Raw genomic sequence first — 288,358 nt, forward strand, 5'->3', positions numbered from 1 at the left:
GTGCCACTGCACTCCAGCCTGGGTGACAGAGAGAGGGTCTGAAAAAAAAAAAAAAAAAAAAAAAAAAGGAAAAGGAAATAACAAAAGAAAAGAATGCTAATGAAAATTATTCAAGCTGAAAGAAAAGAATGCTAATGAGTAACATAAAAACATATAATAGTAGAAAACTCACCGCTAAATAAACTAGGTACAGAGTCAAATTGAGAATACTGTAATACTTAATGGTGGTGTGTAAATCATTTATATTTTTAGCATGGGGATTAAAAGGAAAACTATTGAAACAATAATGGAGACAATAATTGTTAAAAGATATGCAACATAAAAACACATGTACTGTGACATCAAAATTTCAAAATATGAAGTCAGAGTGAAGTAAAAGTTTAGAGTTATTTTATGTCACCCAAGTTCAGTCATTATCAGCATAAACTAGCGTATTATAACTATGATGTGCTTTTGGAAGTCTTGTGATAACTAGAATGCAACAATAAAAAGAAATCAATGCATACCATTTGAGAGAATCACTTATTACAAAGAAAAATAGCAAAAGAGAATGAAAGAAATAATCTACAAAAGAACTAAACAACATTAACAAAATGGCAGTAGTACATCGTCACCTATTACCAATTGCCTTGAATATAAATGGATTAAATTATCCAATCAAAAGACAGAGTGAGTGAATGAATTAGAAATCAAGACCCACTATATCTTGCCCACAAGATACTTCACCTGTAAGCACACTCATACACTGAAAGTAAAGGCATGGGAAAACCTATTCCATGCAAATAGAAATCAAAATCAAGATAAAATGGATTTCAAGACAAAACTGTAAAAAGATATCAAGAAGATCATTATATAATGATAAAAGTGTCAATTCAAAAATTGTAAAAATGTATGCACCCAACATTGGAGTGCCTAATATATCAAGAAAATATTAACCGATCTGAAGAAATAGCTAGATTGTTATATTGTTGTACATGACAAAAGTAGACGATGTCAATACTACATTTTCAACAATGAAAAGATCATCAGGACTGAAAATCAGTAGGCGAATATTGAACTTAAACTACACCTTAGGTAAAATAGATGTAACAGTTGTATACATAACATTCCATCCAACAGTAAAAGAAGACACATTCTTCTGAAGCACACATGGAACATTCTTCAGATAGATTGTATATTAGGTCACAAAACATATCTTAACAAATTTAAGAGACTGAAATCATATCAACTTATCTTTCCCAGAAACAAAAGTATAAAACTAGAAATCAATGCAAGGCAAACTTTGGAAAATTAAAAAATATACAGAAATTAAAAAACATGCTCCTGAATGACCAATAGGTCAATGGGGAAATTTTTAAATAATGTTTTAAAACATTATTGTAATAGTTGTAGAAACAAGATTTTATAAAACTTAATATTCTTTCATGATAAAAATTCTCAAAAAATTAGGTAAAGAAGGAATGTGTTTTAATATAATAAAGGTCATATACAACAAACCCACAACTAACATCATAGTCACTGAGGAAGAAGTGAAAGCATTTTCCCTAAATATAAAACAAGGGAAGGATGCACACCTTCACCACTCCTATTCAACATAGTACTTAAAAGGCTAGCCAGACAAATTAGGCAAAAGAAAGAAATAAAAGGCATCAAAATTGGAAAGGAAGAAGCAAATTTGTATCTGTTTGTAGATTACATGATATTATATGTAGAAAACCCTTAAAAGTCCACCAAACATCAGGAAGTCATGTGCACCCACTCTCGAACCCTAGAGCTGACAGAAGAAAGCCATTCCTCATTCTAACTCATAGGGGAGTGCATGGAAATCTGCCAGCCAATACAGGTGGAAGTCACAGGTTGAGAGAGGTTTTGAACTGAAATTTGTGATTTAATCATGTGCAAGAGTCAAGCCCTGGCAGTCAGAAATGAGAGTGATCATGATGTGGGCTTCTACTACAGACATGGGAGTTGGAAGCTCCCCTTCGCATGATCTAACAGGGAGGGTTGTGGTCTATGGGCCATGGTTTCTGTTTCATGTAGGAAGTCTCGCAGCCTTGAGTAATTTTATAATCTAAGCAGTCACTATTTGGGACTCTGCTAGGTGCTCTGCTTGCTGCCAGCAGCAGATCAGAGGTGGGAGACCTACTGGGTCAAGGACATGGGAGCTAGGTGTATTCCACTATTTCATGTTAGGTTGTGAAGCCGAGGCTGCTCCTCTCCCCATGGGGCCAGCATTTGTGTCCAGCAGTTGTCTCCAGGACTGGGTAGCCTGAACATAAGCTTGCCTGACCCAGCCTTGCCAGACATTCTCCCTCACCCCTACTGGCCTCAGTGGCAGAACACAAAACAAGAAGTTCCACAGCCCCACCCATCACCTAGGTGACCTGAGTACTTCTAGTTAACCAAGGTCAGGCACAAATCCCACTGCCACCACCATGGCTGGCTCTCTCATGCAAGTGCTATATACTGGCCAGGAAATCAAATTGCACAGCCCATTACAATATTTGCTGACACAATTGCATGGCACTCCAGAAGGAGACAGGCTTTGCATGACCTCAGCTACCACCAACACCACACGCACCCAACTACTCAGGAGACCTTGAGCCTATTCACCCACCCAGTATGTTACTACTGCAACTGGCATTTGAGAAAGCCACCACACTACGAACATTTGTAACCAAGGGAATCTTACAGAGTTTATGCCACTCCCACACCAACCCCATCAGGGCTGGTGTTCACAGCCACCAAAAAAGGATCCAAATACAAGCCTGATGCTCTAGTTATGGCTAGCTTCACTCCCCTCTCAGGCTGAGAGCACGGCCCAAGCCACTGTGCATCCCAGAGACCAGTCTATGGCCTGAGACATCAGATAATTTCTCCAAGTAAAGATAAATAAATCATACACCCTAGTTCGACTACTGCAGCTGGATCTTATCTGTAAGCACCACTTGTAAGCACCACTTACTGGCCTAGAGGTCAAGCTCCACAACAGAATACAAAGTATGCTGACACAAGTTACAGGGCTTGGGAATGAGACAAGTCCATTGAGACCTCTACCACTCCACCTCCACAGAAGACCAAAAGCCTACTCACATGCCGGTACACTACTACTAAAACCAGTATTTGAAAAAAAAACTACCACACTAAGACTATCTATAATTGAGGAATCCATACAGAACCTTGGCCCCTGAAAGCACCCAGAAGCAAAGCCAAATAACCCTACTCAACATAAATTACAGGCACAAACTCAAGAAGAGAAAAATGGTCCCACCCAAAGTAAAAGTATATTCAAAAATAAAAAGTAACTGTTTATCCAGATGAGAAGCAAACAGCATAGAAATTCTGGCTTTGTAAAAAATCAGGGTGTTAGAACAATACCAAAAGATCATACTAATTATCTAGCCATATATCCTAAGCAAAATAAAATTAATTAAATGCTAGATAAAAATTCAAACTGTTGGTTGTAAAGAAACTCAATGACATCTAAGAGAAATGTGGAAATCAGTACAAATAAATCAGGAAATCAATTTAAGATGTGAATGAGAATTTACCAAAGATACAGATATATTTAAGAAAAAGTAATTTCTGGAGATGAAAAATTTATTGAAAGAATTATAAAATATAGTTCAAAGGAGCAACACTAGACTTGACAAATCAGAGTCAACAATCTCAGAATTTGAAGGTAAGTTTTTAAAATTAATCTGGTCAGGCAAAAATAAAGAATTTTCAAGAATAAAAAAAGCATTTGAGAACTATGGCACTACATAAAGAGTCTGAAATTATGAATCATAGGTATCCCTGAGGGAGAAGAACAAAAGAAAATGTATTTAAGGAAATAATTCAGAAAACCTTTCCTAATCTTTCAAGAGACTTAGACACCTTGAAAAACTTCAGGAAAATACACTACAAGAAGCACTTCACCAAGATATACAGTCTATCTGGCTATTTAAAGTCAATATGAAGGAAAAAATACCCTAAAATCAGCAAGAGAAAAGTAGCTACTCACCTACAGATGAAATCCCATCAGACTAAAAGCTAAATTCTGAGCAGAAACACTGCAATCCAGAAAAAAAATGTGGTACTATTTTCAGATGTATTAAAGAATAAAATGGCCAAGCAGGAATTTTGTGTCCCGCTAAATAAGCTTCTTAAGAGAAGGAAAAATAAAGTATTTTCCAGACAAGCAAATGCTGAGAAAATTCTTACCACTAGACTAGCCCTACAAAACATAATAAAAAGTTTTGAACATGCAACTGAAAGGTCAATACTCACCATCATATACATGCATAGAAATATAAAACTCACAAGTCTTATAAAACAGTTACACAAAAGAGACTACAAAGCAACTAGATAACAACTAACATTATGACAGTAACAAAACCTTAGGTCAGTATTAACCTTGAATGTAAATAGATTGAAAATGCCACTTAAAAGACATAGATTGACAGATGGATGAAAACCATAATCTAACCATATCCTTCTTATAAGAAATTCACCTACATGATAAAGAAACAGACTGGAGGTAAAAGGGGGGAAAATTATTCTACACAAATGGAAATAGAAGAGAGAAGTAGCTAGGTGTATATCAGACAAAATACACTTTAAATTAACAACACTTAAAAAAAAAATCCTAAGAAGTCCATTATATAATGAGAAAGGGATCAATCAATGGTTTGACAGTGTGCGCAGCCCATGGAGGGTGAGCGGAAGCAGGGCAGGACGTCGCCTTACCTGGGAAGTGCAAGGGGTCGGGGGATTTCCCTTTTCTAGCCAAGGGAAGCTATGAGAGACTGTACCGGCATGAACAGTATACTCTTGTCCAGATACTGAACTTTTCCCATGGTCTTTGCAACTGATGGCAGGTCCCACGCAAACAGAACCCAGCAAGCTAAGATCCATTGGCTTAAAATTCTTGCTGCTAGTGCGGCAGTCTGAGATCAACCTGGGACGCTGGAGCTTGGTTGGGGGAGGGGCGTCCGCCATTGCTGAGGCTTGAATAGGCAGTTTTATGCTCACGGTGTAAACAAAGCTGCCGGGAAGTTTGAACTGGGTGGAGTCTAATGCAGTTCATCAAGATCCACTGCCTCTAGATTCCACCTCTGTGGGCAGGGCATCTCTGAACTAAAGGCAGCAGCCCCAGTCAGGGACTTAGAGATAAATCCACCATCTCCCTGGGACAGAGCACCTAGAAGAAGGGGAAGCTGAGGACACAGCTTCAGTAGACTTAAATGTCCCTGCCTGAGAGCTCTGAAGAGAGGAGCAGATGTCCAGCACAGTGTTCAACTCTCATAACAGACAGACTGCCTCCTCAAGTGGGTCCCTGACCCCCATGTAGCCTGACTGGGAGACACCTCCCAGTAGGGGCTGACAGACACCTCATAGAGGAGAGCTCTGGCTGCCATCTGGCGGGTGCCCCTCTGGGACAAAGCTTCCAGAGAAAGCATCAGGCAGCAATATTTGCTATTCTGCAGTCTTCACTGGTGATACCCAGACAAACAGGGTCTCGAGTGGACCTCCAGCAAACTCCAACAGATCTGCAGCTGAGGGAACTGACTGTCAGAAGGAAAACTAACAAACAGAAAGGAATAGCATCAACATCAACAAAAAGGACGTCTACACCAAAACCCCATCTGTAGATCACCAACATCAAAGATCAAAGTTAGATAAAACCAGAAAGATGGGGAAAAACCAGCACTGAAAGGCTGAAAGTTCCAAAAACCAGAACACCTTTTCTCCTCCAAAGTATCACAACTCCTCACCAGCAAGGGAACAAAACTGGACAGACAACGAGTTTGATGAATTAACAGAAGTAGGCTGTTAATTCTACAGAGGGTGAGTAATAACAAACTCCTCTGAGCTAAAGGAGCATGTTCTAACTCAACACAAGAAAATAAGAACCTTGAATAAAGGTTACGTGAATTGCTAACTAGAATAACCAGTGTAGAGAAGAACACAAATGACCTGATGGAGCTAAAAAATGCAGCACAAGAACTTCATGAAGCATACACAAGCGTCAATAGCTGAATTGATCAAGCAGAATAAAGGATATCAGTGATTGAAGATCAAATTAATGAAATAGTGAGGAGACGAGAGTAGAGGAAAAAAGAGTGAAAAGAAATGAAGAAAGCCTACAAGAAATATGAGACTACGTGAGAAGACAAACCTAGAGTTGATTGGTGTACCTGAAAGTGATGGGAAAAATGGAACCAAATTGGAAAACACTCTTCAGCATATTATCCAGGAGAACTCACCCAACCTAGTCAGGAAGGCCAACATTCAACTTCAGGAAAAATAGAGAACACCACAAAGATATCATTCAAGAAGAGCTACCTCAAGGTACATAATAGTCAGATTCAGCAAGGTTGAAATTAAGGAAAAAATGTAAAGAGCAGCCAGAGAGAAAGGTCAGGTTACCCACAAAGGGAAGCCCATCAGACTAACAGTGGATATCTCAGCAGAAACACTACAAGCCAGAAGAGCGTGGGGGATAATATTCAACATTCTTAAAGAAAAAAATTTTCAACCCAAAATTTTATGTCCAGTCAAACTAAGCTTCATAAGCAAAGGAGAAATAAAATCCTTTCCAGACAAAAAAATGCTGAGAGATTTTTGTCACCACCAGGGCTCCTTACAAGAGCTCCCGAAGGAAGCCCTAGACATGGAAAAGAAGCACCTGTACCAGCCATGGCAAAAACATACCAAATTTTAAAGACCATCTATGCTATAAAGAAACTGCATCAACTAACAGGCAAAATAATCAGCTAGCATAATAATGACAAGATCAAATTCACACGTAACAATATTAACCTTAAGTGTAAACGGGCTAAATGCCCCAATTAAAAGACACAGACTGGCAAATTGGATAAAGAGTCAAGACCCATCAGTGTGCTGTATTCAGGAGACCCATTTCGTATGCAAAGGCACACATAGGCTCAAAATGAAGAGATCGAGGAAGATTTACCAAGCAAATGGAAAGCAAAAACAAAAAGTAGGGTTTGAAATACTAGCATCTGATAAAACAGACTTTAAAGATAAATACAGACAAAGAAGGGCATTACATAATGGTAAAGAGATCAATGCAACAAGAATAGCTAACTATCCTAAATATATATGCACCCAATACAGGAGCACCCAGATTCATAAAGCAAGTTCTTAGAAACCTACAAAGAAACTTAGACTCCAACACAATAATAGTGGGAGACTTTAACACTCTACTGTCAATATCACACAGATCAATGAGACAGAAAATTAACAAGGATATCCAGGACTTGAACTTAGCTCTGGACCAAGCAGACATAATAGACATCTATAGAACTCTCCACCCCAAATCAACAGAATATACTTCCTTCTCAGCACTACATTGCACTTATTCTAAAATTGACTACATAATTGGAAGTAAAACAGTCCTCAACAAATGCAAAATAACAGAATTCATAACAAACTGTCTCTCAGACCACAGTGCAATCAAATTAGAACTCAGGATTCAGAAACTCAGTCAAAACCACTCAACTACATGGAAACTGAACAACCTGCTCCTGAATGACTACTGGGTAAATAACAAAATTAAGACAGAAATAAAGATGTTCTTTGAAACCAAAGAGAACAAAGACACAACATGCCAGAACTGCTGGGACACATTTAAAGCTGTGTTTAAAGAGAAATTTATAGCACTAAATGCCCATAAGAGAAAGCAGGAAAGATCACAATTAAAAGAACTAGAGAAGCAAGAGCAAACAAATTCAAAAACTAGCAGAAGATAAGACATAACTAAGATCAGAGCAGAACTGAAGGAGATACAATCAACAAAAACCCTTAAAAAAATCAATGAATCCAGGAGCTTGTTTTTTCCCAAGACTAAATCAGGAAGAAGTTGAATCCCTGAATAGACCAATAACAAGTTCAGAACTTGGAGCAGTAATTAATAGTCTACCAATGAAAAGAAGTCCAGGACTGGAGGGATTCACAGCCGAGTTCTATCAGAGGTACCAAGAGGAGCTGGTACCATTCCTTCTGAAACTATTCCAAACAATAGAAAAAGAGGGAATCCTCCCTAACTCATTTTATGAGGCCAGCATCATCCTGATACCAAAATCTGGCAGAGACACAACGAAAAAAGAAAATTTTAGGTCAATATTCCTGATGAACATCGATGCAAAAATCGTCAATAATATACTGCCAAACCGAATCAAGCAGCACATTAAAAAGCTTATCCACCACGATCGACCGGGCACGGTGGCTCAAGCCTGTAATCCTGGCACTTTGGGAAGCCAAGGCAGACAGATCATGAGGTCAGGAGTTTGAGACAATCCTGGCTAACATGGTGAAACCCCATCTCCACTAAAAATAGAAAATAAAAATTAACCCGGCTTGGTGGCAGGTGCCTGTAGTCCCAGCTACTTGAGAGGCTGAGGCAGGAGAATGGTGTGAACCCAGGAGGTGGAGCTTGCAGTGAGCCGAGATCATGCCACTGTGCTCCAGCCTGGGTGACAGAGTGAGACTCCATTTAAAAAAAAAAAGTGCTACCAACATGGCACAAGCATATATATGTAACAAACCTGCACGTTATGCAAATGTACCCTGGAACTTAAAGTATAATAATAATAATAAAAAATTTAGACTTCACATTTAAAGAGGTTTTTAAATATATGTGGATTAATATCTAAAAAAGAAAAAAGAAAAATTCATTGAGAGTTTAACTGGTGAGTGTAAACCATTTACATTAATTTTAAATAATACTTGTTTCTGGCAAAAAAAAAAAAAAAAAAAAGTGCTTATCCACCACAGTCAACTTGGCTTCATCCCTGGGATGCAAGGATGCTTCAACATACACAAATCAATAAATGTAATCCATCACATAGACAGAACCAATGACAAAAAGCACACGATTATCTCAATAGATGCTAAAAAGGCCTTCAACAAAATTCAACAGCACTTCATGCTAAAAACTATCAATAAACAAAGTATTGATGGAACGTATCTCAAAATAATAAGGGCTATTTATGACAAACCCACAGTCAATATCATACTAAATGGGCAAAAACTGGAAGCATTCCCTTTGAAAACCATCACAACACAAGAATGCCCTCTCTCACCACTTTTATTCAACATAGTATCGGAAGTTTTGGCCAGGGCAATCAGGCAAGAGAAAGAAATAAATGGTATTCAATCAGGAAAAGAGGAAGTCAAATTGTCTCTGTTTGCAGATGACATGATTGTTTATTTAGAAAAACCATCGTTTCAGCCCCAAATCTCCTTAAGCTGATAAGCAACTTCAGCAAAGTCTCAGGATACAAAATCAATGTGCAGAGATTACAAGCATTCCTATACACCAATAACAGACAAACAGAGAGCCAAATCATGAGTGAACTCCCATTCGCAATTGCTACAAAGAGAATAAAATACCTAGGAATAAAACTTACAAAGAATGTGAAGGACCTCTTCAAGGAGAACTATAAACCACAGCTCAAGGAAATAAGAGAGGACACAAACAAATGAAAAAACATTTCAGGCTCTTGGATAGAAAGAATTAATATCATGTAAATGGCCATACTGCTCAAAATAATTCATAGATTCAATGTTATCCCCATCAATTACCATTGACTTTTTTCACAGATTTGGAAAAAAACTACTTTAAATTTCATATAGAATCAAAAAAGAGCCTGTGTAGCCAAGATAATCCTAAGCAAAAAACAAAGCTGGAGGCATCATGCTAACTGACTTCAAACCATACTACAAGGCCACAGTAACCAAAACAGCATGATACTTGTACAAAACAGATTTATAGACCAATGGAACAGAACAGAGACCTTAGAATTAACACCACACATCTACAACCTTCTGATCTTTGATGATCCTGAGAAAAACAAGCAATTGGGAGGGATTCCTATTTAATAAATGATGTTAGGAAAACTAACTAGCCATATATAGAAAGCTGAAACTGGATTCCTTCCTTAAAACTTACAAAAAATTAACTTAAGATGGATTAAAGACTTAAGCATAAGACCTAAAACCATAAAAACCCTAGAAGACAACCTAGGCAATACCCTTCAGGACACAGGCATGGGCAAAGTCTTCGTGAAGTAAAACACCAAAAGCAATGGCAACAAAAGCCATAATTGACAGATGGGATCTAATTAAACTAAAGAACTTCTGTACAGCAAAAGAAACTATGATAGGAGTGGACAGGCATCCTACAGAATGGGAAAAAAAATTCGCTATCTATACATCTGACAAAGAGCTAATATCCAGAATCTAGAAAGAACTTAAACAGATTTACAAGAAAAAAACAAACCCTTCAAAAAGTGGGTGAAGGATATGAACAGACACTTCTGGAAAGAAGACATCTATGCAGCCAACAAACATATGAAACAATGCTCATCATCCCTGGTCATTAGAGAAATGCAAATCAAAACCACAATGAGATACCATCTCACACCAGCTAAAATGGTTATCATTAAAAAGTCAGGAAACAACAGATGCTGGAGAGTATGTGGAGAAATAGGAATGCTTTTACACTGTTGGTGGGAGTGTAAATTAGTTCAACCATTGTGGCAGACAGTGTGGTGATTTCTCAAGGATCTACAACCAGAAATACCATGTGACCCAGCAAGCCCATTATTGGGTATATACCCAAAGGATTTTAAATCATTCTACTATAAAGACACATGCACACGTAAGTTTATTATGGCACTGTTTACAATAGCAAAGACTTGGAACCAACCCAAATTCCCATCAGTGATAGACTGGATAAAGAAAATGTGCACATACATACCATGGAATAATATGCAGCCATAAAAAAGGATGGGTTCACATGTTTTTCAGGGACATGGATGAAACTGGAAACCATCATTCTCAGCAAACTAACACAAGAACAGAAAACCAAACACAGCATGTTCTCACTCATAATTGGGAGTTGAACAATGAGAACATGTGGATGCGGGGAGGGGAACATCACACACTGGGGCCTGTCGGGGGGTGGGGGGGTTGGGGTGGGTTGGGGGAGGGATAGCATTAGGATAAATATCTAATGTAGATGATGGGTTGATGGGTGCAGCAAACCACCATGTCACATGTACCTATGTAACAAACCTGCACCTTCTGCACATGTACCCCAGAACGTAAAGAGTGTGTGTGTGTGTGTGTGTGTATATGTGTGTGTGTGTGTATATATATAATATATATATATATCAGTGGTAGTTTGCCTCACTCTGGTCCCAAGTGGGTGGGGCTTCTTAGGTAAACACTCTCTCCAGATCAGCCAGCTCCTATCTATTTTTAAGCTATAGGTTTGACCAGACACTGTATTTTTTGTTTTATGGTCTTTAACTTTAGGCCAAGCTCCCAGAATATCTGGGCCCTCCATCTGCAGTTGTTATAGGCTTTATTTGTAATGACTTTCCATTCCTAGATTTCCAAAGTCCTTTTAACAAAATGCTTATTTTATTGACCTATTTATTTTTATTTTGGAAGAGCAAAGGAATGATTAGGAAGAAGAAGAAGAAGAAAAAAAAAAACCGGCCATGTTGGAATCTAGGCCCAAACCTACTCCCTCTTATTTCTCTAGTTAAAAAGGACAAATGTCCCCAAAATGTAGGCAATTTCTAGAAATAGTTCTATCCATACACATGGGAAAGGATGGTGTTTCCTTATCCATTTCATATCATATTTTAATATTATATCACATTTAGAAAGAAGAATTTTGCATGGCATGATAAACAAATGAGGCTGCTAGCAGTCTGGCTTCTAGAAGACAAAATCTAAGTGGCAAAATCTGTTCATACTAGTGACTAAATTACAGAAAACTGGGAACATTTATTTTTCTTTCACCCTCTTCCTAGAAATTATTGTATTGGTAGATGGGTAGTCTGAGGTCCCGAGAGTGGCAGTGATCTGCCAGAAGTCACACAGTGCCTCCTGCTGGCTGTAGTCCCAGCTGACTACTTTCCATTCCTCAGGCCGTACCTTAGCCTAGAATGCCCTGAACTTTTTTAAAAAAAACTTGATTCAAAAGTCATCTCACCCATGACAATAGCCTTCACCCCTCTACAGCCTCTGTCAGGCCTCTGAGCCCAACCTAAGCCATCGTATACCCTGTGATTTGCACCTATAAGCCCAGATGGCCGGAAGCAAGTGAAGAATCACAAAAGAAATGAAAATGGCCTATTCCTGCCTTAACTGATGACATTCCATCACAAAAGAAGTGAAAATGTCCAGTCCCTGCCTTAACTGATGACACTACCTTGTGAAATTCCTTCTCCTAGCTCATCCTGGCTCAAAACTCCCCAACTGAGCACCTTGTGACTCCCACCCCTGCCTGCCAGAGAACAACCCCTCTTTGACTGTAATTTTCCTCTACCTACTCAAATCTTATAAAACGGCCCCACCCCATCTCCCTTCACTGAATCTCTTTTTCGACTCAGCCCACCTGCACCCAGGTGAAATAAACAGCTTTGTTGCTCACACAAAGCCGGTTTGGTGGTCTCTTCACATGGACGCGAGTGGAATTTGGTGCCATGACTCAGATTGGGGGAATTTCCTTGGGAGATCAATCCCCTATCCTCCTGCTCTTTGCTCCATGAGAAAGATCCACCTACGACCTCAGGTCCTCAGACCGACCAGCCCTAGGAACATCTCACCAATTTTAAATCCAGTTAGCGGCCTCTCTTTACTCTCTTCTCCAACCTCTCTCACTGTCTCTCAACCTCTTTCTCCTTTCAATCTTGGTGCCACACTTCAGTCTCTCCCTTCTCTTCATTTTAGTTCCCTTCCTTTTCTGGTAGAGACAAAGGAGATGCATTTTTATCTGTGAACCCAAAACTCCAGCGCCGGTCACAGACTCGGGAAGACAGTCTTCCCTTGGTGTTTAATCGTGCCTGCCTTATTATTCACCCACATTTCAGAGGTGTCTGGCCACACGGGGACGCCTGCCTTGGTCCTTCACCTTTAGTGGCAAGCACTGCTTTTCTGGGGGGAAGCACCCCCAACCCCTTCTCTCCGTGTCTCTACCCCTTCTCCACTTTCCTGGGGGCAAGTATCCTCCACCCCTTTTCTCTGTCTCTACTCTCTTTTCTCTTGGCTTGCCTCCTTCAGTATGGGCAACCTTCCACCCTCCATTCCTCCCTCTTCTCCCTTAGCCTGTGTTCTCAAAAACTTAAAACTTCTTCAACTCACACCGGACCTAACACCTAAATGCCTTATTTTCTTCTGCAACACCGCTTGGCCCTAATACAAACTTGACAATGGCTCTAAATGGCCAGAAAATGGCACTTTCGATTTCTCTATCCTACAAGACCTAAATAATTTTTGTCAAAAAATGGGCAAATGGTCTGAGGTGCCTTACATCCAGGCATTTTTTCACACTTCGTTCCCTCCCTAGTCTCTGTTCCCAATGCGATTCCTCCCAAATCCTCCTTCTCTGTCTCCTGCCTGTCCCCTCAGTCCCAGTCCCAAGCGTTGCCAAGTCTTTCCAAACTTTTCCACAGACCCGTCTGACCTCTCTCCTCCTCCCCAGGTTGCTCGTCGCCAGGCCGAGTCAGGTCTCAATTCTTCCTCAGCCTCCACTCCTCCACTCTATAATCTTTCTATCACCTCCCCTCTTCACACCCGGTACGGATTACAGTTTAGTTCCATGACTAGCTCTCTCCCACCTGCCCAACAATTTCCTCTTAGAGAGGTGGCTGGAGCTGAAGGCATAGTCAGGGTACATGTGCCTTTTTCTCTATCAGACCTCCGTCAGATGAGTAACCGTTTAGGCTCTTTCTCATCAGACCCCACTAGATATATACAGGAATTCAGATATCTAACTCTGTCCTACAATTTAACCTGGAGTGACTTAAATGTCTGAAAGGAATGAGGCACATCCCCCATATATCTCCCAACTTCCTGAGCCCAGCACAAACACATTCCTCCATATTTCTTTCAAACTTCAGAAAAACATCACCTGGGAGATCTCCGATAAGGAATGCTAAATGTATAATATTAACCAATTGTAATGCTGTAACCGAGAGAATTACCTTGTTCCCTGTAACTTTACATATCCTGTTTACATCGGACTATAAAAAGCAAGCACTCGCATTGTTCGAGGCCCTCTTGTATGCTGTGGAATGGAGGGACCAGGTTCGAACTTGTAGTAAAGATCCTTGCCGCTTGGCTTTGACTCTGGACTCTGGTGGTCTTCTTTGGGGAACAAACGGTCTGGGCATAACAGTCATCCTGACTTCTACCCTCTTCCCAGATGAATGGGAAAGAGTTTTTTCTCTAGCCCAATCTCACACTGACAACCACCGGCTCCATGAGCCAGACCTCCAGGAAGGCATTAGAGCAGTTCTCCGAGAGGATCCCCAGTGGAACTATCAGGCAGATTCCCCAGGTCTAGCTAGGCGAGATTACATGATTTCCTGCCTAGTTGAAGGGCTTTAAAAGGCAGCTTACAAAGCTGTTAATTATGACAAACTTAAAGAAACTACCCAAGGTAAAGACAAAAACCCAGCCCAGTTCATGGCCCGCTTAGCAGCAACCCTTAGATGTTTTACCGCCCTAGACCCAGAGAGGCCAGAAGCCAGCTTTATTCTTAATATGCATTTTATCATCTAATCTGCTCCTGACATCAGGAAAAAACTTCAAAGATTAGAATCCAGACCTCAAACCCCACAACGGGAATTAATCAACCTCGCCTTCAAGGTGTACAATAATAGAGAGGAGGCAGCCAGACAGCAATGCATTTCTGAGTTACAATTACTTGCCTCTGCTGTGAGACAAAACCCAGCTGCACCTCCAGCACACAAGAACTTCAAAATGCCTAAGCCACACACCACACACGCCTAAGCCGCAGCAGTCAAGCATTCCTATAAGACTTCCTCCATCAGGATCTTGCTTCGAGTGCCAAAAATCTGGCCACTGGGCCAAGGAATGCCTGCAGCCCGGGATTCCTCCCAAGCCATGTCCCATCTGTGCAGGGACCCACTGGAAATCAGACTGCCCAGCTTGCCCAGCAGCCACCCCTAGAGCCCCTAAAGCTCTAGCCCAAGGCTCTCTGACTGACTCCTTCCCAGATTTGCTCGTCTTAGTGGCTGAAAACTGACACTGCCTGATCACCTCAGAAGCCCCCTGGACCATCACGGACGCCGAGCTTTGGGTAACTCTCACAGTGGAGGGTAAGCCCATCCCCTGTTTAATCTATATGGGGGCTACCCACTCCACATTACCTTCTTTTCAAGGGCCTATTTCCCTTGCCCCCATAACTGTTGTGAGTATTGATGGCCAAGCTTCAAAACCCCTTAAAACTCCCCCACTCTGGTGCCAACTTGGACAACATTCTTTTGCACTCCCCACCTGCCCAGTTCCCTTATTAGGATGAGACATTTTAACTAAATTGTCTGCTTCCCTGATTATTCCTGGGCTACAGTCACACCTCATTGCCACCTTTTCCCCAGTTCAAAGCCTTATTCACATCCTCTCCTTGTATCTCCCCACTTTAATAAATCACTTCTCAGTGTTCCATCTGCTATTCTACTACTCCTCAGGGATTGTTCGGGGCCCCCTTCCCTTCCCTACACATCAAGCTCACGGATTTGCCCCCGCCCAGGACTGGGAAATTGACTTTACTCACATTCCTCCAGTTAGGAAACTAAAACACCTCTTGGTCTGGGTAGACACTTTCACTCGATGGGTAGAGGCCTTTCCCACGGGGTCTGAGAAGGCCACCACAGTCATTTTCTTCCCTTCTGTCAGACATAATTCCTCGGCTTGGCCTTGCCACCTCTATAGAGTGTGATAACGGACTGGCCTTTATTAGTCAAATCACCCAAACAGTTTTTCAGGCTCTTGGTATTCAGTGAAACCTTTATAACCCTTACCGTCCTCAATCTTCAGGGAAGATAGAACAGACTAACGGTGTTTTAAAAACACACCTCACCAAGCTCAGCCACCAACTTAAAAAGGACTGGACAATACTTTTACCACTTGCCCTTCTCAGAATTCAGGCCAGTCCTCGGAATGCTACAGGGTACAGCCCATTTGAGCTCCTGTATGGACGCACTTTTTATTAGGTCCCAGTCTCATTCCAAACACCAGCCCAACTTGGACTGTGCCCCAAAAACTTGTCATCCCTACTATCTTCTGTATAGTCATATTCCTATTCACTGTTCTTGACTACTCATAAATACCCTACTCTTGTTTATACTGTCAGTTTACACTGTTTCTCTAAACCATCACAGCTGATATCTCCTGGTGCTATCCCCAAACTGCCACTCTTAACTCTTAAAGTAAATAAATAATCTTTGCTGGCAGGGCTATGCTAAACCTCCTTAGTCACTCTCTAATTGGATGTCCTGGGTCCTCCCAATTCTTAGTCCTTTAATACGCATTTTTCTCCTTCTCTTATTCGGACCTTGTGTCTTCTGTTTAGTCTCTCAATTCATCCCAAACTGTATCCAAGCCATTCTATACGACAAATGCTCCTTCTCACCCCTTACCACAAAATCCTCCAACTTGACCTCTCCCACTCTAGGTTCCCACACCGCCCCTAATCCCGCTCGAAGCAGCCCTGAGAAACATCGCCCATTATCTCTCCATGCCACCCCCCAAATAATTTTGCTGCCCCAGCACTTCAATACTCTTTTTGTTATTTTTCTTATTAATATAAGAAGGCAGGAAATCTGAGGGTCCAGAGTTCAAGTCCCTGTTCAGGGATCAAATTTCACTCGTGTCCATGTGAGGAGACTACCAAACAGGCTTTGTGTGAGCAACAAGGCTGTTTATTTCACTTGGGTGCAGGTGGGCTGAGTCCGAAAAGAGTCAGCGAAGGGAGATAGGGGTGGGACTGTTTTATAAGATTTGGGTAGGTAAAGGAAAATTACAGTCAAAGGGGGGTTGTTCTCTGGTGGGCAGGGGTGGGGGTCACAAGATGCGCAGTGGGGAAGCTTTTGAGCCAGGATGAACCAGGGGAAGGAATTTCACAAAGTAGTGTCATCAGTTAAGGCAGAGACCAGCCATTTTCACTTCTTTTGCGGTGGAATGTCATCAGTTAAGGCATGAACAGGCCATTTTTGTTTCTTTTGTGATTCTTCACTTGCTTCAGGCCATCTGGGCATATACATGCACAGGTCACAGGGGATACAATGGCTTAGCTTGGGCTCAGAGGCCTGATAGCAAGTATGCTCTAAACGGTTCCCAGATTGACTTTTACCTTTAGCTTAGTGATTTGGGGGCCTCAGGGTTTATTTTTCTTTCACATTTTCCTGATTTTCTTTTAAAAATCTTTTGGAGAAAGCATTTTAGAAGAAAATGATTCTCCACTCTCGGGTTTCATCTGATCTCTTATGGCTGGGATAGTTATTTCCTAGATGGGTAGGCCCCAAGTTATTAGGAAAGCTCATCTTTAGCAGGATATGAAGTCTCATCTTCTATGAAGATAAAATAAGGGGAGGAAAGCAGAAAAACAACAACAAACAGAAGGACAATCCTGGAAAACTGATATAGGCCACATTACTCTGAAGTTCATATATCAGTAGGCAGGTATGAAAGTGGCTAATGTATTTAAAAGGTTGCTGTTATTTTCTTCTGAAGTTTAAGTTGTCTAGTTTCAGCTCAGAGGGCTTTAAGCAGGAAAAAACTTGCCTTTCTTGTGTTAGAAGCAAGTAAAACTCCACAAAAAAAGAGGTGTACAGAAAAATAAACTTTAGATCTTGACCAAATTTGGGGAGATCAGGGATTATCTGTACGGGGTGCTGCCAGTCCTCAGCAAATTGTCCTATTGGTTTGAACCACAAAGATAGCTCAAGTGGTACCAAGCTCCAATAGGAGATTTGTGAAAGGTTAGGGGAACATCCACTCAGAATCCCTTTGTGGATGCCAAAATATAAAAGCTAAATATCTGAGACAGGTCTCAGTTAATTTAGAAAGTTCATTTTGCCAAGGTTGAGGATGCATGCCTGTGAAGTCTTGAGAGGTCCTGATAACATGTGCTCAAGGTGGTTGGGGCACAGCCTGATTCTGTACATTTCAAGGAGACATGAGACATCAATCAATATACATAAAGTGTACCTTGGTTCTGTCCAGAATGGAAGGACTACTTAAAGCAGGGAAGGATCCTCCAGGTCACGGGTAGGTGAGAGACAAAGGGTCGCATTCTTCTGAGTTTCTGATTAGCCTTTTCAAAGGAGGCAATCAGATATGCATTTATCTCAATGAACTGAGAGATGACTTTGAATAGAATGGGAGGCAGGTTTGCCCTAAGCTGTTCCCAGCTTGATTTTTCTCTTTAGCTTAGTCATTTTGGGGCCCTAAGATTTCTTTTCCTTTGGCATACCTGCCACTGAAACTTACCAGTGTAAACATCTTATGCTCATTTTGCCTGTGCCTATCTATCTATCTATCTATCTATCTATCTATCTATCTATCTATCCTTATTGTTTGTTTTTACTGATGTATTCTAGAGTTAGCTGCACACACAATGAATATTTATTCCTACATATTTTGTCCTCAATCTCCTAAGAATAAGGGCATTCTCTTATATAACTGCAAGACAATTATCAAACATAGAAAAATTAATATTGAATCAACACTATTACTTAATATAATACTTATATTCAAAGTTAGCCAATTGTCCCAATAAGGTCCTAAATAACAATTTTTCTCCCAGTTCATGATCTAATCCAATCGAAAAGGTTGTTTTGAGTCTCTATGTCTCTTTAGTATCTTTTAATCTGAAACAATTCCTCAGCCTTTACTTTCATGATACTGGTAGTTTTAGAAGTATAGGCCAGATGCTTTGTAGAACTCATCCTTTTTTTTGGTTGCATAGTATTCCATGGTGTATTGTTGGGGTCCGTGCCGGGGGTGGTGGAGAATGAAAGAACACACAAAAGACAAAGACACACAGAGAACATGGCAGCCGCGCTCAGAGCCTCTGCCTCACTTTATTTATACTCCATAAACCCCACGTCAGCAGAAAGAATGCAATGCAAAACAAACTTTCTTTTCCCAGATGTAACCTTCTACTCGGTTCTTTGTTTCTATGCTCTTCTTTATCTGCCCGCCTTCTTGGCGCCTACGGGAGTTCATTAAAAGTTCAATTGGAGATACTGTCCTTGAGCCCTATCTATTCTCAGCATACTGTTTTCAAAGGCCCCTGCAGTGTATATGTACCATATCTTCTGAATCCAGTCTATCATTGATGGACATTTGGGTTGGTTCCAAGTCTTTGCTATTGTGAATAGTGCCACAATAAACATATGTGTGCATGTGTCTTTATAGTAGCATGATTGATAACCCTTTGGGTATCTACCCAGTAATGGGATTGCTGGGTCAAATGGTATTTCTAGTTCTAGATCCTTGATCCAGTGTAGATTTGTTTTATGTTTTCTTATCATTATATTCAGGTTATGCAATTTTGACAGGAATACCATAGAAATGATGTCTCTTGCTCAGTGTATTACATTAGGAAACACAGGATGCCAGTTTGTTCCATTATTGGTGATGTTAAATTTGATCACTTTATTACCATGAGACCTACCAGACTTCTTTAATGAAAAGGTGGCTTTATATTCTAATCCCAACTAGATTTTTCAACAAAAAATGTAGAATTCCAGACTTATTTATTTTGTTATTCCTCTATAGTGGCTAGCACAAAAGGAGAGAAAGGGCATTCATATGTACTGAGATCTTACCCAACAATAGACCAGTTACTATATTTATACTCTCTCCTTTTCTAACCAAACCCAAGATGTCAGTATTATTGCCCCAATTTCAAAATATGGGACAGAAATTCAAATATTAGGTAACTTGCTTGAAGTCACAACTAGTGTGAAACCAAAGTATCTGAGACAGGTCTCACTGAATTTAGAAAGTTTATTTTGTCAAGGTCAAGGAAGCCCAATGACAGCCTCATGAAGTCCCAATGAAATGTGCCCAAGGTTGTCGGGGCACTAGTTTCTTACAAGTTGTAACAAATATCAGGATTTCCATTTTTTCTTGGAGAAGCTGTAATCTTTTATCATATGTAGATCAAAAGGATTTTTTGGCAGCCAAGAACCTGGAAACACATTCTGGAAGTGATAATTTTCACAGGAAAGAGCACATCTATTTCAGTTGTGTAGGCCTGAGTTAAAGTATATATAGTAAAATCTTATTAACTGATTACTTAGAGAGAAGGCTAATCTGAACTAGAAAAATGTGTAAGTCTATTTTTTGTATTTATTTTATTTATTTATTTATTTATTTTTAAATTATATTTTAAGTTCTAGGGTGCATGTGTACAATGTGCAGGGTTGATACATAGGTATACATGTGCCGTGTTGCTTTGCTGCACCGATCAACTCATCATTTACATTAGGTATTTCTCCTATTGCGATCCCTCCCCCAGTACCCGACCCCCCAACAGGCCCTGGTGTGTGATTTTCCCCGCCCTGTGTCCAAGTGTTCTCGTTCAATTCTCACCTATGAGTGAGAACATGCAGTGTTTGGTTTTCTCTGCTTGTGATACTTTGCTGAGAATGATGGTTTCCAGCTTCATCCATGTCCCTGCAAAGGATATGAACTCATCCTTTTTTATGGTTGCATAGTATTCCATGGTGTATATGTACCATATCTTCTTAATCCAGTCTATTATTGATGGACATTTGGGTTGGTTCCAAGTCTTTGCTATTGTGAATAGTGCCACGATAAACATATGTGTGCATGTGTCTTTATAGTAGCATGATTGATAAACCTTTGGGTATCTACCCAGTAAGGGGATTGTTGGGTCAAATGGTATTTCTAGTTCTAGATCCTTGAGGAATTGTCACACTGTCTTTCACAATGGTTGAACCAATCTGCACTCCCACCAATGGTGTAAAAGCATTCCTATTTCTCCACATCTTCTCCAACATCTGTTGTTTCTTAACTTTTTAATGATTGCCATTCTAAATGGCATGAGATGTATTTCATTGTGGTTTTGATTTGCATTTTTCTGATGACTAGTGATGAAGTGCATTTTTTCATGTGTCTGTTGGCTGCATAAATGTCTTCTTTTGAGAAGTGTCTTTTCATATCCTTTGCCCACTTTTTGATGGAGTTGTTTGTTTTTTTCTTGTAAGTTTAAGTTCTTTGTACATTCTGGATGTTAGCCCTTTGTCAGATGAGTAGATTGCAAATTTTTCTCCCATTCTGTAGGATGCCTGTTCACTCTGATGGAAGTTTCTCTTGCCATGTAGAAGCTCTTTAATTTAATTAGATCCCATTTGTCTATTTTGGTTTTTATTGCCAATGCTTTTGGTGTTTTAGTCATGAAGTTCTTACCCATGCCTATGTCCTGAATGGTATTGCCTAGGTATTCTTCTAGGGGTTTTATGGTTTTACGCCTAACATGTAAGTCTTTAATCCATCTAGAATTAATTTTTGTATGAGGTGTAAGGAAGGGATCCAGTTTCAGCTTTCTACATAGCCAGTTTTCTCGGCACCATTTATTAAATAGGGAATCATTTCACCATTGCTTGTTTCTGTCAGATTTGTCAAAGATTAGATGGTTGTAGATGTGTGGCATTATCTCTGAGGCCTCTGTTTTGTTCCATTTGTCTATATATCTGTTTTGGTACCAGTACCATGCTGTTTTGGTTACTGTAGCCTTGTAGTATAGTTTGACGTCAGGCAGTGTGATGCCTCAACCTTTGCTTTTTGCGTAGGATTGTCTTGGCAGTGTGAGCTCCTTTTTTGGTTCTATATGAACTTTAAAGTAGTTTTTTCCAATTCTGTGAAGAAAGGCAATGGTTGTTTGATGGGGATGGCATTGAATCTATAAATTACTTTCGGCAGTATGGTCATTTTCGTGATATTGACTCTTCCTATCCATGAGCATGGAATATTTTTCCATTTGTTTGTGTCTTCTTTTATTTTGTTGAGGAGTGCTTTACATTCAACTATGTGGTCAATTTTGGAATAAATGTGATGTGGTGCTGAGAAGAATGTATATTCTGTTGATTTAGGGTGAAGAGTTCTGTAGATGTCTACTAGATCTGCTTGGTGCAGAGCTGAGTTCAAGTCCTGGATATCCTTGTTAACCTTCTGTCTCATTGAACTGTCTAATACTGACATTGGGGTGTTTAAGTCTCCCATTATTATTGTGTGGGAGTCTAAGTCTCTTCGTAGCTTACTAAGGACTTGTTTTATGAATTTGGATGCTCCTATATTGTGTGCAGAGACTAGGATTGCAACTTTTGCTTTTATTTTTTTCTTCTTATTATTTATTTATTTTTTTTGCTTTCCATTTGCTTGGAAGTTCTTCCTCCATCCCTTTTTTTTTTTTCTTTTTTTTTTGAGCCTATGTGGGTCTGTGCACATGAGATGGGTCCCCTGAATACAGCACACTGATGAGTCTTGACTCTTTATCCAATTTGCCAGTCTGTATCTTTTAATTGGGGCATTTAGCTCATTTACATTCAAGGTTAATGTTGTTATGTATGAAATTGATTCTGTCATTGTGATGTTCGCTGGTTATTTTGCCCATTAATTGATGCAGTTTCTTCCTAGCATCGATGATCTTTACAATTGGCATGTTTTTACAGTGGCTGGTACCAGTTGTTTCTTTCCATGCTTAGTGTTTCCTTCAGGAGCTCTTGGAAGTCATGCCTGGTGGTGACAAAATCTCTCAGCATTTGCTTGTCTGTAAAGAATTTTATTTCTCCTTCACTTATGAAGTTTAGTTTGGCTATATATGAAATTCTGGGTTGAAAATTCTTTTCTTTAAGAATGTTGAATATTGACCCCCACTCTCTTCTGGCTTGTAGCATTTCTATCGAGAGATCTGCTGTTACTCTGATGGCCTTCCCTTTCTGGGTTACCAGACCTTTCTCTCTGGCTGCCCTTTACATTTTTTCCTTCATATCAACCTTGGGGAATCTGACAAGTATGTGTTTTGGGGTTGCACTTCTCAAGGAATATCTTCGTGGTGTTCTCTGTGTTTCCTAAATTTGAATGTTGGTCTGCCTCACTATGTTGGGGAAGTTCTCCCCTGATAGTATCCTGAAGAGTGTTTTCCAACTTGATACCATTCTCCCCATTACTTTCAGGTACACCAATCAAACATAGATTTGATCTTTTCATATAGTCCTTATTTCTTAGAGGCTTTGTTCCTTTCTTTTTACTCTTTCATCTCTAACCTTGCCTGCTCAGTTTGTTTCATTAATTTGATCTTCAATCACTGATACACTTTCTTCCACTCGATTCAATTGGCTATTGAAGTTTGTGCATGCCTCACGATGTACTCGTGCCATGGTTTTCAGCTCCATCAGGTTATTTAAGGTCTTCTTTACACTGCTTATTCTAGTTAGACATTCTTCTAATCTTTTTTCAAGGTTTTTAGCTTCCTTGCAATGGGTTAGAACATCCTCCTTCAGGTTGGAGAATTTTGTTATTACCGACTTTCTGAAGCCTACTTCTGTCAACTCGTCAAAGTCATTCTCCAACCAGCTTCGTTCTGTTGCTAGTAAGGAGCTGCGATCCTTTGGAGGAGAAGAGGCACTCTGATTTTTAGAATTTTCAGCTTTTCTGCTCTGGTTTCTCCCTATCTTTGTGGTTTTATCTACCTTTGGTCTTTGATGTTGGTGATCTACAGATGGGGTTTTTGTATAGATGACCTTTTTGTTGATGTTGATGCTATTCCTTTCTGTTCATTAGTTTTCCTTCTAACAGTCAGTTCCCTCAGCTGCAGGTCTGTTGGAGTTTGCTGGAGTTCCACTTCAGCCCCTATTTTCCTGTGTATCACCAGTGGAGGTTACATAACAGCAAATATTGCAGAACAGCAAATATTGCTGCCGGATCCTTTCTCTGGAAGCTTCGTCCCAGAGGGGCAGCTGCCTATGTGAGGTGTCCATCAGCCCCTACTGGGATGTGTCTCCAAGTTAGGCTACAGGGGGGTCAGGAACCCACTCGAGGAGGCAGTCTGTCCGTTCTCAGAGTTCAAACACCATGCTGGGAGAACACTGCTCTCTTCAGAGCTGTCAGACAGGGATGTTTAAGTCTGCTGAAGTTGTCTGCTGCCTTGTGTTCAGCTATGCCCTGCCCACAGAGGTGGAGTCTAGAGGCAGTAGGCCTTGTTGAGCTGTGGTGGGCTCTGCCCAGTTCAAGGTCCCTGGTCACTTTTCTTACCTACCTACTCAAGCCTCAGCAATGGCAGATGCCCCTCCCCCAGCCAGGCTGCCACCTCGCAGATCAATCTCAGGCTGCTGTGCTAGCAGTGAGTAAGGCTCCATGGGTGTGAGACCCACCAAGCCACGCACAGGAGAGAATCATCTTGTCTGCCAGTTGCTAAGACCTTGGGAAAAGCATAGTATTTGGGTGGGGATTGTCCCATTTTTCCAGGTAGTCTGTCACAGTTTCCCTTGGCTAGGAAAGGGAAATCCCTCAGCCCAGCCCCTTGCACTTCCCAACTTAGGCGATTCCCCCACCAGCTTCAGCTCACCTACCATGGGCTGCACCCACTGTCAAACCAGTCCCAATGAGATGAACCAGGTACCTCTGTTGGAAATGCAGAAATCACCCATCTTCTGCATTGATCACACTGGGAGCTCCAGACCAGAGCTGTTACTATTTGGCCATCTTGGAACCTATTTGAGGATTTCCATTTTTAAGGCAGAATAGTATTCCATTGTGTATATATACACACTGTGTATATATTTTCTTTATCAATTTATAAGTTGAAGAACTCTCATTCAATCCAGCGATTTCATTACTAGATATATCTCCAAAGAAATATAAATTGTTTCACCAAAAAGATACAGGCACCCGTATATTTATCATAGAACTATTCACAATAGCAAAACCATGGAATCAACCTAGATATCCATCAATGGTAGACTGGATAAAGAAATATGGTACACACACATCATGGAATATTACACTGCTATAAAAGTGAAATCATGTTCTTTGTGACAACATGTATGCATCTGGAGAACATTATCCTAAGCAAATCAACACAGAAACAGAAAACCAAATGTTCTTACTTATAAATGGGAGCTAAACATCGAGTACACATAGACACAAAGAAGGGAAAGATAGACACTGAGGTCTACTTAAGTGGGGAGGGTAGAAGGAGGGTGAAGGTAAAAAAAAAATCTACCTATCACATACTATCCTCACTATCTGGGTAACAAAATTATCTGTATAGCAAACCCCAGTGACACGCAATTTACCCATGTAACAAACCTGAACACGTATACTCTGAAGCTAAAATAAAAGTCAAATAAATATATACATTATTTTAAAAATATCTGTTGATAGACATTTAGGTTGACTCCATATCTTGGCTCTTGTGAATAATTTTGCAGTGAACATGAAGGTGTAGATATCTCTTTGAAATACAGATTTCCTTTCCTTTAGACATATACCCAGTAGTGAGGTTGCTGGATCACATGGTAGTTCTATATTTAGTTTTTCGAGAAACCTCCATACTATTTCCAATGATTTTACCAATTCATATTCCCACCAACAGTGTGCATGGGTTCATTTTTTTCTACATCCTTTCCAACACTTATCTTTCATCTGTTTGATAATAGCCATTCTAACAGGTATAAAGTGATATTGCCTTGTGGTTTTAATTCGCATTTCCCTGATAATTAGTAATCTGGGGATTTCTTAATATATCTTTTGGCCATTAGGATGTCTTTCTTTTTGAAAAATGTCTATTCAGATAATTTGCCTAAATTTTAATTGGGTTTTTAATTTTTCTTATTGAATTGCTTGAGTCTCATATATTTTGGATATTAACCCTTTATCAAATATGTGGCTTGCAAATATTTTCTGCCATTCTGTAAGTTGACTCACCACTCTATTGATTGTTTCTTTGGCTGTGCAGAATCTTTTTAGTTTGAAGCAGTCCCATTTGCCAATTTTTGCCTTAGTTGCTGGTGTCTTTGAGATCATATCTAAAACATTATTGTGCAAAACAATGCCATGGAGCTTCTCTCTTACGTTTTCCTCAGTAGTTGTACAGGTTCAGGTCTTACATTTAAGCTTTTAATCCATTTTCAGTGGGGCTTGTATATGGTATTAGATAATAGTCTAATTTGATTCTTCTGCATATGGATATCCAGTTTTTCCAGCACCACTTATTGAAGGGTCTGTTCTTTTCCTGTTGCTTATTCTTGGCACTTTTGACCAAAATCAACTGATTGTAAATGTGTGGATATATTTGTTGGTTCTCTGTTGTGTTCCATTGGTCTATGTGGCTGTTCATATGCCAGTACCATGCTATTTTGATTACAATAAAATGTAATAGCTTTGCAGTATATTTTGAAGTCAGATAGTGTGATTCCTACAGCTTTGTTTCTTTCACTGAGTATTGCTTTAGCTATTCAGGGTCTTAGATTTTCTTTTTCTGTGAAAGATATAATTACAATTTTGATAGTGATTTCATTAAATCTTTAGATTGCTTTAGATAGTATAGGCCTTTTAACAATATTGATTCTTCTAATCCAAGAACATGGAATGTCTTTCCATTTATTTGTATCACCTTTAATTTCTTTCGTCAATGTTTTATAGTTTTCAGCTTATAGGTCTTTCACCTCCTTATGTTTATTCCTAAGTATTTTTGTAGCTAATGTAAATACAATTGCTTTCTTTATTTCTTTTTCAGATATTTTGTTGTTAGTATATAGAAATACTACTAATTTTAGTAGTTTGATTGTATATCCTACAACTTTAATGAATTCATTTATTAGTTATAACAGATTTTTGATGAGGTCTTTAGGGTTTTCCATAAATAAGATTATGTCATTCACAAATGGGAACAATTTAACTTCCTCTTCTCTAATTTGAATACCTTTCATGTCTTTCTCTTCCCTAATTGCTCATTCTAAGACTTCCAGTACTAGGTTGCATATATAAGCGGTGAGAGAGAATCTTTGACTTATTCCTGTTCTTTCAACATTTAAACATTGACTATGATGTCAGCTGTGTGTTTGTCATATAGGGCCTTTATCATGTTGAGGTACATTCCTTCTATACCTAATTGCTGTGAGTTTTTATTATGAAAAGATGATGGATAATACTAAATTCTTTTTCTGCATCTTTTGATATGATTGTATAACTTTTGTCATGCATTATATTAATGTGGTTCATCACATTTAGAGATTTGCATATGTTGAACCAACCTTCTATACTAGAAAGAAATTCCAACTGATTATGGGAAATTATGTGCTGGTGAACTCAGTTTGTTAGTATTTTGTTGATAATTTTTGCATCTATGTTCATGAGGGATATTGGTTTGTAATTTTATTTCCTTATAGTGTCATTGTCTGGCTTTGCTATCAGGATAATGATGGCATTGCAAAATGAGTTGGAAAGTAGTCCTTATTCTTTAATTTTTTGAAAATGTTTGAGAAGAATTGGTACCAGTTCTTCTTTAATTATATGTTAGAATTCAGCAGTGAAACCATCAGATCCTAGGCTTTCTTCGTGGGAGACTTTTATTACTGATTTAATCACTTTACCCATTATGAGTTTGTTCAAATTATCTATTTCATCATGATTGAGTTTTGGTAGTTTGTATGTGCCTAGGACTTATTCATATCTTCTAGACAACCCAATTTTTTGATGTATAATTGTTCACAGTAATCTCTTCCAATCCTTTGAATTTCTGTGGTATCAGTTGTAATATTTCCACTTCTACCTCTGATTTTACATATTGAAGTCTTCTTTTTTTCTTAGTCTCCCCAAAGATTTGTCAATTTTATCTTCTAAGAAAACCAATTCTTAGCTTATCTTTTCTTTTGTTTTTTTAGTGTTTATTTCATTTATATCCACTCTGATATTTATTATTTTCTTCTTTCTGCTAACTTCAGGCTTAGTTTGTTCTTATTATTCCAGTTTCATTAGATGTAACATTAGGTTACACCTCCCAATGGGGGCCAACAGAAACATCATACAGGTGGGTGCCCCTGTGAGGTGAATATTCAAGAGGAAGGATCAGGCAGCAATATTTGCTGTTCTGCAATATTTGCTGTTCTGAAGCCTCTGCAGGTGATACCCAGGCAAACAGGGTCTGTATTGGAAATCCAGCAAACTCCAACAGAACTGCAGCTGAGGGACATGACTGTTAGAAGGAAAGCTAACAAACAGAAGGGAATAGCATCAACACCAACAAAAAAAAGCCCATCCACAACAAAACCCCATCAGTAGGTCACCAACATCAAAGACCAAATGTAGATACAACCACAAAGATGGGACAAAACCAGAGCAGAAAAGCTGAAAATTCTAAAAACCAGAATGTCACTTGTCCTCCAAATGATTGCAGCTCCTCACCAGCAATGGAACAAAGCTGGAGGGAGAATGACTTTAACAAGTTGACAAAAGTAGGCTTCAGAAAATCAGTAATTACAAAATTCTCCAAGCTAACGGAGGATGCTCTAACCCATTGCAAGGAAGCTAAAAACCTTGAAAAAAAGGTTAGACATATGGCTAACTAGAATAAACAGTGTAGAGAAGACCTTAAATGACCTGATGGAGCTGCAAACCATTGCACAAGAACTTAGTGATGCATGCACAAGTTTCAATAACTGATTCATTCAAGTGGAAGAAAGGGTATCAGTAACTGAAAATCAAATTAATGATATAAAGTGAGAAGACAAGTTTAGAGAAAAAAGAGTAAAAAGAAACGAACAAAGCCTCCAAGAAATATGGGACTATGTGAAAAGACCAAATCTACGTTTGATTGGTGTACCTGAAAGTGATGGGGAGAATGGAACCAAGTTGGAAAACACTCTTCAGGGTATTATCCAGGAGAACTTCCCCAACCTAGTAAGGCAGGCCAAAATTCAAATTTAAGAAATACAGGAAAAACCACAAAGATATTCCTCTAGAATAGGAACCCCCAAACACGTAATTATCAGATTCACCAAGGTTGAAATGAAGGAAAACATGTAGAGGGCAGCCAGAGAGAAATGTCGTGTAATCCACAAAGGCAAGGCCATCAGACTAACAGCAGACCTCTTGATAGAAACCCTATAAGACAGAAGAGAGTGAGGGCCAACATTCAACATTCTTAAAGAATTTTCAACCCAGAATTATATATCCAGCCAAACTGAGCTTCATAAGTGAAGGAGAAATAAAATCCTTCACAGACAAGCAAATGCTTAGAGATTTTGTCACCGTCAGGCCTGTCTTACAAGAGTTCCTGAAAGAATCACTAAATATACTAAGGAACAACTGGTACCAGCCACTGCAAAAACATGCTCAATTGTAAAGACCATAAATGCTATGAAGAAACTGCATCAATTCATGGGAAAAATAACCAGCAAATGTCATAATGACAGAATCAAATTCACACATAACAATACTAAACTTAAATATAAAGAAGCTAAATGCTCTAATTAAAAGACACAGACTGGCAACTTGGATAAAGAGTCAACACCCATCAGTCTGCTGTATTCAGGAGACCCATCTCACATGCAGAGACACACATAGGCTCAAAATAAAGGGATGGAGGAAGATCTACCAAGTAAATGGAAAGCAAAAAAAAAAAAAAAAAAAAAAAAAGAAAGAAAAAAAAAAAAGAGAGAAAAGCAGGCGTTGCAATCCTAGTCTCTGATAAAACAAACTTTAAACCAACAAAGATCAAAAAAGGCCATTACATAATAGTAAAGAGATCAATTCAACAAGAAGAGCTAACTACCCTAAATATACATGCACCTGATACAGGAGCACCCAGATTCATAAAGCAAGTCCTTAGAGACCTATGAACAGACTTAGCCTCCCACACAATAATAATAGGAGACTTTAACACCCCACTGTCAATATTAGAGAGATCAATGAGACAGAAAGTTAACAAGGATATCCAGAACTTGAACTCAGCTCTGCACCAAGCAGACCTAATAGACATCTACAAAGTCTGCACCTGAAATCAACAGAATATACATTCTTCTCAGCATCACATTGCACTTATTCCAAAATTGACCTCATAGCTGGAAGTAAAGCACTCCTCAGCAAATGTAAAAGAACAGAAATCACAACAAACTGTCTCTCAGACAACAGTTCAATCAAATTAGAACTCAGGATTAAGAAAGTCACTCAAAACTGCACAATTACATGGAAACTGAACAACCTGATCCTGAGTGAGTACTGGGTAAATAACAAAATGAAGGCAGAAATAAAGATGTTATTTGAAACCAATGAGAACAAAGATACAATGTACCAGAATCTCTGGGACACATTTAAAGCAGTGTGTAGAGGGAAATTTATAGCACTAAATGCCCACAAGAGAAAGCAGGAAAGATCTAAAATTGACACACTAAAATTGCAATTAAAAGAACTAGAAAAGCAAGAGCAAACACATTCAAAAGCTAGCAGAAGGCAAGAAATAACTAAGATTACAGCAGAACTGAAAGAGATCGAGATATGAAAAACCCTTGAAAAAATCAGTGAATCCAGGAGCTGGGTTTCTGAAAAGATCAACAAAATTGATAGACAGGAAACAAGACTAATAAAAAAGAAAAGAGAGAAGAATCAAACAGACTTCATAAAAAATAATAAAGAAGATATCACGACCGATACCACAGAGATACAAACTACCATCAGAGAACACTATAAACACCTCTATGCAAATAAACTAGAAAATCTAGAAGAAATGGATAAACTCCTAGACATGTACACCCTGCCAACACTCTCAAGATTCAACTTCAAGAAGTTGAATCTCTGAATAGACCAATAACCGGGTCTGAAATTGGGGCAATAATTAATAGCCTACCAAACAAAAAAAGTTCAGGACTAGTTGGATTCACAGCTGAATTCTACCAGAGTTACAAACAGGGGCTGGTACCATTCCTTCTGAAACTATTCCAATCAATTGAAAAAGAAGGAATCCTCCCTAACTCATTTTATGAGACCAGAATCATCCTGATACCAAAGCCTGGCAGAGACACAACAAAGGATGAGAATTTTAGACCAATATCCCAAATGAACATCGACGCAAAAATCCTCAATAAAATACTGGCAAACCGAATCCAGCAGCACATCAAAAAACTTATCCACCATGATCAAGTGGACTTCATCCCTGGGATGCAAGGCTGGTTCAACGTACACAAATCAATAAATGTAAATCGTCACATAAACACAACCAATTATAAAATCCACATGATTATCTCAATAGTTGCAGAAAAGCCTTGGACAAAATTCACCAATCCTTCATGCTAAAAATTCTCAATAAACTACATATTGATGGAACGTACCTCAAAATAATAAGAGCTATTTATGACAAACCCACAGCCAATATCATACTGAATGGGCAAAACTGGAAGCATTGCCTTTGAAAACCAACTTAAGACAAGGATACCTCTCTCACCACTCCTGTTCAACATAGTGTTGGGAGTTCTGGCCAGGGAAATCAGGAAAGAAAAAGAAATAAAGAGTATTCAATTAGGTAAAGAGGAAGTCAAATGTCCCTCTTTGCAGATGATATGATTGTGTATTTAGAAAATCCCATCATCACAGCCCAAACTCTTCTTAAGCTGATAAGCAACTTCAGCAAAATCTCAGGATACAAAATCAATGTGCAAAAATCACAAGTATTCTCATACATCAATAACAGACAGAGAGCCAAATCATGTGTGAACTCCCATTCATAATTTTTGTGCAAAGAGAATAAAATACCTAGGAATCCAACTTACAAGGATCGTGAAGGACCTCTTCAAGGAAAACTACAAACCACTGCTCAACGAAATAAAAGAGGACACAAACAAATGGAAGAATATCTCATGCTCATGGATAAGAAGAATCAATATGTTGAAAATGGCCATACTGCCCAAAGTAATTTATAGATTCAATGTCATCTCCATCAAGCCACCAAAGACTTTCTTCACAGAATTGGAAAAAACTACTTTAAAGTTCATATGGAACCAAAAAAGAGCCCATATAGCCAAAACAATCCTAAGCAAAAACAGCAAAGCTGGAGGCATCACACTACCTGACTTCAAATTATACTACAAGGCTACAGTAACCAAAATAGCATGGTACTGGTACCAAAGCAGATATATTGTCCAATGTAACAGAACAGAGGGCTCAGAAATAACACCACACATCTACAACAATGTGATCTTTGACAAACATGAAAAAAACAAGCAATGGGGTTAGGATTTCCTATTTAATAAATGGCACTGGGAAAACTGACTAGCCATATATAAAAAGCAGAAATGGGATCCCTTCTTTATACTTAACACAAAAATTAATTCAAGATGGATTAAAGACTTAAATGTTAGACCTAAAACCATAAAGACCCTAGAAGAAAACCTAGGCAATACCTTTCAGGACATAGGCATAGGCAAGGACTTCATGGCTAAAACACCAAAAGCAATGGCAACAAAAGTCAAAATAGACTAATGGGATCTAATTAAACTAAAGAGCTTCTGCATGGCAAGAGAAACTTCCATCAGAGTGAACAGGCATCATACAGAATGAGAGAAAAAGTTTTGCAGTCTACTCATCTGACAAAGGGTAATATCCAGAATGTACAAAGAACTTAAACAAATTTACAAGAAAAAAACAAACAACCCCATCGAAAAGTGGACAAAGGATATGAACAGACACTTCTCAGAAGAAGACATTTATGCAGTCAACAGACATATGAAAAAAGGCTCATCATCACTGGTCATCAGAGAAATGCAAATCAAAACCACAATGAGATAGCATCTCATGCCATTTAGAATGGCAATCATTAAAAAGTCAGGAAAAAACAGATGCTGAAGAGGATGTGGAGAAATAGGAATGCTTTTACACTGTTGGTGGGAGTGTAAATTAGTTCAGCCATTGTGGAAGACTGTGCTGACTCCTCAAGGATCTAGAACTAGATATACCATTTGACCCAGTGATCCCATTAATGGGTAGATACCCAAAGGATTATAAATCATGTTACTATAAAGACACATGCACACCTATGTTTATTGTGGCACTATTCATAATAGCAAAGACTTGGAACTAACCCAAATGTCCATCAATGATGGACTAAATTATGAAAATGTGGCACATATGCACCATGGAATACTATGCAGTCATAAAAAATGATGTGTTCATTTCCTTTGCAGGTACATGGATGACGTTGGAAACCATCATTCTCAGCAAAGTATCACAAGGACAGAAAACCAAACACTGCATGTTCTCATTCATAGGTGGGAATTTAACAATGAGAACACTTGGACACAGGGTGAGGAACATCACACACTAAGGCCTGTCAGGGGATGGGGATCTGGGGGAGAAATAACATTAGGAGAAATACCTAATATAAATGATGAGTCGATGGGTGCAGGAAAGCAACATGGCACATGTATACCTATGTAACAAACCTGCACGTTGTGCACATGTACCCTAGAATTTAAAGTATAATAAAAAATAAAATAAAATAAAAAAATAAAGTTCCAAGGTTGGTTGAGATCACCCAGAAAGCCCCGGGACATGAAGTGCAATGCACTCGATAAATCAAGGCAATAATAATGATAGAAAAAAAAAGAAAATATACTTGATATAATTTATGTATTTTTTTTTTTTTTAGACAGAGTCTCACTCAGTCACTCAGGCTGGAGTGCAGTGGCACGATCTTGACTCACTGCAAGCTCTGCCTCTCAGGTTCACACCATTCTCCTGCCTCAGCCTCCTGAGTAGCTGGGACTACAGGAGCCTGCCACCACGCCCTGCTAATTTTTTGTATTTTTAGTAGAGATGGGGTTTCACCATGTTAGCCAGGATGGTCTTGATCTCCTGACCTCGTGACCCACCTGCCTTGGCCTCCCAAAGTGCTTGGATTACAGGTGTGAGCCACTGTGCCCAGCCAATTTATGTATTCTTAAATTTGTTAGCAATTATTTTATATCCAAACGTACAATCTACCTTGGAGAATGTTCTGCACGCACTTGAGAAGAATGTGTATTCTGCTACTATTATATGAAATATTCTGTATATGTCTGTTAGGTCTATCTGGTCTAAAGTGTAGTTTAAGTCCAGTGCTTTCTTATTGATATTCTTTCTGGATAATCTGTTCATTGCTGAAAGTGAGCTATTGAAGTCCCCTACTATTACTGTATTACCGTGTATCTCTCTGTTCAAATCTATTTGCTTTTATATTTAGAAATAATAAGAACCATATTAATAGGCATGAGGTAATACCTCACTGTGGCTTTAATTTTCATTCTGTTTCTTCCAAAAAAAAAAAAAATTCTGGAAGATTTTATTTCAAACCAAGATGTAAAATATGTGAACATAGAAACTCTTTTGCCATAAGCAAATAGAATCAACAAATAAGAGCTTTTCAAAATGCAGTGCAGAACTTTTAAGAGAAAGGAGAGATTCTCTAGGTTTCACAATTAAGATGGAATGGAAAAACAGAAAAGTAGGTTGTAAGCTGATGCCATAGACAGTATACATAGTTGAGTCATACTCAGCCACAGCCAAGCATTTGTATTTTAATGCTAATTTAGAGGCAGAAGACTGATTCTTTGTTCTTGATAAAACCAGATTTTAGGACTTAAAATCTTACATAAGCTCTGGAGTATGGGAGCTGTCATAGATCCTTGGGTATCTAGTCCTGGGTGATTAGGGCAGAGCAATATTGGCATTGAGTGTGAGATCCTGATAGAGGAAGTGGTGGGGTATGTGGACTCTGAATTAGTTTGCATGTGAAAGGCACTGCTTAGAAAGTCATTTAATATCTTTAAGAATTGCCAGCTCTGGGAAGGGCAGAGTCTCCAGTGTCAGCAAGGCACCAACATGTCAAAGGATCAAAATTGCAGCATACAAAAAGCATAATGAATACAGGTATAAGTGTTTCTTTCTGGTATGATGAAAATGTTCTAAGTTTGACTGTAGTTATTGTGACAACCTGAACATACTAAAAAACTACTAAACTGTAGGCCGGGCACAGGGGCTCACACCTGTAATCCCAGCACTTTGGGAGGCCAGAGTGGGCAGATCATGAGGTCAGGAGATTGAGACCATCCTGGCCAACATGGTGAAACCCATCTCTACTAAAATACAAAAATTAGCTGGGTGCAGCAGAGTGCACCTGTAATCCCAGCTACTTGGGAGGCTGAGGCAGGAGAATCGCTTGAACCCAGGAGGTGAAGGTTGCAGTGAGCCGAGACTGCACCACTGTAACTCCAGCCTGGTGACAGAATGAGACTCCATCTAAAAAAAAAAAAAAATTTAAAGAAATAAAACCTACCAGATTTTATGATTTAAATGAGTGAATTGTATGGTATGTAAATAGTATCTCAATGAAACTGTTACCAAATGAAAAGAAAATCCATACAAGTCTCTAAATAGAAATTGTAATTTAACCTAAGATAAATTACATACAAACTAAAATTAGATAATTTAGTCTCATTCAAAGTCAAATGTCTCAAATAGATGAGTTCAACATTACTTTAAATTTTAAAATAAATTTTCCGTGGTTGTGTCATTATCAACATGTTTATCAGTACACAAATTTTGTTCCAGGGATGCCATGGTAAATTAGCCACCATCATGTATCCCTTTGCAACAGAGTATGCTGATTATCACATGGCCCTATTACCTACAATGGCAGCCATTTTATTTCTACCACTGTAGATTTTTGGTATTCCTATGTATTCAGGGAGCTCACTTTTCAGTGCATAATCTATAACTAACATCCCCAGAAAGAGCTAACAGTAAATAAAAAGCATTTTTTAAAAAGGTTGTACTCCCTTCAGTGATATATTTCTTAGGGATTTGGTGAAGGGTATCTCTTCTGTGCTCTCAATGGGATTAATGTAAGTTGTCCTAGCAGGTCATATGTTATAATGCTAAAATTTTTGGTTCCCTCTCCCTAAGTCTGGAATTTTTTCCTTATATTATGCCATGGAATTTCTGGCGTTTCTACCACCTTGAGCATAGGCCATCATGACGGCGAAGTTTCTGTATACCAACTAAGGACAAATAACTAAGCCTATCTGCTCAAGAAAGATAAATGAATTCAGAATCTCAGGGATGTATCCCCAAATCAATAAATTCAATCTTATTCAAAATTATGTTCTTCACTCATTGTTTTATCATTTAAAAAATTTATCTATACAGGTGTTCTTAATATTTTGTTGTTTTTATAAATTTTCCAAATGTTGCCACTCTTTTTGTACATACTCTTTCTCCTTTGGGGTTTGACTCTGTAAATCGTTCTGTTGCAACAAGGCCAGTTCAGTTTGGTCATTCATAATTATTATGACTTTCTTAATAGATGCTGGTGGCCTCCAATGTTTAGAGGTTAGAAGTTACTATAGACCTCCTCCCCTACAACCTCCATACCAGGCCTGATAGGTAGAATAATGAAACTCTAAAGATGCCCATGCCCTAATCCCCAAAACCTGTGAATATGTTACCTTTTATGGGAAAGTGACATTTCAGATGTTATTAAGTTAAGGATCTTGAGATGGAAAGAGTATCCTGGATTACCCCAGTGGACCCAATGTAATCACAATGTTCCTTATAAAGGAATCATTGTCAAAAAAGCAGATGTGACAACTTAAGGAGAGATCAGAGAAATGCAGTCACAAGCCAAGAAATGCAGCCAGACTCTAGAAGTGGGAATTGGCAAGGACTGGATTCTCTCTCACAGTCATCAGATGAATGTAACCCATTGATTAGCTAAAGCCCACTGAAACTCATGTTGTACTTGTGACTTATACAACAGCAAGATAATAAATTTGTCTTGTTTCAAGCATTCATGTTTGTAGTAATTTGTAGGAATCGGAAGCTTAAATGCCAGATTACACAAAATAAGTTATCAGATTGACACATAAGACACAAAATATTTCTATTACTTGCTAGGTAAACTTGAAGCTTCAATAATTTGTCTTTTTAGGTGTTCTGATCATATTTTGGGTAAAACTGTTCATTTAAAGTGGAACCTACAGTATTCTAGAGGAAGGAACCAGCTAATCTTATCACTTGCATAAAGCATACACAATACTCCAACTAAGTGGAGGGATACAGGACTGTTTCAGATTCAAGTTTTAATCACCAATCCAAAGAATATGGATTATAAGGTTTGCTTTTTTTTTTTTTTTAAACATTATTTCATGTTTGATCAGGATTCTCTATATCATATTTCTAGAAAGTCTACATATCTTGTAAACCAATATTTTAATCAGTGAAAATCTACTTCTAGCATAAATTATACTAATTAATAAAACCGCTGGTGTTGATCAAATATAATTATAGCTGAAGAGCTTTTAACAACTGCCCTTGGAGTACAAAATTTCAATTAAATACTAGCTAATTACCCCTGGAGTGTGTTTACAGGGTTAAGGCAATTGGTTGCTCACAGAATATATATTAAAGCTAATGAATATGCATACATATCACTGACTGAAAGAAGAAATAAAATAACAGAATAGAGATACAACTTTCAATTAAATTGAATAAATAGTTAAAATTTACCCCCCCACACACATCAAAATAAACAAGCAAGCAAACATAAAAAAACAATTAGCCCAGGATTCCTGGGCAAGATGGCCAAATAGGAAAAACTCTGGTCTGCAGCTCCCAACAGGATCAATGCAGAAGGTGGGTGATTTCTGCATTTCCAACTGTGGTACCTGGCTCATCTCATTGGGACTGGTTAAACAGTGGGTACAGCACATGGAGGGCAAGCAGAAGCAGGGTAGGTCATAGTCTCATCTGGGAAGCACAAGGGGTCAGGGAACTCCCTCTCCTAGCCAAGGGAAGCCATGAGGGACTGTGCCATGAGGAATAGTGTACTCTGGCCCAGATACTACACTTTTCCCATGGTCTTCACAACCTGCAGACCAGAAAATTTTCTCGGGTGCCTACACAACCAGGGCCCTGCGTTTCAAGCATAAAACTGGACGGCTGTTTGGGCAGACACCGAGATAGCTGCAGGAGTTTTTTTTCATACCCCAGTGGCGTCTGGACACCAGTGAGACAGAAGCATTCACTCCCCTAAAAAGGGAGCTAAAGCCAAGGAGCCAAGTAGTCTAGCTCAGCGGATCCCACACCCACAAAGCCCTTCAAGTTAAGATCCACTGGCTTGAAATTCTTGCTGCCAGCACAGCTGTCTGTAGCCAACCTGGGATGCTTGAGCTTGGTGTGGGGAGGGGCATCCGCCTTTACTGAGGCTTGAGTAGGCGGTTTTCCCCTCACAGTGTAAACAAAGCCACAGGGAAGTTCAAACAGGGTGGAGCCCACCACAGCTCAGCAAAGCCACCGTAGCCAGACTGCTTCTCTAGATTCCTCCTCTCTGGGCAGGGCATCCCTGAAAAAAAGGGAGTAGCTCCAGTCAGGGGCTTATAGATCAAACTCCCATCTCCCTGGGACAGAGCACCTGGGGAGGGGGTGGCTGTGGGGGCAGCATCATCAGACTTAAAGGTTCCTGCCTGCCAGCTCTGAAGAGAGAAGCAGATCTCCCAGCACAGCACTCGAACTCTGCTAAGGGACAGACTGCCTACTCAAGTGGGTCCCTGACCCCTGTGTATCCTGACTGGGAGACATCTCCCAGCAGGGTTCAAAAGACACCTCATACAGGACAGCTCTGGCTGGCATCTGGTGAGTACCCCCTCTGGGGCAAACCTTCCAGAGGAAGGAGCAGGCAGCAGTCTTTGCTGTTCTGCAGCCTCAACTGGTGATACCCAGGCAAACAGGGCCTGAAATGGACCTCCAGCAAACTCCAGCAGACCTGCAGAAGAAGGGCCTGTTAGCAGGAAAACTAACAAACAGAATGGAATAGTAACAATGTAAACAGAAAGGACATCCACACAAAAATCCCATCTGAAGCTCACCAACATCAAAGATCAAAGGTACATAAATCCATGAAGATGTGGAAAAACCAGTGCAAAAAGGCTGCAAATTTTTAAAAAAGCAGAATGCCTCTTCTCCTCCAAAGGATCACAACTCCTTGCCAGCAAGGGCACAAAACTGGATGGAGAATGAGTTTGATGAATTGACAGAAGTAGGTTTCAGAAGGTGGGTAATAATAAACTCCTTGGAGCTAAAATAACATGTTCTAACCCAATATAAGGAAGCTAAGAACCTTGAAAAAAGGTTAGAGGAATTGTTAACTAGAATAACCAGTTAGAGAAAAACATAAATGACCTGATGGAGCTGAAAAACACAGCACAAGAACTTCGTGAAGCATACACAAACATATATTAGTTAGCTTTTCTGCATAACAACCACAAAATATCAGTGGCATAAACAATGAGCATGAATTTAGCTCATGGGTCCATAGGACATCTGGAGGTTGGCTGATCTAGATTGGACTCAACTTGGCAGCTCTTCTTCAAGCTGCCAGTCTTATAGGACTTGTTCTTCCTTGTTTTGAAGGCAGCTGAGATGTGCTTTACTTATCTCTTATTTTCTTGCACGAGCAGGCTAGCTGTGATATGTTTTTCTCACTGTTGATGGCAGAGGAGTGAGAGAGCAAGGCCAAATATGTGATTAATTTTCAAGCTTCTGCTTGCATCTCATCTGTTATCATTGAATTGACCAAAGCATTCACATGGTCAGGTCTAAAATCAAGGAACAAGGAAGTGAACTCTGTTAATAAAGGTAGAAAGGGGAAAGGTAGAACAGAGGAATCTAACCTACCACAGTAGAAAAATATCTTCTTGACTTTAAGTTAGGCAAATATTTCCTTGACAGGACACAAAAAGCATTGTGTTAACTATTCAGAAATTAGAGTACTCTGAAATTAAAACTGCTTTATTAAAAACATATTATTTATTTAGAGATGGTCAGAATTTAACATTAATGTCTTAGCAGGAATATCACAAAAGATGATATCCAAATGGCTAATATTAGTCATTACAAAAATGTGTATTAAAACTATCATAAATCCACCAGAATTGTTAAAAAAAAAAAAAAGATAACTAATACTAAGTGTTAGCAAGGGTGTGGAACAAACTACTGCAACACATGACAGTATAGATGACTTTCATAAACATAATGCTAAGCAAATCCAAATACGACAGAAATACACTGCATGATTATGTTCATATAAAGTTCAAAAAAACAGGCAAAATGAATCTAAGTGGTAGAAGTCAGGATAGTGTTTCCTCTTGGGAGGTAGTGCCTGAAAGTCTTCATGGAATGAAGGGCAATAGAGAGTTTCTGGAAATTTTTTTTTCAAATTATTATTATTTGAGAGTTGTTTAAATTTGATATTTTTAACTTGTGGAAAACTATTCATCTGAGTCCTTATAATTTGTGCACTTTTCTATGTATGTTCTATATTCCAATTAAAGAATGAGCATAAAAAAATACCATATTTCATGATTAAGTTGGTTTATCTCAGAAACAGGTTTTGTTGTTGTTGCTGCTGTTTTGTTTGTTTTTCTGAGATGGAGTCTTTCTCTGTCGTCCAGGCTGGAGTGTAGTGGCATGATCTCATGTCACTGCAGCCTTGACCTCCCCAGCTGAAGTGATACACCCACCTCTCCTGAGTAGCTGGGACTATAAGTACGTGCCACCACACCTGGCTAATTTTTGTATTTTTTGGAGAGACAGGGTTTTTCTGTGTTTCCCAGGCTGGTCTTGAACTCCTGAGTGAGTTTTTTTTTTTTTTAAAGATCCAGAAAATATTAATATAATTTATCATATCAATAAATTACAAAAGAAAAACATAATATTGTCTCAATAGATACATAAGATGCATTTGGTGAAATTCGATACCCATTCTAGATTTTTAAAAAATACTTAGAAACTTAGAAATAGAGTGGAAACTTCTTTAATATTTTTTAGAAATGTTAATATATTCACATGATTCCAAAATTTTAAAATGTAAAAAGGTGATCACCTAAAAGTCTCAGACCTACTTCCATATTCTCAGTCTTTTTATCACAAGAAATTACTTTGTCAGTCTCTTGTGTATCCTTCCAGTTGCTCTGTGTAAATATAAATGTATGTCTTGTTACCCCCACTCACTTCTATACCAGGGCTAAAATATTATAATAAGCCATTCTATACCTTTTTCCTCCAAAATCATTTATTGAATATTCTATCTTTTCACCACAGATTTATAAAGCTTATTGTGTTATGTGTCTGGTGACCATGTATTTCAGTTTGTTTAGACTAAAGCTAGTCTACATTTGTTGTCACAGCATAATTATTAGTAGTTCCTCACTTCACTTTTAAATACGTGCTACCCTTTATATAGTAAACTATATGATCACATGAGTTTTAGGCCAATTCTGCTTAAGTTTGTTGCTAAGCTTTCTATATTTCAATGTACTTTTTGTCTTTGTCTGCACTTCTTCCATACTGCTTGTTTAAATAGGTTTAACTTTTAAAATTGTTTTAGATTTACAGAAACTCTGAGATGATAGTTGAGAGAATTTTCTTATATTCCCCAGTGAATTTCTTCTATTAGCATCCTACTTTACTATGATACCTTTGCCCCAGTTAATGAATCAACATTGATACATAATGATTAACTAAACTACATACTTCATTTTATTAGTTTTCACCTAATGTCCTTTTTCTGTTTTAGGATCCCACCCAGGATAATCCATTACATTTAGTTATCACTTTCCTTAGACTCCTTTTGACTGTGATAGTTCCTTAAACTTTCCTTTGTTTTTGATGACATTAACAGTTTAAAGGAGTACTAGTCAGGTATGTTGTAGAATACCCCTCTATTGGAATTTTTACGGTATTTTTCTCAGCACTAGACTGGTATTATGAGTTTGGGGAAGGAAGATCACAGAAGTAAAATGCCATTCTCATAATATCTACTATAGTTTAGATGTTTGTCCCCCAAAAAGTTATGTTAAAATTTGATACTCAGTGTTGGAGATGGGACCTACTAGGAGGTGTTTGGGTAATGGAGGCAGATGTATCATTAATAGATTGGTGCTTTCCTTATGATAATGAGCGAGTTATTGCCCACTAGAGCTGTTTGTTAGAAAGAGCCTGCCCACCCATCTCTTCCTTTCTCTGAACCCACGTGATCTCTGCACACACCACCTCCCCTTTGCCTTCCACCATGAGCGGAAGTAGCCTGAAGCTTTCACCAAATGCCTAATCTTCCAGCCATCAGAATCATGAGTCAAATAAACCTTTTTTCTTTATAAATTACAGTCTCAGACATTTCTTTATAACTATACAAATAGACTAGGAGAACATCATAGCAAGAATACATATAAAAGTGATTTGTCACTTTTGATGTTGACCCTGATTACTCAGCTAAGGTAGTGTTTGTCAAATTATCTGCTATAAAGTTTATCTCCTTCCCTCCACTTTCCATGCTGTACTCTTTGAAAGAAAATCTCTGTGTGTATCCCACAACTATGGGGAGTTATGCTGCACTTCCTTGAGGGCAGAGTTTCTACATGTATTATTTGAAAACATATTGTTTAAGTAGATATAATTTTATAATCCATGTTAATATCTTATTACTGACTTTCAAAAAGTCTTGAAAAATCACTTGACTTTTTCATATAATGACTAGATTAGGTCAGGTAACATTAACTGTCTTGATCAAAACTGCATTTAATACGTAGATGTTTGGAATAGATCTACCACTATTAAGTCTTTGCAAACTTTGGACTTGTTACTTGGGTGTTTGGTTTTATGTTTTCTATATTTTACAATTTTCTCTGTGAAAATCTTACGTGTTGTTAAATTTATTGCTAGTTTTCAAATATTTTTGATAATTTTGTAAATTTTATCTTTTTATTACACTTACTGACTGTTGCTGATGTATAGGAGTGTTATTGATTATATGGATTAAATGTCCAGCAACTTTGCAGAACTAATTCTCTTAGCAAGTAAGTTTGTAAGTCATAGAGCTACTCTTTATGGTAATGATGAATATGAATTTATCATGCCAACCATATGGTGGTGTATTAGTCAGTGTTCTCTTGAGGGAGAAAACTAATATTATATATATATAAACACACACAAAACTAATATTGTATACATAGGAGTTTATTAAGTATTCACTTACACGATCACAAAGTCCCACAATAGGCTGCCTGCAAGCTGAGGAGAGCCAGTCCGAGTCCCAAAACTGAAGAACTTGGAGTTCGATATTCCAGGGCAGGAAGCACCCAGCACGGGAGAAAGATGTAGGCTGGGAGACCCGGCCAGTTTCTCTTTTCACATTTTTCTGCCTGCTTATATTCTAGTCATGCTGGTAGCTGATTAGATTGTGCCCACCCAGATTAAGTGTGGGTCTGCCTTTCCCAGTCCACTGACTCAAATGTTAATCTCTTTTGAGAACACTCTCACAGACACACCCAGGACCGATACTTTGTATCCTTCAGTCCAATCAAGTTGACACTCAGTATTAACCATCACAAGTCCATCCCTTGTCAACATGAACCCATACATGTCTCCTGAGATCATACATAATCTTCAAATAAAGACAATAATAAGGTCATAGTTACACCTAACATAATACAGCTATCCTTCATACAACTGGAAATGCACCCAATTCCTACCCAAATACTATTACATAAGGTTAACAATACTTAAATGCTGATGTGAAATCAATAAATCTTATATCACATGATAAAAAGAAAGGAAATAAAATTAAGATACTTTCTTAGTAGAAGTGTATCTATGCACAAACCTTTTTTAACAAAAGAAGGAGAAAATACTCATGACAATTACAGTCCTCCTTTCTGCAGCTGGTCACATGGTGATAACTAGTATCGATAACTACCTTCTTCTGTTGCCCATCCTGTATTCCCTATGACTTCAGCAAGCACCTCAACAGGTTGCGTATTTGTTCATGGTGGAGTGACCCAAACCTTCATTCCTGAGGGGTTTGGGACATTTGTAGTCCTGCCTGGATTGGACTATTGTAGTTTCCCATTGACCTTAATCACAGGGCATGGTAATACTAAGAGACATCCTAATGGATTTGCTGTATTCCATGCATACTCTTCCTTACCTCCATTGTGGAGTAGTAGACTGATTTCATCTTGATAGTCCGGGTTGATCACCCCAGCCAACACTGTAACTCCCTTCTAAGCCTGTTGACTTAAAGGTAGGAAGAGCCCAAAGTGTCCAGGTGATGATTTTAACTTCCAGTTTAATGAAATTGTTGTGTCTCCTGGTGGCAGTGTTTCTCCCTCTGGAACTAAAACCTCTAGGTCAGCAGAATGTAATGTCGCGGGAACAGGAAACAAAAATTTTGCTGGTGGATCACAAGGGGTGATGGTGAGTGTTGCCACTTTCATTTCCACCCCTTGATTCCTGGACCCGTGAATCCTGGCTATGGGAGAAACAGTACCATGTATTGGCCGCTGATTCAGAGCATACACAGCCTGGTGGAGAACTTTGCCTAGTCCTGCAAAGTATTGTCACCTAGTTGGTATTGTAATTGTGACTTCAAAAAGCCATTCCACAGTTCGATCAAGCCAGCTGCTTCAGGATGATGGAGAACATGGTAAGACCAGTGAATTCCATGAGCATGAGACCACTGCCACACTTTTTTAGCCATAAAGTGAGTGCCTTGGTCAAAGGCAATTCTGTGTGGAATACCATGACTGTGGATAAGGCATTCCATGCGTCCACGGATGGTAGTCTTGGAAGAAGTATGGCATGAAGGATAGGCAAACCTATATCTGGAGTAAGTGTCTATTCCAGTGAGGACAAACCTCTGCCCTTTCCATGATGGAAGAGGTCCAATATAATCAACCTGCCACCAGGTAGCTGGCTGATCACCTCGAGGAATGGTGCCATATTGAGGGCTTGGTGTTGGTCTCTGCTGCTGGAAAATTGGGCACTTAGCAGTGACTATAGCCAGGTCAGCCTTGGTGAGTGGAAGTCCATATTGCTGAGCCCATGCGTGACCTCTATCCCTGCCCAATGGCCACTTTGTTCATAGGTCCATTGGGGGATGACAGGGGTGACTGGGGAAAGAGACTGAGTGATATCCACAGAACAGGTCATCCTATCCACTTGATTATTAAAATCCTCCTCTGCTGAGGTCACCCGTTGGTGAACACTCACATGGGATATAGATAGCTTCACAGTTTTGACCACTTAAAGAGGTCCATCAACATACCTCTTCCCCAAATTTGTTCGTCACCAATTTTCCAATCATGCTTTTTCCAAGTCCCTGACTATCCAGCCAAACCATTGGCTACAGCCCATGAATCAGTATATAATTGCACATCTGTCCATTTCCCCTTCCATGAAAAGTGCACAACCAGGTGCAGTGATCAAAGTTCTGCCCATTGGGAACATTTCCCTTCACTTGTCCCTCAGGCAGATCCTAGAAAGGGGCTGTAATGCTGCAACTATCCACTTTCAAGTGGTGCCTTCACATTGTGTAGATCCATCTGTGAACCAGGCCCTAGTCTTCTCTTCCTTTGTCAAGTGATCATAGGGAAATTGCCATCAGGCCATCAGTGCAGGCTGGAGTAGAGAAGGCAGGGTGGCAGGAGTGGAGACCATGGTAATTTGCTCTAATTCCTCATGTGACTTATTTGTGCCTTCAGGACCTGCTCAAGCCTGTCATGTATATACCACTTCCATTTGGCGATGGAATGCTGCTGTGCAGGACCCACCTAATAGCTGGATAGGTCAGAAAGCACCCAGTTCATGATAGACAGTTCAGGTCACATGGTGACTTGATGACCCATAGTCAAACGTTCGGTTTCAACCAAAGCCCAGTAACAGGCTAAGAGTTGTCTTTAAAAAGGAGAGTAGTTATCTGCCAAAGATGGCAGGACCTTGCTCCAAAATCCTAGAGGTCTCCACTGTGATTCACCTATGGGGGCCTGCCAGAGGCTCCAAACAGCATCCTTATCTGCCACTGACACCTCAAGCACCATTGGATCTGCTGGGTCATATGGCCCAAGTGGCAGAGCAACTAGCACAGCAGCCTGGACCTGATGCAGAGCCTTCTCCTGTTCTGGACCCCACTCAAAACTGGCAGCCTTTCGGGTCACTCGATAAATGGGCTGGAGTAACTTACGCAAATGAGGAATGCATTGTCTCCAAAATCCAAATAGGCCCACTAGGCGCTGTGTCTCTTTCTTGGATGTAAGAGGCGTCAAATGTAGCAACTTACCCTTCACCTTTGAAGGAATATCTTGACAGGCCCCACAGCACTGGAACCCTAAAAATTTTACTGAGGTAGAAGGTCCCTGAATTTTAGTTGGATTTATTTCTCATCTTCTGGCACACCAATGTCTTACCAATAAGTCCAGTGTGTTTGCTACTTCTTGCTCACTTGATCGAATCAGCATAATATGATCAATGTAATGGACTAGTGTGTTATCTTGCAGAAGCCAAAAGTGATCAAGGTCTCTCTGAATAAGATTATGACACAAAGCCGGAGAGTTGATATACCCCTGAGATAAGACAGTAAAGGTATATTGCTGGCCTTTCCAGACGAAGGCAAATTGCTTCTGGTAGCACCTTATGCACAGTAATGGAGAAAAAGGCATCTGCCAAGTCAATGGCTGCATACCAGGTACCAGGAGATGTGTTCATTTGCTCAGTGAAACCACATCTGGTAAAGCAGCTGCAATTGGAGTCACTACTTGGTTAACCTTACAATAATCCACTGTCATTCTCCAAGATCCATCTGTGTTCTGCACAGGGCAAATGGGAGAGTTGAACGGGGATGTAGTGGAAGTAAGCACCCCTGTGTACTTCAAGTCCTTGATAGTGGCACTAATCTTCACAATTCCTCCAGGGATGTATTTTTTCATTTAGTATTTTTCTAGGTAGAGGCAGCTCTAATGGCTTCTGTTTGGCCTTTCTCACCATAATAGCCCTAACTGTACCAGTCAGGGAGCCAATGTGGGGTTTCTGCCAGCTGCTAGGTATGTCTATGCCAATTTTGCATTTGGGCACTGGAGAAATGAACAAAGGATGAGTCCAGGGACCCACTAGACCCACTGTAAGTCAGACCTGAACTAAAACTCCATTAATTACCTGACCTCCATAAGCCCCTACTTTTAACTAGAGAACCACAATGACGTTTCAGGTCCCCTGGAATCAATGTCAGCTCAGAACCAGTGTCCAGTAGTCCCTGAAATGTCTGATAATTTCCCTTTCCCCAATGTACAGGTACCCTGGCAAAAGGTCAGAGGTCTCCTTGGGGAAGGATGACAGGAAGATTCACTGCGCAAGTTATCAGTAATGTAGTGGGGTCCTTCCTCAATGGGACCTGGCCTTACCTTCATTCAAAGGGTTTTGGGTCTGTAAACTGGGTGAAGTATGGAAAATGATTGAGGTCGTCATGATTCTCTGTTTTTATAATTCAAATTTGTCTTTCACCCATTCTACCTAGAAGTTTTCTCCTTAAATAAATTAAGGAAGAATGCGGTAGGCTTCCTACCAATTTCACTGCTAGGAACACCGTGATTAATTAGCCAATGCCAGGGCTCTACATGAGTCAGACTATTCTGATTGCTGCTTTGTCTCTGCTGTCCATTTGGTAGCTATGCCCACCTTGCCATTGATGATTGAGTGCCAACACTTGGCACCTGCCACCTCGGGATCCAATTATTCCCATTGTATTTAAATTTTGTAGTTGAGTGACCATGGTTCCGACTGTTAAATCTGACATATAGAAAACAGCAATTACAGGGCTCTTCAAAGATGCAAGTGCTGTCCTCACAAATCTATTTTGCAAGGCACTGGTCAAGGGTACATCTTCTGGACCCTCCCAGCTGGAATGAGTATGTCTAAAGTGATTAATCCAGTCCATCATCCCAATCTCCCTAAGCCTTTGGATCCCTTCCTCTATATTAAACCAAGGGAGATCAGGCATTTCCAGTTTGCTCACAGTTGGCCACCTTTTAATCCATCTTTCAGCTAACCATGCAAATAAACTATTAGAACCTTTTTATTTAACTCCCCAAGCTGCAACATTAAAAGCAGAGTCCCTACTTAATGGGCCAAAATCAGTAAATTCGGCCTGATCCAACTCTATGTTCCTTCCACCATTATCCCATACCCTTAATATCCATTCCCATACCTGTTATCCAGATTTGCTTATATAAATTAGATAACTCAAGCAGTTCTTTTGGAGTGAAGCCCACCTCCTCATGGGTCATACTCTCAACCTCACCTCTAGGGGCCCGCAAGGACTTTAGTTATAGGTCTAGAAGCAAACAGATGTTGTGGGTTGCTCCCGAGGAAAATCAACATTATTTGTCCTGTCAACTGCCTCAGGGGAGGCCATCACTGTTGCTTTAGGCAGTGTAGGGTTTATTTCCTCAGACAACGGTGGAAAGGCTGATGGCAGCATGGGTCAAGGAGGGGATGTTGCCATTACTGGACATGGGGAAGCTGTTCCTTCCAGCAAAAAGGTTCATCAGAGTTTTCAAACTCAGTGTCCTCAGGTTCATCAGGGTCTTCCCAAATGTCCCCATTCCAAGTTCCAGGGTCCCATTCTTTTCTAATCAATGTCCTCACTTTAACAGTAGACACCTGGCGAGGCTGTACATGTACCTTGCATTGCAGGTCAGCCACTTGCATGATAAGAGCTTGTGTCTGTTTTCCCCTATTTCAACTCTTTCTCTGCATTAGATAAGACTCTCACTCAGGGCAATCTTAGCAGATTGGAGACTCAGTATTTGCTTCTGAAGCCAGGAGACAGAATCCATTGAGTTCATCATTTTCTTTCATCACTTTGTCCACTCCTTGCCTCTCATGAACAGTAAATCAGGAGTATCAGATGCATTCATTTTACATTACTCTCTAAACAGTTCACATCAAAGATTATCAGTGTTATCCATATTATTAGAAGTACAGTCCTTAGCAATTTGGGGTCTAATCACATTAAGTAGTCAACTCCAGAAACTCCAAAACCAATGAAAGAACTCTATCCTTAGTATTGTGTTCCTCTAGAACCACTCTTGTTACCAAAATTTGTATTAGTCATGGTTCTCTAGAGGGACAGAACTCGTAGGATATGTGTGTGTGTATATATATATATACACACACATACACGCACACACACATATATATGTAAATGGGAGTTTATTAAAGATTAACTTACACGATCACAAGGTCCCACAATAGGCTGTTTGCAAGCTGAGGAGTAAGGAGAGCCAGTCCGAGTTCCAAAACTGAAGAACTTAGAGTCTGATGTTTGAGGGCAGGAAGCATACAGCATGAGAGAAAGATGTAGGCTGGGAGACTAGGCCAGCCTCTCTTTTCACATTTTTCTGCCTGCTTATATTCTAGCCATGCTGGCAGCTGAGAAGATTGTGCCCACCCAGATTAAGGATGGGTCTGTCTTTCCCAGTCCACTGACTCAAATCTTAATTTCTTTTGGCAACACCCACACAGACACACCCAGGATCAATACTTTGTAGCATTCGATCTAATCAAGTTGACACTCAGTATTAACTGTCACAGGGGGTGTTCAGAAATGATTCTTATGGTGATGAAGTGTTTCATTTTAGGTACCTTAAGAGAGAACCAAGTTTATCTTAGAGTATAAGACCCCCACCATTTGTCTCCCCACTTCTAGTGCCCTTGGAAAGTAGTCAGGGAAGACTGAGACCAGATGCTGCCCTCTTGTTCTCTGCAGGAGGTAACTGAGATTTATTTCTGGAAATTGGGGAAGTTAGGAATTGGCAAGATGCAGAAGTGACTGCTGAGAACTAAGTCTTGGTGATTTTGGTGGGGAGAGATGGCAGACTCTAGGGAAAAGGGAAATAATGGTGATAGCAGAGGAAGGGGTTAAATAAGGAGAGCCAAGAAATGGAGAAAGGGGAAAAGTTGGTGGAGAGGAGGGTTTAATTATCACTTTCTTCAAATCAAATCCTGGGGGTGGTGGTGGGAGGATCTTGAAGGCCAAGGAGGACAGGGCTCACACTCTAATCCAGAGGCCCAACATCTGCTCCCCCTTCTAACTCTATGAATTGGAATAATTATCTGGACCCTTTTAGTAAATAAGCATTTTATTGGGGTGTTTAGTTGCTCCGAAGAAAGGCAGGTAAGGCAATGTCAGAAAGGAACCTCTACTGGGTTTCCCACAGGGAGTATCAGATACCACATAGAGGCCTATTGACAGCAAGGAACATCTACATGCAGGTGACACCATGATGGAAGAAATAGTAAGGTTACTCTACCCACTCTGAGGAATAGATAAGGAAGATATCTACCTCTGAAGAGACAGGACCAAAGGCTTTAGGAAGGAACTGAGAGTTGCAAATTCCTAAGTGATATGGTCTCTAGATGGGTTCAGAAGGCAGTCTTTAAGCTTCCATGAGGGCCCAGGGCCAGTATTGGGAATTGCTGGTATAAAGAAAAAGAGCAAGGTCAGAAATGGACCTTTAAGTCTTATCAAAGGGCTGGGTGACATGAAGGACAGTCCCATCCATAAAGACATTTGACTGCCCCTGGCTACAGGATCAAACATAATCCTTGTGGTCCACTCTTCCAGAAAACACATGGAAGGCCACAGGTGGCCCATAGGATGCCTGGGAATAGAACAGCAGGGCTGGCAGGTCAAGGCTGGATTGGGGTAAGCTGCCTCATACTAGGCAAATTCCCTTTATTTCACAATTGGCAACACACACACACACACAAACACACACACACACACAGGAATGAGAGCTATGCCAGGAGGTGTCTTTTTACTTCTTTTATTGAACTCCATAAATATTTTCATAAGGCTTTGTGTCATTACAACATTTTTTTTGTTAAACATTTTTTTAACACACAACTTTGACACTTGTTTGACAGAGTCAAACAGTCAGATAAAAGAAACAGAAGAACAAACTGGCAAATGCAGAGCAGCAAGGGTAATCAAAGTCACTGTTGCCCATCCATCCACCCCAGCCCACCCATCCCCAAAGCACTAAAAGATCACTATTTGGCTTCACACTAGAATTGTTAGAACTCTCTTGTTGCTGTTCTTATAGATCCATTAGAAATATACACATAGAGAGAGGGGGAGAAAAAAATAATAATTAGATGTCTGTCTTAGGACTCCCAGTAGTAGGTCCCATAGAACACATTAGCAAAGCCTTTTGGAGAGCAAATCCTGGCCTCATTGAGTTGAGGAAAAGGGAGCTCGGGGCCATGTGGAAATGAGAGGATTACAGAATTCTTGGGGTTACCATTGCTGTCAGGACACAACAGGTCAGGATACTGAACCCAGGTATTTAATTGGGCTCCCCTTGGGGCTGTTGGCCACTGGTCTGCTTTGATGCTACAGGCTGTGGGAATACTCCAACCAACAGGGAGATGATTTCTTGTTGTTCACAAATTACTGGCATCTGGTGATGCCAGTGGGTTCAGTAGAGAAGTGAGGGTTGAGAGGTAATATCCCTGATCATGGAGCCCTGGGCACAAGGCCCAAGGAGGGAGGAAATGAGAGGGCCTAGTTAAGAAATGTAGGCCCAGAAACTTGTCCAAGCATCCCCTCCCGGTGTGCTGCCAACCCTCGAAGAAGCATGTCAAGGCCAAGCCTAGTGAGGAGGAGTGAGAAGTAGGAAAAAGAGGTACACTGAAGGGAGGCCTGCACAGCTACCAAAACACTCTGTTTGCCAGACAGGATATTCTAGCCTGGGTGCTGGGCACCAGGTGCCTTGCCAAGGAGGCTTACGTAGTTAGGTCATGTGCTGACCAGCGGTGGCCAGTCCCGAGCCCCGGCCCTCTCCCCAGATTAGGCTCATCCTTGACTTATAATACAAATCTGACTTGGTTGTGATGGAATAGAAGCTTAAATAGCTTGTAATTTGATTCCCACAAAGAAAAGATTCCCAGGCTGTTTAATGCCTGGTCTGGATCAGGAAGCATAGAGCAGTAAACATGTTAGCTATGCTGAAGCCTCCACACAGCTATGGCTGCTGCTTGGTAAGCTGAAGTCCTTTCATGATGAAGTCTTCTCCCATGGGGTTTAGGACAGACTCACAATCTCCACATTCCTCACTACAGTGGCTTGCTCTCCACAGCAGAGTTCATCCTTATTCCTTTATACCCTTTTTGTTGTTCAAGGTCTATCCATGAAAAGGGCTCTCTGTGGAGGAAAAACAGGTACTCCGACACCCATAGGAAGCCTGCCTCTTTGTGAAAGAAGTTCAATTTTCCCAAGCAAAAAGCTGGCCAAAAGCTAGCCTAAGGGTAGCAACCCTGCCTCAGACCCCTTATTCAGAGGGAAAATTGCCCCTGGGTCCCGCACTCACTTGTCCCAAATGTCCTGGGAAGAGAGGATGTTGGAAACAGGGCCTTCTTTGAGTGCCAGAACAGCTTTAACTATATCAATACCAAAAATCCTCCTGTGCTAGGATGGCAGGAGAAAGAAGAAAGAGAGAGGGAAAGAAAGAAGCCAGGGAAGATTGTCCATGCAATCTGTTAACAATGGGAGAAGTCTCACACAATTTTGGGGTGGTAGAAAATGCAGGTACAATACTGTGGATCAAGGCTATCGCTTTCCGTTCCCATCCCTGTTCTTTCTTGTAAAAGGTTACTATCAGCCTTGGACCCTGTCCAGGTCAGTAATTTGAAGGCAGCTGATGATCTTGGTCAGGTGGGCTCTGTCTTGAACCCCTCCATACTCCTATCAACACTGCCCAAACATCTGTAAATGGGAGCAGGGACAACCAGGACACTGAACTGATTGCTGTAGGGATCCCTGCCCTAAACCTATCTGGTACTAGGGGGCAGGTAAATCCCTCCTCTGGGAGGCAGAATCTCAACCTCTTTGCTTCCAGTTCAGATCTTTTGGGCTAAGGGAGAGACAGGCCTAGGAGGAGGCCTATAACAAAAGTGACTTGAAAAAAGAGAACACCTGGATCAAATTAACCCCTAGATGTAAAATTGCAATAACCCAGCAGTGCTGCAACATGGGAAACCCCAGTGATAGAAGAAACAGCCCAAATGCAAAATGTTCCCTGAACAGAAGTCCACTCAGCATCATTATAGTCTGATACTCCCCTGCTTCTGTTTGGTTTTTTGATCTCTCCACAGTACCTAAAACACAGTAAAAGCAATAGGAATACTGAGCAGTTATGTCACAGGGCACAACAGAGCATGTCCAGACTGGCATGACTGAGGACAGAGGATGCTGAAAAAAGGTTATTTGGGGCAACTGCAGGGCTGAAGGAACATTTGAAAATGATTGGCTGAAGGAGAGGATAAAAGGAGATCATTCCCTTCCTCAATGGAAAGTAAAAGAGGCAAAAAAACCCCAAACCTCCCAACTCTACCACATCAAATAAAATTAAAAATTCATCAACATCAGTATCATCAGAAAAGAAAAAAAAAATACAAACATCTATGGTAGTAATGACAAGGCAGTGAATCACTCACAGGGGAGCAAAGAGATTATCTTAACAAGAAAAGGAATAAATAGAAATGTCAACTTCTGAAAGCAAAGGGAAGGGGGACAGGGTAAAAATGGAAAACTTTTAAGACGGGATCACATGTTTGGAAGTCATTGGTACCTCTTCCTACCAACCACAGATTTCACTTCCCCCAAAAAACAGAAAACACTTTTGTTCCTTATCTCTCTCTCTCTCTCTCTCTGTGTATGTGTGTGTTTGTGTGTGTGTGTGTGTGTGTGTGTGTACTCAAGGGTCTCTGTGTGTGTGTGTGTGTGTATAAATTTCAACAGTGCTTCTCCGAAAAAAGGTCCATCTATAAATATAATTTTATTTACTTTATTTTAAAATTATCTGCCTCCCTGTAGGTATCATTTTTTGAAGGGGGTTAACCTGCTGAAGTTTTGCCAGAATGGTGACTGACTGCGCTTGGGTTCGGTGAACTCAAAGACCTGCGACTGAGCGATGCCGTCGGGGACCAGGTACTGGCCGTGGTTTAACGGGTCCTGCGGTGGTGGGTAGGACGGAGGAACTGAGCGGGCAGAGTTGACACCTAGAGTAGATGAGAGATCAAAGGGAAAGGGTATAAGTTATGTAACAAAGGGCTTCTCAAATTACCCAGTGACCACTCTGGGCAGACAACTCAAGGCAGACTGGTTTAGAGAGTGTAAACTAGTATTACAAATCATCCAAGGGGAGAATTCCTCTTTCAAACAGATTTTGCAATACCATGGTTACTACCGCAACCCTACACACTTCCACATCTAGTCAGGTGTCAAAGAAATTTTGGGTATTGCTATAATCTATTTTACAGGTGAGAACACTGATGTCTGAAAAGAAATGTCATACCCAAGGTCACATGGTAAGTTAGTGACAAAGCAAGGGTTAGAACCTACATTCTTTGACTTCTCAGTTCAGAGCTCTTTCCAAGACACCAGAATCCCTTATGCAGGGCTTGGTCCTGTGAAGAACCCAACACACTCTATTTCTCCTTTTCCAGGTCCCCCCTGGAAGTTTTAAAAGAGCCTGGTTAAGAACTATTGACTTCAGGATAAGTTTCTGGGAGAAATTTTCTAAAAGCATAAGGTACAAGTGATTTAGTGTTCTGTCCTGGGTTGAGAGTGATGAACCTGCATTTAATAGGGAATTGACATTAGTGGGTGAAGGAGAAAGTAAACTTACTATCAGAACGTATAATTCATGGGGAGCAAGGAAGACAGAATATATGTGTGTCTTTTCCAACTGAATAGCTTAAATGACACTAACATTAAAAGACTTCTCAACATTTGTAGATAGGTTTGCAACCATCAAAGCAAAATCCACATTAATGGAGGATACCAGGAACCTGGAGGCCTAAAGTGAAAGTTTAATCCTGATCTACATTCACAGCAGAATAGGACGAGACATACAGCATACAATTCAGACATGCCAGGAAGGCTTCTCTGCTGCTCCCAAATACCTTCCTCATCTTCTACTCAGGGTCTGAAATTCCAACATTACAGTTACTTTGTCTTTGCTTGATGACTAAGTTCCTTTACTCTGGAAGTAGTATCATTTAAGCCATCATCAGCCATTGGCACTTCAGTGAGAAAGATCAGATTCTTTTCTAAGAGCTAGTTTTGCAAGGTGGTATCAGAAGTATTAGGGTATTGAATGCCAAGAGACAATACAGAGATATTAGAGAGGGAGTTTTGTGAGTACTGATTTTTTTTTTTTTTTAAAAAAGCACTTATTTGAAATCATTACAGATTCACATGCAGTTTTAAGAAATAATAGAGATCCTGTGTACTCTTTACCAAGTTCCCAGTTTTCCCAATGGTAACATTTTGCAAAACTTATAGTACAATATCACAGCCAGGATATTGACATTATAACAGGATACAGTCAAGACATAGAACATTTCCATCATTACAAGGATCACTGTTGTTACACTTTTCTAACCACAATCTCTTCTGGGTATATATCTAAAATAAAGGAAATCAGTATGTTGAAGAGATATTTGAATTCCTAGGTTTATCACAGCACTATTCACAATAACCAAGATATGGAATCAACCAAAGTATCTGTCAATGGATGAGTGGATGAAGAGAATGTAGTATATATACACAGTGGAATATTATTCAGCCACAAAAAGAATGAAATCCTGTCATTTTCAGCAACATGGATGGAACTGGAGCTCATTATGTTAAGTGAAATAAGCCAGGCACAGAAAGACAAATATCAAATGATCTCACTCAAATGTAGGAGCTAAAAAAGTGGATTCCATGGAGGTAGAGAGTACAGTGATGGTTACTAGAGGCTTGGAAGGATGGTGTTAGGGAAATGTAGAGAGGTTGGTTAACAGATTCAAAAATACAGTTTGATAGATGGAATAAGTTCTAGTGTTCAGTAGCACAGTAGGGTAACAGTAGTTAACAATAATTTATTGCATATTTCAAAATAAATAAAACAGAAGATTTGAAATGTTCCCAACACAAATAAATGATACACGTTTAAGGTGATAGATATCCTAATTACCCTAATTTGATCATTACACATTGTATGCATGTATCAAAGTATCACATGTACTCAGTAAAGATGTACAGTTATTACACATCAATACAAAATAAATTTTAAAATTAATTGGGCATATTTGTGTACATTTATTTCTGGGTTCTGTGGCATTGATCTAATATATCCACCCTTCTGCCAAAATTACATTGTCTTGGTTAATATAACTATATAGTGAGTGTTGAAACTGGGTGGATTGATTATTCACATTTTATTCTTCTTTTTCAAGACCATTTTAGCTATTCTAGGGGACTCATTTGATTTTGTGCTGGCCCCAAAGTCTCTGGAGATGGAGTCTGTGCTCATAGCCATGGGGAGCTGTATATTGATCATATTAATTAGGTTTATGTACCAGGAATTAGCATATAACTTTCAAGAAGTTATACATTAATTCTTAAAATGAAAGCAGCATGAAAGACAAAGGTCAAGTGAAAAGGCCTTTCTTGGGGCTAGAACTGATATTCTCTACTGTTATTTCAGCCAGGCTCCCCGTGTCCCAGAGCAGTAGATTGAGTTGATAATGTCCCAGTGTTACAGATGGGATTGGAAGGGGACACTAGAGTAGTACCTATCCAGTGACATCTGCATTGGAGACCTCTTAACAATGCCCCACACTTCCTGCGATGGGTCATTGAAAAGGTCAAGGAACCCAGCTTTCATGGTTATCTTAAAGAACCCCTTCTTGCTCTTCCCATGTACATATTGTAACTACTGAATTCCTACATTTGAGAACCACTTCCACATGTATGGCACTCTTGAGTCTCAAAATATATCAGTTATTACAGCCCTGGACTAGGAGAGTCTTGAAGACCAAAAATAGAAACAAGGGAGGAGATTTGCAGTAATCTTGGGAGGTTTGAAACTAAATGAAGCCGGGTGCAGTGGCTCACATCTGTAATCCCAGAACTTTGGGAGGACGAGGCGGGGGGATCACCTGAGGTTAGGAGTTCAAGACCAGCCTGGCCAACATGGTGAAACACCATCTCTACCAAAAATACAAAAATTAGTCAGGTGTGGTGGCAGGTGCCTGTAATCCCAGCTACTCGGGAGGGTGAGGCAGGAGAATCGCTTGAAACCAGGTGGCAGAGGTTGCAGTGAGCCGAGATCACACCATTGTACTCCAGCCTGCACGATGAGAGTGAAACTCCATCTCAGAAAAAGGAAGGAAGGAAGGAAGGAAAGAAGGAAGGACGGATGGAAGGAAGGAAGGAAACTAAATGAATTTCTTTGAAGACTTTAGAATTGCTGTTAAGGAAAGAACTGTTCAAGTGAACCCAGTATTTAGACACTGGGAGACAAGAAAGGCCCTGAAAGGAATGGCCTGGAGATACATAGGGTGGGGAAGGACCTTGACCAAAATGCTTGGCATGAGTTAGCAGGGCTATCTTCTGGTTAACTAACTCCTGGTTGCTTTATAGATATTCCCTTGTTTGAAGTGTTCTCAGTGAAAAGACAATTCAGTCTCAGATATGCTTGAGGAAACTGGGCTTGGATAAAAGAGTACCATAAAGGTTAGCATGGTGGATGTGATGGTTAATAGTGTCAACTTGACTGGATTGACGGATGCAAAGTATTGTTGCTGGGTGTGTCTGTGAGGGTGTTGCCAGAGATTAACATTTGAGTCAGTGGACTGGGAGAGGCAGACCCAAGCTCAATCTGGATGGGCACCATTTAAACAGCTGCCAGCATGGCCAGAATAAAAAGCAGGCAAAAGAACACAGAAACACTAGACTGGCTTAGCCTCCCAATCTACACCTTTCTCCCATACTGGATGCTTCCTGCCCTCAAACATCAGACTCCAAATTCTTCAGCTTTAAGACTCGGACTGGCTTCCTTGCTCCTCAGCTTGCAGATGACCTATGGCCTATTGCGGGACCTTGCAATTGTGTCAGTTAATACTCCTTAATAAACTCGTATATATATCCTATTAGTTCTGTCCCTCTAGAGAATGCTGAAGAATACAGTGGTGGAAGTTGCGGAAATCAGAGTGAGAAAGTTCAGAAGTTGAGAGCATCCAGGAGACAATGGCAAGCTGTTAAGACGGTATCCCTTTTGCAGCCTGAAAACTTCAGTTGGCTGGGGCTCTTTTCTGCTCACATTTTTGTCTGAGGAATTGGAGCAAAATCTTAGAGTTATGTTAATATAGGCCATATCCTTACTGACATTAACTCCAGATTGCTTTCTAACACCATCTCTCACATGTTATTATAGCAATCAAAGGTTGGGAGTTAATTCCCCACCGTAAATTAACTCCCAACTTTTTGGTGGCTAATTAAGGCTGGCCTTATTCCCTATATAAGGGGAATCACAGTCCCATGACGAGGAAAAGAGACAATAAGGGCCTCCCAAGAGCAAGAAGTAATAAGCAATTGAAGGGGAGGCATGTCTAGTCAGCAGAGCTAGGTTCACTGCTTAACTGGAAATCAGATGTTCACAGGCATTCAGCCTCAATCAAAAGGAGCTTCAATGGAAAAAATTAGTGCTTTACATGGCTGCTGGAAATTTCAGGAGACTTGAATCTGATCATTTTGGATGGTGATTCATTCAGAACCACAAAGCAGACTGAGAAAGCAGAAGGAAAGGCCTGGGGAAAGTAAGGTCTCATTAAGATTGCCCACACCTGGGGACAGTGAAAATGGTTATCAGTAATAGAAGCAGCTGTCAGTAATTGATGCAAGACAGAAAACCAAACTCTTCTTCCAAGCATGGGGCTTCATCAGGACCCTGAGATGGAGAGGAGAAAACAGTGGACTCTGGGTCAAGCCAATTTAAGGTTCAGAGTTACTTCACTCGAAGACCCTCAGCTACCTCATCTGAGAAATAGTTAATACTGCCCAGCTTCTCAGGATTATCATAAAGATCAAATGAAATAACTTATATAAAGTGACTGACACTGAATAGGTATTCTAATAAGCAGAAGGTAGTTCCTTCCCTTTGACTGAGCATGGTAGTTTTCTTCTGGTTCATGATAAAAGAGAAACTAAAGCTTTACTTCAGATTTGAATTGATTTGCAAGGTATTTTTTCTTAAATACTTTGGCTTGCAGTTGAGAGAAAGAAAGAGAATATCTGAATCTTTTGTCTTGGCTCAGTTTGAGGTTCTTTATTGTGATTCGGGGCTCCTGATTTGGCACGTGCCCCCAGACCAGTGACAGAAAGCTGAACAATATCTTTATATATTTTTTTTTTTTTGAGATGGAGTCTCACTCTGTCGCCAGACTGGAGTGCAGTGGCACAATCTCGGCTCACTGCAACCTCCGCCTCCCGGATTCAAGTGATTCTCCGGCCTCAGCCTCCCCAATAGCTGGGACTAAAGGCATGTGCCACCATGCTTAGCTGATTTTTGTATTTTTAGTAGAGACAGGGGTTTTACCATGTTGGCCACGCTGGTCTCGATCTCCCTGGTCTGCCTGCCTCGGCCTCCCAAAGTGCTGGGATTACAGGCGTTAGCCATCACGCCCAAACTATACTTACTAATAAAGCATATATATACTACTGTCCATTGATCTCTAAATTATTAGTAAAGTTTCTCTTATTTTTAAGTAAGAAGAAAAAGAGGAACAGAGGTTCTCTTTTTGCTAAACTCAATGAGCTATCTTTGGACACCAACACCCTATACCATTCACTCCTTAGCCTTAAGCATTTAAAACCATTTGCTCCGTCATCAAGGACACCTAGGGACCTGGATATTCCTTCACCACCCTCAAGTAAACCTCAGCACAGAAATGGGCCTAGGAATATGTAAGCATATAGCTTTTGATTCCACAGTCTTTCACAGAGACTGAGTGGGGCTGAGGAGGTAAAGGCAGCTTTACCTTTTTGCTTAGGGACTTTTCTCACAGTCATTGCAGCCTGCCTCTTCTGGTTTTCAGAAATTTCAAAGCCTAAAAAAGAAAAATATATGATTTTTAAAACGAGAAACACATACCCTTCTTGAGTGTATAAATGAGTAAACTTTTCTGTAAGAAAGATTTGGTAAGACATAAGACATAACAAAAATCTTGAAATATAAAAAAAAAAAAAAAAAAAAAAAAAATCATTCCCTTTAACCCAGTAATTTCTTTCTAGGAATTTCATTAAGGAAATTTGTCACAAACTTGAACAAAAAGTTAGCTACAAAAATGCACATCACAGAATAGAGAGCCAAAAAAAGAATCATGGACATGGGCTAAGAGTCTGTTAATGGAGAATGGTTAAATAAAGCATGACACAGGGAAAAAAAATATTTTGTAACCAAAAGCAAAACTATAAAAAAGGACATAGTGAGGCAAAAGATATAATTCAAAAAGAAAATATATATACAGACAATAAAAGTTTCAGAAGGAGGAAAAAATCAAATGGAAAATAGTAATAAAGAAGTAACAGAAACTTGGCTAAGGGGAAAAAATATATATATACTTACTGTAGAAAGAGTAAAAGGTTTTACTAAGTCCCAGGCAGGATGAACATACATAGATGCACATCTACATATTGACTAGTATAATTCCCAAACTTCAGGATAAAAAAAAAAAAAAAACTCTGACAAGCTTCACAACAGAAAGGACAGCTTACTTAACAAAAAACAGACATTATATTACTAGAATCCTCATCTGAAATATTGGAAGGAATAGCCTTCTTCTTTTTTTTTTTTTTTTTTTTGGAGGCAAGGTTTTGCTTTGTCACCCAGGCTGCAGTGTAGTGGCATGATCATGATCATGGCTCACTGCAGCCTTGACTTCTCAGGCTTAAGCAATCCTCCGACCTTAGCCTCCTGAGTATCTGGGGCCACAGATTCATGCCACCATACCTGGCTAATTGTTTTTAAGTTTTATTTTTTGTAGATATGGAGTCTCCCTGTGTTTACCAGGCTGGTCTTGAACTCCTGGGCTCAAGCAATCGTCCCACCTCAGCCTCCCAAAGTGCTAGGATTACAGGCATGAGCCACCGCACCCAGTGTAATAGCCTTATGAATAAACCCTGGATCAAAAGGAAACCATACCTGAAGTTATAAAATATCTAAAAATAAATAAAAAGGACATTTTATATTAAAACCGCCCTGGGAGTGTCTGCTTTATGCAGGTGTAGATAGGGATGAAACACGTCCTAGTCTCCTGCGGCACCCCTAGGCTTGCTAGGATTAGGAAATTCCAGCCTGGCAAATTCTAGTCAGACCGGTTCTCTGCTCTTGAACCCTGTTAAGATGTTTATCAATGACAATGCGCACACAGTGGGACATGGAAGTTCATTAGTGATTCTAGTTTCATCCTGACCTTGTGGTCTCGCCCTGACCTTCTGCGTTCTGATCTTTTGTTGCCCTTAAAGCATGTGATCTCTGTGACCCACACCCTATTCATACATTCCCTCCCCTTTGAAAATTGCTAATAAAAACTTGCTGGTTTTACAGCTCAGCGGGCATCACGGACCTGCCAACATGTGATGTCTCTCCCGGACACCCAGATTCAAAATTTCTCTCTTTTGTACTCTTTCCCTTTATTTCCCAGACCAGCTGACACTTAGGGAAAATAGAAAAGGACCCACGTTGAAATATCGGGGGCTGAATTTCCTCTGATATCTGGCGCCCACATGGTTTTTTTCCCAAGTGCACGTGGGAACCTGATTCCCTTTGGTAGGTGTGGAGAAACATCATCGGTTTTGTCCACAGAAATGCTTGTTTGACTCCCTGATAACTGGTGAGTAGTCTGTGTATGGTCCAGGTTAACTATGGGTCATGCAGAGTCTAAAGGTCATGCTTATCTCTGCTACATTAAGCTCCTGTTAGAACAGGGCGGTGTCCGAATAACCATGGAAAATATGGTCACTCTATTCAAGGTGGTGGAAAAACACTGTCCTTAGTTTCCTGAAAAAGGAACCCTAGATGTAGAACTATGGGATCATGTTGGTGCAACATTCTGGGAACTGGTCTCCACAGGGAATTATGTTCCCGCCACTGTTTGGGGTGATTGGGCCTTGGTAGTGCCATCCTAATGCCACACCAATCCCGTGATCCCCTACAGTTACCATAATTCTCTGAATCTGATGACCCTCCACCTCTTCCTCAACCATCCTCTCCTGCATTTACTTTGTTATCTGATCAGCCTCTCTCCCTTCAGCTACTCCTCCCCCATCTGACAATGTTGAGGATTCAATGTCTAACTCTGGTGACTTTGGATTACGGTCACCCCCTGATGATCTTATTTCTTTTCCCGAAGAGCTGGTACCAGTAGCTCCTGCGGCCCCGACTCAGACAGCCTGGGACCATATATATGTAAATTCTTCTCTCTTCAAACCTCCAGAATCACCTAATGGCTCCGGGACCAAACTACAATGTACCTATAATTATTCAGGCCCTCCCCCATCCACTTCAGCGCCTCACCCTCTTGTCGTTTCAGTTCCTCAACCGGTCAGTTTGCCATCCACTCAGCCTGCTCTGTACCCTTCTTCACACATGGATGCCAGTAATCACCAGTATACTTCTGCTCCTTCTGCTCCCTCAATACCCCTTTCTCACATTCTCATTCCAGTCCGACCCCCTCGCCCTCAGTTTCCCTTATCTACACATGCTTTTCCTGTCACTTCTATGCCAACTCCATCTCAGATGCCTACTCTTGAAACTTCAATGCAATGCTTATTATGCCAAAACAAAGAAACAAGTGGATTAGATTCATGGACTTATCCAGTTAGGCTAGACCCTCCTAACTTCTAAGGTGTACAAATGCATTGTTATGTACCTCTTAATCTTACATTTTTAAAATAATTTAAGGATGCTTGTACTCAGTATGATCCTACTTCTCGTTATGTTAAAATGGTATTTGAAACTTTTTGTACTGAGGTCATTTTGCTTCCTTTAGACTGGAACCTTTTGGCAAAAGCTGTTCTAACCCCATCTCAGTATTTACAATTTCGTACCTGGTGGTCAGAAGAGGCCCGTTTGCAGGCTCAGCTAAGTCAGACTAATGGCATTCTAATTACTCAGGCTCAGCTCACAGGCTCCAGTAGTTTCTCTGATGCTTATGCCCAATTAAACTTTGACGCTCTTAACACGGAACAAGTAACAAAGGTGTGTATGAGAGCTTGGGATAAATTACGCGCTCCTGGCCAAGCTCCTGTTTCTTTCACCATGGTTAAACAAGGTCACTCTGAATTATACCCTGATTTTTTAGCTAAATTACAAGATGCTGTTCAAAAATCTGTCTCTGATGAGCACACTCAATGTATTGTCCTTTGTATGTTAGCTTTTGAAAATATGAATCATGAGTGTAAAATGGTCATGTGTTCTATCCAATAACAAAATTTACCTGATCATGAGGTGTTTGTTGCCTGCATATATTAAGTCTTATGAAGGCATTGGATCAGACACCCACAAAGCTATTTTATGGGCATGGGCCATGAAGGACACCAACCAAACTGGTCCCACTAATTCTTTTCTTGGAGCCTGCTATAATTGCAGTCAACTTGGTCATACTCGAAAAAATTGCACTGTTAAAAGTGGCCAAGCCTACTCAACAAACACGGCCAAATGCTGATGCTACTGTTTGCCCACATTGTTGCAAAGGTAAACATCGGGCAAGTAATTGTAAGTAAGTATGGAAAATCCCTGCCACAACACCAGGAAAACGGGGAGTGGGGCCGGTCCCAGGCCCTGATATCAAATGGGATGCTTCAGACTCAGACCAACGTTGCGTTTCCGCTTCAGGTGGTCCCAATGCAGCCACCAGCACAAACAAATTTACCTACAGCCAACCCAAATGGGTCCCAGCCTCTCCTTCTGTCTCAGTACAATGCTTGTCTACCTCCGTGGAAGGGGGCGGGGTGGTCAATCTCTGTATACTATTCCTCTACATTTACTACCTAACTCTTTGCCTTTAATTGTCCCCACGGGGGTCACTGGCCCTTTACCTCAACGTTTGGTGGGCCTGGTGTTAGTTAGGGCATCCACCTCTGCTAAAGCAATCACCATTCATACTGGTATCATTAATTCTGATTCTGTTGAAGAGATTAAATTAATCGTGTCTGTCAAGGTTCCTGTTTCCATTCCAGCTGGTGAGTCAATTGCTCAATTGCTTTTACTACCTAATATCATTTTAAACAAAGGAGATAAGACACGTGGCCCTGGGATGGGCTCCGGCGGCAAAAAGGCCGCTTATTGGATTTTTGTAATTTCTAAACAACGGCCCACCTGCACCATACACATTCAAGGAAGAAAGTTTGAGGGCCTAGTAGATACTGGTGCTGATGTTTCTATTATTTACTCTAATTTATGGCCTTCCTCCTGGCTTAAGCATCCCGCTAACATGGGACTAGTAGGTGTTGGAAAATCCGAGGAAGTTTATGAGAGCACATTTATCTTGCCTCGCACCAGCTCTGATTGTCAAAAGGGTACAATTCAGTCTTATATCATGCCAATCCCCATTAATCTTTGGGGTAGAGATTTGCTGGCACAATGGTGGGCTGAAATTAATATTCCACATAACTCTTATAGTGCTCCCAGTCTGTGTATGATGGAAAACATGGGGTTTGTTCCTGGACTCGGTCTCGGTTCAAAACATGAAAGGATTACTAAACCCCTCCCAATTACTGTAAAAGAAGACAGAGCTGGTTTACATTATCCTTTTTAGTGGCAGCCGCTACAACACCTCCTGATCCTGTCCCTTTACAATGGAAATCTGACACACCTGTTTGGATAGAGTAGTGGCCGCTTTCTAAAGAAAAACTAGAGGCTTTAACTCAATTAGTTTCTGAACAGTTACAACTTGGAAATGCGGAACCTTCTCTTTCCCCCTGGAATTCTCCTGTGTTTCTAGTAAAAAAGAAATCAGGCAAGTGGCAGATGGTAACTGATTTAAGGGCCATTAACACTATAATTAAACCTATGGGGGCCGTCCAACCAGCCATGCCTGCCCCTGCTTTAATACCTAAAAATTGGCCTCTCATAGTTATTGATCTTAAAGATTGTTTTTTTCATATTGCTTTACCTAAATCGGGTTGTGAAAAAATTACTTTTACTGTACCATCTATCCATAATCAAAAGCCTGCAGCTCGTTATCAATGGAAAGTACTTCCTCTGGGAATGCTAAATAGTCCTACAATCTGCCAGCTTAGGCAAGTGCTTTCACCAGTTCGAGCCCAATTTCCTCAGGCCTATATTCTTCATTATATTGATGATATTTTAATTGCTGCCCCCACTGATAAAGAATTAACTGACCATTATCAAAGTTTGCGCCGCCGTGTTACAGAGGCTGGATTACACGTTGCTTAGGATAAAATTCAAGAGACCACTCCTGTTCAATATTTAGGAATGGTGGTCAATAAACAACGTATTCAACCTCAAAAAGTTCAAATTAGGAGAGATTCTTTGAAAACTTCAAATGACTTCCAAAAACTTTTCGGTAACATTAATTATTTAAGACCTACTTTAGGTATTCTAATCTATGTACTGTCTAACTTATTTTCTATGCTGTGGGGAGATTCCAATCTCCGAAGTCCCAGGACTTTGACCCCTGAGGCTTCACTAGAACTGGAATTCGTAGAGGAAAGAATCCAGACCGCCTATTTACCTAGAGTACAGCCGTTTCAGCCTTTTCAGCTTCTGGTTTTTGCTTCATTACACTCCCCTATTGGACTAGTTCAACATAATGATTTAGTGGAGTGGTGTTTTCTTCCTCATTCTGTGTCAAAAACTGTGTATTTATCTAGATCAAATGGCCACTCTAATTAGACAGGCATGGTGTAGAATACTTAAAATTTCCAGATTTGATCTGAATTTAATTGCAGTTCCTTTAAATAGGCTGGAAGTTCAAGCCGCCTTTCAACGTTCTGTACTGTGGCAAATTCACTTGGCTAATTTTATTGGCGTTATTGACAATCATTATCCAAAGAACAAATTGTTTGATTTTATAAAAATGACGTCTTGGGTGGTCCCTCGATTAACCAAAGATCAGCCCATTCCTGAGGCCGTTACAGTATTCACTGATGGCTCCAGTAATGGCAATGCTGGTTATGTAGGTCCTACAGACAAGCTTATTTCTACCCCTTATACCTCTGCTCAAAAGACAGAGTTAATAGCTGTCATTACTGCCTTACAGGAGTTCCCCAAACCTTTAAATATTGTCTCTGATTCTGCCTATGTTGTACATGCCACTAAAAACATAGAAACCACTACTATCAAACATATTGATAATTCTGAATTGGCTTCTTTATTTTCAAGGTTACAACAGGCAGTTCGCCAATGTAGACACCCTTTCTATATTATGTATATTAGATCTCATACCACTTTACCAGGACCTGTGTCTGCCAGTAATCATAAAGTCAACTGTTTGGTCTCTTTTGCAACCCAAGAAGCTCAGGAGTTCCATAATCTCACTCACGTCAATGCTGCTGGATTAAAAGATAAATTTGCCCTTACCTGGAAACAGGCTAGGCTTATTGTTCACAGCTGTCCTCAGTGCCAGGTTTTTGTACTTCCAAATCAGGAACCTGGCATTAATCCCAGAGGCCTAACTCCTAAGGCTTCATGGCAAATGGATGTGACTCATGTTAGCTCCTTTGGCAGACTGTCATACGTGCATGTCTCTGTAGATACCTTCCCAGGTTTTATTTGGGCTACTTGCCAAACAGGGGAAGGCACGGCCCACGTTAAAAAACATCTGTATTCTTGCTTTGCAGTTATGAGGCTTCCATATCAAATAAAGTCAGACAACACCCCTGGATATATTAGTAAGGCTTTTGATTTATTTATGAAACAATGAGGAATTTCCCATATTAATGGAATCCCTTACAATCCTCAGGGACAGGCTGTGGTGGATTGGGCCAACTGCACTTTTAAAATCCGATTGTCCAAACAGTCAGAACAACAAAAACATAATTTAACTACCCACCACTCCCAATTACATTTAACATTGTTTACTTTAAATTTTTAAAATGTTCCTAAAGATAATAATCTAACTGTAGCTGAATGCCATTATACAGGCAAAAAATTCTCCCTAAACAAAGGCAAGCTAGTGTTATGGAAAAACTCCCAAACCAATACCTGGGAACCTGGCACAATTATAACGTGCGGGAGAGGATATGCTTGTGTTTCGCCAGGAGATCATTAATCCCCTGTCTGGATACCCACTAGGAGACTCAAGCTTCGTGTGAATACTGACGACGAAAACCACACGGAAAAGAGGTCTGTGTCAGAGACTGCCCTCAGACGTGGTGAGATCTGTGCTAACTCCTTAAAAGCTGGCACACCAAATCACAATAGGTCTGATTCAATCCTCCCTGATGGCAATGGAGACCCATCTAACTAATTCCACTTCTCCTGATTACCTTTCTTTTTCTCCTTACAAACCTAAAAATCTCAACATTTCTATTAGCCTAAAAATAACATCTCTCTGTTCTTCTCTTCCTCCTTCAGCACTGAATCTCACTTACAACAGGTTTTATTTAATGATTATCCTCCTTATAATTTCTGTCTCACCAGTTTCCTCTCACACTGATTTACCTGCTACACAAAATTATTCTTATTTGGCTTAAGTGCCTTTTCCTTCACTTATTCGACCTCTCACCTGGAGAGATGCTCCTGTAGAAATCTACACTAACAATAGTGTGTGGATGCCTGGAGCTACAGGTGACTGTTGCCCTGCTCAACCAGGAGAAGAAGGCACTGCATTTAATATTACCATGGGTTATAAATACCCCACTCTGTGCCTCAGACATGCACCTGGTTGTACCACCTAGAAATTCAAGTCTGGGCTGCTTATCTTCCGGAAAGATCAGCTACAGAGGAACTGGGCCATTTGGTCCATAGCCTCTCCCTTTCTCCTTTAAAACAAATGAAAGGGGGAGTAATGGGAGATACCCCATACTTCCAATATAAACCTGCAGTAAAACCATGCCCTAAAAATTTTGAGGGCCCATCTAAAACCTTAATTTGGGAAGACTGTGCTAACTCACATGCGGTAATATTGAAAAATGACTCATATGGTTTAGTAATAGACAGGGCACCAAAGGGCTATTTAAAAAACAATTGCTCCTCTGGAGGAAGGAAACGCCTGGAGGCTACTTATTACTGAAATTTTATTTCTTATTGGGAGAACGAGAATCATCATTCTACTTTGCACAGGAGGTTCAGCTCATTCTTTCCCTTAAAATGGGAAGATAAAGGCATTTACCCCCTCCCACCTCGAGGTCTCATATGATACTCCCTATTCTGAGCCCAAAACACCCAGAACTTTGGAAATTGGCTATTGCTATGTCTGGGCTGCGAGTATGGGAAGGGAAACTATTCTGTCTGTGTCCCCGCTACCATCCCCCTCTCTCAGTATCAACGTAGATCCAGACATTCTGTTTCACTTACCTCTAAACTGACTGTTCCCATACAGAGTTGTGTTAAGCCTCCTTACATGCTGTTAGTGGGAAGTATCAAAATTTGGACAAATAATCAAACTGTCCAATGTATTAATTGTCATTTATACACTTGTATTAACTCCCATTTTGACTCCAGGAAAAGTGTAATGTTGGTTCGAGCTTGAGAAGGAATCTGGATTCTGGTAACCTTGCCCAGACCTTGGGAATCCTCCCCCTCAATACATTTAATTAATGAAGTGTTACAGCGAATTCTAAAAAGATCTAAGAGATTTGTTTTCACTTTAATTGCTGTGATCATGGCCTAATTATAGGCACTGCAATGGCCACCACTACTGAAATGGCGTTACATCAATCTATTCAAACAGCTCATTTTGTTAATGATTGGCAAGCCAATTCCACCCAAAGGTGGAATTCTCAACAAAGCATTGATCAAAAATTGGCTAATCAAATTAATGATTTAAGACAGTCTGTTATTTGGGTTGGAGATCAAGTAGTGAGTCTCCAATATTGCATGCAAATGCAGTGTGATTGGAATACTTCGGATTTCCGTATCATCCTGTATTCCTACAACGAGACTGATCATTCATAGGAAATGGTCAAAGGACACCTTCTGGGTAGGGAAGATAATTTATCATTGGACAGAACTAAATTAAAAAAAAAAAACAAAAACAAATTTTTGAAGCCTCCCAAGATCATTTATCCATTGTGCCTGGAGTTGAGGCGTTAGATCAGGTGGCAGAAAACCTTTCTGGACTAAACCCCACCACTTGGATTAAGTCTACTGGGGGCTCCACTGTAGTAAATTTTGAAATTATGTTTCTCTGTTTAATCAGCTCATCTTTAGTGTGCCAGACCAGTCAAAGAATCCTGCGTCAAAATCAAGAGAACGAACAAGCCTTCATCACCATGGCACATTTATATAAAAAGAAACGGAGAGATGTTGCAGGAAGTCAGGGACCCTGAATGGAGGAACTGGCTGAAGCCATGGCAGAAGAACATAAATTGTGAAGATTTCATGGACATTTATTAGTTCCCCAAATTAATACTTTTATAATTTCTTACACCTGTCTTTACTGCAATCTCTGAACATAAATTGTGAAGATTTCATGGACATTTATCACTTCCCTAATCAATACTCTTGTGATTTCCTATGCCTGTCTTTAATCTCTCAATCCTGTCATCTTTGCAAGCTGAGGATGTATGTCGCCTCAGGACCCTGTAATGATTGCGTTAACTGCCCAAATTGTTTGTAGAGCATGTGTGTTTGAACAATATGAAATCTAGGAACCTTAAGAACAGGATAACAGCAATTTTCAGGGAACAAGGGAGATAACCTTAAAGTCTGGCTGCCTGTGGGCCGGGCAGGACAGAGTCATATTTCTCTTATTACTGAAAACAGGCAAGAGAAATATCACTGAATTCTTTCCCCAGTAAGGAATATTAATAATTAACAGCCCTGGGAAAAGAATGCATTCCCAGGGCATGGCCTCTAAAATGGCCGCCCTGGGAGTGTCTGCTTTATGCAGGTGTAGATAGGAATGAAACACGCCCTAGTCTCCTGCAGCGCCCCCAGGCTTGCTAGGATTAGGAAATTCCAGCCTGGTGAATTCTAGTCAGACCAGTTCTCTGGTCTTGAACCCTGTTAAGATGTTTATCAATGACAGTGCATGCACAGTGGGACACGGAAGTTCATTAGTGATTCTAGTTTCGCCCTGACCTTGTGATCTCGCCCTAACATTCTGCCTTGTGATCTTTTGTTGCCCTTAAAGCATGTGATCTCTGTGACCCACACCCTATTTGTACACTCCCTCCCCTTTGAAAATTGCTAATAAAAAATTGCTTGTTTTATGGCTCAGGGGGCATCACAGAACCTGCTGACATGTGATATCTCCGCCGGACACCCAGCTTTAAAATTTCTCTCTTTTGTGCTCTTTCCCTTTATTTCTCAGACCAGCCGACACTTAGGAAAAATAGAAAAGGACCCATGTTGAAACATCAGGGGCTGAATTTCCCCTAACAGATTTCATAAAGATAGAGAGTGGAATGGTGATTATCAGTGGATAAGAAGGAAAGGCTCAGGTCAATGGAGAGGGGCTGGTTAATAGATACAAAAACACAGTTAGAAGAAATAAGATTTAGTTTTTGATAGGACAGTAGGGAAATTAGAGTTAACAATAATTTATTGTATATCTCAAAACAGCAAAAAAAATTTTGGAATGTTCCCAACACAAAGAAAAGATGAGCATTTGAGGTGATGGATATCGCAATTACCCTGATTTGATCATTACACATCATATACAGGTATCAAAATATCACATGTACCTTAAAAATATGTATAATGATCATAAATACATAAAAAGATCAATTCTCCCTGATAAGCCTGATTAAAAAGATTAAAGTGAGAAAATAAAAATATATGAAATATTATGAACGAGAAAGAAGAGAGATAACCACAATTATGGAAGATATAATAATTAGAAAATATTATGTGTAGATATATAGCATTAAATTAAAAATCCAGAGGAAATGAACAATTTCCCAGAAAAATAGAAATTATCAAAAGTAACATACAAAGAGGCAGAAATGTACAGAGTCTAAAGAAAACTCTACCGTTTTCCTGAAGCATACAGAACAAGACTTTGATGAAAGAAGAGCAGAGCCTTGTTCTTAAATGTGAAAACTTAATAACAATGCCAAGCCTTTACATATTAACAAATTTAATATAATGCCAATCAGAATCCAAATGGGCTTTTTATGCCAGTTTTTATGGCAGCGTTTTTAAACCTAGAATAAATAAATTTGATATTCATATCAATGAATAAACATCTAAGAACTGCTAAGAAACAATGATAAAAGAAGAGTGAATAAGAATTGATTGTACCAGGCATTAAAACTTTCTCATTAAGCATATGGAAAAAAAAAAAAAGGTTCCAACACTTTTTTTCAATTTACTAGTTGAAAAATGGCAAACTGAAACAAACAGATGCTATCCAGTGCTGGTGAGGGTATGGGGAAGTAGGTACTCATAAAATTATGCTAGGAGTATAGATTCTACAAATCTTTCAGAATTTAATATGTAAGTATGTATTAAAACCGTTCACATCCTAACATTCAATCATTCCACTTTAGGGTATCTATCCTACAGGAATAAAAGCACCAATAAGTAACAATGAGATATGTACACGGATATATATTACAGCCATATCTGTAGTGGGAAATAAAGCTAAATATAAAATGAATGTCTAGCAAAAAAAAGAACAATCAGCCCTCTGTAACCATGGGTTCCACATCTGGATTCAATCAACTATGGATCAAAAATAATCAGAAAAAAGCGGCTGGTCCTTCTGTACTAAACACATATGGATTTTTGCCTTGTCTTTATTCCCTAAACAATACAGTATAACAATTATTTACATAGCATTACATACATAATACCTAACATTGTGTTAGGTATTATAAATAATCTAGAAATGATTGAAAGTATATGGAGGATGTACATAGGTTACATGTAAATATTATATAATTTTATATAAGGGATTTGAGCATCCATGGATTTTGATATCCACGGGAGTCCTGGAACCAATATCCCGTGCATACCAAGAGATGACTGTGGTTACTACATAATATTATGGAATGTTATACAGCTGTTTATAAGAAAAGTGTGATGAATTTATTGATATGCCCATTTCACTATAGTCCTCACTAATATAGGTGTTGCTATGAAGGTATTTTACAGATGTAATCAAAGCCCCTGATATGGTTTGGCTCTGTGTTCCCACCCAAATCTCATGTGGAATGGTAATCCCCATGTGTTGGGGGAGGGGCCTGGTGGGAGGTGATTGGCTCATGGGGGCAATTTCTCCCACGCTGTTCTCATTATAGTGGGTGAGTTCTCACGAGATCTGATGGTTTAAAACTATGTGGCACTTCCCCCTTGCTCTCTTCTCTCTCTCTCCTTCCACTATATGAAGAAGATGCTTGCTTCCCCTTTGCCTTCTGCTATGATTCTAAGCTTCCTGAGGCCTCCCAGTGATGCTTCTTGTGAAGCCTGCAGAACTGTGAATCAATTAAACCTCTTTTCTTCATAAATTACCCAGTCTCAGGTAGTTATTTATAGCACTGTGAAAAGGGACTAATACAGGCCCTAATCAGTTAACTTTATATAAGGGAGAATATCCTACATAATCTGGATGGACCTGACTGAATCTGTTGCAAGACCTTAAAAGTAGAGCTTAGGTCTCCCACAGAAAGGGCAGAAATTCTACCTGTGCACCACAGCTTTAGCCCATGTCTGTGCCATTTCATCCTTCTCATGATCTTCTCTTCCTGACTGCCTGTAGATGACAGCTTTGGCCTATGTCCATGGGTTTGAGCCTGCCTGTGATCCTCCATTTCTGACTGCCTGCTCTATGGAATTCTGAGCCACTTAGCCAACATTCACAATCGCATAAGTCAATTCCTTGTAATAAAATTTTCAGCAGTGGTATGACAGATCTCCTATGGGTTATGCCTCTTTGGTTGAACCCTAACTGATACAAGGGGTTATAGTTAGATTCTATATTATTTATCTGGGGAGTTACCTATGATAAATTAAGCTAAAAAAGCAACTTACAAGGTAATATATATAATTTTTATATAAAAGTATTATATTTGTATATGTTTATATGGGCATGAGAAAAGTATGGAAAGGGGAATACTGAACTGTTAACACTGGTTATTTCATTCAGTATGGAAGTGACAGAAGGGAAAAGAATGCTAAATTTTCTTTATGTATGTCCATATTTGTTTAAATGGTTATAATGGTCATGCATTAATTTTATAATTAAAAAGTAAAAATTAAAAAAAGCTATGATAAAACTATATGACCCTCATAAAGTAATGATTAAAAATATGAAATGATATGATAGAAATGCTAATAATGATGAGTAAAAATGAGGATACAAAATTATATCTATCCACCATAGAGAGGCACGTATGGGGAGAGAAAGAAAAAAAGATTCAGTCACCTTGGTTTTTCTAATTAGACACATTAAAAAGGCTGGAAATATATATCAAAATGTTTATGAAAGTTATTACTGAGTATATTGATGTGTGATTTTTACTTTTTTCTTATATTTTTCTGTTGTTTTTTCTCCAAATTTCCTACAATGGAAGTGATTTACTATTATCAAACCAAAAAAAACCCTCAATATTTTTAAAGATGAACATATGCCTGTTCAGAAAGTAATTTCTGGAAGCTTTTCTATTAGAAGCAGATAGTTAAAGTCACAGGGTTATTAGGGCATTGTGTGGGAGACATTGTGTTAGAGCCAATGGGAATGGCAGGGACCTTCTAATTGATTCAGGGTCTGAATACTAAGACCATTCCTTTAATAACTCTAACAGCCTAGGCAGGGTCAGTGGCTGCTGCTGCTTGCCATTGAGAGAAGTAGCCAGCAACATTTATATACCACTCCACATCATGTCCCAATGCATGTCCACATACTAAAAGCAATCTGATTCCAATGAGACTCAAAGTGAGTTATTAATGTGCACTGTACGCAAGTTCTGAGGAGAAGACTGGAGTTAGATTTGTCTTTCTGGCCATCCTTTCTTACCTCTGGACAATTTCAATCACCAACATGGAAGGATAAGAGAACCCTTTTGTACCAGGATTCAACGAGTAGGCCCATTTTTCTAGAGACGATTTCCACAAACTTGAGCATACAGGCATTTTAAAGTACAATTTCATTCCCATAAGCAATGGGGCAAAGACAGAAACTGTATGTCTTCTCAGGGAATTAACAAGTCTGGTTGCTTGGTATTTTTAATGACAGAAAGGCAGGACCATGAGCAAGAGACCAGACAGTACTTTATAAGCCACAAAGCTATAACCAATGGCATCTAAATCCCACAGTTGGGAAGCAGCATGAAAAATATCTCTACTATCTATATCCCCTCTGGAAAAGAGAAACAAAAAGGCAAAAAAAGTATGTTTCAGTGTATTCGAAATCATGACAATGGTCATGGTTTTAGGTCCTGTTATATTTTCTATAGTTTACTTTAAATACTTCCACACAGAAAGTGTGATGTGTATGTGCATATTATTTTAATCTATAGTCTAGGGGGATTTAGTTAACATCTGAAGTATCCTAATCAGGAGTACAAACTATGCACCTAATGACAGAGAGCTGAGGCTTTATGAAGATTACAGAACAGGTAGTGTAACTGATTTTTGTTTATTTGCTAATAAATGTATGTTTGGGACAATCAAGCCTGAGGCCTGAGGCCAGCTTTCAGTGTGATATTCTTAGCTAGTAGGGGAGGACAACCTATAGTTCAACCTACCACTGACTAATGGAAGCTATTGGTACTTACCAAAAACAACCTAATAAGGAACCACCAAAGTAGCTTAAGTCAGTTTGCAACAGAAATCTTCCCTCTGACTCCAGGAAAATGGAAACCAATTCAAACCTCCTATGTTCTTCATAGCCATATTCTTCTTTCTACTCTCGGGTCACTTACCGATTTTTTCATCTTCCTGTACCATTTTCCTCTCTTCTCTGAAAGCCCTGAGCCAGCGTATTTTTTCCTCCAGCTTCTTGGCAAAGAACAGATGTATCTCCTCAGTCTCCTTGTTGTGAAGCTTGAAGGCATTCTTCATGCTGACATTAAAGTCATCATCTCTGCCATCCTCAATGTCAACTACCTCATATTTATCCATGTCAATGCGGCCTTTGTAGTACAGGATGTCTCTCCGGATTAGGTCCTAGATGGGAAGGAGAGGTTTCTTGAAGGTATGTGCAGGGTGAGTACTAGAAGAGTTGGCACATGGGCACAGCAGAATGCTAACACTGTCACCATTTTGAAGTAGCAATGGGGGTTGGTTTGTTCTAAATTTGGCCAGGTTATATTAGCAGTCTGACATTGACAGGTTGGTTAACTAGATGCCCGAAGAAAAAGCCTCTGTCTCACCTCGAAAGATCATTTCAGACACCAGAATCAATCCCTGGACGTGTGTGCAAGTCTGCTGATAGGAAGTAGGAAACAGTAAGTCACACAAACACAGCTAGCAAGGGCGTCTTCTTTTCTAAAACATCAGCAAGCCCACTAGAGGTATGAAATGAGCTGGCTGGTTGCCTAGAGTGTGTTCAAATATCTGTGCAGGCCAGTGAGACCTGAACACCAGAGGAGGACTGAGTGGTATGAGTAGCTAGGAAGCCACAGACTGTTGGCAAAGGATTACCTAGGGAGGGTCTAACACTTAGCACTCTGCGGATTTTTAGAAAAGGCCCAGTCTGACAAGAGAAATGGAGGTAAAAGTAAATAAAGAAGTTCACATATCAACACAGATGAATGTCACAAATCTTATGGAGAAAAACAGAAGTTGTGGATGGACACAAACAGTATGTTGCCTATTTGTTATTGCTGTTTTGCTCTCATTTATACAAAATTGTATTAATCCTAACTCTAGTCCATGAAACACTCATAATTGGTTCATGCATGGCATTTTTATTTCTCTATTCATTTACTTACTTATTTTAATAATATAAAGCACTGGTGAATCTGCCACTAATCCAAGGCATCCTCCATCCTAAATCCTATGTTCATCATTTCCATGGTTTCCTTTCTATATAGTTTTACCTCATCTATATCTGTTCCCTTGAAAAACATACAATGCAATGCCACATAATGTTTAAAGACACATAGTATGTAGAAAATTATAAAGAAATATGTGACAATGATATATGCCAAATTCCAGACAGTACAGAGCAGAAAATGGGGAGGGGCAAGAGAGGAAGGAGAAGAAAAAGAAGCAGAAGAGAGGGTGGGAAGGAAAACTATTTGTAATTAATTATTTCTTAAGGTGGATAGTAAGCATGTGGATACTCATTATATTATTTTTATATCTTTTTGAATGTGAAATATTTAATAAGTTAAAAAAGAAAACAGAGGGACGGATAAAATGACATATAGACGTATGGAATGTCAGATCTTATAAATATCTTGAAGTGGTCTTTCAGCCCCTCCTCTTCTTGGCGCTGCCCTCAGCCTCCTCTGATTAACACATCCCCTGTTGGGAGATGTGGTATGGCTGAGTCAGGCTGAGGAAGGCCCCTATAAGCCCTGTACTGACAGATGTCTTCAGGCCAGCTCTCCCTCCTCTCTGCTTTATCTGCTCTTTCAGTCAGCTGGACAGTCAGAAATGCTCATTAATTTTTATTAGCATTTTACAGTTCAATTAAACCATTCCCATTCTACTGAATTGCCTTACTTGACTCACTTCTCAGCTGTGTGCTCCCTATGAAGGATCTTCTTTTGGCCACTCACATTCCCAATCCTAACTCTTCACACTGTGCAGTACACTGAGATTTTCAGTTGGGCTGGGAAAGGCTACCTTGCAGGATTCCCAGCATAGCTCTGTCAACCTCAAAGGCCCAGGCTGGAAAATACAGATGTCATTGAATTGCTTTTGAAAAAATAACAACCATGTTGCTTTTTTTCCTCCCATAATGACTTCATATAAATAAGAAAAGAATATAGATGGATTCTGATCTATTGGTTGTCCCCAGGATCAAGTTCACAGGAGAGGAAGAGTTCAGCTATACAGAGAGGGCCAATGTTGTCCCAAGCCTATTTCAGAACCTGGGTTCCTTTTACCATGTTCAGTGTGCACAAGCTCAATCCTGGCCAAAAGGATAGAGTGGTTCCCATACACTGACTTCCACAATTCTCAGGAACACTTTTTGAGACACATGTATAAAAAGTGGGCCCTATCAGGCTAATCTAAGTACAAAACCAGGGCAAGCTAGGGAGAATGTATGAATTTAATTTATCTTGATCTCAGAAAGGTTTGAATTGTGCCTTACCATACATAATACAATACATACAAACCTGGAAAGCCAGATCTGAACCACACATTCTCACTGGACCACACTGCCTAAAACAGGCAGCCTCAACTTCCTTGTTGCTAACTTCAGTCCGCAGCCTCCTTCCACTCCGCCCCCATTCCGAGTTGGTGTGTCATAGTCATTGAGAGCTTTCAACACCTTTGCTATTTCCCAAAAATAGAAAGAATATGCATGATCTTGGAGCTACATTAAAAGCATCAATTGAACCTCCTATTGTTTCTTTAGATATTTAAGGATGACAAGAAGCTAAAGAGAATTTCTGCTTCTGTGGTGGGGAAACATGGCTAAAGAGATGTGTTACTAAAATTATTCCTTTGCCTGTTCTCCCTGGTCCCCTAGAGGGTTAAATGTGAGTTTTCAGGCACTAGATTAGTCATAAGCCAAATGTAGAGATGTGATAGGAATAATTAAGAATGACCTACCAGTTCAGGAATTCCAATCATAAAGAGTAGCTAAGACTATAAGCAGTAAGCAGCATGGAACAAAAGAAAGAGCATTATGTAGAGTCTGAAACCCTGAGTTTGATGCCTTGCTGCTTAACCTATCAGCTCTATGGTTACAGACAAGCCAGTTAACCTCTCTGAGCCCCAATTTCCACAACTAAGAAATGAAGACAGTTTTCCTTACTCTGTAAAATAGCTACAAAGCTCTAATATAAACATGTCATTTCCAGGACATGAGGCCAGACTTGTCCACCAAATACAGCCTTGAGCTTTCTTGCTCTTGGGCCAGTGTTTCATAGTCCTTAAAACCCTCTTTTGATAAACTTAAAAGAAAAAACATCTCACTACCTCCTTTAGCTCATTCAGACTTTCCAAATAATTTAAATATTGTGAGTAAAAATAAGTCAAAGCAAGGGTAACTCTGAATATTTTTTCAATTTACATAACTGCCCCACTGTCCCTGGAAATTCTATACATCCTTTCAGGACAGGGTGGTATTTGCCAAATGGTATTTGTCACCAAACAACAGATATATATTTGGGGTCACACTAATATCTGCTCTCTGGCCCAACCAGGCTTCCTATTCTAATCTTAGCCTTTGAGGTCAAACTTACACATTCTTCTTCCTCAAAGAAACTCCCTGACTGCTCAAGCTGATGTGGCTCCCCTTCTCCAAATTCTAACACCAATTATGAAGCCCCTGACATACTACACACTTGACACTTAGCCACCATGCTGCTCACAGCTTTTAGTTTGCCTGCCCATTAAGGCTGTGCCCAGCACTCTATCTTCTTTGGTCTTGTTTCACTCAGGGTTTGTCCAGAGAAGAGCAGCTGACAAAGCCCCGGAGTTTCCTCTGGTTGTCCTCTGCACATGGCAAGGGGACAAAGTCCTCCTGAATCCTGGTTGCCTGTGGTCCTATTGGAACCAGGCTGCCTACATGCCACTTGTTAATGGTAGTCTGAGTGCCTTCCCAGGGACATGGTGAGCAGGTGCTCAAAACAGATGCTATTTGGATCATCACAACTTTCCTGCCTAATGAAGTTTATCATTTCCAATAAAATGCCAGCCTTCCTCCTTTTTCCTTGTGCTCGTCTGAATTGGGAGACATTAAGGGAGCTAGTTCCTCCCCAGGAGGATCCTGGCAATCTGCAGACAGACACTCAGGCTGTGGTCCTAGTCTGTGGCTCCAGCAAGAAGTCTACTCTGTCCCTGATGCTACATAACTGAACAGCTGGAAGCTATTTCTTTTTTTTTTTTTTTTTTTGAGACGGTGGCGGGCGCCTGTAGTCCCAGCTACTCTGGAGTGCTGTGGCCGGATCTCAGCTCACTGCAAGCTCCGCCTCCCGGGTTCCCGCCATTCTCCTGCCTCAGCCTCCGGAGTAGCTGGGACTACAGGCGCCCGCCACCTCGCCCGGCTAGTTTTTTTTTTGTATTTTTTAGTAGAGACGGGGTTTCACCGTGTTAGCCAGGATGGTCTCCATCTCCTGACCTCGTGATCCGCCCGTCTCGGCCTCCCAAAGTGCTGGGATTACAAGCTTGAGCCACCGCGCCCGCCCTTCAATTTGGCCTCACTGGGTATGCCTGGGGTTTAGTAAGACGTTGCAGGATATTCTCTACAAATGACAGATGCTGCAATCTGGGGAATGTAACTGTTCAGGATTGTAGCCTGCTTCATTTGTTTGTAAATAAGGTCCTCCCTGCCCCTTTAGAGAGGGGACACTAGTTACTCTTCTCTAGCCTTTTCTCTCCAGATCCTGGGGAAGGTACATGGGGCTTGGACTGGATTTATTTCTCTCACTACTATATTCCAGCATCCTAGAATGCATGCTTAATTACAACAAAATAACAACAACAATAACAGCAACAGTGACCCCTTAAATAGCACATATTATGTACCAGGTACTGTCCTAAATGCTCTGCATTTATTAACTTAAATAATCCTCCAATATAGGTACTGTTATAAACCCATCTGATGAGGAACTATAGACATAGAGAAGCTAAGAAGCTTTCTCAGGAATAGAATGCTTATACACTGCTGATGGGAATGTAAGTTAGTTCAGCCATGATAGAAAGCAGTTTGGATATTTCTCAAATAACCTAAAAAAGAACTACCTTTTGACCTAGCAATCCCATTACTGGGTATGTACCCAAAGGAATATAAATCATTCTACCACAAAGACACATGCATGCGTATGTTCATTGCAGCACGTTTCACAGTAACAAATACATGGAGTCAGCCTAGATGATGATCAATGATAGATTGGATAAAGAAAATGTGGTACATGTACACCATGAAATACCACAAAGCCATCAAAATAAATGAAATCATGCCTTTTGCAACAACATGGATGGAACTGGAGGCCATTATCCTAAGCAAATTAACACACGAACAGAAAACCAAATACCACATGTTCTCACTTACAAGAGGGAGCTAAATATTGAGTATACAGGGACACAAAGAAGGAAACAACAGACACTGGGGCTTACTTGATGGTGGAAGGTGGGAGGAGGGTGGGAATAAAAAACCGCCTATCGGTACTATGTTCATTACCTGCATGATGAAATCATTTGTGAACCAAAACCCAGCAAGATGCAATTTACCCACGTAACAAATTTGAATATGCACCCCCTAAAGCTAAAATAAAAATTGGAAGAAAAAACTGAAAATTTTCCAGGAATAAAAGATACTACATGGCAGAGCTTGGCTTTGGGTTCAGGCTGTCCAGCTCTAAAATCTCTGCTTTTGTTTACAATGTGCTATATTGCCTCTAAATAAAAAAGTACTGAACGAATCATTAGTAACACTGCATATATAGTAATAGTATTAATAGCTAACATTCACTAAGTACTTACTATGTGCCAGGCACTACACCTGCATTGTCTCATTTAACCCTCACAACCTCCCTTCCTTGTAGATAAACTATCATTCCCATTTTGCAAACAAGGGCATAATTATAAGCACAGAAAGTTTGTCCAAGGTCATATAGCTCACGGGAGAAAGGAGATTGCCCTCTAGTCCGGCCCTAGCATCCATGCTCTTAACCCTATACTCCACTGCTCCCCACTACCTCAGGTGGTTCTCTCCCAAAGCCTCTTGAGATGACTTCTATCATCAGCCTGATTTGACATTGAGGACGATAAGGACAAAGTTAAAGAACTGGCCCATGGTTAGAAAAGTTAGTAAGAGACAGAGTAAAGATAAGTACCCAGGAGTTCTGGTTTCAAATCCCCTTCTTCTTTCTGCTCCAGCCCCATCTTTATTGCTATTATTGAATTTATAAGCTGTCCCAAATAGCTCATCCTTCAAGTCTGACCCTTCAGTGCAAGACGAAATTATCCAAATGCAGAAACTTCCCTGAACAGAAGTCTTCTGCCCAACATCATTACATGCTGCTTAGTTCTGATTCCCTTGAATATGGTGAAAGCAATGAAATAAAGAGCAGTTATGACACATGGGACAACAGCACATGTCCAGACTGGCACGATAGGACAGAGGGTGCAGGAAAAGGGGATCTGCTCCTTTCAACAGTAAATACTCAAAGAGGAGAAAATCTCCCCAAAGCATCAAAATAATTTCCCAAATAATTATATCAGGAAGAAAATAATAAAACACATCAAAAACTAAAATAAAAATGTAATGAAACAGAGGAGCAGAGACAGACAGTATAGATAATACGAAAAAAGAGAACAGAGTCTTATTTGGATTTTTTGAAAGAAAAGTTAAAAGAGTGGTGACAGCAAAAATTAAAGAAGGGGTCACATAATTAGAAGTCACTGGTGACTTTCCCACATACTATAATTGCCATTTTAAAGGTACCTTCACATACGCCCACGTGCTCTCTTGCTCTCTTTCTCTCCCTCTTTCTCTCTCTCTCTCTGAAACAAGCTACAAGCTGCATAAGTTGTTTAAGCTGCTCTGAGTGGATTAGTCAATCCCAATTCCCAATGTACAAAACAGGCATAAGTGACTGGGAATTAAGGGAATCTTAAGAGTTGGATGAAAACTTGGTGGTGAGGCCACATGATCATGGAAAGAGATCAGTGTTTCAATGTTTACTATACTATCTTTGGCACATAATAATGTAGCCCATATTTGGGTACATCTCGTGATGAGGACCTCACTACTTTATAAGGCTATTTCTTTGTTGGAGGTTGGGTAAGATGAGATTAATGAGTACTAGGTACTCTATCAGGCATTTTATATGTATTGATTCCATTTAATCTTCATGACAATCCTGTAGAATAGTTATCATCACCGTTTACAATTGATATAATGGAAGTACAAGAAGCAAAAAGTCACTTGCTTGAAATCACATAGTTATCGAGTATTGAAACCAGGATTTGAGCCCAGAATTGTCTGACTACAAACTTTATGCTTTTTCTATCACTTTATATGACTTCTGTTTGCAAGGAAACCATGGGAAAATCTGAAATGCAGGAGGATACTCTCTGTCCTGTGCAATCCTCCTATCAACTAATTAAGTTACTGGCAAAACAGAAACTGAGTTTTATGGGATATGACTCGTTCTTAGAAAGCCAATGATGACCCCTGTGGCCACTGTATCTCTTTCTAAATGTTCACAGGCTGTTTAATAATCAAGTACAGAATTTTGACAAGCTCAATGGTAATAATGACATAAATATTACCAATGTGGAATCTGGAGCCAGCTTATCTGGATTTAATTCCTGGCTCTATCACTCATTAGCTATTTCACCTTGGGAAAATCATATAACTTATCTAGGTCTCACTTTACATATCCTTAACATGGAAATAATAATAGTACCTACCTCATGGGTTTGTTGTGAGGATTAAATTGAGTTAATAAGTGTAAAGTTCTTAGAACAGAATCATAGAAGCACTCAATAAATGCTAGTTCACTAATATTTTATGGTTGATCTCTACTTTCTAGAACATACAATTTTTGCTTTGAAAACTGGTACATTCTCCTATCTATAGTCTTCTCACAGATCTCCTAGAACCCATAATTCTGTCAAGATGACCTACAGCAATTCCACTTGGGACATCTTCAAATTATTTCAGTGCCCTGGGATGTATATTTTTTAAATAACATATTTAACTTCTGTTAGACTAGAATCCCTATGAAAGTAGAGCTGGTTGGCACAGAAGAGGGGCTCAATATCTACAGAATGAAAGAATTCAGAGCAGTAAAGTACTCTCTTACAACCTCAGATCCTTTGGGCTTCAATTCCCTTTGAATCAAGTTTATGCCTTCTTTTCCTTGATAGAGAAGGAATTTATATTCCTCTGTTATCAGTAAACCATCTGCCTCAAATAGGAGGTTGTCAGACTATCACTTCTTTTTTCTTCTTCATTTGAACATAGCTTTAAAAATAATTAAAATTAAGCATTTTTAAAAACTAATTTTGACTCATTCTAGGATTCATGAAACTATTTTGTCACCCTTGTTAAATATTATATCATATATAAAATATTATATATTATTTAGCCACTTGCTAGGGGTCTTTGTTTCCTCCTTTTTAAATATGAGATCATCAGAAAGCTTAATGTGGCCATATTTCATTATTTAGCATCCTCACCTCCTTTCTTCCCAGTAAAAAGGATTACTGAACTTTCAGATATCCATTTAAATTGTGTGCTTGAGGTGAGTGAAGTGACAGTCTCACTCACCTTGGCCCAATCCAGACATTCCCTTCTTTTCCTCCATGGATTCTCTTTGTCAAAGGAATTTTCACCTCCAGAAAGCCTAGTTCATTCCTCCCAGCTCTATCTCAAGAAAAGAGTCTTTTGTAGTAATGACAAAGGTCCCTAAACAACCCAGCAGACAAAATACCTTGTCTCTTTGCATACTTTCTTTTGGCCCCATGATCATTTTTTCAAAAGTTTATCCCTACTTGCTGAATGGAAAGGTTTATTGTAGATAACAAATGGAAATCTTCAAAACAAACATCAGGTAGTTTTAACGGCCTTTGAACAATTAGGCTATAATTGATCATGTTCTGGTGTCAAGAACGCCCAGGTATATGGACTTAGTAGCCTTTATACCCCAGACTCTAGGCTGGCTGTGTCTTGGGAAGAAAGCCTATGGTTCTTGTAAAAACAAGAAAGCTGCCTTCTGTGGGAAGCTATGATTGCTTTGAGGTTTCTCTTGTTTTCACCATCCCTGTTATATGCTTCCCCCACCCTGTCAGCTTGGCTGGTTTGAATCCCCAGCCCTGTCTTGACTTCTAGTTTCTTCCTAATCATTGGCTCTCACAATATGTGGCTTAGACTTGGCTCATTACTCCATCTTGGTCTTCCATTGCCCCTTGGGTTCTAAGTTAAGCCCATTGTTTATCTTGTTTCTTCCCCTTTGTTTTTGACTTCTGACTCATTGTTTTATGTTCTAGATCCTGGTCTATCTCTTATAGCCACTGCTTTCTAGAGCCTAGTTTCACACTTTAGTTAAAGTAATCCCAGCCTTGGCTAACAGATGCCAAAATTAATAGGGCCTGGGGGGTACAGAACTATAAAATAAGCCAGGTTCCTATTTGTTTACTGTCTCTATGGCTACTTGTTCTAAGTGTAAACACTTTAGTGGGAAGAATAGGCACATTACTGTTAGTGACATGGCTGATATGCTGAGAATTTCCATGGCCACCTAAATTAACCCTCAAAAATCCTACCTCCTGATTTTATGAAAGTCCTGAGAAGAGTTGGGAAAGCTAAAAAGAAGCATTAGTGTTTGGCCGAGTTTCAGATTTATAAAAGTTCTCTGTTTGAGGGTCAGCTCCATACTAAGGTAAGTTATTATCCCCATTAACTGACTGGCTATTGGTTCCAGAGTGGACATTCAGAGCTTATCACCAAACACTGAGGCAGTCTGAACCTAAGCTCAGTTTTTTTCCCCTCAATCCACTGTCAAAGCAAATGGATAAAGATTCAATACAAGATATGCCACACACATACACACACAGAGGACAGGGGGCTTAAAACAACTGTGTGGTTCATGTTCCAGCCCAGAAAAATATAACACTATTTACCCTGGTATTCTGTGACTCAGCACTCCTCTTCAGAGGCATTCACTACTGGGTGAAGGAGAGGACAAAGGGACTGGATGATGGCAAAAGAGCCAAGGGTAGGATGGTGAATCTGTAACGTCACTCTAAGCATTCTGGTTTCTTCCTCCATTTTTACTTTCCCTGGTCCCCAATTCTTCCCAATCAGTCCCTGGAGCCAAAACTGGTCTGAACTCTGCTATGAGTGAGGAAGCAGGGGGAAAAGTATCCCATAAGGAGGAGTGATGCTTAGAATATACACCACCCTTCCCAGCCTCACCAAGGAGAAGAGTCCAAGAAACCAACATTCACAGTTATCCAGGAGTCAGTGACAAGAGTAAGACCTCTCCTCAAATGGATTACAAAGAAGGAAGAGTAGAGAAGAGCACAGTTGGGGGTTGTGGGGAACCAGTGCACTTTGTATAGGAAATAGGTAGAGGCATGGAAAAAATTCCTATATTACAAAGGTACCTACCTGTCAGGGCAACAGTAGGAGGCTCCTTGTTGTTTCCCAGGGCAGGGAGGGGCCACATGGCCAGAGCCATTAGAGTGGAAATGAGGGAAAGTGCTCAGGGAAACTACTATTTACCAACTAAGATAGACATATTTCAATATTTTTAACAAATGGTGCAGACCAGCAGCTCTGGGTAGAAGAAAGTGAGAAGGAGCACCCCAGGGTCATTAGGGCAAAGGGTAAGAAAAATACCAAGACGAAATGTACCAACTTCAGAGTTTTTCACTGCCCACAAGGCAACCCTGCCTGTGACATTCATGCCACATTAGTGCTCCTGATACAGAACTGCTGCAAATCTCCTGTCTGTTTTCCCCCCATCAGTATTTGCCCACTTTGTTGGGAGCCTGGGGATGATGAAGAGGAGGGTCCGGTACCCCATTAGGTACCCATCTCCCTCAGGGAAGAAGGGGGCAGGGTTACCTTCTTGCAGAGGACCATCTGGTGGTCAAACAGGAAGAAGACCCGCTGCTGGTTGCGGCCGTAGGGCTGGTAGATCCAGGCCATCTCCCCAGTGTAGATCAGCTCCGAGCTCCTGTCTAGGATGTCCTCGCCCTGGGAAGGACATGCGATGATGAGAGGCAGCCAGGCAGAAGGATGGCACCATCACCTGCCTGGAGGCACCCAAGGCTGGGCATAGACTGGGACAGTAAGAGGCCAGAAAGGCCCTGGTAGAGACAGAGGGAGAGAGGGACTCCTGGGACTCCTCAAAAAGCTTTACAGCTCTGTGAGCTAGGAAGACCCATTTTCTTATTCACCCCAAGGCCAAATGTGCCCCGCCACCTGGGACTGCTACAGCTTTTCTACGCCAGTTACCCTCTGGTCCTATAAGTTCTCTGTCATATATATGTGTGTGTTTGTGTGCGTGTATGGAGAAAGAGAGAGAGAGAGAGGATATATATATGTATATATATGATATGTATATATAGTATCATATATATATTACATATATATATATATATATAAAATCTCCATCTCTCTTCTCTATAAATCTCTTTTTCTGTTCCAGTCTCTCAATCCCTGCTGTGGTCTCTGTCTCTTTCTAATACTTAAAGAATAGGCCTTAATCTCACTGCTTCCCACATGAGTAGAAGGAAATTGGAGGACAAGAAGGAAGATGGTAACAGAGGGAGAGAAAAAGAACCCACTCCCCTCTTATAATTGTTTTTCCTTCTCCTCTCAGTTCACCAAAATCTACTGATTGAATAAGAAACTTAACTGCCACATGCTTCCCTGGTCTGTTATCCAGAGAGCCTAGAACTACTTCTCCTCCTTGCTACAAAGAGTCAGACACAAATAGACACCAAGACACCTGAGTCCTAGCTAATTCAATTCTATAGAGTTTCCAAGTCCTACCCCTTCTTTATGGCAACTCTGATAGGTCAGAAGTATGTTGCGGGTGTGTGTCAGATGTCAAGGTAGACCTGGCCCCTGTCCTCAAGGAGCTTATGTCTTCATGGAGGAGATGAATGTAGGTATGCTCAAAACTCATGAAACACAAGGCAAACCAGCACCGAAGTTGTGGGCACAGGGGTGAGTGTTCCAGGGCCTATGTGAAGATAAGGACAAAGAGCAGTGTCCCAAGACACAGAAGAATTAATATTTCCTGAGCACCTATATGGATCAGACAGTGTGCCAGATATTTTCAATCTATCTTATCTGAGCCTCACGATAGCCCTGGGAAGTAAATATTCTTGCTCCCATTTTACAGTTTGAGGTACAAAAAGATCAAGTGATAAGCCAAAGGTGCCCAACTAGTTAGCTACAGGTCCATGACCCAACTCCAATCTCTGGGGTTCCACAGAGTATGCTCACTCCTTGTACTACATTATACTGTCTTTAGGCCAAAAAGGCATTGGAGAACCCACTCCTTCCTCTCTCTAGGTGTCACTTTTTCCAGACGTAGTATGAGGATGATCTTCATGGTCTTAGTGCTGATACCTTGATGCTAAGATCTCAGCTTTACACCCAAAAGCTTCAAGGCAAGGTTAGAGATAGAGACCTATATACCTCCCAGAGATAATCAGAGGCAAACACAGATCAGGCAGGGTAGTAGGCCAGAGAGTGGGGCATCTAGAAATGGTGTATTCGAGCATACCATTTTTTTCCCCAGTCTAAAGGATGGGAAGGAAAGGGGGAACTCAGCAGAATTATTTTCTAATAATAGAAACCCGCCCCTACCCCGAAAAAAAAAAAAAGGCTTAGAAATACTGCTTCAACTCTAGGCTCAAGACTTAGCCTCAATATTACCTAGGAACTAGGTAAACACTCCTTCTAGAGGGGCTGACATACTAGCACAGAACCTCTGGAGGCCTGATACTGGGAAAGAAAGCCACCAGGGTTGTGGTCCAACCTGCTCCCCAGCGATTTCCTGCTGGAGGGATGGGAAGCTGAGAGAGGTTCTCGCCCTGATGCAGGCTAGGAAGATGTGCTACAGTCCACTTTGAATATGTATGAAGTCCAATAAAGCCATAAAAGAGAGCCAATGCCATAAGAAGACGGTCAGAATGAGTTTTAAATATACCATTTACTAAATGTGGATGATACGACCAGGAGGGCTACCCAGTATTATCTGGTCCATCCACTCCACCAGTCAGGGGCATCTCAACTCTGAATTTGTTTGTTTGTTTTTTGGAGACAGAGTCTCCCTCTGTCACCCAGGCTGGAGTGTAGTGGCATGATCTCGGCTCACTACAAACTCTGCCTCCTGACTTCAAGTGATTCTTGTGTCTCAGCCTCCCAAGTAGCTGGCATTACAGGCGTGCGTGTGCCACCATGCCCAGCTAATTTTTGTATTTTTAGTAGAGATGATGTTTTGCTATGTTGGCCAGGCTGGTCTCAAATTCCTGACCTCAAGCGACCCACCCACCTCAGCCTCCCAAAGTGCTGGGATTACAGATATGAGCCACGGTGCCCAGCCTCAATTATATTTTAATTACTTGCAACATGTAACTCCAACAAGTAGAAAAAAAAAATTAAAATAATACTCCTCTGTGCTCACCAACCAGACTAACCTTGAGCAACACACGTAGTCTCTCTATAACTCAGTTGCTTCATCATTGAAATGGGCATAATAACAGTACCAACTTCATTTGGGTGCTGTGAGGATTATTTAAATTAAAACATATAAAGTGCCTAGAAAGTACACATCACACTATAAGCTCAACATAAGTGATACTTATTATCTTGACTATTACTGTGTGCCCCAGTTTCCATACCTATCCTGTCTCCTAGTAATACAGCAATCCAGTAAGTGATGTTTTCTTATTACCCCAAAACCAAGGTCAAAGAAATTGGAAGTAATTTGCCCAAAAGGGCACAAGCTAGGTCAGAAGCCCTCCAAAACCTATGCTCTTATCCACCAAACCACATTAGAATGATGGCCCCCACCCAATCTCCTCCCACCATTGCCAACCCAGGGGAACAACCAGCTGCCATGGAAGATTTCTAAGGTGAGAATCTCAAAAGACCTGGGCTCTGAGTCCAATGCTGCTACCAACTCACTCTCGAGTTGGAAACTAGCTTAAACTCTCACAATCTGTTTCCTCATTTGTAGAGTGGGAATATTAAAACAGTTCCTATTTGACCCACTTCACATGGCTGTTTGAGAGCATCAAATGAGTTCATGGAAAGGAGACAGTCCTCTCATTGTTTAGAGATCTCACCCTTGCTTCCTCTGCTCCACTTATATAACACATCTCTTTGTCTTGCCCCAAAAAGTACAACTCCTTCCAAAACTCCCCAACTGTGGGCCTTCGGATCTGTTCCCTTCCTCCAGGATTTTGCCCACACTGTTTCCTCTGCTGGGATATGTTTGTCCCCACTAGATGTTCAAGGCCACATCTCATTGATCTCAATATCCTCATTGTCCAACATAGGGTCTGGCATATGAGGGGAAATGCTCAAAACATAAATCTCATAATTTCACATATTTTCTCAAAAACCCTCCAGTGGCCCCCATCTCACTCAAACTAACAAGTCAGTCTTATGAAGACAGGATCCGACCTCCAGTCACCTCCCTAACTTCATTTGCTCCCACTCTCTCGCTCACTTACTCTACTCTGGGCACACTGGCTTCCGCGTTGTTCCTTTAGCACACACTGCCATATTTCAGGGTCTTTGTGTTTGTTTTCACCTCTGTCTGGAATTCTATGCCCCCAGAAAGCCACATGGTTTGCTCCTTCCTCTCCTTCAGGTCTGTTCTTAACTGTTGCTTCCTCAGCTAGTACCCCCATTACTCCCTAACCTGCTATCCTACTTTATTTTTCTTCAGAGGCCCATCTACCTGATGATATGTTTGTTGCCTCTTTTCCCTATTGGAATATAAATCAATGAGAGTGGAAACTTTGTCGTGTTCACTGATGTATGTGCAGAACATAGAATAAGGTCCGACACAGAGTACTTGATATTTAAGTACTCAATAAATACTGTTTGACAACTAAACCAATAGGTGTGTAATGAACAGTGGCCACAAAAAACTACCCAAAGCTTTCTTGCCAGCTTATCTACCTTTCTTCCTTGGGGTCAGAGCCTGAGAGAAGAGGCCTCTAATTCTAATTCACCCCATTCTGCCTGATTTCACCCCATTCTAATTATAGGCCAGTTTATGTGGGGGTGTAATCTGAGCAGATCCAGGGAAAGGATAAGGGGAATACCATACTTTTTAACTAGTTTATTTTCAATGCTGCCTACTGACAGGAAGGAAGAGGAATAACAAATCCATCCAGCCCTACATTTGATCTTCTGGTCCCAGGAGTATGCCTCATCAAGCCACTTTAGCTTTTAAGTAGATGCTTTTGCTGCCTTCATCATGTTGGGTTTTCTTGTTTCCTCCAACTCTTTGGATTCAATCATCAAATAGTAAACTGGAACAGGTCTTTGGGTATTATACAACCAGGCTGGGAGGAGAGGGATGCCACAAAGAGGAAATCACAACCACACATAATCAAGCTCCCAAACATGAGCTACAATCTTAAGTTCCTGCTACAAATCTCCAGAAAAAAAAAAAAAAAAAGATTAAAAAGAAGCTATCCAGGATATGTTACCTTTCCCTTGTTTTCAAGTGGATTAAATGAGTGTGCAAGGTGGCAAAGTGACAGCTTAACCAAACCTCAGTGTCACAGAAATTAGAAATAGGAATTTCCCAGAAACTGTAGTCCCTGGGAACAGATTATTCTCCCTGCTGTTCCCACATACTGCTCTAATGTATTGATTAGTAGAGAGATGACTGACACTTTTATTCATCCATTTGATTTTCAGGAGTCTTCGGGGGTGGGGTAAAAGGAGAGGGACTTCAGGAACTCTAGTCCCTACAGAATGGTAGAGGGCAGGGATAATAACCAGAGTTGGGCAAAGAGACCAAGAATGTTCATGGAATAAGCTAAGAGAAGGGTCAGGCCTTGATATAATGCAAGGCTTCCTGCTCTGTAGCCAGACACTCTGATTTATTGAGCAGACACTAATTGCCTGCATGCTACCCTCCAAATTCCTCTTCAAGGGAGATTAAGCTCTGAAGGTTTCCCCTATGACTCCTCTTTTTCATTTGACAAATGAAGCTGAAATCATCATGTGGATGCTTTAGACAGCCACTCTGTTTGTTCAAACATCTGGGAGGCAAGGGGGTGGCAGAGACAGCAAAATATGGCGTCTTGTTCTTGATTTGCATGGTCCGTTCACAGCAGTCCTCAGCAATCTGGCAGAATATCTCTCCCTGCCTAGACAACTTCTTGGGCAGGTGGAATGCACAAATAACCTATACCAGGGAATCTGAAATTGAGCCACCAATCCTAATAATCATCAAGCCATGGAGTATCCATGTCTCACTGCTTTCTTGGGGAGACTCCCCAGCCCTCACCCACCACCTAACTGGGATTTGGATGACCTCCCCAAGGTTGTCTCACTGTCTTATTTAAATATAGACTCTTTACTACATACAAAAAACAAGTCATTGCAGTATCACAAAGAACAGCAATTGGGCTGTGAGAGGCAGAAGGTTGAAGGAATAAGTGGTACATTACTGAAAACAACGCACAAGGAATCAGGAGACTAGATTCAAGTTCCAGCTTTGTCACTGACTTGCTGTGTGGCCTTGGTAGGAAATAAGCCTCTCTCTGCCTGTCTGTCTTCCACCATCACTGCAAGGTGTTTGAGAGTAAGTGTGTGAGAGTATGTGTGTATGTGCATATGTGCGTGTGTATACACACAAGAATCATCAGGGTTGTAGGAGGAGTCCTCAAGAGCCTTTGTGATTCTGACATTCTAGACGTCTTTAACACAGGTATGGTGAATATGACAGAAACTTTAGGCTTGGCCTCTGAAATGTTCCACAGTGGCCTCAGTCTGACAAGAAGACCATGAAGAATTTTTCTTCCTACAAATTGCTATAGGCTGAATGTTTGTATTCCCATAAAATTCACATGTTGAAACATAATCTCTACCGTGATGGCATTTGGAAGTGAGGCCTTGGGGGATGATGCTCATGAGAATGAGGCTGTCATGAATTAAATGGGAACAGCATTCATAAAAGAGACCCCAAAGAGTTCTCTCATCCCTTCTGCCATGTGAGGTTACAATGAGAAGACAACAGTCTATGAAGAGGGCTCTCACCAGGCACTGAATCTACTGGTTTCTTGATCTTAGACTTCCCAGCTTCCACAACTATGAGAAATAAATGTCTGTTGTTCATAAGCCACCCAGTCTATGGTATTTTGTTATAGCAGCCTGAATGAAGTAAGATGTCAATTTAGATAAAGAAAGGCTTCACCAAGCAGGAGCGTACAAGGGATGTGTGGGCTTACATGAGATTAGAGTACCAATCAATCAGGCTAACAAAGGAGGCAGAAACTGTTAGAACCATGTTTTTGTAGCCCCATCCAGACAAACATGCAGGAAATTCCTTCGGAGGTGCTGAGTCTTTAAATCATACCCCAGTGTTATTGAGCTTGGTGCTACTGAAGCTCCCTGTGTAGGCCAGGGAATTTCATGCTATTTTTGGTTCCCCATGGCTCCTGCTCCAAGGACTGATGCCCCAGAGCATACAGGGGAATTAGAAGGTCTTCTAGGCATTGGGAAGTTGGGGAGATGCTCCAGGGAATAGGAAGACAACCGCTGCTGGGCACCTTCTCTTATAAAAAACCCTGCCAACGAGAGAGAATAAGGCCAGCTAATCCACCTTAATTTTAGTGTTTTAGAGTTGATGGGCTTGCTAGAAGTCATTTGGTCCAGCTCTCTGCCTCTAATCAGGCAAATGGCCAAAGCAAGGCCAACACAAGGAAAAAAGGACCCACAATTTTCTAGTAAGTCTGGCCCAGTGCTGGCTTCTGCTTAAGAGAACGAGGATCTCTTCATCTAGACAAATTCCTTTCTCTGAAAATCAAAGTGCTGTTCTACTTATATGGGAACATTATCCTTCAAATGTAACCCTAAAGGATGTCAACTGATCAGAACTGTGGTCTTTTTCAGCAGTCTACATTAAGGTAGGACAGAGGTAGCAGAATAAAAGGAAGATGACTTTTTTCTGGGCCTTGGTTAAGTAGCTGTTTGTGAGGATGATGCTTGGTTCCCTTGGAATGGGCTAAAATACTTTAAGTATTAAGAGAGATACTACCTCTTAATCACTGAAAATGACACTTGAGTTGAGATCAGGGGAATTGGGAGCAGACCCTACCTCTATATTGTGACCACAAGGCTTAAGATTGCTAATCCCTCCCTAGTAGCACGTCCAGCCTCTCCCATCTTGGTTATTTTAGCCAGCAGACTATCAGATTGCACAACCTGGGTCTGCAAGACATATGCGAAATGTCATTACTCCTGGTTCTTTTGGTGGGCATCTAGGAAGGAAAGGTCTTTCAGAATTCAGAGAAGTCATGGCTGTCTGCAATGAACTGGAAGGCTCTCAGGTATTATTTTAAAAACAGATGATAAAACTGTGGATTTGGCAGGGATGATGGTTGTGGCCTAGAGTGTACAGGCCTAATAGAGAGACCTAATAGATGTGTCAGGGTGAGGTGATATAACTGATAAAAAAAAAAAAAAAAGTATGTTGGCTATCCTGCATGGTTGGGAACAGGAGAACCAACCTTGTATTCTATGTCTGAAAGTAAATTAGTATATACTACTTCTTATCTAAGTGTGAATCTGTTGGTCATAAATCCAGAAAGAGCTTTGAAAGGCTACTGAGTCAACCCAATTGTTCCCTGGCAATACCTAAAGAAATGAACCTTTCATTTCTCAATGAGGTATCATCACAAAAATTTCTCCAATCTTCTTAGAAAGTTATTCAAGTATCCAACACTTCTCGCTAGCAGGAAATTTTACCTTGAGTCTAATCTAAATCCTTCCTGGTGCTCTTCAAATCTAATTTCTCTTCACCTATCCTTAGGTAAGATGGGAAGCTTTTGCCAAGCTATTCAGATTCCCCAATACCCTGGTTGGTAAGTTTCCTACCTCCCAGTCTAGGACAGAAGCCTGCCACTGAGCAATCTTGTCAATATTCTCTAAACGTCGCTTGCGTTCGTTGATCTGCTGAGTCACATTTCTCATGACAGCCAAAGCAGCTGCCACATACCTGTAGTCACTGTGAAAACAAAAGAGTGCAAGTTGAACGAACCAATGTGCCAGAGAACCAATGTGCTAGCTGCCAATCTTAACATCCACTCTCCTCTACCTCCTTAGTAACAGAGTCCTGATTTTCAATGGGAACCCACACCACCTAAAGACTACATTTCCTATCTTTTGCTTCAGCAAAAATGACTATGCATCTAAGTTTTGCACACTGATATGTAAATAGAAGTGTTGGGTAGTATAAGAATTAAAGAAAGAGGAGAGAAACATGAAGGATGGCTTTTCAGTCAACAGGGAGAGGTTAATTTAAATAAACCTGAGAGGAGCGGCTGGCCGAGTTAGGTCAGAGCCACACTTTCTTACAGACTAAGAGTTTTTAAGGATTCAGGGTGGGAGAGTTTATCAGAGGCATAGACTGTTTCTGTGCCTCTTTGTTGCGCTTATCTGGGAGAGAGAGTTGTGTGTCTGTTCCCATACATCTTTTTGCAGCTGCAGGCATATCCCCTGAGTCTGCTTTTATCTTCTCTATCTTAGTGCACCTGAAGGAAAAAGAATGTGCTTATTAATGGCCACTGTTTTACTGGGGCCCATTGTATGAGGGTGAAGTTTGGCAGTTACCCAAGAGACTTTCCCCTGACCTCCTTCTGTGCCTGAGCTCTCTTACTGTCTGCTCTTTCTGGCTGCTTGTAGTTAGAAAAGAAGTGATTTCTTGAAATGCATGAGCCTAGAAAGGGAGCTGGAACTTAAAGTGGTGGTGCTTGTCCAAGATGATGGTGCTCCTGCTCTACCAGGTAGGCCTTCTGAGAAATCACCTTTAAGGAAGTGAGCAAACCCTTCTTTAGCCTTTACTCAATCCTGATGCTTGGAATGTTGATGTGATGGCCGAACCTCCGGTAGCCATCTTGGACCATAAGGACAAGGTCAATACCCTAGGCATAGGATAGCAGACAGCTGTAGGGTGCTCATGTTTCTGATAGCTGTAGGGTGCTCATGACCATGGGGCCGCCATACCAGTCATAAACTTCAGAATACATACTTCTTTTACATGAGAGACAAATGGGCCGCTATTTTTTTGCATCACTTTTTTTGTGTCCTATCTGATACAGCCAGCCAAGGACCAAAAAGGGAGCCTCACACATGACGCAGTATAGACCACCTTACCATCTCTTCCATCATCTATTTCTATGGAGCTTCTGCCCCAAATCACTGTGAAATATCATCCTCACGTTTGCTTTTGCACAATATAGAAACAGAATGTAGTACAGTGGGTAAGAACACAAAGTCTGAAGCCAGACTTTGTGGGATCAAATGTCAGTTTTTCTCACTGACTAGCAGTGTGGCCTTTGGCAAGTCTCACTCCCTCTCTCATTGACTCAATTTCCTCATCTGTAAAATGGGGAAAAGTATAGTTTACTGAAGGTTTCATAAATTAAATACAATCATCCATGTAAACTATTTTACTCTTGGCATATAACAAATGTTAATAGTATTACTATTACAAATCAAACATTTCTGTAGTAGAGACATCACATGGGATGCCTCTTAAAAGCCCCAGTCTCAGAAGTATAATCCTTGGCCTCACATCCTGGGACCCTGGATAGCAGACATGTTGAGAGTTACATATCCTGTCCAGGTTTTTTTCTGCTGTTCTTTTCTGATTTCCAATTGAATGGCTCTTGAGAAAGGCAGGTTGATAGGGAGATCTCAGCCATTCAGTGGGGGCTAAAATAAACTGAGAAGACAAGAGGATGCATTACAGTTCAGTGTTAACACCTTTCCTTAGAGAAACTGAAAATGCCTTGTGGTCACTAGTCTGCTCAATCTCTCAGTACCATTTTTTTTTTTTAAAGGAAATAGAAAAAAAAAAAGATGTGCAACAACTGCACATCTTTGCACAACTGCACAACTGCACACCCACAACATTGAATAGTGGGTTGATGGACCAAAGAAAGGCAGAGGAAAAGGACTTCTAATTGCCAGGAAGATCCTATGTAGTACCTCCTCTTAACTTGCATCCTTCACTCCAATCTGTGCTCTGCACACCTGTCAGAGCCGTAGCTCTCAAACAATGTTACAGTATCACCTCCAGTGAAAGGCTTTTCACTATACTTCCTAACCAGTCTATTCTGTCTCAAGACAAATATGTTAGAGAAGTCTTTATTCTGAGCCTCAATGAATGTTAGCTATTATCAGTTTTTCTTCTGGATCCCACTGCTGACCCATATTGAGCTTATGGCCAACTAACACTTCCTAAGTCTCTTCAAAACAAACTCTCTCAGCCTGTCCTTGAGCTATTTATTTCTTATCTTAGACGCAATGGTAACACTCTACATTTTTTTCTGTTACATTTCATTCTTTTACAGTTAGTTGCTCCAACATATGAGGATCTTTTGGGCTATGTGACATCACCAAAGTTTCTCCTTGGCAAGATGTCTGAGCCTGACACTTAGAAGGAGGTAGAGTGGTGACAGAAGGGAAGACTGCAGCACAGAAGCTGCTAACATAATTAAGTGCTCCTATTCTTTGGACCCATTTTCTGCCCCTGTACCTTTCCTTTCTCTGATTTGAGGAGATCAGTGCTCTAAGCCACTTTCTGGGAAGTAAAGCACAGAGCTGTACTGTCCAATATGGTAGCTACTAGCCATATTTAATTAAAATTAAGTAAAATTTAAAATTTAGTTTTCAGTTGCAGTAGCTATGTTTCTTAGTACTCAATAGTCACATGTGATCGGTAACTACTATACTGAATAACACAAATATAGACTATTTGCATTGTTGCAGAAAGTTCTACTGGGCAGTCCTGGCATGAGAACGTTCATTTCCTCTACGCCAAGACTAACCGGCCATGGATTCCTCACTGTCAGTGTCCCATACTGCCTATTTTTGCCATTTTTAGCTGGCTGCCTTTCTCAAAATGGCTAGAGGGGGAATGTGCCCATCTCTAACCTGTCCTACTAGTTTTAGCAGTCGGCGGGAGAAGAAAGGAATGGCTGTGGTTCAGCCAAACCCTGGTCAAAGCCCTCAGATGAGGTCTGGGCCCAGCCTCTTATTGGGGAGAGTAACAGAACAAAGATTTTCTACTTCCAGACATGTCAGCTAGCCTCCCTCTTACATGCAGTCTTCATTCTCATCAACTTAAGGAAGGTAGGGTAGGGAATATATGTCAATCATCTGTAAGCAAAGTCAGTATTCTTCTCTATTTATCATTTGTCATCTAATCTTCTCCCTCAGAGGCCTTCAGTCCAACCTATCTGAACACCTATCTTACTAAGCTTCCAAGTTGGCATCAGCCTTTAATTGCCTTCAAATCCAAGCTACTCTTGACATGCATGGCAGGAGCCATCATCTTAATATAGATTCCTGAGACCTGCCAAAAGGGGTTGTCCATGTCGTGGGAGTTGTGCTGGGCCCAACAGGTCACTCTGAGAAAGGGCAGGAATTGATGTAGCCTGACACTGCCTGAGCGACTCTACTGTCACTCTGGAGTGCAAGACGGGGGAGGAGAGGGAATCAGGAACCTAGATGTCAAGAGGACTTTGAAGCAGGAGTTCCAGTCACAAGGTGAAAGTGCACAGAAATGGCAAATCCAAATTGAATGTCCTATCTTTTTGGTGCACACCAAACCCCCCAAAAGCTCTGATGTTGTTTTGACCTAAGAAACTAACATAGCTTTGAGTTATGCTTAAAAACTTTTTTCTGGAACTTTTAAGATGAATTATGCCATATATAATTTACCCAGTGAATATTATCAGTCCACAAGTATGATTTAGCTCCATTGCTTGGTCTCTTTGGGGCTAGCTTTCAGACCCAGATTCATTAGGCCTTGGGTGTGGGCCAGTTGGTTTGGTTTACATATTTGGGTTCATTTTTGAGTTGATGTTGCTTCTCTAACAAATCATATCTTATATGCTTTAGTGGTGCTGGAGCCCTAGGCAGATTTCAGATTTTAACCCAAATATAGTGGCCCTGGACCCTCCTTTTGTGTGAGTAACAAAGCCAGTGATAGCTCTGCCTTCTGTACCCTGTTGGCTATGAGGCAATCAAGAATGTATCATCCTATTTTGTAGATAAGTTAATAGAAACTCAGAAAGGGCAAAAGGATATGTATTCTCAATGAGAACCAACAGATAGAGGAAGTTCCCTCATTCACTCCTGACTCCCTCAATCCCTTACCTGTGGTCTTGGGCAGTATACTTTAGGAGCTCAGCCAACTGTAAGGGATACTTGCAGATCTTCTGCACTGGAGTCAAAAGGAAACCATCGATAGCAATGTCAATCATCTGCTGCAAGAGGCGACAGGCCTCAAAGAAGTGCTGGTAGCGGCTGTCTTTCATCAGTTTGGAGAGCTCCATGCAAGCATCCAGGTGGTTGTTACAATACTCAGAGTATATCCAGAATCCATCTTGCTGTGGGAAAAGAAAAAACAGAAAAGAAAAGGCTACAGAGGACCCCAAAAGAAGTCTTAAAGTAATGGAAAGAGAGATCATATTCTTAGGCAGAAATATTAAAATGATAATGAAGTAAATTATTCTTAAATTGATTCATAATTTAATAATACAATAGCAAAACAAATTATTTAGTAACAAGACAAACTGACTGTAAAATTCTTATAAAAAAATGAGTAAATAGCAACAGTAGGGACATTCTGTAAAAGAAGGGTAACGAGGGAACACCGGTCCTAACAAGAGTAAAACACAGCATGGCAATAAAACTCTGGGACTGGATCACAAAAAGTAAGAGATCAGTGACTCTACTTCTGGCAATGACAGACTAAGCTGTTGCAGACAAACCCTGCCACTGAGAATAGCTGGAAAAGCTAAAAATAAATAAATATCTGTATGAAGGAATCACATAATCCAGACCCTGATATTATCTCCATAAAATGTCCCTAAAGAAACACAATGTGATGAAGTGTTTAGAGGTAAGGAATCTAAGATGTATGCAAGTTAAACACTAATGGCTGAGAAAAAAATGTATGAGTGTGTGTATATGTATATATGGACATATAAATATGTATATAAAGAAAGGGGAAGAGGAGAGAGTCAGGAGAGAGAGGGAAAACACACTCAAATGGTAAGACAAAATGGTGAAACGTTAACAACAGGGGAATCTGGGTATGTTTTGTATGGTTATTATTTTTCAACCTTTCCATAAGTTTGAAATTAATTCCAAGTAAAGTTTTAAAAAAACTCTATAATTTTTATTATACATTGACAAGTACTTAATAAAAGATAACCCGATGTATTAGAATAGAAAATGTTTATAAAACCCAAGAGAAACAACAGGCAATAGAAACTGATCAACAAAAAAATCAAGATGGAGTTATTATATTAGGGTTGAAAAACAAGCAAAATAGCACATAAAAAGAATAATATACCATGATCAGGAGAGACTTATCCCAATCCAATTCACCACATTAACAGATTAAAGGAGAAAAAATTACATGATTGTTTCAATAAAGCAGAATAAGCATTTGAGAAAATAAATTTATGACAAAGACATCAGCAAACTAGAAATAGAAAGAAACTACCACAATGTAATAAAGGGCACCTATGAAAAATGTTAAGCTAATTACTTGGTAAAATATTGAATGCTTGCCCCTAAGATCAGAATAAGACAAAAATGCCTGGTCTTACCATTTCTAGTTAACACTGTACTGTATGTCCTGACCAGTGAAATAAGAAATAAAAAAAGGAAATAGAATATAGACTGAAAAAAGAAGAAATAAAATGGTCTTTTTTTCAGAGATGACATAATTGTATATGCATAAAGTCCTAAGAAAGCTACAAAAAAGTACTGGAACCAATTAGTGAATTTGGTAATGTGTCAGGACACAAAGTCAGTGTACAAGAATCAACCATATTCCTGTGTAATAGCAATAGACTATAGGAAACTGACGTTTTAAAATACCTTTACACCAGCAGCTGAAAAAATGTTAAATACTTAGAAATCAACTTTTAGAAGAGGATGTCAGTAAGATGAAAGAATAGGAAATATCAGCCTTCCTTTCTTCAGCAAACAACAATTTGGTAGCTATCCATGAACAAAAAATAATTCTGGAAGAGCTTAGCGGTCCACTTAAGAAGCCACAGCAATATAGTGAAAGAAAAAGTCAGAAAACAAATACACAAAAGTAGTAGGAAAAATAGTTTCATTTTGCCTGCATCACCCCATCCCCATAGCTGGCACTGCTCATTATGGAATGGAAACTCCTTGGATCTTGCGTCCTACATACAGGGAGAAGGAGACAGGAGTATACAACAAGGTTCCCCAGCTTTATGGGACACTGCCCAAATTAACAGCTTCAGTTTCATCCCACCCAGATCTCTGAGAAGACAGATATAGCCTAGATATCTGGAGACAGCAGAGAGCAAAGAATAGGGATTAGTTATATCAGTATCAGCAAAGTAGCAGGAGTCGCAGTGATCTGCCGTGGCCTGCTCGACACAGAGCCCCAGTAGGCCTCTCTGTCAAGGACCTCAACAGCCCTCATAGCCACTGTGTACCTCATATGGAACCAAAAAAGAGCCCGCATCTCCAAGACAATCCTAAGTCAAAAGAACAAAGCTGGAGGCATCACGCTACCTGACTTCAAACTATACTACAAGGCTACAGTAACCAAAACAGCATGGTACTGGTACCAAAACAGAGATATAGACCAATGGAACAGAACAGAGTCCTCAGAAATAATACCACACATCTACAGCCATCTGATCTTTGACAAACCTGAGAAAAACAAGAAATGGGGAAAGGATTCCCTATTTAATAAATGGTGCTGGGAAAATTGGCTAGCCATAAGTAGAAAGCTGAAACTGGATCCTTTCCTTACTCCTTATACGAAAATTAATTCAAGATGGATTAGAGACTTAAATGTTAGACCTAATACCATAAAAATCCTAGAGGAAAACCTAGGTAGTACCATTCAGGACATAGGCATGGGCAAAGACTTCATGTCTAAAACACCAAAAGCAACGGCAGCAAAAGCTAAAATTGACAAATGGGATCTAATTAAACTAAAGAGCTTCTGCACAGCAAAAGAAACTACCATCAGAGTGAACAGGCAACCTACAGAATGGGAGAAAATTTTTGCAATCTACTCATCTGACAAAGGGCTAATATCCAGAACCTACAAAGAACTCCAACAAATTTACAAGAAAAAAACAAACCTCCTGTAGATTTTACCTCTCAAGATCCTTCAGTGTTCAGTCACAGACTCCAGAGGCTTTTTCAGCTTTTACTGCTAAGAAAACCAACTGCTAGTATAGTAACAGCAGACCCTCTGCAGCTTATACTGCTAAGGGTCCATGGGTTGTTTTTTTTTTTCCTTCTCAGTTTTAGGAGAAAACAAACAAACAGCAACAACAACAAAAAAAACCCGTGCCTGAGCCATGTCCCTTCTTCTTACTTCCTGGAGCCACCCAGAGCTGCCCAACTGCTGCTGTGGTTACTATAGCCCAGTGGGAAGGGGTGATGCAGGCCAACAGCTTTCACATTCTCCAGATCCCTGATCCACCAGAGCTTTCCCTCTCCCATGTCCAGAGCTGCCTGAGCTACTCCTACCACAGCTGCCTTGGCCAAAGGACCGAGCACAGGAGCCTTTGCATTCTCTAGGTACTTAAGCCATTACTAGGCCAGAGCATCCAAGGAGACAGTAGTAAGTACTGCCTCCTTGGATGCTCTGGCCCAGTGACCCAGCACAGCTACCATGCACGCACCTGCAAACAGTCCTAGGGTCCCAAACTAGGGGTTCCAGTCTCACTACCACGTGTTACCAAAGCTGACCTACACAGATAGGCTATCACACAAATTCTTCTAAAGCACACATGGAATACTGTCCAGAATAGATCACATGTTATACCACAAAATAAGTCTTACCGAATTTAAGAAGATAGACATCATATCAAGTATCTTTTCTGGCCGTGATGATATAAAACTACAAGTCAGTAACAGGAAGAAAACTAGAACATTCTTAATCAGTAGAAAATAAACAACATATCCCTGAATAACAAATGGGTCAAAGAAAAAATCAAAAGGGAAATTTAAAAATATCTTGAGACAAATGAAATTGAAAGCACAACATACTAAAACCTTTGGGATGCAGCAAAAAAAGTTCTAAGAGGGACCTTGATAGCATTAAAAAAATCTGATATAAACTATCTGATATTATACCTCAAGAAGAAGAACAAAGTAGACTCAAAGATAGCAGAAGGAAAAAAAATAAAAGATCAAAGCAGATATAAATCAGAGAACAGAAGAACTTAGGGAAAAATATCAACAAAACTAACTTGGCTTTTAGAGAAAATGAGCATATAGGTAAATAAAATTAGAAATGAACATGAAGATATTACAAAAGATGTCTCAGAGATGAAAAGGATTACAAGGGACTATTATGAACAATTATATGACAACAACTTGGAAATACCAGAGGAAATGAATATATTCCTAGAAATATAAAACCTACTAAGATTGAATCAAGAAGAAATAGAGAGCCTGAACATTAACAAATAAAGAGATTGAAGTAGAAATTTAAAATCTCCCAACAACAAAAAATCCCAGGACCAGATGGCTTCACAACTGAATTCTACCAAATACTCAGATAAGAATAGTAGCAATCCCTCTTGAACTCTTCAAATACATACATATATACATACATACATACATACATATGTACATACATAAAAGAACTAAATGTTCTCAAATGATTCTAAAGTCAGACAAAAACACAAAAAAAGGGCCGGGTGCGGTGGCTCATGCCTATAATCCCAGCACTTTGGGAAGCCGAGGCAGGCGGATCACGAGGTCAGGAGATCAAGACCATCCTGGCTAACATGGTGAAACCCCGTCTCTACTAAAAATACAAAAAAATTAGCCAGGCGTGGTGGTGGGCGCCTGCAGTCCCAGGTACTCGGGAGGCTGAGGCAGGAGAATGGTGTGAACCCAGGAGGCAGAGCTTGCAGTGAGCCGAGATCACGTCACTGCACTCCAGCCTGGGCAACAGAGCACAACTCTGTCAAAAAAAAAAAAAAAAAAAGAAAGAAAAAAACTACAAGCCAGTATCACTAATGATCATAGGTACAAAGATTCTCAATAAAATAGTAGCTAGCTAAATTCAGTAACATATCAAAAAAATCATACATCATGACCAAATGGGATTTATCCCTGGGATGCAAGTATGGCTTAACAAATCCAAATCAATTATTGTGATACATTACACATCAGCAAAAGGAATAATTTAAAAACCACATGGTTATTTCAATAGATGCGGAAAAAGCTTTCACAAAGTTCAACATCCTTTCAGGATAAAATATCTTCACAAATTACGTATTAATATAAAAAATTTCCTCAACATAAGAAAGGCCATTTATGAGAGGCCCACAGGTAACATCATAATCAATAGTGAAAAATGGAAAGCTTTTCCTTTAAGATCTGGTATAAGGCAAGGATGCCCACCCTTGCCAATTTTATTCAAAACAGTACTAGAAATACTCACCATGGCAATCAGATAAGAAAAATAAATAAAAGGCATCCAAATTGGATCAGAAGTAAACTAGCCCTATTTGGAGATAAGATGATTACATATGTAGAAAGCCCAAAAGACTCCCCCCAAAAATAAAAAAAATAAAAACTCTTAGAACTAATAAATGAATTCAGTAAAGATGCAGGATACCAAAAAAATCAGTGTACAAAAATCAGTTGCACTCTTTACACCTATACTGATGTATCAAAAAAAGAAATTTTAAAAAGTCATATTTATGATACCATCAAAAAGAATGAAATACTTAAGGAATAAATTTATTCAAGCAGGTGAAAGATCTGTGCACAGAAAACCAAAACACCGTGATGAAAGAAACTGAAGAAGACACAAAGAAATGGAAAGATTTCCCACGTACAAGAATTGGAAGAACCAATATTGTTAAAATGTCCCTACTACTCAAAGCGACATCTCAACACAATCCCTATCTAAATTCCAATGGCATTTTTCATGGAGATAGACAAAAACATATATAAAATGTCTATGGAACCAAAATAGACCCTTAATAGCCAAAGCAACTCTGAGAAATAAAAATAAAGTTGGAGGCATCACACTCTTTGATTTCAAACAATATTATAAAGCTACGGAAATCAAAACAGTATGCTACTAGCATAAAAACAGACAGATATACCAATGTAACAGAATAGAGAGTCCAGAAATAAACCCAAGCAAATATAGTGAACTGATTTTTGACAAGGGCACCAACAGGACACAATGGAGAAAGTATAGTCTCTTCAATAAATGTGGTTGGAAAAACTGGATATCTATATGCAAAAGAATAAAATTGGGCCCATATTTTACACCATACACAAAATTTAACTCAAAATGCGTAAGAGACTGAAACACAAGAGCTGAAATCATAAAACTACTAAAAGCACTACTGCTGTGCTTTTTCTTATGACACCAAAAGCACAGGCAACAAAAGCAAAAAGAAACAAGTGGGACTGCATCTAATTAAAAAGCTTCTATGTAGAAAAAAAAAAAAAAAATCAATGGCATGCAAAGGTAGCCTATGGACTGAGTGAAAATATTTGCAAACGGTATGTCAGATAAATGGTTAATATTCAAAATATATAAGGAACTCGCATCATTTCATAGCAAAAAAACAAATAAACAAATAAACTAAGAAATGAGCAAAGAATTTGAACAGACATTCCTCCAGAAAAGACATAAAAATAGTCAACAGGTATATGATGATGCTCAACATCATTAATCATCAGGAAAACGCACATCTAAACCACAATGAGAAATAACCTAGCATCTATTAGGATGGATATTATCAAAAAGATAAGACATAACAAGTGTTGACAAGGGTTTAGAGAAAAGGAGACCCTTGTACACTATTAGTAGGAATACATATTGGTACAGCAGCCACTGTGGAAAATAATACCTTTAAGATGTTCCCAAAGAAATTAAAAATAGAATTATCATATTATCCAGTAATCCCTCTTTTGAGTATATGCCAAAAGGAAATGCACTCGCCACCCGTAAAGATATCTGCACTCCCTTGTTCACTGCAGTATTAATAACAATAGCCAAGATGGGGAAGCAAACAAAGTGTCCATTAATGGATAAATGGGTAAAGAAACTGTGGGGTGTATATGTATATGCAATATGTTGCCTCTATTTTAATAAATTACCTCTATTTTTAATTTTTATATATATATATATATATCATATACATACAGAGATGCAGAATAGAATATTATTCAGACTTTAACAGGAAGGAGGGAAGGAGATCATGTCATTTATCACAACATGGAGGAACCTAGAAGACATTATGCTACATGAAATAATCCAGTCACAGAAAGAAAACTACTACATGATTTCACTTATATGTGGAATCAAAAAGAAAAAAATGAATACACAGAAACAGATTAGGATGGTGGTGACCAGAGGTGAGGGGGTGGGAGAAAATGGGAAGATATAAGTCAAAGGGCACAAAGTTGTAGTTATGTAGGAAAAGTCTAGAGATCTAATGCACAGCATGGGGACTAGAGTCAACAATATTGTATTATACACTGGAAATTTGCTAAGAGAGTAGATTTTAGATACTATTACCACAGAAAAGTAACTATGTGAGATGATATGTTAATCTGTTTGACTGTAGTCATCACTTCATCATTTATATCGAAATATCACATTGTACATCTTAAATTTATACCTTAAATATTTTTTAAAACAATCAAATTTTAAAAGGTCAAAATCATAGAATGAAAACTAGAAAACAATCCTGAGCGAAATCACAAAAACATAGAAATAAACAGTTAAATGTTCATGGATCTGAAGACTCATCATATCAATGTTCCCAAAACTGATCCACAGATTTAATGCAGTAACAATCAAAACACTGGTATGGTTTTTGTTTGTTTTTGGTAAAATTTGGCAAGATTATCCATAAATTTATATAGAAATACAAATAACCTAAAATAGCTAAAATTGTTTTGAAAAATAACTATGTTGGAGGAGTTATGCTACCTGACTTAAAGACTTGCTATGAACCTATATTAATCAAGAAAGCGGGGTACTATTACAAGAATAGTCATATAGATCACTAGAACAGAAGAGTGTACCTAAAAATAGATCTCCACATATACGCTTAATTGATTTTTGACAAAGGTGCCCAGGCAATTCATTAGGGGAATTAGTATTTTTTAACAAATATCCATACAGAAACCAATTAACCTTGATCTGCACTTTGTGCCATATATAAAAATTACCACAAAAGGGATCATAGGCCTAAATGTAAAAAACAGAACTACATAACTTCTATTTTTAAAAAAGTAGAAAATCGTTATGCTTTTGAGATAGGCAAAGAAAGTAAGAAACAAAAAGCATGACCCATAAAATAAAATAAAGCGATAAACTGAATTTCAATAAAATTAAAAGTTTATGCTTTTCAAAAGATACTCTTAAAACTAAAAATAGAATTACCATTCAATCCAGCCATCCCATTACTAGGTATCGACTTACATAAAATAAATCATTATATCAAAGGAATACTTGCACTTGCATGTTTACCACAGCACCATTCATAATAGCAAAGATAAGGAATCAATCTAAGTGTCCATCAACAAATGAATGGATAAAGAAAATATAGTACTTCTACACAATGGAATGGTACTCAGCCATAAAAAGAATGAAATTATGTCATTTGCATCAACATAGATGAAACTAGAGGTCATTGTCTTAAGTGATATAAGCCAGGCACAAAAAGACAAATATCACATGTTCTCATTTATTTGGGGGTGCTAAAAAATTTGAACACATGGAAGTAGAGGGTGGAAAAACAACAGAGGCAGGGAAGTGTGAGTGGGTGAGAAGGGAGAACATGAATATAAGTGGGTTAAAGGGTACAAACATAAAATAGAAGGAATGCATTCAATGTTCAATAGCAGAGTAGGATGACTATACTTAAAAAAAATTGCATTGTACTCAAAAACCTGACTTGATCACTATGCATTATACATATGTTAAAAATTTCTCACAGACTCTATAAATACGGACAATTTTAAAAAGACACAGTTAAGGAAATGAAAGGCTAAGCCACAGACTGGGATATAATGTCTGCAAATAACTTATCTGACAAAGGACTTGTTAACAAAATATATAATTCTCATAACAGAATGTCACCAAAATAGCACAGTATAAGTTATGTAGCTTTACTCTCCTCCACAGAAAACCAAAAAGAACTAGCCACTGCCAAGATTATCAAAAGAAATATTCCAGAACTCAATGACTGAAGCTGTGACAATCCCAGAGGCCACAGAGAACAGAAAAACTGCAAGCAAAATGTAAAATAGCTCCTTCTCCAAGCTGCCAGGCACTGTGTAGAAAGGTACCCTCAAAATCAAGGTTCCTATACTGGAAAAAGTAAAAGTGGACAGCTAGCTTCCCCACCATCTTAGATCCCTTTTCAGAAAAATTCTTCCTGCCTCAACCTGTAAGAAGCCTCTTGAATACCTGCAGAGTAAAAAATCCCAAAGGCAGCTAGAGTTAGAGGGTGGGGATGGGGTTAGCAACACCCAGTGCATGAAACTCCACAGCTTCCCTTCACCTGAACTCAAAAAAGACACCAAATCAGAAAGGCTGTTCAACAGCATCACGTTGCAGGAGGCACACTTCATCAGTCCTCTGGGAACAAACCTCCATCCAGCTTCCCACAGAGCTGGGATATCTTTGGGATTCCTTCCCATCCAGGATGGGTAGCACTTTGAACTTGAGAAAGACTATGTCAAATCTGGGTTCCGGGTGCCATCTAGTGTTGAAAAGGAGGCAGTGATCTCAGGCTAAGGGAGCTAAACAGTCACTCTGCACAAAACCTCTAGACAAACATACTTCTGAAAGACCAAACCAAGCCAGACAGTGAAGACTGGAATAAAGAACTAATCCTTCAATGCAAATGCACAGACATATATTCATAGAAAGAGCAAATAGGAAACCATGACATTCCCAAATAGACAAAATAAGGAGCTAGTGACTGACCCTAATGCGATGATGTTGTGTGAGCTCTCAGATCAAGAATGCAGAATAGCAATTTTCAGGAATTCAGAAAATGCCAATATAACACAGAAAAGCAATTCAGAAACATATTACAGAAGTTTAACAATGAAATTGAAATTTTAAAAAAATTAAACAGAAATCCTAAAGCTAAGAAATACAATAGTCAAACTGAAAAATGCATGGGATGGTCTCAACAATAGAACTGATCAAGCAGAAGAAAGAATCGGTGAGCTCTAAGACTATTTGAAAACTCACAATAAGAAGAGAAAAAATAATGAGAAAAATGAAGAACACCAACAAGATCTAGGGGATAGCCTCAAAAGAGCAAGCCAAAGGGTCATTGGCTTTAAAGAGGATGTTGAGAAAGAACAAAAGGTAGAAAGCTTATTCAAAGTAATAATAACAGAGACTTTTCCAAACCTAGAGAAAGATATAAATATCCAGATATAGGGTTAAAGACTACCAAACACGTTCAATCTAAATAAGATTACCCTAAGGCATATAATAATCAAACTCTCAAAGGTAACGGACAAAGAGGGGAATCTTAAAAGCAGCAAGAGAAAAGAAGCAAATAACATATAAAGGAGTTTCAATTCCTCTGGTAACAGATTTTTCAGTGTAAGTCCTATAGGGCGGGAGGGACGGGGCAACATACTCAAAGTACTGAATGAAAACAAAACAAAACAAAACAAAACAAAACAAAACAAAACAACCTCCCATAAATACTGTGCCCAGCAGAGTCATCCTTCAAACATGAAGGAGAGATACAGACTTTCCCAGACAGAAGTTGAGGGAATTCATCAGCAGAAGATTTGTCTTACATGAACTGCTAAAGCCAGTTGTTCAATCTTAAAAGAACACTACTATGTAAAAAGAAAACATCTGAAGTTATAAAATAAACTGGTAAATGTATGTAGACAAATTCAGAATAAATTATGCAGACAAACACTGCGTTGTGGTGTGTAAACCGTTCATAGCTTTAGTATGAAGACTGAAAAAAATCTATCAAAAATAATGACAATTTATTAAGGTCAGCCCGGCCAACATGATGAAACTCCATCTGTACTAAAAAATACAAAAACTAGCTGGGTGTGGTGGCATGTGCCTATAATCTCAGGTTACTCAGGAGGCTGAGGTAGGAGAATCACTTGAACTCGGGAGGCAGAGGTTGCAGTGAGCCAAGATCGTGCCACTGCACTCCAGCCTGGGACACAGAGCAAGACTCCATCTCAGAAAAAAAAAAAGGCAATTTATTAAGGGATAGGCAATATAAAAAGATGTAAATTGAGACAACAAAAAGTTAAAATGTGGAAGTAATGGACTTAAATTGTAGAGATTTTAGTTTTTAATTTTTCTTTTAATCTAAGTTAAGTTGTCATCAGTTTATAATAAGATGTTCTAAGCCCCATAGTAACTACAAAGCAAAAACCTGTAAAAGATACACTAAAAAAAGCAAAGAATTAATACATACCACCAGAGAAAAATCACTGAACAACAAAGGAAGACGGTAGTAAAATAATGGAAGAGAGGAGTTATAAAACAATCAGAAAATAATAACAAAATGGCAGTAGTGAGTCCTTACCTTTCAAAAATAACACTGAATGTAAATGGGACTAAATTCTCCAATTAAAAGAGAGTGGCTGAATGGATTAAAAAAAAACAGCATCCAACTATATGCTGCCTACAAGAATTTCACTTCTTTAAGTGAATTTCTAGTGAATAAGACACATATAGACTAAAAGTGAAGGGATGAAAAAAGATATTGCATATAAATAGAAACCACAAAAGAGCAGCAGTGGCTACACATATATCATATGAAATAGACTTCAGGTCAAAAACCGTAAGAAGAAACAAAGAATGTCATTATATAATAATAAATGAGTCAATTCAGCTAGAGGATATAACAATTATAAATTCATATGCACCCAGCACTGGAGCACCCAAATATATACAACAAATACTAGTAGATTTAAAGGGAGAGATAGACTACAACACCATAATAATAGGGAACTTCAACACCCACTTTTAGCAACGAACAGATCATCCAGACAAGATATCAACAAAGAAATACTGGATTTCAGTTGCACTATAGACCAAATGTACATAACTGAAAATAACTGAACATGTCATCCAACTGCTGCAGACTACACATTTTTCTCATCAGCATATAGAACATTCTTGAAAATAGGCCATATGTTAGGCCATAAAGCAAATCTCAACAAATTTTAAAAAGTCAAATTCATATCAAGTGTCTTTTCTCACCACAATGAAATAAAACTAGAAATCAGTAACAAGAGCAACTTAAGAAACTGTACAAATACACTGGAATTAAATATATTGCTCCTGAATGACCAGTGGGTAAATAACAAAATTCTTTTAAAAAATAGAAATTTCTCAAAACAAATGAAAATGGAAACACAAGATACCAAAGCCTATGAAATACAGCAAAAGCAGTACAAAGAGGAAAATTTATGGCAATAAAAGCTTTCATCAAAAAAAAAAAAAGAAAGTCTTCAAATAAATAATCTAGCAAGTCACTTCAAAGAATTAGGAAGGCAAGAACAAACCAAACCCAAAGCTACTAGAAGGAAATAAATAAAAAAGGTCAGAGCAGAAATAAATGAAACTAAGGCTGAAAAATACAAAAGATCAATGAAATGAAAAGTTTTCTTTGAAAAGATAAACAAAATCAACAAACCTTTAGCTAGACTAAGAAAAAAGAATACCCAAATAAATCAAATTAGAGGGGAAAAGGGAGAATATAACTGATACCACAAAAATACAAAGGATCATTACAGAGAATATGAACAACTACAGGCAAACAAATTGGAAAACCTAGAAGAAATGGATAAATTCCTGGATACATATGACGTACCTAGGTTGAACCATGAATAAATAGAAAATCAGAACAAACCAATAACAAGTAACAATATCAAAACAGTAATAAAAAGTGTCTCATCAAAGAAAAGCCAAGGACCTTATGGTTTCACTGCTGAATTCCACCAAACATTTAAAAAAGAACTGATACCAATTCTATGCAAATTATTTCAAAAAAGTGAAGAGGAGGAATACTTCAAACTCATTCTATGAGGCCAGCATTACCCTGGTACCCAAACCAGACAAAAACACATCAATAAAAGAAAACTACAGGCCAATAGTGCTGGCAAACACAGATGCAAAAATTCTCAACAAAATACTAGCAAACTGAATTAAACAACACATTAAAAAGATCACTCACAGTGATCAAGTGGGTCACATCCCAGGGACAAACGTTTGGTTCAACATATGCAAATAAATAAATGTGATACATTACAGTAACAGAATCAAGGACAAAACCCATATGATCACTTCAACAGATGCTGAAAAAGCATTTCATAAAATTCAAGATCCCTCCATGATAAAAAGACAACAAACTGGCTACAGAAGGAACATGCAACAAAATAATAAAAGCCATATATCACAAACCTAAAGCTGTCATCACACTGAACAGGAAAAAAATCAAAAGCCTTTCCCCCAAGATCTAGACTAAGACAAGAATGCCCACTTTTTCCGCTTATGTTCAGCATAGTACTTCATGTCCTAGTCAAAGCAATTCAGGCAAGAGAATGAAATAAAGGGTATCCATATTGAAAAGGAAGAAATCAAATTATCCTTGTTAGCAGATAATATAATCTTATATTTAGAAAAACCTAAAGACTACATACACACACGAAATGCTGGAAATTATCAACAAGTTCAGTAAAGTTGCAGGATACAAAATCAACATACAAAAAGCAGGTGCATTTCTGTTTGCCAATAATTAACAATCTGAAAAAGAAACCAAAAAAGCAATCCCATTTAAAATAGCTACAAAAAATAGGAATAAATTTAACCACGGAAGTGAAAGATCTCTAGAATAAAAACTAAAAAGCAGTGCTGAAAAAAATTGATAACTACACACAAAAAGGGAAAGATATCCCATATTGATGGATGGGAAGAATTAATATTGTTAAAATGTACTGCCTAAAGCAATCTATAGATTAAATGTAATTAATTAATATTAAAGTAATATTATTGAATTAATATTGTTAAGATATACTACTGAAAGCAATCTACAGATTAAATGCAATCTCTATCCAATCTCTATCAAAATACCAATGACGTTCACCACAGAAATGGGAAAAAAAAATCCTAAGGTTCATATGGACCCACAAAGACCCAGAATAACCAAAGCAATCCTGAGCAAAAACAACAAAGCTGGAGGCATCACACTACCTAACTTCAAAATATACTATAAAGTTATAGTAACCAAAAAAGCATGGTACTGAAATAAAAACAGACACATAGACCAAATGAACAGAATACAGCATCCCAAAATATACCCATGCATTTACAGCCAATTCATTTTCAATAAAGACACCAAGAACACATATTGGAGAAAGGACAGCCTCTTCGATTTATGGTCTTGGACAGATTGGATGTCCATATGCAAAAGAATAAAACTAGACCCCTATCTCTCACCATATGAAAAAATAAAATCAAAACGGATGAATGACTTAAACGTTAAGACTTGAAACTATAAAACTACTAGAATAAAACATTGGAAAAATGCCTCAGGTCATTGATATGCACAAAGACTCTATTGAGTAATACCTCTAAAGCACAGATAACAAAAGCAGAAATAGCCAAATGGGATTATATCAAGCTAAAAGCTTCTGCACAGCAAAGGAAACAATCAACAGAGTGAAGCAACAACATACAGAATGAGAGAAAATATCTGCAAACTATCCCTCTGACAAAACATTAACAACCAAAATATATAAGTGACTCAAACAACTCAATAGCAAAAAAAACCCCACAAATAATCTGATTTCAAAGTGGGCAAATGCTCTGAACAGACATTTCTTAAAAGAAGACATACAAATGGCCAATAGGTATATGAAAAATGCCCAACATCATTAATCATCAGGGAAATGCAAATCAAAATCACAAGGACATATTATCTCGCCCCAGTTAGAATGGTTATTATCAAAAAGACAAAAAATAACAAATGCTGAAGAGGATGCACAGAACAGAGAACTCTCATACACTGCTGATCAGAATGTAAATTAGACGGCCATTATGGAAAACGGTATGGAAAACTAAACATAGAAGTACCATATGATCCAGCAATCCCACTGCTGGGTATATAATATATATATCCAAAAGAAGAAAAATCAATATGTCAGAACAGATATTTGCACTCCCTTGTTTATCACAGCACTATTCAAAATAGCCAAGTTATGGAATCAACCTAAATGCCCACTGACGGATCAATGGATAAAGAACATGTGCTATACATACACAATGGAATATCATTGAGCTATAAAAAGAAAATCCTGTCATATGCAGCAACATGGATGGAACTGGAAGACATTATGTCAATCGAAATAAGCAAGGCACAGAAAGACAAATATCATGTTTTCTTTTTTTTTTTTTTTTTTGAGACGGAGTCTCACTGTGTCTCCCAGGCTGGAGTGCAGTGGCGCGATCTCGGCTCACTGCAAGCTCCGCCCCCCGGGTTCACGCCATTCTCCCGCCTCAGCCTCCCAAGTAGCTGGGACTACAGGCGCCCGCTACCGCGCCCGGCTAGTTTTTTTTTTGTATTTTTAGTAGAGACGGGGTTTCACCATGTTAGCCAGGATAGTCTCGATCTCCTGACCTTGAAATATCATGTTTTCACTCATAAGTAGGGGCTATAAAAGTTGATATCATGGAGGTGGAGAGTATAGTAGTAGTTACCAGAAGTTAGGAAGGTTGTGGGGAGAGAAAGATGAAGAGAGGTTGGTTAATGGGTATAAAACTATAGTTATATAGAAGAAATAAGTTCTAGTGGTTGATATCAGAGCAGTTAACAATAATTAGTTATATATTTCAAAATAGTTATAATTATAAAAACAATTATAGTTAACAATAATTAATTGCTTATTTCAAAATAGCTAGAAGATTTGGAATGTCCCCAACACAAATAAATGTTAAATGTTTGAGATGCTGGCTATCCCAATTACCCCGATATAATCATTATACATTGTATTTATGTATCAAAATGCCACATGTAGTCCCAGCACTTTGGGAGGCCAAGGCGGATGGATCACGAGGTCAGGAGTTTAAGACCAGCCTAGCTAACATGGTGAAACCCCATCTCTACTAAAAAAAAAATGCAAAAATTAGCTGGCATGGTGGCACACGCCTATAATCCCAGCTACTTGGGAAGCTGAGGCAGGAGAATTGCTGGAACCCGGGAGGTGGAAGTTGCAGTGAGCCAAGATAGCGCCACTGCACTCCAGCCTGGGTCACAGAGTGAGACTCCATCTCAAGAAAAAAAAAAAAAAACAAAACACTACATGTACCCCATAAATATGTGAAAGTATTATGTATTAATTTTTAAGAAAAAAGAACTCTCAAAACAATAAGAAAACAAACAATACACTTAAAATGGGAAAAATACATGAACAGACACTTCACCAGTTTTTATACAGATGGCAAATAAACACATGAAAAAAATGCTCAACATCACTATCCATTGGAAATGCAAATTAAAAGTACAATGAGATACCACTACACACCTACATGTTAGAATGGCTAAAATAAAAAAAAAAAAAAAAATAGTGACTGACTGGGCATGATGGCTCACGCTTGTAATCACAGTCAGCATTTTGGGAGGCCAAGGCAGGAAGATCACTTGAGGTAAGGAATTTGAGACCAGCCTGGCCAACATGGTGACACCCCGTCTCCACTAAAAAGACAAAAATTAGCTGGGTATAACGGCACATGCCTGTAATCCCAGCTACTTGGGACAGTGAGGCAGGAGAATTGCTTGAACCTGGGAGGCAGAAGTTGCCACAAGCCAAGATTGCACCACCGCACTCCAGCCTGGGTGCCTGGGTAACAAAGCGAGACTCTGTCTCCAAAAAAAAAAAAAAAAAAAAAAACTGATAATATCAAGTGTTGATGACCATGTGGAGTAACCAGAACTCTTATGTATTATGTATTAGTAGTGAAAATGAAAAATGGTATAGAGACTTTGGAAAATAGTTTGGCATTATCTAATAAGTTAAAAAATCTACCATGCCACCTAGCAACCCTAACCCTGGAAGCCCTTATCCAAGAAAAACGAAAACATATATTCTCAAAAAAATATTGTACCTAGAATGTTCATAGCAGCTTTATGCATTAGAGTTCAAAACTGGAAACAACCCAGATATCCATTAATTGGTGAATAGGTGGTGGATCCTTGCAATGGAGTGCTACTAAGCAATAAAAAAGGATAAACTAATGATATATGCAACAACATGGATGGATATCAAAGGCATTATGTTAAATGAAAGAAGCTAAACACAAAAGATTATATACTGTATGATTTCACATATATGACATTCTAGAAAAAGCAAAATTTCAGATAAAAAGGAGATCAATATTTTCCAGTAGCCAGGAGTAGGGGCACAGATTGTTTGCAATGTCAAGATAAGAGGACTTTATGGAGTTATAGAAATGTCCTATATTTTGATTATTATGGTGGTTATACAACTATATACATTTGTTAAAACTCCTTAAAGTATACACTTAAAATCACTTAAAATGAATGAATCTTATTGTATGTAAATTATATCTAAGTAAAGCTGATAAAAATGAAACTCTAGAACTAATAAAAGGGTAAACAATTAATTCTTTAAAAGGAAAAATAATACATTAAAAGAGATAACACACTGTGAATATTTTGAGTTCCTCAAAAAATACTGAGTCTCACGGAAACTTAACAGAAACAGAAAAGGGAAGATGAAGAAAAATTCTACTGGTAACTGCCAAGAAGGAAAGGGAGAGGGGAGGGGAATGGTAAAGAAGGAGAATCCTAGGTTGCTTCTAATGGTACTCCACCACATACGACACTGCCACGCAATCAACAACAGCCTTGTATGTGCTCCCTTGTGGACTTCTGTGAGAGTTTCTCTGGAATATACATTCGGGAATGGAACCAGCAGGTCATACACATGCTTAACATTTATAGGGCAAATCACAGCACTTTTCTAAGTCCTTGTTTCCTGGCTGGAGACCAGGGGTCAAAATAAGGGCCCGAGAGGAACCCATTTCCCACTGCAGGGACAAAGCAGCTGAACAGAACCAGACAGTTCAAACGCTCCTTCCATTGTTTCCTAACACCTCTCAAAACCCTTCCCAAATAGATAAGATACTTACGTGCTCTAGGAAGCAGGGTCCTATCTCGCTGAGGTGGGGGTCATCATTGTTATACTGTTTCTCCAGGTCTCTCACAAAGCCCATCTGAAATCTGTAGATATCTTCAATGTTCCCAAAGATTACCTTCAGTTGCTCGTCACTGAACATGTCCCTTCTCTTCCGGCACTGCTTCAGATAGCCCTGCAGATACAGAAAAACCCTAGGTTGAGGAAGTCCCTGACTTACAGAAGGCTTTACACTTCCTAAGCACTTAAGAGGCTCATTTTGGTCCCAAGAAGTAGGCATGGAATAATTATTTTCATTTTTCATATGAGGAAACTGAGGTTTACAGAAGGAAGTCACTCCCCCAGTGAGTAATTAGGAAAGCTGGATTGCCAGCAAAGGTCTTAAGAATGCAAAGACTCCAAAGTACAGGGCTTTTCCCTTCATTCTCTATGAAGAAGACCCCAAAAGTCAAATATCCCTTTCCAAGAAGCTGGCTGACCACATTTTCACAGGTCTTATTAGCTACTGGTTTAGCTGGATCCATTCACATCTCTAAAGTTCTATTCCTTATAAGACCAACCCAAAGGTCTTAATAACATTGACAAAAATTTGGGAACAGAGGCCAGAATAGGAAAACTTCCCATAAGAGAACATAAATTGACAAGACAAAACCATTTCTTTAAAAAGAAAAAATTCCCTTATGAACTTTAATGTCAGGAAATAACCAGGAATAATAGTTGTTTATCATTTTAGACTTTCCCTGTTGTGTACATCAAAGTACACATACGATCTTTTCTTAGACATTCATGTCTTCACATACTTTAAGAAAATGCATTCATACTATTCACGTCATGCAAATATCTGCCAAACCATTTCTCAAAGCAAATGTCTCAACTATCTAAGGTAGCTGGCCAGGAGTGATCATTTAGATGAGCTCAGCCAACAAGCCTATGCGTGCCTGGACATGGTGTTTCTAACACAGCAGGTGTTTAGGACACATTTGTAAATAAATGTGTCCTAAACACATTAATGTGTCCTAACACATATGTCCTAAACACATAAATGTGCCCTAAACACATAAAACACATTAATAAAGATAACCACTGATGAAAGAGAAAAAAAGGATGAAAGAGATTCTTGGTCTAGTAAGAAAGCATTGGGGTAACATAAAGACTCAGGGCATAATTAAGTCAGGACAAAAACAGCCCTGATCTAAATTGCATCTTCCATTTGGAACCTACTATTATGGGTTTTCACTTGATAGTTACTGTCCTCATTAGAAATCAGTAGCACATAAAAATGTTCTTGGTGAGGATAAATTATGGTCATTTGCTTTCATCAAACAGCTAAGTGAAATTATCTTAATACCTTTCTTAAGGGTTGAGACTCCAAGGAAGAGTTTTACAGGGACTGATTTACCACATATAGCCCTGTCCCTATCCTCACTTTGTCTCCCTTAACACAGCTACCAATGAGGTAATCTGGGCACACTCCAGGAAGATCCTCATCCCTGGCTTCAATGCCTTTTACTGACCCCTACAACAAACCTCACTTCCCATATCTGTTCTCAGTCTCCAATTTAGCCATTAATTAGTAGGTGTCTTTAAACAGTAGGCAAATTAATAGTCTATCCCTATGTTGACATCTGTTTAACTAATGATTTGTACCCTCATTGACTGACAAGTTGAAAATTTCCTGCATTCTTTCATATGCAATTTTTGATTAGGAAGAAAATTCCCAGAACACCCTTTTGGCTCCACTACCTTTACAGAGGTTGCTCCCCAAATTCTACCTCCCTAGAAAGCTTTACATTGACTACCAGAAGGAACGGCAATAAACCCCTGTAGGCCCTTCCCTGCCTAATATGTAATTCCCAGAGCCTAGTATGTCTGAGTTGGTCTGTGCCTGTGTGCCTGTCTATCTTTCTCTTTCACCCTACCATCTCTGGACATTTCTTAGCTACAATGGAACAGGGAGAGCAGTGAGCATATCATCTCAACATTAAATGGGAGTGGAGGCTTCCTTACCCCTTCTCCCACTTTTTTCCCCTAAGGCAGGCCGAGGAGCACAGCTGGGGGAAAACAGTAACAGTGGCACATTCAATATATTACTTCTGGGTAAGTAATAGGTACTGATGAGTGACCACAATGGGAGACAGAAGAGCCCAGCCTAGATAGCTCATTTATCTCCTGAGAAGCCAGTTCAGAAAATATTTAATAGTTCTATCCGCTGCTCCTATTTGAAAAGTCTCAGGGGAAAAACAAAACACCATAAAATCGCCAAAATTCAACAAGGATACTAGAAGTCAACATCAGCATAAAATATAACAGAAATAAAAATAAGAGAGTGGTCTTAGGAAAAGAGAATTAATGAAGATTTCAGTCCAACTTCCTAAGTCCCTAAATATATTATTTATTGCCACTCTCAAGGAAATAATTTTCTTTCTATTATATTTTGTATGTTATGGTAGGGGATATATCAGGAAGAATGTCCACAGGATGGTAGGAACCTAGAATGTTTTATCAACTCTTATTTTTAAAGCCAATGATAGACTATAAATATATTCTGGTACATTTAGCTTGATGAAATATTACATAGCAGTTAAAATGATAATTAGGAAGACCATGTAGAAACATGGAAAATTGTTTATGATACAATGTTAACAAGTAGAACATAAAATGGTAGATCAGCGTGATTACAACTCTGTAAATATATATACATATGGACAGATTTGAAGAGATTATGCAAAAGTGCAAATAATTCTGCTATAGTTGATGGATTCTGGCTGATTTTTGTTCCTATTTTTAAACTTTCTCTAATGCTGTTTTTTAATTGTCTTCATGATCAAAAATGGGATAAAAGTCTTTGCCAGAGAGTGTAAAGAAAAGAAAATGCAGCTATAAGAAGGTTGCCTGGAATGAAATATTATCAAGGAAAGAAGAGGGAAGACCCAATGTCTTCTTAAGATCTCCTGCAGCCCTAGTGTCTAAGATTACTCACTTTTGCTAAAGATTACAAATAATAGATGTAAACTGCTCTTATAAAAAAATAAGCGATGAGACATAAGAATATGGGAGTAGCTGGATAACCCCAAAATGTCACCCTCAACCTCTATATTACACAAGCTTTTGGAAAAAAGAAAGGCCAGGAGAAATGATTAGCTCCCTGGAGTCTTGCCTTTTTTATCCCCTTCTTTTGGCTGGCCTGAAGGCTATCAAATTTTCCACATCAGTGGTGAACAGAGGGTAGACTTAGGGGGTCAATTAATACTTGTCTCCTCTCATTCACTCATTTTTAAAGGTATGTAAGTTTAAGATGAGTTGGCAGTGAAATGTGATTGCCAAAAAGCCTAATACCATTATCAGTTAGAAAAAAGAAGAAATATATTGCGAGCCAAAAATGAGAGAGGTAATTGGAAGGTAGTCATACCACTGCAGGAGAGCAGAATTAAATTCTGAGTCCACCCTCTTTTCAGAGGAACACCAAGAAAATAGCACACAGCCAGAGGGGAGTGAGCAGGGTAGGGAGGTGCCTGAAAAGCAACATAATGAAGAATAATGGAAGAAATAAAATTTGTTTATCCTAGATAAGTCTCAGGGCCCACTGAAGGCCTGTCACAGGGCAGGGGGAACAAAAGGGGTCTGTGGCTCTTACTGCCAGGTATGCTTTGAACACCCTTTGACCCCATCTGAATGGTAACAGGGAACAGGGTACTATGGCTCAAGGGAGGCAGTTTCCTAGAGCCTAAACTCTGTCTCCTAGGAGTAAAGTGGGCATGGGTGGGCAGGCAGACCACAGAGTAGCTAAGATAAATGTGGGTATTATCAAATCAGTCACAATTGGCATAAATTAGCCCTGGCATTGTTATGGTAACAGCAAGGAAAGCTGCCCATCTATTTCACTTTGTTCTTAAACCCACCAGGGCTGATGTACAAGTTGAGACCTAGTGCATTGATCTAGAAGTAATGCCTTGATATGGGATATAAACAATACCCAAGATCTCCAGAAAAGATCCTAGAAACTACCAGGAAATAGGATGAACCAATGAGCCCCTGGATCACCTGGGGTTTAGGAAATTCTTTAGGGAAGGTCCTCACAAAAAGTTTAGACCTCAGTGTCTCTGTCTCTAAAATGAAGACATCGAAAAAGATTTCCATGGATCCTTTCAGTTCTGACATTCTAGGAGTTTCATATGTCTTTTTTTTTGCCTGGAAACTGAGGCCTGATGGGAGACCTGACAACCATCTTGAAGATTTTTTTAAGAAAATTAGGAGACAATGACCATAGTTGTTATTCACAGCTATATCGTCAAAGTTTAACAGAATACCTGGCATATAGTTGCTGCTCAGTTATTTGTCAACTAAATGCTAATTAGTTCTTCCCATACTGGTGATGATCAAAGGTAAGTTAGAAGCAGAATGTTCAAATTGGTGGTTTTCTTTTATTTCCTTCTTCCCCTCTTTGAGATAGGAAACTCTTTCTTCAAATGAAATAAAAAAGATATTAAAAAACAAGAGAATGAAGAAGATACTTGCAACATGGAAAGCTGACAAGGAGTTCATATCTAGAATATACAAGGAACTCTTATAAATCAGCAAGAAAAAACATAAGAAACTCCATGAAAATGGGCAAAGAATAGGAACAGGGCAAAGAATGTCCAGATGGAATGGACAGGTAGGGCCTATGGCAGGCAGAAGCCCCTCCCTGGGCTTGGTGTTTTAGGCTGACTAGCTGACTCATATTTTTATCCTAGTATGCTGTACAAATATTACTATTTTATACATGTGTTATCATTTTCTATGTGCCAAGATGTAAAGACTATTGGGATGTATTCAGATAGGCAATCTGCAGAAGGGAAAACCCAAATGGCTAATACATTTGAAAACCCTAGGCTTAAGATACCAAATGGAAATGACTTGAAGCTACAGCATGCCTAAAGAAGAATTTCTTGATAGTGAAATGGTATGATCACTAATACAGATGAGTGGAGAAAGGTAGGCCAGCTTCTCTGGAGGCATTTGAAGACAGAATGTATTTCATAGGTATCAGATGGCTGAGATTATCTTCCTCAAGAGAAAACAGACGAGACAGCTTTATAAAGCATCTTTAGCTCTGCTTACTCTTGCCTCGGTTTCCTTGATTGTACTTTGAGTTCTAAGGTTACAAAAGGCAATATCACCAATTGTTGGTCAAGGTGATCGAGAACTAAACTGAAAGTATTTTATACCACTGTCTGGGTTTAGAAAGAAGAATGTAATCTGCAGAGAACTCATTTGAAAAGATTATGTCTCTTACTGACCTCATTGAATGACTTCAATTAAAAATCACTTTATTTCCCACTTCTTCATTTGTAATATAAAGGTATTGTAACTTAAATGTTTGTAAAGCACTTTCTGCTCCCAGGAGGGAAAAAGAATGTCCTCTAATAAATAGTGTGACTTTTTTTTATATTGAATATAATTTTCCCCCTTTCCCCTTCAACAAGTACAAGAGTAGGAAGTGTTTAGAGCTCTCCCATAACCTACAGCAAGAGTGGTTTATGAACACATTCGTGCTTGAGTAAGACATGCTTCCAAGGGTACCAAGAAGGAAGAGGCAGAAAATGCAGAAGTAGCCTGACTCACTATCACAGTTTTTCTCTAGTGAGGGCATATCTACATCTGACAGAACTAGAGAAAAAGTAACAGCCAGACAGAACTTAAAGAGCTCCTCCAACCTATGCAATTTAGAGATGGGGGACAAGGCCTAGGGTGGAAAAGACTCATCTGAGATTCCCCAGTCAGTTAGTGACCAAGGTAGGTCCTGAACCCAGCACTCCCAATTCTGAGTCTGGTATTCTTTCTGATAAATCATTTGCTCCTCACAGCTTTTGGTTTAAAGATTACACGATCCGGGGCTAAACTACTGTCTTCTGATCCAGCTAGACACAGCTTTCTCCACCTCCCTTTTGATGCCTGTGATTATAGGGTGAGACAAAGAAATGGCTCCCATTTAAATACTTAACTTCAGCACCAATAATCGTTGAAAAAAAAGGAACCAACAAATTGTCAACAAAAGGTTTGATTGGGTTGGCTGGATTGGAAAACTCCTTAAAGCAGGATCATATCACCCCCCACTTTCTGGAAAGACAAATAGCTTCCATTGCTGTCCTGAGCCTGTGTCCCATAGGAGGAGGCCAAGATGTGTGGGAGTTGGGAGAGCCTTCTAAGGACTTCCACTGGGCTAGTACCTAAGAGCTCTGGGAAAATAAATTTGCTTCTTAGAGACTCAATTTATTGATCTAGAAAATAGGAATAACAATAACAACTTTTGTCCTCTTTGCAGATCAAATGACATATGATGTGAATGTACTTTGCCAATCAAAGCAGTACATACATATGAGCAATTATATTTAATTTTGACTTTAAGCAATATTTATCAAGCATCTAGTATGTACCAGGCACTGTACTGGGGGAATATATCAGTAAATCAATAGATGAAAACCCCTGCCTTTCATGGAAAGTACATTCCAGTAGAGGAGACAGACAATAAACAAAATATATAAGTTAAATATATAATGTCAGACAGATAAATGTAACAGATAGAAATAAAGCAGGAAAGGGGCAGAGGTAGTGCGAGGTTACAGGTTTAAATAGAATGCTTACAGAAGTCTCAAGAAGATATTTGAGCAAAGACTTGAAGGAGTTGAGGATGGGAGCCATGTAAATGTGGGGTGGGGAGGGAAATGCTTTAAGCAGAGGGAAAAACCAGTGCAAAGGCTCTAAGGGAGAAGCATTTTAGTAATGCTGAAGGAAAAGCAAGAGGCCAGTATAGCTGTAGTAGTAAAGAAAGCATAGCAGAAAGGAGCAGGAGGTGAAAGTCATAGAGGCAAGGATGGGTTGACCACACAGGCCCTTGTAAACAATAATAACTTTGGCTTTTACTCAGGTAGAAATGGTGAGTCACTGGAAGGTTCTGAGCAGAGGAGTGATATGACCTGACTTAGATCTTGACAGCATCCCTCAGCTACCAAGTGAATAGACTGTACTTAATTTTATGAAAAACACTATGACATTGTAATATAGGTATCATTTTGGAGCAATGCTCCTCAAACTTTAATATGTATTATACATCAAATAGTAACTTTGTTAAAATGCATACTCTGATTCAGTAAGTCTGGGTTGGAGCCAAAGATTTTGCATTTATAACAAGTTCCCAGGTGATGCAGATGCTGCTCTAAAGTATAACACTTTGAGACAAGAAGTTATGTCCAGGCCTGGCACAGAATAGAATTCCACTAAAAGTTTGCTGAATGAATGAAATGTCAGTGGTTTGATGCTGAATGCCATGTAGCACATTCCAAGGGGGAATTTTTTTTAGCACCAGCCATTGATGTGAAGGGAGAAGGAAGGAAAGAAGGACATCTGGATGGATGGGTGAATAAATTTAAAAAGGGGGCAAAAAAGAAAATTACCTTTTTCCAAATACAACATATGTTATTGCAATATTCTATTTACTTAATTTCCTCAACAAATGTAAGAAATTGTTATAATGAAGCCCATTGGAAAAATAAGAAAATTGAATGTCAGAGGAGTTAAGGGCTATCTTCAAGCCCACAGGGTTAATTAATGACCAAGTTAGAATGTGAAAAACCAGCATTTCATGTCCCCAGACCTCTTGTTCTTTCTACTCTATCTTGCTGCCTCATGGCAGGGCAGGGAGTGGGGCGGTGGGAAAAGATAACTTTTAATTTTCCTGAAAGGGGTGAGAAAATGAGTTGAGATAAAGAAAGTTCAGGTACAAAATCCTTGGCCTTGGTGCTTCCAGAGCTATACTGTCCAATGTGGCTGTCATTACAGACACATGGTTACCTAAATTAAAGCTAATTAAATGTAAATACAATTTAAAATTCCATTTCTCAGTCATACCAGCCACATTTTAACTCTTCAAAAGCCACAAATTGTTGGCTCATAGCTACTATATTGGAGAATGCAGACATGGAACATTTTCATCATTGCAGGAAGTTCCATTGGGCAGTACAGATGTAGAGAAATAAGAACTTTGAAAAATGTTGGAGCTGTACTACTGACTCCACAGTGGACCCTAGGCTAGGGGACAGAAAATAGAACCTAACCCCTCCTCTGGAAGGAAGGAGACAAAAAGATTCAATGCAGAGTTTTCCCTGAGTCAAGAAAAAAGATACAAGAGAGTGTGTGTGTGTGTGTGTGTGTTTAATCCTTTTAAAACGCTGCCTTCATTTCCCATTGGTTTTCCCTTCCTGTTCAGTAAACTGCCCTTTGAAAATGCCAATTTGCATCTACTAAGCTTAAGAGAGTACGAGAGTAAAGGCTCTCATCTTCATTTAGGACAGAGAGATGGAAGGAATGTGGTTAGGGAATGTAGAGAGACAGCTCCTGGGGAAAAAAGTGAGATACTGAAGGAGCCCAGGTTTGTCCATCCAGCCTTCATCTTCTGTAGATTCCTGTCTCCAAGCTCTTTTCTGCTTAAACTCACAACCAGTGTTCTCCAGGTGAGACAGTTAAGACCAACAGCATCAGCATCACCAGGGATGCTCATTAAACCTAAACATGCTCATGCCTTACCTGAGACTGATAATTCATGATGTGGGGGACAAGAGTGAGAGGGCTGCTTAACAAGCTCCCCCAGAAACTCTGGTACATGTTAAAGTCTGTGAATCACTGGCTTGGCGGGAGATGCATTTTGCTTTAATGAGTGAGGTTAAGCCCTTACATGAGATGGCTGTAACTGGATCAGATACCAAGAAGATAAAGGTAGAGACGCAGGGGAGAGAAGGAGGAAGACACAAAGAAAGGGTAAAGGGAGAGAGACAATGAATATAAATGAATTAATATTAGAGAGAAAATGTGAAAAACAGAGATTGAGAAACGCTAAGGAAGCAGTTTCACCTCACTGAACAGAATCTGGGAGGCTACGTGCCCTTTCCAACATTTTGGGACTGTCACAGGCGGGGCCCAGGAGGGTTGTTGGTTCTTCATGAAGTGCCTCCACATGAACCACCATGGTTACCTCACAAATATCCTTGAGGTGCTTGATGTAGTGACGTTCAGTGCTCATTATCTCATTGATGACGTTGGCCCGCATCTGGTCCCGGTTCTGTAGTGGCCGCCCCAGACAGAGGCAGTCTGAATTGGGGTCCAGGTGTCCATTCTGCACATCACTGGGCCCCTCCTCCACCTCATCCTCCTGGTTCACCCAGAGCTGTGGATGCAGGCAAAAGAAAAATAATGAGTTAGCTTCCTTCTTTGAGAGGTTTCCAGACAAGTAAAAAAAGGATAAACTGAACTTCTCAGGTATTCAGAGAACCTTCAACCAGAGACCTCTGCAAGTAGAATTCCAAACCTGGCTCTAGGGTGACTTTTTGCCCTGGGCATGGATTTAATCTTCTCTAGGTCTCTGGTGACCTATCTTAAATAGAGTGGAGGGACTACATTCATTCATGCTGGAGCACATCTAGGTAGCACAACTGGATTTTTTAAAAGGTTAAGCTATACATCTTGAGTGCCACAGCTGGATTGCTGACAAAACACAGCATTTATGCACCTGCAAGTATAGAGACCAAAGTTAAATACTAGAATGGGTGTCTTGAAAACAAAGTTCAGTGCTGATTTCTGCGATAGGACATAAAAATAATCATCAAAATTTGACTGTAAAATGCCTTGAACATGCAAAGATCTCTACCTCTTCAAGATTGGGATGGGGATGGGAGAATATTTACCCACCACATACTAGCAATAGCTATTAATTGGCACCAACTATACACCATTCACTGTGTTAAGAGCCTGCAATATACTGTATTCAGCCCTGCTAGATAGGTACCACTATTACTACCATTTCACAGAAGAGGAGACTGAGGCTCAGAGAAGTTAAGTAATCTATCCCAAGTCACACAGGAATCAGAGGAGCTGGGATAGGAGCCAGTCTGTCTGTCTCTAGAGCCTATGCTCTTTTTTTTTCTTTTTTATTATACTTTAATTTCTAGGGTACATGTGCTCTTAAACACTGTGCTAGAACCTTTGTGCCCCTGGTTCTAAGGAAGACAGGAAAAGAAAAGGAAAGGGCTTGGGCCAAGGTGGACAGACAATTATTAGAATCATCAGAAACTGATGAATTCGGTAACAGTTGAGACTGTTCATTCTAAATCATGAAGGCAGTGGGAAGCTAAAAAAAAAAAAAAAAAAAAAAACCTTTGGGATGGCCGAGTGAGATGTCTCTGGATCTTCTAGATGACTTTGACGGAAAATCAAGAAGATGGCCCAAGAAGATGGACCTTCCCACCACCCCCCACAGTCCTAGGAATTGCGGAAACCATGGGGGCAGGAAGCAAAAGAAGGGTGGGCCCACTTGGCAGAGTGACAAAATTTGTCAGGGGTAATAAGCAAAGAGCTTGCCAGTTGTCTCAACAGGTTTAATCAATTCTCCATATTTTCCTTCCTTAAACCCCAGCTTTTTCCACATTCCTGCCTCAAGAAGCTGAGATCACACAATTTAGATGCATCCCTATTTCTGCCATCAGAAAAGCCTTTTAGTGGGTAATCCTTCGGGAAGAAGAGGCTTTGGGATAGAACTAGAAGGACGGTAGTTACTTCCCAACTCTGTATATTCTTTCCTCTTTCTTTCTCTCATAGGAAGTGAGGGGGCATGATTACCACTCAGTGAACTTAGAGATGTCACCAGCATATATCTCACTAAATTGTCACAGGCCAAAGTAAATAGAGCTCACTCTGTTTTTATGTATTTTGTATACACAGCCAAATTTGCAAAATGTATCTCTATCCAAAACCTATCACCCTCTGCAAGTGCTCCATTATAAATCTCTTTCCAGCTTCTAAAAGGTCAGCTTTGTGTCTTCAATATGCTAATAGCTGTCCTTTAATGCAATCAACAGGCAATATGAGAGATAATTATTCAAAAGAATGAACCTGGGCAAAAAAAAAGTGATTTAAGGCACTGAAACAAACATCTCATATACATGATGCTGTCTACTTGTAACAATGAAAACCTCACCCTCTTAATAATCCATTAGCTTTTCCCTGCTTCTCACAAAGCAAGCTAAGCCCTGCTATGGAAAGGGTAACATAGGCAGGCCTTTAAAGAATAAGAATCATTTATTTTCTTCTTAGGAGTTTAAGAAAAGTCAGGTCCAAATGTTGGCTTTTGGATAGCTGGAATAAGATGAAAATTTTGAACAATTCTAGTGGGAAGGAAGACAGGATATGAAGGAAGGGGGAGCAGATGCAAAGGCAGAAACAGAACCACATTTAGGTTCAAGCTATACACCATGACACTGTCGTTCCAAATAACAATAAGAAAAGACGAAGGCAACTGCAGCCAAGTGAAAACAGATTCCTTATAAAGAATTTGGTAGAGAAGTCCCTTCTGGTTATAACTAAAGGCCTGTGTAGCAGGGTCCTTCATAAGGAGCTTCGGAGAAGACATCTTCATCTACTCTACTGCAACAACCCCAGAAGCCCATTCCTTAGGTTAAGATGCTGCTTTCACTGCAAAGAACTACTAACAGATTCATTCATTCATTAAATCTATGCTAAGTGTCAATAATGTGCCAGATATTAGGGATACAACAGCAAATAAAAAAGAAATCACTGCCCTTTATAGAGCTGACATTTGAGGGAAGATGTTTCTTAGCCTAGAACAAGGTGGCACATAAGGCCTAACTGTTTTTCTCCTGATCCCAGGTTCCCACAAAACATCCCCTGGGCCTAATGATAACACTTTCTGGTCTAACCTCTAAGTTCTCTGCTCTTGAGAGCTTCCCTGTTCTGTGCACAGGAAGGTCTTTGTCTGCATGTATGTCAGAGTGCATTGACACAGGTCAGCCCATAAGCTTATCTGCCCTGGTTGAAATATCAGACAAGAGAGCCTTTATCAACCCTGCCCAACAATCTGTGAAGGCTAATGTGTACCTTTTCTTCATTAATGCTGCAATTAGCACATATAGATGCCTGGGTGACAAGTAAGAAGATGGACAATGCCTAGAACCTGCCAGGTTGAAAGGCTGTCCTGGAAGTCCTCTTAGAGTCCTTAAAGGCTGGTTTCCCCAGCCTTCATTGAACTCTGAAGCAAGGCTGATTAATGCAGTTCAATTTAACAAATACTTACTTTGGACCTATTCTGTGCCTAACCACTAACTGTGAAGGACATGCAGATGAGCAAGACAACTCACTCCTCCCTCCTCCTTCTAAACCATGGAGTGCTTTCCAAACTGAAGACAATCTCTGGTCTTTATTGCTCCCTTTTCTATTTTCACTGTCATTGCTCTCATAGTTTTATACCTGAACAAGTCCCTGGGTGATCCTCTAGCTTTTACCCTTCCCACATACCACTATTAGACCAATTTCCTTGACTATTACATTGATTGGCTAATCCCATCAACCCAAAATCCTTAATAGCTCTCCACTGATTATAAAGCAAGTCCAAATCCCTCACCCTGACATTCAAATATTACCATAATTTGACTCCAATCTGTATTTCCACTCTTACTTCCTACTACTTCCTTCAGGAGTATTGGGCTCCTCCCAGACTGGTCTATTTTCCGTCCACAAATACTCCCATCTATGTCCTTTAATCCCGTGCTCAAACACAGAAATACTATAGTCCAAAGGCTTTCAAACACTTTAGCAACAGTAATCCATCCTCTCAATTTCGTAATAAAGAAACTGATACCCACAGAGACAGCCAAGGAGTCAGCAATACACCCACATCTTTAATATGCATTTTAATTTTGTGCCTTCCATTTTTTTCATTTTTAAAATTATACGTTATACAAGAACACATTTGCGTTGCAAAAAGTTAAAATAGAAAAAAATAGATTAAAATTATTAAAATCATGGATGAAAGAAATATTACTACCAGTCCTACAGAAATAAGAATTAAAGGGAATATTATGAACAATTGTATGCCAATAAATTACATAACCTGATGACATGGACAAAGTCCTAGAAAGGCACGAGCTACAGAAACTGACTCAAGAAGAAACAGAAAATCTGAGAAGACCTATAACAAGAAAAAGATTTAATGAATAATTTCATGCAATCCTGAAAACTTCCCACATGGGGAAAAAACAAAACAAAACAAAACAAAACAAACAAACAAACAAAAAACCTCAGGACTAGATGGCTTCACTGGTGAATTGTACCAAACATTTAAAAAATAACTAACATCAATCTTTTACAAACCCTTCTAAATAACAGAAATATAGAAATCCTCAATAAAATACTAGCAAACCAAATCCAGCAACATATTAAAAACCAATTGTCCACCTTACCAGATGTGATTCCAGGAATGGAAGGTTGCTTCACATATGAAAATCAGTCCACGTAAGTTACACCATATTAGTGAAGTAAGGTTACAAAATCCCAGATGATCATCTCAACAGGCACAGAAAAAGCATTTGCAAAATCCAACACCCTTTCATGATTAAAAACAAAAATACTAAACAAACTAGAAATAGAAGGGAATTTTTATCCAAATAATAATGAACATTTATAAAAAATCCATAGTTAATAGCATATTTAATAGCGAAAGACTGAAGGCTTTCATCCTACAATCAAGAACAAGACAAGCATATCCCCTTTCATCACTTCTATTCAACCTTATACTGAAGGTTCTAGCCAGAGCAATTGCACAAGAAAAAGAAATAAAAGACATTGCATCAGAAAGAAGTAAAACTATCTCTAGTCACAGATTATATAATGTGATATACAGGAAATCATACGGAATCCCCCAAAAAATAAACCTGTCATAATGAATAAATAAGTTCAGCAATGTTGCAGGATATAAAAATCAATCATGTTTCTATATACTAGTAATGAACGATCTGAGAGTTAAATTAAGAAAACAATAACATTTAAATAGGAACAGAAAGAATACACAGGAATAAATTTAACAAAAGAAGTGCAATCTTATACAATGAAAACTGCAAAGCATTACTGAAAGAAAGTAAAGAAGAACTAAATAGAAAAACCTCTCCTATTCATGGATTGGAAGATTTAATGGTGCTAATATAGCAATACTCCTCCGATTAATTCAGATTCAACACAATACATATCAAAGTCTCACCCGGTGTCTGCAGAAAATTGAAAAACTGGTATTAAAACTCATATGGAATTTCAAGGGACCCAGGATAACCAAAACAATTTTGAAAAAGGAGAATAAAGTTGGAGGACTCATACTTTCTGATTTCAAAACTTACTACAAACCTACAATAATCAAGAGAATGGGGGACTGGCACAAGAATAGATATAAAGATCAATGAAATAAAACCAGGAGTCCAGAAATATATCCTACATTCATGCTGAACTGATATTTTTCAAAGGTGCCAAGATTATTCAAGGGGGAAAATATAGTTTTTTCAACAAATGGTGCTGGTACAACTGGATATCCACACGAAAGAGAATGAACTTTGGCTCCTACTTCACACTATACACAAAAATTAAACCAAAATGGATGAAATATCTGAATGGAATCAGATTATAAAAGTCATCAAAGAAAACATAGAGGAAAATCTGTAACCTTAGACAATAGTTTCTTAGATATGATACCTAGAACACAAACAACCAAGCAAAAATAAAGCGGACTTCATCAAAATTAAAAACTTTGTGCTACAAATGATACCATCAATAAAGTGAAAAGACAACCCAGTAATGGGAAAAAATATATGCATACCATATATTTGATAAAGATGTAGTATTCAGAATATATATAACTTAACAATAAAGTAACAGCCCGCTTAAAAATGGGCAAAATATGTGAATAGACATTTCTCCAAAGAAGACATATAAATGGCCAATAAATATATGAAAAGATGCTCAATATCGTTAGCCATCTGAGAAATGCAAACCAAAACCATAAAAAGATACCACTTCACACTTCCTAGAATGGCTATAATAATTTAAAAGGTCAATAACAAGTATTGACGAGCATGTGGACAAATTGGAACTCTCATGCACTGCCGGCAGGAATGTAAAATGGTATAACTGCTGTGGAAAACATTTTGGCAGTTCCTCAAAAAGTTAAGCATATAGTTACCATATGATACAACAATTCCACTCCTAGGTACGTACTCAAGAGAAATAAAAACACACGCTCACACAAATTCTTGTACACAAATGTTCATAGTAGCATTATACATAACAACCAAAAGTAGAAACAACCCAAAAGTTCATTAATTGATGAATGGATAAACCAAAATATGGCATACTTACATAATAGAATACTATTATTATTGGAAAATTGCTAAGAAAGTACAATTTTAAATTTTCTCACTACAAAAAATGATAAGTATACAAGGTGACGATATATTAGTTTAATCGTTCCACAATATGTGTATACATATATATATATATATATATCTCAAAACATCACATCCCCCAAATATACAGTTTTATCTATTAAAGATGATTTTTAAAATATGTTCCAGAATTAGACAACGGTGACGGTTATAGAGCTTTGTGAATATACTAAAACCCACTAAACTGTATACTTTAAAATGGTAAATTTTATGGTATAGAAATTATATCTCTATAAAAATAGATACATAAAAAGCTGAAACTGTCTAGATAAGGTGAAATTTCCCCTGACTGTTCCCCATCCTAACCATATTCTACCTCTCCTGAGGAAACCATGGTTATGGATTTTCTGTGAAATCCTTGTCAACCTCTCTCCTTGCATTTATATACCTATATGTATATTCCAACAGACTCACCATTGTTCCATATGATAAAGTGATTATTACCCAGCCCTTGGTACACCCTCTTCAACATCTTTAGTAGCCCCTCCCTGCAAATGGATCAGTAGTTCTAAAAGAAAACTACCATAATATCCAGTCAGTAATTCCTTCATAAAGTCAATAAAGGCCCAAGGAGTGTCTTAGAAAGCCAGCCGGCCCCTGTCTCCAGCAGTGTAACATTTCTAAGAAGAGAATGGGTAAGTGGTATTGTCTAAATCTCACCTTGATATTTTCAAAGGCCAAATCTAGTCAACAAGAGAGGAGTAAAAAGCAAGACATCCTTTGAGAAGGTGATGGGTTATTATTGCCAGTCTCATTGAACAATAGACTCTCAGAGCTATAGAATCAGTTTATAAAGGAAATGGAAAGTGGACTAGTCCATGCCACTCCTTGCTCCCCAATCAATACATAAACTCCCTTGACAACATACCCTGCCAGCAATTGCACAGCCTATAAGCTTGAACACAACGAGTGATGAGGAGACCAGTGTCTCCCAAGGCAGCCCTTTCCTTTTTAAGATAATTCTAATCATGAGCTCTGTCTCTGTCTGAATAAAGTTGCCAGCCAAAAATCTCAGCAAATACTACAAAAGGGAAAAACACAGATAAAGGAGAGAGTATGGAGGGAACGTGAACTCTTCCATAACAAAGGTCACCAAAAGGCCTTTTCTCTGCCACCACAGTGAAGCAATGGCGAGGTGTGGATACAAAGGTGAATGTGAGGGACTGAGAGGAACCTGGTTAGTTGCAAGCAGAGCTCCCACTTCACACACACACACACACACACACACACACACACACACACACACCCTGTTTTAGAGCCCCAGTCTCAGCCTTCAGGAGGATCAGAAGTGCTTAGGGATCCCTGAAGGTGCATGCCAGGAAGCACTTAGCATTCCTGCCTGGCACAAAGACAATCAGCATGGTATGTACAGTCAGGCACAGAAACTACTCCTCTACCCCTCAAGGGAAGATTTAATAACTGTCACTAATTATATGAAGGATCATCATAAGAAGGCTGCTAACAAATTGTTCTCCCTCTCCAGCACCGACACAATGAGAAATAAGGAGCTCAACCAGAGCAATGAAAATTTTTGTTATATAACAGACAAAAAGAGAAAAAGAAAAGACCTGTGTGAATATCCTGTTTTTGTATTCATGGCTTTCCATCAGCACATTAAAATGGGCCTGACCCACCGAGCTTCACTGCTCTTCAACAGACGTGTTGCCTCAGGCAAGCTACCCTTTCCATTCATTCCAACACATTCTGTTTATTCACACCTCTGTACCTTGTATCCTTCTAATGCCTGCCCCCTACTCCCTCTTCACGAAGGCCTTCCCTACTCTTTTCTATCATTCTTCTTTTGTCTCTGGCTTCTCTGAAAACCTAGTTCAAGAACAGTGCCTTCCCACAGACTCTCTTACTTGGACTTCAAAACAGCCCTGTAAGGCAGGCAAGCAAACCTTTTTCTTTACATTTCCCAGATGAGAAATCCAAGGCCAGATAGGGGGATGCATCAAAGTGGCAGTCAGGATTGAAGCAAAGTCTCCGGACTCTTAGGCCAAAATTAGGAGAGACAGTCTATTACAGTGTTTGTAAAGGGTGAAGACTCAGGAGACTGATTTCAAATCCTGGCTCTACAACTGCCTCAGAGTAACACAGAGTAAGCCACTTTAACTTTTCTGATCCTCAGTTTCCTTATCTCTGAAATAGAATAATATCTATCTATCTCATGGGGCTGTTGTGAGGATTAAACAAGGTAATGCATGTAAAACAGTTTCTAGCACTGAGTCAAATATTAGCTGTTCTTGTTATTATCCCCTAGGTTGGTATCATCTGCCCCTAGAACAATGAAGCAACATATGAGAAACACTGTCCTTTCTAGTCAGGGAAGAGTTTTAGGAAGTACTTTTGTAATTGCTTTCACAATTGTCCCAAATTTCTTATACTCCAAATGCCACCTCCTTGACAACTAGACTCAAAAACCCTTCCCAACGAATGGAGACTTATTTAGTCGAGGCTGGAGGTATTGATGATTTCTGCCCATGACAAGGCTTCTTAAGGTGAGAACTCAAGCTAGAATGGGGGTGGATTGGAGTGTAGGGAAACCCTTCACAGATAACGTAGCTTCCTTCCCAGTCAAGAAAACTTCCTTCCCAGTCAAGAAAATGAATCTAATCCCTTCCCTAACTATGAACTACACTCCACGCTACCCCTAAGTCTTCTTCTTTCATTGGTTTTCATGGAATTATCCTGCTTAGACTTTGATAGAATTTAGGTTAATTAGTTAAGTGGCCACAAAAGGAGTGTTCTGCCAGGACCTTTAGAAGTTCATTTCTTCTGTATTTCCTTTGATTTGCTTTCTGTTTGAGCTAAAATAAAGAGGAGGCTTCTATTTAAGCTATTCAGATATGGAAGTACTGATTTCATTATGAAAGCCACACTAGGGAGAATGCTGAAATCAAGCCGACCTGAGTTACTCATCCCCCGGAAAGCTTGCAATTATTTGACAGACATTTAGAAAAAACAAAAACAAAAAAAAACACTTCAGGATGGTGGATGTGGCAAAACACTGGCTTTGGAGTTGGAATGCGATCTTGTTTGGGCTATGCCATTTACTAGCAAGTTAAAGGCAAGTCTGGCAAGGTCTCAATTACTTTCTGATCCTCCAGGATAGTACCAATGCCCTAGATGGCACCTGTTCCCTATTGAGGCTTTTCCCGCAACATCTATCTTATGTTTTTTACTCCTTTCAGCCTGTATCCAGGCTGATGTAGTCTCCTGTAGCTACTGAAGTCATATGCCTCTTCCCGACCTCACTTCTTATGAATCTAATCCCTTCCCTAACTATCCTCTACTTTCTACTTGCTAACATTTGTACAAAACATTATACCGTCTACAGACTGAGAGGAGAGAGGAATGAGGTGTGAGTGCTAATGAGTATGGAGTTCTTTTTGTGGTGATAAAGAAGTTCTGGAACTAGATAGTGGTGATGGTTGTACAACACTGCAAATGCATTGAATTGTATACCTTAAAATGATTGAAATGGGGAAGCTGATGTTATGTTTATTTTACCTCAACTAAAAAAAGATTTGCTGGGATGGTGGCTCACGCCTATAATCCCAGCACTTTGGGAGGCTGAGGCAGGTGGACTGTTTGAGTCTAGGAGTTTGAGATCAGCCTGAGCAAAATGGTGAAATTCTGCATCTACAAAGAAATACAAAAATGAGCTGGGTGTGGTGGCGGGTACCTGTAGTCCCAGCTACTCAGGAGGCTGAGGTGGGAGGATTGCCTGGGCCCAGGAGTTTGGGGCTACAGCGAGCCATGATCACGCCACTACACTTCTAGCTTGGGCAAAAGCGTAAGATCCTGTCTCAAAGAAGAAAAAAAAAAAGAAATTATGGAGAAAGGGCTAGAAAAGTTCTTGGAGTATATCTGTTCCAACCCCTCCACCTTTCAGAGGAGCAAAGTGAGATTTGGCAAAGGGAAAGAACTTTACTAAAGTAACAGAGCTTAGGCAAATAACCTCCCTTATGCATAAGTTTTCATATCTACTCTCAGACTCTTGCAGGATGGGCTGAAGGTCTAGAGTACCTCTGTATTTTCTCAGTAGCCATTTGATGATCATCTGTTGGGTGAATGAATTTTTATTAAGTCCTTAATTCTACAAATTAAGAAACCATTTTCACTATATACTCCCTGCCTCTGGATACCTGGTCACCATGCTTTACCTGCTTATTGAAGCACACCAAACAACCTGATGTTGGACCAAGTAATACCAGTCACTTGTCATGACAACAAAGCCACCCTCTTTCTGCTGCCTACTGATGCTACACTCTACCTACTGTGCTGGACTTTCTCCCAATATTTTCAGTTGGGAGGGTCCTCACCCACTGCACACTCTCAGCCTAACCCAACCCACAAGGGAAAGTGAACTTCTAGGACCTTCCCCAAATTCAAGTTCATCTGTTGTACTGTTTTTCAGGGCTACTGCTGGCCCCGTCCCATATATAGCATCTTTATTAAGTGTACCCTTAACAGTAAGCTATGCTTACTTTATATGTAACTAAATGTGGGAATGAGTCCATCCCACACATGGCATTCAGGGCCAAGTTCTACTGAGCAGCAATGTCAATAACTGTACTACCTTAATAAGCTTATCAAAACAAAGAGTTGGACCAATGGGCAGAATTTGCAGGTCTATTATTATGGCTCTTTTCCCCAGGACATCTTAAAAAGAAGGTTTTCAATCCTTTCTTGGGTTCCTACATATAACACAGTGTTCCACCATTTATTTGTTCATAAATGGAGGCTAACTGCTGATGTATGGCCCTAGTAACATTATTATGCCTGTTGCTAGAGGTCAGAACAGCCAAGATAGAACATTGTCCAATTACATGTTCAGCAGGGTCATTAGTTGTAATATCATTCCTATTAGTCTTGAAAGCCTGGCAGTGTCAGCATGTCCAGGCTTCCATGTAGCCCATGTACTCATATAAGTGGCTGAATGGAGTGGGCCTTGCATGCCCAAATGGCCCCAGTCTAGCCACTCACACATAGCAGCAACAAGAAGCTGATTCATCCAAATAATGGTTAAAAGATGAAAGCTCAGAAGCCTGGAGGACAGGAGAGGCTTGGCTGACCTGGTCTTAGGTTTCAGATCTCTGACGGGCTGCAGACAGAGTGGAGAGTCAGTATATTCCCAGAGGGTTTGAGAGAGGAGCAGGGAGAAATGAGGATATTATTTCTACCATTTACATTAAGAGTTTGCTGCAAGTATTACCAGTATTATTATTGAGTGTTTCCTGTGTCAGACCCCATTGTCAGTGCTCTTCCTGTATTTTGTTTAGTTCTCCCGACAACTTAATGAGGTAGGTGCTGTTATATCCTCAATTTAATGATGAGATCACTGAAGCACACAATGGCCACTTTGCTAATAAATGGAAAGACTCTGATTCTAATCCAGAAAGATTATCTCCAGAGCCAGTTCTCTTGGACATTTACACCCTTCCCATGAGTAGAAGCTTCAGAAAGACAGATTCTAGTTCAACACAAGGACAAACTATTTCAGATCTGTCCTGAGGTATAACTGGTGGCCTGAAGAGGTAGGGAGCTATCTGTCAGTTTTCACCTCCGAAAACTAAAAAAAAGGAGACCCACCCTCTTCTGAGTACCGTTTCCTTAGTGACCCTCTAATATAGAGGACAACAGACCTCTCAAGATGCCAGATACCCTTAGCACTTGTCTAGACCACTCCAGGAGGTGGCTGTTGCTAAGCGCTAGACAGTCACTTTTGTTCAGGACTCAGCAAATACTGGTGAGAAGATATTAATAGCACTAGAGCCGTATAAAGATAAGCGGTTTCACTCTTACTCATAATGATAAATATACTGATGAAAAAAGAAAAAAGATATATACAAGTATGATGATTTTCCAAAAATTTTGTACTTTACAAAGAGCCACAGAAACAGACCTCATCTCCAGGTACTCAGTCATGGTCCTCCTCTCAAGTCATCACACCACCAAGGCAGTATACACATGATGCTAGGAAGGCCTAAGCTGATCCCCAAATGAACCCGGGGGGTTGATTACACAGAGTAAAACAGGTGCCAGGCCCAAGATCATAGCCTCAACTCAGGCAGCCACCCAGGTTACAAATCCGTGCTATGGGTCAACAATAGGGCCTTGGAAAGCCCCAAAGCCAAGAAAACAATTCAGAATGTCTCCTACTGGTGCCAACTCTTAAATATCATCTTCCTATTGCAAAAAGCAACATATTTCAAGAAATTGGCTCACACTACAGCATAAGGGCTAGTAGCTGGAAATAACAGAGTAGGTCAAGCTTGGTTTACAGATGTTGGCCAGGTTCTCAAAAACCCAGGGTAATTTTAGCTCTGGTCCTGCCTGGAGGCTGAGGGATAGGCTATATGACTCTCAAAGTTGCTTTCAACATGGGATTTCTATGAGGGTGACCTGCCCTACCTAATTTGGAGGAATCATCTGGGTGATGTAACAGCTACATTTAAGGATCTCTCTGAGCTGAAGAGGTCTCCATATTAAAAGAAAAAAAATAAAAAACCCCCAATTAGCCAAATGATGTACTAGATGATGTAATCCAAAAAATGTGCATAGTGAGAAGCCATTAAGATGGATTCTGTGAATGCAAATTAGTTCTAATAATGCCATTTGAAATTCTAGTACAGGGGAGAGAAATTGCCATGGTCCAGGGAGAAAGATTCTCCCTGCTAATGTCAGCCTAAACTCACAACCTATAATGTGCTACCTCTAGAGCCACAAGCAAGACCTTCTACATAAATGATATAAATGTTTAAGACTAGAGACTTATGAACACTTTGAAGCTTGAATGGATAAACAAGGGTTGGTATATTGAAACTCCTCTAAAGAAAGCAAAAACACTATTGCCTTTAGTCTGGAATGGAAGGTAAGTCCTCAAGTGTTAACAGTCTTGTTAGCAGCCCAAGCCTGCCCTTTCCTGATTGTGCTATAGGCCAGAAAGCACAGGATTAAGATTCAGAAGGGGATAACATCACTAAAAGTGGTGGAGCAGGGCACACAAAGAATCAGTTCTTCCACTGAAACAACCTTAAACTGGCAATGAATGATAGAACCCATTGTTTTAGAACTCTAGAATCTAATCCAAAACTTGCAGCAACTTACAGGGGACTGCGTAATGCAGAAAAGGGCAGCAAAAATTCGGTAATAGAGCACTGAAGCACTTTTGCTTATCCCCTTACCATCCCTCATTCCCCAGTGGCTGAAGTGACAGTGGCCCACATTCCTGGTGTGGCTTTCTGGTGCCAGGAGATAATGACCTTGTTCTTTACAATATTTTAGCTGCGCCTTTTGACCTGTTTGGCACTGAGGGACTAGCACAGAGGTTGACCTCTGGCTGGAGAGGCTTTCCAGGCTGTGGCTGCCTTTGTTGAAAGATTTAAAGACATACGCTGCTCATGCCCACTTGGGACAAGGGATTGTGGACAGGACAAACAGCAAACAGATGCAATAGCACAAGAAGGAGGAAGCTAAAAACGAAGTTTCTTTGGGAAAAAGGAAGTTTCTTTGGGGAATAAAGGCCATCATGCATACCAGGGAAGTCACACTGTAACACGCATGCCCAGGACCAGACGCATGCTCAGAAAAAACCTCAGAGGACCATAGGCTTGTATTTCTGGAGGATGTGTGATCTACATACAAACAGGAGGAGAAGGCTGAGACAAAAGAATTGATGACCTGGCACAGTCTCAAGTGAGTACCCCAGCTCAGAATCAAGCGGCAAAAACCAGGAAAGTAGTATTGTTTTTTCTTCTTGGCTCCAGATGTTTAAGGAAATGTCAGGTTATTGGCTGACCAACAAGATAAAATAACAGAGACTTCAGCAACCATATATAACAAGAATACAGTCTTGCAAAAATAGTTGGAAAAAGTCACTAAACAAATGGACAACTGCAACCCTCAGCAATCAACAGTAGCAAACCCTGGGGAGAGAAGAAAATCTGATTTCTAGAGTTACCACATTATAATATTCAAAATGCCAAGTTTTCAACAAAAAATTACGAGGTCTACAAGAAAACAGGAACATATGACCTATTCACAGGAAAAAAACAATTTGGCAGAAAACATACCAAAGGAAGCCAAGACATTAAACTTATTAGACAAAGACTGTCTAGTAAAGTTGTCTTAAGATTCAGGAGGCCTGGGTTCAAGTCCTGGCTTTGCCACTAATTCCCTACGTGAGAAAGCAAGTTATTTCCATTTTCTGGGCCCATGTCTCCTCAGTATTTATACAATGTGGAGGTAGGGTGACTAATGGCAACAAGCTGGGTCCTTGGGAGATAATTTATCCTACAGATGTGTTCTGTTTGATGCTCACTGTGCTTCTTTAAAAATATGAATTACTCATTAACATTTTTTAAATATAAAGAGTTTTACATAAAAATCCAATTCCTGGCTTTTCTTGAAATACTAGACGATCTGCCCCCCCTGGGCTTTCCTCTCCACTATACCCCACTCTAATGATGGGAAACATCCAAGTCACTTTTGCTGTCCTTAGATGGGGCATGGATTTCCCAATTGGACGCAGGCGCCCACTTACCCCTTGTCTCAATTTGCTTCACTCACTTAATTGGCCCCTGTAAGCATCTAAGTTGGCCACTCTTGGCTAAGATGGGTCTTTCCAGTTCTAAATCTACAGTGAATCTAGGGTTTCATAAAGGTGAAAAGCTTTTCCCAAGTATCTCTTTTTGCAGCCAAAATGAGACAAAATACAAATAAAAGCCAGGTCACACTCTAGAACAATGGGCTTTCCTTTGAAAAGTTGGGTTTCCATGATATTTGGTCTGTAGAAAACCAACAAATGATGGTAATGACTGGCTTAGATCATCCTTTCATTTCCGTACTTCCAAGCAGGCCAGAAATGAGAGAAATAAAGAATTTGAAAAACAAGAAAAGTATATATCCAGCTCCTGATAACACCTCAGCAAGCTCTTTACTTTCTGACCAAACCCGTGCCTTGTCACATGAGCCCATCAGTAACAGGCTGTAATGTGTCCTGTTCACAACCTACCCTTAATTAGGCAGCAAGCTCTCCTCAGGCCATGGCCCAAAGTCAGAAAAAAAAAGCCTCCTTTTATGCACAGTGACAAAGGAAAAGAGCCTGAATGACTTGAAGTTAGGGCCTATTAGACAAAAGGAGGCCCACCACAGACATGAGAGTTGAGACACAATCATATCCTAGCAGTTTACCCTTAGCTCCTAGCAGGGAAACCAGCCCAGGAAAACAGCTGAAGATGTCAACAACTAGATATGAGGACTGATGTTCAGCAAGTTTAATTCATTTAACCTTACCTACTACTGGGAAGGTATATCAGCTCCTACATTGCTCTTGTGAAGCCATGTCCCCAGTACAGAAAGGAAAGAACCTGAGCACGTGCGTACACACACACACAAGCACATACAAGTATGAAATTCTGAACAACAGAGGAGACAGATGTGAATAGGTTGAAGACACATATACCTGGTAAGTTCCTGTACAGTGGCCAAATGGTATCATAATTCGTATTTACAAGTATCCAGCATATCACAGGTAACAAAGCATTTTTACAAGACCGAATTATCCCCATTTTACAAGGAAGAAAACTGATATTTGAAGATGCATAGGAAGCTGCTCAAGTTGCATTTCTAATAATAGAACTGAGGCAAGAATCTGGGTTTCCCAGACTGCAAGTTGGGTTTTAATGTGTAACAACAGGTAGGGCTAACTTGAACAGAACCACACTAAACACCTTGATTATCCATCCTAGGGCTCAAATGTCAGCAATGAGACTTCCAGGTAGGGAATGAAGATATCGTACCATGTCAGTCACCAATTTAGTCAAATGATCTTATTTTACTAGCCTGGAGCCTGGGTGTTAGTGTTTTTGTTTGTCTGGGTTCTTCTTGTTGTTTTTTGTGCTACTGAAGTGATTCTATTATATAGCCAGGATTGAGAACCACCTGGGCTAGACTCTATACCAAGTGGCTGCTGGGGCTGTGTTCCTGTAGGAACACTCCTCCTGGCCTCGGACTTAGGGACCTTAATGGCGCTCACTGATATTCTGAAGTCTGGCTCTGTCATTTGCTTCCCTGAGCAATCCTGGCTTGCTCAATCATTTCCCCCCATCCTTGGATTTACTATTTATTATAAAAGTGACATTTCCCTGAAAATGAAATGCATTTGGATTTGGGTGACATCATCATTGGGTACAGTTTAATCCTTCTTTTAAAGAGGGAGGTCTGTAAGCACAAGACATACCAGCTGTATGCATACAGGGCCTCACATTAGTCCTGAAGGTCTGTGGTTATTGATATGCTTTTTCTGACTATCCCTGGGACTGATTCATTAACCAGCAAAGATGAGCTGGGACACAGATGGCATTTGCAGACTCTGACAGAAGAGAAGAAAAGATTGGATATTTCATTAGAAGATTCTCATGATAGAAGGGAATGAGAGGTAATTTTGTCCCTTCCTCTGCTTCTAGGCAGTGCCCTCACCTAAACTGTCCCAACCAGGTAACGATGCTTTCTGGATTTTTTTGCCTTGAGGAAGGAGGCCTCTATCAACCTCAAGGGAAGCCTTGATATATGGACCTTCTTGGAGCTAAGAAGGTGGTGGTGATTATTATAATTATGACAAAACAAGTTACCATTGGCTAAGTTCCTAATATCTGTCTAGCACTGTGCTAGACACCTTATTGGCATGTATGATCTAATTCCTTACAAAAAGTCTGTTATCCCTATTTTTCAGATGAGGAAATCAGGGCTCAGGGAAGTTAAAAATCTTACCAAAAGCTATAGAGCCAGAAGGTAGTAAAACTGTATCTTAAGTTTTCTAACTCCAAATGCCCTCTTCCTTTCTTTATATCACATTGCCATAATTCTAATCTTAAGGCCCTTCAACCTCTACGAGCCCTAGACCTAGCCCTTCTGATCTTTTGTTTGGGGTCTAGAAGACTTCAGCCTAATTTTACAGGAGAAACTAACAAAATGTGATAGGCTGTAGTAAGGATGGTTATAACACACCCTCATGTGGCTTCAGTACTTGTCTTGCCACAAAGCAGTTTTCGCATGTTTTATCTCATTCACTGTGACATGCCCTGGCATTAAAGAACTGTCAAGACCATTGTGCAGATGAGGAAAATCAGAGCTCAAAATAGTCAAATAACTGATTCCAGCTCACAATTCCAAGAAAGAATAAGAGCTGAGACACCTAACCAATGTTCTTTCCCCATAGCACCCTGAGGTCATAAGCACATTGGGATCACTTCCTTTATAGTAACCCAGAAAAAGCAAAAGCTGCTGAGAAATTCCTCCCAAGAGCCTCTCTGTTAAGGGCCAGATTCTTCATGGTACAATGTCAAAGAGGCAGAAGGCTTGCAAGACCTTACATGCCACTTGCTTCCCACCCCCGGCACATTTAGATCCCAGCCACTTGATTCTCTTGAAAAAAGTAAAATCTGATATCAGTAAGCTCCAGCCCCTGGGGGGCAGGGAGCTCACACTCTTATATTAACATCTGAACACACAGTGACAATACACAGGGGTGTGAGAGGCAATGAAGTAGACAGGAAGGAGAGGAGGAGAAGAGCAGAGGAGCAAGAGAAGGAGATGGGAAGAAACTACGAGAAGAAAGGATAAAAAAGATGAGAAATAGAAAGTAGAAAAAAAGAGATAAGAAAGACAAAAGTTCACAGCAATATAGGGTTAAAAAGTATTCAAAAACCACCAAGGCCAACCCCAAAAGAGGAAACCAAGACCCAGACAAGGTAAGTGATTTGTACAAAGGTGGGAGGTGGTGGGGTGGGGGTGTTAAACAAGAGACAAGGGAAAAGACTAAAAATTAAAAGGGCACAGATTAAAGGAAGCCCAGGTTCTCTGTATGAGACAATTTTAAAAAATGAAAAAAAATATGAGAAAAGCCACCAGGAGAGAAATAAACAGGAGAACAGAGGCTGGTGAAGGGGAAGCCAGGTACAGGCAGCCAAGGAAATAGGAGAGGAGAGTGAAGACTGACACTCACCCTCACAAAGCTGGCAGGAAACCATCCCTCCTCATCGTCGATCTGGCCCCACCACCAATCCTTGTTGGAAGCATCCAAGACTTTGATGACGTCGCCAGCTTTAAATGCCAACTCCCGGTTGGCCATGGTGACGTGATCCCATACTGCCTCAGCACTAACGATGGAATCTCCAGTGATCAGCTTAGGAGACAAAATGAGAATGTGTTCAGTCCACACAGCTACCTTGCTTGCCCCTTCCCCCACCCACAGAGCTCTACTACTTATAGAAAAACTCATATACTCGAGTGGTGAGAGATAGGGGTGAGGGGGATGGCACTGGAACACAAGTTCCATTGAACTACAAGACAAACAATACTGTCAACTCTCTGTTAGTCAGTGCATGGAATGACCCAGAATATGAATATGTACTACATATGTCTTATGCTTTTTATCCCTAATCATGAACTCCTCCTACGCAGAACAAAGAAAGCTCCAGTCCATCTCTCCTTGGTGGTTGAAGGTGGCTCTGGGTCAGGAATGGGTGGAGAGGCTGAAAGCAATGGCTAAAATGAGAATCAAGCTTATTTGCTTTCAATTCCCTGTGCTCCTCCCCCTTTCCTCCTCTTCCTTGGAACTGACAAATTGAGAGTTGGTGGTACATTATTTAACCCCACTGTGCCCCTCCTCCTGGGGTAACAGACCATAACATTCCTCACGCATAATGGACCTCAGTCCTGCAGCCTCCTCCTCTCACTCACACATGATGCCATCCAGAGAGGTTATGGGTAGGAAAGAATATGGCTTTCTGCGATGCCTTACACCCAAGAAACTCAACTTTAGCACAGATTCTCTCAGTGGTTTGTACAACCATTCTGTGAGACACGGTAGGGGGAGAGGTCGGGGTTGACTTCTGCATTTGATGGATGGCAAAACTTAACAAGAAAGTGAACAGATGAGCTGGAGATCACCCAGCAAGGCAGGACCTGTGCATGGAATGGACCCTAACCCTGCTCACCAGACTTTATGGCTAGCAGGACTGGGCTCCACACAAGAGCAGGCAGACATCTATTCCACTGCCGTACGAGCAAACACACATTCATGAAATTCATCTAAGCACAGTGATAGGGATGGGGTGAGGGTGGGGAGGTAGTCTGCCTCTCTCTACCATCCTGCCCACTGTGTTATTTTTTCTTTTTCCCTCAACTGTTCCAGCTTGTATGGGCCATCAGTCTTCTCAGCATTTGAGGTAACACATTCCAGAATAGAGAACACATGGCCTATCAGGCAAAGAGACTCAAGCACTCTCTCCCCAGCACTGAATTTCTGAACAAGTCCTCTAGAAGTCAGCTTTTCCATCAGCCTACTTTGCTCAAGGCAATAATGGCTCCATAAGACCAAAACTAAAACAACTTAAAGACAATCGAAATAGTCTATGGAATATATATCCTCTCTCATATATCTGCCCTCCAACACGCTAGCCACAGAATAACCCTAGGTTCTCAAAATAAATGCCCAACAAATATGAACACATATATATGAACACGCACACACATACTCACACGCTGATCTTTGACTTAAGTTAACATGTTTTGTTCAGGTCCTGCCTGATGCATCTGTCATGGCTCAGAATTCGTCTTTGTGCCTTCCATAGAAGGTAAGGCATAGGGAGAGCTCTTCAGGATAGATAAAAAATGAATTTCCAGCAGGACCTTTCACAACACCACCTTTCAAATACCTCATGCTTTACGTTTTGCAAAGTGTTTTCATATATACTCCATCACTTGATCCTTACGGAATAAACTGGGCCTCACTATTACCATTCCTTCATTCATTCATTCATTTTAATTTTTTGAGATGGAATCTCACTCTGTTACCCAGGTTGGAGTGCAGTGGCGTAATCTTGACTCACTGCAACCTCCACCTCCTGGGTTCAAGTGATTCCGGTGTCTCAGCCTCCCAAATAGCTGGGACTACAGGCACACGCCACCATGCCCAGCTAATTTTTGTATTTTTAGTAGAGATGGGGGTTTCTCCATGTTGGCCAGGCTGGTCTCAAACTCCTGACCTCAAGTGATCTGCCGACCTCAGCCTCCCAAAGTGCTAGGATTACAGGTGTGAGCAACTGCACCTGGCCATTTACCTATATTCTAAATATGAGGAAACTGAGGCTCAGAAATGTGACCTGGTCCTTCAGCCAACAAGACAAGTAACACATTATGAAGCTGGGTCTTCTAACTTTGTGTCTTCCTATAATTATCAAACTGTACTACCAATGTCTATTCATTACCTACACTGAACTCCATCTATGATATCATAAGCCAGTTGGCTCCTCTTCTTAAAGAACCCTACAGGAGATTTACACAGCCACCTTTAATCATAGGTGCCCATGAGGCTGAGGACATTCATTTTTATGTTGAACTTGCTTTCTTCCAATTGTACTAAAAGTCAATTTCTCCTTGTTTTGGCTTCAGTGAAGAAAAAGAAAAGCTGGTCACTGGCCTACTAAAGTAAATTTTTATAGAGAAGTCTCCCCTCTCCTGGAAAAGATGGGTCCCAAGTGGGCATTGTTAGAACTCAGTAAGCACATACAGCCCCAATCCAGAACACCACTAAGACCTGTAGTTTAAAGCTATATTCATAGCTTTTTATCAAGGGTCAAAGAGTATCTCAGCATCAATTACCAACCTTCTGCTCAGGACACTATCTGTGGTGCTCTTGGAGGTCCCCCAGGCCCAGATCTGGCTGATATATTTTTTACTTTGCAGTCTTCTTTTTAGGAACTCCATGCTTGACTTTTCCCAGAAGCAGATAGCTGACTTTTGTCCCCCATTTAGTCCAGTTGATATACCTGGGCCCTCAGGTCACAAGGCTCAGCTATACCCTGGACAAAGCCAATCTAGGACCTAGTGGTCACAAAAACAACTAACCAACTTGCAAGCCTGTTGTCAGGGCCTACTTAGAATCAATGACTGTCAGAATTGGACAGAATTTTAAAGATCATCACCTTCATGCCCTCATTTTATCGATGAGGTTTAACAAAAGTACAGTCATCAAATGGTCAGCCTCCTGGACCAGGGTTTTTTCTAACATAACACCACAGAGAGGGAAGACAGGTAGAAAAAATAATCTGATTTTAAGACCTTGTTATACTACTAAAGGTGTAATGATAATTATGATGATGTTAGCTAATATGGAGCGTTTACTATATGTCAGGCACCATTCTAAACATGTTATAGACATTAATTCATTTAAGCCTCACAGAAGCCCTGTAAGGAAAAACTATTACTATTCATATCTTACAGATGAGGTAGCTGAAGCTCAAAGAAGTTAAATAATTTGCAGTTCACACAGCCAATAACTATTGAAGCCATTATTCCAATACAGGCACAGTCTGGCTCTAGAGACTCTGCTCTTAACTTACAAACTATTCTACCTCTGGGTCCCAGTTTCTTCACATATAAAATGGGGATAATTCTACTCTACCATCTGCTTTGTAGGCTATAAAACACTGAACTGAGAGCTGACAGGTATATGCATGGAGGTGAGAGGAATGCTAATCCAGAAGGGGTTAATAGCTGTGTGGGGCTTCTGTGTTCTCTCCTCACAAACACAAGCAGGAGCAAGGGGATGTTCCCCCCTCATCTTCTGAGTTGTTTTTAAAATGTAAACTAAACTTAACCAGGAAATTGGTTCCAAATCTTCCATTTGTGTACAGAATTAACTTTTAACTTGCTACAATTTTTTTTTTTTAAATGCACTTTGCTCTGCTCATCCATCTTCCATCCAACATTCATTCACTGGGCTCCTACTGTGTGTGGGGATCTGCTCGCTATGACTCAGTTGCAGTCCTTACCTGAAGAACAAAGGGTTTCCAGGTACCAACAATGCTTTCCAGCAGGATGCAAAGGTGGTTTTATGGGCAGGCAAACCTACCTTCAATTCTGGGCTTTACTACTTTAGAAAGTAGCAATGACAACAGGAGGTGAGGAATAGAAGGGGAGTCAGAGAGAAAAACTTAAATGTAATTATCAGTATGTAATTACGACATCTAAGAGTACAATTTCACAAAAGCCAAAGACAAGAGTTTCTAATTATACAACCTTGGGTCTCAGTTTTTTCATCTGCAAAATGGGGGTAATGATGTTTGCCTCACAGGCAGGGTTATAGAGAGGGTGAACTGAGAGGGTGGATATACAGTGCCTGGCATGTGCTGGCCTAGCACGAGACTTCAGAGAAAGGAGGTTGATTATACATGGGTATTGGGCTCTAGAAAGGTTTTGTGTGGCAATGAAGATAGCCCTTAAAGAATGGGTAGGATGGTGCCAAATAGAGAAGGAAAGGGAGGGGCATTTGAGGCAGAGAAATGAGATTAAGCAAAGTCTCAGAGATGAAGACTAGGAAATGTGATGGTCAACAAGTAGTGGAGTTTGGAGAGAGTAGGGTTGGGAAACGGGAGTGGAGGGAGTGATGGCTAAAAAGGTAAGTGAAGTCATGTTTGGAGGACATTGAATCTAGTTTGAGGAAAAGAAAAAGGTCAAAGTTGATTTTTGGGTGCAAACGTCAACTAAAGCATAGGGTAAATTAGAAGGAAATATTGGCTTGGCTTGGCTTTGCAGGAGAAGAGATGACAAATTTTCTCTTTAAAGTATTAAATATGGGGGGCCAGCAGGACACCCAGGTGGGTGGGAAGCTCAAGAGCAATTAGGGTATATATACAGGTTTGGGAATCAATGGCCCAGAAGAAATTGTGAAAATCAGAGTTTGCCCTGGAAAAATGTGCTAAGAAGTCCAGAAGCCTTGGGAAATCAAGATTTATGTTTAAAGATGGAATGTGAGGTAAGGAACAGAAAAAGAGCTACACAAACAAAACTAAATGAAGCTGTTAGCACATCATTAGGATACAAAGGAGTATGATCTCTCAAACTCCAAGACAAGAGTTTCAAGCAGCAACAGCTCATCAACATTATCAAATGGTACAGAGCTCTAAAAAGAAAACCAAGAAAAGGCCATTTGGGAGTAGCGATAGCAGGGATTATATTCTCTATTCCCAAACTGGTTTATATTCCTCTCCCTGCCAAAATCCAACTGTTACCATCCTTCATCTTGCAAGCCTATCATAAAGCCAGAAGATGGAGCAGCATCATTCTAGAAAGGTACTCAAAGAGCTCTGAGCCTTAGGACAGCGGTACTGTGGCTTCTAACACAATAATTCCCAATCCCCAGGACATTTCAGAGGAAGCACTAAATATAGGGTGGCTCTTGCTCAATCTTACAAGTGAGGGGGACACATAGTGTTTCCCACTCCCACATCAACGAAACTTTTGGACATGAATAAGAGGATGGGGAGGGTTAAGAGTCCTGCATTATGCTTAAAGACGGAATAGGGTATTATTTCTTTGTATCCAGATTTCTGAAGACAATCCTAATATCAAATATTCTATCTAATTGCTCCCCACAGTAGATACATCTGTTATCAGCTGTCATGTGCCTTGATTTTTAACCTAGAAATATGATTGCTATACTCTGGAAGAACTGGGAATCTGAGATCTAAGGCAGGTCTCTGTGACCAAAAAAGGCATGTGTGTTTGCAGTGAGCTTGGGGTGGCCAGTGGACCCTTTCAGTGGGAACAAAAGAAGAAATGGAAAAGACAGAAGGAAAGTAAAAGAGTTAGAAAGGGAAGGAGGAAGCAAGAGAAGCTTACCCTTGAAGAAAACATATGCTGGAAACTGGATAAAGGGCTTTCTTTTGTGATTTCAACCTCTATAATTCTCCAACGTAAGCATTAACATCTCCATTTTTACTGAAGATAACTTGTGATATAAATCAAGTAGTCCACGGTTACCCAGTTAGTAGATGGTGGAACAGATTTGAATCTCCAGCTGGCCTTACTCTACAGCTTTGCTATTTGCCAGTCCCCCAAGGTACCTGTCAAATGGCAGGGACGGGGACCAACTCACCCTGTGAATGACCTAAAGGTCAATTCCTCAGAGGGCTTGTTAAAACACAGGTTGTTGGGCCGCATAGGTCTTGAGAATTGATTAGGTAGGTCTGAAGTGCAGCTTGAGAACCTGCATTTCAAACAGATCCCCAGGTGATACTGATGTTGCTGGTCTGGGAAATCACAACTGGAGAACCACTGCCCTAATGGACTTTCCTAGTGTAGGCCCTACCCTTGCCTCTTCTGATGCCTCATTCTTCACAGATTTCCCCATGCCACACCAAATGTTGTGCTCCCTGCCTCCAGCACTGCCTGCCTATCTCCAAAGCCTTCCTCAGTGGTTGGTAAATGTCTGAAAAAGAGTATTTGGGGTCATGTAAGGAGCATGCCCAAAGTCAGGCTGTGTTAACACAGGAAAAAACTTGGGATTATGGCTGTCACCCAGTCACTTACCTACAACTTCTTGTTATTCCCCTCTAACTCAACAGCACCACTCCCAAAATAGATATTTAATTAGTTTTGGTGGCTGTCAGAAATATTAGTGTTTTAATAATAAGAAGCAGAAGGGAGAATGGGTTAAAAAATGTGAACTTCACATGTTGTATGGAAAGCAAGTATGCCAATTGCCATGAAGGTAGATGAGCTGGACCTGCCTTCCAAGAAGCTTCATAGGAGGAAAAGTAGGGACATGATGGGGGTTTGCCTATGAGGTTTTCTCAGTTTGGTGTCTGCCCATATCCTCCCAGAAGGCCCCCTTCTCCTTAACAGCTAAACTTGGACAAGAGCAAATTATTTTCCCTTGGTCCCTTAAGCGTATCTAAAACAAGCTGAGATTTTATGCCCTCTCCTGAAAAAGCTAGATCTCCTTTTAATACAGCCTTGTAAACACTCTGGCTATCTTGCCCAAAGTGTTGAAGGATAACCATCCTCCCTATTTTTGGAAAGGTGTGAACCAGGCTGCCCCAACAATAGCTACGAGGTACCACAGTATACAGCAAAGACTCAGATTGGCTATAGGAAGAAAATCTGCCAGTAACTCACCAAATGATCTTAGACAGGTCCCTTTCTCTGTCTCAGCATTTTTTTTTTTTTTAGACAGAGTCTTGCTCTGTTGCCCAGGCTGGAGTGCAGTGGTGCAATCTTGGCTCACTGCAACCTCCACCTCCTGGGTTCAAGCGATTCTCCTGCCTCAGCCTCCAGAGCAGCTGGGATTACAGGCACCTGCCACCACACCTGGCTAATGTTTTGTATTTTTCATAGAGACAGGGTTTCACCATGTTGGCCAGGCTAGTCTCGAACTCCTGACCTCAGGTGATCCACCTGCCTTGGCCTCCCAAAGTGCTGGGATTATAGGTGTGAGCCACCATACCCAGCCTGTCTCAGTTTTTTTACATGTCAAGTGACAGACTGGAACCATATAGATGATCTCTCAAGTCCCTTCCAGCTCTGGTATTCTACTGAGGCTAACAATTACTCTGCAAAGGACAGAGATTTCATTATTGCAGCGTATTTCTCCTCACCCTTCTTTGTGCTTGACAGGATGCTTTTACCGCTTTCTGCTCAAAAAAAAAAAAAAAAAAAAAAAAAGAGATTTTTTTTTTTCCCTGAAGATAACTCACTCAAGCATTGCCGGCAACAGTCAGACTATCTGGGAAAATTGAGAAATGGGCTTCCCACTTAAACCCTTGACTGCCGCATTCAAAAGTCAATAGGGACCTTTGCTTTCTGTTCTCTCCACTTAGTTCTTCAGATAAATCATCCTTCTCATGACATCAGTTCTCACTCACCTCCAGTCCTACATTTCCTACTGCCTGCTCCACATTTCACTGGATAGTCTGCTACCACCTCCAATAAAATGCAAAATTCATCATATTCCCCCATTCTCCCTCCTTCTCAATTTTTCCCATTTAAGGAAAATCTTCTGGGCTTGCTATTTCTTTCTTCTAACCGGCTTCCTTGGCCCCTAGAGGTCTGTCCCTTCCTCAAGCTATGCCTTAATGATGCAAATCTTAAAGCATTTTTGCTAGTATCACTCCTCAAGCTCAAGAAGCTTCAGTAACTCCCCACTCTCTCAAAGCTCTCCTTAATCTAGCCTCATCTCTGGATCCAACCTTTGCCTCTAACGAGGCAGGGGTTTTCTATCACTCTTGCCAGAACAAGTCTCTTGCATCCTTCTCATGACATCAGCTGTCACTCACCTCCAGTCCCACATTTCTTACTGCCTGCTCAACATTTCACTGGATGGCCTGCTACTGCCTCCAACAAAATAATGATCAATCCTACTTCTGTGCCTCTGATTTGGCCATATCCTTAGCCAATGGTTACACGTAGCGACACTGGAGCCGGGCTGCTTCTTCCTAGCTGTATGATTGTGGCCAACCTACTCCTTAATCCCTTCTCTGATGACTCCAGGCTGTATCCTCTCTCTCTCTGCCTCTTTCAGTAACCTTATCTACCTAGGATAAGGAGAAAATGAAAATTTGGAAGAGTTATTCAAGTTGTTGACTAGAGTATTATTCTTCAAATAACCAGAGTGTACACTTCTAAATGATAGGTCTAAAACATAAGCTTAATCCATAATGAACAATTTGTATACTCCATCTAAAGTTCTGACTTGAGTTCTAAAAGCAAGCAAACTCTGAGGCAGAACACAGCAATAGAGTAAGCCTCTCTGTCAGGTGGCAGAACAATCTATGGGGCCAAGGAAATTGTTTACATAATATGTACCCAGCTGCCCTATATGCCAGTCCATTGTTGCCAGGATTTATTGCCAGGTGGCTTCTATGGAAGGCCAGTTTTTGCTAAACATCTGTACAGGTGCCCAATGATCACCAGGGAAAGAAACAGAGATAGATGCTAGGTAAGAGAATTCCCACCATGAATATCAAAAACATCCCAAGAGTTGCCTTTTCTTTTCCTCAGGTTTTAACATTTCGCACTTGTTTCCAGTTTCAATGTGGTTGTTGCTATTGCCCATAAGTAAATAATTTCATTTCTTGGCAGAATAATTAATGCACTCAAGTGATAATGACTCTAAATGTGCTGAATGGAAGTATGTAAATATATTTTTTCATGACACAAAATCATCTTTTTCCTAATTTGGGTGTGTGATTTGTGAGTCATCACATATCAGCTTCCTTCAATATCCCATTATACCATACAGTTTTCACTTTAATAAAATGAAAGATCTACTGTTCAGCCACACCTGGCAGACACAAAAGGTAAGCCTATATAGGGGTCAGCCTTGAGCAAGACAGACCACCTGATCTAGAGTTCAATATGAACAGTGGTCATAAGCCAATTCACACTTTCCAGGACCTTTTAGGACATTTTAGCTTGGGAAACCCAGAGAAGCCCCTTAGAGCATGATGCCATCTGGAATATTTTCTCATTGAGGCTAATAACAAAGAACAGCTTCTTCCTGCACTTCTTGCAAAGGAAGTTAAAAGGTGATCTCTGCTCTAGTGGTGACCCAACAGATGAGAGAAGGGTTGTTGCTTGCTTTTCTGGACCTTAGCAATAGATGGTAAGAAACCCAAGACAGTAGCTCAACCAAATGGGCTTAGGAATTTCTGAAGTGAGACCCAGCTGCTGCCTCAAAGTTCACAATGTTAAGAACTTGGTCTTGTTGAGAGAATGATCCCCTTTAAAGAAAATGCAGCCAAATGGGCCAAGGATTGCACAGATCAGAGAAAGACATGTTTCTAAATGACCAACCTAGATGATGTTGGCTAGAGAAGGTTCTATACTACAACAGCTGCCAATCTGATAAACATTAGCTTGTATCTCCAAAATGTCTTGGAAACAGGAGTAATTGTCAAGTTATTCTGGGATATTTTGGCCTGACTCAAGCACTTCTGATGCATTATGCCACTGTTTCTTAATGTGAGGTTCACAGACCCCTGCTCAGAACCACCCTAATATTTTTATTAATAACAAACAACCAGGGTGATTCTGAATCACATGCCACATGGAAACCAACTGTCTTAATCTTTCTGGGACCAGAGAGTTTATATTACAGGAATTTCCCCTTACTGCACTGCGCCACTCAGAAGAAACCAGAATCTCTGGAACTCCAACTCTAGGCTTATCCTTCTTGTGTCAGATTCCAGAAAGTCTGAGGAATTATGGTGGCCTGTCCGAGAGGATTTCTCCCAGCCTGCCTTGAGAGACTATATGCTTCTGCTCTGTTCCACCCTCATTCCTGTCCAAACCTTCAGGCACTGAAGCTACCACTAGTTCTAATAGAAAGTCCTAGCAGCATCTCTCTGTGCTATAATCTGGAAGCAATTTCCTAGAGCTGTATTAAATCTCCCCAAGGCAACCTCCAATATTCTAAGAGACAAATGGTTAGTAAAAATAATAATAATGGACTTAGCAATGCCCTCTCCAAGAGTTCCTGAGTCAGAACATGCCATCTCAAGCTTGAGGTTACCCTGACCTTCACCCATCTGTTGAGCCAGCTTGGGTCATATACCCAAAATGTTCCTGCCTTGGGAGTCATGCTCGTCTTGTTGGACTTGGTGTGAATGCTGAGCTCCAGCTACCCACTGGAATCTTTTGTTGCCTTACTACCCTGAGATATGGGAGCTGACCAGGACAAGCCTAGGGAATATGCAGGGATGCTCTAAGAGCCACAAATCCCTTAAGCAACCTAAACTCATCTTAGAGTCTGCATCTGGGTTCCTCAATTTCTTCATGTAGTCCCCTTAGGACCAGTCCTGGGAGCTTTAACTTTTCCTGGACTATGACTTGAAGCCAGGCCTTGGAGTTTTCTGGGGAGGGGTGGGCTTCCTTTGTTTCCAGAAGGTAGGAGGAGGGGGCTAGAACTACATGAAGAATCTGTCCTCCATGCCTCCCACATGCATGGTTCTATACTCAACACCACAGGCAGAGGGTGGGTGGGCAACGCAGAGAGAAAAAGGGAACATCATTTTTTATCCATTTGTCAGATGTCGTGTTAAAGTCTTGTAGAGAAAGGAGAGCGGAAGGTAGGGGGAGGAGCAGGAGAGGAGATAGGTTGGAACTAATGGTCCTAACGTCATTAAATGTAGCCATCTGGTTTACAGTGGCAAGAACAGGAACAACATTTAGTTAGGAGAACTGTGACCTGCTCCTATATCTAGAGATGAAACAGGAAAAATAAATACATTTCAATTAACTGAAACCACCTTCAAGTCTGCTGAGCATGCCCAGCAAGGAAATAGGCTTGCAAAACCTCTAGACCTTGGCATGTTTCCAAAGAGAATGTAAGTATCTCCTAGGGAGCTTTTACAGCCCAGAGACCACATCTACATTTAAACAGCCCATCAAAAAGTGGGAGATAGTTTCCAGTGGTGCAATGATTTCCCTCTGCCTATTGGTTCACTGTGAGAGAAAAGACATCCAGCCAAGGCCAAGGCACCTAGCAATGCCTCTAGTCCATATCAGAAGCCTTTTATGCTCAGGAATGGAGTATGTTCTCCTAAAAAAGTCTAGCCCAGTCCTGGATGAGGAAGTGGCAGAGGGATTCAGTCAGCAGCCATTGGGTCAGGCCCCAAGGGACTCAAACTGGCTGAGCTGGCTTCCCCTCAGACATTGTAACCAAAGACTTAGCCAGAGGGATACAATGACTAAACCTAGGCTGCCAGAGAGGACAAAATAGAAGCAAAATCATACATACCCTCAAAGCTCAGGAGGGATGGCACCAGGTCTGTGTCTACAGGAAAAGTGGTTGTGCTTGTAACAAAACAATGTCAAGTAGGTTTGCTAAACTTATGTAAGGAAGCATCTGCCAGTCTGGGTTAGGTGAAAGTGGTGGGGGTAGAGAAGGGAAGGAAACCAAGGCAGCTGATAGAGGGACAAAGCATCTAGTAAGATGTCAGGGCTTGAACTCCTTTTAACTGTCTCAGCTCAAGAGCCCCTTCAAAGGCAGTGGATTCTTATATTCAGAGTTGGTCAGGATTGGAGATTTCCAAGTAACTAGTTAGCACACCTAGTTCAGTCCTCCCTTTCTTACAGGTAAGAAAAATGAGGCTCCAATGAGAAAAGTTTCCTAAGGCATCAAGTTAGTTAGCAGCAGAGCTGCCAAGATTAGAAACCAAGCCTATAGTCTTAGAAGAATGGTAGCCAATAGTTTTTGGATCATGTACCTCTAATGTTAAAAACAAAAATACAAACATTTAGCTATTCTTGTCACAAAAAAGTAATTATGTGAAATGACAGATATGCTTCACTATAGTAACCATTTTACTATCTATCTATATTACAACATCATGTTGTAAACCTCAAATATACACAATAAAATTTATTTTTTAAAAAAAACAAGAAACACCTATTCCAATATTTAAATACTAATGCAGTATGTGTTTTATTAAAAAAAAACTCCACAAAATAGAAATTAAATAACAATGAGATTAACAATTTAATATATAAAGAACTAATATTTTCTCCCTCACTTTGGAGGTTACTGCTTTCAACATTTTCTGGTGCTTTTCTCTCCCACTGCTCTATAGATATCATCCCTTCAATACTACAACCAGAACCTGCCTTTCCCTCCCTGCTTAGGGTCCCAAACAGGTCTGACCCTGAAGATTAAAATATAAGAACACTTTAGTATGAAGGATAAGTAAAGATACTTCCAGAATCTCCCTCACCACCAGATGTTTTTTGCTAAGGAATCTCAAATTCAAATTCACACTAAAATGCAAATGTCAGTAATAAAAACTGGGATGGGAAGAATGAGCTCCAGGTGTAGCTTGATTCTGGACTTGCTATATGAACTTGGGCAGATTCAGCTCCTCTCCGAGCCAGTTGTATTAAATTATTTCAAATGGAAAGTTGAGTTCATCTTTGATATATGCTGCTGCTTTGCTTCTAAAAACAGGTTTTGACAGGGGTAGGGTAGCCCCCCCAAAAAAAAAATGAAACAAGGACATCAGGAGAGGGATGGGGTGGAATAAAAATGGTCAGAAGACAAAACCTGAGTATTTCAAATTTTTGCCATGGGCTATCCCCCACTCAAAATACAACTCCAGTACAGGGATGGCTTTTGGGTTCCACTGGCAGAAGGAAAAACACTGCCTCTTCCACCCATTCAGACCACTGGGTTCAAGCCACCCAAAGTGTCTATGAAAATATTAAGTAGCACTTCTTCCATCTGTTCAGAACATCACAATTGCTAAGTTGGCTTCATATTCATGAGCTCAGTAGATCCTGCCAGAAATCCTGGGGATAAGCAGAGTGGGGATGAGTTGTTCCATTTTAAAGGTAAGGAAACTAATTCCTGAAAAAAGGAAGTTACCCAGCTATCCCAGGAGCACAGAGGCCAGGAGAAAACCTAGGTCTACTGTGCATGGTCCAGTGAGGTTTTTTTCCTAATAAAAAAAAATGGCTAACATTTATTGAATGCTTACTATATGTCAGAGACAAATCTAAGTTTTTACACATAATAACTTGTTTGATCCCTACTTTAAGATAAGGAAACCAAAGTTCAGAAAAATAATGAAGTAACTATTGAAGTTCATGGAGCCAGAATCCAAACCTGAACCTAGACAGTTTCATTCTAGAATCAGTGCTCTTAACCTCTATTTTCCACGGCACATCTTCACATCCCCAAAAGGTGAAATTCAATGAAGTATCAAAGAATCTCCAAGGCATAGCAAGGTACAGAACAATATGTGTTGTATATTACCATAAAAAAGAGAAAGAGGAATATATTCATATTTGTTTATACATCCACATAACATTTTTCTGGAAGGACTCATTGGTGGCCTCTGCAGAGGGCAGGGGGTGGGAGAGAGACTTTCCACTGTGCACTCTCTTGGACCTTTCGAATTTTGAACCATGTGAATATATTTCCTATCCAAAAATAAAAATTTAAAAATGAGATATCTATGGTCAAAAGAGATTAGGAAACTGCATGGCTACTTCTTGGCAGGGCTGCGCCAGCTAATCTTTTCCATTCACTTCTGGGCTCTCAAATTTGAAGAAAAGTAGTTCCTCTCCCTGTTTTTCCTGAAGCACTGCATTCCCCCCACCCCACTTCCCCGCCCCACTGCTTATCCAATCCCACAGAAGACATCCCTCAAAATGACTACTGTAGTCATTTTGGAGGTTTGAGCAGCAAAAGTGAAGATTTGTACAGATTGGATTAGGCTCCCACAGCTGGTCAGTGAAAGATAGGAAAATAATGCATCAGCAGCAATACAAATGAAGACAGAGACACAAAAGGCCTTTTCCTCCGATGCCTACCCCTCAAGGCCTGAGCTCATCAGATTCCTCCATCTAGGCTCAGAATAGCAAAAACAAGCAAGCTAGAAAGACTCCAGGAAATCTGACTGAACACAAGAATCTGTGGCATACAAAGGAAAATCACACTAAGGGAGAAAAAGCAAGCCCAGATGGGTTTTAATGTCCCCATTGAGGCCAGGTGAAATTCAGCCCAAATGGTCTCCAGAGACACTCCCAGTTTTGGTTCTTGGATTATTTCCATAATCTTATCCCTCAACTGTTAGCACAATCCTCCAGAGATCAAGGCCCTCAAATATATTTCCTTAGATCCCTTTCAGCCGACCCCTTAGGCAGGTCAGAGGTACTCAAAAAAACTGTGAGGAGGTGGGGGTGACCAAGGTGGATTAAGTGCCTCCAAGAATCCTCTTATTGTCTTGAAGTGGCTTAAACCGGCAGAAGGATTGCTCCTCACAACAGCCTAACATCTACAATTCTTCACTGCTTCCAACATGCAGGAGACAGTGGGACATGAGCTGCTGTGGGAGGGATGAAAGGTAAATCAGTGTGTCTCTCTTGGGCAAGCAGGGAAAGTGCTGGGTAAAGCTGAGCCCCAGAGAGCTGCTTGTCAGAGAAAAATCTAAGTTTTTATATATATTTACTTAAGTAGCCTCTGGCAGCTTCCTTTAGCACTGGAATTCATTGGTGGCAGCCCAGGGCCAGAGTACACTGGGTTGGGAATCTGAAGGCATGGCTTCTAGTACTGAATCCACCACTGCCTAATCCTGTCACCTCAGACTTGTTTCTCCTTTCTCTGAGCCTCAGTATTCCCATTTGTAAAATTGATATAATAATGGCTTAAAAGAACAGTATGGGGAAGGGGTAGAGAAATAAAGTGAAGTTTCTCAATTACCTCCAAACTATGTGTAATTACAACCTGGATGAAATCTTAACAATCCAAAGAGCAGGAATACAAGTTCAACATTTTACAAGACACTTTTCACATCCTATGTCACAATGAAGTCTTGCGCTTAAAACTCCTATGAGAGACTACAGTTAAGCCCATTCCACAGACCAGAAAACTGAGGGTCAGGAGAACTTTGCCCACAATATCCGCACAAGGGGAAACTTGAACTACATAGTGCCTGACCTTCTCCCTCTCAGTAAACCAGATAAAATGGCCATGAGCACAAACACTTACAAAGAGTATTCTTTAGAGCCAGAGCTGGCACTCTAGGCTGCCTCCTCTGGAAGGTGGCAGGTACAGGTGACCTGGCCTTGCTTCCTAATTTAGGAAGAAATCCCTGCTCCTGATGCCTCCCCTTTTCTCATTACCTAAGAGATTCCTAAGGAACCAAAGCTACATGACCACCTAAATGTTGCAAATCTGTTTTTTTTTTCCCAGAATGACTGACCTGGCATTGAAAATCATCTGTATAGGTGGGGGTAATCTCAGCATAGCTTTAACCAGCCTGACTCCATGAAGGTGTCTTCTCTTGGCTCCTTTTTGTGGCCTTTTCTGTCTACAGCTACTCCAATAGGAGTCAGGTCCAACTGTTGGCAGTAATTGAATCCAGTTTAGGGACAATGATGATGCAGCTTTATGCATGGAGAAAAGTGTATCTTCAAAACATCTTCTCAACTCTTAGCCTAGCTGAGCCTTTCCATCATCTAAGGGCAATACTGGATGTTTTATAAATAAAACAAGTAAGACTCAGACAGCAGAGGGGAACGTGACTGAGACACACTGTAAGAGGCAGAGCAGCAACTGAAACTCATGTTTCTTGACCTCAAAGCCAAAGCTGAGAAATGGGCATGAGGCTGTTATAGTTAATAGTAACCCAACTGAGGCTCTGAGGATGCTGCTCCCAGGCAAGCCTGGTATTCCCCAGCTACCTGTCTCCGTGCTTCCCACCCTTCCCTAAGACCCAATCTAGGGCCCTGTCTTTCCAGCTTCAGCCTTTGGTACCAAGGACCACAAAGGCTTCCCCAGGACACCATGACCTGGTTTCCAGCTTGAGGAACTCTAAAAATAGCAGGTCTTCATTAGTGGGGCCAGATGGCCCAAGATGCTGTGCCTAGGGGCTAGGTTGTGGTCATTAAGGATGTGGCTGGTCTCAGGCCACCACTAACCCAGGAGAGGGTGGGCCACTGCCCAAAGGCATCTCCTGCTTATGCATCCTACCACTTTCGCTCACATGCTAACAACCACAATTTAGATATATTTACTCTAGTCCAGGTTGTTATTTCATTCCCAAGAAAGATGAACTTTAATATTCAGTGACTTTAGGCCTTCTGGGACATTGCTTCATAACTATATCACTCCACAATGGTTTGTAAGTGAACTGGGGGATGAAGGAGTAGGCTCAAGCTTTCTGCATTGATCGGTCCCAATTTGCGTTTTCCATTCTTCTGCATCTGCCTATTAATTCACATCTGAGGGCTCTGCTCTGAACCCTGTTTACCTTACGAGACTGCTACAAAACATGCCATCTTGAACATCCATTTTATTACTGAGCTTACTGCCCTCTCAAGTCTAATTTCAAGGTCAAAGGAGAGCCAGAGCAAACTTATGGAGGCCCACCAGCTGGGACCAGTACCCTGTCATGCCCACTTAGAAGAAAGTGACAGCTGGCTGGCCCTAAGGGAAGGACGTGTTCTGCATCAAAATGTGTCCCACAGGGCTGTGTGGAGCATGTGGATATGTCCCATAGGTGTGTTCAAGTGTGACTCAACACTCAAGTGTGGAGTGTTGTTTGCCCAAGTATGTCTTTAGGAGTGTGTATCTCAGGTACAGAAGTGCATGTCCTGGGTAAGAGTATATCTGAGAGTGCATCTCAGCATGCCCCATATATATGTGGGTGCACAATTGTGCCTTATATGCATCCATGTGCATTCACACATGCAGATGTGCACAAGCATCCCTCGTGTGTGTTCCTGTGTGTGTACCCTGCCTGTGCTGAGAATGTGCAAGTGTGAATATTCCTCCCATGTTTAAACGAATGTGTGTTCCAAGTGTGTTAATGTGAAAATATGCTCCAGCTGTGTGTCCCATGTGTGTCCCAAATACAGCCTATGTGTCTGAGTATGTGTAAGTGTGCATCGCATATGATCTATCATGTATGTGTATGTGAAGGTACAGGCATAGAGCATGGATAGACAGCAAACCTGAATCAATTTTCTTCCCCATCAATTTGTTTCTAAGAGCTTTCCTTCAAGTCTGGGTCAATCTGCTCTTAAGCAGCACAAAAGACCTGGGTTCAAATTTCATCTCTGTCACTTCCTGAATGTGGTAATCACAGGTGCTTTTCCCAAGAGGCTTAGCCACCCTTCATTCATCTAAAGAGCCTCGTAAATGTAAGGTAAATTAGCCAATGGCTGAATAGAGAGAATGGGTGAAGATCGAGGACAAATTCTGAGACTTTGGGCAAGTTCCTGTCTCTCCTTAGACCTCAGTTTCCCCAGCAGCACACTGAAGGAACGAGCTCAATGCATGGGTTCCTCTCACTGTTACCCAGTCACTTATCAGCTAAAGTACTATGGACAAACTCTCCTCCCTCCTCCCAGCACCACAAAGAACCAGTGTGTAGATATGTGCATGTGGATTAGCACCTGCAGATGTCTCATCCCAGCTAGGCCCTCTCTAACCCTCAGCAAGCTATTGGTTGTCTCCCTATTTCTGTCATTCCACACTCATTTTCCCAGTGGCCTGAACCAACTGGAGTAAAAGCAATGGCATACAATCTCCACCAAAGCCCAGGCAAAATGACATGTATTTTATCCAAATCATTCTTCTCCATCCTTTGTGATGACCATAGACACTGGTAATGGTAAAGAGCCAGTTTTTAGGATCAAGGCCCAGTCTTTAAGAACACAGCCAGATAAACCCACAAAAACATCCAAACTAAGTAGGTCACAAAAGACTGCAGAATCTGGAGCCACTTTTCTTCATTTTGAAAGGCCTTTCATGTATCCCTGGACAATATGATATCCAGATGAATTTATTGTAGATCCAGTGGATGCACCAAAATACCAATTAATGGTTCAATGCCAACCTATCCAGTTATCCAGTTGCATCTGCCTACTTCTTTCTTCTATCTTGATTAACTTTTGTAAAAATGCTTAGAGCCAGGTGTGGTGGCTCACTCCTATAATCCCAGCATTTTGGGAGGCTGAGGTGGGTGGATCACTTGAGGTCAGGAATTTGAGACTAGCCTGGCCAACATGGCAAAACCCCGTCTCTACTAGAAACACAAAAATTAGCTGGGCTTGGTGGCACGCAGGAGAATTGCTTGAACCTGGGAGGCGGAAGTTGCAGTGAGCTGAGATTCCACCAGTGCACTCCAGCCTGGGTGACAGAGCAAGACTCCGTCTCAAAAAATAAACAAATAAACAAAAAACAACAACAAAATACTTAGAAGCAAACTACAGAAGGAATCTTAATAAATGGCTTGCCTAGAGACACTTGGTACTGGTGAGTTGGTAATATCTAACTCCATATGCTATGTTCTTCCTAGCACACCACTGACTTTACGATACAGTACTGACCCGAGTCAATCAAAGCAATTCTCTGAGCTTCAATTTCCTTAGCCATAAAATTGGGAAAATAATCTTGGCTTTGGCCACCTCATAGTGTAATGGAGAAAACACATGTGTCAGGAGCAGAAGACTATATAATAGTCTTTATCTTCTTGTCCTGTCCTCAGATCAGTGAGATGTTTCCAAACAAAATAATGCAAGTATAAGTGAAGATAATGCCAATATAAGTTGATTTGTTCTACACAGCTCATTGGGCAAGAACCTGCAATTTCTAAAGCAATTTTTGATCATATCATGAAAACTCAATAATCCACACAAATTCTAGCCAAGGATCTAGAGGCCAGAATTGTTTTTTAATTGCCATGTCCCTAAGTGGTTTATGGCTTGATGGACTTAAGAAGGTGGCCCGGTGCGGTGGCTCAAGCCTGTAATCCCAGCACTTTGGGAGGCCGAGACGGGCGGATCACGAGGTCAGGAGATCGAGACCATCCTGGCTAACATGGTGAAACCCCGTCTCTACTAAAAATACAAAAAAACTAGCCGGGCGAGGTGGCAGGCGCCTGTAGTCCCAGCTACTCGGGAGGCTGAGGCAGGAGAATGGCGTAAACCCGGGAGGCGGAGCTTGCAGTGAGCTGAGATCCGGCCACTGCACTCCAGCCTGGGCGACAGAGCGAGACTCCGTCTCAAAAAAAAAAAAAAAGAAGGTGCTAAATAAAAACACAATTCATTTTGGTTTTCTTCCAAGTCCCTCTTTTAACTTTGCAGGAGATGAGGAGAGAGAAAGTTAGTCTGCTATTCATAGCAACACGTATGTGACTGCATGGGAAATGGAGCTTGGAATAAATAAAAGAAAGCTTATTTAAAAACAACAACAACAACAAAAATCAAAAAACAAAACAGTTTTCCACCAAGCACCCAAGACATGGGTCAGGTCACAGGGCCTTTCTTCTTCCAAGGGAGAGAAGTAAAAAGAGTCCTCCAAAAATGACAGAGAGAAATGAGGGACAGAAACAATGGGATTTGTTCAAGGTCACACAGCAACTGACTTCACATTTGTACCTCCATTTTACTCATGTGTACATCTTTCATTCAACCAAACCTTTACAGAGGGCTTACTGAGTGTCAGGCCTCCACTGGGACAGTCATCTACAGATAATTTCTGCCTGAACTGAAAAATAACAAACTCCTAGTTCTGTGACACTTTGCTTTCCATCACACCACACAGGTTTCCCCAAACAACCCCTGAAAGACCACAGTGGCTTGCACATCTTGTAGGTCCAGGAATTCACATCCTTGCCAGGCAATGTTCTAATTCCAGCACTACTATAAATGTACCACATTTCCTTGGGCAAGTCCTTTTCTTCTCTGGGCCTAGTTCCCCAGCTTCCACAATGAGGAGATTAGAATCAGGACAGCTCCAGCACCTCTTTTTCTAGAAAATATAGCTGTCTGCAGTGACTTTAAGTGGCACTATAATTTCCAGAGCTGAAGCCCAGAAGGCCAGGCTGGAAGCAGCTATGTGACAGTAAGTCTTTGAACATTCTTTTTCTCACCTCTGAAATGGAGATAATCTCAGCTCTACCGACTTCATAGGGCCACAGAGAAAATCAAGTGAGATGATGTACAAAACCCACTGAAAAACCTAAGACTGTTCAAGGGGAGTAGTCAAGAACCAAGTGAATATCCACTAGCCCCAGTTGCTTTCCTCTTAATCCAAGTACAGTGTAAGTCTTCCCATGCAGTTCAGTCTAAATTTACAAGACATGCACCTCAGCTGGTTGCATGCTCCAAAGGAAATTAATAAATCCCTCCACTCCCTTTGGGTCCTAAGCACAAAGCAGTCTCATCATTTTGCTTTTTTCTGAGCCCTCCTGCCACGCAGGGCTTATCAGAGCCCCTCCTAGAGATGCCTAGCTCCTCCTCTGCCTCTATCCCAATGCCAAGGCACCTACTGCCCAGCCTTCTTGCCATCCTGCACAATTCACAGAGGGAGGAGGGAGAGAGTAGGTGGAGGAGAGGCTGTGGGAGGTTCAGCTAAAAGTAGCTACTGCCTTTAGGCACCACACTCTGAGGGGGTGGGGGGTGGGCTCTTAGTACATCCTTCCTGTAGCCAGCTGGGCACGGAGGTGCATGGCTTTCCTTTCTCTAATGAAGGCAGGCAGGCGGAGAAATCAGCTGCCAAAGCCATTCCCAGAGCTGGCTATGGATGTGCAGTGCCGGCCTCCTCTGGGCCCTGAGGGTACATGGCCACTCACAGGGCTGCATCTACTGCTCTCTGCCTCAGGAGAGCTAATGTGGCCTTCAGGAGACTCTGTGTTCCCCTCACCCCCATCCCACTCCCTGGAACTTCAAGGACTACTAACAGGCCTGCTCCCCCTCCAGGAGGTTATATAATGCTCTTGTTCTCCCAGCCTCTTGTCAGCTTGCTTTCTCCAACCAAACCTGAAAGAGCATTCAGGTCTCTGATCCAGCCAAGGGAGCATACAGCCAGAAACCTATAGGGCAGGTAGCAAGTTACAGCAGGCAAGAGCCCTATTTAAAGAATTAGAATCCCAGAACCATCACTGCAACCTTGGACACGTCCCTTTCCTCTACTGTGCCTTAGTTTTCTCACTTGTAAAAAAAGGAGTGGGGGCAGTGTGTTGTACTAGGCACTTTAATATCTTCCCCTATGTGATTCTCTGTAAATCCTGGCCACTTAAATGAAATACCCACCCCCATCACACAACACCATCCAAGGGTTCCCTATCTCCCCAAGCACTATGGCTGGACTTGGCAGAGCCATCTCTGCTCTTCTAATTCCAGTTCCTCTAGTGACCAAAATCTGCATAGGCAAGATGATTGCCTGGAACTTTAGACTCTGTCCTCCATACCTGCCCCATGCCCATTTCAACCAGACGAGCTGTGCTTTTTCCTGTTTTATATAGAAGCTTCTGGCTAACATTCCATTTGAGAACATGGCTCTTTTACTGAAACCACTCTCACTTTAGTGACATGGAAACTGAGACCTAGGTGGGAAGGGCCTTGATCAAGATCTGGCAGCAAGGTAGGTACAAAGCCAGGGCTTAATCCTAGGGCTCCTGAGGCCTTTTCTTTTTTCTCCTACTGCATGTCTGCCTTCCATATGCTATCCTTCTGCCATGCATGTACAACTTTCCTTCTTCTCTGCTACCAACACTCAAACTTGGCGCTCAAAGATCAATGCCCAATTCCCATCAGGGGCCTGAAACTAGCACACAAGAGTGATAAGGGCAAGAGAAAAACTGGCCTGAACACATCCCTCTCTAAACCTTTTTCCTTCCTCCACATTGCCCCTTTTTGCTCCTTTCTTCAAAGCTTCCTCCTGAATACTGCTCTATGTCAGTAAAACCCCTTTAATTCTCAGAGTTATGACTGCATCCTGACCACAGAGTCCACTATGCGGGCTATACCAGAAGCACTGCAGGATGTGGTATCAAGACGCCTTAGAACTACCACTACCACTAGTCACTACCACTACCTGTGTGACATTGAGTAAGCTGCTTAATCTCTATGAGCCTCACTTTCTTAACTAATTTTAGGTTTGAGGAAGAAGCCCATGAAATAAATAGGAAACCTCATTTGTTGAAATTCTTATTAATAGAAGTAGTATTATTAACCAAGTGAATGGCTACTTAAAGTACTGCAGGAAGGGGCTCTGAGCTGTCAAAGCAATCCATCTTTTTCAGACCTATGAGACTGGTTCTATATCTATGAGAGGCAATTCTCAATTATCCATATGAGATATTTCTTTAATAAACAGAATCCCAAACTGGCACACCCTTGCTACTCAATTCACTGTACCACTTCCTTCCCTGTTTGGCAGCCAGTGCGTGTTCATACAGTCTCCTTTCCTGCTTGGCAGCCAGTGTGTGCTCAAAGAATACAACCTAGGTTCACTTGTTCTAAAAGAAACCTAAGCCAAGTATAATTAAAAAGGCAAAACTGCTATCCTTAAAACCATCCTGTGTATTCTAAACCTGCTAAAATGGATCTCTGGATTACCTGCTAGATTTAAATAATATCCGTACTCGTGTTGATCACAAAATAAGCACATATTATTGGAGCTAGAAGAAATCTTTGAAGTCATCAAATTCACCCATCCTTATTTTGCTGATGAAGAAAACCAAATTTCAGAGGAGAGAAGTAATTTGCCTGAGGTCACTAGTAAATGAGCAGAATCTTCCCCATCATGATAGCAAATGTGTAGGAACTGAATTTTTTTTATTCCTGAAGGGTTCAAACCATCTCACAGCTCATTATTTTAAATACAATTAGGTCTCCAGACTACTCATTCCCTAGGGTTGATTCCTCCTTTTTAGAGTGAGCACAAGCCCCTGGAACTTATCAAGGCCCCCACAGTCCTAGAATAAAATCTCACCATCTGTGAAGCTTGCCTAGTCACATGTGTGATAAGTCAGACAGACTGAGCTAACATTTCCTATGAAGCATTCCATAGCAGTCATTCTCACCCCTGGCTGAACATTCCCATCACCTCAGAGAACTTTTAGAAAAATATTGATGCCAGGAAGCCACTACGACCAACTCAATCAGATCTCTCCCAAAGATTCTAGGAATTGTTGTTACTCTTAATATTCCAGGTGATTCCAACGTGCAGCCAGTGCTGAGAACCACTGGGTTAATGGAAACAATTAAGTAAAACAACAAGAGAAACATACACAAAGAGTTTCCGGAACTCTTTGAGCACAAAATATATTCTGTTTTAAAGCTAAACCCATTATGTCCTGCTTTTTCAAAGAGGAGAAAGTAATACACAGAAACTACAGTTGTAGTACTGACCCTCCGCCAAATTCTGAACCCAGTTTAGAAACATTCACTTTGTAGGCACAGAAAGAAAACAAGAAGCTCTGGAGCCCACAACCAGATTTACCATGAGTAAGAGGCCAAGTAACTTATACTCCCTTTTCTGATGGGGCTATCAGTTTGGCAGACGCTTGCTAAGAACCTAGCATATCTTGATGCCCACAAAGCATACAACAAATCTATCATGCTATATTATTCACATTAACACCTTGGTAGGATAAATGCTAGCACAGCCAGGTGCAGTCTGCACTGGTTGACCAGATACATACAAAAATTAACATGTCCCAACTCCAAGAGGGGCTCTGGTGAGGTGACAGAAGAGCTAGCATTAATCATATCATAGTAAACATTTCTTTGAATCAACAATTCAAATGACATTTATTCAGTGTTCAAATAATGCAATGCTAGAAGAGGCTGCTAACCTGTTGTGTGACATGAAGAAAAAAAATAAAAACCTCCCAAAGGCTAGAACAATAGTCCAACCAAACAAAATAGAGTTTAACTGATGCAGTGCTAGAAGGGACTGCTAATTTGTAGCACAGCATGAAGAAAAAAGTTTAAAATCCACAGAAAGCTAGAATAATGGACCAACATATTAAGACAAAATGTAGCATATTTGGTTCAAAAAACCCTAAAGTGGCCAACTTCACAAGAGAGTAGAGGACTGGACTAGACAGGAAACGGTTTGGACCTACATGCTCAAAGGCTGAGTCTTAACCCTGGCTGCACATTTGAATCACCTTGGGGAATTTTAAATTAAAAAATAAATAAATAAAGCTCCCTGGGATCTAGTCCATGAAAATTAAATCAGAATCTCTCAGATAGGGGGCCTGGCATGGGTATTTAAAAAAAAGCTTCCCAAGTGATCTGAATGTTCAGTGAGGGTTGAGAATCAGTAGAAGGCTGCATTATTAGACATTTCACAGACAAAACAAAGTTCTTTTGCACTTGATCTCAGTCAGGTGGCACCTAGAGTAGCATGAACAGTTCTGGGCAGCACATTTTTAAAGAAATACAGAAAAATAAGTGTGCTTCAAAGAGAAGAACAATTGTATGAAAACTACAGTTCCTTCAAAACATTCTGTATTTTAGACTTCAGCAATTCACACTGGCCTTTCACCTTGAAGATCCCAAATAGTGAGTTTTCATAAAACTAAATAGAACTCATTAATGTATATTCAAGACAAAAAAGGCATTTTATTGAATGAAAATTCTGAGCAAAAGTGCTATACAAATGAAAGTTATTAAAAAGCATTAAAAACGTGAGTAGCTGAGGAAGCTAGTATGACTTCAGGGATGACTCCCAAATCTCCCTCCCTGCTTCCTTCCCTTTCCCTTTCCCTTTCCCTTTCCCTTCCTTTCCCTCCCTCCCTCCCTCCTTTCTTCCTTCTTTCCTTTCTTTTTTTGTGATGGAGTCTCACTCTGTCACTCAGGCTGGAGTGCAGTGGCACAATCTTGGCTCACTGCATCCTCCACCTCCTGGGTTCAAGCCATTCTCCTGCCTCAGCTTCCCGAGTGGCTGGGACTACAGGCGCGTGCCACCACGCCCGGCTAATTTTTGTATTTTTAGTAGAGACAGGGTTTCACCATGTTGGTCAGGCTGGTCTCAAAATCCTCACCTCAGGTGATCCACCCGCGTCAGCCTCCCAAAGTGCTGGGATTACAGGCGTGAACCATTGCGTCAGGCCCTCCCTCCCCACATTCAACATCACACTACCTAGGAATGACCAACTCTGACTCTCCTCTCTGTTTGAAAGGCAGACCCACTCCCATCCCAACAATCTTGCTGACCCTTACTTTCCTCATCTGTAAAACTGGGAATAACAATCATCTCTACCCACTTCACAAGACTGATGTGATGCTCCAGTTAGAAAGGGTGTGAAATTCCTGCGTAAACTCTATAGGCCCATGCGCTGATAAGGAGTTATTAGTATTGTCATTACTGGACTGCTTCCTGAGGCTTCTCTCCCCTCTAGGTTCTTCCCCTTCTAGTTTTTCCTCTTTGTACTTTGGTGCTAGAGCAAAGTACAATAAACTAAATACTCTACAGAGCTAGATCCACCTAAGACAGAAGGAGACACTCTGGGCAGATACTGGAGAAGCTAAACTTTCATCAAGGATTCTTGGAAAGCCAGAGACTTGGTTGGCCTAGAACAAGTTGCAGAGCTGGAAATAAGAGCTAGAGAGTCCAAGATTCCCCTCCTCCATTCCATTTCTTGGGGCAAAGCCACTGGAGCTAGATCCAGATGCCTTGTAGGAGGTCTTCTGAGGAGGCAGTTATTTTGGGAGAAAAGGCTCAATTCTTACATCCCTGCCCAGAGCAAGCACTCTGCAGGCCAAGGGACCAGAGGCTGAGATGGCAGACAAAGGTTAAAGAGGAAGACATGCTTTGTTACCATCCCTCAAACCACCAGACTGTGACCTCTGGCTGCTCTCAATCTGGGCCTCACCTCAAGGGCAGAAGAGCACCTCACCTACAGCCTTGTTGGAATCTTTCAGCTCCCTAGTAGCTGAATCACACACACACACACATACACACACACCGGTGGGTGAGAGTCTCTGAGCCAGGGTCCAAGCCCTGTTCACCAGCTCCATTATCAAACTTGCTCTTTCAACTTGTCCAGCCTCCCCCGTCAGAAACTACTACACCAAAACCACAGAAAGAAAAATTCCCCAATTCTATAAAGCTAGGCTGATCAGGATTCCCCAAGCCACAGACAAAATTGGGGCACACTGCACAAGCACACTGCAGGTTCTGACAGATGGAGGCTGTCTCAATGGAAGAATGCTGTTCAGTTTGTTCCCACCAAGATATCACTTCACCCCCTCCCTGATGCAGCCAAAAGTCAGGGTGAAAAAATTTGTTTTTTCAGGGCCTGCAGAGCTTCTGGCACTAAAGCTAGGCAGTGAAATGGCACAGTTAATCTTAAGGAGATGGGACTGACTAGAAAGGAATTTGAACCCAGGAGTTTTCTAATAAACAATCTCATAGCTGGATGAGGCTAGGCTGTATATGTCTGCTGTGGACATGTTTCCGAGGCATTTGCGGGAAATGGGGATTCTGTTCTTTCTTTGTTCCCTCCCCAAAAGCATCTCTCCAAGTCCCGCTAGGCTCTAGCCCTCTTTCTCTAGAGTCACTGGTGCCTGGGCCTTTAAAGGGTGGGCTCTGGAGCCCAGTGGGTACTCAGTGATACAGGGGTTGCTAGGATACTAGTAGAGGGCATTTTCTTTAATTCTTTGATGAGGATCCGGGAGCCAAAATCCCTAAGCTGGGATTTTGTCCCTCCTACATAGCAAAAGCTTATCCTCTACTCAAAGGGGCCAGAGAGGAGGGAATGGAATGGAGGAGCATTATTGGGAAAAGTTGGGACAAATCAGAGAGGAAAAGTCCTCTTGTCTTTTTTACTTCTCACCCATTTACAGTGGGGAGGTGGGAGGAGGAGGTGGTGTCAGGGGTGGGAAGAAAGGGAGAAGGAGAAAGATTAAGAGAGAAGGCAGAGGAGGAAGGAAAAAAGAAGACAAGTCAAAATGCATAGGGTTCCACTTCTCTGGGCTGCATTTCTCATTTTCTCCCACTCTTTTTTTGCTAGAGAAAAATGTCCTCACAAGTCTGAAGGAGAAATGCCAAACCTTTAGGATTCACACAAGTAAAAAGTCACACTGCTACCTTTTGTTCTCCACTCTCAAATTCCCTTCTGGTTGCTAGATGGTGGCCTGCCATCTGGCTAGCAACATCCCTTTATTTGCCTGGAGACAATTTTAAAAGCGCTAACCCATTTCAACAGCTAAATTACTAATGGAAGGGCTCATTCAAGACACCTCCTTAGCCTGAGGGGTTTTAGGTGGTGAAAAGAGGACTGGCATGGGTGATACCCATCCATCCTAGCATTTGTGAAATCCTTACAGGTCCTAGCACAAGGAGGCCATTCAGAACTGTGGAACTCAATACCGTCTTTCCTCATTCCTACCACCACACCCCGCATCCACACTCAGGAGTGTGCTCCCCCACACACCCCACCATGAACATACTGCCACACACCCTACACACATACATTCCCAGAGGCTTTCTGCCAAAGGTCTGTCAGGCTCACAGAGGATAAGGTATTTCATGACACTACTTAAGTCATAAACCGAGATCAAAGACTAGTCTCAGAGACCCCTGCTCCCCTTGGGGGGAAAAAAGTCAAAAAGCGTTCCCTTATTGTTGTCCCAGTTTCCTTCCCAAATAACTAGGCAAAAAAAATCCCTTAGCTTAAACTTGTTATCCAGGCTCTACTACCAGATATCCTTCCCCTCCTCCCATCACCCTTTGATTAACATTTTGTTTTCCTTTTCACTTGTCTTTCCAGTTCATCTCCCCCCACCCCCACTGACTTCAAGTGTCTAGGGGTCATAAAATCATAAAATGCAAGAACTTGGAGGTCACCTAGTGGAAGCATCCAAAAATGCCAATGTTACTGGGAATCTCAAACCCACCGAGGAGGAAAAAAAGTGCCCAAGGTCAAACAGCTGCTGAATGGAAAAAACAAAAAACAAAACAAAACAAAAAAAGGTCTGCAGCTGCCCAGCAAAGAGCCATTCCCCACTCTCCAACACTGTATCAAAACAAAGTGCCCAGACAAGATATAAGCTTACTTCAAATAATACACTGAAGCTAAGGGAAAAAAAAAAAGAAAACTCACTAAATTATCTTTGCAAAGAAATAGGTTCTCAGTTCCATCCAGGGGGTCTCCACAAACGGACCAAAGAGTAATTAATAAGAATCAATGCCAGCAAACTTCCCAGATCATGTTTACACCATGGTACTAATCTCATAAAAACCTCAGCTTCTCACCCACACCAAGTCAAGGATAGCATGCTTTGAGGCCCCAAACCCCCTCTGACGCCATTAAATAATACTTTCTGGGTCCTGTGGCCAAGACAATTTCAAAGGCCCCCTTCACAGCCCCTCTCCTTTCAGAATCATTTCCAAAGAGACTGAAAAACCGGACATGGAACTTGACAGCATAATGACAGCAGATTTGCACATCAGACATGAACAGCCACCCACATGGTGGAGGGGGAGCATGTGTGTAGATGTGTATGTGCCCTGATTCACTGCTATAATACATGAGCCATAAATGGCATTATTTCAAGCCAGGTAAGCAATGGAATGGGGAAGGCCTGCCTACATTAACAGGGGAGAAAAAAAAAAAAAAAAAAAAAAACGCAAAAAAACAAGTGTTATACAGACTAGCATCGCAGACATTTTTTTTCCTGGCTCTGCCAAGAGCTTTCTCAGAGGAAACAGAAATATAAAAATAATAGCAATCGCAATAATAACAGAAACCACCACTACCATCTGATACAGACAAGCAGTCATATCTCAAACTGAAATGTCGCTTCCAGCTCATGTTTTCCATGCTCTCATCCCTTTCCATCTAGACATTTTTGGTTTTTGGTGATCAAATTTAGCACCAAAATTTGGTAACTCTTAATTTAGCACATTACAGACTTTCAGTTTGTTATGGGACTGTTTCAATTACAGAGACCTCTGATCTTAAAGTAACAAACAAGGGAGCAAACAATAACATCACCACTTTCTCATCAACCTTATCAAGTTATATTTAAAATGTAGTTCAAGAACATCATTGCAAACGAGATTACCCCAAAGGAGCCATATCCAAATACTATTATTTCCAAGGTGAATAAAGAGCTGGGTTCGTGTGTGTGTGTGTGTGTTTGATGAGGCAGACAAAATCCCCAAACTCAAATCCAGGGCTACAATCTTTGGGAAAGGGAGCCCAAATAGCTCCTGTCAAAGTCCTCTCTTGCCAGTTCAAAAAATCAGAGAATGCTTTTACATACTATTTCATGATTCCAAAGACACTAACATTTTAAATATCTTAAAGCTTTAAGGTTCAAGAAGTGTTTTAAATGTGGCTTCTTTCAAAATTGAACCCTGGAGAGCAAATTGAGATTCAAAGGACACAGTCACCAACTGCCAGCACAACAGACCCGTGTCACTTCCCAAATTCTTGCTGCTCATTAGAGACTAAAGAATCATTTTCCCTAAATCCATTCCTTGCATCGATTATTTTCTCTCTAAATATCCAGTGCAAAGACTGTCTTTCCCACGATTGCAAATATTCATCATGCTCTTCCACAAACGCTTTTCCCCTCAAACAAACCCAAATGCACTCCTGATGGCAAGAGAAAAATTTTGACTAAAATTCCCTGATGGAGTTTAAAGGTAGTCTTCAAGGAAATGAGTTGAGAAGACACCACAGACTGCAAAGCCACTGTTTAAGGACGCAGAGCTTGCTCCATGAACGCCACATAGATTAAAAATGCACACACGCATGCACACTTAAATAAAAAGCATTTCTTCATCAACAATTTCACTCAAGCAATAGGCAACTTTAAGAAGGCACGGGCATTCTTAAAAGACAAGACACGACAAAAGATTTAGGGAGAGATAATATACCAACGTCATACATATCACAGCGAGGCCATGTTGAAGCTCAAAACGTTTTCCCCCCTGAGTAAGAAAGCTTGTTCTTTCTCTCTCTTTCCCTGTCTGTCTGTGATTTTTTTTTTCTCGGTGGCTCTCGGGATGAAATCAAAGCGAGAGTTCGCGACAGCTCAGGTGGCTGGACTCCATTCAGCGCGTTCCCAGGAAAAACATGAGTATGACATTGACAAGCAGGAGGACTACAATCACGGCAAAAACGACTACAGTTTGCACATCCAGGGTCATGGTGCAATGCAGAACACTGTAGTGTTCCAGGTGGGGGGCCGGCAGATTGGGAGATGTCAGTCTCTGTTCTGTCAGACTGTCCATACAGCCACCATGCTAGAAAGGAGAGGAGGAAGTAGGATGGTTAGGGAAGGGCTGGGTTTGGCGCCCGAGTTTAGTCGGGGGGAGGGGAGGGGGATGGGGATGGGGTGCTTGGTTTCCCCCTTCTCAGGATTGGGCTGATCTTTCGTCCCTAGCTGAGAAATCTTAGCTTGCGCTGAAGTCGGCAGAGTCCAGCATTCTCTCTCGGGCGCCACGGGAAAGGCAAAATCCTAGCTTTCAAAGGGAAAGGCGGGGGGAACCTGTGAGTGGTTCTCCGGCGCCTGCTCAGTCTGTCCGGGCGTGCGTCCGTCCGCCTGCCTGGCTACCGGTCAGTCTCAGTCTCCCCTACTCCCTTTAGTTCGCTCGCTTTCCTAAGCTTGCTCGCTCTCTTCGCTGGGCTCCCGGCTGCCAGACACTCCTTCGATCCCTGCCTTGCTGGCCCTATCCCTCTTCTCTCCCCATCCCCCGCTCAGCCCGTAGGCTGCCTTTTTATTCACCGAGCGACTGCGGGCGCTTGCGTGAGGCGCGGCCAGAGCCACTGACATACCCGCCGACCAATAACAGGTGCCGCAGTGGCACGTTCGCTGCCCAGGGGCGGGACTTGCGCTGGCGTGCTAGCCGCGACCGCCAATCAGAGGGCTCAAGGCTCCCAAGCAAGCTCGCTCTCTCCAGATCGGCGAGAGTCACCAGGCACCAATTTTGGTTTGGGGGTGGGGAGTTTCTTGGGGGCGGATAGAGGGGGTATATAAGGAGATGGGGGAGGAAAAGAACTGGGAAAGAGGGAGGGAAGGGACCCAATAGGATGCAAAGGAAGGAGATCACGTGAAGAGGGAGAAAAAGAAGAAAACACGAGGAGGAAGGAGAAGAGAGGGAAGATAATGAAGAAAGAGAATTGTGGGGAAAGGCAGAAAAAAGGATGGGAAAAAAAAAAAAAAAAGAAGGAATGGGGGGGAAAAGGATAGGTAGCTGTGGAGAAGGCATGTACCTAGCAGCCACTTTGAGCCTGTGCCAAGGAGGAAGCAAAGGTGCCTTTGGCCACTGCCTAAGAATTTACAGGCAACTCACAATTAGCTATAAAAAGCCAACAAACCAGTGTTGTGGACATAATCACAGGGACACACGACAGAATTTCCAAAATCCAATTCTATTTGGCTTTCCCTGATACCACTGCCCTTACCTGGTCAGATTTCCTGTCTTAATTATTGTTTCTTCAGACTAGGACAGTTAGCTTGCACTTTTCCAGCATTCTGGGTACTATGAAGGGAAGCCAGCATAGGGTTAAACATTTGCCATGGAAAATCCTCTATAGAACTTGCAATCTGCTTGTAATCATTACCCTGCTCTGTGACCTGGTATCTGGAGCTAAGCGGGGATAAGCCATGGAGTGGAGACCAGAAGGTTTCAAATTTACTCTCAGCCTTACCTCAAGCTTGCTGTATGACTTTTGGGCAATTCCCTTTTCCTCTCAGGGGTCTGTCTTCTGTCTCCCTGTTGTCAATGAGGACTTAGACTTATCTGAGAATTCAGTTAAACCTCAGAACCCTCACCTCAGAAAAAAACAATTTCAGTGGTTCCCTGGGCCTTCAAACCAAGGACTCCCTTACACAGGAGATCTCTCAGAGCCTTTTTGCTCTTATATTAGAGGATTATATGACTGAACAGTAGATATATACCTAAGAAAAATGAAAACACGTCCACACAAAAACTTATACATGAATGCTAATAACAGCATTATTCACGACAGCCAGAAGATGGAAACAATTCAAATGTCCAACAACTGATGAATGGGTAAACAAAATGTGGTATAGCCATACAATGAAGTATTATTTAACCATAAAAAGGAAATGAAATACTGATACATGCTACAACATAGATGAGCTTTGAAAACATGCTAAGTGAAAGAGGTGAGCAAAAGGCTTTTGTATTATTCCATTTATAGAAAATATTCATATAGTTAGGGTAAATACTGTTTCATGATGCTTTCGTTTCAGTTATATACAAATATAAATGTACTGGCCTGTGATGTGAAATGTATTTCTTATAGCAAGTAATACTCAAAACAGTTTGAAAACTACTCTTCTAGATTATGTTGAGACAGATACTGGTGATCAGGACAGTACCATAATATAAGCCACTACAATCTGTCTACTCGTCTTTGAAAGCTCAGTCTTATCCTGTCTCTATTTCCTCACTATCTTTTGATCCCTCAACCCACTGCATCCTGGCTTTACCCTCATTATCCTATAGAAAACTGAATCCTCTTGTGAATAGAAAAAAAAAAAAAGTGTTACTAAATCTCATGGCCAAGTTTCAATCTTTACCTTTCCTAACTTTTCTCGCATTTGACTCCACTGATGCCTTCCTCAATCCTGAAATGCTCCTTTTCCTTGGGAACACCATCCACGTGACCTGTATGTTTATGCTGTCTTCACTTCCTGCATGGGTTCTTCTTCATCCAGTCATTAATGCCATGATTTCTCAGAGCTCTTCTGATCACAGTCCCCTTTTCTTTTCATTCTGCATTTGCACTAAATGGGCTCATCTACTTCTAAGGCTTGAACTACCATCTACATTGCACATTGATGCACCTCCTTTCAACAAAATTACAACACCACTGGGAAACAAAACAGACATAGGACCTTGCTTGCACATAAGCAGAGAGCTGCTGATGACTCCAAGGTAGCTCTCCTGGACCCCAAAAATGAAGGTCCTACTGCTTTCTGGATATCTCCTCCTTAATATCTCACAAGCATATCAAACTTAAAAAGTCCCAAATTGAAGTCATCTCCTCCCACTCTTGCCGATTTCCTTCTTCCCCTGAGTCTTTTGTCTCTTGGGAATGGCAGTCACACACTGAACTAGCCAGAAACCAAGAAAATATCTACAAGTTTTTCCCCTCCCTCACCTCACTGATGGCCAACTAGTCTTTTAGTCCTGTTGATTCTCTTCCTCCTTAATCTCTCTCATTTGTCCCTTTCTCTCTCTCTCTGCTGTCACTACTTTTAATCAGTTCCTCATCATCTCTGATCCATCATAATTCATTACCTGTTCTCTTGTGCTGCTCTCCCTCCCCAATTAAGCCTCTACTCTTCCGCCCCAATTCTTTCCTCAAAAGCAGTTTTGCTCTTCTCAATCTTGTGGTAGATACTCTGGATTGGTTTTTAAGGATCCACTCCTTCTAGCCTGCCTTCCTATATTGCTGAAAAGCTAAAAACCAAAAAACTGCAACAACAATAAACTGGCATTTCCAAGATTCCTTTGCAGCCAGCGTTCTGGATATGACATAGTAATGCCAATCATATGCACATGCACAATATTTAGAAGGAGGTGGTTGGTAAGGCATAAGTCATGTCTCTGTTGCTTCTGTTGGAAAGCACAATGGTGAAAGTGTTGGGGATTTTTGTGTGTGTTACCATAGGTTCCAGTGTCTAGCCACTGGCTTTGTGCATTCCGAGAGCCAGAGAATGGGACTTTTTTTTTTTTGTTACTGAGGATCTGGTAGGCATAGTGATACTCTAGCCAACAGATGGTTAGGGCTGTGGCAGCTTCCTCATTCCTAAATTGCAGACAAGGCAGCATGCTCCTAGAGCCCCTGACGCCTCATCTTCCTGCTTGTCAGAGAGAGAGAGCAGCTACCCTGACATTGTTCTTGGAGGCATAGCCTAAAGCTTGCCCCTCCAGCCCTCCCACCAATTTTGTAAGCACTTTATTTTCTATATTAAAACCCCTTCTGCTGAAAAGAACTACAGTGGTTTATTTTTGCAGCTGAAATCTGACTTATATAACGCCTCTGTTCAAAGGCCTTCAATAGCTCCTCTGCGCATTTAAGGCAAATTCTGTAGTGTGGCATAAAATGTCCTGCCAATCTGATGTCCTTTGGCCTCTGTATCCTCAGCTCTTACCAGTGCCCTCTCATTCTCTATTCTCTAGCTACATAGAACCTATGGTAGTTCTCATAACTCATGAGATTCTCTTGCCTCAGGACCTATATAAACTGCTGCTTTATTTCTCCAGCTCCCCATATCAAAGCTCAGCTGAGGTGCCACCACCTCCAGAAGGCTTTCTCTAATGTTGTCTTCCTCAAAAATATTCTGAGTGATAGTCCTCTCCCATAGGATCCTATGTTTAACCCTCTTGAAACATTTATTAAACTGTATTGTATTTTTTTCTTGTCTGTATCCTTTACTGGACTGTGAAGCTAGGAGGGCAGAGACCATGACTGTCTTGTTCACTGCTTTCTCCCTTTGTGCCCAGCACAGTACTGTACACTTAGGTGCTTCATAACAAACATCTGTTGGATGCATGAATGTCTCCTTCATCCACTGGTCTCCACTCAAAGACTCATATCTTCCAACCACAGAAGGCAAGACCTGATGGAACCACAGAGAAAAATCTAAGCCCTTATATTCCAGGTTCACAGAGAAGGGATGCAACTTGTCCAAGATTACACAGCTAATTGCTGGCAGAGTGGGAACCAAAGCCCTTGTATCTTAAGTCTCAAAAGTACTTTTGGGAGATTTCAGACCCTGGAACATGGCATTTGATACCAGCCCTGTCCATGTGTGGGTAGCTTTCTGAGTTATATGAACATTCAACTTTGTTCACAATTTTTTTTTAATAGACGAGTCCTCTACATTTGGAGTAGCAATACCCCCTCCCAGATATATCCCTTCTTGCTGACAAGTCTCAAGGAATTAGATAATATCTTGGTCTAGCACAACTCCGGTTCCATCCTGCCATCCCTTCTGCAACATCCTCGCTAAGTAGTTATCCAGTCTCGCTCCAACACCTACAATAATGGGGCAGTTGCTCCCTCCCAAGACAGCCCGTTCATCTTTGGGACAATCTCAGATGGCAGAAAGTTATTCTATCTCTTTGAGCCAGATGTTGTCACTACTTTTACCACAGCCAGGGCTGAGGAGCTAATCACTGCATGAGAGGGTCTGGAATAATAATGCCCTCAAATTCACACTAGTTCTCGGGTCTGAAAGGCAGTTCAACAGATTATGATAATGATAGTTAACACTTACAAACTGCTTACTCTGTGCCAGGCACTGTTTGAAGTCCTGTACATACATAAACTCTTTTAATCCTCACAACAACTCTATGAGGTAGGTACTATTATTGTCCTTATTTTGTAGATGAGGAAACTGAGGCAGAATGAAGTTAAATAATTTGCCTAAGGTCATATGGCTAGTAAGATATGGAGCACAGATGTAAACTCAAATTGTCTAGCTCTAGAGTCTGCTATTAAACACTATTCTATATAAAGGTCAATAGGTGACACATGTCCCATCTTTCAATAACATCTGACATGATGTCTTCTAGGTCACAGGAATAAAGTGTTTCAGTGTCCTGATCTGGGCCCCAGTGGCCTACCTCCCAAACCCAAGATCCCTAGTTCTCAAATCTTTTCCTTCTATCGGGGAAAAAAAACACAATTCCTAGTTGTCCTTTGCTTCTCATGTTTTGAATAGTTCCCAAAGACCCACTTCTGCCAGGAAGCACTCCCAGGCAAAGTTCCATTTTTTTGTCCCGATCCCCACTGGTGCTCACTTATTTCCCATACAACCCCTACCCTATCTTCTTATAGTCCCTCATGCTTGCTACAGTCTACAGATATTGAATCCTGTCTGTTTATTGTCTTAGCTACTGATACGACTAGATGCTCTTGCATGTTCATGGATATCATCTCTATTTAAGACAGGCTGCCCCCTAAGGACAAAAACTCCTGTTTAGTTCAATTATTCAGCACAGAAATCACTACTCCTCCAAAATCAGTTCAATTCAATAAGCCCTTATTCTGACAGCTAAGGGATACAGAGTGGATCTCAGGGATTTTACAGTTTAGTGGGAGAGCTAATCAATGATGCACATAATTTCAATGTCATACAGTAAGTATCCCAAGCACAATCACGTAATGAATAAAGTTGTTGATGATTACAGAAAAAATAAATAATTTTATGTTCAAAAGGGAAAAAGATCATCTCCTCCCAACCTCCCTGTGTAGGTATCCTCTCTACAGTATATGAAATGTGAGGGAGAGGAGGAGAAGGAAACACCTACTTTGGGCCCACATGGTGCTAGGTCTTTTAACATATTATTTTACTTAATTATCCCTAGAAGTTTAAGAAGAAGAAATTGTTATTATTTTAAAATTTTAAAACTATACCTGAGAGTGCTTACATCATTTGCCCATAACCATACAAGTTTGATGAAGCAGTAGCAGGATTTGAATTGAGATCCCTTTCCAAAGCCACCCTTTTCTTCAATTATCTCTTGTAAGTTTTGTCAAGCAGCTGCTGGAGTCTTTTCAGTAATAGGAAACTCATTCTGAAGTATCCAAGGCCATTATTCATTTTTACCTGAAATTCACTCTTTTATGACTTCTGCCCATTTGTTAGAGTGCTACCCTCTGGGCCACGGGAAAAAAAAAAAATACTGAGTCCTTCTAAGCAATAGAAAGCAGAAGACATATATTGTGGGTTCAAACCCTAATTTCTCCTAAGCAACCTCTCTGCATGCACGTGCATGCACACATACATACACACACACATGTTTTCCATAAAGAGATATATTACCATTTCTTTAAGCTCTTCCATTTGTGACATGGTTTGCAATCCCCTCCCCAGGCTCATTGCTCTTCAGTGTATCTAATCACTCAGAACACATATCCAGGTGGGAATGACAATGAGCAGTAGATAGGGACTATCACCTCCCTTATTTTGAACACTGGTCATCCTGTTAATGCACCCTTAGGAAAAATTACCTGTCCTCACATTTACATAAAATGACTTATGCTCAGGCGTGCTGATGTGTCCCCACAATGCCTTGGAAAGTTCGTGCGAATTGAGAAGAGCAGTGGATAAGAAGTTAAAACTCATATGTAAGTCCAGTCTCTGCTTCTTGGTAGCTGTGTGACCTCAAACAAGTCTCTTATCTTTCCAAAAGCTCAAACGGCTGACTTATTTTTAGTGGTAGATTTTAAAAAGCATTGGTAGTTTTAAGTCTTCAACAGCCTTGCCAAAGGTGTAGCAGGAATACACTTGGTTTCAGATGGTAACCTGTACAAATGACCATGGGTGATTAGCTTAAGTTGAATAATTGGGTTGCATAAAATTGTGTGGTGGAGGGTAGAATTTTAGGGGGAAAATCAAACATAGGATTAACAATTTGACTCTGCCCAAAGGCTTTTTAATTTTTAAAATTTGTTTAGCTCTTTCACCTCCTCAAAGAATATTTCCCTCACAACCCTCTCTAAGATTACACCACATCACTCTCTACCCCCTTATGCTGCTTTTCTCTCATGGCCCTTATCACTACCTAAAATATTATATATTGTTATTGTCTATTGATTTATTGTCTCCCTTTATAAAATGTAAGCTCCATGAAAGCAGATTGCTTTGTTCATATCTGTATCCTCAGCACCTAAAATAGTGCTTAGCACTCAATAAATATATTTTTAATGACTGAATAACTAAATTAATGAATGAATAAGTGAGTGAAGAGCAAGGCATAGCCCTGAGGACTCACAGTGTAAAATGTAAAGGAAGTCTTGTTATGGAAAGTATTCTCTGCTGCAGCCTGCGAATGCCAGTCTTCACCCTTCTCCCACCTCCAAGGGCCTTCATTAGTAAGTACTCCTCTAAAAGGTACTATAAAGATTACAGGTTGAGAATTTCAAGATCTCTTTGGTTTTCTGTTCTCTGATGACATAGTTGCCACCCTACACCACCACCCAGAAGCCTTTCCCTCAAGAAAAACTGCCTATACCACCCTCCTGTGGCTAATGACTGAATAAATACCTGAGTAAATACCCAGGAAACAGCAGTTTCCTTCTGTTCCTTCGCATGAATCTATTTTGGGCCTATTTCATATTTATTTTAGGCCTCTTTCAGTTCTATTTCAAGCAAACTAGTAGGCCAGACCATCTGGCTCTACTTAGGGTAGAGAGAGAACTGGTTGGAAAAGAGCAGCAAAGGTCTAAAAGCCCCTTTAGAGGAAGTACAATGGTTTCCTGTCAAGCTCAGGATCTTTCTGGGGCAGCTAAAGTCAATCATGCATCAGTTCAAGACTGTGGTGGGGAGTGAACATTTCTCTCAGTATCAGAACCCAGTGTTTAGTTGTAGAGCCTAATCTCCTGGATAATTCAACTCCTGAGCCTCATAACTCATTCAGTCAGCTAAACCCCTCTGACCTCCGTGTCCAGGTGTATTTGTTTACAATTTTTATTTGAACTGCAAACCATTAGGGACCAATGCCCCTAATCACCCATCATCAAATTAAGCATGGAGCTTTGCTTATAAGAGCTACTCAACAAGAATCACATAGATAAGCAGGTAGGTGGGCAGGTAGGTAGTCAGGATATGGTAATATGTTGAAATTGCAAAACATGAGAGGGGGTGAGTATAGCTGGGGATTTTGTAAGAGGCTAGATTATGTGTCGGAGGGAGACTAAGGAATTCACTTTGAGGGACTGTATTTTCTGTAGAAGGCCAAGATAGTCTAGCAATTAAACTCCTAGGAAAATGTTAAGAAAGGGCTGGACATCCCCAAAGATTGGTAAAGAAGAGAAGTGTGCAGGACACATAAATAGATGGGGGACTGTAGAAATTCATGAGGGCCTACCTAAGACTGCTGAAGCTCTCTGTGGACTGATAGGGAGAGATTTTGAAGATATACAATGTTGAAAAAGCAAGATGCAGAATACAGTTTACCCTTGAACAACACAGGTTTGAATTGCACAGGTCCACTTATACCGGGACTTTTTTCAATAAAAGTTAATACAAAGTGTGCCTGCCTCTCCTGCCTCCCATTCCACCTCCTTAACTTCTTCTGCCTCTGCTATCCCTGAGACAGCATGAGCAACCCCTCCTCTTCCTTCTCCTCTTAAGCCCACTCAATGTAAAAACACTGAGAATGAAGACCTTTATGGTGATCTACTTCCACATAATGAATAGTAAATATATTTTCACTTTCTTAGGATTTTATTAATAATATTTTCTTTTCTCTAGCTACTTTATTGTAATAATACAGTATATAAAACATATACAGAATATGTGTCAATCAACTGTGTTTGTTATAGATAAGACTTCCAGTCAAGAGGAGGCTATTAGTAGTTAAGTTTTTAGGGAGTGAAAAGTTACACGTTGATTTTCAACTGCATGGAGGGTGGGATTCAGTGCCCCTAATCTCCGCGTTGTTAAAGGGTCAAATTTAGTATTGTGATGTGTGATCTTTTAGGTAAAGAAGAGGGGAAATAAAATATATTTGGATTTGCTTATATCTGCATAAAGAAACTCTAGAAGGATACATAGAAAGCCATTAAGTTTGTGATCTCTGATGGGTAGATAGAGAGATAGATTGCATACATTTTTATCGTTTGATTTTTTTACCATATAAATATATTAGCTATTCATATATTAAATTTAAAAATGATAAATCCATTATGTGATCTTAATAAGTCCTCTCTCTCTCTCTCTCTCCCCGTGCCCTCCCCCCACCCCGTGCTTCAGTTTATAAAGCTAGGAAGATCCTAAGAGTTAGAAGTAGTGTATAGCCTTATGGCTAAGAATATAGGCTCTAGAATCAGCCTACTGAGATCCAACCTTAGTTCTTTCAATTGCCAGTTGTGAGAACTTGAACAACTTATTTAATGTCATTGAGCCTCACTTTACTCATCTTTAAATCAGGGAGAATGGTAGAATGTCATGATACTCATGCTGCCCCTCATTTTGAGCAAACCCCTGACTCTCAGTCACCTAGTTTCCTCATTTGCAAAACAGGGGTAGGTGTTCATGAGGGTTTAATGAGTGAATAACTGTAAAGTACTTACAACAATGTCCAACACATAGTAATGCTCAATAAATGATAATAAATACTATTATTTGAGGGTGTGATTATATGTGCCTAGCTTTAGGCAAATCATAAACTCTCTGAGCCTCAGTTTCCTCATCTATAGATAGACATAATGCCTGCCAAAGAGATGATGAGATCATGGATTTGAAAGTACTCTGTGGAATGAAAACTCGATTAGTATATCAAGAATTGCCATAGTTCAACTTACAGAATGGGTGAACATTTTTGCAATCTATCCATCTGACAAAGGTCTAATATCCAGAGTCGACAAGGAACTTAAACAAATTTACAAGGAAAAAACTAACAACCTCATTAAAAAGTGGGCAAAGGACATGAACAGACACTTCTCAAAAGAAGACACTCATGAGACCAACAAACATTTAAAAAGTTCAACAATGCTGATCATTACAGAAATGCAAATCAAAACCACAATGAGATATCATCTCACTGCCATTCTGACTGGCAATTATTAAAAAGTCAAGAAACAACATGGTGGCAAGGATGTGGAGAAAAAGGAATGCTTTTACACTGTTGGTGGGAATGTAAATTAGATCAACAAGTGTGGAAGACAGTGTGGCAATTCCTCAAAGATATAGATGCAGAAATACCACTTAATGCAGCAATACCATTACTGGGTATATACCCAAAGGAATATAAATCATTCTCTTATAAAGATATACGCATGTGTATGTTCATTGCAGCACTATTCACAATCGCAAAGACATGGAATCAACCGAAATGCTCATCAATGATAGGCCGGATAAAGAAAATGTAGTACATATACACCATGGAATACTATGCAGTAATAAGAAGGAATGGGATCATGTACTTTACAGGGACATGGATGGAGCTGGAAGCCATTATCCTCAGCAAACTAACACAGGAGCAGAAAACCAAACACTGCATGTTCTTCCTTATAAGTGGGAGCTGAATGATGAGAACACATGGTGGGGAAACAACATACACTGGGGCTTGTTGGAGGTGTTGTGTGAGAGAGAGGATCAGGGAGAATAGCTAATGGATGCTGGGCTTAATACCTGGGTGATGGGTTGATCTGTGCAACAAACCACCATGGCACATGTTTACCTAGGTAACAAACTTGCACATCCTGCACATGTACCCTGGAACTTAAAAGTTGAAGAAAAATAAAACAACAAAAAAGAATTATCACAGTAGAAAAACGTGAGGTACTAAATGAAGATCTCACCTATTCAAGGCTCCCCCTTCCCACCCCCAGCATTCCAAATAAGATTGTATCAGAGGGGCAAGTGGAGGTCTTTAAAGGCCATGAGTCATTTGTGTATTAAGTTTCAGGAAATGAGTCCTAGTTCCCACCTCCCAAAAGCAGAGTGGACAAAATGAGCTGCACACCAGTAGTTGCCAGTCCATCATGAGATGCCAAGTGTTTCCATGTAACTGTTCCTATTTCTAGGAGATGCTAGAGTTCAGTGCTGCCCCCACTCCCCTCAGCTGCTTTTCAGAAAGGAAAGGAAGTAGCACCAGTTCCAAAGGCTCACTCTCCCCTCTCCACACATACACCCAGTTAACAAGGATTTAAAAATTTAAAAAAAAAAAACCCTCACTTAAGCAGGAGCACCAACTCTTCAGATCTTAGCAACCTTAGCAACCAGCCCTTACAGTCGTATTTTATGACATAGAAAGTTGTTTCATAACCATTATCTGATTTGTACCTCACAAAAGCCCAAGGAGACTGGAAAGGGGTAGTGGTGGGGGTGGGGTGGTTCATCATTCCCATTTTCCAGAAGAGAAAGACTGTTTCTGAGAAAGCAAATGACTTACCACTGCTCTTACTGCTTCATGAAAGAGTGGAAAGAACAAAGGATTAACAGCCAGAAGACCCAGTTCCGGAAAAAGTGTTTTGGAATCTGTACAGTTCTATACATTTGGGATTTTTAAAAATTGTCATGCTAGAGCCAGGCCTAGAACCTGAGTTTCCCATCCTCCCGGTCAGAATTCTTGAAGCTTTACTATACTGTTAATGGAGACGGGAAGAGCAAATAAGGACCTAGAAAAAATTATCCCCTAAGAATAACTGCACCTTATATGTAAACAGAATTTTACAGCTTCCTAAATACTGTGGCTTTTTATCACGTATTAACCTCCTGACAACCTTGTGAGGGAAATGCAGCAGGAAATAGGAACCTAAAATTTTAACCACCCACATGCATACTTCTTATCCATCTTCTCTGCTGCATTTTTTCTCCTTAGCATGTAAAACTACCATATTACATATTTGGTCATGTTCTTAGCATATAACTTCCCTTTTAGAATATATGTTCCCTGAAGACAGAATTTTTGTCTGTTTTGTACACACATCTAGTGCCTAGAACAGTGCCTGCTGCATAACAGATGCTCAATAGTACTGAATGCCTGAATGAATGTGTGTGCATGCACATTGAGAGGAGGAAATGGAGGCAGGGAGAAAGGCCCCATTTGTGTAAACTGATATCCAGAGGAGTTAGGTAATTTTTCTACGAATGACTTCTGAAGTGTCTTGTTTCAGCCTGTTCCCCTCACCCTACTGCTTGGCTGGTTCAGTGGCATCTTACCTGGGCCAAAAGAAACATTTTCTACCAATGCCTCTGTCCTCTCTAGGGCCAGCTCCAGGCTTGATGGCTACAGGTTGCCTGAGGTTCACCCCTTCATCAGCTCATTCATCCACTCCACAAGCAGTAACAGAGTGCCTGTTATGTCTACAAAAGGCATTCTGTCAGGCTTCACTGCCTTTACATACCCAAATGTATGCACCTCACAAACACTCAAAGGGCTTTTCTGAGTTTCCCTCTCTGGAATGTACAATGGTGAAAGAAGAAAGGGCAAAAATCATTTGAGTCTTCTCAGCACATGGCCTGAGTGTACCTCTCTTCTGTGCCCTACCTGCATTTTCCTCACTAAAGAACTGTGCCCCTCTAGCTCTCATCTTGTGTCCCCTACATGTGTGTGCCTAACCTCAGCTGAGCCATCCAAGACCCCTGATCACCAACCCTAGTCCCCTATGCGGCCCCTCATCCACTCCGACAAGATGAAAGAAACAATCACGAACCAGGAAAACCCACCAAACTACAGGAAAGGAACTGCTCAGAGAAAGAAGGAGGTGGTTCATAAAACAGCCACAGCAGATGATTAAAAACTTCATTTCTCCTTAAAGAAGTTCGAGGTAAACAATGTCTCTGGTATTGAAGAGGTGAATATGTTTACAAACCAAGGAACAGTGATCCACTTTAACAACCCTAAAGTTTAGGCATCTCTAGGAGTGAACACTTTCACCATGACAGGCCATGCTATGACAAAGCAGCTGACAGAAATGCTACCCAGCATCTTAAACCAGCTTGGTGCAGTTTGACTACTTTAAGGAGACTGGCTGAAGCTCTGCCTAAACAATATGTGGATGGAAAAGCACCACTTGCTGCTGGAGAGGATGATGATGATGAAGTTCGAGATCTTGTAGAAAATTTTGATGAGGCTTCCAAGAATGAGGTAAACTGAATTGAGTCAATATCTGAAGAAGATAAAACTTGAAGAAGTTACTGGCAGCTGCTATTTTATATTATGACTGCTTTTAAACTAATTTTTGTTTATAGATCTGATAAAATCTAGTTCTCTAATATTTTTAAGCCCAAGCCCCTTGGACACTGCAGCTCTTTTCAGTTTTTGCTTATGAACAATTTGCGCTTTGCAGCTAATTAAGATGAAGAAGGCTGGGAATAAAGTTTGAGATAAAGGTAAATAAAGTTATTTAGTTAAAAAAAATTGTGCCTACCTCATAATTTCGTTGAGAAGATTATATTAGATACACATGCAAAAACATTTAGAACAGCGCCTGGCACAAAATAAATGCTGGCTTGGTAAAGGTAAGCTATCTTTCTTAAGACATACTGCATTTATAACCTTATTCCTGGTACCCCTCACCTCTAGAATGAAGGAGACTGGGCACTGTTCACTCCTGGAAAGTGAGAAGAGTAATGACCAAATAACTACTATGGAGTTATACACCTGGTTTTCATTCTGGCTCCGTTTGGAGATAGTTGTATGGAGAAGATATTCCACCTCTTAAAGCCTTAGTTTCCCCACCTTTAAAGTAGGGAGAGTGTTGTTGTGAGGATTACATGAATTCATGCATGTCATGGCACTTTTTCTTTATTTCAGTAGCTTTTGGAGAACAAGTGGTTTTTGGTTACGTGGATGAATTGTATAGTGGTGAAGTCAGATTTTGGTGTACCAGCCACCCAAGTATTGTACATTGTACCCAATATGTAGTTTTTTTTATTTCTCATCCTCCAACCCTTCCCCTTCTGAGTCTCCAATATCTATTATACCACTTTGTATGCCTTTGTGTACCCATAGCTTAGTCCCCACTTACAAGTGAGAACATACAGTATTTGATTTTCCATTCCTGAGTTACTTCACTTGTAATAACAGCCTCTAGCTCCATCCAAGTTACTTCAAAAAACATTATTTACTCCTTTTTTATGGCTGAGTAGTATTCCATGGTGGTTTATATACCACATTTTCCTCATCCACTCATTAATTGTTGGGCACTTGGGTTAATTCCATATCTTTGCAATTGTGAATTGTGCTGTGATAAACATATGTGTGTAGGTGTGTTTTTGATATAATGACTTTTTTTTCCTCTGAGCAGATACCCAGTAGTGAGATAGCTGGATCAAATGGAAGATCTACTTTTGGTTCTTTGAGAAATCTCTATACTGTTTTCCATAGAGGTTGTACTAATGTATATAATATCGTTTGACTCTGTGTCACCATGCAAATTTTACCTTTAATTGTAATAATTCGCACGTGTTAAGGGAGGGGCCAGGTGGAGATAATTAAATATGGGGGCTGTCTCCCCCATATGGTTTTTGTAATAGTGAGTGAGTTCTCATGAGATCTGATGGTTTTATAAACATTTGGCATTTCCCCTGCTGGTACATTTTTTCTTTGCCTGCCACCATCCACTTAACATGTAACTTGCTCCTCCTTGCCTTCCACCATACTTGTAAGACCTCCCCAGCCATGTGAAACTGTAAGTCCAATTAAAACTCTTTCTTTTGTACATTGCCCAGTCTCAGGTATGTATTTATCAGCAGTGTGAAAATAAACAAATACAGTAAATTGGTACTGGCAGTGGGGTGCTACTAAAAAAGTTCCCCAAAATGTGAAAGAAACTTTGGAACTGGGTAAGAGGCAGAGGTTGAAACAGTTTGGAGGGCTCAGAAGAAGACAGGAAAATGTGGGAAAGTTAAAAACTTCCTAAAAACTTGTTACATGGCTTTGCCCAAAATGCTAATAGCAATATGAACAATAAAGTCCAACTGTGGTGGTCTCAGATAAACATAAGGAACTTGTTGGTAACTGAAGCAAAGGTAACTCTTGTTATATTTTAGCAAAGAGACTGTCGGCATTTTGCCCCTGCCCTAGAAATTTTTAAAACTAAACTTTAAAAAGTAATTTATGGTATCAGGTGAAAAAATGTCTAAGCAGCAAAGCATTCAAGATGTGACTTGGGTGCTGCTAAAGGCATTCAGTTTTATAAGAAAAGCAAAGCATAAAAGTTTGAAAAACTTGCAGCCTAACAATGCAATGAAAAAAAAAAAAACTCATTTTCTAAGGAAAAACTGAAGCAGGCTACAGAAATTTGCATAAATTACAAGAAGTTAAATGTTAATCCCCAACACAATGGGGAAAGTGTCTTCAGGGCATGGCAAACCCTCCCATCACAGGCATGGAGGTTTAGGAGGAAAAAATTGTTTCTTGGGCTGGGCCCAGGGTCCCTCTGCTGTATTCAATCTAGGGACTTGGTGCCCTGTGTCCTAGCTACTCCAGCCATAAATAAAAGGGGCCAAGGTACAGCTCAGGCTGTTGCTTCAGAGGATGCAAGGCCCAAGCCCTGGCAACTCCCATGTGGTGTTAAGCCTACGGATGCACAAAAGTCAAAAATTAAGGTTTAGAAACCTCTACCTAAATTTCAAAAAAATATATAAAAATGCCTGGATGCCCAGGCAAAAGTTTTCTGTGGGAGGCAGGATGCATAAAAAACCTCTGCTAGGGCAGTGTGAAAGGAAAATGTGGGGTCGAGCCCCCACACAGAGCCCCTACTGGGGCACCACCTAGTGGAGCTGTGAGAAGAGGGCCACTGTCCTCCAAACTCCAAAATGGTAAATCCACTAACAGCTTGCATCTTGTGCCTAAAAAAGCTGCAGACACTCAATGCCAACCGCGAAGGCAGCCAGGAGGGAGGCTGTTCCCTGCAAAGCCACAGGGGTGGAGCTGCCCAAAACCATAAAAACTCACCTCTTACATCAGCGTAACCTGAATGTAAAATATAAAGTTAAAGGAAATCATTTTAAAAATTTTAAATTTAATTGCTCCACTGGATTTGAAACTTGCATGGGGCCTGTAGCCCCTTTGTTTTGGCCAATTTCTCCCATTTAAAATGACTGTGTTTACCCAATACCTGTACCCCCACTGTATCTAGAAAGTAACTGCTTGCTTTTAATTTTGCAGGCTCATAGGCGGAAGGGACTTGCCTTGCCTCAAATTTTAAAATGTAAACTTTTGGGTTAATGCTAAAATAAATTAAGGCTTTGGGGGACTGTTGGAAAGGCAAAATTGGTTTTAAAAAGTAAAAACATAAACTTTGGGAGGAACCAGGGGTGGAATAATATGGTTTAGCTCTGTGTCCCCACCCAAATCTCACCTTAAATTGTAATAATCCCTACTTGTCCAGGGCGGGGCCAGGTGGAGATAATTAAATCATGGGCGTGGTTTCCTCCATACTGCTCTCATAATAATGAGTGAGTTCTCACAAGATCTGATGGTTTTATAAGTGCCTGACATTTCCCCTGGTGGTACATTCTCTTTGCCTGCTGCTATCCACATACAATGTAACTTGCACCTCCTTGCCTTCTGCCATAATTGTGAGGCTTCCCTAGGCATGTGAAACTGTAAACTGTAAGTCCAATTAAACCTCTTTCTTTTGCAAATTGCCCAGTCTCAAGTATGTCTTTATCAACAGCGTGAAAACAAACTAATACAGTACATTTCAACCAGCAGTATATAAGTGTTCCCTTTTCACCACATAAATGCCAACATCTATTGTTTGTAGACATTTTAATAATAGCTATTCTGGCTGAGTAAGGTTGTATCTCATTGTGGTTTTAGTTTGCATTTCCCTGATGATTAGTCACATTGAGCATTTTTTCATATATTTGTTGACCATTTGTATATCTTGTGAAAGTACTTTGAAAATATGAAATACCAAATGAATGTGAAGGATTATTATTACATTGAAATAGTAAAGGCTATCGTTAATTGAGCCCTTGCTATATGAAAGACACTGTACCAAGTGCTTTAAATGAATATTATTCATTTAAATTAATATTTCATACTCAAAACAATAGTACCAGTGACTGGATATTATCATTATTCCGGTTTCATAGGCAAGGCATGATGATCAATTTTATGTGTCAACTTGGCTGAGCCACAGTGCCCAGATAATTGGTCGATTATTCTGGATATTTCTGTCAAGGTATTTTAATAGATGAGATTTACATTTAAATTGGTGGACTTTGAGTAAGCCAGAATACCCTGCATAATGTAGGTGGGCTTCATCTAATCAGTTGAAGAACTTATTTTTTTTTTATTTTTATTTTTTGAGACAGAGTCTCATTCCATCATCCAGGCTGGAGTGCAGTGGCATGATCTCGACCCAATTCAACCTCTGCCTCCCAGGTTCAAGCGATTCTCATACCTCAGCCTCCTGAGTGGCTGGAATTACAGGCATGAACCACCGTGCCCTGCTAATTTTTGTATTTTGAGTAGATACAGGGTTTCACCATATTGGCCAGGCTGGTCTTTAATTCCTGACCTCAAGTGATCCACCTGCCTCAGCCTCCCAAACTGCTGGGATTACAGTCATGAGTCACCATGTCTGACCTGAAGATCTTAATGGAATTAAAGACTGACCTTCCCTGAGCAAGAAGGAATTCTGCCAGCAGACTGCCTTTGGACTCTTACTGCAACTCTTCACTGGGTCTCCAGCCTGCCTACCTACCCTGCAGATTTTGGACTTGCACCACCAAAACTCTGTGAGTCAACTCCTTAAAATAAATCTCTCTTTCTCTATGTATGTACATAACTTATTGGTTCTGTTTCTCTGGAGAAACCTCACTAATAAATACGGAAACTGAAGCTTAAACAGGTTAAGTCACTTGCTCAAAATTACACAGCTGGTCTGTGGCAGAGCCAGAAAGCTAGGGGTCATCTGTCTTATATGTCTCTGAATTAATTCACCAGCAAGTCCCATTGATTTTATTTCAAAAATGGATGTCGGTCTTCCCTCCTCTATCCAACTCAAATAGCTGAATGGATTTTTGCAGCAGCCACTCAATTGGGCTTACCATCTCTGCTTTCACCATCTCCTATCCATTCTCTACAGGGCCATATGCAAAAGTCCTTTTCTTGTATCACAAAGCAGACCCTATCATTCCACTCCTTTGAACACTTCCTATTGTGTTTAAAATAAATAATGCTTGCCATGTGCCCAGTACTGCCATGTACACTGTGAGCATGTTAACTCACTTAATCCTCACAATAACAGGATGAATAGTGTCATTATTTTCCTCACTTTTCAGAGGGCATTACTGAGGCACAGAAAGATTCGGTAACATTCTCAAGGTCACATAGCTAAGAAGTGACACAGTCAGAATTTGAACCCGGGAGTATGGTTTCAGAGTCTGTGCTATTGACCACTGAACCACACTGACTCTGAGTATAGCCAATTCATACTTTCCTTGGGCTTACAAGGTTCTTTGTGAGCTGGTCTCTGCCTTACTCTCTACCCTCCTATCATGCCACTTGTCTCGCTCTCTCACTGTGTCAGTCACACTAGCCTTCTTTCTGTCTCTCAAGTGTACCAAGTTGCTTCAACCTGAAGGCCTTTGCATGTGCTATTCCTGCTGGCTCCCCTCAACTTCCCATAAGCCGCACTGTCTCTTCCTTTTTAAAATTGTAATCCAAATGTGTCAGGATCTTTCCCCAAGTCTCTACACAACTGACTCAGCTGAAATGTCATTTCCCTGGTGTGCTAGGCTGACCCTTTGACAGTATATCTCCTCATGGCAATAGGATCTTTTAGAGATAGCTAAATGCATTTCTCTCCTCCACTGTCCAGTTTCCATCATCTAGCAGCTTAATCACTTACAGAACTAACCACATTCTAACACACACACACACACACATCAGCATCATATGAAAACTTTACAAAGCAATGATATCTTAAGAAGAAGCTCCTCACATTATGTCAGGACTTTTTGGTGTTTTTCTCAGTCTTTTCTCCAGCACAGAATCCAGGAAGTCTTGGATTGGGGCAGGAGGGATTGTTCCTTGTGAATAAAATTCCTATTGGATTTCTTAGCACTCAGAGGAGGAGAAGGTATGATCTTCTAAGGTATGAATTCAGGGAAGTGGAAAAGACCATACTCTGCCCACCCAAGTGTGTGTCTCCTCTGTCCTGTCAGGAATAATAATTACTCCCCACATTGATACAGAGTAGTGCAGTTCACACAGCACTTTCCCATCTATACCTACTCAATCATCTGATTCTCACAGCAGACTGGGAAGATAAGCGAAGGCTATGTGATAGTTAATTTTAATGTATCAACTTGGCTGAGCCACAGGGTGCCCAGATATTTGATCAAACATTACTCTGGGTGTGTCTATGAGGACTTTTCCAGATGCAATTAACATTTGAATTAGTAGACAAAGTAAAGAAGATTGCCCTCCACAATGTGGATGAGCTCCCATCCAATCAGTTGAAGATATGAATAGAACAAAAAGGCCTAGTAAAAGGGAATTCCTCCTGCCTGACTGCTTGAGCTGGGACATTGGTTTTTTCTAGCCTTAAGACTTGGACTGAAACATCAATTTTTCTTGTGTCGCAAGCCTGACGGCTTTCAGACTGGCATTCACACTATCAGTTCTTCTGGTTCTCAGGCCTTCATACTAGGGCTACACCTACACATTGGCTCTCCTGGGACTTAAGCTTGCAGAATGCAGATCTTAGGACTTCTCAGACTCCATAATCATCAGCAAATCCATTATAATATCTATCTATCTATCTATCTGTCTGTCTGTCTACCTATCTATCTATCTATCTATCTATCTATCTATCTACTTATCCATTCACCCATCCATTCTATTGGTTTTATTTCTCTAAAGAACCTTTACTAATACAGGATATTATCCTCATTTAATTGATAAGGATCCTGAAGTTCAGAGAGGTTTAGCAATTTGACCAAGGACATATAGTGACAGCTGCTGGTGGAGGCAGGACTCAAACCCAGGTCCATCTGACTTTTAATCATACTTTTTTTCCCAAGAAATTTCTACAACAGACATTCATCTCAATCAGAGTATTTGAGATTGCCTATCATAATATCTGTGGAATTTGCCTCTGGTTGTCAAATGCAACCCCTCTCCTTTTCCAGTTCGCTCTGCTGGTGTCCTGTGTCACCAAACGAATCCTCCACTACTTTGTTTCATCATGTCATTATCCTTTCTACCAGGCAAAGCTTCTGAGCTCTTCTTGTTCTAGCCCCAGTACACATTTCCAGAATTACAGGCTCCAGCCACACCAGAACACTAATGTACTTTTCCAGAACTTATGATTCCTTTAATGTCTTGATTCTTTATCTTATGTTGTACCCTCTGCTTGAAACATCTCATGCTTCACCTACCATGCCTACTCCCCATCCCAAGCAACTGTGCCATGTGAAAGGCTGTAAAAATGCAGTTTATATAAAAACCCTAGAAGATAACATAGAAAACACTATTCTGGACATAGGCCCTGGAAAAGATTTCATGACAAAGACACCAACAGCAATTGCAACAACAACAAAAAAAATTGGCATATGCAACCTAATTAAACTAAAGAGCTTCTGCACAGCAAAAGAAACAGAGTAAACAGACAACCTACAGAATGGGAGAAAATGTTTACAAACTATGTATCTAACAAATTTCTAATATCCAGAATCTACAAGGAACTCATACAAATCAACAAGCAAAAAAAATACAACCTCATTAAAAAATGAGCAAAGGACATGAACAGACATTTCTCAAAAGAAGACATACATGTGACCAACAAGCATATGAAAAAATATTCAACATAATTAATCACTAGAGAAATGCAAATCAAAACCACAATGAGATACCATCGCACACCAGTCAGAATACCTATTATTAAGAAGTCAAAAAATAACAAATGCTAATGAGGTTGCAGAGAAAAGGCAACACTTATATACTGTTGGGAATGTAAACTAGATAAGCCACTGTGGAAAGCAGTTTGGAGATTTCTCAAAGAACTTAAAACAGAGATACTATTTAACCTAGCAATCCCATTACTGGGTATATAGCCAAAGGAATATAAATCATTCTACCATAAAGATATATGCACATGTATGTTCATCACAGCACTATTCACAATAGCAAAGACATAAAATCAACCTAGATGCCCATGACAGTGGATTGGATAAAGAAAATATGGTACATATACACCATGGAATACTACAGAGCCATAAAAAGGCAAGAACATGGTCTTTGTGGCAACATGGATGGAGCTGGAGGTCATTATCCTAAGCGAATTAACACAGAAACAGAAAACCAAGTACTGCATGTTCTGACTTACAAGTGTGAGATAAACACTGAGTACACATGGACACAAAGAATGGAACAATAGACATTGAGGCCTACTTGAGGGTGAAGGATGTGAGGAGGGTGAGGACTGAAAAACTACCTATCGAGTAATATGCTTATTACCTAGGTGAAGAAATAATCTATACATCAAACCCCATGACACACAATTTGCCCATATAACAAACTGGTACACATACTCCTTGAACCTGAAATAAAAATTAGAAGAAAAAAATAAAAATAAAAAATAAAATAAAAAGTATATTTAAACACCGTCTCTTGGAAGCCCTACTCAATACCCTGAACCCCTCACCCACCACATTCTTGCTCCCCTATTTTCTTCCATTATCTTCTTTATACATTCCTGAAGCATTTAGTCCAGCCTGTCTTTATTTCCCCCCTACTCAATCCTAAGCTCCTTGAAGACATAAGCCACATCTTCCTTTGACTCTCCCACACCTCCGTCCAGTACAGTGCCTCAGAAATCATAGCTTCTAGCTAAACATCCATTTTCAGCCTTGTTCATCATGTCTAATGACTGGAGACAACCCAATTCACCATCAACAGAGGACACAATGGAATCCTATGTAGCCATACAAAAGGAAGGCTCTCTACTTGTACTGATATATAATAATCTCCAAGACATATTGTTAATTAAAAAATAGCTAACTATAACAATGTAAGAATATGCTACTATATGCATGAAGAAAGTGTGTGTGTGTTTCTGTGTACTTAGGTATATGCTCATGAAAGCTCAGAATATCCCAGCATGAACACCTAAGAGCCTGATATCTGGGGCTGCTCCTGGGGAAAAGGACCAGGTAACAGGATGAAGGGAAGAAGGGAGACTTATTTTTCACCACATTACCTTCCCTACTCTGAGTTTTATACTCTACACATGTATTAACTATTCAGGATAAAGACATAATATTTGTGATGAATCTATTACATGGGAGAGGAAACATAATTGACTTCTTTAGTATTGACATAAATTTATTTCCCAGATTAACTTGAAAGGACCCTGAGGAATGCAACATGATTAGTCAGTAATAAAATAAAGCTGTGTTTCTGAACCAACTAGAATGGGCTCTGACTCTGAAGGAAATGCAAAATAATAACAACAAATATTTATATGACTTTTACTCTGTATCAGGCATTGTTCGAGGTGTTTTGCATGTATTCACTCATTTCATCCTTACAACTATGCTATGAAATAGGTATGCACTACTATCTTCCCACCTTTAAAGATAAGGATACTAAGGAGTCAAGTGGGATGCCCAGGACCACACAAACAATAAGTGGCCAGAGCCAAGGCAGAAGAGTAAAAGCTAGTGATACTGAGACAGTATCCCCGGCACCCAGCAATTTGTAAATGATCAATAAATAAATTGGATAGATGAACAGATGGATAGATGGATGGATGGATAGGTGGAGGAATTGATGGGTGAATGAGAGGATGTGTGTATAGGTGAGTGGATCAGTGGGTGAATGAGAGGCACATAGAGGAACGAGGAGTAGATGGGTCATGGGTGGATAAGTGGGTTGTGCAAAGAGTAGGCCTTTTGCAAACAAATAGATTTGGATTTGAAATCTTATGTTGCCCTTTGTTTAACCCTGAGAGAGATGCCTAAGCTGTCTATTCCTGTTTCCAAGCTGGACTAGGCTATGAATTCTGGGAAGATAGAGACATTTTTTTGTTTTGTTCCCTGCCACATCTCCAGTGGATAGAAGAGTACCTGACACATAGTAGATGCTCAGTGAATATCTGTTGCATGGATTTATAAACTAACACATAAACACATGTAGACATTAAGGGGCTAATTTTGTAGGGGTTAATGTGAGGATTGATTGGGATAACATTTAATATAACTGGCACATGCATAACAGGTGAGCTTCCCTTCCCTTGGCCCTACTAAATTTACCTCACAGAAGAAGCACACTCAATGGAGAATTCAGATCTGTGGGTTCTTATTCCAGTGACTGAGCAGCTGCATGGTCTTGGGTAAAGCACTCTCCTTTTCTGAACTTCAGTGTTCACAATCTATAAAATGAGTAGTATTCAAACATTTTGTGTGGGGGATGGAGGGAATACAGGATAAGAAAAACCCCCTTTTTCCGAAATCTTAAGCAACAATCCAATGTATAAAGCAAAAGCCCAGGTGCTGTAGACCAGAGGTGAGAGATCCACACTCCTTCCTGCTCCTTTCTCCCCCTCCCCAAAGCACTGCCATGGTAACCCTAGGGCTCGGAGCCAGGAGTCTGCAAACCTTTTCTGTAAAGGGCCAAATACTGAATTTTTTAAGCTTTGGGGGCCATATGGTCTCTGTCACAACTACTCCACTCTGCTTTTGTATAACAAAGGCAGCCACACACAATAAGCAAATGAATGGGCATGGCTGTGTTCCAATGAAAGTTTATTTATGGATGCTGAAATTTGAATTTCATTATAATTTCATATACTTGTACCACCAAACACTATTCTTCATTTGATATTTTCCTAGCAATTTAAAAATGTAAAAATCATTCTTAGCTTGCTGGCTAGATTTGGTCAGCAGGCTATACAGTTTGTTGACCCCTGATCTAAGGAGTTGAGCTAGATTATCCCCAAGGTCATCCAACTTGGACATTATAGGTCAGGCACTCCAGAAGCAACACAAGTACTGCAGAAAGTAAAGCCTGAAACAATAGTGCTGACATGTAAATTTTAGAAAGTAGATAACAGTGGACTGGGTCTGTTCTAGGTTAGGAGAATTAAAAAAGGAGGTTCAAGTTCTGCTCCTACCTCTCACTTTCCCAGGCTGTACAGCACTTTTAAATGCTAGGTAGTTCATCTACCCTCAGAACTTCAACTGTCATCAATGCCTCCCAATCCCTTCTGAGCTCAATATCTGATCACCAACTGCCTATTAGATATCCACAATGTAAGACTGTCCAAGCATCTGAAACTCATCAGGGCTGAGACTATACTACTGTACTAGTCATCTCCTTCCCCTAAATCATCCAGAAACACTGCTCTATTTTGCATCCCCTATCTCCATGAAGCATGTCATGTATTAGCCCATTCTCATACTGCTAATAAAGACATACCTGAGACTGGGCAATTTATAAATGAAAGAAGTGTAATTGACTCACAGTTTAGCATTGGCTGGGGAGGCCTCAGGAAACATGATTATGGCAGAAGGGGAAGCAAACACATCCTTCTTCACATGGAGGCAGCAAGGAGAAGTGTAGAGCAAAGAGAATAAAAAGCCCCTTATAAAACCATCAGATCTTGTGAGAACTCAGGCACTATCACAAGAACAGCATGAAGGTGACTGTCCCCATGATTCAATTACCTCCCCAGGTCCCTTCCATGACACATGGGGATTATGGGAACTACAATTAAAGATGAGATTTGGGTGGGGACACAGCCAAACCATAACATTCCACCACTGGCCCCTCTGAAATCTCATGTCTTCACATTTCAGAACACAATCATGCTCTTCCAACAGTCCCCCAAAGTCTTAATTCACTCCAGCATTAACTCAAAAGTCCAAGTCCAAAGTCTCATCTGAGAAAAGGCAAGTCCCTTCTGCCTATGAGCCTGGAAAATAAAAAGCAAGTTAGTTACTTCTTAGATACAATGAAATTATAGACATAAAGATGCCTAGATACAAAGACATTGGGTAAATACGCCTGTTCCAAATGGGATAAATTGACCAAAATGAAGGAGTTACAGGTTCCATGCAAGTCCAGAATCCAGTGAAGCAGTCAAATCTTAAAGCTCCAAAATAATCTCCTTTGACTCCATGTCTCACATCAGGTCCACTCTGTGGGTGGACTCCCACAAGCTGGGGCAAATCTGCCCCTCTAGCTTTGCAGGGTACAGCCCCCTCCAGGCTGCCTTCATGGCTGGCATTGTCTGTGGCTTTTCCAGGCACACAGTGCAAGCTGTCGAATCTATCATTCTGGGGTCTGGAGGACAGTGGCCCTCTTCTTACAACTTTACTAGGCAGTACCCCAGTGGGGACTCTGTGTGGGAGCTCCAACCCCACATTTCCCTTCCACACTGCCTGAGCAGAGGTTCTCCATGAGGGCTCCACTCCTGCACTGAACTCCTTCCTGGATATCCAGGCATTTCCATACATCCTCTGAAATCTAGGCAGAGGTTCCCAAACCTCAATTCTTGACTCGTGTGCACCCACAGGCCCAACATCATGTATAACCTGCCAAGGCTTGGGGCTTGTACCCGCTGAAGCAATGGTCTGAGCTCTACATTGGCCCCATTTAGCCACAGCTGAGATGCAGGGCACCAAGTCCCAAGACCTTACAAAGCAGCAAGGCCCTGGGCTGGCCCATGAAACCATTTTTTCCTCCTAGACCTCCAGGCATTTGATGGGAAGGGCTGCTGTGAAGCCCTCTGACATGCCCTGCAGACATTTTCCTCATTGTCTTGGCAATTAACATTTGGCTCCTTGTTACTTATGCAAATTTCTGCAGCCAGCTTCAATTTCTCCCCCAGAAAATGGGTTTTTGTTTTCTATTGCATTGCCAGGCTGCAAATTTTCCAAACTTTTATGCTCTGCTTCCCTTTTAAACATAAGTTCTAATTCCAAACCATATCTTTGTGAATTAATAAAACAGAATGCTTTTAAGGGCACCCAAGTCTTCTCTTGAATGCTTTGCTGCTTTGAAATTTCTTCCACCAGATACCCTAAATCATCTCTCTCAAGTTCAAAGTTCCACAGATCTCTATGGCAGGGGCAAAATGCTGCCAGTCTCTTTGCTAAAGTATAGCAAGAATCACCTTTGCTCCAGTTCTCAATAAGTTCCTCATCTCCATCTGAGACCACCTCAGCCTGGACTTTTTGGTCAAAACCCTTCAGTCGTTGATCAGTGTCAATTCATAGTAGATCCTCTACATTTGTGTTGAATAAATTAATAACCCAAAAGTACCTATAAAAAGGCACTTTATCCCCATTTAATGTAAGAGAATACTGAGAATAAAGTAGGTTTGACAATTGGTAATAGTTTCAGGACTGAGAAATGTAAAAGCCAGGCCCTAAACCTAAGGCCTAAACCATTCTCTAGGAAGCTCCAAACTTTTCCACATCTTTCTGTCTTCTTCTGAGCCCTGCAAGGTGTTCCAACCTCTGCCCATTACCCAGTTCCAAAGTTGCTTCCACATTTTGGGGTGTCTTAATAGCAGTATCCCACTCTACTGGTACCAATTTACTGTATTAGATCATTTTCATATTGCTATGAAGAAATACCAGATACTGGGTAATTTGTAAAGAAAAAATAGGTTTAATGGACTCACAGTTCCACATGGGTGGGGAGGCCTCACGATCATGGCAGAAGGCGAAGGAGGAGCACGGGCACATCTTACATGGTGGCAGACAAGAGAGCCTGTGCAGGGGAACTGCCCTTTATAAAACCATCAGATCTTTTGAGAACTCACTTACTATCATGAGAACAGCATGAGGGTAACTGACCCCATGATTTGATTACCTTCCACCAGGTCCTTCCCATGACACATGGGGATTATGGGAACTACAATTCAAGATGAGAAGGGGGTGGGGACACAGCAAAACCATATAACCATCCATCTAGTTTCACAAAAAGATTGTTACTAGTAGGAAGCATAGGAGGACTAGGATATGTCAAGTCTTTATTGATCCTTCACAAGATTGATGGCAGCATTTTTACTATTAGCAACATCTATCAGGCTTTGGCCCACAGTCCAAAGCTGAGTACAAGCCCTTAGATTCTGTGTTTCTACAATCGCAGGCATACAGTTCAACTAATCATGACAATGACTTTCGGTTATCTCCCAAAAACATCATTCTTCCCTTCTTCCTCTGTATTAGAAACACCATTCCCAAATTTTAGGTGTACACTTGCCACCTAGTTTATATAACTGCATTTCCTAGCTTCCCGTGCAGCTAGCAGTAGCCATGTGACACAGTTCTTCAATGAAACATAAGTAGAAGTATTAAATAGGACTTCTAGGAAGACTTCTTAAAAAAGAGGGGTCAAGAACTTTTCCTTCTTTTTTGCCTTCTGAAATTGTGGATGTTAATAGATTTTCTTGAGCTTTAGCACTCATCTTGGACTATGAATAATGGAAGCCAAGTGCTATGGATGATAGAGGAGAAAAGTCTCTAAAAACTTCCTGAAGCTGCCATAGTGGCTCAGGTAGGTATGCCTGTTTCCTGATTTTTTTATGTGAAAAAATAAAACCTGTGTGTTTTAAGTCAGTATAGATATTCTTCTGTTATTCATAGCTGAATAAAGTAAAATCAGCTGTTAAGCCTTGCAGTTGGTCCTTCCATCTGGAGAGATTGCCACAGAGTCATATATGACTCTTACACAGTTCATATGGCATTTGGCATGGAATTGGTCCACAATTCCATATTCTTATCCAGAGTGGTGGCACACCAAAGATGTGGCAATGGGAGCAGACAACCCAGGGTGCAGGCAATAAGAGTACACTAGCTACAGAAAAAATTTTTTAAGACTAAAAGTCAAAGTGTTTTCTATCACCATGTACCAGCAATTTTAAACAACATTAGAAATAAAACATTCCTTCCTTAAAACAACAAACGAACAACAACAATAACAACAAAAACAAAACAAAACAAAATTTGGTTGGTCAAAGTTTTAAACAATTGTTGTGGTTACTATTGACTTTTAATAATATATATGAAGCTTGAAATTAGCATCTTTTTATTTATCCTTTAATCGACACTTTATTCTACATGGAAGTTGACTCAGAGAACTCCCAGTTACATCATTGGTCCATGACGCACACAGTTGTAACTACAAGTGTTCGTTCAGCTCATTTCAGTTTGTAAAGGTTCAAAATCATTCAAGAGAGCTTTAGGTCAGTTTTGTGTCTGTAATCCCTCTGGTACTATATGTTTCAGCATTTACATAGTAGGTTGAAAGTAAACAATAATAACGTAGTGATTATAAAGACAAAGAAACAGAATGTGGGTCACTTCAATTCTGTCATTCCTGTGACCAATTGTAGTTTTATGTGTGCTTAAAATCTAAAACAGTGAAACAATGAAAACTGAAAGGTGTAATACTTCTGTTTAGAGAGTGCACATTGTAGTTTATACATGAGATAAATTTTGAATTTGAATATGTTTACCATTAAAATGTATTGTTTTCCTTGGTAATTGAAAATTAAATAACAAATCAAGAAAATAATAAATAGTACTGATGATTACTGAAAATAATTTTTTCATATAGAAGACTATAAAAATTATCCATTCCAGATATTACAGATAAACAGTAGGTATACCACAACCTTGAGGTGCTAATAATACACTTAAACTTCTTCTCCAGAATCCCAGAAAGCAAGATATTAATTTATTGGTAATCCACATAGAACCAAGTCTCAGTTAGCCCTACCATGGTCAGAAGACCAAAAACAGATCACTCGAACATTGACTTAGATATGAAATGCCCCTCCATGTATACACCCACTCTATGTTCTTTCAGGCCCCACTCTTAGCTATCTGAGGGTCCAAGCAGGTGATCAGAAAGGAGAAAGACACGTTATCATCTATAGACAATGATGTCAGTCATTTCATATAGACCTCATCTCTACCATTATCACCCTGATCCAAGCAACCATCACTTCTAACCTGGGCTTCCTCACAGTTCTCATCCTTGTACCACTACAATTTAGTCTCCTGTTAAAATTTAAGTCAGATCATGTCCCTTATCTCTTCTAAACCTTTCAATGGCTCCCAATTTCAGTCAGAATAATGCCCTATAAAAGTGGCTGTTTTCTCTCTGACTTCATCTATCCCTCTTTCACATAGTAATTCTTTATCCCAAGGACACTGGTCTCCTTGCTCTTCTTTAAACAAACCAGTTGTGTTCTTTCTGGATGTTCCTTATGCCTAAAATCCTCTTCTCCTAAACATATACACAGAGTTTGTTCCTGCACTTCCTTCACATCTTTGCTCAAATGTTCCTTAACTAGTGAGGCTTTGATGGATACCATCCAACTTCCCATGTCTCTCTATTCTCTTAACAAGTTTTATTTTTATTCCTAGTGATTACCATCTCCTGACATAGTGTATATTCATTTCCATTATGGTTTAATGAACCTCCCAAACACTAGAATGTGAGCTTCATGAAAGTGAGGAATTTTTTTTTTCATTGTGATCTCCCCTGAACTTAGATCAGTGTCAATTCATAGTAGATCCTCTACATTCGTGTTGAATAAATTAATGACCCGATAGTACCTATAAAAAGGCACTTTATCCCCATTTTATGTAAGAGAATACTGAGAATAATGTAGGTTTGACAACTGGTAATAGTTTCAGGACTGAGAAATGTAAAAGCCAGGTCCTAAACCTCAGATATGTTACTCTGAGAACAGTGTTCTTTCCACTTTAGGCATACTGGCTAATCCAGCACAAACTGGCATTGCAGGAAGAAGCCATGAATAAATAACAATTTACCATCCAGTGTGAACTCACAGTTTAACATCCTCTATCTATGAGACAGATTTTATTCTGTAAAATCTTGAACAATGTTTTATGTTCAAGGACCATGATTTACATGTAACACTTGAAATAAGTTACTACAGTCAAATGTTCTAAAAAGAAATCTCACTGTTATAAAAAGCTCAGTTTGTACTTCGGGCACCTTGCAAATTAAAGAACAAGGAGCAAAGACCTTTCAACTAGCCACATTATAAAATGGTGGCTAGATACACAATCCCTATTTGTTTGCAATGAGCTACTAGTTAAATTTTATCCAATACATACTTCTAGGAATCTGAGAATCTAAGACCTGGAAGGAATTTTGGTGATTATTAACATCCGCATTTAATAGGTAAGAAATCTGAGGCCCAAAGGATTTCTATTAGTGGCAAGGCCAAAACTTAGAGGTTCCCTGCCTCTCAGGCAAGAATAGAGTTTACTACTCCCATCTCTTGCATTCTGGTAAAGAGCTAAATAAATGCTTTCATCATATAATATTCACTGCCTCAGTCCTCTAAGAATATTATGAGATTTTTCCCCATCAACCAATCCTTAATTACGTAGTCTCCACAAGATGTCTGCGACCCTTTTCTCTCTCATACACAGTTGGCAAAATTTCAGATTTCTCCATTAATTTAACCTGCTGTTAATGAGTGGCTCTGGGCCCCTATACTTCAATATATTTGGAAGAGGAAGGAAGTCTCACCCTGACCCAGTTCCCAGTTGCCAGAAATGCCAGGACTGGCATGGGTTTTTTTTCAGGCAATTTTTTTTTTTTTTTTTTTTTTTTTTTTGAGATGGAGTTTCGCTCTTGTTGCTCAGGCTGGAGTGCAATGGCACAATCTCGGCTCACTGTAACCTCCGTCTCCGGGGTTCAAGTGGTTCTCCTGCCTCAGCCTCAGGCATGCGCCGCTACACCCAGCTAATTTTCTCTTTTTAGTAGAGATGAGGTTTCTCCATGTTAGGCTCATCTTGAGCTCCTGACCTCAGGTGATCCACCCGCCTCGCCCGCCCAAAGTGCTGGGATTACAGGCGTGGGCCACCGTGCCCGGCTTTCAGGTAAATTTAATGGCACTAGATCATCCTGAACAAAGTCCTTTCCCAAGATCATGACCCTGTTCCTTTCTGTCTCTTTCAGCACCATTCGAACAGATGATTGGTGGAGCAGTCGGGAAGGACTGACAGTGAGGAGACTCAAGTGCTAGACTCAGCTTTGCCTCCAAGGAGTTTGTGGCCCTGAGCAAGTCTCTCCCACTCTCTGGATCCCAGCTTTCCTGGTTGGACAGCAAGGACTCTAAGGTCTTTACCTGCTCTAATCTTTTCTGGTTCTACAAACATTTGATGTAGCTTTAACGGGACCTCAGGGAAGTAGGGAGGTCTGAGAGGAAGGGTCTCTTGAAACCCTGGTACATAGGCATATGAACTGGATGCCCTTAAGAGCCACTGAAACAGAGATCTAACAAAACTCTGAGGAAGGGAAGAGGACAGGTGCTCTGAATATAGTCCTAGCCCACACCAGATTCCCTCCTCCCTTCCACAATGAAAGCAAAAAAGGAGTTAAATATCAGTTTTTGCCCAACCACTTCAGGCTACTTTCCTTCATCTGTGTGTCATGGGTGGCAGTGTAGAAGTGTGGGCTGTATTGCCATCAGTGCCTGCTGACCCAACCTAACTGCCCTCTAAGGCCCTTTTGCTTATGCCTCCCAGCTGAGGACAAAGTCATGGTGGCCTCCCACTCCCCAGAGGCCCTAAGCAGGCTTAAGCTGCTCCTGGCTAAGTCAGAGAGGCATCAAAATGCAGCCACCACTTCCTCTCTGCAAAAGGAAGTCATTCCAAGGTCTCCAGGTGGAGAAGGGAACACCATGGCATAAAATGAACTGTTGGAGGATTATACTAAACAAACACACAAGCACACACTCCTTGAGAGGGAGAGAAGAGCTCTGTTAACTGACTGTGGCCCAAACCCATTTCCAGAATGTGGGTTTCTGCAGTTGTCTCTCCTTGACAAAGCCCCAAGTGTGGACAGGGTGACCCCAGCCCAGACAAGGAAGGGCTTCAGGGCCCCCTCAGGCAGCTTCCTGAGAGAGAAAGTGTCTCTCTGGCCCTCATGCCCTGGGGCTGACCAGGGGAAGGAGTTGCAGGAAATCTAGCTGAGGGCGGGGGGCGGGGGGAGTCATGCAGCTCTCCCATAACGCCCCCTCCACAATTCCAGGCTTTGTGACTGTCCCCTCCCCCCCCCCCCACAACCCCGTGCCAGCTTGTCAGCCTCCTGCGAGCTTCACTGCTTCCAGAGAAGCCCTCTGCCATCCCCCTTCCCTCTCTGGCCTCCCAAGTGACCCCTGGGATGTTCCTGGGAACATCATCTGGCCCCCACCCCTATTCCACCTTAATCTCAGAGGGAGATAGAGAAGTGGAGGGGGATGGGAGGGGGGTTTCCTGGGCAGGCGGGCGAGCAGGGACTTCTAAAATGGCCACAGCAAGCTCACTGGTGTCTCAAGGACGGCGGCTAGGGCGGTGGGCAGAGGCCAGGGTGCTCACTGCGTTGTGGCTCCTTGGGGGAACTGGAGGTGGGGCTGGGGGACTGAGAGGCTCAAGCAAGGGAAGCCAAGGCTACATGCACTCACCATTCCCGATCCTCCCCTTATCCACTGCATGGTGCTTGCGAAGTCCGGCTTCTCTGAGGCCCCGGAGCTGGCGCGAGTTGTCGCGGGCTGACTAGGAGGGCTGGGCTGAAGCAAGCGAGAGCCCCAGCGCCCCCTCCGCCTCCCCTCCTCCACAACCCTACAGCCCAATCCCCTCCGCCCCGGACCTCGCCTTCAGTCAGGTTGTTCCATGCCAACCGGCAGGCTCTGTCTCTCCGCCCTGCTGCTCCTAGAGGTCTTGGCAGGGAGAGGTGCCAGTGTGGGGGTTCCCAATGGGCTGCCTTTGTCCCCCACCAAGGCTTGAGAACTGTGGGGGTGGGATGCAGGGAGAGGATGGGGGCGAATAGCCTCCGCCCGCCCAGAAGAAGGCAGCTGCTACCTCTGCCTGCCTCCCGCTGCGCTGGAGTTAGATGCTGTTTATTGTGGGGCTTCCCAATTGTGTCGAGTCAGCGGAAAGTCCTTTCCAAAGTTACCAGAGGTGTTGGGCCAATCTCCAGAATAATAAGATCCTGCCCCAATGGAGCCATGCCAGCACTCTAACGCCTCCCTCCCCCGCCCTCCCTCTGCATACTCCCCTAGGGTCTTCTCTCTTTGTGTACTCTCTTAGAGCTTTCATCTGCATTACTTTCACTTCTCAGAACAACCCTGTAGAGGCAGGCATTAGTATCTCCATTTTACAGATAAATAAATGGAGGTTTGGAAGAGGGATGGGGCGTAAGGTCACATTAATAATAATAATAATAATAATAATAATAATAATAATAATAAAAAGATAAACCCTCGACTTTACCCTCTGCAGCTTTCCAAGCGTCTTTCGACTATCTCTCCCTCTCTCTCACATACACACCACTCCAGGCTTCTCCTTCATACCTTTAGGAACATGAAAGGTAGCTTGTTGATGGACAAATTTTCCATTTGCTTATTTTGCTGAGAATGAGTTGAATGTACATCAGCAAAACAGGCAAACGGAGAAACCGCCCGCCTCTTTAGGATTCCCCCAACTCTGGGGAATACAACACAGGCTGGTACCTTTGCTTAGGCTAAAAATTGACTTTGTCAGTCACACTGACATCTGTTATTATCCCTTATAGTCCTCACAGTAACTCTGAGATGGACGCAACAGGGATTCTTAATTGGCCACTGTTACAGACTTGAACACTGAAGCCCAGAGACTGAAAGACATCTGCTCAAAGTAGCACAGCCTAACAAGACAAGAATCCAAGGCTCCTGACTAGAAGAGCAGGTCAGGCAAAGACAGAATTGTGAAAACAGAGGTTGCACCCAAAGTATGATATTAGAAAAAAGTTCCTGGAGATAATTGGCATGAAGACATCACTGGCCTGTTACACATACAACTTCATTTGTCCTCTTCTTTTTAGCACAACTTCTGCACTTCATCTAACCTGTTGTTTTGTCCAGGCAGAGCTGGCTAAAGATAGAAGCAGTACCTTAATGAGCACCCCATCATGGGAGGTATACAAGCAGAAGCTGAATGACCCTTTGGCAAGGGATTCCTGAATTAAATGGGAGGTTGCCCTGGGTGACCTTTCAACTTCCCTCCCAAGTCTCGTAACCCAGGCATCAGTGATTCCACAATTTTCTCTCACTTTCCCATCTCTGGGCCTTCTCTCATGCTGAGTATCTTGGATGCACCTCCCCTGCCAACCATCCCATTCAAATTGTCATGACTGTTTAAGATCTGGCACCAGGCACACCACCTTTAGAAAGCTTTCCAGGAATACGTCCAGGCCCTGATTTTGTCATCTTTCATTTGATTCCTGTAGCACTATGATTTTGCTCTCTCAATTAAAAATGATCTTTTTATTTCCTGGTTGTTACGGGCTGAATTGTTTTCCCCCAAAATTTATGTGTTGAAGTCCTTCCCAGTGCCTCAGAATCTGAGGACTCGTAGAAGACAGTTATCTACAAATCAAGCCAAGGAGAGAGGCCTCAGAAGGCCCAACCCCACTGATAACTTGTTCTCAGACTTCTGGCCTCCAGGACTATAAGAAAATCAATTTCTGTTGTTTAAGCCACCCAGTCTGTGGTATTTTGTTATGGCACAGCCCTAGCAAACTAACACAATGGTCATATGAACATTTTACTATCCCCTTTCACTTAAATGGCATTATGGTTTTTTGAAGCAGTGGCAATGAATTACTCATTTCTGTATCTTCTACAATGGTGACTGGCACATAGTAAATACCCAATAAACACTTGGAATTTTTTGATGGATGCATTCATTTGACATTATCATTTAGCCCCTATGTGCCAGGCATTGGGACAGATGCTCAGGATACAAGACAAAGTTCCTCATGGACCTTACAATCTACTTAGAGAAGAGGGAGACAATAAATACATAAACAAGCAAAATATTTAGAGATTGTAATATGTACTCTGAAGTATATAAACCAATTTATGTGATGTGAGTAGCCCTGGAATTGTAGAAAGTATCTGTATCAGTCATGGTCCAATCAGGAAAACAAAAACCACCCTAGGTCTTTTAAACTGTGAGCATTTAATGCATTACACTTGCAGAGCTAAAAAGTCAAACAGAGGATGGTGCAGCAACCTAGCATTTAACAAACACAGAAAGCTGCTACCACTCGTAGGGATGGATGGATAACAGATGACGTCATGCAGAAGCTAAAATCACGGGTTGGACAGCCTATTGGAAGCAGGTACCATGAATGGAGGAGTTGTTCAAGAGGAGCTGGAGCCATGGAGGAAAACAGCTACCACCAGAAAATACTTCTGTGATACAGGAGGTGGGAGAAATACCCTGGGTTCTCCCTTCCTCCTAGCCACCAATCTCCTTTACATGTCTCCCACTGGACAAAATAAGTGAGAAAGCAAGGAAATCTAAGAAATGTAATTTTCAGAAGAGGGAGAATGGATCTGGATGCAAATAGGCCAGTGTTAATATAGAGTCTAGGGACTCCTGCAAAAAAACAAGTGCCTAGAGACTCCTGCAAACAAAAAACAAAAAACAAAAAACAAAAAAACAAACAAACAAACAAAAACCGGTGTTGATCCCAGAAGTGTAAACAGATGCTGTTGAATCTGGTCATTATTTCTTGAGCACCTATTTGCCTAGAACCATATGAGTAGTTAGAGGAGATATAATATAGTTGGTAGGACATAATCTTTGAGGTCAGAACAACTTGGATTGTATTCAGTTATTGACTTTGCCACTTACTTGGGCAGATTATTCAATGTTCTGTGCCCTGACAGTTTTTTTATCTGTGAATAGGGCTGACAAGTTTGTTACAAAGATGTGATAAATTTGTCTAAGGAAAGTACTTAGCACAGGGCCTGGAAGCCAGTAAGAATTCAGGACAGGACAATAGAAATCTGGAAAAGGGGTTTCCACAATCTCTGTGTTCACTCTCTTGAAGTCCTGTGATCTCCCAGAAGCCTATCTGGTACCTACCCAGGCACCAGTTCTCCACTCTGGTAGAGAGCCATGAGCAAAATGAAGAGAAAGTCATGTCCCAGCTTATCTGTTACTCAGGTTCTCCAGTCATAAAATGAACATACTAATTGTGTACCTAAGAGTGTTAAAAAATCACTGATCCATAGATATCAGAGTTGGCATTAATAATTGTAAGGATTATTTCCTCCAACAGTCTCATTTTACTGATGAGAAGATATAGCCCCAGGGAATGGAAGGAACTCCCAAAGTCACAAAGTTAGTGGCTGAGCTGGGATAAAAATTCAAACCCTTGATTCTCCAGTGAGTGGAGTGCAGTAGTGAAAAAGGATAAATACTGAAAGGACACAATTACTATAATTCTAAATATTGGAGGCCTAAGACTAATGTGTATATTATAAACTCTTATCTTTACAAAGCAATATTTGGTACATACATTACTATCTATTTTTATTTATTCATAAAATCAATAAATATGTGTGCCTACAATGTTCCAGGTATAGTATGTTAAGCACTGATTCCATAGCAGTGAACAAGATGGACAGATTTCATGCCCTCATTTCTATTCAATGAACAAGTAAATCCGGTAAGTAAATGTGCTAATACAGATGGTGATAAATGCTCTAAAAGAAAGAAAGTGAAGGGATAGGATAACTCTGAGGGAGGAATGGGAGTTTAGATAAGGAAGGCTTCTCCAAGGAGAAGGTATTTAAATTAAGGCCTAAAGGCTTAAGGAGAGCCAGCCATGTAAGAGGTAGGGGGAAAGTATTCCAGGCACAGAAAACAGAAAGTACAGAAGTCCAAAAGATTGAACTGGCATGTAGTGTCACAGGAACTAGAAGCGCAATGAGGCTGAAACCTAGAGAGAAAGAGGGAGAGTGATAGGAGACAAATTTGACAGAAGCCGGGTCACATAAAGCCTTGAAGGCCATAGTAAGACAATCTGGATTTGTTCTATGAACTACAGGGAGAGAGGGGTGGGAATTGATGGATTTTTAAGCAGGAGAATAAACTGATCCGATTTACCTTTTTAAAAGACAACTCAGCCTGCTATGTGGTAAATAGATTCAAAGGGGACAAAAGGTAAAAACTGTTGTAGTAAGACAGGGGAAAGATGATGGTGACTTGGACTGGAAGAACAGTAAAAGAACAGTAAAGATGATGGACAGAAGTAAAAAGACTTGAGATATATTTTAGAGATAGAAATAACAGAGCTTGACGATGGATTGGATGTGGAGTATGAGGGGAAAAAATGAATAAATTCCAGATAACTTTAGGTTTTTGGTTTGCAATACTGGGTAGATGGTGACACTTTGGCTAAGGTGGGGAGACTGGCATAAGCTCAGGTTTGAAGAGGGAAAAATCAAGACTTCCATTTGGATGTATTGAAAGTGAGCTGCCCAATAGATATATTATTAGAGGGGATGCCAGGAAGACAACTAGATATGAAAGCCTGGAGCTCAGGAGAGAAGATCTTGTTGGACATATACATTTTGGAGTCTTCCTCATACTTATGATATTTAAAGTTCCAAGACAGGTTGTAATCATCTAGGAGAGAACGCAGATTTTTAAAAGGGCCCTGGACAAATTCTGAGGTTCTTAACAATTAGATAAAAGTTCCATAGAGAATGAGAGATTTATCTATAGAGACTGAGAAGCAGTGGCCAATAAGGTAAAAATAAAACAAGGGTAAATCATATTCAGGTGAATGTTGCAAGACTAGCTGTGTGAAATGTTGAAAAGTTAAATGATACGCCCATTGTACTAGCAACAAGGTTGGTGATTTTGACAAAAGTAGCTTCACTGGCATGAGAGTAAGAAAGATCATATTGGAGGGGTAGAGGAGTGAATGAAGGGAATAAAGAGTGAGCAAAGGTAAACAAGTAGAGACAATGAGTACAGACAACTCTTTGAGAAGTTCTCCTGTGAAGGGGATAAGACAAGGCAATATTTGGAAGGGGATGTGAGGTCAAGGAAGTCTTTTTTATTCTTTTAACATGCAAATAAGGACATAGTGATATAATGATTGGAATGAGAGGAAAGGCTTATCACATAAGACCTTGCTAGTTGAAGCATGCTCGACAAACCAACAACATCATCATCACCTGGGTGGTTGTTAGAAATGTAGAACCTCAGGCCCCATCCCACATCTACTTAATCATAATCTACATTTCAACTAGATCCTCAGATTATCTACATGTACTTTAAAGTTTGAGAAGCACTGGTTCAAGAGCGGGAATACCTGCAGGTGCAAAGTCCTTCAGAAAGTGAGAGGGGATGGGTTCCAGAGCAAAAAGATTTGCCTTGACAGGAGCAGAATCACTTCCTGAAATCTAGCAGAAAAGAAGAGAAAATGGGTAAATGTGCAGGTGATGGTGAGCCTATAGATTTGGTGAATAAACGGGTAGGAAATGCCCCTATAACGTTTTTAAATTTTTTCTCCATGAAGCTGAGAGAGGATTATGGAGGGAGGTGTCAGTGGAGGTTACAGAAACGAGGAGCAAGTGTGAAATAGTTCTTTCAGCACAGTGGCTCTCAACTTTGGCTGCATATTGGAATGATGTGGGAAGCTTTAAAAACCATAGATGTCTAAATCCCACCTTCAGGGATTATTATTTCATTGGAATGGGATACAGCCTGGGCATCAGGATTTTAAAAAGCTCCCCAGATGATTCTAATGTGCAACTAAGGTTGAGAGACACTGTCTGAGAGGGAGTTGAAAAGTAAGCACATCAGGGACATGGTAGGGTTTGCAGGAAATGTTAAGCATCTACAAAAATAAATAAATAAATAAAAATCAGTATCTCTTAGGAACAGGGGCACACAACAAAATAAATGTTGAGTGCCTAATTCAGACTTGTGGTAAAGAAAAATAAATCATCTCAACTGTAGCAATTGTCTCCAGTCTATTTTGCTCTTCAGGCACAGGCATAGAAATGACAGGTGGTTGGGTGAAATCTGGAGGAGATTTGCCATGCAAATACAATGGGAAAATAAATGGATAATAGAGTTGCAAACATTTGTGAGGAAGTGATCATAATAGTGGACCAAGGAATCCAAGCCAGACATAAGGAAAAAGAGGGTATGAAGAAAGGTATTGGGTAATGGGGTAAGGTCAATTAAATGGTAGGGACAATGAACTGGAGATCCTGATGATGTGGAAGAATTGTTGGAAATGTATCAAAGTGAACTGGAATAAGAGGACAGAGTAGTCAGAGAGAAGACGCTTGAAATCAATCAACATTGTGGAAGTAATCCAGTTGGTTACTGGTTGTGACAAGATCTAGAATGTTATCACAGAAGTGTTCTGGTTGAGTGAAGTGAATAAAAAAGTTGTTAAAGGTGGGGTCAGTGTTGAATAGGCCACCTACAGGAATGTTGAGGTCATACAGACAGAAGAAAGGATTAAGACAAGTGATGATCTAGAAGCTAAAGTCTTCAATGAATGAGAAAGAACATCCAGAAAGACAGTCTATCAACCAAGAATTATGTATTAAGTGCCTACTATATGCCAAAGTCTGTTCTAAGTGCTGGGTATACAGCAGTGAATAAGACAGACTAGGTCTCTATCCTCAAGGAGCTTATGTTCTAATGGACAGATTTAGACATTGAACACAAAAACCAAAAATAAGGTAACGTAGTTACTAAATAATTATTATAAAAATAATAGTGTAATAGCAGGTGACTGGTAGAGGGAGATACTGCTTTACCTAGGCACACAAAGAAAGCCCCTCTAAAGAAGTGGCATCTGAGTTGACAATGGAATGATTAGAAGAAAACAGTCATTCAAAGGTCCGAGGAAATAGGATTCCAAATAAGAAGGAACAACAAAGGCAAAGGCCCAGAGATGGAAATGAGGCTGAGATGCACAAGGGATAGGAGGAGACGAATGTGGCAGAGTTTGGGTAACTATAATTATTGATAGAAAATGATATCAGGGACACAGGCAGGGCCAGAACATCAGGAAATGAAAGCAAAAGGAAGAGATAGTGGGTGGCAGAGGCAGATGGCATGTGCTGCAAAGAAGCTGGGGTTCTGAAGGCAGAGGGGAAAAAATGGGAAACATGATAGATGTTATCCTCAAATAAGCTAATACAAAAAATTTAAAGCAAGATGTTAGTGCAATGGGAAAAGTACATATAGGTACATACATAAATATAATCTTAGACTTTGAGAAGAAAAATCCAGCTAAATGAATTATCAAGGTAATCTAGCCCCTTGATACTACTCAAAATATGAGGCTACATCACCTGAGAGCTTACTAGAAATGCAGAATCCTAGATGTACCCCAGACCTACTGACTCAACATGAACATTTTCATCAGTTCGCCAGTGACTCGTGTGCCCATTAAAGTGTGAGAAGCTCACCTCTAGACCAAACTCCTGTCATTGTGTTGGAGCCATTAGGGTAATTTTATTTGCCCTGCCCCTCTCAAAAGGAAACATCTTTATCAGTATTTGGAAGCACGATAGTCAGAGATGCTGAGGACAAGCAGAATTCCTGATTTTAAAAAAAGGTTTACTGAGCATGTGGGCTCCCATCTCCTCTGTGAGAACATCAGCTAGGTAGATATCCCCCTCAGAACACAATTCTTCATCCCCATGTTTTCCAAACATGTCCCTGACACTGTACACCCACGGTCCCCAGGGAAACTTGAAGCAAGCTCTTGAAGCAGCTCCAAGCAGATCAGGGAAGAGCAGAAAGTGGTCACACTTGTCTTCCTTCAGACAACAATAGTCAAAGGCTAGAGACAGGATCAGATGCTGCTCAATAAGCTGCTGCAGAAAGCATCACCCTGGAAAGTAGGGGGTCTTGGCCCAATAGTATCCCCCAGGCCACTTCAGCTTGATCACCCAGTCAAATGAAAGGCCTGTTCTTTCCAACAAGGTATAGACTCATTAGTTAGTCTCATTCTTTAAGCTCTCCATGGGCTCTCTACTGTCAAATCTGTATAACTGAAGTGACTTTAAGTTCACTTCTTCCTAACAACTGTCTCTTTCCTCTTTACCTCCCTCTTATCTTCTTCCTCCCATATCATGCCTTCAGCCTCAAACAGCTTCCTGTCTACCAAATAATTTGCTCTCCAGTTCACTATTAATTTTCAGGACAAAGGCAGGAGCTGAAATAATGGCATGAGAAGTTTCAATTAGATGAGCAGATTTAACTTCCATCCAGACATGGTGTTGATTAAATCACTTGGGTGGATTCAGGACCTGCAAGTCTCACATATATTATGTATCTCTGCAAAGATTCTCTGAAAAGCTAAATTCACATATTAATGTCCAATCTTATGAATCCCCATCACTGAAGGTATCCAAGCAGAGTCTAGAAAAGTACCTGCCAGTGATGCTGTAGAATGACTCTTCCATTGATAGAAGGCTGCACTAGGGAACCATGCAAAGAAGTTAGGGAGCCAAGGGGAGAAGGGCACTGGACTAGGAGTTGGGTGACTGCTAACTTCCTATGTAACCTTGGATAAGCTATTCAGTCTCCTCATCTGTCAAATGATGTGTGTGATTAGAACCTCTCAATACTTTTTGACCTCTGCTTTTGTAGAGTGTGGGAAGGGTCCTTCAGAGGCTAATTCTTGTCCTGGGAGACATGTGGGAGACTGAGTGGGAGGAGTTCTAGGCTCCACTTTAACCAAAGTGGTTCTCCTTTCTCACCTGTTTTACACATTAAACTTCCAGGTAAGATTATGATTGAACATAGTTCCTGCTTCTAAAAAACAAACCGAAACGACATCAAAGGCTATAAATGGAAAGTCTGGACAACTGACCTCCTGTTTTATTTGCCCACCACAGTGTCTTAAATGCCTTTTGGATGCTAAACAATATGTTTTTCAAAATACTCAATATATTTTACATAAAAATCTGGGCTTCACATAAAAATACAGCTTCTCTTGAAACACTGGAAAGTCTGGGCTTGTATTCCTACCTTGCAATAATGAGCTTGAGCTCGACAGCAGCTATGTTCCTTAGAGCCAGAGACCCTGTCCACTGGCCCCTGCCCACCTTCTGCAGGCATCTGCGTGGTGACCAGATGCCTGGTCACCAGAGACCACTGCCCTCCAGGTTTCTCTGATTTTCAGCTTCTTTACCCCTCCACAGGTCTAGGAGACCAAACCCAGAATGGGTTGTTCTAGAAATGGCCGTGTCCATGCATGAGGAGTGAGGTCTACGTAGAGCAGTGCTTCTCAAACTTTAATGTTCATGGGTGTTTTTGTTAAAGTGAAAATTCTGATTCAATAGGTCTGGGGTGGTGCTTAAGGGTCTGCACTTCTAACAGGCTTGCAGGTAATGCGGATACGGCTCATCCATGAACCACACTTTAGATGTTAGGGGCCCGTAGAAAGAAGAAACAAGTGAGGAAACAAGAGTGTTGGCCTTCGGCCCCTATTCTCACTAACCTTCAGTGATCTGGGGAAACCACTAAACCTACTGTTTGGTGGGCCTGCTAAGCCTTTTTCCAGGGAGGTGGTGAGAAAACAAAAAGAGAATCTTCCAGTCGGAGGAGTGCTTGAAGAGAAAAAGAATTACAAAGAAAGCCAGCATGGTGTCTGTTTAGAGGGAGGTGAGGCTTCTTCCAGGGGATCTGACCCCCTTCCCTGACCTCAGATGTCTTAGACCACCTCTCAGGTTTGAGGAGTTGATTCTTGAGCTCCAAGGGAAACTTGTTTTATTGGCAAAAGTTTTGAGAGGGTGAAAGAAAGGAGAAGAAAATGAGGAAAAGGAGGAGGAAGATAAAGAGGAGGATGAGGAAGAGAGGGAGGGGAGGAAAAGGAGAGACAAGAAAAATGGAAAAGAAGGAGGATGAAGACATGGTGATGAATGAGGAGAAAAGAAGAGGAGGAGGAGGAGGAGGAAGGAGAGAGGATAAGGGAAAGAAGGAGGGATGAGGAAGAGGGAGCCTTAAGAGATCAAGGCTGAAGTTTTTCCTAAAGTCCCTGTATTAGTTCATTCACATACTGCTATGAAGAAATACCTGAGACTGAGTAATTTATAAAGAAAAGATGTTTAATTGACTCACAGTTCTGAATGACTTGGTGGGGGGCGGCTCAGGAAACTTACATTCATGGCATAAGGCACCTCTTCAAAGGACAGCAGGAGAGAGAATGTACAATGAGCAAAGGGGGAAGCTGCTCCTTATAAAACCATTCGATCTCATGAGAACTCACTGTCATGAGAACAGCATAAGGGAAACCAACCCCATGATTCAATTACCTCCCACCAGGTCCCTGACTTGACACATGGGGATTTTTATAATTCAAGGTGAGATTTGGGTGGGGACACATAGACAAAACACATAAGGCTTCTCACTAGACTCCTCTATCCTCATTGGGCCCCTCCTCACAGTAAGGCATTCTCATAGGAGGATCCTAAGGTCCACTTTCCAGCTCTAAAATTCAATGCTCTTCTGAAGTGCTATGACAACAGGATGAGCTGGCTCCAGCCAGCCTGCCTATGGTGAACTGTCTCCTCTTTCTCTCCTGTGTCACACCAGGAGCCACCCAACAAAGCCAATGCTTCCTCTTTCTGATATGATAGATTCACAGAGATCATATAGGCTGCTGTGGAATCCCTAATGGGGTAAACTGGGAAGGAGAAGAGAAGGCATTGCCTCTACACATATACATATTAGTTGCCAAGGCCTGTTACCTCTAATCCTATGGCATTTCTTCTGTGTACCCCCTCCTCTCCATACCCATAACCACTACCCTGGGTCATACTCTTGTTTATTATGTCTCTCCTGAACCATCCCATCGGCCTCCTATGTGTCCACTCACCTAAATTTTTGCTGCCTTCCAATAAATTCTCACAATGCTGCTGAAGTTATATTCCAAAATCACTGCTTGAATCAGATCAAACACTTTTAATGACTCCCAATTGCATACAAGATTAACTTCAAATTCCTTAGCAAGATACTAACAAGTATCTACAACCTGTCCCTAAGTACTCTTCTACCTACTTTTTAGTATCTTTGTATATTCTCTCAGAATTTATTTTCCCCTACTTCTGGCTGTCTACATTCTAGCCATCCTTCCAGGTCTGGATCAAATGCCATCTATTTTTTGAAGCCTGGACTCAAGTTGAAATCCACCTCTCTTTCTGTAAATGCAAATGACATTTTGCTGGTGCGCTTTTTCAGCCACTTGCCACCACTTCGTTTATGTAGTTAGCCATTTATGAACTTATCTCCTACATATAATTTTGCTTGCTCATAGCCTGTCAGAGCCCTAGTGTTGAGAGGCTCTCAGAAAATGCTTGTTGAGTGAATTGGTGTTCAGAGAAAGGAGAAAAAAAGGCCAGAGCTTGGGTTCGGACAAAGGCAGAGCAAACTCTGAGAGGGCCAGAGAAAGCCATGCAGGGTCCAACTTTCACCACGCTGAGGCTTGCTAAGGATGCCTCCATCTCCTCCCATGTCTCTCTTGATGACTGAAATTCCTCAGAGTGACACCCTTTGGGGTTGGAAACATTTTGGATGTCTCTGAGAAATGCAAACAGCCTTGAAAGAGGGAAAATACCTAAGGCAGTGATTCTCAAAGGGTGGTTTGCAGACTTTCAGTGAATGGTGAAGTGGATTCATATGTGTGGTAAAATCAATTAGGTATATCGTGATGAGATTTTTTTTTTAACAGAAAATATCAGACTACAAGTAAGGTTACACCAACATCAGCTGGAAGCAACATAGGACTTGAGCTAGTTTGCCTCTCTGTACCTCAGTTTCCTCATCTGGAAAACAGGAATAATAATAATACCTATATCAAAAAGTTGCTATGAGGAGTAAACAAGTGAGTACGTGTAAAACTTTTAGCACAATGCCTGGCATATGTTAGCTCTGATAATAGTGATTAGCTGTTGGGTGGAAGTAGAGGTAGGGTTGAGGGGATTGCAGCAAGGACCACTAAGGATGATGAAGGACTTTACCAAACCTGATGCAGACCATGTGGACTGACACCCATACATGATAGGTGCAGACTATAAAAACACTTGTGTGAGCAGCTGGCAAGATGGCCAAATAGGAAAAGCTCAGGTCTGCAGTTCCCAGCGAGATCAACACAGAAGGCAGATGATTTCTGCATTTCCAACTGAGGTACAAGACTCATCTCATTGGGACTGGTTAGACAGTGGGTGCAGCCCACAGAGGGTGAGCAGAAGCAGGACGGGGCTTCACCTCACCTGTGAAGCTCAAGGGGTTGGGTAATTCCCTCCCCTAGCCAAGGGAAGCCATGAGGGACTGTGCCATAAGGAATGATGCATTCCAAACTAGATACTACACTTTTCCCATGGTCTTCACAAGATGTAGACCATGCGATTCCTTCTGGTACCTATGCCACAAGAGCCCTGGGTTTCAAGCACAAAACTGGGTGGCTGGGCAGACACTGAGCTAGCTGCAGGAGTTTCTTTTCATATCGCAGTGGTGCCTAGAATGCCAGCAAGACAGAACCATTTACTCCCCTGGAGAGGGGGCTGAAGTCAGGCAGCCAAGGGATCCCACCCCCACGGAGCCCAGCAAACTAAGACCCACTGGCATGAAACTCTTGCTGGCAGCACAGCAGTCTGAAGTCGACCTGGGATGCTCCAGCTTGGTGGGGATAGGGGTATCCACCATTACTGAGGCATGAGTAGGTGGTTTTCCCCCCACAGCATAAACAAAACCACTGGGAAGTTCAAACAGGGCTTGAACCCACTGCAGCTTGGCAAAGCTGCTGTAGCCAGGGCACCTCTCTAGATTCCTCCTCTCTGGACAGGACACCTCTGCAAAAAGGCAGCAGCCCCAGTCAGAGGATTTTAGATAAAACTCCCATCTCCTTGGGACAGAGCATCTGGGGGCAAGAACGGCTGTGGGTGCAGCTTCAGCAGACTTAACCTTTCCTGCCTACCAGCTCTGAAGGAAGCACTCGAGCTCTGCTAAGGGACAGACTGCCTCCTCAAATGGGTCCCTTACCCGCATGTCTCCTGACTGGGAGACACCTCCCAGCAGGGGTTGACAGACACCTCATATAGGAGAGCTCTGACTGGCATCTGACAGGTACCCCTCTGGAACAAAGCTTCCAGAGGAAGGAACAGGCAGCAATCTTTGCTCTTCTGCACACTCTGCTGGTGACACCCAGGCAAACAGGGTCTGGAGTGAACATCCAGCAAACTCCAGCAGACCTGCAGCAGACGGGCCTGTTAGAAGAAAAACTAATGAACAGAAAGGAATAGTATCAACATCAACAAAAAGGATGTCCACACCAAAACCACATCTGAAGATCACCAACATCAAAGACCAAAGGTAGATAAATCCACAGAGATGGGGAGAAACCAGCACAAAAAGGCTGAAAATTGCAAAAACCAGAATGCCTCTTCTTCTCCAAAGGATCACAACTCCTCACCAGCAAGGGAAGAAAACTGGACGGAGAATGAATTTGACAAATTGACAGAAGTAGGGTTCTGAAGGTGGGGAATAACAAACTCCTCCGAGCTAAAGGAGCATGTTCTATTCCAATGCAAGGAAGCTAAGAACCTTGAAAAAAGGTTAGGCGAATTGCTAACTAGAATAACCAATTTAGAGAAGAACATAAATGACTTGATGGGGCTAAAAAACACAGCATGAGAACTTCGTGAAGCATACACAAGTATCAATAGCTGAATTGATCAAGCAGAAGAAAGGGTATCAGAGATTGAAAATTCACTTAATGAAATAAAGTGAGAAGACAAGATGAGAGAAAAAAGAATGAAAAGGAACGAACAAAGCCTCCAAGAAATATGGGACAATGTGAAAAGACCAAACCTACATTTGATTAGTGTACCTGAAAGTGACGGGGAGAATGGAACCAAGTTGGAAAACACTCTTCAGGATATTATCCAGGAGAACTTCCCCCAAAATAGCAAGACAGGACAACATTCAATTTCAGGAAATACAGAGAACACCACAAAGATACTCTTCGAGAAGAGCAACCCCAAGACACATAATCATCAGATTCGCCAAGATTGAAATAAAGGAAAACACGTTAAGGGGGGCCAGAGAGAGAGATCGGGTTACCCACAAAGGGAAGCCCATCAGACTAACAGCGGATCTCTCTGCAGAAACCCTACAGCAGAAAAGCCAGAAGAGAGTGGGGGCCAATATTCAACATTCATAAAGAGAAGAATTTTCAACCCAGAATTTCATATCCAGCCACACTATACTTCATAAGTGAAGGAGAAATAAAATTCTTTACACACAAGCAAATGCTGAGAGATTTGGTCAACACTAGGCCTGCCTTACAAGAGCTCCTGAAGGAAGCACTAAACATGGAAAGGAACAACCTGTACCAGCCACTGCAAAAAACATACCAAATTGTAAAGACCATCGACACTATGAAGAAACTGCATCAACTAACAGCCAAAATAACCAGCTAGCATCATAATGACAGCATCAAATTCACACATAACAATATTAACCTTAAATGTAAACAGGATAAATGCCCCAATTAATAGAAATAGACTGGAAAATTAGATAAAGAGTCAAAACCCATTGGTTTACTTTATTCAGGAGACCCATCTCATGTACAAAGACATACATAGGCTCAAAATAAAGGGATGGAGAAATATTTACCAAGAAAATAGAAAGCAAAAAAAGCAGGTGTAACAATCCTAGTTTCTGATAAAACAGACTTTAAACCAACAAAGAAAAAGGAAAACAAGAGCATTACATAGTGATAAAGGGATCAATGCAACAGGAAGTGCTAACTATCCTAAATATATATGCACCCAATACAGGAGCACCCAGATTCAGAAAGCAAGTTCTTAGAGACCTATAAAGAGACTTAGACTCCCACACAAAAATAGTGGGAGACTTTAAAATGCCACTGTCAATATTAGACAGATCAACGAGACAGAAAATTAACAAGGATATTCAGGACTTGAACTCAGCTCTGGACCAAGTGGACCTAATAGACATCTAAAGAACTCTCCACTGCAAATCAACAGAATATACATTCTTAGCACCACATCAGATTTATTCAAATATTGACCACGTAATTGGAAGTAAAACACTCCTCAGCAAATGTGAAAGAACAGAAATCATAACAGTCTCTCAGACCACAGTGCAGTTAAATGAGAACTTAGGACTAAGAACCTCACTCAAAATCACACAACTACATGGACACTGAGCAACCTGCTCCTGAATGACTACTGGGTAAATAACGAAATTAAGGCAGATATAAAGATGTTCTTCGAAACCTATCAGAACAAAGATACAACATACCAGACTCTCTGGAACACAGATAAGCAGCGTTTAGAGGGAAAATTATAGCACCAAATGCCCACAAGAGAAAGCAGGAAAGATCTGAAATCGACACCCTAACATCACAATTAAAAGAACTAGAGAAGCAAGAACAAACAAATTCAAAAGCTAGCAGAAGAAAAGAAATAACTAAGATCAGAGCAGAACTGATAAAGGTAGAGACACGAAAAACCCTTAAAAAAATAAATGAAACCAGGCGCTGGTTTTCTGTAAAGATCATCAGAATAGAGAGGCCACTAGCCAGACTAATAAAGAAGAAAAGAGAGAAGAATCAAATAGATAGAATACAAAATGATAAAGGGGATAGTACCACTGACCCCACAGAAATACAAACTAACATCAGAGAATACTAGAAACACCTCTATGCAAATAAACTCAGAAATCTAGAAGAAATGGATAAATTTCTGGACATATACACCCTCCCAAGTCTAAAACAGGAAGAAGTCGAATCCCTGAGTAGACCAATAATAAGTTCTGAAATTCAGGCAGTAATTAATAGCATATCAACCACAAAAAGTCCAGGACAAGATGTATTCACAGCCAAATTCTACCAGAGGTACAAAAAGGAGCTGGTAGCATTCCTTCTGAAACTGTTCCAAACAATAGAAAAAGAGGGAATCCTACCTAACTCATTTTATGAGACGAGTACCATCCTGATACCAAAACCTGGCAGAGACACAACAAAAAAAGAAAATTTCAGGCCAATATCCCTGATGAACATCAATGTGAAAATCCTCAGCAAAATACTGGCAAACCGAATCCAGCAGCGCATCAAAAAGCTTATCCACCACAATCAAGTCAGCTTCATCCCTGGGATGCAAGTCTGGTTCAACGTACACAAATCAATAAATGAAATCCATCACATCAACAGAACCAATGACAAAAAACATGATTATCTCAACAGATGCAGAAAAGTCCTTTGATAAAATTCAACACCTCTTCATGCTAAAAACTCTCAATAAACTAGGTAATGATGGAACATAATTCAAAATAATGAGAGCTATTTATGACAAACTCACAGCCTATGATATTGAATGGGCAAAAACTGGAAGCATTCCCTTTGAAAAATGGCACAAGACAAAGATGCCCTCTCTCACCACTCCTATTCAACACAATATTGGAAGTTCTGGCTAGGGCAATCAGGCAAGAGAAAGAAATAAAGGATATTTAAATAGGAAGAGAGGAAGTCAAACTGTCTCTCTTTGCAGATGATATGATTGTATACTTAGCAAACCCCATCATCTCAGCCCCAAAACTCCTGAAGCTGATAAGCAACTTCATCAAAGTCTTAGGATACAAAATCAATGTGCAAAAATCACATGCATTCCTATACATCAATAATAGACAAACAGAGAGCCAAATCGTGAGTGAACTCCCATTCACAATTGCTACAAAGAGAATAAAATACCTAAGAATACAACTTACAAGGTATGTGAAGGACCACTTCAAGGAAAACTACAAACCACTTCTCAAGGAAATAAGAGAGGACTCAAACAAATGGAAATTTGTAGATTCAATGTAATCTACAAATTCAATTGTTGTAATATTGTAATATTCAATTACAATATAAATATAGTAATTTATAGATTCAATGCTATCCCCATCAAACTACCATCGATCTTCTTCACAGAATTAGAAAAAAACTACTTTAAAGTTCATATGGAACCAAGAAAGAGCCCACATAGCCAAGACAATGCTAAGCAAAACGATCAAAGCTGGAGGCATCATGCTACATGACTTCAAACTATACTACAAGGCTACAGTAACCAAAACAGCATGACACTGGTACCAAAACAGAGATATAGACCAATGGAGCAGAACAGAGCCCTCAGAAATAACACCACATATCTACAACCATCTGATCTTTGACAAACCTGACAAAAACAAGAAATGGAGAAAGGATTCCCTATTTAATAAATGGTGTTGGGAAAACTGGCTAGCCATAAGTAGAAAGCTGAAACTGGATCCCTTCCTTACACCTTACACAAAAAATTAACTCAAGATAGATTAAAGCCTTAAACATAAGACTAAAATCATTAAAAAACTGGAGAAAAACGAAACTAATACCATACAGAATGAAGCATGGGCAAAGACTTCATGACTAAAACACCAAAAACAATAATAACAAAGAAAACCAAAAATTGAAAAATGGGATCTAAAGTAAACTAAAGGCTACTGCACAGTAAAAGAGAAACTATCATCAGAGTAAGACTAGGCAACCCTACAGAATGGAGAAAATTTTTTGAAATCTATCCATCGGCCGGAGGCAGCTATCAGAATCTAGAAGTAACTTAAACAAATTTACAAGAAAAAAAACAACCCCATCAAAAAGTGGGCGAAGGATACGAATGGACACTTCTCAAAAGAAGACATTTATGCAGCCAAAAAACAAATTTACAAGAAAAAAAAATCAGACTACCCCATCAAAAAGTGAGTGAAAGATATGAACAGACACTTCTCAAAAGAAGACATTTATGCAGCCAATAGACACATGAAAAAATGCTCATCATCACTGGCTATCAGAGAATTGCAAATCAAAACCACAATGAGATACCCTCTCACACCAGTTAGAATGGTGATCATTATAAAGTCAGGAAACAACTGATGCTGGAGAGGATGTGGAGAAATAGGAATGCTTTTACACTGTTGGTGGGACTGTAAACTAGTTCAACCATTGTGGAAGACAGTGTGGCGATTCCTCAAGGATTTAGAACTAGAAATTGACTCAGCCATTCCATTACTGAGTATATACCCAAAGGATTATAAATCATGCTGCTATAAAGACCCATGCACATGTATGTTTATTGTGACACTCTTCTCAATAGCAAAGACTTGGAACCAATCCAAATGTCCATCAATTATAGACTGGATAAAGAAAATGTGGCACATACACACCATGGAATACTATGCAGCTATGAAAAAGGATGAGTTCATGTCCTTTGCAGGGATATGGATGAAACTGGAAACCATCATTCTCAGCAAACTAACACAAGAACGGAAAACTAAACAGCGTGTGTTCTCACTCATAAGTGGGAGCTGAACAATGAGAACACATAGACACAGGGAGGGGAATATCACATACTGGGGCCTGTTGGGGTTGGGGGCTAGGGGAGGGATAGCATCAGGAGAAATACCCAATGTAGATGACGGGTTGATGGGTGCAGCAAACCACCATGTCATGTGTATACCTATGTAACAAACCTGCGCATTCTGCACATCTATCCCAGAACTTAAAGTATAATTTTAAAAAGTTAAAAAAAAAAAGACTTGTTTGCATGCATTGACACAGACACACAGAGTGGTCTCACAAACCCTTAGTCTCTATCAGCAGCCAGGTATGCTGGTTGCTTCACTCCTATGAGGAATCTGTGCCTGTCACAGAATAAGGTGCCTGAGGCCAGGAGGAGAAGGGTGCCCTGGATTGTGGCAGCAACTATTAGAAGCAGTGAAAATATCCCAACCCCAAACCCCAGAGACTAGATTGAGACATTCTCATGAAACCCTGGCAGCCACACAAATTAAATCCAGGCAGGCATAAGACAACGTGTTTATTTTTCTTCACTTTTTCTCTCCTTTTGTGCTATGATTCTTTTGTGAGCCTCCCTCTAGAACCTCTCAGGGTGTTTAGGTTTATTTTATATTCTTGAAGAGAAGGAAAGCAGTAAAGGGAAGGATACAGTGGGGGAAGCATTTGTTTTATTTATTTATTCAAATAATATTTATTGCATACCTTCTATGTGTTAGGCACTGTTCCTGTTCCAGGAATTGGGGATATTTTGGTGAATAAAACTGTCAAAATCCTTGCTCTCATGGTGCTTATATTCTAGCAGGGAGAGACAAATGACAAACAAATAAAATATATAGTATGTCAGATGGTTATAACTGCTATTGACGGGAAAAGCAGAGAGGGTGGGGAAACGTATTATGCAATTTTTAAAAGGATGGTCAGTGTAAGTCTCATTGAGAAGATGACTCATAAACAATACTTGAGCAAGGTGAGATGCCAGCCATGCAGACATCTGAAAACAGAATGTTCCAGACGAAAGGAATAGCCAGCAAGGCCTTAAGGCCGGCATGTTCCAGGCAACTCTAAAGAAGAGTGGGGAGGCTGGTGCGACTGAAGTGGAATGAGCACTGAACTATAGTAGAATATAAGGTCACCGAGGTAATGGGGACCTGATCATGTAAGGTCTTAAATATCATTGTGAGAATTGAGCATTTACTCTTAGTGAGATGGGAGACAATTGAAGGATTCTGAGCACAAGAGTGACATGTGACATGATTTGACTTAAGTTTCAATACACTCACAGAGGATGTTGTATAAAGAATCGACTGTAGGACGTTAAGGGAGGAAACAGAGCAGTAAGGAGGATAATGTAGCATTCCTAGATAACAGTAGTTTAGACCAGAGTGATAGCAGGGGAGGTGGTGAGAAGTAATCAATTTTAAATATATTTTGAAGGTAGAACCAACAGGATTACCCGAGGGATTAGATGTGGGATGTGGAAGAAAATGAGCCATAAGGCTTTTATTCTGAGCATCTGGAAGGAAGCATCTGGAATTTGCTATAAATTGGAGGAGGGAGGGAAAAGTACCGAAGAACTTGATCTTGGTTTTTGTATCAGGAGTTCAGTTTGGGACATATTAAGTTTGTAATGCCTGTTAGATATGCAAGTGGAGAGGTTAAGTAGTCAGTTCGATATACATGTTGAAGGAAAAGGCCAGGCTGGAGATATAAATTTGGGAGACATTAGCTTTTACTTAATGAGTCTAAATGAGGTCACCAAGGAAGGAAATACATCGGAAGAAAAGAAGAGGTCCAATGACTAACGCCTGAAGACTTCTAACATTTAGAGGTTGGGGAGGTGAGAAGAAAATAGCAAAGAACTCTGAGAAGGAGCAATCAGTGAGGTGGCAGTGAAACTAGGAGAGTCTTGAAAGCCAAGGAAGTCTAGGAATCCAAGGAAGAAAGAGTTTCAAGGAGCAAAGGTGGTCAGCTTTGTCAAGTGCTGATAAGAGGAATTCTTTTGTGGTTGAGAAGGGGTCCAGCCCCATGGAAAGCTGATACAATGGTGGTGTGTGTTCTCAAGGGTTAGGGAAGGTTGACAACTCCTTGAGTGGCTTGTACAGAGGCAGTGTGGCATTCAGGTTCTAGGCTGAAAGGCACACTAACCTAGGCAAGATTGGCCAGTGATTCTGTGTGTATGGTGTGTCATCTGAGGCATTTAATACAGACAGCAGAGCAGATGGAGCAGTGAACCTCACTGGAAAACCTGGCCAACCAGTCACAGATGTAGAGAAAGTGGCTACTCATAGGGTACAATCAGAAGCATGTTAGACCGGTCTCTGTTTCCAAACATACCTTCACCATTTCAACATCAGATTCTAGGCTTTCTTTTTTTTCTTTTTGTTTATTTATTTTTTATTTTTTATTTTTATTATTACTATACTTTAAGTTCTAGGGTACATGTGCACAATGTGCAGGTTTGTCACATATGTATACTTGTGCCATGTTGGTGTGCTGCACCCATCAACTCGTCATTTACATTAGGTATAACTCCCAATGCAATCCCTCCCCCTCCCCCCTCCCCCCTCCCCATGACAGACCCCGATGTGTGATGTTCCCCTTCCCGAGTCCAAGTGATCTCATTGTTCAGTTCCCACCTATGAGTGAGAACATGCGGTGTTTGGTTTTCTGTTCTTGCGATAGTTTGCTGAGAATGATGGTTTCCAGCTGCATCCATGTCCCTACAAAGGACACGAACTCATCCTTTTTTATGGCTGCATAGTATTCCATGGTGTATATGTGCCACATTTTCTTAATCCAGTCTGTCACTGATGGACATTTGGGTTGATTCCAAGTCTTTGCTATTGTGAATACTTATTTATCTGACAAGCACTTATGTGTTAAGAACTTTTCTAAGCATTTACAAATAACAACTTAGTGAATCTGCACAACAACCCTGTGAGGTAAGTTCTATACTTATCCCTTTTTTACAGATGAAGAAATGGAGGCAAAGAAAGGCTAAGGACCTTGCTCAATTGCACATAGTAAGAAGTAGAACCCAGACTCAATAATAATAATAATAATAATAGTAATAATAAAGAAGTAGAGTCCAGACTCTAACTCTGCTGTCTCCAGTGTCCATGCTTTTAGCATTTACACCTAGGCACTGGCCAACTACAGTGTAAGCCAAATCCTGCCTATGGCCTGTTTCTGTATGTTTTTGTACTTTTCTATAGGGTCGTTTTAAAAGAAAAGAAAAACATGCAACATGCACCTAGTTTGGTCCATAAAGCCTAAACTATTTACTGTCTGGCCCTTCACTGAAAAAGTTTATCATCCCCTGCTTAACGCTGTAAAATGGGCAAGACAATACCTCTAATTAGTTTGTGGGTAGATCAAATGATGTAATTTATAGGAAGTGCTGGTAGGTATTCAAAAAACAACAGATTTTATGATTAATTTTATACTCCTTTTGCCATTAGCTCTTTGCTTCCTGCACTCTCCCCCAAAGGAATTCCTCTTAGATTTGACTCATTCCCAGCCCTCATGTTTCCCTCAGCCTTTCCTGAAAAGTTACCATAGACAGCCATACCAATCATTATTTGTTAAACATATACATTAAAAGAATAATTTAGTAGGAATTTCAGTAGCTTTAAAATACCTAAGGGAATTGGACGAAGCACGTAGGTTCTAACTAAGGAAGTCTTGGCAACAAATGCTAAATAATCCACTAGATGTTTTTCCCAAATGGCAATTGTAGAGTTAGCAAATAAATATGTAATGGGTTATATCCCCTAAAAAGTAAAATTTGAAATAAGCATTAAAATTTTTTAAAGCAAGTAATATTTCATTTGGTTATTAGATATAAGGAAAAATTATAGAACATTAGAACCTGAAGACTCCATAGAAATTCTCTAGGCAAATACCTCAGATTAAAGATTGGAAATGTGAATCCCAGAGACAGAAGGATACTTGCACATGGCCACACAGCAAATTGAGCTAGAATCCTGTTCTCCTAATGTAGTGTTCTTTCCATTACAACAGTGCTTGGAAACTAGTTACGTGGGGCTGGATTCTACGTTTAGTTTGTCCCACATAATGTAAAAATGAAGTTGATCCATTATTTAAAGAGCAAAATATTATGTAAGAAAATCTGGATTTCCAGATTCCATTGAAGAAAATCAGAAGATCTGGCCATTTAGGAAAATGAAATAGAACTGGGTAGTGGCTTCATTTAGACATAGCATGTGATCTCTAGTTTGACATAATCTCCACCACTCTTTTTTTTTGGGGGGGGGGGAGATGGAGTCTTGCTCTGTCACCCAGTCTGGAGTGCAGTAGCATGATCTCGGCTCACTGACACCACTGCCTTCCGGGTTCAAGCAATTCTCCTGTCTCAGCCTCCCAAGTAGCTGGGACCACAGGTGCATGCTACCATGCCTGGCTAATTTTTGTATTTTTAGTAGAGACGGGGTTTCACTATATTGGTCAGGCTGGTCTCGAACTTTTAACCACGGGTGATCCACCCGTCTCAGCCCTCCAAAGTGCTGGGATTACAGGTGTGAGCCACTGCGCCCAGCCCCACCACTCTCAAATGCATCTACCCTGCAATGTCTTTGTCTCTCATGTAACTTACCAATCAACTCTATTTAAGATTTTGCAGTTGACTTTCCCTACCCTACACCTTGCAGCATTTTCCCAAACAAGGGGTGAAAGCTCCCTTCTGAGGGTTCCCAGGAGGACCATGGGCTGAGGCATCATAGCCATGGACTATGGTAAGACACTAGTTTTTCATTCTTGATTGTTGTAGTAGAGAGACTACTAGTTGCCTACTAAAAACCAAATTTCCCTGAAAGCTGTCATGCACCATTTTTGTTTTTCCCACTGTTTTCAATGGGGATATGACAACTGGAGGTTCACTAGCCATCCTGTGACCTTCAGGATAAAAACCATGGTATGAAGTTACCATACCAACCCTGAACAGCCTATCTCTAGATCTTTCTTAAATAATATAAAAATAAATGTCTGCCTCATTTAGGCCACATTTATATCGCATTTCTGTTACTAGCAGCCAAATGTAATTCCTAATATATAAAACCAGCATGAAAGTTCTTGGCCTTGCGGTGGCAAAAATAAGTAAATCATATAACTACTTAACATCTGCGTGCTTCAGTCTCCTTGTATGTAAAATGGAAATAGTAATACTCTCTACTTCAGAGGATTATTGAGTTTGATACATGTGAGGATTAAATAAATTTAATACATATAAAATACTTAAAATAGTGCCTGACACAGGGTGTGGTAGTTATAATAAAGACCCCCTCCCCCCATCCACCAAACATATTCACATACTACTAATCCCTAGAAACTGTCAATATGTTAGGTTACATGGCAAAGAGGAATGGGGAATTAGAGTAGCAGATGGGATTAAAGTTGTTAATCAGTGACCTTTAAAATAGGGAGATTATCCTGGATCACCCAGGTAGTCCCAATGTAATTGCAAAGGTGCTTAAATGTGAAGGAAGCAGCAGAGTTAGTTTCAGAGTACTGCAATATGAGAAAGACTTGACTAGCCATTGCTGGCTTTGAAGATGGAAGGGAGCCATGAGTCAAGGAATGCTAGCAGCCTCTAGAAGCTGGAAAAAGCAGGAAAGTTTCTCCTCTAGAGCCTCCAGAAAAGAATGCAATCTTGTTGACACCTTAATTTTAGCCACTAAGATAAATTTTGGAATTTTGACTTCCAGAACTGTAAGATAATAAATGTTTGTTGTTTTAAGCCATCAAATTTGTGGTAATTTCTTCAGGAACAATAGGAAGCTAATATGCATTGTAAATGCTCTATAAATGATAAATATAAAACTAAATAACTCAATCTCAGTTTGTATTTGCAGAAAAGAATGAAGACATTTTTCATTTGATATTTGCAAACTAGTCCCATTTTATAGCTGGGGAAACTAAGGTTCAGAAACAAGTAATGACTTACCTAAATTCAGCCAGTGAGTTAGCAGCAGGATGCTTTCTCCTTACTTGCTACCAGCAGCTGCCTGGCTACCCTGTAACTTGTGTTTCCAGCTCCAGCAGTGGCAATTTTGCAGACAGACGCCCACATCTGCTGTAACTAAAGTGTGATAATTGGTTGCTAAGCCATGCAATCGGTTGCTAGGCTCCTTTCCCCCTTTCAGGCTCCAACACACTTCAGCAACTGGAAGTTAATAATCTGCCAGCAAATTGAATTTGGTGAAAAGATCAGACAGCGTGTTAATCGAGAACCAGGCGATCCAGGCTCACCTCAGAGGACTGTGTGAGCTTCTACCAAGTACACTCCCTACGTGGGCTGCGGTTTCCATACCAGATACATGAACTCTTGGACCTCTGTGTATCTAAAGGGGGCTAGATATATTTCTTTGAGCTGCTAATGAATATCTTCATGCCTTTCCCTGAGCATTTCTCTGTCTCAAATGCCCTAAGCTTGATTGTGTTTCACAGAGTGTTGTAATTAAAGGGGTGATTATAGATGGGTGGTGGAGGCCTTATTGCATAGGGCAGATGTTGTCACCCAGGGCTGTACATGAGAATCACCTGGGGAACTTTGCAAAGACCCAGATGCTGGAGACCCATCCCAAATATTCTAATTTAATTGGTTTGGATGGGGCCTAAACATGGGTATTAAAATGAAAACAAACACAAAATCTCCCCAGGTAACTCTCATGTGCAGCCAAAGGTGCTCTCCCCTGAGCACTGCTGGAGAAGTCAATCAGCAAAGAGACCTGGAGCACAAAGCCCAGCTTTGCTACTTACTATTTGTGCAACCATGGTAAATTGATCAAATCCTCTGGGCTATAGCTTCCCTGTCTATAAAAGAGGGAAGACAATACCCCCATAGTATAACACTGCCACAGGGACTAAATGAGTTAGAACACATAAAGCACTTAGGAACAAGCAGTGTCCGGGCAAATGAAATTATTGATTTGTAGCACTTAGAACTGCTCCTAGCAGTACTCAACAAATGCTAGCTATTATTACATTAACAACACATTTAATAGATGTTTATTTTTAATGTATATTTAAGAACAGATAACTAAATCAGTTTACAGCACTAGAATAAAACTCTGTTTTTAAATTATTAAACTTTCCAAAATTGAGTCACTTTAGGGAAAATAGTAAGCAAAATGATGTCTGTAAATGACAGAAATTATTGTGTTTGAAAAACACTGACCTAACCTCTTCCCATCCTTCCTCTCCTCACTAACTCCGTATTCCTAATCCTACCTCTTTTTCCAAGCCAAGAATAGCATAGTTGCCACCTTCACTGGAAAATGCCCTCTGATCTCCTCACCTGGAAATGTGTTTCTCCTCTGGATTCCCACAGTTTTTTTTTTTTCTCTCTTATATATGCATCTCAAACTTGACTTGGCCAGTAAAAGCTCTTGAGTCTCACTGGTTTCAGTCCCCTCCCCCACCCCATGTTCCCCATTTCTTTAATTAGCAGTGCCACCATTCATGTAGTTGATGGGGACAAAATCTAGCAATAATCCTTGATTTCTCACTTTCCCTCACATTCCCTACCTACTCTGTCTGCAAAGCCTGTTGTTTTACCTTCTAAATATATCCAGTCACTGGCCACTTTCCATCCACCTTGCTCTAAACCAACACCTTCTCTCACTTGAATATTACAATAGCCTTCTCATTGAGCTTCTGGCTCCCTTGACCCCTACAGACCATTCCACACACAGAAACCAAAGAGCCATTTACATTATGCCACTGCCTAGCCCAAATCTTTCCAGTACATTCTCATTACAGAATAAAATCCAAACTTTTTATTATAGCTTCCAAGGCTCTTGCAGGATCCTGCCAACCTCTTTGACTTCATTTGACTACCACTCCTCCCTCCCAACAGCTATGAGCACATGGACTTCCTTAAGGGTCTAAAGGACCTTTTTCCAAAAACCAAAGGAGAGCCATTTAAAGAAGTTTGCTTATATTTACATTTCAAACACACTACTGGCTGAAGTGTGGAGAATAGATATATAGGGGCTGTGAAGGTAGACAGTTGGGAAGGTTTCGCTACCCATAGGCTTGGCTGGAGGAAAGACAAGAGTTCAAATGCCAACTCCAGCACCTACTAGCTTTGTGATGTTGTGTCTCCGCTCTTAAAACTTACGTTATTTGTTTGTAGTAGTAACTCATGTAACCTTTCTAATTCTCAATTTCCTTTTGTCAAATGGGGATTTAAAAATATAGTCCCTGACTCTCAGGGTTATTGGGAAGATTAAAGACATTGTTTATTTGTAATGACCGTTATCACAATGTCTGATAGCACTCAATAAATGTTCATTATTTTACCAATCCAGGCTTTATGAACAGAAAAGAATATAAAGTGAATGTATTTAGGTAGTATTTTATGAGAGATGAGCAGAATAGACTCTGAGGCCAGACTATCTGAGTTGTGAATCCTTTCCCTTCCAAATCTCATGTTGAAATGTGATCCTCAATGTGGAAGGCAGAACCTAGTGGGAGATGTATGGGTCATGGGGGCAGATCCCTCATGAATGGCTTGGTGCCTTCCCCACAGAAATGAGTTCACAAGAGATCTGGTTGTTAAAAAGAGTCTGGGATCCCCTCTCTTGCTCCTTCTCTAGCCATATGACATGCCTGCTTCCCCTTTGCCTTCTGCCATGAATAAAAGTTTCTTGGGCCTCAACAGAAGTCAAGCAGTTGCCAATGCCATGCTTGTACAGCCTGCAGAACTGTGAGCCAAAAACTGCCCAACATCAGGAATTAATTTATAGCAACACAAATAGGCTAATACACCCTATCATTTACTAGCCCGTAGAACCCTGGTCACAATATATAACCTCCCAGTGCCTCATTTATCTCATGTGTAAATGGATATGATAACAAATGCACCTATCTCCATAGAGTAGTTGTAAGGATTAAGTGAATTAATATGCATACATTGCTTTGGTGTTTGACCCATAGTAAATGGTGCAATAAACTCAGTAAGCATTTAACAGGAAAATAATATTAACTATTTTCACTACTGTTGTGGTCTGAGGCATGCCTGCTCCATTCTACTCAGTCAGTGATTTTATTTGCCCATTTTTTAAATCATCATAGATTCAAATTTCTTACAGACTCAACTCATTTCAGTTAGCTGTTATGTTTTGTTTTCGTGTGTGTGTAAGTTTTTGTTTTATTTTTTCACCTGTCACTATTTGGCCAGTGGGGGCACTTTTCAGGCTGGATTGTCATTAAACAACAAAATTACCTTACAACTCTAAAAAGACCCTTTCTGAAAGCTTGTAGTATAGTATTTACAAGCATGCATTCCAAAATCAAACTACCTAGGTTCAAATCCTAGATCTGCCACTTACTGACTGTGTGACATACAGCAAGTGATTTCACCTGTTTGTGCATCAATGTCACCTCTGTTCGACAAGCATGAAGATGATACTAGTACTTACCCCCTAGAATTGTGAGAACTAATTCATGTGAAGCTTACAGAATAGCATCTGACAAGGAGTAACACTACAACAGTGTCAGCTATCATTATTAAAAACATGTAGCCCAATATAGATACTCAATACATAGAGTTAATATTACTATTATCATTCATACATACATATCACTTTATAATTTTTTACTCATTTTGACATTCATTATCACATCTGAGTTATACCATGGTCCTGCTGAACAACCAAAAAAGAGATTATCAATTCCAGTTTACAGATGGGAAACTAAGGCTTGACTAAACCCTTTATTCACATTTCTCATGCTTTACATGGTCATTTCAAAATTTTGCATGAAAATCCCAAAACTCCAATGTAAGATTAGGTGTTGTTTACCACAATGTTATCTTTTAAAAAAAGTTTTTAAGCTAGTAAATTATCTATGATTCCTTTAAGAAAACTGACTGAATAAAAGTACTCTGACCTTATTATTAAATATCAGCTGTAACATAACTACATGAAAGTGTTAAGCTGTAATAGTCAAAAGTAATATGTGGCTGTGAAATCCTTCACTGTATAATAAATTAAAAGGGTGTGTGTGTGTGTGTGTGTGTGTGTGTATGAGAGAGAGAGAGAGAGAAAGAGACCTCCTAATGTCATCCAGAATGTAGCTTGGTGCCATCCTCCACAGATAATCTCAGATATCTAAATCACTAAATAAGGGCCACTAGTCTTATATACACCTTAATTTCCTCAACTTGCATTACAGCTATAGCCAAAACCCCACTGGATCATGTCCCCAGGGAGGGTGCCCCCAATACTTCACCCCAACCTCAGGACACTGCATCTTGTATGACTTCTGTTAGCATATTGCTTTCTCATCCATTTGGTCCCTCACCTCAGGAGCTATACAGGGTAATCATTATTGCATTGCACAGATGAGGAAATGGAGGCCCCCCAAAAGGGGCAGTGATTAGAGCAAGATCTTAACTTATAACCTATAATCTACGTGCTAGGCACAATTCTAGCAACTTTACCTGGAGGAGGAGATCATTGAACCCTCACAACAATCCAGTGAGATAGGTGTTATTATCATTCCCAATTTATAGACAAAGATACTGAGGTAGAGAGATTAAATATATTGTCTAGATCACACAGATTGGCAGTAACAGAGGGAGGCTCCAAACACAGCAGTTTGTTTTCAGAGCCCACACACTTTTACCACTATGTTTCACAGCAAGCAAATGACAAGGAGAAAACCAGTGATCTTGCCATGCAATCTGCTCCTGCCATAAGGGGGGGGAAAGGCAGTCTTATATGGCAGCCCTATCAGTGGTATCATAAGAAATGATAAGCCCAGGCTGGGGTCCCAAGTAAGCTCTCCTTTCCCCTCCACTGAGAGGCCAAAGGTCTGGAAGCCATTCCTGACACTGTCTCACTGGAACACAGGATGGAGACATGGCGCAGCCAGGGTCTTGCTGGCTTTCAGTGGGGAAACAGGTACTATGGGACTGCAGGGGAAAAAGCCCGAAGAGAATGTACTTGGACTCCAGACACTGAATCACTTTGGCCAGTATTTGTGGTCCTTCCAGTTCCCTGGACCCACTATGCCTCTGTGTTTGGTAGACCTGACTGTAGCTTCAGCAGATCTCTGTGAGAAATTCAGCTCAGAACAGTAAGGACTTGCATGTCTTTTGCCAAGGATCAACATTGGATTTATTCCCTTAGAGGGACTTGCTAAAATTCTGGTCACTTTATAAATACGTACACCAACAGAAACGCACACACATCATGGAACTAAAGCTCTGTCACCCACCTCCAGTCTCAAATAAGGGAAAATAAAGATCTTCTCTTACCCTTAACTCAGTCAAAAAATCCCCAGTTTGGGATCATTTTCTTACTCTTATCAACATCTCCATACTGTGTATCATATCCCAAGGGCCTGGGAAGTCTTCGGCCTGGCCTGTCAGGGCCTTTCCAGCTCTTTTTTCTCCCACTCATTTTTAAGGTCAAGCTCAAATGCCATTTTCCTTCACCTTCCTCTGAGCTTGGATGCCTGGCAGGACAGCATTCTGAAGAGGGTTGGAGTTAAATGGAAGGGCAGACAGGTGGGCACAATTTTCACTGCTCTGACACATCCCTTTTGCCAAATTGTAGTTTAAACTAAAACATTCATTAAGTACTATGTCTATGCCAAGCACCTTGTATGCATTCTCTCATTTACCCCTCCCCACATGCTGGGAGGTGAGGAGATTGTTTGTAAATATTCCCTCTACTGGCATGTCAGCTCCACAAGATTAGGGATTTCTTTCTGAAGTGTTCATTGTTGTATCCCAGGTACACAGAAGAGTACCTGACTGGTATGTGTTCAATAAACATTTGTGAATAATGAGTTCCATTTTCTAGGTGAGGAAACTAAGGCTCGGAGAACTTAACTGCCTTGTGTAAGGTCACAGGGCTAATATGTAGCGAAATCAAAATTTGAACCGAGGCCGACTAGTCGGGAGCCAACGCTCTTACATGCTACCTGAGAAGTGAGGGACTACTGCAGCCCTTACAATCACATTATATATTCAGGCAACAAACTACTTCTCTTTCTGTGGCCCTAAACAACATACATTGGGTCATTTGTTTACTGCCTGTCAGATTCCAGGCCTACACTCTAAGGCTGTAGGCAATACCTTTCCCTTGCCATTTGTTGCAGTGACGCTCTTAGGTTTTCTAGGCCTCAGATTTTTGCCTGGAGGTGCCTCGTGACCTGCTTCCTTCAATCCTTTGGAGGCTCCATTCCCAATGGTGCATCACTTCATCCTTGGACTCTTGTAAGGAGAAATGATGGCAAGGGCAGTTTCTGATTTCCAGTCTGGACCTGCCCTTGCTGTGTGACCTTGGACAAGTCAGTTCTCTTTTCTGATGTCTCCAGCTCCACTGCTGGGAAGCAGGCAGAAGAAATAATTTTGTGTCCAGATTTAGCAACACAGGATGTAAAAATGAAGACTTTTGTATACTAAATGACAGCTTAGGAGCAAAATAAATAAATAAATAAATAAATAAAATAAAATAGCCATCATTTCAAAGAAAGGTCAAAAGAAGATTCAAATGAAGAAGCTTAAAATGGGGGTGGGTTGAAGAGGTATCTGCTACTAAAAGTCTAAATGGGCCCTCAGCTACAGTAGGTTTCATATGATAAGCTATCTTGCCATTAAGGTCACCACGCATTTTTTTTCCAGGATAAATCAGGTTTTGACCTGCATATTTGGCCTTGTTGCTCTCTGAGCCTCCCCATCCTACTGCTGAGCAGCTGCTGCTAGATGGGGGAGGCTCGTTCAATCCCTCTTTGCCCCCACATTCCTATCTCTCTCTGAGAGGTGCTTGCTGAGTTCGGTGGTGAGCACTAAGCAGCTGATATGCCTAGTCTATAAGCTGACCCAATTTAGAAGATTTTTTTAAAAACCTGAGAGTGCTGCTTTTTATGCTGCACTACAGTACACAGAGAGACTTGAGCAGAAAGCTTCAAGGTTTTTCAAGTCACTCAAGCAATATTTATTACGCACCTGCTGTGAGCCAAACATCATGTAGAACAATATGATGAGGAAGACTCAGACTCTGCCTTAACACAATCATATTGTGTTAGTGTGTGTGTGTGTGTGTGTGGAAGAGCGATAAAGGAGATATATAGTTCTGAGACAGGGTAGAATATGTTAAGTACTACTGAAGAGATATAAACACAGCCTGAGGAACAAAAGGTCACATGTGATGTAAGGGCTTTGTGGAGACTGTGGCCTTTCAGTTAAAAATCTACTTAGGTGAACAGAGGGGAGGACATTACAGAGAACAGGATTGGATTGGCACAGGACAAGGCTCAGAGATTGGGAAAGCAGCTGCTTCTGAGGCGAGAAGCCACTGGAAGATCTGTGCTTGATGATGGTGACTCTTGTATGTCAGACAGGATAGACCAGAATCAGAGGCCAAGTGGGAGGCAGGGAGAACAGCTGGGAGGTTACTGTACCCTTCCAGGTGAGAAGAAATAATGCCGTTTGATTAGGGCAGTAGCAGGGGAGAAGCAGGGCAAGACAAAATCAAGACATCATAAAACTAGAATCTGCAAGACCTTGCAAATGACTATACAGAAAGAGAAGAGAGGAGGAATCAGAGAAAACTCTGAGGTTTCATAGCTGCATAACTGGGATGATGGTAGAGCTAATAACCCAGAGGGATCACTCAGGAGGTGAGCCAAATTTAGGTGAGGTCATACCAGTAGTACAAGGTAAAGCATATTGATTGGGACAGAGATGCTCATGGGATTTGTAGATATACTTAGTCCAGCAGGCAGTTGATATATAGGTCTGAATATCAAGAAACAAACTGATACTTGATAATCTTTGGGGGAGAGTCATCAGATAATGAGTTTCATGGGGCAAATTGTGTCCCTCCCACAAATTACCATGGTGGTATAACTCCCAGGACCTCAGAATGTGAACTTATTCAGAAATAGGGTCGCTGTAGATGTCATTAGTTAAGGAAATATGAGATCACCCTGGAGTAGGGTGGGCCTATAATCCAATATGACTGGTGTCCTTATAAAAAGGGGAAACTTAAACACAGACACAGACACACACACACACACACACACACACACACACACACACACACACACGAAGAACACCATGTGAAGATGAAGGCAGAGATCTAGGTGGTGCAGCAGAATTCAAGGAATGCCCAAGATTTCGAGCAAACCACCAGAAGCTAGGAGAAAGCCAAGTAACAGATACTCCCTCACATCTGTCAGCAAATGGGAATTCTAGTGCTGGCTGACCAATTAACTTATCTCTTCAGGGAGGTCACTTAACTCTATAGCACCAGAAAACTTGGGGGAAATTTTAAGATGGTGGTAAGGGTTATCTTCATGAAGCTTTGGTGGAGTTGGTAAGTTTATATTCACACTGTGAGGAGATTGCTGTACCTGTCCCCCTCCTAGGGTTGCCTTTTGCCTCTTTCTGTCTCTCTCATCTGCATTTGCTCTGACAACCTGGAATAGTACCAGATATGCAGGTTTACTGAGACCTTATTTTCCTTCCATGCCAGTTTCTAATTAGTCCCCAATTCCAACATACCTTGACCATTTTCCTCTTTCCTTTTGCATGTTCCAGTTACCATAACTTGCAACGACTTCCTAGACGATACCCACAATATTCTCAAGGTACCCCAGGCTGGTTCACAGCCCCTCTAGTCCAGATCTCCGACAATGGAGACACTGTAAAAGCAGGGCTTGAATGACCAGATGACAGCAAACCCCAAGGTGAAGGAAATTGCCTAACATCCTTGTTTTCCTCAGTAATCTATTATGCTGCGGTCATTCGACTACCTAGCTCAATCTTTTCCATTTTATATTTTTAGTCACAGATAAAATTGTTTGTATATATCATGTAGAGCATGATGTTTTAAAGTATTGTGGAATGTCTAAATCTAGCCAAATTAACATATACTATACCTCACATGGTTATATTTTTTGTGGTAAAAGCACTTTATATATACTTTCTTAGCATTTTTCAAGAATATAATATAGTAACTGTTGTCACTATGTACTAAAATAGATCCTTTGAACCTAATTCTTCCTATCTAACACAAATTTTTGTATACTTTGACCAACATCTCTCCAACCATCACCTTCTCAACTGTCCCAGCCCATGGTAACCACCATCCTACTCTAGAGTTCTATGCAAACATTTTTTTAAGGTTCCAAATATAAGTAACATCATGCAGTATATGCCTTTCTCTTCCAGGTTTATCTCACTTAACTTAATGTCCTCCAGGCTTATTTGTTTTGTGGCAAATGGCAACATTTCCTTCTGTTTATGGCTGCATAGTATTCCACTATGTATATATATCACGTTTTCTTTATTCATTCATCCACTCATAAACACTTAGGTTAATTCCATATTTTGGCTATTGTGAATAGTGCTGCAGTAAACATGGGAGTGCAACTATCTCTTCAGCATCACTGATTTTATTTCCTGTGGACATATACTCAAAAGTGAGATTGCTGACTCATATGGTACTTCTATTTTTAATTTTTTGAGAAACCTCCATAAAGATTTCCATAATGGCTGTACTAATTTACATTGCCACCAACAGTATACAAGGGTTCCTTTTTCTCCATATCCTTGGTAATACTTGTTTTCTTTTGTATTTTTGATAGTAGCCATTCAAACAGGTGAGAGGTAATATTTTCTTGTGGTTTTAATTTGCATTTCCCCGATTATTAGTGATGTTGACTATTTAATCATATAATTTTTGGCCATTAGTATGTCTTCATTTGAGACATTTCTATTCAGGCCCTTTGTCCATTTTTTAAATTTAACTTTTATTTTAAGTTCGGGGTACATGTGCATGTTTGTTAAACAGGTACACCTGTGTCATGAGAGTTTGTTTTCCAGATTATTTTGTCAACCAGATAATAAACCTAGTACCTATTAGTTATTTTTCCTGATCCCCTTCCTCCTCCCACCGTTTATGCTCAAGTAGACCCCAGTGTCTGTCGTTCCCCCCATGTGTCCATGTGTTCTCGTCATTTAGGTCCCACTTACAAGTGAGAACATGTGGTATTTAGTTTTCTGTTCCTGAGTTAGGTTACTAAGGATAATGGCTTCCAGCTCCATCTAAATTCCTGCAAAGGATATAATCTTGTCCTTTTTTATGACTGCATAGTACACCATGCTGTATATGTACCACATTTTATTTATCTAGTCTACCATTGATGGGCATTTAGGTTGATTCCGTGTGTTTACTATTGTGAATAGTGCTGCAATGAAAATACCTCTGCATGTGTCTTTATGATAGAACAATTTATATTCCTTTGAGTATATACCCAGTAATGGGATTGCTGGGTCAAAAGTTATTTCTGTTTTTAGGTCTTTGAGTAATCACCAGACTGTTTTCCACACTGGCTGAACTAGTTTACACTCCCAACAACAGTGTATAAGCATTCCTTTTTCTCTACAACCTTGCCATATCTGTTATTTTTTATGGTTTTTAAAATTATTATTATTCCAATAGGTTTTTGGGGATCAGATTGTGTTTGGTAACATGGATAAATTCTTTAGATGTGATTTCTGAGATTTCAGTGCACCCATTAACCCAGCAGTGTACAATGCACCCAATGTGTAGTCTTTTATTCTTTATTCCCCTCCCACCCTTCCCCCCAAGTCCCCAGAGTCCATTATGCCCTTCTTATCCCTTTGCATACTCATAGCTCAGCTCCCACTTATAAGTGAGAATGTATGATGTTTGGTTTTCCATTCCTGAGTTACTTCACTTACAGTAATAAACTTCAACTCCATCTGGGTTGCTGTGGATGCCATTATTATGTTTCTTTTTATGGCTGGGTAATATTCCATTTTATATATATATATATACACACACACACACACATATGTATATATATACACACATGTATATATAGATATATACAAGTGTATAGATGTGTATACACACATGTGTGTGGATATATATATACACGTGTGTGTGTGTGTGTATATATATATGCACCACATTTTCTTAATCCACTCATTGGTTGATTGGCATTTAGGCTAGTTCCATATGTTTTCAATTGCAAATTGTGCTGCTATAAACATGTGCATGCAAGTGTCTTTTTTCATATGATGACTTCTTTTCTTTGGGTAGTTACCCAGTAGTGGGATTGCTGGATCATATGGTAGTTTTTTAGTTCTTTAAGGAATCTCCATACTGTTTTCTATAGTGGTTGTACTAGTTTACATCCCCACCAGCAGTGTAAAGGTGTTCCCTTATCAGCACATTCACACTGACATTTATTATTTCTTTGATTTTTAAATTATGACCATTCTTGAAGGAGTGAGGTGGTATCACATTGTGGTTTTGATTTGCATTTCCCTGATTATTAGTTGCATTAGACTGTTTTCATGCAACTGATAAAGACATACCCAAAACTGGGAACAAAAAGAGATTTAATTGTTCAGGATGGCTGGGGAGGCCTCAGAATCATGGCAGGAGGTGAAATGCACTTCTTACATAGTGGGAGCAAGAGAAAATGAGAGAAGAAGCAAAAGCAGAAACCCCTGATAAACCCATCAGATCTTGTGAGACTTTTCACTATCACAAGAATAGCATGGGAAAGACTGGCCCCCATGATTCGATTACCTCCCCCTTGGTCTCTCCCACAACATGTGGGAATTCTGGGAGATACAATTCAAGTTGAGATTTGGTTGAGGACACAGCCAAACTATATCATTAGTGATGTTGGGCATTTTTCATATGTCTGTTGGCCATTTGGATACCTTCTTTTGAGGATTATTTATTCATGCCCTTAGCTCACTTTTTGATGGGATTTTTTTTTTCTTGTTGATTTGTTTGAGTTCCTTGTAGATTCCAGACATTAGTCTCTTGTTGGATGCATAGTTGCAAAGATTTTCTCCCACTCTGGGAGTTGTTTGTTTACTCTGTTGATTATTTCTTTTGCTGTGCAGAAGCTTTTTAATTTAATTAAGTCCCATCTATATATCTTAGTTTTTGTTGCATTTGCTTTTGGGTTGTTGGTCATAAAGTCTTTGCCTAAGCCAATGTCTAGAAGAGTTTTTCCAATGCTATCTTCTATAATTTTTATGCCTTCTGGTTTTGGATTTAAGTCTTTCATTCATCTTGAGTTGATTTTTGTATAGACTGAGAGATGAGGATCTGGTTTCATTCTTCTACAAGTGGCTTGCCAATTATCCCAGCACAACTTGTTAAATAGGGTATTCTTTCTACACTTCATATTTTTGTTTGGTTTGTCAAAGATCAGTTGGCTGTAAGTATTTTGTTTTACTTCTGGGTTCTCTATTCTGTTCCAGTTGTCTATGTGTGTATTTTTATACCAGTGCCATGCAGTTTTGGTGACTATAGCCTTATAATATAGTTTGCAATTGGGTAATGTGATGCCTCCAGATGTGTTCTTTTTATTTAGTCTTGCTTTAGCTATGTGGGCTGTGTTTTGGTTCCATATAAATTTTAGAATTTTTTTTAAAGGGTATTTATTTACTTTTTTATTTTTTATTTTTAATTTTTTTTATTTTATTATTATGCTAAGTTCTAGAAAGTACATCATGGCATAACGTGCAGGTTTGTTATATGTATACTTGTGCCATGTTGCTGTGCTGCACCCATCAACTCGATCAGCACCCAACTACTCGTCATTTTACATCGGGGCCGCCAACTCCCAGTAATCCCTCCCCTCCCCTCCCCATGATGGGGCCCCAGTGTGATGTGTCCCCTTCCCAAGTCCAGAGTAGTCTGTTGTTCCGGTTCCCACCTAGGTGAAAGTGATTGTTGGTTTTCTGTTCTTGTGATAGTTTGCTAAGAATGATGGTTTCCAGCTGCATCCATGTCCTACAAAGGACACAAACTCATCCATTTTATGGCTACATAGTATTCCATGGTGTATATGTGCCACATTTTTCTTAATCAGTCTGTGCTGATGGACATTTGGGTTGATTCAAGTCTTTGCTATTGTGAATAAGTGCGTAATGGCTTATCATTGAGGCATACTTGTCTTTATAGCAGCATGATTTATAATCCTTTGGGTATATACCCAGTAATGGGATATGGCTGAGTCATATGGTGCATCTAGTTCACAGATCTTGAGGAATCGCCATACTGCTCCCGCGTAGGTTGGAACCCCTAGTTTAGAATCACCAACAGTGTAAAAGTGTTCTGTTTTACCATACTCTCCAGCACCTGTTGTTTCCTGACTTTTAATGGTGCCATTCTAACTGGTGTGAGATGGGTATCTCATTGGTTTTGGTTGCATTTCTCTGAGGTAGCCAGTGATGATGAGCATTTTTTCATGTGTCGTTGGCTGTAGTCTTCTTTTTTGAGAAATGTCTGTTCATATCCCTTTGCCCACTTTTTGATGGGTTGTTTGTTTTTTTCTTGTAAATTTGTTGCAGGCACCCGAGTAGCTGGGGCTGACGCAGCCACCGCGCCCAGCTAGAATTGTTTCTTCTAGTTTTGTGAAGACAGATGATGGTGTTTTGATGGAAATTGCAGTGAATTTGTAGATTGCTTTTGGCAGCGTGGTTATTTTTACAGTATTGATTCTACTCATCCATGAGCATGGGGGATGTTTTAATTTGTTTGTGTTGGCTATTATTTATTTCAGTAGTGTTTTGTAGTTTTCCTTGTAGAGGTCTTTCACCTCCTTGGTTAGGTCTATTCCTAAGGATTTTAATTTATTTTATTTTATTTTATTTTTTTGCAGATATTGTAAAAGGAATTGAGTTCCTTATTTGATTCTCAGCTTGGTCGCTGTTGGTGTATAGCAGTGCCCCTGATTTGTGTACATTAATTTTGTATCCTGAAATTTTACTGAATTCATTTATCGAATTGAGGAGCTTTTTAGATGAGTCTGTAGGGTTTTCTGGTATATGATCATATCATCAGCAAATAGCGACATTTTGACTTCCCCTTTAGCAATTTGGATGCCTTTTATTTTTTTCTCTTGTCTGATTCCTCCATCCAGGACTTCCAGTACTATGTTAAATAGAGGTGGTGAAAGTGACAGCTTTGTCTTATTCAAGTTCTCAGGGAGGACGTTTTCAACTTTTCCCTGTTCAGTATAATATTGGCTATGGGTTTGTCATACATGGCTTATGTTACCTTAAGGTAAGTCCTTTCTATGCCAATTTTGCTGAGGGTTTTAATCATTAAAGGATGCTGGATTTTGTCAAATCCTTATTGTGCATCTATTGAGATGATTATGTGATTTTTGTTTGTAATTCTGCTTATGTGGTGTATGACATTTACTGACTTGCTGTGTTAAACCATCCATGAATTTCTGGTAGGAAGCTCTCTTGATCATGGTGGATTGTATTTTTTGGATATGCTGTTGGATTCCATTTGCTAAAATTTTGTTGAGGATTTTTGCATCTATGGTAATCAGGGATATTGGTCTGTGGCTTTTTTTCATGTCTTCTGGTTTTGGTATTAGGGTGATACTGGCTTCATGGAATGATTTAGGGAGCATTCCCTCTTTCTCTATCTTTTGGAATAGTTTCAATAGGATTGGTACCAATTCTTCTTTGAATGTCTGATAGAATTCAGCTGTGAATCCCTCTGGTCCTGGACTGAATTTTGTTGAAAATATTTTATTACCATTCAAGCTTCTTGGAGGTTTTGTTCATTTTTTAAAAATCCTTCTTTCTTTGTCTTTGTCAGGTTGGCTTAATTTGAACACCTTGTCCTCAAGCTCTGAAGGTCTTTCTTCTACTTCTTCAATTTTATTGTTGAAACCTTCCAGTTTACTTTGCATTTCTCTAAGTTTGGCTTTCATTGTCAGAAATCGTGATTTTTTTAAATTTATGCTATATATTTCTCTAAAGATTTTTTTCTATTTGTATCCTGTATTATTATTTTATTTTCTTTAATTTGGTTTTTGCCTTTCTCTGGTGCCTCCCTCAGTAGCTTAATAATCAACCTTCTGAATTCTTACTGAAAATTCAGAGATTTCTTCTGGGTTTGGATCTATTGCTGGTGAGCTAGTGTGAACTTTTGAGGGTGTTAAAGAACCTTCCTTTTCTGTATTACCAGAGATCTTTTTCTAGTTCCCTCTCTCTTCTCATTTGTGTAGACCATGTCAGAGGAAAGATGTGGGGTTCAAGCACTGCTGTTCAGATTCTTTTGTCCCACAGGTTGATCCCTTGATGTGGTGCTCTCCCCATTCGCCTAGGAATGGGGCTTCCTGAGAGCCAGACTGCAGTGATTATTATTGCTCTTCTGGGTCTAGCCAACCAGTAGAGCTACCAGGCTTCATGTTGGTACTGGGAAGTGTCTGCAAAGAGTCTTATGATGTGATCAATCTTCATGTCTCTCAGCCATGGATACCACAGCCTGCTCCAGTGGAGGTAGCAGGGAAGTAAAGTGGACTCTGTGATGATCCTTAGTTATAGTTTTGTTTAGTGTGCTGGTTTTCTCAAATGCCAGTTGTACTAGCGGTGAAGATGTCAAATAGGCAGACTCAGGACCTCTGGATAACCAAGATATTAACAGATGGTGGAAGTAGTTGTTGTTTTCTCCTTCCTTGAAGCAGGGTTGCTCTGTTATGAGTTGCTGTAATGACTTGAGTTTGTTGGCCTCTAGCCAGGAGATAGCACGCTCGAGAGAGCATCAGTTGTGATAGTATGGAAGGATACAAGCTTGACCTAAGGTCACCCGGATAAGTATTCTTTTGACATTTTAGTCATAGCCATTTTGACTAGTGTGAGATGGTATCTCATTGTGGTTTTGATTTGCATTTCGCTAATGACCATTGATATTGAGTTTTCTTTCATATGCTTGTTGGCTGCACGTAGGCCTTCCTTTAAAAAGTGTCTGTTCGTGCTCTTTGCCCACTTTTTAATGGGGTTGTTTGTTTTTTTCTTGTACATTTAAGTTTTTTATGGGTGCAAGATATTAGACCTTTGTCAAATGTATAGTTTGCAAAAATTTTCTACTATTCTGTAGGTCTGTTTACTCTGTTGATAATTTATTTTGCTGTACAGAAGCTCTTTAGTTTAATTATATCCCATTTATCAATTTTTGCTTTTGTTGCAATTGCTTTTGGCATCTTTGTCATGAAATCTTTGCCCATTCCTGTGTCAAGAATGGTATTGCCTAGGTTGTTTTCCAGGATTTTTATAGTTTTAGGTTTCATATTTATATCTTTAGTCTATCTTCAGGTGATTTTTGTATATGGTTGTAAGGAAGGGGTTCAGTTTCAATCTTATGCATATGACTAGCCAGTTATCCCAGGCACCATTTATTGAACAGGGAATCTTCCCCTTATTGCTTGTTTTTATCAGCTTTGTCAATGATCAGATAGTTGTAGGTGTGTGGCTTATTTCTGGGCTTTCTATGCTGTTCCATTGGTCTATGTGTCTGTTTGCGTACCAGTACCATGCTTTTTTGGTTACTGTAGCCCTGTAGTATAGCTTGAAGTTGAGTAGCATGATGCCTCCTGCTTTGTTATTTTTACTTAAAACTGCCTTGACTATTCATGCTCTTTTTCAGTTCCATATGAATTTTAAAATAGTTTTTTTTTCTAGTTCTATGAAGTATGTTCTTGGTAATTTCATAGAAATAGCATTGAATCTATACATTGCTTTGGGCCATATGGCCATTTTAATGGTATTGATTCTTCATATCCATGAACATAGAAAGTTTTTCCACTTGGTTATGCAATCTCTGATTACTTTGAGTAGTGTTTTGTAGTTCTCCATGTAGTAATCCTTCACTTCCCTGATTAGCTGCATTCCTAGGTATTTTATTCTTTTTGTTCCTTGCCCATTTTAAATCATGTTATTCATTTTCTTGTTATTGAGTTGTTTGAGTTTCTTATATATTATGGAAAGCAGCCTCTTATCAGATACAAGGTTTGCATATATTTTACTCCATTATATGTGTTGTCTCTTAACTCAGGATTGTTTCCTTGACTGTGCAGAAGCTTTTCAATTTAATGCTAACCCATTTGTTTATTTTGCTTTTGTTGCCTGTACTTTCAGGGTCATATCCAAAAAACCAACGTCATGGAGACATCCCCCTATGTTTTTTTCCTGTATTTTCATAGTTTAGAGTCTTATACTTAAGTCTTTAATCCATTTTCGGTTGAATTTTTATATAAAGTGAGGTCACAGTCTAATTTCATTATTACGCATGTGGATATCCAGTTTTTAAGCACCATTTATTGAAGACTGTCTTTTCCTCAATGTGTGTTCCTGGCACCTTTGTCAAAAATCAGTTAGCTGTACATAAAAAGGAATAAATTAACAACATTTTCAGTGACCTGGATGAGATTGGAGATTATTATTTTAAGTAAAGTAACTTAGGAATGGAACACTAAACATTGTATATTCTCACTGATATGTGGGAGCTAATCTATGAGGATGCAAAGGCATAAGAATGATACATTGTACTTTGGGGACTTGGGAGGAAGGGGAAGAGGGGCGAAGATAAAAGACTACAAATGTGGTGCAGTGTATACTGCTTGGGTGATGGGTGCACCAAAATCTCACAAATCACTACTAAATAACTTACTCATGTAACCAAATACCAACTGTACCCCAATAACTTACATTAAAAAAGCAGTTGGCTATAAATGTGTGAACTTGCTTCTGGGCTCTCTATTCTGTTTCTTTGCTCTATGTGTCTGCTTTCATGCCCTTTCCATACTGTTTTGGTTACTATAGCTTTGTAGTACATTTTGAAGTCAGGTAAGTGTGATGCTTCCAGCTTTGTTCCTTTTGCCCAGGATTGCTTTAGCTATTCAAGATCTTTCATGGTTCCATACAAACTCTAGCATTGGTTTTTCTATTTCTGTGAGGAGTATCATTGGTGAGAAAAGCCTGGTTCCCAGCGTCAGTGATGTTGGTCCTGAAGTGGTGCAGACTCGAAATGGACTCTGCCTCACAGACGTAAAGCCTGGTGCTGTGATGTCCCACCTGCTACCAGGATAGGTCTGGTGGCTCAGTCTGCAAGTTCTTGCCTGGAGTATGGAGCCCTGGTGACCTGCCTGGTGCTTGATTTTACTGTGGCAGGCCCAGCGTTCTGGTCTAAGGCAAAGATCTGTGCTCACTTCCTTCTTTTCCCCAAGCAAGCAAAATATCTCTCCACACTGTGCTAACTGGGGTTGAGGGAGGGGTGACACAGGCCATATAAGACTCTCCTTTCTACCCACTTCCATGTGTCTTTACTCATTACTGTGGAAATAAACAGTATATCTCTCTACATTGTGCTAACTGGGGTTGAGGGAGGGGTGACATGGGTCATATAAGACTCTCCTTCCTACCCACTTCCATGTGTTTTTACTTATTATTGTGCTATAATCATGTGCTGTGGTTTCCTTAGCTCCTGTGAAGGTATTTTCATCTGTAGATTGTTGTTTGAATTGGTGTGTCTGTAGGAGGGCTATGACTATAGAGTCCCATTCCACCACCTTTTGCTGCCTCCCCTCAATCTTATTTATTTATTTAATCTGGGAAAAGTGGTGAGATATAGTGGAAAGAGCACTGAATGAGGAGTCAGAAGACTTTGCTTTTGCCTTTATGCCTTTCTTCAAGAAGTCTGCCCCAGTACCCTCCACCAATCTACCTCTTCTCTTTTCCCTTCACTCATGAGTAATCAGTACATTTTATTCTTCACCATTCCTCACTCAGGATAAGGCCCTGTGTCACATGCTGGGAGTGCAGAGGATAAAAAAACGCATAAACTGACCTTGATAACATGTTTCTGACCCTGAGGATATGTTTCTTACCTTGAAGAAACATTCCTGAACCTGAGGAGCAACCAATGTGATAGGAGGTCTGTATTCTGGAGGACATCGCACAAAACTTTGAGTTAGAAGCCCTATCTACACGTCCCCCCTCTGCCACTTAACATTTCTGTCACCTTGGAGTAGTCATTTAAACCTATTTGAGCCTTAATATCTGTATTTACAAAACAGAATTAATAACATTTTAATAATAATTTTGCTGTGTCCCCACCCAAATAACATCTTGATTTGTAGTTCCCATAATCCCCATATGTTGTGGAAGGGACCTAAAGGGAGGTAATTGAATCATGGGGGCAGTTCCCCACATGCTGCTTTTCTCATGATAGTGCGTGAGTTCTCATGAGATCTGATGTTTTATAAGGGGCCTTTCCCCTTTTTGCTTGGCACTTCTCCTTGCTGCTGTCATGTAAAGAAGAACATGTTTGCTTCCCCTTCTGCCATGATTGTAAGTTTTCAGAGGCATCCCCAGTCATGTGAAACTGTGAGTCAATTAAATCTCTTCTCTTTATAAATTACCTAGTCTTGGGTATGTCTTCATTAGCAGTGTGAGACAGGACTAATAGAGTAAATTGGTACTGGCTAGTGGGTTGTTACTGTAAATTCCCAAAAATGTGGAAACAACTTTGAAACTGGGTAATCGGCAGAGGTTGGAAGAGTTTGGAGGGCTCAGAAGAAGTCAGGAAGATGTAGAAAAGCGTGGAACTTCCTAGAGACCTGTTCAATGGCTTTGACCAAAATGCTGATAGTGCTATGGACAAACAAGTCCAGGTAGAAGTTGTCTCAGATGGAGATGAAGGACTTGTTGAGAACTGGAGTAAAGGTCACACTTGCCAGGCATGAGTGCATTTTGCCCTTGCCCTAGAGATCTGTGAAAATTTGAACATGAGAGAAATGATTTAGGGTATCTGGCTGAAGAAATTTCTTTCTTTGGGGGGATCCCAAATTTATTCTTTTTTAATTTAATTTTATTATTATACTTTAAGTTCTAGGGTACATGTGCACAATGTGCAGGTTTGTCACATATATATACACGCGCCATGTTGGTGTGCTGCACCCGTTAACTCATCATTTATACTAGGTAATATCTCCTAATGCTATCCTTCCCCCGTATCCCCTCCCCACAATTGGACCTGGTGTGTAATGCTCCCCTTCCTGTGTCCAAGTGGTCTCATTTTTCAATTCCCACTTATGAGTGAGAATATGCGGTATTTGGTTTTCTGTTCTTGCGATAGTTTGCAGAGAATGATGGTTTCCAGCTGCATCCATGTCCCTATAAAGGACACGAACTCATCCTTTTTTATGGCTGCATAGTATTCCATGGCGTATATGTGCCACATTTTCTTAATCCAGTCTGTCACTGATGGACGTTTGGGTTGATTCAAAGTCTTTGCTATTGTGAATAGTGCCGCAATAAACATATGTGTGCATGTGTCTTTATAGCAGCATGACTTATAATCCTTCAGGTATATCCCCAGTAATGGGATGGCTAGGTCAGATGAAACTTCTAGTTCTAGATCCTTGAGGAATCGCCACACTGTTTTCCACAATGGTTGAACTAGTTTACAGTTCCACCAACAGTGTAAAAGTGTTCCTATTTCTCCACATCCTCTCCAGCACCTGTTGTTTCCTGACTTTTTAATGATTGCCATTCTAATTGGTGTGAAATGGTATCTCATTGTGGTTTGGATCTGCATTTCTCTGATGGCCAGTGATGATGAGCATTTTTTCATGTCTCTCTGGCTGTATGAATGTCTTCTTTTGAGAGGGGTCTATTCATATCCTTTGCCCGTTTTGATGAGGTTGTTTGTTTTTTTCTTGTAAATTTAATTGAGTTATTTATAGATTCTGGATATTAGCCCTTTGTCAGATGAGTAGATTGCAAAAATTTTCTCCCATTCTGTAGGTTGCCTGTTCACTCTGATGGTAGTTTCTTTTGCTGTGCAGAAGCTCTTTAGTTTAATTAGATAGCATTTGTCAATTTTTGGTTTAGTTGCCATTGCTTTTGGTGTTTTAGACATGAAGTCCTTGCCCATGCCTATGTCCTGAATAGTATAACCTAGGTTTTCTTCTAGGGTTTTTATGGTATTAGGTCTAACATTTAAGTCTCTAATCCCTCTTGAATTAATTTTCATATAAGGAGTAAGGAAAGGATCCAGTTTCAGCTTTCTACTTATGGCTAGCCAATTTTCCCAGCACCATTTATTAAATAGGGAATTCTTTCCCCATTTCTTGTTTTTCTCAGGTTTGTCAAAGATCAGATGGCTGTAGATGTGTGGTATTATTTCTGAGGGCTCTGTTCTGTTCCATTGGTCTATATCTCTGTTTTGGTACCAGTACCATGCTGTTTTGGTTACTGTAGCCTTGTAGTATAGTTTGAAGTCAGGTAGCATGATGCCTCCAGCTTTGTTCTTTTGGCTTAGGATTGTCTTGGCAATGTGGCATCTTTTTTGGTTCCATATGAACTTTAAAGCAGTTTTTTCCAATTCTGTTAAGAAACTCATTGGTAGCTTAATGGGGATGGCATTGAATCTATAAATTACCTTAGGCAGTATGGCCATTTTCACGATATTGATTCTTCCTATCTGTGAGCATGGTATGTTCTTCCATTTGTGTGTGTCCTCTTTTATTTCACTGAGCAGTGGTTTGTAGTTCTCCTTGAAGAGGTCCTTTACATCCCTTGTAAGTTGGATTCCTTTTTGCACCTATTGAGATAATCATGTGGTTTTTGTCTTTGGTTCTGTTTATATGCTAGATTACGTTTATTGATTTCCATATGTTGAACCAGCCTTGCATCCCAGGGATGAAGCCCACTTGATCATGGTGGATAAACTTTTTGATATGCTGCTGGATTCTGTTTGCCAGTATTTTATTGAGGATTTTTGCATCGATGTTCATCAGGGATATTGGTCTAAAATTCTCTTTTTTTGTTGTATCTCTGTCAGGCTTTGGTATCAGGATGATGTTGGCCTCATAAAATGAGTTAGGGAGGATTCCCTCTTTTTCTATTGATTGGAATAGTTTCAGAAGGAATGGTACCAACTCCTTCTTGTACCTCCAGTAGAATTTGGCTGTGAATCCATCTGGTCCTGGACTTTTTTTGGTTGGTAGGCTATTAATTATTGCCTCAATTTCAGAGCCTGCTATTGGTCGATTCAGGGATTCAACTTCTTTCTGGTTTAGTCTTGGGAGAGTGTAAGTGTCCAGGAAATTATCCATTTCTTCTAGGTTTTCTAGTTTATTTGCGAAGAAGTGTTTATAGCATTCTCTGATTGTCGTTTGTATTTCTGTGGGGTCGGTGGTGATATCCCCTTTATCATTTTTTATTGTGTCTATTTGATTCTTCTCTCTTTTCTTCTTTATTAGTCTTGCTAGCAGTCTATCAATTTTATTAATCTTTTCAGAGAACCAACTCCTGGATTCATTGATTTTTTGGAGAGTTTCTTGTGTCTCTATCTCCTTCAGTTCTGCTCTGATCTTTTTTATTTCTTGCCTTCTGCTAGCTTTTGAATGTATTTGCTCTAGCCTCTCTAGTTCTTTTAATTGTGATGTTAGAGTGTCAATTTTAGATCTTTCCTGCTTTCTCTTTTGGGCATTTAGTGCTATCAATTTCCCTCTACACACTGCTTTAAATGTGTCCCAGAGATTCTGGTATGTTGTATGTTTGTTCTCATTGGTTTCAAAGAACATCTTTATTTCTGCCTTCATTTCGTTATGTACCCAGTAGTCATTCAGGAGCAGGTTGTTCAGTTTCCATGTAGTTGAGCGGTTTTGATTGAGTTTCTTAGTCCTGAGTTCTAGTTTGATTGCACTGTGGTCTGAGAGACAGTTTGTTATAATTTCTGTTCTTGTACATTTGCTGAGGAGTGCTTTACTTCCAACTATGTGGTCAATTTTGGAATAAGTTTGATGTGGTGCTGAGAAGAATGTATATTCTGTTGATTTGGGGTGGAGAGTTCTGTAGATGTCTATTAGTTCCACATGGTGCAGAGATGAGTTCAATTCCTGGATATCCTTGTTAACTTTCTGTCTTGTTGATCTGTCTAATGTTGACAGTGGGGTGTTAAAGTCTCCCATTATTATTGTATGGGAGTCTAAATCTCTTTGTAAGTCTCTAAGGACTTGCTTTACGACTCTGGGTGTTCCTGTATTGGGTGCATATATATTTAGGATAGTTAGCTCTTCCTGATGAATTGATCCCTTTGCCATTATGTAATAACCTTCTTTGTCTGTTTTGATCTTTGATGGTTTAAAGTCTGTTTTATCAGAGACTAGGATTGCAGCCCCAGCTTTTTTGTTGTTTTCCATTTGCTTGGTAGATCTTCCTCCATCCCTTTATTTTGAGCCTATATGTGTCTCTGCATGTGAGATGGGTCTCGTGAATACATCAAACTGATGGGTCTTGAATCTTTATGCAATTTGCCAGTCTGTATCTTTTAATGGGACCATTTAGTCCATTTACATTTAAGGTTAATATTGTTATGTGTGAACTTGATCCTGTCATTATGATATTAGCTGCTTATTTTGCTCGCTAGTTGATGCAGTTTCTACCTAGCATCAATGGACTTTACATTTTGACATGTTTTTGCAATGGCTGGTACCTGGTGTTCCTTTCCATGTTTAGTGCTTCCTTCAGGATCTCTTTTAGGGCATGCCTGGTGGTGACAAAATCTCTAAGCATTTGCTTGTCTGTAAAGGATTTTATTTCTCCTTCACTTATGAAACTTAGTTTGGTTGGATATGAAATTCTGGGTTGAAAATTCTTTTCTTTAAGAATGTTGAATATTGGCCCCCACTCTCTTCTGGCTTGTAGAATTTCTTTCAAGAGATCTGCTGTTAGTCTGATGGGCTTCCCTTTGTGGGTAACCCGACCTTTCTCTCTGGCTGCCCTTAACATTTTTTCCTTCATTTCAACTTTGGTGAATTTGACAATTATGTGTGTTGGAGTTGCTCTTCTCGAGGAGTATCTTTGTGGCGTTCTCTGTATTTCCTGAAGTTGAATTATGGCCTGCCTTACTGTTAGGGAAATTCTCCTGGATGATATCCTGCAGAGTGTTTTCCAACTTGGTTCCATTTTCCCCCTCACTTTCAGGCACCCCAATCAGACGTAGATTTGGTCTTTTCACATAATCCCATACTTCTTGGAGACTTTGTTCATTTCTTTTTACTCTTTTTTCTCCACACTTCTCTTCTCACTTCATTTTATTCATTTGATCTTCAATTGCTGATACTCTTTCTTCCAGTTGATCAAGTCGGTTACTGAAGCTTGTGCATTTGTCATATATTTCTCGTGTTATGGTCTTCATCTCTATCAGTTCTTTTAAGGTCTTCTCTGCATTGATTATTCTAGTTATCCATTCATCCATTCTGTTTTCAAGGTTTTTAGTTTGTTTGTGCTGATTACATAGTTCCTCGTTTAGCTCTGAGAAGTTTGATCGACTGAAGCCTCCTTCTCTCAACTCGTCAAAGTCATTCTCCATCCAGCTTTGTTCTGAGCTGCGTTCCTTTGGAGGGGGAGATGTGCTCTGATTTTTTGAATTTGCAGCTTTTCTGCACTGCTTTTTCCCCATTTTTGTGATTTTATCTGCCTTTGGTCTTTGATGATGGTGACATACTGATGGGGTTTTGGTGGGGTTGTCCTCTCTGTTTGTTAGTTTTCCTTCTAACAGTGAGGACCCTCAGCTGTATGTCTGTTGGAATTTGCTTGAGGTCCACTCCAGACACTGTTTGCCTGGGTATCAGCGGTGGAGGTTGCAGAAGATAGAATATTGCTGAACAGCGAGTGTCGCTATCTGATTATTGCTCTGGAAGCTTCGTCTCAGAGGTTTACCCCACCGTGTGAGGTGTATGTCTGCACCTAGTGGGGGATGTCTCCCAGTTAGGCTACTCAGGGGTAAATGACCCACTAGAGCAGACAGTCTGTCCTTTCTCAGATCTCAACCTCCATGCTGGGAGATCCACTGTTCTCTTCAAAGCTATCAGACTGGGGCATTTACCTCTGTCGAGGTTTCTGCTGCTTTTTGTTTAGCTATGCCCTGTCCCCAGAGGAGGAGTCTGCAGAGGCAGGCCAGCCTCCTTGGGCTGTGATGGGCTCCACCCAATCCGAGCTTCCCAGGGTCTTTGTTTACCCACTTAAGCCTCAGCAATTGCGGCCGCCCCTCCCCCAGCCTCACTTTGGCCTTGCAGTTAGATCTCAGACTGCTGTGCTAGCAATGAGGGAGGTTCCGTGGGTGTTGGACCCTTCTGGCCAGGTGTGGGATACAATCTCCTGGTGTACCATTTGCTATGACCCTTGGTAAAGCACAGTATTAGGGTGGGAGTTACCCGATTTTCCAGATGTTGTGTGTCTCAGTTTCCCTTGGCTAGGAAAAGGGTTTTGCTTCCCCCTTGTTCTTCCCAGGTGAGGCAACGCCTCGCCCTGCTTCAGCTCTCGCTGGTCAGGCTGCAACAACTGACCAGCACCAATTGTCTGGAACTCCCCAGTGAGATGAACCCAGTACCTGAGTTGAAAATGCAGAAATCACCCGTCTTCTGTGTCACTCATGCTGGAAGCTGGAGGCTGGAGGTGTTCCTATTCGGCCGTCTTGGGTGTGCCCCCGGCTGAAGAAATTTCTAAGGAACAAAGCATTTGAGAGGAGAAAGAGCATAAATGTTTGAAAAATTTGCAGCTTGGTGATGCAGTACAAAAGAAAAACCTGGCTGGTCGCAGTGGCTCATGCCTGTAATCCCAGCTCTTTGGGAGGCTGAGGCAGGTGGATCATGAGGTCAGGAGTTCAAGACAAGCCTGACCAAGATAGTGAAACCCCATTTTTACTAAAAATACAAAAAAAAAAAAATAGCTGAGTGTGGTGGCAGGTGCCTGTAGTGCCAGCTACTTGAGAGGCTGAGGCAGGAGAATCACTTGAACCTGCAAGGTGGAGGTTGCAGTGAGCTGAGACTGTGCCACTACACTCAAGCCTGGGTGACACAGTGAGACTCTGTCTGAAAAAAAGAAAGAAAAGAAAAAGAAAAACCCATTTTTCTGGAAAGAAATTGAAGCCATCTACAGAAATTTGCATAAGTAGTGAGGGATCAATAGTTAATCCCCAAGACAATGAGGAAAATGTCTCCAGGGGATGTCAGAGACCTTCATGGCACACCCTCCTATCACCGTCCTGGAGGCCTAGGAGGGAAAAATGGTTTCATGGGCCAGGCTCAGTGCCCCCCTGCTCTGTACAGCCTCAGGACATGGTGCCCTGTGTCACAGCTGCTTCAGCTCCAGCCATGGCTAAAAGGGGCCAAGATATAGCTCAGACGATTGCTTCACATGGTGCCAGCCTTAAGCCTTGATGGCTTCCATGTGGTGTTGAGCCTGTGGGTGCACAGAAGTCAAGAATTGAGGTTTGGGAACCTCCACCTAGATTTCAGAGGATGTATAGAAATGTCTGCATGTCCAGGAAGAAGTTTGCTGAAGGGGAAGAGCCCTCATGGAGAACATCTGCTAGGGCAGTGCGGAAGGGAAATGTGGGGCTGGAGTCCCCACACAGAGTCCCCACTGGGACTCTTGCATCGGAGTGATCTGGATGTGAGACAAGGAGTCAAAGGAGATAATTTTGGAGCTTTAAGATTTAAAGACTGCCCTATTGAATTTCAGACTTATATGGCACCTGTATCCCCTTTGTTTTGGCCCATTTCTCCCATTTAGAATGGGTATATTTACCCAATGCCTGCACCCCCATTCTATCTAGGAAGTAACTAGCGTGCTTTTGATTTTAGAGGCTCACAGGTGGAAAGGACGTGCCTTGTCTCAGATGAGACTTTGGACTGTTTGGTTAATGCTGGAATGAGTTAAGATGTTTGGGGACTGTTGGGAAGGCATGATTGTGTTTTGAAATGTGAGGACATGAGATTTGGGAGGGGCCAGGGGTGGAATGGTATGGTTTGGCTGTGTCCCTACCCAAATCTCATCTTGAATTGTAGTTCCCATAATCCCAGCATGTTATGGTAGCGACCCAGTGGGAGGTAATTGAATCATGGGGGCAGTTACCCCCGTGTTGCTTTTCTCATGATAGTGAGTGAGTTCTTACAAGATCTGATGGTTTTATAAGGGGCTTTCCCCCCTTTTGCTTGGCACTTCTCCTCGTTGCCTCGATGTGACAAAGGATGTGTTTGCTTCCCCTTCTGCCATAATTGTAAGTTTTTTGAGGCCTCCCAAGCCAAACAGAACTGTGAGTCAGTAAAGTCTCTTTCTTTTATAAATTACCTAGTCGTGGGTATTTCTTTATTAGCAGTGTGAGAACAGACTAATACACTTACAGCATGACCTACCAATGTTGTTGTGAGGTTTACGTAAGCTCACATATCTTGCTAAACTTTTTAAACTAGGAATTCCTAGCCCTGGCTATGCATCAGAATCACCGGAGAAGATTTAAAAAGTAGAAATTTCCAGTCCCCATCCCAGACCAATTATGTCAGAATCACTGGGTATGAGGCCCAGGACTCAGTAGTTTCTAAATATCCTTAGGTGATCCCAGTGTACAGCCAGGACTGAGAACTTTTGATTTTTTCTTTTTTCTTTCTTTCTTTCTTTCTTTCTTTCTTTCTTTCTTTCTTTCTTTCTTTCTTTCTTTCTTTCTTTCTTTCTTTCTTTCTTTCTTTCTTTCTTTCTTTTCTTTCTTTCTTTCTTTTTCTTTTTTTTTTTTTTTGAGATGGAGTCTTGCTCTGTCACCCAGGCTGGAGTGCAGTGGTGTGATCTCGGCTCACTGCAACCTCCACCTCCCAGACAACCTTTCATTTAAACAGCAAAACATACAGGAATAATACCATCCCCACTGATTGAACATTGGACTGAATAGTAGGTGTGTTTCAGGTAATTTCCCTTAAGGTAGTCCTATTAAGATAGTCACGTGTAAATGATGACAGTACATGGCAATATATTCGGATGTTGTAAGGGCTGTGCCAATAAAATTGTTCTGGATATATAGGAAAGAAAGAGATTGCCTCCAACTGAAGAGCCCAGAAAAGTTTTCATATAGGAGGTAGCATCTGAACTAGACTTAGAAGCAAGGTAGTATTTCAAGAAACAGAAATAGAGGGACAGTAAGGAATGATTAGTTCAGGCACAGAAATGCATAATCCATAGCCTAAATTATGTATGTGCCTCATATGTATTTAATCTTCACAAACACAACACAAAGGTTGTTAGTTCTCTTTTACAGATGAGGAAACTGAGGCACATATAAGTTGAGGTCATACAGCTAGGAAATAGCCTAACCAGGATAGTTGTCCAAGCAGGCACCAAGATGCTCTACATTTCTGACATGTGCAGTGCTTTTCCTTGGGAAGATTAATCTGGCCATAGAATAGATGATGATGACAGAAGGAGTGAAAGATGAGGCCAAGACATTGGCTAGTGCAATAATTAGCCTCGGATGTGACAGAGGTTTGAACTAGAATATTAAGCCCTTGAGTTATTACTATAGGTAAGGCTGCTCTTCTTCTCTATGAAGGAGAAGAGAAAATGGGTTTACGTTTTATCAGGAAGGATTTGAATTAACTCTGAAAAAGGACTGCACTATGGTGAAGGTTGGTAGAAAAGGAAACAGAACCAGAGGGGAAGGAAATTGGGGGATCTCTTAGGAAGGTTGGGAGATTGAGAAGACCTCCTAGGGTCCGTCTAGGTCTTCAGACTTTCTGAATCGCCTGTGCTTAATAAATAGCCTACCTGGATCCATGAAACATGTTGGAAATTTAAAATGTACACAAATGAATAGACAAACCAATCTTTTCATTAAGGTCTGAATTTGCTAATGAGTAATCTTCAGGCAGAAAGGAGTTTTCTTTGCTGGCTGAAACTCCCTGCTTCCATTCCTCAAAGAACAGTAGCACCAGAGGCTGACCTCTTCCTTCAAGGTGATTCCCCAGAATTCTATGCTCCATACTTTCTCTTGCTTCTCCCCCATCTCCCTTTCCTTCCTTTTCTCCAATCCATTGGCACTAAGCCCAGGATATTACTCATAGAAGGAAGGGCAGTAGGCTCACCCACCCAGTTTCACCAGTTTGCAAGCACATCTCACCTTGCTGTTCTGAGCCCAACAACCCCTTTCTTCCTCCATACTGAAGGACCACCTTGCCCCAATCGGAGACTTGCCAGAACAAATAGGGAAACCTGCCTCGATCTGTTTTTTCAGATTGGGACTTCCCAAGCTATGCCATAGGAATACTGGGCTGGAGTGGGGGCCAGAGAGCCCTAGGAAACTAAGGGGATGTTCTGTTTAAAGCAGAAAAATGTAGGCAGCCCTTCCCAGTGTGGTCTTCCTGACCTACTCATGAAGTGCCTCACTCAAGAACCTGGTGGTATGTGGCACAGGGCAAAGAATACTGCGTGGGGAGTCAGAAGACCTTGGCTTTATAGAATGTCCAGTTCTGTCAGCCTCATCCTGGTTTGAATCTGTTTCCCTCATCTGTAAAGAAGAGAGATGATATTATTACAGAAAGAGAGCTTCCAGATGGAGTGACACAACACTATCTGTGAAGGAGTTTGGCCAAAAAACTGAATCAGAATCTGATCAAGTGTCTATATCACCTCAATTTACAGGGAATAGAACATAGAAAAACATTATACCAAAATATATGTAGTCAGTAAAATGCAGACCAGATTGTGCAAAATGCTAAAACAAAGAAAACAAAAAATGGTTTCCCCAATAAACACAAGGAGGGAAGGATAGAGGCAAGGAGAAGGAGAGGGAGAGGGAACCCAGAACCTAAGCTTAAAGAGCCTTAAGAGACATATCAGTCATTCATAATGTATGGACCTTTGTATTCTTATGGGAATACAGCTGTTTGAAAATTATATTTGTGAGATGCCCAGTGAAATCTGAACACTGAATGGATACTGTATGATATTAAGAATGTATTCTTAGTATATTTAAGGTTTGATAATGGTATTACAATGATAATTGTTAAAGAGTCTATATTGTTCAGAGATACATGCTATTTTCAGACAAAATGATATGATGACATCAAGGATTTGCTTCAAAATAACCCAGAGATGTGTGGTGAGGGAGTGAATGGAGAAATAAAGTTACTAATTGCTGAAACTGGATAATAGGTATATAGGGGTTCATTATAGTTCATTATACTGTTTTCTCTACTTTTGTATGTGTTTGAAAGTTTCAATAACAAAATTTAAAAATAGAAAGGATCGTCTACTTCAGCAATTTTGGAGTCCCAGAATTCTGAGAAAAGACCTGGAAGATTATTATAAGGTGAGAGGATGTATGTATGGGAATGAAGGCATATAAAGCCCATCCCTGCTTCATTCTCAGCAATGCCACTTTAATATGTTTTCTGGACAGCTTGAATACTCTATCTTTGGCAGCCCAGGAATACTTGAGCTTGATTTGAGGCTGGTCAAGCTGCTTACACTTTAGCCTGAGGGAGATCCACTTTCAAACTTTTAAATGCAAGCAAAAGTAGAGTAGAGTATAAACCGTAGACTTTCCAGCCCGCATTCTTGGACTGCTCTGCAGCCTGAGATCCCTGGAATTTATTGTCTCCTGAATCAGGGGTCTCTAAGACCTCTGCCCTGGTTCTAGGCACAGTCTGTGAGTGTCAGGAATATAATTTCCAGTTTGCCTCAGAGAGCCCTCCCTCACAGCCAGACCTCCATCTCTCCCCTAGTGAATAAGGTATACCCACACCTCCAACCTGGATGACTTGTTCTTCAGAAGCCTACCTGCCTCCACTCTTCCACTCCCAGTAGTTTTTTGTAACCAATCATTACATTTGTGTTGAAAATGCCTTTCACATACAATACAACGAAAAGTCATAATTTCCAGGAATAGGAGAGCTAGAAAGACTTTAGGGGAGGGCCAGGGGAGGGTCATAATTTTGTGTCAGATCTGCCCTGACTAGGGAATAAATGACTGTGCGACTTAGAGTGCGCAATGACGTGAACCCTACTGATTTGATTTGGCTCCGTGTCCCCACCCAAATCTCATCTCGAATTGTAATCCTCATAATCCCCATATGTTGAAGGAGGGGCCTGGTGGGAAGAGATTGGATCATAGAGGCAGTTTCTTTTATGCTGTTCTCATGATTGTGAGTGAGTTTTCACAAGATCTGATGGTTTTATTAAGTGCTTGACAGTTCCTACGTTACACACACTCACTTTCTTTTTCCTGCTGCCTTGTGAAGAAGGTACTTGATTCTCCTTCCCCTTCTTCCATGATTATAAGTTTCCTGAGGCCTCCCCAGCCATGCAGAACTATGAGTCAATTAAACATCTTTCCTTTATAAATTACCTAGTCTCTAGTAGTGTCTTTATAGCAGTGTGAAAAAGGACTAATACATCCACCAAATGAGCATGTCAACAAGCAGGAATATTGTTAAATATTCTGTTGGGGTAGGAGTCAGTTATGGATGCTGAGCTGGGAGAACAAGGTCACTTTCAGAGCCTGGATGAAACAAAAAGTGGTCCTCATTTGATGCCATAGTTTAGATATTTGACCTCATCCAAATCTCATGTTGAAATTTGATCCCCAGTGTTGGAAGTGGGGCATGGTCATGGGGGCAGATTCCTCATCAATCGCTTGGTGCCTTCCTCGAGGTAATGAGTGAGTTCTTGCTCTATTACTTCTGCAACAGATGGTTGCTTAAAAGAGCCTGGCACTCCCCCCTCTCTCTCATGCTTCTTCTTGCCATGCGATCTGCACACGCCAGCTCTCATTCATGTTCCACCATGAGTAGAAGCTTCCTGGGGCCCTCATCACAAGCATATATTGATGCCTTGCTTTCTGTACAGCCTGCAAAACCACGAGACAAATAAACCTCTTTTCTTTATAAATTACTCGGCCTCAAGTATTCCTTTATATTAATACAAAAATAGACTAAGTCAGTTGGAAGGGGAGACCCTGTCAGACTGCCCCTCTCATTCTCTAACTTCACAGTCCTCTCCTATCCTATGATAGCCCTAAAACGGAAATAGAAGCAGCTCTGAGAGACAATTCTAGAGCACTGAAGAGGAAGCTTTAGTGACTTTGTGTCTCCCGAGAATCAATCAGATGGGAGCTAGGATGCTGAAGTAGGGCCAGTCTACCAGCCACACTCTCTGAATTTTACTCCAACCCTGTGAAGAACAAATCCTTGCCTACCCAGAGAGGTATGCAGCACCTCATTCCTGCTCCCAATTCTCGCTGTTGGCTTGCAGCCATCAGCTCTCTGCAAAATCCAGCAAGCATACTGTCATATTTAGAACTAATATGAAAGGACAGCTTTCACGTTCTCCCAAAATTTACTTTTGCTGAATGTCAACTTGGAGGAAATATTTCCCTACTTGCCCCTATCCCAGTCTCTGTTCATCCCTAGCAATAGATGCTTTCTAAACAGCTTGGGTTGGAGATGCCTGACAGGGCATCCTTTCAGTGTGTCAGGATCCAATGAGATGAGAAGTTCTGCTTTACAGAATTTGGTGCTCATCTTCAAGCCTTCTCATCCCTCAATTGGTGGAGGCACCAGAATGCTAATTATAAAAATGCAGGGCAGCTCCAAGCACCAGATACTCAAGCTCTTAAGGACAGGAAGCATCTTTTCCTGGGATTGGAACCCAAGCTTCCCTCCTGCCTGCGACCCATACAGCTGCTGAACACTTATGCACATGGCCCACTCCATCAGTAAGTGAAATCCACAATAATCTGAAAACTTAATTTCAGCTACTATTATATTACCAGAACTCCCTGCTCCACTACACTTTTCCTCATTTTACTTTTTAATATGGAAATATTCAAACATACATACAAATAGAATCATATAGTGAATCCCCATTTACCCACTACCCAGCTTCAAAAGTTAAGAATTCATGGCCACTTTTGTTTTAAACTTCCTTTCTAGAGTATTGTAAAGCATATTGCAAACATACCATCATATAATTTCACCCATATATACTTCAGATTATACCTTTTATACATTTTTTTAAACCAGATTATGAACAAAAGACATAAAAGGCTTCTTTAGAGGTAGGGAAATTCTGGTCTTAGTTCTGCCACTGACATACACTTTAATTTTGGGATAGTCCCTTTCCCTCTCCAGACCTCAATTTTCTCATCTGTGTAATGGAGTAGAAGATGTGGGAGCTGTGTGTGTGTGTGTATGTGTGTACGTGTGTGTGTGCGTGCATGTGTGTTGTGGGAGTGGCTAAGTGCTTTCCAAGTTTTAAAGTACACCGGGGTTCCCTGCTACAATGGAGATTCTGATTCAGTAAATCTGAAGTGGAATACTGGATCATGCATTTCTAAGAAGTTTTCAGGTAATACAACTGCTGCTGATCCAAGGACACGCCTTGAGTAAGAAGGCTAAGTTATCACAAAGTCAGGGATATTCCAAGTTCTGCAATTCCACAAGACCAAAATTCCTGACAGTTTTGTCCATCTTTCTACCAGTAGGTGGGAAGCATGGTTTAAATCCTCCCAGGCAAACCAGCCCAATTTTTAAATCTTCAAGTGAAGGCTAATCACTGATTCCAGGCAGTGGTGTGTTAAAGCCAGCTCACACCAACCCTCAAGAGCTGATTGTAAACAATTTTCAGGAAATTTGTGAGCCAGTTGTCAAAAATCAAACCATCATTAAAAATTAAATTAACATCCATGTTCCTAGTGGTATTATTTGCAATAGCCAAAGGGTGTGCTGACAGATAAATGGATAAATGAAATGTAGTATACACACACAATAGATAGTACTCAGCCTTAAAAAGGAAGGAAATCTTGCCACATGCTACAACATGAATGAACTTTGAGGACATTATGCTAAGTGAAATAAACCAGTCGCAAAATGACACTGTATGATTGCACTTATATGAGACATCTGAAGTAGTGAAATTCATAGAGACAGAAAGTAGAATGGAGGTTATTAGAGGTATGGGAGAGGTAAATGAGGAGTTGTTGTTTAATAGGTATAGAGTTTCAGTTTTACAAGATGGAGAAGTTCTAGAGATCTATTTCACAACAATGTAAATATACTTAACACTGCTGTGTTTTTTATTGCAATTGAATTTTCATTAAATTATATAAACTTTAAATTATATTAGAAACAAGAGTGATAACTATTCAAAATTCATCATTTCCAAAAATATTTTACTACATTTTACTATTATCTGTCATATTATTACTATATTATACATGTGTATTATATATGTAATATATAACAAATATTTGTACTATTTTATTTGCATGTTAGCAACACTGTATAATAGTGTGCTACTGTGTGTCTCTTCCCAATTCTGCATTCAGTAGCATGGAGTTGATAGTTTGAAACTGGCAAATGCTGCAAATTAGGTTGCTCCCTTCCCTCCATGTCCTGGAGAGCCACTTGTAAATATCTACCAGCACACTGCTGGTTTCAGGCCTTTCACTGCTAGTAAATGCTTCCTCTAGAATTACCTCAAAACCCACCTGTTGCATTTTAAAATTTCTTTTCCAGAATGGAGGTGGAAATCAAGTCTTTGTCAAAGTATGGCTTTAAATTGACCTTCCAGCCACTATGGTAAAGAAATAAGAAAGAGGCTTAGAACAACTCATTACTCAATGAATATTAACTGAGCATCTGTATGTGCCAGACTCTGAAATATTAAAATTGCAAATAATTTAGAAAACCTATGCATGACAGAATTCATCTCTAAAGAATATTCTGTCTCTGGCCAAAATTGGTTCTAAGACTTCTATTAAACCATTTTTTCTGCATGAGTGGTTTCATCTTAGTATAGAAAGGGCATTGGGTTAAGAGACTTGGGCACAAATATTGGGTTTAACACCAGCTGTGGGACCTTAAGCACATTATTTCAACTCTCTGTGCCTCAGTTTCCTCATGTGTCACATGGGAGTAGAAGGATCATCATTATCATCATCATCATCATCATAGCTAACACATATATATGCTCACTGTGTGTCAGGCACTGTTCCAAAGGCTTTACGTAACTTCACTCACTTAATTCTCACAACAACTCTAAGAAGTTATTTGCTATTAGTTTCATCGCCAGTTTACTGATAAGTAAACTGAGGCACAAATAGGTGAAGTAGCTTTCTCAATGCTACAACAGTTAGTAAATGAAGGGGGGTTATTATACGACCTCACAACTCAAAGAGTCATTCAATTATCTTCTGAAGGAACCACTGCCAAGCTGAAGCTGGGAGCCCTGATTAGGCCTCAAGGCTACACTCTGCTGATTAAACCTGAGTCACAGGGCAGGACCTCACAGATCTGAGAAGCAGTGAGGGCAGATTTGAGTCTCTTGAGACTTGGGAAATGAAGCCAGGACTTATCTGTCCAAATTGGAGCAGGAAATCCAGAGGGCAGGACAGGTGGTGGGAAGTCCCCTTCTATAGCTTCAGTCTAGAGACAGAATGTCACATTTTCATTGGCAACCCATATTCTAGCAGGTTCCATCAAATGTTTTACACAGGATGTTCTCAAGGCTGATGTTTGGAACTGAGCAGGGTCAGGAAACTGGTTCTATATTGTTTCTTGATGGACTTAATTTGTTCTCTGGATTTGAGTAATTTGTATGCATTTCCCTTGACCCATGGAGGTCCCAAAGGACAAAATGATAGGTGTTCCTAATTGGAATCTGCAGTGGATTCACTCTTTCGCTGAAAGAAAAAAATGTTACAGAGTTACATGTCAGGAACTTGGGTATCATTTGGCTTGGCCAAAGTCTCTCATGAACCATTCCCCAGCCTTCTCTCTTGTGGACAGCTTCTTTACTTGGCTTCTTGCTTTTTGCCTCCAACCTGAAAGCTATTTCCAAGCACCACAACAACCTAGAGAGCCACTGCAATGTTCATTAAAAAAAAAAACAAAAAAAAAAAAACAAAAAAAAAACCTCTTTTCTCATTTGTCCTTCTACCAAAATGTCCCAGGAAAAGGTAATATGCCCACCTGTAAGAATAACAAAAAATACCAAAACATAAAGAGTTAAAAATCAGCTTGTTCTCAAAGGCACCAGAACCATTTCACCCAAAATGAAACTCTGTCAGAGGCCAGAATAGTAGCTAACAATAGTGACTCCAATATCTTATAGTCCAGAAAAGAGGAAGCTAGAAATGACCTTGAGGCATCATCTGATCTAGCCCCCTTTTTCTAGTTGGCTGAATGTACCAGAGATCAGCTCACTTACAGGGACAGCTTCTGGGGTGTTGATGACCAATCTGCTTTGACCACAAATTGGCATATCTACCATCTTCCTAAGGGATGCTACAGGTATGTTCATTCCACTGGAGAGACTCTGTTATATTCAGATCTCTCTTGGTCTCCAGTCTATTGTGATTATAATTTTATCTTCCACATTGCTGCTGTTGTTTGGAAAATGACTGCTTTGTGGAGAGCATCAAACAGAGGCTAGTCCACATAGTATCATACAGTTCAGAGATCTATTATTATCCTCTAAATTTTCATTGATACTGAAGATAAACCTGGAAATCTGATACCTGTCCTTGGAAGCTTATAATTCTTCGTTTTATTCTAAAACAAATCTAGCCAAGGAGCCCGCACAAGGTCACCCTCTAACAGATATAAATGCATGCCTGCACCAAATGAGAGGCAGTGTGCAGGAGTGGAATGAGCACAGGCTTTGGAAACAGGCTTTTGGTGTTTCTGTTTCCTCATCAATAAAATGAATGTAGTGTATATAAAGGTCCTGGCATGGAATAGGAATTTAGTAAGTGTACCAGTTCTTAGCAAATGATAGTCCAGTACAGGGGTGAACATTTTCCCCTTTCCTTCAACAGTGCTCCCCAACTCAATTCCACCCCAAAGGCATTGAGGACACTGGAGCCATTCTAGCCTGACCTCCCCATTTCTTGTTCTTTCTTTTTTTTCTGTTTATTCCTCCCCATTCCTCCTCATCTTTAATTCCCCTCTTCCTCTTTAATTTCTCACCATACCCTTCACCTTACTTCTTTTACCTCCCCCTCTAGCTAACACAGTGAGTTCTGTCTGCACACAGCAGGTGAGAAAATGTAATTCACCTGGATGGCAAATGACTTGCCAAGTGGATTTGAGGGGTTGCAGTCCTCCTTCCTGCTGTGGTGCATGATTATTATTTTGACTAAGCCTCTGGAGAAAAGAATGACAACTGAGACAGATCCACCAATGTACGCCTATCCCACAGGCTTTTGCTGTAGACCTAGCAGTTGACTCTTCCTTATCTAGGACTCAGGCAACTCCCAGCCCCCAAGTTAGAGTGCCAGAAAAATTAGCTCCAGATCTTAAAACATTCTGTTCTTGGGGGAAAGAGGAGGGAGGAATACAGTCTCTGTAACTAAAAGGGTTATGGAAATTGCCTAGCTAGGGGATCATTTCTAGGCAGAAAGTGATGATAAAAATAGTCACTTGTAACTGAAATGAAGCTACACCCGGGTGGCTTCAAATAATCTGTTTCCTTCTTCTTCTACTGACACAAACACATTTCTGCTACAGTTAGCACCACACAGGCAACTGGACAAGAATAGGGCAGTGTGAATTCAGACCCTACTGTGTCTGCAAAGGGGCTGTCAGCAGAATGCCAGCAGCAGCAGCAGCAGCAGCAGGAGCAGCAGCAGCAGCAGGAGCAGCAGCAGCAGCAGCAGTTTCTACTGCTGCATTTTAGGGACTGATGACTGAGGCACAGCAAACAGGGCTGAATTCCCAGGAGACAGTGAGGATCTCTGGACTCAGGTGTAGTTTGTTGGACTGTGTATTAGTTAGTATTGCCATAATCCTGTGTATTAGTTAGGATTCTACCACAGACTGGGTGACCTTAACAACAGAAGTTTATTGTCTCACAGTTTTGGAGGCTAGATGTCTGAAAGTGTTGGGAATCAACTTAAGTGTCCATCAACAAATGTATAGATAAAGAAAAGGTACTAATACATACAAACCAGAATACTCTCCAGCTTTAATAAAGAAGAAAATCCTGCCATTTGCAACAGCATGAATGAACCTGGAAGACATTTTGTTAAGTGAAATAAGCCAGGAACAGAAAGACAACTACAGCATGACCTCACTTGTATGTAGAATCTTAAAACGTTGAACTCAAAGAAGTAGAGAGTAGAATGGTGGTTACCAGGGGCTGGGGCTGGAGGTGTTGAGGAGACATTGGTCAAAGGACACAAAGTTTCAGTTAGATGGAAGGAATAACGCAAGAGATCTATTATACAACATGGTTACTATAGTTGATAGCAATGTATCGTGTACTTAAAAATCACTAAGAGGAGATTTTAAGTGTTCTCAACACACAAAAAAAGTTTGAGATAATGCATACATTAATTAGCCCAATCTAGCCATTTCATATTGCATACATATTTCAAAATATCATACTGTACATGATAAATATATGAAATATTTGTCTGTCAATTAAAAGATAATTGGATTAGAAAAAAAAAAAACTTAACTGCTGTGGAAATGAGGGCTTATTGATATTCCTGAGGAAGAAATAGCCAGTATCTTTTGTTATTCAAAGTGTATGGTAATATCCTGAGCTCTAGTAACATCCACCCAGCCTGGGCCACCTAGTTTGAGGCCATTATCTCACACAGTACCTCACTAAAACTCTTCACTTTCCAAATTCCAATATGAAACCACCGGAGTGACCTCCCTGTACTTTCAAATTAGATGAGAGTGCTTCAATTTTCTCTAATGGATGATCTGTCCTTTTTCCTATATGAAATTAGCTGATAGCAGGAAGCTGGAGAATAAAAAACAACATTTTTCATTAATCAGAAAGCTATTTTGTAAAAGTTGGAGCTGCAGAAATTATTCCAGAGATATGGTTGCTAGCCATGTCTACTTTCACTCTTCCTATATCTGTGAATCATTAAATTGCACCATTTCTATTCTTTCTTGAAGTTAAACTGTCAACTCAATGTTTTGCCCACAGTAGTCTCTCAACACATGTTTGCTAATGGATTGACTCATGCTACTCAAAACTGAACCATCATATAAATGTGTGGCCTGAGAGCTATATGAGAATGGAATCCAAAACTTGGCTTCATGCAGCAAGATACACAAGATAACTTCACATGACATGGAGATTGATAAATTTTTAAATTTGTAAATATTGTACATTAGATTATATCTTCTTATTGGGGAGGAGAGTTCTCAAAACCAACTCTAGGGTTCCAATACGTGTTAAAACAATGGACTAAAACTTCTGCCAGTTTTTAGTAGAGACCTAAGGAACCATTTGAGTTGACAAAAAGCTTCCAGCCCATGGTGTCTCTCAATTCATGTACTGTGAGGAATGAATAGTATCTTTCTCCCCCTACCCCATACTACTCTCAGTGTAATCCCTAGCGTAATTAAAATTTATGGAAAATTAGAGCTGGTTGGTAGTTTTGGGAAAATTTATTGGCTAAGCTCATTGCTATGGTTTGAATGTCCCCTCCAAAATTCATGCTGAAATTTAATTGCTGTTGTGATGGTATTAGGAGGTGGGACCTTTAAGAGGTAATGAAGTGATAAGGGCACTATTAATGCTGTTATTATAGGAGTGGGCTCCTGATGAAAGGATACATTTGGCCCTCATTTTCTCCCCAATTGCATACACTTCCTCACCATGATGCCTTCAACCACGGGATGGCCCTCATTATATGCCAGTGCCATGCTCTTGTACTTCCTAACCTCCAGAGCACTGAGCCAAATAAATGTCTTTTCTTTATAAGTTGCCCAGTCTGTGGTATGCTGTTATAGCAGAAAAAAAGAGACTAAGACACTCACCTTCTCCTCAAAAGTGAAGATGAAATCCTTACCAATGAATATAGCACTCCCTTCACAGTAGGTTGGCAGGCCATCTGCTGCCAGTTTGAGGTTTTGGGCAGCTTTTGCCTTGTGCCTTTGCCTCTTCTAGCCATTCCCTACTAGGCAGCCCCTGGAGGAGACTGTTGGGTCTTCAAATTGGCCAGTCTACCTGTTGGGCTGGCCTTGTGCTGAGAACAGACTGGCCAGCCTCCTGTATGTAAACTTGCCTAGTTACCTCATTCTTTTTACTATCCACTGCTGTCCTAAAGTAAGACTTTCCTGATAATTAATCAATGGAGAAAAATTAAAGGAGTTGGGGTTAGTTGATGGAGCAAAGAAAGAAAAAAGTAAAGAAGGATAGTTAACACTTTATTGAATTAAAAGCCATTTTATTTATTACAGAACATTGTTCTTGATGAGAACAGAAAAAGATAAACTAAACTAGGGCAACAACTTTAAATATTTAAGTTATATTTAAAGAATCATTTTGGAAATTGAATTGGATGATAACCAAGAGAGGAACATCTTCCTGGAGCTCTTTAGGGATAGAGATGGGGGAAATGTGGAGACAGACACCTCAGAAGGTGCTTCTTGCCCATTTCTAATGCTTACACACCTCTTTATGGTTTAAAATGCCATTTCCCACGGACAGTGAAGGAAAGAAGGAATCTTAAAGAGGCAACTCAGCAACTCTCTAATTTTAGGTCCATGTTTACATTCTCCAAGGAGGGAAATCTATCCCATGTAAAAGAACTCCAGAGAAGAAAGTTCTAAGGCCTCTCTCTCATTCACCTTAAAGTTTAACAGCTCTGAATGGCAAGAATGTTGCTTTATATTTATCCCAAATCTTTCCTATTAAAAAGAATCAATTTTCTTTTGTTCTAGCCTCTGGAAACGAAAAACAATTGGTCATACATCTGAAGACCATTTCTCAATAGCCTCTCAGTCTCCTTTTCTCCAAGATAAACATTCTCAGCTTCTTTAATCTTTTTTGAAGATGTTCCCAATGCCCTTTGTGGCTCTCCTCAGGATTCCCTTCACTCTCTCTTCATCTGCCTTTAAGTGTGGAACCTAGAATTATGTAAGTCTTCTAGTACGTATTTGAGTACAATGAAAAGCTCCCTTTTCCAGTGATCAGACTGTTTTTGCATATTCAGGTTGCACAGCCTGTGCTGTGATAATAGCTACACTCCTGTCATTGGTCACTGAGGTTGTCTTCCATTATTTTTGCTTAGTAAATTATAGAATAACTCAATGGAATATTATGCAGCCACTGAAAAGGATCATAATTATTAAGAGTGTATAGCCAGAGGTGGAGAAAAGGTTTATGTTTAGCAGATGGGTAAGTGAACAGATGCAAATGACAAAATTATGTGGCCTCTTATCTATGGCCACATATGGTACTTTATATACCACTTTATTACAGCACTTAGCATTTTCTACTACTGTCATTTGTTTCTGTGCCTATCCATTCTTCCAAGCCAATGAACTCTGAGGGCCTAGGCAGTACGTGAGTCAACTCTGTTGTGCCAGCACTGGGTGCAGGTCCAGGCAGAGAGTAGGTACTCAGATGTGTTTGTTAAATGAATAGATAAAGTGAATAAATTTCATGCTATATAAAAATACCTAAGCATGGAGATAGAGACTTGGATATAATAAGACAAAATCAAAATAAGTATGCTAGTATGGTGGAATTACAAGGGTTTTATTCTTCTCGAAAATTGTTTTTCACCTATTGTTACTACCTGGAGAAAAAGGGAGGAGATAAAAATCAGGCTTACAGTGTTTACTCCTGGCTGACAGGTTTTTCAATGTCCTACTTTCCATACAGCTTGTTTCATTGTTACTGGACTGTGCACTGTCTTGGTATCTGAGTGGACCCTTTGGTTTACTTTTAGTAAGAACCCTCAGAAATTTTGAGCTCCTTTCCAAAGACACTGCTTACCAATAAACCCTTTCTCCCAACCTGGTCTTCCTTCTCTTAAACCACACGCGTGTGTGACTGTAATAAGCATGTACCAGGGACATCGTCTCATTTTAACTTTCTAACAATGCTGGAAGGTAGTCAAGATAGGGACAAATCTATGTGTGAAAGATGTGAAAACAAAGGCTTAAAAAGGCCCATGGTGACACAGCTAATAAAGGGAAAATAAGAACCAGACCCCAGGTTCTGACTTCAAACCCATGAATCATACTATCCACTGCTCTGCTGCAGGAGCTCAGATCTAATGACCCTCAGATTCCCTATGCCCCAAAGCCTGTAACTACTTGATCCTTTCAGTTGCGAGGTGAAAAGGCAGGTAGGGATAGAAATGAAAAGTTAACATTTACTCTATGCCTAAAATTTATCAGTTAACCAACCTCTGGTATGTACTATTATTATCCAGGCTTTTCAGAGAAGAGGCAGCAGACTCAAGGGGGTTAAAGTGATTTCCCATGGTCACACAACTGGTAAATGGCAGAGCTAATATTCAAACACAGATCTGTCTAACTCCAAAACCCAGGCCCTTGGCACTACATCAGATAGAGTATAAGCTTTACCTCAATTTAGTAACATGGCCCAGGCTCCAAGATCAACCACTGACAAGCTCTTTCCTTGAACACCGTCTTAGATATATCTCTCAGAAGGGAGAAGGCAGGCTTAGAAGAAAAAGCCAAGCTTGGCAGGTAGCAGCTGTGGCTTCAATTTCTGTTGAGTGACATTGACTAAGTCAACCATGTACTGCTCCCCAGCTTGCAGGTGTCACTCTGAATGGGTTTAGCCTTTCTACCAGGCCCAGAAGTATGTTATTTCAGCTTTAATCCTGTGTCAAACCACATGTCCCCTCTCACCATCACCATCCTCTTTGCTAATCTGTGTTAATATGGGTAGAACAACGGAGGGAACATACATTCTCAAAGTGCTCTGTGCCAGACGTGTTCTAAACGCCTAACATATTTAATCCTTACCACAACCTTATGAGGTAGATACTCTTATATTCCCAATTTTACTAAGGAGCAAGCTGAGATACAGAAAGGTTAAATACTTGCCCAAGTTCACACAGCCAGTGAGTGGCAGAGCTGAGATTTGAACTTGAACAAATCTGCAAGAGTGCATGTTTTTAAGCACAACAATGTATTGATAGCCCACATGTGATGTGATAGCAGCAAAAAAGCAGGACAGGAAAGGCCCAAATTGATGCTAAAGCTGACAATAGCAACAATATAGCTTCCATCTAGACAATGCTTTACAGTTTGCATAGCACTTTGCACATCTATAGACTCAATCCGTCCTCACAACAATGGCATAGGGAAGGCAGCACTAATATTATTAGCCTCCGTTTTTAAGGAGGCAGTATAGAACAAAGGTTGCACATCCGTGTTCTGGAGTTTGACTTGGATTCAAGTCCTGGCTCTGTTCTTTCCTAGTTACGCTTCACTAAACATATCTTTTCTGGGCCTGAAGATTTTCATATGTAAAAATAGCTTCATAGTGTTATGGGGAGGAATGAATGCAGTAATATATGTACAATGCTTCACAGAGTTCCTGACCCAAAGAAAGCCATCCACAAATGTTAGCTATTATTATTAGATGATGGAACTAAAGGCCTAAATATGGAGGGACTCATATATACAGCACTCAGGGAGGCAGGAGTAGAGCAGGGTCTAGATTTCATGCTCTTTTCCCCATTCCAGTGTTCTTCTAGGATTTGTCACCCTGAGGCTGCCATTTTGTGTTTTGACAGGCCAGTGGCCTGCCGCAAGACTGCTGAGGATGAGCATAATTTCAGATCAGAATGTTCATTTTGTCTGCCACTTCCACCCCCTCCTTGCCACTGATAATTAAAATACAACACCTGGCATAAAGCTGGCCAGTAGCAGGCCCTCAGTAAGTATCTACTGAATGAATGAAATACGTATGCCATGAAAGTGTTCCCACTGTATCAGAGAGAGAGAGAGAGAGAGAGAGAGAGAGAGAGAGAGAGAGACAGAGATAAATTAAACCATAGTCTTTGCCTTCAAGAAATTCACAGTCCTACAAGAAATATAGATTCCCAAATCAATGATTGCCCAATAATGTGAAAAATAATGCACTATAAGGCTAAAAAGGAGCTACGGGAATACCTTGGAGGGGAGGGAAACCTCTTTCTATCCATTTGTTACTAATCCTACCATCCCCTGGAAGCAAAGAGAGGAGAGTGACAAAATTATTTGTAAGAAAGTGGATACCCTGAGGTGACAGCCAGAGCTCAAATTCTGACCTCAAATCCAAAGTGTCTTCAGCGATAAATTTCTCTATTTCTAGATGAGAGCTTGCTTTCTTTACTCTCAAAAAAGGGCAAGGAGAAAGGGACCTGTATTGACTTACACAAGGAGACTAAAGTTAGCTTTTTTAAAATTAAGAACTCCTTAAATAAGGAGTTGGGAGACATTGTATGGCACCGATCCAAGGTAGGTTTTTAAATCTCATGACTGTGTCAAAGCCTAGAAGATTGTCTGTCCAAGATTATTAGGGTGTGAGCTGGAGGCAAAAGGAAATCCTTCATACCTTTGATAGAGCTCTACTCTAATAATGACTTGGAGTGTCAAAATGAATTTCAGTTCTGCTAAGTAAATGGGCCTCTTAAATCAAGGCCATAGATTAGGCATTCTGAGCTCACTGGGCATTGAGCATGGTAATCCATTGCCCACTGTGAGCTTTTGGTTAGAGATAACAAGAAAATTGCCAATTCTATTCCATGTCTATTTGGCATCACTGCAGAACTATATGCACCCCTCAACCTGCTGCAGGAAGAAAACATAAAAATGATTACTCTGAGTATTAGCAGCATTATCTTCTTCAGTTATTCCACAGAAATTACCACTCAGCATCAATACCTAAAAAGAAGAACTTCATTTTGTGCCCTTTCTAGAGAAGCAAAGGCGGTTTTGGCATCTCTGCCCTAACTCCTCACACCCAACAGTCTCTTTCTGTTTCACTCTCTTTCTCTTCCCTTCTCCCTCTCTCTCAGTCTCTGTCACATAGACACACACACACACACACACACACACACACACACACATGCACACACACCATTTCCTTCAGCTCAGTTTGATATCTAGGCCAATTCATTAAACACTAGCTCAATTATTTATTAGCTGTGTGACCTACAGAAAGTTACTCAACCACTCAGAACTTTTTTTAATCTTTAAAATGCAAATACCATTATCTACCATAGAGAGAGTTTGGCACTCAGTAGGGGTGTTCAATAACTGGAAGCTGAGTCAGAGTAGGTGCTACCTTCTGGATGGTAAAGAGAGAGTGTCTCAGCATGGAGGAATGTAAGTTGAAAAGTGCTGGTTTTTCTAGGCATTTGAGAGACTGAGATGGGCTGACTCATTAGGCATTCTGCTTGCATCAGGCAGCACCAGCAATCTTAATGCAGGCTATTATATAAGTTACAAGACAAAGCAACTCTCCTCTGGTATTAAAACTTACTTGGACAGCAAGACTGCTGTAAAAGCATGATTTAAACTCTTCACCTCCTTTCCACCTACCCCAGATCCCTGCCATTTCCAGATCCTTTCACTCACTGTCCCATGCCCACCACGTCCTGTAAAACTCCAAACTCATTTTGTCACTCACTTACCATCCCGTCTGTCACAATTAAAACAACACACGTTTCTTCAATTATCCTCCTCCTGCTGGCGGATGACAAGCGTGGGCTGTTATAACAATGGATTCCCTAGGTAGGACTTCAAAAGAAACCAGGGGATTGAAGAGATGTATACAGAGTTTTGGAATATTTTAATTAAATAAAAGTGTATAAAAATGAACCGTTTCACTCCAGATACAGTGGTGCTGCTGATGTGTCTTGTCACTGCAATATTTATCTTCTGGCAATGTGATGAAAAGACTTGTGCTCCCCTCTACCTGACAGGTCAGTAAGTCCCCAGTGCTTTCCTTCTCCCCTGGGGCCAATGTGTGGGCAGAATTTTCAGCAGGGTCAGCTCTTTAAGCAGACTGCAGCAAGAGCAGCCTTGTAGAACTGGAGCAGCAGTGTTGTAAAGGGCCCTCAGAAATCCACTATTCCATAACTTGAACTGGCCACTATAGACAGAACAGAGAGAGGAAATGAAAAAGAACAGACCCTCAGGAAAGGAGAGACTCAGAGAGAGATTCAGAATAAGATCCATGGGCTACAGAAAAATAAAGGAAAGAGGGAAAAGTCAAATAAGAGAGAGAAAGTAAGCATGAGAAAAAACAAGAGAAAGACTGGCCAAATGTGAGAATTTGAGACAACAGAAATAAAAGAACAAGATAAAGGAAAACTTAGAAAAAGACACAAGTAGCAAAAAGGCCTTTGAAGAGAGGAAAAATGAGAGGCAAAATGAAAAGGTAGATAAAAAAGAAGCAATTAAATGGGTTGTTGGGGGAGGGGCAGAAATTACCAGGGCCCTAACTAATCTGTTTCTTACTTGGCATTAAACAACTCTTGTTATATTCATAATAGGATTACACTTGACAGATGTCAAGGTTATCACCTTGACAAGCAAGTGTGGAAGATAATTTGTTTTGATATCCACTGCACACCTGTAGACATTTAGAAGCTGCAGTAACTAGGGCAAGTTGGGAAGAGATCAAGAGAGAAAAGCTAGGAAGAGTCTTAGCAAGCCCAGAACTTTTGCCCAAAGTAGGGGGAGAGAGAGAGAGAGAGAGAGAAAGAGGGAGAGAGAGAGAGAGAAAGAGAGAGAGAGAGAGAGAGAGAAATACAAAGACAAATGTACACACATGCACACTTTGACACTAATTTTTGTTTGAAAATTAATAGCTTTACCATACACTCTTCTAGCAAATGAAAGTGGCCACTTTTTCTGTACCTCCATTTCCAAAGTTGGCATCCTTTTCTCCATCACTACAACCCAGCCTCTATACAGGCGCTCCTAAATCATCACTTGGGATGATTGAAACCATATCCTTCCTAGCCTCCCTGCCTCCAGCCCTGCCTGCCTATCTAAACCCTTACTCCCAATCATGTTCTGGACCATCCTGCACTCTGGGATGTTTATCCTGGCATGCTAGAATTGGGGGTGCCATGGTGGCAGTGACAGACTTGTCCCAAGTTGGACAGTGGTGACTGGACTATAGTCTGAAGAGGCTTTCACTCTTTTTTTTTTCCTGTAAATAAAAGAGGTAGAGGATTTGGGAGACTGAGGCAGGAGGATGACTTGAGGTCAGGAGTTCAAGACCAGCCTGGCCAACATGGTGAAACTTCATCTCTACTAAAAATACAAAGAATTAGTCAGGCGTGGCGGCATGTGCCTGTAGTCCCAGCTATTTATGAAGCTGAGGTGGGAGGATTGCTTAAGCCTAGGAGGCAGAGGTTGCAGTGAGCTGAGGTCATGCCACTGCACTCCCGTCTGGGTGACAGAGCAAGACCCTGTCTCAAAAAAAGAGGGTGGGGAGGAAGAAGATTTTGTGTTTTCTACCAAATTATTTTTCTATCAACCTAATTTACATGATTGTTCTATTAAAAACATAAAGTTAAATTAGTTCAGCCCAAATGGTCTCCAATTACATATTTCTTTCAAAAAACAGACAATTAACATGTTCAATGATTAAGTATAACTATGGTCTAGTTGAAAGAAAACGTAACTTAGAGTCAGGCTGATCCTCCAAACTTTCCCCTTTCATGTGCCTGAATGCTTTGTTCCCACCTTGCCAAGGGCATGTATATAACATGTGTAAAATTAGAAGTTGATTTTCTTGTCTCCTCAGCTGGACTCTGAGTTTCTAAAAGGTAGCCTTTCCTCTTTCATCTCTGGATAGCCTAAGAGATTATAAGAGTTGGCCTTAACAAACATCTGTTTGTGAATTAGAGCACTTTCCTGTCTAGTTAAATCCCATAGATCCAATCACCATTTCGATAAACAATGAAATTCTTCTCTTGGAAGGTGGGCAGGGAAAGGGGACAAATTGAGTGAACATCTATTGAACATCTATATCAGGCACTGTGCCAATCCTTTTCACACAGTTTCCTCCAATTCTCAAAATAATACTCAGCAGTAGATATTACTCTCATTTGACAGAAACCTGAGATCCTAAGAGGTTGAATGACTTGCCCATTGTCACTCAGCTTATAATTACCAGTGTTTAGGTTTGGATGCACGTCTATTCAATTGCAAAGCCCATGCTCTTATCTCTAGAATACCTTAGCTCCTAAGGTTAGTAAAGCCTCTGTGGCCAAAGCCAACTGCCTTTTTTTGGGACTTACCCTATTCAATTCCTCTGAATACTGATATCATGAAATTATTTCTACTTCTTGAAAACTTTTCTTCCTGTGCTTTCCTTGGCACTATTCTGCCCTGAATTTATTCCTATGCCTCTGACCACTACTTCTCAGTTTTTTCTACCCTGCTTTCCCAGACTCTTAATTGAAGGTCTTCATATTCTCTTTGGGCAATATCATTAAATCCTACATTTTCTCCAAGCATTTAGATGTGCCAGGCTCCCAATATTGTATTTTCAACTCAACCCCTTTTCCCAAGGTTAGACTAAAATCATTACTGCCTCCTGAGCCTTACTACATGGATAGGGTATTGTCACCTCAAAATCAGCATCACCAAAGTTCAACTCACCAGTCTTACCCCCACCAAGCCAAAGTTGGGGCTTCCCCACTTTATTCCCATCTCTAGCATGACAATTCCAGTATGTGAATTATATCTCCATAAATCCCTTATCTAAACAAAGATATAAAGATTTTCACTAATGCACTATCTTTTTAATGTAGTAAAATATACATAACATATAATATACCATTGTAACCTTTTTTTTTTTTTTTTTTTTTTTTTTGAGATAGAGTCTCACTCTGTCACCCAGGCTGGAGTACAGTGGTGTGACCACAGCTGACTGCAGCCCTGACCTTCCAGGCTCAAGCAATTCTCCCAAATCAGCCTCTTGGAGTAGCTGGGACTATAGGTGCACACCACCACATCCAGCTAAAATTTTTTTTTTTATTTTTTGTAGAGACAGAGTTTCACTATGCTGCCAGTGCTGGCCTATTAATATTATTGTTTAGAGACTGGGTCTTGCTCTGTCACCCAGGCTGCAATGCAGTAGCACTATCAGCTCACTGTAGCCTTGAACTCCCAGGCTCAAGCAATCTTTTTGCCTCAGCCTTCTGAGTAGCTAGGACTACAGGCATGTGCCACCACACCCAGCTGATGTATGAAAAAAAAATTGGTAAAGACTTGGTATGTGACCAGCCTGGTCTCAAACTCCAGGGTTCAAGCATTCTTCCCATCTTGACTTCCCAAAGTGCTGGGATTACAGGCATGAGGAACCATGCCCTGCCTATTATAGCCATTTTTAAGTGTACAGTTCAGTGGCGTTAACTACATTCACAATATCATGCAACCATTACCACTATGTATTTCAAGAACATTTTCATCATCCCAAACAGACACTCTGAATCCATAACTCTCCATTACCTACACCCTGCCCCCTGGGCCTTCTGTCCTTGTGAATTTGACTACTCTAAGTACCTCACATTAGTGGAATCACACAAATTGTCCTTCTGTGTCTGGCTTGTTTCAGTGAGCATAATGTTTTCAAAGTTCATCCATGTGGTAGCATGTATCAAAATTTTACTCTTGTTTATGGCTAAATAATATTCCACTTCATGTTTACATACCACATATTCACATATTTTTATCCATTCATCTGTTGATGGACACTTGAGTTGTTTCTACCTTTTGGCTATTGTGAACAGTGCTTCTGTGAACATAGGTAGATAAGTATATGTTTGTGGTCCCTGCATTTAATATTTTGGGGTATAGCCCTAGGAGTAAAATTGTTGGATCATATGGTAATTCTATATTTAACTTTGTGAGGAGCTCCAAAACTGTTTTTCAGAGCATCTGCACCATTTTACACTTTCACCAGCAATGGAAGGGGGTTCCAATTTCTCCACATCCTTGTCAACACTTTTTATTTTCAGGTTTGTGTGTGTGTGTGCGTGTTTCTTTTTCTTTCTTTTTATTTTTATTTTTGATGGAGTCTCCTTCTGTTGCCCAGGCTGGAGTGCAGTGGTAACCTCTGCCTCCCGGGTTCAAGAGATTCTCCTGCCTCAGCTGCCCAAGTAGCTGGGATTACAGACATGCACCACCACGCCCAGCTAATTTTTGTATTTTTAGTAGAGATGGGGTTTTACCATGTTGGTCAGACTGGTCTCGAATTCCTGACCTCAAGTGATCTGCCTGCCTCAGCTTCCCAAAGTGTTGGGATTATAGGTGTGTGCCGCTACACCCGGCTTGTGTGTTTGTTTTTTAATAATAGCCCTCCTAATGGGTGTGAAGTGGTATTTCATTGTGGTTTTGATTTGCATTTCCCTAATGATTAACAATATTGAACATTTATTTTTGTGCTTATTGGTCATTTGTATATTTTCTTAGGAGAAATGTCTATTTAAGTCCTTTGTCCATTTTTTAATTGGCTTGTTTGATTTTTTATTGTGGATTCATAAATATTCTTTATATATTATGGATATTAATCCCTTATCAGATATATGGTTTGCATATATTATCTCTCATTCTATGGTTTTTCTTTTCACTTTCTTGATAGTGCTCTTTGAAGCACAACAGATTTTAATTTTGATAAAGTCCAATTTATTCTTTCATTACCTGTGCCTTTGGTGCCATTCCTTAGAAATAATTGACCAATACAATCATGAAGACTTTCCCTTATGTTTTCTTCTAAGTATGTTCTAGCTTTAGCTGAAGCATTATTTCTAATATTAAAAAACAAAAAAAAGTAAAAACCTAAATGACCATCAATTGAGTCCTGGAAAATAGTTAAAATATTTAAAAGTGATGAGTAATGTAAAGTATTTGGTAATATTTTGTACTTTTTGTGGGTAGAAATCATTATTGACTAGGTAGAATAAGGTAGACATCCTCAGACAACATTGATAATAGATAATTATAATAAAATAATTAAATATGATTAAATGTTTATAAGAGCTGAGCACAATTCTAAGTACTTTTCATTATCTCCTTTAATTCTCACATGAGTCTAAAAGGGGAGGGGTAGTATTATTATTCCCATTTTACAGTTGAAAAAACTGAGGCATATCCATGTTCAATACCTTGGCAAAGATTACACAGCTAGGAAGTGTTAGGTCAAGATATGCATCCAACCAATTTGGGTTTCAGAGCCCACACTCCAATAAAACATTATCCTGTATTGTCTCACATGTGGATCAGAAAACTACTTGGGAATGCAGGCATTATGAGGTAGAAAAGACTAATTTTTGCTTTCTTGCAACTAGAAGAAATAGGGCAGAACTGAGAGGAGAAGGTAAAAGGAAACTTGCCTGATATCATGTGAAGAAAGATTTAAGTTGAGGGTAAAAGAAGATACATTGAGTTTCTGCAGGCATGCTATTTCTCCCACTGACCAGGCCTCAATAAAACATGTGTTCAAATTAATTGATACTGCGTATACTAGGTCACCCATGGACACCACATGATGGTCCAGGGCTCAGGACTAAGAGTTAATTAATCCCTAATAGCTTTGGGGAAATAACATAGGTTACTAAGTTACTGTGGCAACCTGAAAGTGTGATTGTTTTCCCTACTCCTTGGCACTCTCATGCCCTACTCACCACTTGCTGAACAAATCAAGAACTTTGATTCCTCTGTGCCTTTACTTGGGCTGTGCATTCTCCCTGGAATGCTTGTCACTAGCCCTACCCTTTTGTATAGTTGGAAAACACATACTAAAATATCCCCTAAAACATCCCATTCACATGCCATCATCCATGATAGCTTACAAATTAATGAGTTCCATCACTGTTCTCTAACACTTGTTATTTCATCATATGTATGTATACCATTCCTACCCTTCATTAGACTGTCAGCACTTTGAGAGAACATGCTGTGCTGTGTCTGACTCATCTCTGTAACCCTTGTACATAGCATAGTGCCAAGAGGGGAAAGGCAAGAGCAAATATTAAATTTTCATCACTGTCATTGTCGTGGTATCACCATCCCAAAGGCCCAATTTGAACTTGTCTAGTCATGGGACTGAGGTAAAGCATCTATAGGTTAACAATTTCATGAAAGCATGACCTTCAGAACCAGGTAGATGTGGGTTTAAATCACAACTTTACCACTTACTGGCTATGTGACCTTGATACATCATATTACCTCTCTGAGCTTCGTTTTCCTCATCTATAAAAGAGAAATAATAATTGCCCTTCTTTCACGAGTTTTTATAAGGATTAAATGTAATCATGCATGCAGAGCACAGAGTATTTAATAGACACTTAAATAGTAGCTCTTATTATTAGGGGAGTGTACCTGTGGGTGCAAGTGGAGACCTGTGTCTGGTTGGACCCAGCTATTTGTCTATTATCACTCATTTTCTCAGCAACTCCACAGCAGAAATGTCTATCAAGCCATTGCTGGGGCCTTGAACAGTCCCACAGATGACAAAGGAGCCAGAGTATAAATTTCTGCTATGGATGCAAGAAAAACCTCTGTGGAGATAGTAGCCCATTGCTTAGGAAAAGAAGCACTTGGTCCCCAATTCCTGAGAGGACTCCAATAAAGCTGTTACATTTGTCATCACATCGACAAAATCTTAGTGTGGAGATATGAGTCTGAGGAGCCAAAGTGCACCTAAGATGGAAAAGATGACTCTTTCCTTCCCCCATAGCCTGGCTTCTGGCCTTAGCTCTATCACAAACTGGACAAGTTATCTCTCCTCTTTTGACCTGTTTCCCCAACTGTGTACCAATGCTATTGGATAAAATGTTCTGTCCAGGCCTACCAGCTCTGACACTTGAATTCCTGTTTTTCCTCCTTTCCTACATGCCTCTCTGCCCTTGGCTAATTCTAATGTCTCAAGAGCCAAGGTGGAATCTACTGACTGAAAGGATAGAAAAGATGTACTCTCTACAACAGGAAGTGGCCACATCTCAAAGTAGAGCAGCAATACCCTGGCTTTTGACTTTCTAAGTTACAACATATATGCCCATACATGCATGCCCAGAGTGATGGGGCATGCTATCTCCTAAGTGAAGAGGGCAGACAGAAGAACACAAAGAGAGGAGACCCTCCCAAGGGTGATGGTATTTTTGGCAATCACTATGTGACTGACAAGTAGCCAACCCTGGGCTACGATTTTGGTCTATCTAACCCAGTCCACATCATCCCATGAAAGAAAAGGAGAAACTAAGGGAGACAGTGACCCCGGCCTCCAGAACGGCCGCTCTGCCTCTATTTCCATCTGATATCCAGAGGCTGACTGATGTGAAAGGCTGTCCCATTAACTCACAAAGATTTAGCAAAAGCCTCAGGTCCCATGGCCTAGAAGAAACTTGTCAAAGGAGTAAATGGAATTAACATTTGTTGAACCTTTGCAGTTGTCATGTAAGCACATGGAAACCTTAGAATAACCCAAGAAAAGTAGGGTGGAAAATGCCTGCCCAGGTGTAAAAACACAGTGGGGATTTATGTTTCAGAAGCTATGAATATTTTTATTTTCTTAAGAGATCACTGTCAAGAAAATAGATGTCTAAGTGTGACTCCTCTTCTAGCAGAGACAGGAACTAGAACTAAGTGTTTACGTAGAACAAAATAGTAGGAATGGGCCATAGTGGATCCAGCTAATCATCAAGGAGGGAGGTAAGTGGCCAAGATACAGGCCAGTAAAAAGAAAGAGGAGAGCTACATTTCAGAATTAAAGTGGCAGAAAGAGAGTTAAGTGGTAGTGAAAGGTATTAAGAAAGAAGATAGGGCATAGAAGGTGTATGAGGGTTTAGAGAGAAGTTGGAAGCTTGAAGAAGGAAGCGAGCCACAGCTAAAAGATAGGGAACTGGCAGAGGACCAGGGGATAAGTGAGGAAAGGAAAGAGTTTGAGGGTTATAAAAGAGGGCCAGAAGGAGGTTGCTGGGGCCAGCGGAAAAGGATTTCACCTACAAAACTAATGCCTTCCCAATGGGAAAGAAAACAAGCAAATGTAGATACAGAGGGAAGAGTGTCTTAGAAGGTAGTCAAAAATAAATAAGGGATTGGGAACTCAATGATTGGATAGAGGCTTAGAGTGAGGGAGTTTCTAAGAGAGGTGACCAGGGCTGTATGAAGGATAAGAAGTACTGTCATGAGATTATGTTAATTGAGGGATAAAGCTAATTAAGCCAGGAAGGCATGTGAGGGGTAGGGATAGGAAATAAAGAAAAGAGAGGGGGTCTTAGTGAGCAAATGTGAGTAATCAGGGGATTAGGATAAGTGATAGAATGATCATCGATCATCATGCATATGGGGGCTAAGAGAAGGGACAGGAACTTCAGGATGAGGTGCAGTTGGCTGTGGAAAAAGTAGCTCAAGGAGAAAAAGAGGGCTCAGGAGAGGGGGATTTAGTAAGGAAAATTGAGTTACAAAAGAAGGAAGATTCACTAGGGAAATGGGAGCTCTGTGAGTGACTACGGTTAAGTGAGAAGGGGCCTCAAAGAGAGGTGAGGCTTCAACAATCATCAGTAAGGAGAAGAGAATTCACTGGGAAAGGAGTTCAGTGACAGAGGTATTGGCTCTGTAAATTTGAAAGTATATGTAAGATGGAACTGCAGTTTGGACTGGATGTTGAAGACCCATTTCTCTCTGATCCTCTTTGTTAAGACAAATATAAACCTTGGAAATAATACAGGAGGCAACCAGAGGATAACTATGAAAGGTAGTAAGAGAAAAGCAGTCTGGTTAGGGACATCAGGACTAAAGGAGTAACTCAGAAGCAAGACATCTTATGACCCCCTCCCATCCAACAGAGGAAGGCAGCCCAAACCTAGCATTTCACAACCTTTATTCTAGTAACTGAAGGCAGCCTAGGTAGATTCATCCCTCCCCTGATTGAAGAGAAGTTTCACCAAAAAGGTAAACTCAGCAGAATGAACAAGGAGGATACATTCAGATCCCCACTGACAATAAGCAGCCAGATCAAACACTCCTTTGCTGGGGCTGACACTACCTACTGCCTCAAGAGATATAGGGGCAGGCAGGCAGAACCACAAAACCAACAAAAGAGCCTCAGCTACAGTAAGCATCCTATTCATGAAGTCTCTATGTACCCACATGTCTGAGAGTGTCCTTTCCCTGTTAGAGAAACCAGGACAGCTGGGGGTCACCAGTGAAGAGACCTAGCTACATGCACTGGGCTAGAGAAGCTTCTTTGTTTCCATGGGTCTCAGAATCCAGTCCCCACCAGTCATACTGGGCTCCCAAGGGACACCAGCAAAGGGATCCACCAGAACAAGAAGCCCAATTCAGAAAGTTTATTCGTCTCAATAGCACTAGATAGTTTAAGCAGACCATAAGAGCACCACAAAAGGCTCTAAAAATTAAATTATCATTGGAATCACAGCCTACAAAAATAGGTGAGGACCTGTGTGCTAGAGCTAAACATGGTGACAGCCTATTAAAAGGAAATGTGTAAGAAGATATTTAAATAAGATCCAGAATTGTCACACATGATAGCCAATATGTCCAGGATACACTGAAAATCACCCATCATACCAAGATCCAAGAAAATATGACCTAAATTAGAAATGACAACCAACAGATGCCAATGTCAAGATGAATAAGATATTGGAATTATCTAGCAATGGTTTTAATGCAACTGCCATGAAAATGCTTCAACAAACAATTACAAATTCTTTTGAATTTATGTTTTGAATTTTTATTTTTTAAGTATATAAAATTATAAGAAAAGAAGTGGAAGTTGTAAATAACAAATGAAAATTATAGACTAAAAATGTACATTAGCTGAACTGAAAAAAATTCTGGATGGGCTTAGTAGTAGAGAGATGACAGAGGACAGAATTAGTGAACACGGAGACTGACTAACACAATTTACATGATCTAGACAGAAGTGAGAACATAGAATTGAAAAAACGAACAGAGACTCAGGATCCTGTGAGACTATAATAAAAGATTCCCACATTCGTATCATCAGACTGGCAGAAGGAGATGCAAAAGAAAGTAGAACTGAAAGTGTATTGGAAGCAATAATGGCTAAAATTTCCCAAATGTGGGAAAAGACAAACCTACAGATTAAAAAACTTGAATGAACTTCAAACAGAATATATCCAAAGAAATCCATAGCAAGACACATTATGACTAAACTTATGAACACTAAAGACAAAGAAAAGTAAAGATGAGTAAAGAGATGAATTAGTAGTAAACAATACCCACAAAGAAATGCCCAAGCACAGATTACTTCACTGGTAAATTATATCAAGTATTTAAAAAAATAATTATTAACAATACTTCATAAATTATTTCAAAATATAGAAGAGGAGAACACACTTCCCAACTCCATGATGCCAGTATTAACTACCCTCAAACCAAAACCAGACAGAGAACAAAGAAAGAGGAATGGGGAGGGAGGGAGAAATGGAGGAAAGAAAGGAAGAAAGAAAAGTAAACTACAAACTTACATCGCTCATGAACATAGAATCACAAACTCCCCAAATACTAGCAGCTCAAAACCAGAAATGTATAAAAATTCATATATTATGAGCAAATCAAATTTATTGCTGGAAACAAGAATGGTTCAATATCAATCAATGTAATTTCCCGTATCAGGAAGCTAAACAAGAAAAATCATATGATCATATCAATTTATGCAGAAAAAATATTTGACAAAAATCAAACAAGAATTCATGATAAAAACCTGTCAACTCAAGCAAGGAATGCAGGATAATTACTTTAACTTGATAAAGAACATCCACAATATCCCTACCTTAACATCATATGTAATAGTGAAAGACTAATATGTTTCATCTAAGATGGAGAGCAAGACAAGTATGTCTACTCTCATCACTACTATTCAACATAGTACTGACAGTTCCAGCCACTGCAATAAGGAAAAGATAAGAAATAAAAGGCATGTGAATTGGAAAATAAGAGATACAAATGTCCTTGTTTAATATAAGCTAATTAAGACAAGAAATAGAAATAAAAAGCATACAGATTGGAGAGGAAGAAATAAAACTGTCTTTGTTCACAGAAGACATAATCATTCACATAGAAATCTAAAATCACAAAAAAATTTTCCTGGAACTAATAAGTGATTATAGCAGGGTTGCAGGATTCAAGATTAGTACACAAAAGTCAACTTCTTTCTTACATATCATCAATAAAATTGTGTAATTCAAAATTCAAAATACAATGCCATTTACATTAGCACCATTCCAAATGCAACACTTAGTTATAAATCCAACAAAATATGTACAATATTTGTATGAGAAAAAGCACAAAACTCTGATGAAAAAATAAAATAACTAAATAAATGGAGACATATTCCATGTTCATAAATATGAATATTCAATATTGTTACGATGTCAGTTCTTCCCAACTTTATCTACAGAGTCAACACAATCCCAATAAAAATCCCAGCAATTTGTGGATATCAACAAAGTGATTCTAAAATTTATATGAAAAAGCCAAAGACTTGGAATAGTCAATTCAATATTGAAAGAGAAGAACAAAATCGGAGGACTGACACTATCAGACTTTAAGCCATACTATAAGGCTACAGTAGTGAAAACTTTGTGGTACTGAAAAAACAAAAAACACAACAAAACCAAACTAAACCAAACCAAACCAAACAAAAAACAGACAAATAGAGTAATGGAACAGAATAGAAGGTCCAGAAATAGATAAACATAAATATGGTCAACTGAACTTTGACAAGGGAGCAAAAGCAATAGAATAGAGAAAAGATACTCCTTTCAAAAAGTGGTGCTGAACAACTAGGCATCAACATGACAAAAAATGAATCTACACACAAACCTCATGCCCTTAACAATTAACTCAAAATGGATGAACTTAATACAGATGTAAATGTAAAACACAACATGATACAAATCCTAGAAGATAACATAGAAGAAAAATCTAGATCATCGTGGATTTGGTGATTTTTTTTTTTTTTTGACAGTTTAGCTCTGTCACCTAGGGTGGAGTGCAGTGGTGCGATCTCAGCTCA

General features: G+C 40.4%; 1 protein-coding gene across 14 annotated transcripts; it reads right to left on the reverse strand.

Moving 5' to 3' along the window:
- Positions 1-50,533: 50,533 nt before the first annotated feature.
- Positions 50,534-206,541, reverse strand: ARHGEF9 (Cdc42 guanine nucleotide exchange factor 9). 14 transcript variants are annotated; one of them, XM_009199279.3, is made up of 10 exons: positions 206,117-206,541; positions 143,110-143,289; positions 124,796-124,987; positions 115,784-115,963; positions 97,711-97,943; positions 93,421-93,550; positions 85,399-85,530; positions 74,615-74,858; positions 59,596-59,664; positions 50,534-53,784 (listed from the first exon to the last, which is right to left on the reverse strand). In XM_009199279.3, exons 1-10 carry the CDS (start codon positions 206,144-206,146, stop codon positions 53,603-53,605), a joined length of 1,572 nt encoding a protein of 523 aa, XP_009197543.1. In that variant the 5' UTR covers positions 206,147-206,541; the 3' UTR covers positions 50,534-53,602. The 14 variants fall into 14 exon arrangements, with proteins under 14 accessions (XP_009197543.1, XP_009197545.1, XP_009197544.1 ...); XM_009199281.3 differs by lacking the exon at positions 206,117-206,541 and adding an exon at positions 173,094-173,926; XM_009199280.3 differs by lacking the exon at positions 206,117-206,541 and adding an exon at positions 173,087-173,926.
- Positions 206,542-288,358: the final 81,817 nt, after the last annotated feature.

This window comes from Papio anubis, chromosome X (assembly GCF_008728515.1).
Source record: "Papio anubis isolate 15944 chromosome X, Panubis1.0, whole genome shotgun sequence".
Lineage (NCBI taxonomy): Eukaryota > Metazoa > Chordata > Mammalia > Primates > Cercopithecidae > Papio > Papio anubis.

Excerpts from the sequence above, each read along its gene's own strand:
- ARHGEF9 (XM_009199279.3), bottom strand. The coding sequence starts at position 206,146 with ATGCAGTGGATAAGGGGAGGATCGGGAATG. Across the intron at positions 143,290-206,116 it reads TAAGGGGAGGATCGGGAATG|CTGATCACTGGAGATTCCAT; the intron begins GTGAGTGCATGT and ends TTGTCTCCTAAG. Across the intron at positions 53,785-59,595 it reads AAAAGTCCCTAAGCAAAAAG|GTGTCAACTCTGCCCGCTCA; the intron begins GTAAAGCTGCCT and ends CATCTACTCTAG.